We start from the raw sequence: 221,053 nt of genomic DNA, 5'->3' as shown, positions 1-221,053 counted from the left end.
CTCATAACAACAATTTGTTTCAGTCTACCCCGTCTCTCAATCACAATATACCTTATACCTTATACCTTGTACATCCACCTTACTTGAGACTCGTTTCGAAAATATCGCCAAGTTTTATTCCCGTGTCGATTTTTCTTCGTCTCGATCAGAGACGATAACTCATCCCGTTTTTGCGATGCGACGGTAATTGTCCTTCGAAAATTGGAGAATCCTCGGTTCTGGTTTATTTAACCTTGAATCTTACACTCGCTCGAATTTCCGTACGCTCGCCATTCCCGATAATTGCATTTCGAGTGGCTCTTTGTCTTCGTCTTTCTCTCTCTCTGTCTCTCTCTCTCTTTCCGATTGCCTCAACGACGAGAAGTCGGCAACCTTTTCCGAAAAATTGAAGAAAAACTCTTTCCGCGCCTTTTCTAGCGACCCATATTATCGAAATTCGAATACCTTAGAAGCTTGAAAGATTATCTGCGCAGAGAATTCGAACAGAGCAGCAGTAATTGATTAATTACGTTTTTCTGTAATTAATTACTATATACATGTATACATATACGCAAGGACTTGGAATCACGGCTGCAGGCTGCCAATTAAAATTAATCGCTATTACGAAATTTCCTCGATTGGGTGTAGTGTATATATATACATACAACCTGCATTGCAGCGCCACTGTACAAGCATAACGAAAATACATATAATAACAAACAATCGTGACGGTAGTCATGATAAGCTCAGCGCGTGTTGATACCGAGCGATTTAAACAGCAGCGCGAGTACATTGCAGAATGCACTATACATAGTAAACGTTGCCGCTGTTCAAACACGCGAATCGCACTGCACATAGCAGCCGATATATTTCAGTTGTCGGTGCGCGTTTGCTTCAAGTTAGATGCAGGCGCAGGTCGTTATGGTTACACAAATGCAGCAAAGAAAGAAAAGAATGGGAAAGGGGCGAAATTGCCAATCTGCACAGAGAATTCTTCCGTTGTGGTTATTACACAGTTCTTGAAATATTCAGAGTTTTCACTATGTTCTGGGTAAAAAGTGAAATTAAGTTTTATCTCAATGTTCTTTTTCATTATCGTCACTCGCACTGACTGATTTTCTTTAACTGAAAAAACGCAGTATCGGCAACTACGACAAATATTATACTACGAATATTTACTTGAAGCGAAATTTTCTTCCATTATTATAATATACATCGCAAGGATATGCGTCTGTTTCACTATAATTTTCTGCGGTAACTTTAGGAGGTGAAATTTTGATCAGTGTGAGATTCTCCAAAGCCCGTTAAAGCACGAGACCATAAAGCTCGATTTCCTGATCGTCTTTTACGTTCGACCCACTCGAAATGATACAAGAGTAGCTAGTCGCGCGAATGAATCGGGTTATTAATGGCCACTGGGGGTCCTCAGGCTTATCACGCGAAGCGATGCGAGGGGTGACGAAATAAAACGTAAAAAAGAAAAAAGGGGACCGGTAGAGGGAGAAGGGATAAATAAAAGCGATACTCGCACACACATATATGCGCGGTAAATCGCACTCGGCGAAATGGATTTGAGTGCTCGCTGTGCGGTCACGTATTGTGCGTAGCCTCTGTTGTTGCCTTTTCTCTCGCCCTCGTGAGGAAGGGTGCGAAATGGTATAGATAGAAAAAGATCGGAGAGAATAGTCAAAGGGGTAACAAAGAAAAAAAAAAAAAAAGGCAACGAAAAAATCAACGCGAGTTAACAAAAACAATGAAACAATTTCAAACCGCTTTGTAGACAATTCCCATTGTTCCCTGGCGTTGATAATTGACCGAAGAGAAAGGGAGACCATAAAAAAAAAAGGGTCGCGGTACGGGTGCAGCGTAAGCCTCCGTCTGGGAAGTCCGTAATACTTTTTTTGTTTCTCTTCTTTCTTTCCTTTATTCTTTTATTCTTTTAATTAAAGGGGACATATCGACGAATGCAGTCTTGAAAGTCGAGACTGTGCAGAACGAAGAAATGCGAACGGAAAAGAGATTTCCTTATTGATAAAGCTTCGAAAGGTCCCGTAGTTGTTGTTCATTTCCTCGTTCTTGCAGTTGCGTCAAATAGCCGATCGGTTAATACCGGCACAGATGCAGAGCTCAGAATGCTGAAATAAATTATTCTAATTCGTAAACGTCGATTTCAGGACTCATTTCTAATTTTTGATCATGTATAGATTCGATAGGATCACAGGAAATCACCTGTAACGCTGGGAAATCGGTGGGAATCAATCTGAATCATTTGGAATGCTCGGGATCGAATGGAAATCAATAAAATGTCAACGAGTCGGAACCATTCGTCATGATTTCCGAAGCTTCTTCAACTAATTTCTTCATCGAGATTAAAGTGATTTCAAGCGATTACCAATGATTTCAATTTAACCTCGACATATCAAAGAAAATAATTCAAGTCATCAAAGTTCCTTCGATTCCTGATTCGATTGTCAACCGTTAAATTTATGAGGCGGGGTTGACCTTCTGAATTTTCAAAAGTTCCGGAAGCGCCTAATTCAGAATTATTTAGTGGCGAAACTTGAAGTGTAGAAATCAATCTTTTGCGAAAATGGTCGGAAACCCGACGGCTCAAAGTTCCAAAATGCAAGATTCCGAAAATGCAACTTACGATGGAGAAAAGTTTAGAAAAGTAAAGTTCTGATGGAGAAAAATTCCGAAAAATAAAGTTGCGATTGAGTGAAGTTTCGAAAATCAAAATATACTCACAAAGCGTAGTTTATCCAACGTGAGGATGTGAAAAATGAGCAAAATCAAAAATTAGAATGACCAGGATTCCAAACGTAAAAATATCGAAAATCCAAAATAAAGAAAGATCAATACTCTGAAATTTAACCGAGCCAGAAATTCGCATAACTGAAAATCTTCGATCATTCGGACTTTCTATGTTAAAGATTATTAAAGTATCCCAATTTAAAACTTTCGGAATTTCGACTCGTCGGAGTTACACCCTTCGCCATTTTGTACTTCCGGAATTTCGCCCTTTCGGAGCTTTGAACGTCGAGTTTCGGACTATTCGAAACTTTGATATTTTGTCAAAGTTTCATTTTTTTACATCAAGTTTCCCCACCAAAAATTTCAGAATTTGGCGCGCTTTCGGAACTTTTCAACTTCGGAATTTCAGCCCAGTCCGAGATTTTTCTCTTCCTTGAGCGAAAATTCTGCCTTCGTTAACTTCCCTTTCCGTAATTTTGAGCAGTTCAATATCAAGACGGCGTCGTGCCGATCGGCCATCCTCGGAAGCGTGCAGTACAATTGTCGCGTGATTAAGTGGCCCGTCTGGTTCACGTCGCATTTGATCGTCGCAGAGCGACAAGTATACTGCTGCACTGTAGACGGCCGCAACCACCCAGCGCGATAGTTCCAAGCGGCGCTGCGCGCGCAGCCAGCGTCGCTGGTTTCGGAAGCTCGAGACCTCGCGGTCCGGCAGTAGAAACTGGCAGTAGAGTGCCAGCCGCGATCGTGTGCGCCAACCGGGCTTCAAGCGGCAGTGGAAAAAGCGCGCGTGGTCGGACGTCGAGTGCCGGCATGCTCATCGGCGAAAAAATCGGTGCAAACCGGAGTGCAGCAGGTGCGGAAAGCAGCGAAGCGGCCGAGTGAGTGTCACCTCCGTGCAGCAAAAGCCGAAAGCTCGCGTCATGACCTCCGGCCCGACTTAGGCGCCCGATTTAAATCTGGAGCCAGGTTAAGCGGCCTGCGTGATGGGTGAAGCCGAGGCGAAGGGTGTCGGGTCCTGCCCGCGGTCCAGGACGCTCACCTGGTTCGTCCTGGCCCAGGCCCTCCTTCAAATCGGGGCCTTTTCCTACCTCTACTTGCAGCTTCTCAGCCTCGAGGGAGAGCTTCGCGTCGCCGAGTGCCCGCGATGCGAAATCGAAGACGAATTCGGTCAGGGCGTAGATATATCCCGCCAAAAACGGAGCGGCGTTAACTTCGAGGAGAACGCCGTTTCCGAGAACTTCAAGGTATGTGTATTATTTACGTTTGACTTGAGCTTGCGGACAATTGCACGAAATCGCTCCAGCCGTGTTGGCCGATCTCTTTGAACCGCGAATCCGTCCGCCACCTTCCAAGTTAAACTCGGAATTTTGGCGAACTTTGATAGCATTGTGCAGTAAAGCTTTCGACGATGTCTCAAAGCCCTGGGTAAGTCCAATTATGGAACTGGTAGTGGAGAATAAACAGGACGAGTTTATAACCAGGATTCGTGTCACTTGTTATTCAGTCAGGTATTTATAAGATTAGGCTCGTTGTCAGAGCTTTCGTTGTTCCGAATAAGTTGTTGATGACAAATCTTGAGAGAAAATTTTGTAAGAACATTATATTGATAATTGGGTACAAAAGGTTGCTTCAATACGGAATTCTATGACGACTTGAAAAATCTTTTTGAAAATGGCAGATTTTTTTCTGATTCTGAGTTTACTTGGTCTTCTATTTTACACCCGAAAATTTCACAAAATTGAATGATTTCATGGACTATCTTCACCAAGGAATTCATTCTTCCTCCAACTTTAACTCGATTAACTCGGTTTCGCAATTATTTCGCACTGCAAAAAATTTCATCTGATATATTTACAAGAAAATTTTAGTAAAATGGATATCGTCAAAAGAAAGTTTCGAATATTGTTGGAATAGCCATAAGATCTAGAACAATTATAGGAGTATAGACGAAGGTCCTTAAATACCTTTCGACCTTAGATAACTTTTGAAAGAGTAGATTTATCATAAAATGTGTAAAATGATCTTTTTTGTAGAGCGTTTAATCCCCTACAAAAGCACGTTCTGGTCTTATCAGTAAACTAATTCGTTGACGAGTTACAAAATGCCAAAGTTAAAAAAAAGTTAATAAATAAACAGAAAATCACTTCCTCTCGTTATTTGAAACAATTTTTTGACATAGTCTAAATACACCCGCAATTACGAAAATTTGATCATTTCACCCTTATATTGTCTGATCCTTCCGCACTCTCACGCCTTACCAACTATCACAAGAACCTACATGTTTCAGGACCAGGAAGAGAGGGAAGCGCAGCAGCAGCCAAGAGACGTAAAAACTGCAACTGCGAACCCGGTGGGTCCGCCTGTAGGGGGTGAAGATTCCCCAACATCGTCGGACCTCCAGGACTGGGTCTGGCTAACAGGTGCCACGCGGGTTCCGGTGAGTATAACACATAAGAATTCCCCCATAGCCGCGGGTAAATCAGTGTCGATTGGGGTCGAGATCGAGCTGATCAGGGAGCGAGGGTGCAGCTTGTGATACGTTTTTAAAATCCCTTTGGGTGTGTTCGGAATCAATTGGCACCGAGTTCGCGGGGCGAGAAGAAGGCGAAATCCGTGCCTCAATTTTAAGTCCCAAGGGGGAAAAAATCCTTTGACCCTTCGTAATATCATCCCCTGCAGCCAGAGGACGATTTCTAGGGCGATGGCGGAAGAAACTTTCATCCCCTTTATATATACGTGATCCCCTGTGGATATCAGCTTCTCCAAACAGTTCGCGCGTTACATTCAATTAACTTATTCACAGACGCTTCGAATCCTCTCCCCCCGACCCGATCCTCATCCTCCGCCCTTCCCGAATATCCTATGCTGATATCAAATATGGCTAACGGCAGTATAAAACGCTCGTCATTTATATTTTTTCTTCACGGATCATTCCGTTTACTGAATCTCAATTAGGGGTGTCGCTGTGCGCCGCTCTGCCAGCATTTTTTCTGTTTTCATTTATTAACTCATCCAGAATTGATGACGTTTAAATCGTTCTCGATAAAGCGATGTGGAGGATGGGGTGAAAATACTGTGCGATCGTGTATTTTATTCTTTGTTTTTTTTTTTCGTTTTTTCTCTGTCAGGGACAATTTATTACCCCACAAATTGCTTTTTTCGTGTACCGAACGTGCGTTTAATGAGCATTTCATTAACGATATATTTTAAAGTAGAATTTGGATTCGTGGAAATCGATTACTTTCAAATCACATAAGCTTCGATTGCGATTGACGAAATTTAAATTTCTTTCCTCTGATTAGCAATATCTGCGTAAATTATTTTAAAAAAGAAAAATTTGACCAGACTCTCACAAATACGCATAGAAAGCGGTATTTTTATACACATTGTTGGTTTGTCAAAAAAAAAAAAATGCATATCATGTATAGTTTTTAAAGATTTTCAAAAATTTTGAGAATTTTCGACCAAGAACTTTCACTGGAATAATTGCTATGTTTTTCCTACACGTTTATTCGAATGTGAAAAAAATCACACGCTGATAAGCGCCTTTTGCAGAATGCAACCAATAGTCCTTTACTTTCTAGAGGATTATTTTGTACACAATAAAATTGACGTTTACAACTCCTTCTAAAAAAAAAAAAAAAAAAAAAAAAACGACAAAAACTTGCTCCGATTGCTGTACGTAGCATTAAATCGTGTGGGGTTGGTTTCGTCCAAGAGCGTGTGCCGGACGCGCCCCTTTAAATCCGATTAGTAAGGGAGGTTTAATCAGTCACCACGCAGCACCTCGGCTCAAGGCGCCAAGGCGAAGCTTTCGCGGAGCTTGCAAGTTGTTACAACGTAAGCCGCGCACCTACCAGCCACAACGCGAGTAATTTGTCCTGCGTAATACGGCGTTTCTTGAGTGGCTCTCGTTCCTCGGTAGCAAAAGCTGCTCGCCACTTTAGCCCCCAATTAACGCTGAAATCGAAAGAGTCAATTAGGGGTTGATTTCGCGGCGAGGCTAATTTGAGTAATCTCCGCACAAATTTCTGCGCTGCATTATCTTAATTTATTGAAATCAATTATACTTAAAGGTGAATTAATTACCTCTAGCAAAGTGAAATTTTGAATATGACAAAAAAAAAAAAATAAAAAAAATTCATTAAGCAACAAAATACCGAAAAATCAATCATTCTACTCACTGAATTTTCAATATTTTGAGCTAAAAACTGACTGAGTAACTATCAAGGTATGGATGTTCGTTGAAAAAAAAAAAACATGAAGATACTGCGTGATGGAAAAATGGTATTTATTTGAATGAGTGAAGTCGAATGTGTTTGGAAAAGAAACGAATTAACGATATTTCGTTATTTATCTTGCATCAAGTCGGACTATCTTGGATTTTTTCCATACGGAATTTACGGTGAAGATGCAGCGGGGTCATTTTGACCCCGGTGTGGAGGGTAAGGGTTAACTGCACGAAGTATTCTCTAAAAATGCGTCGTTGCCATAACATTGAGAACTTCAACCAGAATCGAAATCAATAGTATGAACATTGAGTGTATAATCTTTATCAACCCGTTCACTTTAAAATGAAAATATGAACTCAAAATGCCTTTATTTAAGCAAAGAAACACTTGACTTTTAGTTGTTTCGGACATGTTTCAGAAATTGAGTGTCTTTTTTTTTCAAAATTTGCGTTTTTCTCGCAATGTGAGAGTAATTCTAAAAAAATAAATAGCGGAAATCGATTTGTCAAAAACTGTTACTCCCATTTCATATGTTCGACAATTATTTAATATGCCGTATATCTCGATAAAATTAAAAAAAAACTAACATCTAGATCGCACGCTATAGTGTACAAAGAAGCGAATGAGTTAATTAATAAGATTAAAGGAGAATAATAATGATTGAAAATGAATAGAAAAACGTTTTAAATGACCAAAAATCATTGTCATAGAATTCAAATCATTCATTCAATTTCCAACTAATCGTATAAGCGACTACCGTCGTGTTCCCCGTAATATCTTCCCGCTCTCTAACTTCCCGCTTTTAGCATTAACATTTCCCATCGCCATTCTACGCGCTCGGTTTGCTCACCGTTCGCCATTGAGACTGCCGCTTATCCCATTGCCAGCGTCCTTACTTAGCCTCGACGTCACTCAGCATGGCTAAGTTAATGCGAGAGACGATTTAGGTCGTCGACGAAACTCCGCAACGACTTGGTTACGTTGTGGTAATTTCCTTGCCGGTGCTTTCCAAGGTTTATCTCGCTTCTCTGTGTACATAATTCGGCGTATAAGCGGAAATATCGGGCTCTTTATCGGCAGGAAGTTCTCGCCGACAAACCCGAAAAGACCCGGAGATCTTCCCGCTTATAGATACATATATATGGGGAATTCCATGCGAATTCACCATTTTTCATTTTGTTTAAAAAAATTGTCTGCAATTATAACAACTCTGAAACAGGATCCTGAAATTTTTTCAAATTTTTTATTCAACTGATTAATTATTTATAAATATTTCAAGTGATTTTGAAGAGGACGTTTTTTTAAAATTCTCATAAACATTATCTCATAAACTGTAGTTTCTGTTCCAAACATTTTAAAACTAGGCTCATGATGGGCCGATTTTGTCCCATTTTTTTTCATCACTATCAATTTTTTTTGTTCAACTAAGAAATTGTTTGAACCGTTTGAAAATTTCCGAAAAATTCTTCAAGCTTATATTTTTCACTTGGAACATTTCCAGACTTGTTCTATTATGGAACGATATTTGTCTATTTGTTTGGCACATTTAAATTTTTTTTTTGGCAACCTAATAATGAAACCGATCTAGAAACGTTTCAAGTGAAAAATAGAAACTTTGAGCATTTTTTGGGAACTTTCAGACCGTTTGAGCAATGTTTTAGTTAATCAAAAAAATTAAAAGTATGAAAAAAAAAATCGGCCCATCACGGATTCGGTTTTGGTAATTTTTGGAAAAGAAAATACAGTTTTCGAAAATTATACAAAAGATCCGTTTCAAATTCACTTCTAAAAAAATTCGGGGTACCGTTTCAGAGTTGCGAAGATTGCAGAAAAAAATTTTTGGACTAAATCAAAAAAAGTTGAGGTTGGGCAAAAATTGGTTAGGTACGCATGGTACGCTCGAAGCTTGTCGAGCCTTTTAAAAAAGAAAAATAAAACATCCCTGCTTTTTTTTTTAACACGTATTCGTTGTACACTGAATTCGACGTTAAAAATAGACATATCCAATAATCATGAATAGAAATTAGAGTAGAATTGTTTATTCATTTCCGTTGCCTTGTGTTATATTTGGATTATTTTATTTTTTTACGTTTTTCTTTATTTCTACAGTATCCAGGCGCGTTTATAAACTCCGTGTTATTACACCTGCGTGAAAATAAATTTCTCTCTGGTTATAATTTTTTGCCTCAAAATATAATGAGAAAAAATAAACAGCGCGCGCGTGTGTGTATAAAAGAAATATATTTACTCGCGTCTGATTTTAACCTCGGATATATTATTAAATGGAAGTTTACGGATCACCGGGGGGTGGGGGGGGGCGAATCGTTGGATCTAGATGACGCGGGAATATAGTGATCATGTGTGTGGTTGGAGAGTAACGCAGAAAACGCAATTTCACCGTCGCGGGGCGCGACGTTTTATAGAAATGCTCGGAATTTGCATTGAGCTGCTTTGTTATACGTTACGAAAGATTGCTCAAGTCTGCACCTCGACACCATGCCCCACATATTTCCCCAAACTGTAGTCGGTATCCACTCGCTCAGCGCTTATCATCCGAATCGTTTTTACGTGCGTTAGTTTTATTAACATGCAACCGGTTTGAGGTCCCTATTTTTTTTTTTTTTTTTTTTTTTTTTTTCAAGCTTGACGGCGGAAAGTTTATTACACGCGTGCGGAGCTAGAGAACGAGAATTTGATGAAAAATTTTCTGATAATTTTGAACTCAAAATAAAAGAATATAAAAGTTTTTCATATCTGCACGAAGAGCCGACAGGCTTTTATGCAAACAGTACGTGTACGTGAAAGAGACTGGTTGACCGTAAATCGATACTTTTTATGCTCTTTATTATACGAGATATTCGTACGTTCAGGATTTATCCAATTTTTATATCCCCCAGCTGTCTGTTGAAAAATACGAAAACAAAAAATATTGTTATTTTAAACAAAGCGTAGTGTTAGATTTTACGTTAGATCTTACTTCAAGATAAATAATTTCATTTGGAAAGCTAGTTTACCGTGGGAAGTTACTGAAACTGATTTTTCTTTTTTAAGTTGTAGCCAATTCGATGTTGAAATTCGTCGATCGTAATCATTACGATGAAAAATTAAGTATTTCGGTGTGTTTGTAGAAAATAGTTTTCCGAATAAAATGAATTATTTTTTAATGAAATGGAACGAATTTACGAGACTTTTACCGATTTTGAAGTGGTTCGAATCGAATCATCGATATCATCGGTATTTTGTTATACTTTTTGTTTTTATCAAAGCTCGTTGATACGACGTTCTGACAATAACGAAGAGAATGAAGAGTATTGAATTTCGGTGAACCAATCCCCTTGAAATCGGGATAAAGAGAAAGAAAAAAGACGAAAAGAACGTTTCGCCGCGTCCAAAAAATCGACAATTCTATCTTCGCGAAGACTACGCGTGGAAAAGTGGTGAAAATTCTTTTTGTTCCCGTTTCGCTTTCATTACTCGCGGTGGCTGAAATTAGAGATCTGTCGAGTCTCGTGTGTACGAATTATCTCCTCGAGTTTCTCGCGTCCAATTTCCTTTTCCCGCAGTCATTTTTCAAAGCCCACGCCGCCGCCATCCTGGTGGGGTATCAATTATTCAATGCGAGATCGTTGCGGTTAAGTAAACCGACGTCCAGGTGCTTACACGACGCCGTTAAACGTCGGGATCCCCGTCGAACACATACATGGAGCCCGGAATTCACCCACGGACAGCCAGCCAGCGAATAAATCTAGCCAAATTTCTCCCCACGGTGTGATACTCGGCCTTTTGCTTCCCCTTTCCTTCTTCCTCTTTTCCTCCTACTTCTTGAGATTTTCGAAAGCAAACTTTAACGAACCCTCGAAACCGTATTTCTTTCCTCGAATACAAACTCGAGCGTTTTTAAACGATTTAAAATGAAGCGTCGGCATCTAACGACTATAACCTTTTCTTTATAACTCCAATATTTTGTATTTTTGTATTTGTAAATAATTTGACAAACTATGCTCAACGCAGGACTATTTGATAGTAAATTTGAAAGAAAAAAAAGCATTCTTTTGCTAACCCTTTCAGTCACCGAAGCTACTGTAACGGCATCCTTTTTTGTTTTTTTTTTTTTTGTTCTTTTTTGTCATTTCTTTTTTATTCCACGTAAAATACTGCACTTTTTTGAGATTTTGGATAAAAAAGATACTTACATTTTAGAACGATTAGAATTCTTTGTGAATCCGTAATTGTTTGTAATTTTTATAAATAAATATATGCAAACAAAAAATAAAAGAAAAAAAAAAACAACGTATTTTCGCGAATGTAATTCGTTAGCGGAGAAATTTGATAGCAAACGTGTAGGTACTAAAAACGCTTGGAATTCATTGGTTGTCAAACAGAGATCTCGCAATTGCCGTTAGATTTATAAAATTCAATGCATAGGGGTAGTCTTCACCCTCCTTAAGGGTGCACGTAGATAGTATCGGGGTTTTCATCTATTCTCGGCCTAAAATGATACTGTCTAAAAATAAATATTCATACAAATCTCATTCAAGACCACTGTCTAAAACATTATTCATGATTCACCCTGTTTTCACCCCATTTTAGGGCTTATTTTTAGTTTTATTAAATTTTGAAATGAGATTCCCATTCAGCATCGAAAAAATACATAGAAAACGTGCCTACAATTGCATTTCCATGCCAGGAAAAAAAAAAAAAAAAAGAAAGTATAACCGAATCGCGTGACTGAAAGGGTTAACCAACCCCCGCGATTAAACTTGTGAAATATGTCGTTCGCAGATGGTTGAAAATACCAAAGTGAGCGAACTCTTTCATCGTTTTTTTTTTTTTTTTTTGTTTCTTTTTTTTTCATCTTTTCGTTCCTCTAGGATAATCCGCGGCAAACGAGGATCACGGTATGATCCGGGCACACGCGAGGCGGCGAACAGCGGTGAATGACAAGTAATATCCGGGAAAGAGTTATTGATAGCCGGAGGAGTGCGTTAGTAACGATGTAACGCTCAATCCCGAGCCGTCTAGTTTGTTTTAACCTGAGCTATGCGGCCTCAGAACAACCGCAATACTTCACTCTTGACAGTAATGTACGGAAAAATATCCGAAAAGCTCTCGTCTCTCGGTGAGAATCGGCTTCGCGCTGCTTTCTGGTAAACGGAGACTGGATTTTGATCATCATAATACACGAAATCTGAAGCCGCTATTTCGGCTGCCTCCTCATTCGGATTTCGCACTTTTGTATGGCAAAAATTCGGCTGAATGCTGTCAAGTTTATTCGAAATTGAAAATTTTTCTACGTATTTTTTATTTATTTATTTTCTTTTTTTATCTCGTACGAGCCACATCTAAAGCACACGAAGTGAAAAGCACGGTTGTTCGAAATGGATCCACGAGTTGGAAAATGTCAATGAATTTTCATGGAGTAAGTAGGTATTTGGGAATTTTACAAAAGTTTTTTTAACACTTTTAGAGATTACTGGAGGATTTAAGAAAAGTGCTGAGAAGAATTGAAAAAATTCTAAAAAACTTTACAGCAGAGTAAGCTGCGAATTAGATTTTGAAAGCGTTACATATTCAAGATGTTGCAAAAATATTATTTATAGATTATGGCAAAAATTTTCTGAAAAAACTCTTGAAAGTTTTTATTTTTATTTTTTTTTTTTTTGAACATTTTTTAACGAGAACGAGAAATTCGTTGAAAATAAAAGACTGGTTATTTCATTCTTCGGCGATTTAACAGAAATTTTGAACATGTAGAAAATGCAGAATGAAAAAAAACAAACGATATCAAAGAATCTCTAATTTCTGTTAAAAATAAATAAATAAATAAACAATAAACTTGACGAGAATTTAAGAAAGCTTATTGAACAATATTGCTGAATTTTAATCGCAATTCTGTTCAAAATATTCTACAATCGAAAAATTATGGATTCTTGCAGACAATTGAATCTTGGTCGATATAAAAATTATCGTCGGTAATTGTGCCCGTTAAAGAAGAGAAGAGAATTTTTTAGCCTTATACTGAAGTGAGTCTGATTAATAAAATAGTTAAAAGAATGAAAGATTAATTTAATTTCTTAACTAAACTGAAACTTGTTTCCTCAAATTCAATGAAACTGAGTTACAAAGAACTTTATTCTGTTCACGAAATATCGTCCGATGAAGAGTTGTTTCGATTCCAAAAAAAAAAAAAACAGCTCGAGGTTATTTTATAAATCCCATAACGTTTCAATAATTTCCTTGTGAATGTAACGCAAATCACTCCATTATCTAAATATAGAGAAGCTTGAAGTAAAAAAGAAAAAATAAATCAACTCATCTTACAATAAGGATTTCTTTGAGTTTATTCCAGCCTTTCTCATATCCGTATCAAATCCTAACAAAAGCTTCTTACCAAATATTACTCAAGCAAATCAGTAGAAATTTTTTGCCACATTTTCGGCTTATAGAAATTATGTTTATCAAGGGAGTCAAGCGTATGAGAATGACGAAACAAAGGGCTCTCAAGTTTATTATGTAAAATTGATTTTGATCAAAACGAAGTTCCTCGATTGATTTTAATCGCGGTGTATATAATTTTATAAATTTTTTTTTAAAAAACCGTGCACAGCATCCGTCTCCTTAAGGATCCACTGCACGCTTTATTCGGTCCAATCGACGGTAAAGTTTTGCAGTAATTCTGCGGTTGCGGGAAACCCTCGTCATAGAAAGCCACCCGCCAACCACGTTGATGTGCGGATACGTTATAATCTTTCAGATATTCCGAGAAAAGATTCCGTTCCGAATTTTTCACACCCGCAGGATCCAAAAAGACAAGACAAATAAAAAAAAGAAAAAGAACATCGCCTCGAAATTGAATTCCTAAAAATGTGATTTCCGATTTTTATAATCCGTCGATTACGCATTTTTTTTTTTTTTTTATCTCTATCCCCGATTCTTGCGATTTTGAAAAACATATGTAATCGAAAAAATTCAATTAATCCAAAGCATCGAAGTAAAGGGTAAAGGTATGAAGTCGCCGCCGTTTACTCTCGCTCGGAAATGCTAAACTTGTTACGTTTTACGCTGGGCGTAAAATATCAGCTACGCCTTCTTCGAAAGGGAGCGAGATTAAATTACCCACGGAAATGTTTCATCCTCCTTCCAAATGACGTCTGAATACGTAATAATTTTTAACCTGAATGTTCGCAGCTTTTTTCACGGCTCCACTTTTCCACCATACCTTCGCACATACTTTCTACATCTCTCTTCCTCTTGTCTTCATTCTTCCATTCAAATTCGCACCGAGGGCGTAATATACACACTTTAGTTATATCCTCGTGAGATTAGATTGTTGGAAAATTTTTGCGAGCTGCTTTCTTCGGCGAAATTGGATCTCCCTATTTCCCGGCATCGTTTAACATTCTCCGTAGTTTTTTCATAACAATCTTTCTCTCTATAATCGTTACCTCATTTTTTAGAATTCGCTTCCCGGTTCCCGATCTATTTGCATAAATTTTTGTGTAAACAGATATCAGACACTGCGAGTTACAGCGAAGGGTGAAAATCGGGGGATGCGGGATAAATCCTCTCAAGCTTTGCTGCGAACGTAGAATCAAGCTCTCAGCGACGAACGACGATCACCCCTAACGAATATCACTGTCTTCTCTGTCATTCAGGGCTGAATTTTCCCGGACGATTTTACGGAAACACGAATTATGCTCTAATTACGTACAGATCTCTTGGGAGAAAGTATGATATTGACGTCTTAAATCACCCCTTTGAGCGTCTCGCTCCGATCCGATTTGCTGACACTTCATCAGTGTCGAAATTTCGTCACCCCCTATCATAATTTAATCACAATGTACTGCTCAGAAAACTTTCGATATCAGAGTATTAATTATAACATATAAATAATTAACGCGTTGAGACTTATCGATCGATGCTCAAAATTTGATTTCAAATATTTCGCAACGTGTAATATAAAAAATAAAATAATAAAAATAACATTAAACATATTTGGACGGGGTAGATTTAAATTTTGTATCATGTTTTTCTTTTTCTTTTTTTTTTTTTCTCTTTGTAATGGAATAACTTTTGTACGCAATCAGTTTTTGCCGAGCTAAAAATCATAGTCATCTTTCTTTATGGCAAAAACTCTGCTTTGGAGAGTGAGAGAAAAAAAATGTTGTTGTAATTTGAAACAGACAATCATACGTAGGTACGCGTGGAAAAAAATATGAGTGACACATCGGACCAAGCGTGCAACTTTTTTTTGGGACGTTTCAGGAGTTCGGAACGTTACATAGTGAAGCCAGCGGAGGTCTGGGCTGGACATAATATCCGGTTCTTGTCGTTAATAATTCAACCTGCTGCCACTGCGCAGCATAACCGTAAAACTCTTTTGCGCGAGGCCATCTGAGAGTGGGCAAAGAGTCGCAGGGCGGAGTTTAATCTTGTTTTAATTAATAATTCATTAAACCGCGAGTTTCGTTCTGTAATAAATTCTTCGCTGTACGCGTTTACCCGATACTAGAAATAAAACGCGGATTAAAGGAAAAGCGGACGGAGGTATAAAGTTATTTATAAATTATCACCATCTGTACACGCGATATAATTTTCGCACGAATATATTGTATAATCATTGAAAAGACAATTACCGAAGATATTTTTTATAGATGAGAAATTGAAACATTTTTGGTGATTTGGAAAATATTGTCGCAGAGAATTCTAGAACGATATCGTTGAGTGTATGACAATTAGAAATGAAGTGGAACGAAATTAGTAAAAAAATATTAATTTGCAGGAAATGGTAAATCATTCGCTTTTATCTGTCATATATCTCAAAAATATAACTTAGAATATTTATGAAAAGAAAAAAAAAAAAAAAAAGAAAAATTGTCGAGTTATGAATTACGATACCTTTAAAGAATTTTCTTAATATCGATTGGGATGAATTTTATCCGTACCTAAATCAACCAAGTTAACGACTTATGAAGTGAGACTTTTCAAACAATCTCACACCAGAAGTGTTGAAATTTCGTGAGATAAACTCGAAAGAAAACTAGAGCTTGAATCTTTGCTTATTATATTTCATCTATTTTCTAGACCGACGTCATGGAGAACTTCTGTCGGAATTTCAGGGACTATTGCTCCCCGGGACTTCCGGGGATCCCTGGGACCCCGGGGGAGAAGGGCGACCGCGGTCTGCCCGGAATTTCCGGGCCTGTGGGCCCACCGGGACTCACCGGATTACCGGGGCACCAAGGAACGCCGGGGCCGAAGGGAGAACGAGGCGAACCTGGACTCGATGGGCGGAATGGGATCCCGGGGGAACCGGGACTCGATGGTCTTCCTGGTCGCAGTGGGTCCGACGGGAGGCCGGGGGCAAATGGGACCCCAGGAGCTAACGGGATTCCAGGACGTTCAGGACGGAATGGAACAGACGGTGAGTGATGATAGCCAAGAACGTTCGAATGTTTATCCAAAGTCTAAAGGTGACAGGCGTCAATTGCGTAACTGTTATGGTCGCTAGAAAATTATAGCGAAATGAGTATCGTTGCAATTATAACGATTTGAATATTATTCGAATTATGAGAAAATTTGCTTTACACCGGATATTTCCAAATAAACGCTGCGGCATGTTTGGTTGCCTACCACTGAGGGGAACGAATATCGGTAATGCAGACCTATGGAATTTATCGCTAATACAGACCTACCGAGTTATCGGTACATGGTAGCGTGTTTAAGGTCCTTGCGAGTGAATTGGAACTGCCCGTTGTTTCGTTGTTTATAACTTGTACCGAAGCGTTCAGTGATCGCGTCCCGGAGTCACGTTAAAGTGGTTATATGTCTTGGCTTTACTAAATTGATGATAACTCGGGAGGTCTGTATTACCGATATTTGTTCCCCTTAAGGGTAGGCAATCGAAAATAATACGGAGTTTACTTGGAAAGACCCAGTAAATGCAAATATTAACAATGTAATTAGAGTTGTTGATTGTAAAACATTGTTCAGCTTACTGCATTTTTTCAGTTGAATAGAGCTTTGACGTTAAGTATAGTATAAATGATTATAACGAAACAAAAATTATACTAACTTATACCACGCCTTTTGGTTACAACTGTACTAAAGTCGTTCTCGTTTCGTATTTCTAACTATTTTTTAGTAAATAATCGAGGACTGCACGGTAACCCTAATTAGAAATTTCTCTCGGTGCACGTAATTGGAATTCGAAATATCGGACGATGCCATATAGTGGCGAAAAATATTTCACGTTAGTCTCGTCTCGTATTTAATTATAAAGGTCGTTATTCGTCCTATATTTCACTCGGTATTAACTCAGCGTTTTTAAACAGAAGTTGAATCACTTGCCCGGAGTTTTCTGTTCCTTATTTACATTCCTGTAATTAAGTTAAAACGATCAGCTGTCAACTCAGTTCCGACGCCATATTGATTTAGCCATCGCAGTTACTTTTTGAGAGTCTCTCGATACTTGTGAAATTGAAAAAGAGTTCAAATTCAGCGAAGCAACTGCATGGGGGTTCAAGTATGAAAAAAATTTGTTATTCTTATTTATTTAAAAAAAAACCTGACAATAAATTATTATACGAATAGATCGCTGTATAAAAATGTTTAATGCTTTGCGTGGATTTCTCCGACTCTCATTTTCATATTACATTCTCGTCTTTGCAAAAAATAAAAAACGAGGCGCGAGAAATATCGTCCCGTCTGAATTCGAGTTATCCGAGATATTTTTTCGCGGTATTTTTGGAACCCACTCGAGGTTATTGAAATTGAATTTCAGGCCGCACGACGTGCGACGTTTGGAAATTTAATGACGACCAGCCGCACTTTTAGCGACCTTCGAATCTCGCCGAATTATATAGCAGGCTAGGCCTCTCTTCGTAATCTCGGTTGATTTTATCGACGATTAAAGTCGTCCCCTTTTATATCTCGGACGATTATTGGATTCTGAAAATAATGAGGGAGTAAAAAGGTCCGTTACATCCTTCTCGGTTTCGTTATTTATTTTAATCCCTGCTCCATCCGTTGCCTTATACCGATGAAATAAAACACCGTCTTGCAGAGTATAAAAAAAAAAAAATGTATGCGCATAAATTTGCGACAGTTTATTTTGTTCAAATTGACGCGCTTTTTGCTCGCACGATTTTTTTTTTTTGCACAAGTTGCTTAGAAATTTTACAATTTAAATTGGTCTTTACGTATCCTAATACAACCGAGTTTGTCATATTCTGATGCATCGATTCCGTTGTCAAAAATAAACACAATATAAGTTACAGGATGAGACTCGTTTTTATCAGTAGAAAGATCGCCGTTTAGTCAGACGTGGCGTGACGGGCTCAAGGTCATGTAGTATTCCTACCTTTCACCTTTTTCTTCCTATATTAAATTAACAAACGAACCGAAAGGCTTTAAATTACAATGCTAGTAGTAGGTATTGCAATAATTTCTTAAATAAAAGATGCTTTCATGAAATTATTGTAATACTTAGATTTCATCTAAGGACCTCAATATTGTATGAAAATAGTATCACGATGGCTCATTCTGATCTTCATTAATTCGGTAATTGCGCAAACTATCTCAGCTATGCACTTTTTGAACCCTGAAATGTGGGAAACGTTTGAATATTAACACATGTCAAAAAACCAGACATTTTTTTTTTTTTTTTTCAAGATTTTCGGGATATTAGTAACGTTCCCGAATTTGGATACAAAAGAGCGATGCACCGTCGAAATTTGAACCCTTTCCGTTCGTTCGTTTACTTAATATGGGAAGAAGAAGGGTGAGTTTGCTCGGTCGGTAAGGGTCGGAGTACTACATGACCTTAAACGGCGCAATTTAAGCGGGAGGGAAAAAAGTGACGAAAATCAGAAAGAAAGGAGATGAAGCTGAAGAAAAAAAAAAAAAAAAAACTGGGAAATTGATCGTCGAGAATTATATAGCCGGATTAAATTCTGGTGGAAAAAATCAATCACCGGCGATCGACAAGTGAGAGCTGAAGGTACACAAACAGTTATACGCGTTGAAACGCGGCGTAAGATAAATAGCCACAAGTCCAGAATGACGGATCGTTGCAGAGAATTGCAGGCTTTACGCCTATGTACACATGCAGACGTATTTTACCTAGGGATAAATAACACGTGCCGATATTCATCGCATTTGTAAAATGACCAGCGCGCACGATATTTTCATGCTGAAGTCGAAGTCCGATTCACGATCAGTCAAAATGTCGTTAAGAATTTTTTTTTTCTTTTCTTACACTTATCGAGGGAAACGGAACGTCGAAGAATCGAGAAACAATTGCGAAACAACAAATTTAATGATTGCGTTTCGTTCTTCGTGGTTTTTGATAATTGATCAATAATTTTTCAAGAAAATGTAACATTTTACTAACATTTTAAGAGTATTGTAGATATCCGAGGAGACATTCACTTATCGATCAAGTTTCGAACGGCCTCAAGCGATCTACAAATTATTTTGAATTGTTTAAAATTAATTTTAAATTTTAATTGACGCGATAACAAACTGCTTCAAACTAGTTTCAAGGGGTTCGAAATTATTTCTTAATGATTTCGAATGGTTTTCGGTGGTTCTTAAATGACAACGAATAGTTTCAAGAATTTACAAGTAATTTTGCGCAGTTCCAGACTTATTATGAGATGCTTGAAACGACTTTGAAGTGGTCTTAAGAAATCCGAAGTCGATTATAAGCGATTGATAAATTATTTTAAACAATTTCAAGCGGTGTCATGGAATTTTTGCGCGATGGCTATGAAAAGTAGTTAGAAATTTCAGCAATTGAATCAATTCAATTTCAATGCAATTCCAATCGAGCGTTTAATTTAAACAGATAAAAAGAAATCTACCTTTTTTTTCTACACTAGAAACGAGGATTTTATCACACATAGTAACCGAATTCACGAATGATTCATAAGCATTGGAAAGCAGTTAATTTATACACTTTTGAAATTATTGGCTAAAATATTCCCACTTTTGAAACATCGATCATTACTGCACGCCGAAATTTGTTTTTTTTTTTTTCAGGAAAACAGGAATACAAAACGAACGTGCCGAAAACATAAAAAAAAAAAAAAAAATTTGTATCAATCAAAAAGAACGATCGTTCAAGATAAATGCGAAAAATACTCTCGCCGTTTCCTCGAGGTTCTTTTTTTTCCCCACGTTTTTCGTTATCACCTTCCGCACCGCAAGCTCGCGACTTTACATGCGAGCTTTCGGCTGAGCCTCCGATTTTCGCTGTAGGCGAGTCGATCGGTTTAATTCAGAAAGTCCGGACCATATAACGCCGAAAACGTTTTAGCGAGCTGGCGCCATGTAAATTACGATTAAGGTTCGGCTATACGTGTCACTGCAGGGTGTATTGTATTTATAACGGAGCTTGGCAGCGGCGGCGAAAGCACCGGGTGCGATATCGCGCCCTGCCAGATGTTCCAGGAGTGAAACTAATTCCTCGTCCCATCCCCATCCCCATCCTCATCCTCATCCCCGTCTCGTCGCAGCGGAAAACGGCAAGACTCCCGAAAGGGTCCCGCGGTCTTCCCGAAGTTACGCGAAACATGCGTATATGTACAAAGTATAGTGGCGAGGGTGCGACAATCCGCTTGGAAACCCGTAACGCTGATGAGTTTTCATTTTCGTTTGGAAAAATACTACGATATTTTCATTCTTACGAATTTCTGCAAGGTAAAATCAAATTTCGAACTCTCGACTCTCCTGTTCACCGTCTCAAATACCATTCAAACCCTACAAAAATTTCAGTAAAATGTCTTTAGCGTAAGTTATTCAAAGACAAAGTTAGATAAAGATTTTAAAAGGAATAACCTATAATGTTTAACTGATGATTTAATTTTTTTTACTTTATAGTACATTATTATAATATTATTAATATCAATGTAAGTTTCGTTGACGAAACAGGGACGTGAAATCGCATGGTCGTAGTTATAGATTTGATTTGTTAAGAGCAGTTATTATTATTATTAATTATTTATTTTTATTATGGATATATCCAAAATTATAGACAGTAGGATCGGGATTTATCAGGAACTTTTCATGCTCTTGGAATAGTACTTTGAAAATTTAGGAGCATATGGTAAGCAGAAAAAGTAAAAATCGAAGGACTATTATAGAAATGAGAGTTTAAATACTTCACGTTTAATCGGATAAAAAGTGAAGTGACACTGTTGTCGATTTCTAAACAATTTTTTCTCACATTTTCCCACCAATCGTTCCCCGATTGACAGGATTTGTAATCCCGAAAACTTTATCGCAGAAGGAATACGTTTGCAATGAAGAAAAAATTGAAAACAATAAAAAAAAAAATAAAAAAATAAAAAATCCCATCAGTTTATCTAAAATATCTTAAAAATTGAACTCAGTTAACCGGAATAATTGTCGCCGTCAGATTCCTTAAAAATTAATGAATTTGCACAATTATCTACTCGCATCGAATCTTATTCGATCAGATAAAAAAAAAATCGTCGTATTGTTAATTCGTCGCTATTTCAAAATTCGAACCCTAATTATGCGGATTATTCAGGAAATTTAATCCTTTTCAGATTCATTTTATACCCTGCTTAAAAAATCAACGAGAGCTTAAAAGCTGGGTAAACACGGCCGGCGGTTCGGATAAGTGAGACATTCATACGTTTACGTTTCCATTAAGCGACGAGTCGCCGTTATAACCTATATGTATATAAAGCTACGTTATATCTATATATATATATGTATATATATGGGGCATTCGACGCCAATTCGACCTGAGTTTTACCCATAACCTCTTAAATTTGGCGCGCTATTTTTTCTATGAATTTTCTCACTTTGAAAGGTACTCTGTTTTTCTGACAGAGTACCTTTCAAAGTGAGAACAATCATAAAAAAAATTGCGCTCCAAAACTAAGAGGTCAAGGGTAAAACCCAGGTTGAATTGGCGTGGGATACCTCATATATATACATATGCATGTATGTATGTACTCCCACACTGCATCCATGCAGAGTTCCTGATCCACGCAGAGTAACTCCGAGGCTGGTGGTATCTTTTGCGGGGATTGAGCACTCTTTTCCCTGAATAAAAAATTTTTTCTTTCCACTTTTTTTTTTTTTATCCGCCTTTTTTCGACCCATACTCGGTACGCCGCCGGTGGTCGAAGGATATGAAATTCATGACTCTGATCCTGCGTATATGTATAAAGTATATATATATATATATATATATATATATATACTTTACGATTATAGGTATAATGTATACGCTTCTGAACTGAGAAAAATTTCATGTTATATGTATACAGCAAACAGTTGGTAGAAAATGCTAGTAAAATAGATATATTTTATAATGGAGTAACGGTTCGGGTAAGAAAATTCGTTTTTTCGTTTTGTAAATAAAATTATAATTTGCCGGCTGTTGTAAAAAAAATTTTGTAGAGTTTAAAACTGTTTGCAAGTGAAAAAAATTTCTCCCGGTTAAAGGCTGCTCCGTCAAATCGAACCTCTCTCTCTTTTCTACATTTATATTCGATCGATAACGCGATTCGCCAAATCTCATAACAAATTCATACGCACTTGAAAAAATACTCGACACCTGATTTATCTTTACTCAGCGCTCGTCCGTGTGACGTGATTCATAACTTTTTCCTCGACGAAAAAGACGCTAAACAGACATTTCGCACCTCGACGGTATCTGATTCAAGCTTTCTTGGTGGCAATCACATTTCTCTTCTTCTCTGAAATTCGGATTACTCAATTTTGAAACTTTTAAATCCAGAATATTCATTAGGTGGTAAATAAATATCAATCCAATCGATAAGGTAACTCATGTTCGATTACGAGTGAAATTTAACGAACGCTTCAAAGAACTGGAAGAAACGTTCCACTGAGTTCACCAGAAGACAATTAAAAAAATTAAATAAATAAATAAGTAAACAAATATTTATTTTACAATTCTTCGTACATATCGTACAATTTTCACTATTCGTTTATCAGGTATTACTATCCTTGTCAGATTTATTTTCCATTAATTCTTAAGGGATTTAAAAAATTAGCCCAAATTGGTGAGAAAGGTTTCCATCGGAGGATATATCTTCACAAAAAAAAAAAAAATTATACGAAGGAATCGAAGCACTGTACGGAGCACTTCGCTCCGTGCAATCAGTCTTCATTCTGTCACGATTCCGGACGGAAAAATTGAGATGGAAAAATAAGAATCTCGTAAATCTCGCATTTCGCTCTTAGACTGATATAAACAAAAATTTTCAGCGACCGTTTTTATTAGCCTGACCTATTTTCTATACGACGAATAAGAGTTCAGTTGTGCTTTATAATTCAGAGCTTAAGAATATCGTGTCATATATCTATTTGTCGAGCATTCGCGAGTAGTTCGGTAATAATAAACGCAGCAGTATATTCGAATCGATGCTGAGGAATTTATCCCGAGAGTATTATATACCCATAGAAATGGAATACTCGCTTTGTTGGAGAGAAAATTTATTTATTTGATTCGATTTTTTATTTATTCACATCCTTATCCTTCGTCTCCGCGCTTCTTTTTCCCATCAAGCACAGAGTGCCTTATACGCGTTTTATCGCGAATCGAATCTGCACGCGCTGTGAAATATTGGAAGCGTTTCATTTGAGAGGAGAGAGAGAGAGAGAGAGAGAGAGAGAGAGAGAGAGAGAGAGAGAGAGAGAGAGGAAGAGGGAGAGCGAGAAGAAGAAACGTAAAACGAGATCTGGGGGAAAATTACGCGGATCAGGATACCTCCAGCCCCTCTATTCCTCACCAGTCCGCAGCCAGCCACCTATTTCACCAACTCTGCCATCGTATTTCACCTAAGCTCTGCAGGGTCAACGAATTTTCAAATTTCTAAGGATATACGCCGCCGCAGCTCTGCTCGACGACTGAAATGTAAGGACCATCTGTCAAGTGACGGTCTTGGCAGGAGGTGGGGTTGAAATTCCGAATTTGAAAAGATCCGAAAGCGCGAAATTCCGAATTATTTCCTGGCGAAGTTTGAAGTAAATAAATCGAACCTTGACCAAACGTCAAAATTTCGAATGGTTCGAAAATCTAAACATCAGAGGCAACCCGAATTTCGGAATGATCCAAGATTTTTAATTCACCGAATTTCTAGATTCGCCAAATTTCACCCCTTTCATATTTCTCTGTTCTTTGGTCTTGAGTTTCAGATTTATCATGAATATATTCATTGGACGTATTCTCAATGCGTGGAATGAGAGAAATTTTTAGATCCGGTTACCTCTCGGTTCTTAACTATTTTCATTTTTTACCAAAATCGATAAAATATAGTTCTAGGTAGAAAATGAGAATTAGTTTTCCAGCTGTTACCGGAAAGTCTAGTATCCGTTACTGTTCTTTCTCATTACGATCACTGTTGCTAGATTTTCTCGCAACTGTTGCGAAAATTTAATGCGTGTGCAAGAATGAATTGACGTTGTCGTCTTATTTAACTAAAAAAGTAGAGTGCACCTCAGAAACTGATTTTGCGTTGCAATTACCAGAACAGGATCGACGATAGCGCAAAATGGTTCGACGTACCTCGTTTTTTGTAATTCCAACAATATCACCGGCCTACAAAAAAAAAAGTGGTCTGTACCTTTGACCGGAACTACCTATCTTTACGTATTTTGACGCGCTGAATCCGAATCTGAAGTCAATTTTGCCCGTACACCCTCAAAATTTTGAGTAAATTGCAAAAAAACCATAAAAATCGCCAAAAATTAGCAGTTTCGGTAAGAAAAAAATTTATGGAACCATAGGCCAAGTATGATCTTTATGTATTTTGGTCCGCTATATCCAAATCTGAAGTTTATTCAACCGCAAGTCTTTGAAAATTCAAGTAAATTGCAAAAAAAAAAACCCCTGAAAATTACGAAAAGTAGCAAAAAAATTGCAGTTATTGTGATAAAATAAATTCTATAGAGCTGTATTAATAATTAAATCATGATATTTATGTAGTTCGATTCGCTGAATCTAAATCTTGAGTCTGTTTGGCTTGTATATCTTTAAAAATGTAAGCGAATCACACGTTTCATCAAGGCCGGTCACCACTCGTCTCGGCTGGTGTAACAAACACAAAGGTAGAGAGAGAGAGAGAGTGAGAGGTATTTGTGGAAAACGGTGATATTGTTCACCTCGTCAACTGTAATGACATCTGCGGTAGGTACTCGCGTTAGGACGGAGGAAATCCACTTCGCGCGGGTATTTAATCACGGCTCCGACAATGGAGAGTCCTTTTGTGGGTCACAGGAGCCGGTATGTACACATTCTGCAGGCAAGGGTGCAGGTTTACCGAAATGGGGTGGAGGGCTGGATCGAGGAGCGTTGCGTGGCGTTGTTGTTTCGTAATTACTTTCCCATACTCGCGCACTTAGCCCTGGGGCTTGCAGGATGCTGCAGTGGTGATAATCCGCGGATGGAATACCCCCTGCAATCAGGACGGCGCCACTCATAAACCACCCTCGAACACGCCGCGCGATTAATCCCCGAATTTTCCCCTCCACTTTATGTCTACGGAATTTCATGCGAACCCGACCGAGGGTCTGACCCTCATCATTTCTGATTTTGTTTAACAACTTTTTTTCTCCGATTCTCCCAACTCTGAAACACTGCCCTGAATTTTTTCACATTTTTGATTCAACTGCTCAATTATTTACAAATATTCAACGTGATTTTGATAACGACCTTTTTTAAAATTATCAAAAAATTCTCAGAAGCCGTATCTTTTATTCCAAACATTTCAAAACCAGGCCCAAGACGGGCCGATTTTGTCCCATTTTTTTTTTTATTTCCAACACTTTCAATTTTTTTGGTTAGCTAAAAAATTGTTTGAATCGTTTGTGAATTTTCGAAAAATTCTCCAAACTTTTATCTTACACTTGGAATGTTTATAGACCGGTTAAATTACGGAGCGATTTTTCTCTGTTTCTTTGGCACGTTCGACTTTTTTCATTAACTTCATAGTGAAACCGCGATTTAGAAATGTTCCAAGTGGAAAATAGAAGTCTTGAGAATTTTTCGAAAATTTTCAGACCGTTTAAACAATGTTTTAGTCGATGAAATAAAATAACTTTAGTCAACCAAATGATACTATTTACTTATTTTTCATTCCTTTTTATCTGCTGTACAGGAAGACCGGGAGATCAAGGACCTCCGGGACCTCGGGGACCTCCAGGACCTAAAGGTGAGTAAGGATCGATCAGCAAAATTTCCGAATTTTGAACACACAAAAAACACGTTGGATCTTGCCTTTTTTTATTCAAAGACTTTAATCAGGACTGAAAATTTGAATACAAGAGTTCGACTCGACAATGTGCAGATAAAATTAGTCAGTGTGTTTTTTGCAAACGGTGATAGATTCGAAAGCCTAAGAATTTCAGGATTTTTGTATTTTACGAGGATCAAAATTTTCCACCGAAAATGGTTGCCGCCAGTTGGTCAGGGATAAGAATTTAGAAATATTAGTAAATATGGGGATCCATATCTTAGCATGGAATTATCAAAAACGCGACAACGTATTTTTGTAGATTTTCAAATGTCGAAGGTTCGAATTGCGTTGAAAAATTATAATGTGAAAAATGAAGTGTAGAAAATCAGAATAAGTATTGAAGAAAAAATAAAACTTGTTTTCAACTTTCCATAATCTACACGTTTTTGCATTTTGATTTTATCCGTGCTTCGACTTTCTATATTTTAAAATTCTGTAAAACAAATTATCGCATTATTGAAAACTCTATAACGAGAATTATCTTTCACTTTCATATATTTCAACGTTTTATTTACCTTTACATTTCGAAAAAATTTTACCGTATACGGAAAAAAAAAAAAAAAAAAAACATCGAGTATCACAAGAAATGTCGAAAGGAAGAATCAGTTTATATTTAGCATAAAATTAGTGTTTCGAAATACTAGTTTTTACAATTCAATTTTTTACGCTATCACTGGGAACAATAATATTATCGATGCAGCAATTGAAATCACAGAATTCATTTTTTTTTTTTTTTTTTTCGTCATGTTCTCTCAAATTAACGTTTTCACCTAATTCTTTCCAAATTTTATAACGTAATTCTTATTTCCACGATCAGCTGCTTGCTACATTCTTCATTCTTTTTCTCCGTTTCTGTTTTCTTTCTTTCTTGCATTTTTTTTTTTTTTTTCCTTCTTTTTCTTTCTACTATTTTGAGACCAATATTCAAGGGATGAAATTCCTCGATCCTGCGAGACTGCCGGTATTCTTTTCGGTTTGCTACGTTTTTATGGGGATATAAATCCGGATTCCATACAGTATTCTATACGACACTGTTTGCGAAGAAAAATCGCCTAAATATATATATCGTACACGTTCAACATACAATATATAATATATTTATATACAAACCTCGATACACCGCTTGCATCTGGGAGTTTATACGATCTGATACGCCAGCGATTTCAATTCCTTTATATAAGGAAAGAAAGATGATGACGCGAATTTGCTGTTGCAACTGCAGTCGTCTCTGTGTACATATATATGTATATATATATATATGTGGCTATTTCACGGAACGCTGGTACAGCGGAATTATGTCAGCTACTCTATCAGCTCCGCGGTGTAAGTCGAAATGCGTTTATTCCGACCGAATGCATCCCGCTACTTCGCATTTCTCACATTTTTTCCCTATCCACTTATTTGTAATTCATTTACTTCTTTTTGTTTTCTTTTTTTTTTTGTTCTCTTTGTCACACGTTCTCACGCGAACGAACGACGGAAGAAGGAAGATCGATGCACCGAGTGAAATTTAATTTATTTTTTTTTTTTTTGTTTTGTTTCTACAGTTGCTAGAGAAAATTCTAGTACAATTATTACACTGAGGGAAATTTTTAGTTCCGGTTACCGCTCGGTTCTTAAATATTTTCATTTTTTACCACAATCGATAAATATTAGTTCCAGGTAAATTTTTTACTTATTGCAACGTTAAATTGTTATTTGTTAATTGAACGTTACTTTTCGTCACGGAAAAACATCTAGTTATCGCGATAGTTGCAGGAAAATATTGCACGAGTAATCATGATCGATAACGCGTATTAGATTTTTTGTTTTAAACTAATAAAAAAAAAAAAGAATCCTTATCATTTCGTACCCAGAATTATGTTAATCATTTATGATAAATAATGGATAAAAATGAAAAAATTGAGTATCATGCGCTGTAAACGTCGAATAGACAGTTTTTAACACTGTGAAAATAATAAATGTACATTATATATTCTTGACTTCGTTACATCTTCGTTGTCTTGTAAAATTTCCAGCCACGGACAGCTTTGAAATTTCCAATTTTCCCTTCGATTATTGATACTCAATGACTATAAGGTTGGCTCTGCCGGTTATCCTTCGGTACCTTACGGATGATTAAACTTGGCGGTAATTGAATGGTAACGATCTTCCAATCATGCCGACATCGCGTTCAACCCTGCCATGTTATACGTTATACTTCAAGGATTAAATTTACCCCTAACTGCAGCGTCTGGAAACGGTTGAGCTAAATTCTTCGAGTCATTAGCGCTAATCTTTGTGTTATATTTTCGGCTCCGTATGAAGTGTGAAAAAAAGATTAAACTTTTTGGAACGATGATAATCACCTCAAGAGTTGGATGAAATCTGATTAGATATTAGGAGAAATTCACTCTTCTTCAAAGTTTCGATTCAATTTTCAGGTGATACCGGACCGCGAGGTCCGAAGGGAAAGGCAGGGTCGAATGGAAACCCGGGAGTTACTGCCTACCACGTGAAATTAGCCAACGGTACAGACAGCGGTAGACTACTGATACCGCCATCAATTTTGGGTAAGTGAAACGCACTTGTATTTTATAATGATGTTTATTCAGTGTCAACTTTTGTCTGTATTTCGAATTTGAAAACCCATCTTCACACGGGGTTGGTGAGTCAAGAGTTTTATTAACTTTTTATGAAAAAAGAAACAAAAGTTTCGATCTTTGTCAATTTAACGGTAAACTACGACGATGATTTTTTTCTTTCGTTTTTTTTTTTTTTGAAATGCGCAAGTAGCGAAAATACTTGAATGTTTAAAAAGAAGAGCTTACATGTAGATTTTTCATATCAAATCGCTTCAAAATTGTCTGTAATTCAACAAACTATCTCTACAATCTCAATAAAACACTTTTTTATTACGTTATTTGGTATCGTTAAATATTAGATTTTCCAAAATGAAACCGATCGCTTGTTTTCAGCAATTTTGATGAGATTTCAAATGAAAAATCGATGTATAACCTCGCTTGGTTATAATCTCAATGCTAGATTTTTTTTAGGTTAAAAAAAAAAAAATCATCCCAGTTGAAAAATCCCATGATCCTTAAAATTTTTGCATCTGCATTTTTGAACGTTTGATCAACGCTAACGTGCAAACTATATCACCGAGACAAAAAGGTTCCAGGAGTTTTTTTGCACGTTATTAGATTCTCTGGATGCGTATTTCCCCCCCCCCCAAAAAAAAAAAAAATGTCGACTTAATTTAAGGGGTTTCGTTACAATTTCAATACCTTGAATCGCAGTAAACCTTAAACCATAACTCTAGGAAAAATATTTCAACGAGCATTTTTTTCTCTCTTTCAATTCTCCAAGTGCGAATTTTTTCTTTCTTGCTACCGTATTCAAAAGTCTTTCAAATTGCATTTTTTCACTTTTCTTATAGGAACATTTTGCTTTAGTTTTTTATTTTCTTCGATCTCAAATACAAATTTGTCGAATTTAGTATTTTTTGATAAAAATACAACAGGCTCAATCCCACTTTATTATTATCAACAGAATTATTGTTTTTAGATGTAGAAATCGTATAAAAAATGAAAAAAAATATGCGTATTCAGAGAATTAAAAGAGCAAGAAAAATGCTTCTCGAAACGTTTCGCCTAGTGTTATAGTTTAAAGTGTACCGCAATCCAAAGTATTAAAATTCCAATGAAACTCTTTCAATTGAGTGGGAATATTTCGTTTATAAAAAAATGTGCAACTAAAGAATTCACTAACGTGCAAAAAAACTCCCTGAACACTTTTGTCCCAGAGTTATAATTTGCACGTTGACATTAACCAAACGTTTAAAAGTGCAGATGCAGAAATCTTGAGGGTCACAAAACTCCCATAAAATTTATTTAACTTATCAAATATAGTAATTAAATTATCAAAAAAATTATGCATAGATTTTAAGCTAGCCAATTGATAATTTCATAACTCACCGTCGGCGATCTGGGCTGCAAATTGTAAACTATTTAATTAAGGAGTGTAACGGAGGCCGATATTAACCTCGAAGAGGTTCGATCATCGGTTTAAACTTGAGAGGGTGGATTATAATCGAGGCGATATTAAACACCGCGAGATAATTTAATCACCCTTGAACTTTAGGTAAACGCACAAAGTGGCACGTTGCAACGATTTCGAAGAGCGGTTGTGAATGAAATAAAAAAAAAAAGAAAACAATCTTCAAGAGGATATTTTTCGCCACGCTGAGATTAACGACAGATCAGCTGCAGTCTTTTTATCGGATGATTATTTAAAATAATGGAAATTTTGTCGCGCTTTGAAACTGTCTGATCCCCGCTTCCGATTATTTAATGGAATATCGTCCTCTTAGTCTTATTTTCACGAGGGATTTAAATCGCCTCCGCAGAATCCTCCACTCCGGGCTTAATTCTTCCATCACCTCGCTTTACATTTCTAATACCGTCATTGCTCTCGCATTCGCTTGACGAGCTTTTCATGAAGTTAATGCGCACAGGTTATGAGAATATTGTAGTTCCAAGCCTGAAACGCGGTATTCATGTATAATGTATTGTATAGAAAAAATGTATGTAATGTTTCGAAAGCGCCAAATTCCGAATTTCTTCGCGGCGAAAGTTAAAGTAAGAAAATCAAACTTTGACGGAACACCAAAGTTTCGAGTGGTACGAAACCCGGCGCTCAAAGTTCCGGAGGTTCAAAGTTCAGAAAGCGCAAAATACCGAAAGGGCGTAACTTCAACGAGTCCGAAAGTTCCGAAAGTGCAAAAATGAGAGAATATAAAAATCTGAAACATCGAAATTCCGAATGATCGAAGATTTTCTGTTCTGTGAATTTCTGACTCGATGAAATTTCAGCACTTTGACCTTTCTTTGTTTTGAATTTCCGATATTTTTACGTTCGAAATCCTGGTAATTCTGATTTCGTATTTTCTCATTATCTACACCCAATAATTGAGTAAGCTACGCTGTATGAGTATATTTTAATTTTTGGAATTTCACTCCATCAAAAATTCATTTTTCGTAATTTTACTCTATCGGAACTTTGCGCTATATTGAATTTTCGAAATTTTGCATTTCGGAACTTTGAACCGTCGGTTTTCCGACCATTCGAAACTTGGTTGTTTCCTAAAAGTTTGATCTCTCTACTCCAAATTTTACCACCAAATAATTCGGAATTAGTCGCTTTCGGAGCTTTTAAATTCGAAACTTCATCCCCGTCCCACCCCTACCTTTTTTTTTCTATAAAAATTCGTTTTCATTCAAAATTATCAATATCATAATTTGGAGGAATTACTTATTTTTACGTCAATATGCTCGCACATACTTTTCGCACACCTTCATCCCCTTTTTCGCATTTTTATTTAATCCCTGCAGCTCTATCAGCCAGTGGATGAATATTGCAGGGCGACATGTCTAGACGTGAATATAACCGTGTCTGAGTGGATTGAAGCTGTAGATAGACTAGCGAACCGTGTCAATACGGCATAATCAAACAGGAAAAGAAGAAGGAGCGGATAAACATTCCCCCGTTTATTCTTCGAGGTTTGTTCAAGCGTTACGAAAATCAAAAGTTGATTGGGTGAGGGTGAATTGATTTTGAATACTCAATCAGGCTGCAGTGTTTTCGTCCAGAATCTTCAGGGTGCGGAAACTTTTTCCCCCAAATATCTTCGCTTGAATTTCAACAAATAAGAGAGGCCAAAAAGTTTTCCTCCGAATACCGTTTTTATACCGATGATTCTGTGAAATCTTTATATTACGAACGCTCTCAATCATTTTCAATAATATCGTTCGACCTAAAGAAGAAAAGAAAAAAGTACAATCGGGATATGAATTCGCGAAAAAATATTCCTGCGTTTTTTTCTTTCAAATTTCACACAGTGAGCGAAACTTTCTGCACGAATTCCAATCGCTGGCGTTTTAACGAAAGGTGAAAAAAAAAATTCTCTAGAAACGTACGTGATTCTGCGAAATGGATATTACGAACGCGAGAACTTCACTCGTGTTTGCGATAGCTAGAAGAGGGAAAAAACTATTGAAGGCAAATTAAAACTGGCGAATTATCGCGAATTGCAGAAATTTAAATTTGCGGAAAAAATCGGCATGTATTCATCGTGAAAACTGTGCATACATTGGGTATCGGAGCAAAAGCTGGTTAATTTCATTCCGTGGGAATGGTTTTCTAATTTGATTACTCTCGCGCGCCTCGAGGACCGATTAACAGCTCGGTGCGTGAAATTTTGCAACAACGAGTCACGTCACGATCTCGAAAACCGTGGAAAGTGGTGTTTTTACAACGTCGACATTTTTTACGACTACAATGCAATTATATAATGATTGCGAAAAGAAAAGTACAACTTTCTTTTCACTAGAAATATCGTCACTGTAGATCATCGTTGAAAGATCATCCTGACCTCGATAGTTTTTAACAATTTACAATACTATTTTAGTGTAAATGATAGTTCTGCGTAATGTCGACATATTTTATGGAACTAGTTGTTTTTATCAGGCTGATTATACAAAACGTTTTCCGCACAAATTTTAACGTGAAATATTTTTAACGCGAATTATTTTTCACATTTTGTAAGAATTATATTAGCTGTCGGAGAAAAACGTTCCTGCAACAAAGAAGTGCTGATACATCGTGAATAAGGGAGCTTTTCTACCGAGGAAGCCGACAATGAGTTTCAATAAGTGGCGTCCAAATCGATTAGCTCTAAATTCAACCGGTTCAAGTTCTCGGCGTCCTTTATTTCATCTCTGCCTCTTTTCCCCTCCCTTTCTTCAATTTTCTTTTGTACTCACCTCATTTATGCGGTAAACGAACGATTTTTTAATAAAGATTTTCTACAACGTCAGAGAAATATTTTATAAACAACCGGCATAAATTAGACGCCGCCGTATAATTTTTTATTTTTTTATTTCTTTTTTTTGTCTGCATTTGATTTTTTACTTTCCCTTTAAGCGAAAGCACGAACAGCTCCGAAGAATTAGCGTGTCGATTATTATCACCGGTAGCTGCAATGAAAATGATTGATTTTTACGATCGTCACCGAACCGCAGAGCTAAAAAGCGATGCATCATTCACAGTGGCAAATATATCGTCTCGTATCGTTTGGCAATAACGCTGCTCGTAAAAGTCCTGCAATGGAAAAAAAAAAAAGTAAAACGAATAATTAACGTTGAAAAAAGACGAATTTCTGTCGAGTACGTTTTTTTCACCAAGAGTTCGAGTGGGAAAAACATGTAAAAATAAAGTATGGAATCTAAAAAATAAGCTTCGTACCATCGTTTTTTTCTTTTCAAATATTTCCTGCAAAGTGTGGCGTAATTGAAGCGGATTTTATTGCTTGGACCAACGATCGGTGCCCACGTTGTCCTCCCTATCAGGTTATACAGCTAACTTTGATGCCTCGACTCGATATTCGATGCCGAGATTAGCTTCGTGTAGCTCTCGCGACAAGCCAGCCGTATAGACAGACAGACAGACAGGCAGGCAGACAGGCAGACAGGCAGGCATAACCTGAAAGCTCTGAAACGAATAATTTCCCTCCGGCGCTAACTAACTTTCCCTCTTTCTCCTCCCCGCCTCGGATTCTCTCACAGTTTTCGCCGTCGCATCGTTGAAATACATCACGAAGTCACGTTCCGTCGGAAGCTATAACGACAATCAATGTGAACTTGTCCCTATGCCTTTTTCTGTCGTTTCGTCAAATTTCGTTGCCTTTAGTTTTGAATTTCAAATTCAAAATCCTTTTCTTTTCATCGCTGATTCTTTTTTTATTTACTTTTTCTTATTTTTTTTTTTTTTTTAATACTTGTTTCATGTACTCTCTTCTTAACGAGTTTCGGACATTTTAATCGCAATCGTTTTACAAACCGGCCTATTGACTCGAGTATCTGTTTGTTTTTACCGACAAATTAAAAGGGGGGGGGGGGGGAGGGAGGTGGAACAAAAGCTTCGAGCTTTGGTTTTCAGACCGCAGCGTAGCACGGAGTTGATATCCATTCGGTTGAGCGCCCGTTCAATCTTCCCTCTTCAGCTTTTCATTTTAATTGAATTCCACTACCGGCGTATCCCTCGGGCTTTTGGTCCGGGACTCGCGCGGTCTTGGAACTGACTCTGCTCCCTGTCTCTTTCTCTTTCCCTTGCTCTTTCACTCTCTCTCTCTCTCTCTCTTCCTCTTCCCACTTTTCGGTCTCGTGATAATATTTGAAATTCATATACGAAACTCATTCCTCAACTCTGCAATGACTCGGCCAACCTACCCTTGCCATTAAATACTGCGAGAATCTACATAATGTTATGTTATTCGCGATTCTCTATAGATCCCAAGAGAATTCTATGCTGCGTTAAAGTTTGGTTAAGATATATTTTACATAAGTAATACACATATGTAAATGACGTGTTGCCGAATGAAACGGAAATTATCATCTCAAGATGTGAAATGTGAATTATAACTCAAGTTGACGTTATTGAATTTTATTAAGTAATGAAAATTTCTCAACAATGGTAAATCAATTCTTGAAACGCAGATTCAATGAAGAAAGTTTACATGAAAATCTAAGTTATTGCATTTCGCTCGTGCATAGATTTGTATGAAAAAATCTCCTCGTAGCGAATTAATTTACAATGTGATCGAAGATCGTTAATTCTTTTATTTTGCAGCACGTAACATTTTTTCGAACAACTGTTTGTATAAGCTGAGACTATCTTCGACTGGATTGTTAATCATTCGATAACAGCCCGGACTAATTTTTCATTGAATGTTCACTTTTCCATAATTGAATAGTTTTAATGATTATTTTAAAACAATTCAGTCTTATGTTTTCCGAATTTCAACTTTTCACACATATTAAGGAATGTTTAAAGTATATCACTGAATTCTTAAACTAAAATCCTACCCAAAGGTTGTTAATAAAAGGTGAATGAAGCACCATCCGGGACAAATTGAACGGGTGTGTCAAAGAAGGGGTTGACGGATATAAATATAACGCGTAGTATACATCGCATCTTCGTGAAACCGTCTTTCCGGTATGCCCGTGTGTGTGATTTCATCAAAGGGATGAAAGAGCGAACCAGTGAAAAGCTTATACATTATATGGCACCGGTGTTTCAATTATTCATTTTCCCAGATACAATTCCGCATGCAAGGTGTAGTAAATTATACGTACACCAACACTGCGGTACTCGCAGAAACAGCCTCTTGAAAGCTTAAACTCGTAGCGATTTTCCGAGACATAGTTTGCAGGATGCTGTGCAAGTACGTTGTTTGTTATTCGAGCACGGAAGTGCGTCATTGTCACGCTTCTCGGCTCCTACTCCTGCTGCTGGAGAATAATAATTATCACTCCCTGCTCCGAGTGGTTCAAGTTTGTTGCCGAAGCACGAAGCGTCGATCTTCGCATGCACCTAATGCAGCGAGCATCTTGAAAAAAGCCAATCCCAACGGCACACTCAAAGCTGAGAGAAAAATTGATCCTCTGTTTCAGGTGAGGCCAAGTCCTACCAGGTCATCCCCGTCGCCGAAGGGTCAAACGTCCGATTACGTTGTCCCGCCAGCGGCTATCCTCCACCGGTTATTTCCTGGTCCAAGGACACCAGCATCGAGCTTGGCAATTGGACACGTAAGTTTACCACTCGTTGGCACGATGTTTAACTTCCGCAGGTGTGATGGAATCGAAATAAAGTACAGTTTAAGGTTTTGGTATAACCTATAGAGGCACCAGTTGTGACCACATCGATGTACTTTGTTCTACGTAAACACCAATCTTGGAACAGTAGAGCGTGCCAAGTGTTGGAAACTTCTGGACATAAATTACTTGGCGTCGGAGTTTGGTGATGAATCGAGCAATTGAAGAGATTAAAAGCCCGCGAATGGTACTGTGGTAATACAACCGCTGCGTTTACGTTTCGGCCACTTCGTATCGGGAACAACAGTTCACAAGGAGTTGTTCCAAGTTGATCAAAATTTGAAGAGACTGTCGGAAAAGAGACGAAAAAACTCCTTCAAGATGCTTTGAACATCTTTTGGCACCTATTCGAGCCGTATTATACTCATCGTCGAGTCATGAATGATCATTTCTGTGGCCAAGAACTATATAAGTGGAAATCCTAATTTCAGTCTGGGATCGTGATTAATTTTACTGGCCAAGCAGCCGACCGAAGTTATATTTCTGCTCCTGGAAGTGAAACGCGTTTGCAGTTATCCACTGAAGAAATTTAGAGTCAGTTGAAACCGGAAGGTGGATACGGTGAGAGTACGCGGAGCCTCAGTTAGACCCATAGACCAAAAGGTTAAATGAGGCATGCGGCGGTCGCAAGACGGCTGTCGGTGAAAATCGGCCTCCTGAACGATGACTGATACTGTGATACGGAGTTAATGGTCTGTGCCTTTAACGCAGCTGAGGCAACGAGATGAAATCGGGGTAAAATAGGCCTCGAAGAGAGCATAGCTAGCGTGCCGATAGTGCTAGTTGGGTGATTCGCTCGGTTTCTTACCCTCAGGGGAGAAACGTATCTCATAGAGAAGTTCACGAACAACCCTTGCGGTTGTGCAGTCTCTCTTTCTGGAATCTCCAACAACTAGCTACACACAGGCACTTACACCCAAACACACACACACACACACGCACATAGGTGCTTGCGAAGGAGTTTATAACAAGGTCTCAACTTTCACCGTGCTGTTCATTTTACCAGTAAGGAACGGAAACTGCAGTTCAAAATTCGATTTTTGTCGGAGTGAACGAACTTTCCGCGGGCTTCTCTTCGTCTTCTCGCTTTTCTATTTTCTCAATTTTCTTTGTATTCTCTACTTTTTCCAGTGTCTTCGGTCACCGATCACACGCTCAATATCACCGTAGTCAACAGGATACACATGGGCAAGTACCTGTGCACTGCAGACAACGGAATTCCACCAAGAGCCAAGCAGATGTACAAGCTCGAAGTGTACTGTGAGTATAATCTTTCCTCTTTCTCTCCTTTCAATCCAAGACTATAAACATGAAACCTGTTGTCCCAAGGATTTAAAATACTTCGGGAATTTGATTATTGAATAAAGTTTGTTAATTTTTTGTGATTCAATTGGGTTTAACCTAAATCTAATGGCTAAAACGTCCATTCGGTACTGTCACTATATATTCTCCGAGCGAGCGAAAGCACAAGGAAACCGTTATCATAAACATGTTGAACTTTAACTTGTTTTGCTGCTTGGAATCTCTAGTACCGGAATTAATAAAGGCTAGGATGTTCATGTAGCTCTGTGGAATTCTCCTTTTACGATCGTCGCTCGTTCCTCATATTAGACACGGCCCGCGGAAACGAGATGATCCAATGAGACTCGACATTTACTGGCATAACCGGTCGGAACGTTCTTCGGTAATAACGAACTTCAGACGTTGAGCAGTAGACCCTGACATTTCCTAACGGAAATTTGCGACACTTGTGTAAAATTAGCTTATCGATTCTACCCGAGACGGCGACGACAGGTCGTGAATCACGTCTCTTCACGCAAGTCAATGAACGATGAATTGTGTATAATTTACGAGAGGTGGATAATCCTCCGTATCGCGTTTCCGCCGATTTATTACCTGACAAAATAATCTTCCCTGTATACTTCGTCGTCCCTGTCGCATTGAAACGGCAGCAGCACTTCATCGTAGATAGTATTTTTCCCTTTTCACGTAAATATGGAAGGCAGGATCTTTTCTACAGTCGACGTACAGATTCCGATAGTGACACGATAGTTTCATTTGCATCGCATGAAACTCTCTGCAGCTTTAGTTGAATACGCGAACTTACAATGCGTTGACGGGTACGATTAAACAAACCGAAACAGTTCCTTTTGTTTTGATAGTATTGTGAAGCAAACTTTTAACGACACTTCTGCACTTCGTTACGAGAATTCCGAACACTGCTGGCTCTTTGGTGCATTTGGTGCTTTGGTTTTTGGTAATTGCGTCACATTCCGAAAGAAGGAACCCCAAGTCTGGAGGAGTTTGACAAGGTTTTAAATCCATTAATAACTTTTCACAATTGCAATTACAGTTTCGCCGCTTATACGGATACGAAATGAGATTGTCGGTGCCGGGATGGGAGGAATCGCTTACTTGGAGTGTGAAATCGAGGCCTTTCCCGAACCAGTGACCTACTGGGAACGCGGGGATGGTCAGCTCCTCGAAAACTCTGACAAGTACAGGATAGACGTGGTGGACAAGAAAGCCGGCTACATGGTAGGAATTACTTCGTGGTTTCATTCTGTCTTCAGCATGATCCTTAATCAAGCCTTGAACGTTCCCAGGCCAGGATGCGGTTGAATATCACGAGGATATCTAGTTCGGATCACAGCTTATACCATTGCATTGTCAAAAATGAAGTTGGAATCACCCGCGGTCTCCTGACTGTTTACGGTGAGTAAATTGCGAGACATTTGCACGATTGACACGACTGAGTAAAAATTTTAGTTTTTATTTTCATTCCGTTTCATATAATTCTCTTCCGCGTCGGTAATTCCAATGGTAAATTACGAGATCCCAGGTGTACCTGGGGAATTATATATGAATATCGAAACGATGACGATAATCCCGGGTAATGATATACCGAGCAATTAATTAACGCTTCAGGGTACTGCCTTATACACCGTAGTAATGAACGATTTCGTTTCCTGAGAAATCTCGGCTCGGTTTCCCGCGTAATCAGTTCTCTCTCTCTCTCTCTCTCTCTCTCTCTCTCTCTCTCTCTCTCTCTCTCTCTCTCTCTCTCTCTCTCCTTTTCTGTCTGCACGGGGAAAATCGATCTTCGGCGTTAAAGGAGAGCTTCTTCGATTCTCTCTATCTACTAGAAAACCGTACTTGTGATTTCTCATTCTCGAAATTATTCCACTTTGCGATATCACTTCTCGTCAGATACCAATGGAAAACCACCGTCGAGCCTTGGAAAAGAGCAGATCGCCATTTACGGCGAGAGACCACCTCCCAAGAAGGATCTCGATGACTTATGCCCTCCGCCACCCGGCTGTGACCCCTGCGCAAAGTGCTCACCTTTTTACGAAATAGAACCGCTCAATTACCCCATAAGGTACACGAACTTCCCACCGAGGGTGTTGGGTGAGTGAGAAATCTGTCAGTTTCTGCTTAGGAACCAGCAAATTTGATTAACCGGGACAAAAGTGATCTGATCATGTCCTAGTAATTGAGATTCGACCAGTTCTGAAACTTAAATTTTATACATTAGATATTTTCAGTTACAATTTAATAGATTCAGACTTACAAGGAGAGGTCAAGGAATGGTCAAGCTGGTCTATGCAAACAAAACAATTTAGACATTTTGAATTGGTATTTGTTAGCGAGAAATAAATACTCCAAACTTGTGTCCTATATCATCCACAAGAAGACAAGTTTCCAGCATTTTTTTCTCACGAACAAATGCCAATTAGCTAAAATGCTGAGACACGAGTCTCTTCGGTTTATCCAATGATGGTGTCGAATGTTTTTAGTTGAAATCGTTTCTTCCACTTCGTGACCTCTGCTCGTTAGCCAAGCTAATAAGCCTTTCATTGTATCCAACTCAACTTGATCAATATGTCTATAAAATCTATATTAAACTTTAGAAGATATACAAGGAAAGTTCTGGACACAGGTTCCCACACCGACACAGCTACCGACACTTAGCCAAGACACAAACCCTTTTCTAGAACCTTTGAGAGTGAGGAATCTTCCCACTCTGATTGACTTTATCGATCGTCGGATAGTTTAATTTTCCGATGTTATCGATCATCCGATAACTTTGTTGCCTTACTTTACTGATAATCTGCTCTGCCTCACCATAGCTTCAATCCTCATCGGGCAAAATTTCGTGGGATCGATAAAGTCGATCAGCAATATCCCCCACCCTTGAACGTTCCGTAATAGGGTTTGCGTCTCGACTAAGCGTCAGTAACTGTGTCAGTGTAGGAATATCTGTGTTCAAAACTCTCGTATACCCACTAACTTTGTTCAGTAAAATATTGCGAGCCGTAAAAGTTCAATTTTATTCGACACGGTACGATATCTATTATGCGTCACAAGTGGAAATTGTATTATTTCCCGGATCAAGGTAATTTTGGCGATTTATTATCGGTTTCAGACTGCGAATTGTATGCGATTGGAAAACCGGTGTACCACAGATACACCGACGACACGTTGCACGGTTGTTGGATGAGGGATGCGTCTCCGACGTCCGAGGCCGCTGGTGAAAAGTTCTGGGTGACCAAAGATCAGGAAAATAAGTATCTCTACGAGTTTAACAACAAGACGATATTCCGGAAGGACACTGGCAGAGCGATCGTTTTACCCCACGAGTTCCAGGTGAGGTCTTCTTTACTTCTCGTTCATCCCCGATCCACGCTACTGCACAATTACGGCTCTCAGCCTCCGAAGCTTTGCGGTGTTTCGTTGGTACCGTCAGGAATTCTCCCTTTGGTTAATCCAGTCTTGTATTCCACGCAACAATTCATATTCTTTGCCAATTGAATCGCGAGACAGCCATGCATACGGTATTCATCAAATTATTATATTCGTAGTGTTCCAATATATTTTTTAACAATTTTAAAACGATTTGAAACAAAGCATGAATATCTGAGCTTTCAGTAACATAATTTGATGAATACTCATTGCACAACTATCTTGATGTAAAATCATTAAAACATATCGATTTGTGGCCCGCCAACTTCCTGAAAGACCCAAGTTCTACGAACTTGGGCAATTTGGTTATTGGATTCGGTTGAATCTGGTCAGATCCGTCGTTTCACGCCGTTCACGGAAAGATGAAGAACTTGATCGTGATCTAACGAAACCGAAAACCCGCAGGGAAATGCACAAGTGGTGTTCAACGGTTGGTTCTTCTACCATCCGGTAGGAAGATCGACGATAATGCGGTTTGAGATAACGGCGGATAAATCGAAGCAGAGTAACCCTGCAGAGATGGAACTTCCGGGACTGGATTACAACAGTGGAAACTTTCTGTACACCCCGAACTACAGTCACAATTACGTTGATTTCAACGTCGACGACAACGGTGAGTCAGACTTTATATTCATGCGGCATTATAAACTGGTATAACGACTTTCCCCGTCAGTTTTAGCTAGTTTGTCAATTTTCCTGTTTTCTTTCCATTCCAATCTCTCTCTCTCTCTTCCTCCCTCACTTTTTTTAATTATCCCCAAGTCGAGATACGACGTGCCTCCGGAAGAGTTTTAAAATTCTTTTTATCCCCGGGTACTGGAAAACTTTTTCCAAACAACTAATTTACCTGCATCTGACGATACGCCAAGTACAGCATAGCGCAGACGACGAAAGAATGAGTAGCCATTGTATTACAGGATATATAATACCATATTTCCTCTTCGTTGATTAAACGGGTTCGAATTGACAAAAAGGCAGGAAGAAATAATTGCTGACATGATTTTTCACCTCAAACACACTTGAAAAAGATCGAAGAAACCTTCTTCAACCAATGACTGATCATATCCTACTCAGGTCTGTGGGTGATATACGCATGTCGATCATCGAACAACACGATTGTCATGAAGGTAAACGCCCAGACAATGAGGCCGCAGCATTCTTGGAACATTACCGTCAACCATCACAGTTTCGGCGAGATGTTCATCGTCTGCGGTGTTCTTTACGCGGTTAACAGCGTCACCGAGAGAACAACCAAGATAGGGTAAGGCTTTGGAATAATTTAGAGATTCGAGAATCCATGATTCATCTTGTCCTTCACCAATCTTAGCCTCGCTTTGGATCTCTACAAGAACGAGTCATTGGACGTAAACCTCGGGTTTACGAATCCCTTCCGAAAGACAACGATGATCGGCTACAATCACAGGAATAAGGTAACCATATTTTCGAATTCTATCACCGAGAGAAATTAGCTTCTTTTCTTGTTTCTTTTTCAATCTCTTATTCAACTTTATTCTATAATTTTTACATTCGGTATTTAAAACTTTAGATCCACACTGAACAGTTAATGATTGTGCGAAATTTTTTACACGATACTTGTTAATTTTTATAGAATTTTTCGGTAAGTACAACGAATGAAATTTTGTTCGACGTTTCAGGAACTTTTCACTTGGGACAAGGGAAACCAACTGACCTACCCCATAAGGTACCATGAACTCGGATCCACCGTTGCCAACGAGGAAACCAAGGAAAAACCTTTAGCAGAGAGACGCACCGGATACGAAGGGTGGAAAGATAAATCCCAATCCGATTATTATGGTTCCTGAACACAACTTCAGGTAATATAGGTACCTATATTATCGAATGGGAATTTTACACCGTGCACCACGAATCGGAGGATCTCGTCTGCAATCGTCGTGCGCGTAAATTGTGCAGCCAAGTCGTTGTTATTATATCGTCTGCACATCTACATAAAATAACGTACAATATCTATCTATATCGATATATGCAGTATAATGATTCAATATAATCTATTCATCGTGAGGATAATTTTGTACTAAAGAAAGATATTATTTTACTAAACGTGTATATAATATGCATATCTCATATATATGTATATGTATATGAGAAATGCGACGATTTACTGTCGCCTATATATGTATAATTATGTATAAATAACGATGTATCATAACATTTAACGATCACAGTAATATAATGGTAATAATAACAACAACAATAATGATAATAATAATAATAATAATAATAATAATAATAATAATAATAATAATAATAATAATAATAATAATAATAATAATAATAATAATAATAGTAATGATGTGAGATTGATTTTTTTAAGGCAGGTGCACCGTTTTGTATATCCGCCATTAAAGGGGTCTATCCGTACGATATTAAAAATGTAACACTAATTCTGAATTGTATATAAAATAAAAAAAAGCAAATTAACTAACCAACCGAGGCCGAATATAACGGTGAAATTTTTGCGAGTTTTTTTTTTTATTTTATTTTATTTTTTTTTCATTTTCTCCAACATTGACAATTGATCAGTAATCCAACCGGACACTTTCTCTCTCTCTCTCTCTCTCTCTCTCTCTCTCTCTCTCTCTCTTTTTCTTCTGTAATTCTACCTTTTGCCCGATTCCGGGTAGCAGAAACCCTTAAAACTGGAACAGGGGAAAATTGTTGAAGAAGAAATTCTCCTCTCGCATTTCGGCGAAGCAAGAGCTCGTCTCAAGACCAGGGTTCTGGTGGCCAATTAGTCGACGTCAAAGAGGAAATATCGCAGCTAGAAATTGGCAGCAATAATTAGCCACTCTTGGATGAGTTTCTAAATGAAAAACGAACATGAAAAGAGGATGAAAAATAACGCGCAGCTCGCTCGGCTTCGCTTTAAAACGAGAGAATGAGAGAGAAAGGGGAAGGAAGTTGGTGGTTGTGATTGCGAGAAAGTCGGAAGGAGAAGTTCGTGGATTTCTTGGCCTAATATAGAAGTTCGAAGAATCAACTCCGCTGCGTTTTTTTTTTGTTTTTTTTTTTTATGTTACAAGAGCGGTTTTAATATTGTTGGAATTACAAGAAAATGTGGTACGTATTTTTTCTGTTGGAATAAATTCAGACAGGAAGCATTTTCAATTGTAACAATGTCAACCATTGGATGGTTTATCCTCTTTGTCAGGATTTAAATTTTCTTTCAATTATCATATATTTGTTTTCTCCTTTGGCGTTTCGGCTAATAAAATAACAATCGTGCATTTTTTTTTTTTTTTTTCTTGACAAAGAATCGAGTTTCAATTCCAAACGGTTGCTATTTTGGTTAAAGTAAATGAAAAAATTTCTTGTCGCGGCAAAAAAGACGAAAAGTGTTGAAAAATAAGATACAAAAAATTGTAGTCGACCGGTTGAACCGTTTCTGGGTTCTAGTGAAAAAATGTACGGACGACACTCGATCAGCATAAATTTGAATAAAATAGACTCGATTCGGACTAAGCAATAGTTTGTTAAACTATAAAATTCCAAAAAGTGGAGTATTGTCATGTACCCTTTTAAGAAATCTATAATATTACAGGGTGGCCAAAAAGTTTTCAGAAAAACATTCCACATTTCCAAATTTTCCAGGACCTGAAACCTAGTTTTCCCTGAAATTTTCCCAGTTCTAGTAATTTACTAAAATCTAAATCGTTCAGCTTATTGCCTCTATATTCGGTTAAAATTCAATTCAAATCGAAGAAAAATATGATGTACAAAAAAAAGTCCGTTTAAGCCAATTTGTTTTCTCGACGAAAATAAGTAAACTCGTTGCTTCAAAAAATAGTTTCTAATTCCTACGATTGAAAGCTGATATTTTGAGTTTTTTCCATGACCAAACTAAAATTCCCCTGACAAATTCAGGTTTTTCATGACCCCTTTTAAATTTCCTAACATTTCCAGGTTTTCCGGTTGTGTGACCACCCTGTTTAATCAGAAGTAGAATTTTTTCCGGTGTAAACAGCGAGAATTCCGTTCTTCCGCACCCCTTTCTTTGAAGCCCTTAAAATTCGCGAAGATGCAAATTTCCCCCCCTTCTCCGGAATACTCGTTTCCGCATATCAACCCTCGGCACTTACTCGATGAGTCGTTCCGAACAGCGAAACCCGTTCAATTCTTCTGATAATCATTTAAACGAACCACGACTAAATTGCATAAAATTGTTCGCGGTAGCGAAACGGGGGCTGTTTATCACCCTCCATTTTTCCATTTTCACTCGTTCTCTAGAAGAGGAAGAAGAAGAAGAAGAAGAAGAAGGGATCGTCGAGTGGATTTCGCCGTTTAAAATCGTGTCTGTAATATCGCCGTTGCGAGAATACCGGCTTTCGAAACTCTTTTAATAAATTACAGGCGTCGGTTACGAGGGGTGGGCACTTCGTTAACTCGGGAGACAACGGTAATAGCCTCCAGGAAACCGAGGGGAGAAGTGTTCCCACCAATTTTCAACGCTAATGGGAATTCAGAAGTATATCGAGACGTGTAGATTATAATTAATTAATGTCCTTACACGTGTACCACGCTCATTAGCGATCTGCTAATTGATTCGGGAAGTCAGTCCGAAGATTCACTCGACACTCGACCGTCACTTTTTTATTTTGAAAAAAAAAAAAAAAAAAATAACTAAAAAATCTTTTCCTTTTCTTTTAAAATTATCCACCCGAAGTGAGCTACGCGAATCCAGTTACGAAACCTCATCGTTCCGCTTTTATTTATTCACGTCAGTAGGCGAAACGCGCCGATTCTGATAACCATTTCGGATGATGCAAAAATTTATCGAAAAATTCGACCATGCGGTAAAAATTATTTTTCTAATTTATACAAAACGAGGAAAAAAAGAAAGAGAAACTATTCGTCATGAATCCTTTAACAAAATTCAAAAGCAATTTCACCGATATCAATAACTAAAGAAAAATCAACAAAAAAAAAAAAAAGAAAACACCCTAACCTACTCAAATTACCATCGAATCTGACCGAATAAAATGTGCGTGCCCAAGGAAAAGTTTTTTTGCGTAACTCATCCGCAGAAGGTACGTTAATTGATGATAAAAAAATAGGGGCGGTGGGGGGGCGGAGGGGAGGAGGAACGAATTTTTTTTACTTTCCGATTCTGTCATTTTCGCTGAATTTCGGTTTCAACACGCAGGTATTTCTGGGTGGATTCATCCTCGGTTACTTGATGGTGAAAGATCGCGGGAGGCTAAGTAAATGCATGCGGAAGTCAGGCGAGAAGGACGAGACCTTTGGCCTAGTTCAAGCACCCTTCGCTCCAATTCCGTACCCTTATTCGTATCGAGAGAAGCCGGATGATTCTCACGAACTGATGTTGAATCAGGCCAGAATTGCGTACGATGCGAGTCATCCCTCGAACAACGACGAGGATGAAACATTCCCCGATAAACTTGTCGGTATTCACTACGATTACGAGTCCATGAAGAGGAAATACGAACTGTGAATAAACGACGTGGAGGAAAATAAGAGAGAGAGAGAGAGAGAGAGAGAGAGAGAGAGAGAGATGATTGATTGATAGATAGAGTGCGAGTAGGGGTTGGTTTTTTTTTTTTTTTTTTTTTTATCCACGAGAATGATCAACCCTCGAACGCCTTTTATACGGTTGTCCGCATTACTTCTTCCTTCGTTTACGATCGCGTTTCCCCGGCAATTGTTTTCCCACCGTCTCCTCGACATCTCAGTTCGCGTGTTTCGGTGAGAAGGTAAGGTTTGAAAAACAAATCTCGGGAAATAATTTATCGAGGATAAGAAACCGCCTCCTCGTCCGCAAATATAAATAATTTTTGTTTGTTTTTTTTTTATTTACATTGGGAACGACGGTGTTTAGCCATTGATAAATAAATTTTAATACCCAACCGTTTGGGAGTGGGGAAATAAAGGTGATTTGTTTCTTTCTCTCTCTCTCTCTCTCTCTCTCTCTCTCTCTCTATCATTGACTAAATTAATATACCAACGTTGAAATACAGCGATATAAACAAAGTTTCATCGGCAGAATGTTTCCTGATTTTGGTAATTTTTTTTTTTTTTTTTTACACAGTTACAGGTCGTATTTTTTTTTATCCTCGCTAAAACAAACAACAGCAATAGATCAATGCAGTTTCAGGTGACACGCAAATCACCGGAATTAATCGAATTTCCCGAAACCATAGAAATATTATGAAATAAGAAAATCGATCGAACGTCTCTGTTTCATTGGCGAAATTACGCTAGCGTAACGCGATTAGCCGAGTGTGTGGGGGGGGGGAGGAGGGGTAGGTAGAGAATGGATAGTAGTTTCCGTTTCAAAACTTTTCCCGATTTGTTACCGAGCGACCCGTCATTTGTTTTATAACTCAGAATGGTGCTTGACGGATCGAGAAAGACGTAGCATTCGAGTGGGGTCATTTGTTTACCCCTTTGGCTCAGGTATGGGGCCCCGAATCGTCGGTTGCCGTCGATTGTATCGCTCCCTCGGGACTTGCTCGATTCGTCGGGAACGAGCCTGAATACATCGGTTCAAAGCTTTCTTCGTTCCGTGATTTCTTCCCCCGGTAAATTCGCGCACACCTGGTCGAAAGCTCTGGGAACCTTCGGGCTCCGAATAATTTCTCTGAAATGCTACGGTGCATTAGTGGCGAGAGAAATAGAGCCGGAAATGGCTGCGAAGTTTCCTCTCTCTCGAAATCCCGATAAATAACAAACTCGCCCGCGAAACGACCAGCGACGATTTTCTTTACACCGAAAGCTCTAGATCTCGCATACGAAAGAATCTCGCGAGGAGGGCGGATCGATTTTTGGGGTAATTTTATTCTGGCGGAATCTTTGATGGCAGTGAGAAAAAAAATTTTTGCAGTTGTTGCACTGATTTTTGTTTAGATAAATTTGGTAATTAATAGTATCGGATAATCGAAAGCTGATGAATCTAATTTTCAGAATCTCAAACTGTAGAAGGTCAATTAATTACAAATAAATCGATGGACGGTAGGGTAAGAATGTAAAAATCCGAAGCATGTATGGAATCGTCGGATTTTTTTATACTCTCCAAGTTACATGAATTATATTTCAGCATATTTGAAACTTCGTTATCATGAACCAGCTTCCAATTTATAACCATTTTTCCTTATTTAAACTCCCATCCATCACCGCAAATACTTTATTATGTATAACGTATTTGAATAATTACAAACTTTGGATATCATCTGATTTTACAAATTAATGTTTTGGACGGAGATTAATATGATCGTATCCATAATTCTGTTTACTATACACAGGGTGTCCTATTTTTTATATCATTGAAAAATATTCTTGACAAAAGTTGTTCTGTACGAAGAGGGACATCGGACGAGCATACCAGTTTTTGGGTCCGAGGCCTCTACTCGGCCCATTGTGGCCCAACTTTTGTTTTTCAAATGGTCCTTCCCATCTTCTTATTGTATCTTCTTATTTCCCATTGAAAAGTGAGTAAGTTTTACGTTCAGTCATTTTTTGGTTCATGTCATCAAACAGGCCCAAAACTTTATTCGAAATTGCCTATTTGAAAATGCTTAGTTCTCGATATATTTCAGAATATATTTTGAAATGAAACACCGTGTATATCAGAGAAATGGAAGATTTGATGGGCGAAAGCGTATAATCAACTACTTACGCAAGGAATTAATTACCGTTCAAGAACCTTGGTTCGTCTTTTCGGATGTCTGAGCCTCGTTCAAAAACCGAGTATTCTATAAAGCCTCAGAATCGTGAAATAATCGAGATCTTTCCGAGGCGTATAATAAAAGGGGTCGAGAGTAGATATATGGTTCAGAACTTTGAGAGGGTTAAAACTGTGGAAAACTCAGAAAATAAAAGGGTGACAATAGCGAATTTACAAAAAAGCGAAGATCCATTTTATAAAACATTGAAAACACGGAATATCAAAGTTTAATATAGAAAAGTGACAATGTAGAAAGGTTTCGATGCAATAGAAAACCAAAACGAAGAACGATGAAAATTTTGCTAAATTCTTATTCATATTCTGTCGTTTCGATATTATGGCTTTCTACATTTTACGTTTTACGAATTTCGTCTATTCCACACGTCAACTTTCTGCATTTCAAAATTCTGGAAAATTGAAAATTCAACATTTCCATTCTTCTTCCATTTTCCGATACATCCGTCGTCTATGTATTATTATTCGCAGTCTAGAGAGCCGTTGTTGCGGAACCTGCTACCGACAGCTAATATTGCACGACGTGAAAAATAAATCGAAGCACCGTGTCTATGCGCCGTTGGGAAAAATACACACGTCCGAATTCCGTGCCCTAGATTTTTACCAACCCGACACACTTTGTACAGAGTGAATCAATTTACACTCCGAGAATGGGAGGAGCTTAGTTAATTAAAATTAGCCCGTACCGCTCTGCCAATCTGGCGAATGTTAACGAAGCTGCGACAACAAAGAAAAGACGACAGCATGAAATTTCAACAATTACTTTCGTTTATTTTTTACGTTTCGTTTATTTACATGTATATATACTGAACTTGTCTGAGGGATAGGATTCATCAACTAAGCTCCGCCCATTCTCGGATTTTCAATCGAATCACTCTGTACATTTATATTCGTACATTTGAGTCCGTGCATTCGTTCTGTCGAGATAGAAAAAACAAAACACAAAAAAAAAAAAAAAAAACAACCCCCGTAAGCGCGACGTTTATCGAAGCGTTTTCGCAGCTCGTTTCACAAACCCCCGTTTTGATCGGCAGATCTATGATTGAATTTGATGATCGGTTCAGCCCGAGTGTGTGGGGACGTCATGGTGCAGCAGCTACGATCCGGGATCCGAGGAAGCTTGGATAAAGAGTTTCGAGTGTCGGTTGGTTATGTTTCCCGCTTGATTTATACCCATATTTTGAGGTCTTGTTCTTCTTTATTTTTTTTTTTATTTTTATTTTTATTTATTTTTTATTCCAGTCTTTGTTGTTTATTCTACTTTCTTTTTCTTTTTTTTTTTGTTTTTTTTTTTTTTTTTTTACCCTCTATCTAAATCGCTTCGCGAACGAGTTTGCGAAGAAAAACAGTTTGCCGGTGAGCACGGATACATTATTCATCGTGGTTCCCATCGGGAAGAAAGAATAAGGAAAATAAAAACGAAGAAAAAAAAAAAAAAAAATGAAAACTCCGCTCTTCATGACCCGTTCCGTCGCCTCCCGTTACGTTCAACCACCCCATATTCCACCCTCCGCGGATTCTTCTTGTTCCGGCTACCGGTAGGTCATATGATTTTTAAAGGTTGGAAAAAGAATTTCTCTCCCTCTCTTTTCCTCTCTCTCTCTCTCTCTTTCTATTCCGCTCGGCTCCCTAGCGTCGGATCTTATACCCATCACGCTAACCTCTTCACATCCCCATAAACGTACCCCTAAAACCTATCGATAAATATCGCCATAATAGCCACTCAATATGCCCAGCGATGCGCCCACGCATCGTATATAAAAAAGAAAAAAAAAGAAAAAAAGAGAAAAGAGAGTGAAATTTTTTAGAGGGATTTAAAAGTCTTGCGGTGATTCGAATCGACTCGAATATCTCGAAGGTATATTAAAAATCACCCCTTTGTTTATTATTGAATTAACGATTAGTCGGTTGTCTGCGATTGGCTTTATTGATTTAATTATAGGACATTTCAAAGCTTCGCTGAAGATGATGCCGAAATTCACACGAAAAAGCTCGCATTGATGAGTTTTAATGAGAACAAGTTCATATTGAAGATTTATGAATTCGACCCCATGAGTCATAGTGGTAAGTATTCTTATCGCACATTTTATATATATTTAGAGAACTTTTCAACATATTTCTTTGCGAATTTTTGCCACTTCTGATAGTATACTAATAGGTATATTAGTCGGTTGTCGAAAATTGAAGAAATAATTCATTGACGAGAAAGTCACCCCTCTCCATATATACGTATTTTACAAAATTTACAAGTTTTTGGGGTCGATGATTACGAATCTGAAATCGGATTTGAAATAATTCAAGATGGAGGATCCAACATGGCGTACAAGCATTTGAAATTCGATCGAATACAGAGACAAAAAACTCTCTAGAGAAGTTTTTGGGGTCGCTGATTACGAATCTGAAATCAGATTTCTTAAAATTCCGTATTTTTCTTTTCATCCTGCGAGACGTGCAGCTTTACTGTGCGAAGGTGAAACGCGTTTGAAACGGCTTCATTGGCCATTTCTCACTCTGCAGGTGGAAAATCCGACTAGTTGCAAAATCAGTAAAGTTGTTTACATATCGTTATAATGGTCTCATTAGTGGCAACAATATTAATTAACGCTGGCGCGAGTCTGGAGAACAGTGTTGCTATTTCTATAGAACCCGTTTTCTGTACTTCCCGCGTCTCTCCCGAACGTTTTGGCTAGATATGAATACGCGCATTCAAACCAGGTTGAAACGTAACTTTGCACAATAAATTCCGTTCCCAGTAGGCTGGTATACCTTTGCAATCCGAGTTGAGCAGAGCTCCGCTCTCCATTTTCCGGATATACATAACCGAGTGACGTTTCCGGTCGATGATATTACATTTACTCGCGGGACGGAGCTTCGAGAAGAGGAGCTGATTTCCTCTCTCCTTTTTCATCCCTGTCGATATCGTCGTTGTTAAAAGCTAGCTTCGCGGTTTCTCTTTGTGAAGCAACGGACCGGGGGCCGTTTGTGGAACCGCAAGACGCGACGGCTGATGGAAACAGCGAATGGTAACAATGATATTGGTGGAAAGTTTATCTTCTTTGCAATTACATCTCGCTATTTTTATTTCATTTATTTTATTTTATTTTATTTCGTTTACAAATGTCATAATTTTTCTGTTAAGCAAATAAACAGGTGATATATTCTCGACGATAAATTGAATTTCAACATCGAACTGTGGCTATTTCATTGAAAAACAAGCGGCCTTACGCTGCCTTTCAAGTTTTCACACTGCAGGTTCCAAGTTCACGGAACAAAAAAATATTAATATCCAATTCGAATTACGAACTACAAATTCAGTTTCGTGATTAACCATTCAAACGCCCTTGGATACCATATTACCCGAAATTATTACCGTTTTTTTACTTTTAAACCAGTCTAATGAATCCACCATTACAAATTTTCGAATTCTGACCTTGGAATCGTTGTCAGTGACCCAAAAATCTCCGTCTACTGATTTCTACCAGTTTATATTCGTAATCAGCGACCCTAAAAACCCCTCGGCACCAATTTTCTATATTTTTTTAGACATCGTTGTCACCACAAAACATCTCATCGAATAAAATATATGGTTCACGTTATTGTCGAAAGCAATGCTTCCTATAAAAACAAAAGATATTTGAATTTCGAAAATTCAGCAAATTTTTGAGTACCTCGTAACGCGTATAACGCGCAGCCCTTTAATTTTCCGGAGCATTAGAATCGAGCTGGACAATTCCGGGCGGTTTTTACTCGCCTGACCGAATCGGCCAGGTGGAGAACCATAACTCATGAATTTCAATATCCTGTACTATACATCTATCTCTACCTATTCCGCGGTCCATTTCTGTACGTGCAGTCTGAATGCGCTTGAAGGGGGTGCGAAACGGATTTCGAACGGTTCATTTGAATCCGGGGAATTCGGGCTAACGGAGTGCGCGAGCGGGATATGAGACGGGGTCCGGGTTCAGCGATGATGGATGTACCCTGTCACCCACAACGGGCACATATCCTCTCCTCTCCTCTCCTCTCCTCGCTCATCTCCGCGCTCCCTCGACTCGACGCCGCTTTCCCAGAGTTAGCTAAATTTCTAATCATCGCCGTGACGCCTTGTCAGATGTACAGCTGAGCCAGATTCCGAGTAGTCAGAATGTTTATGGCATTGCCATTTCGCCCAGCTTTCCACGCCAATCCGACCTACGTCTAATCCTCACCATCGGTGATTTTATTCATTTTTAATTATGGTGCAGAATGTACAAAATTCATTACAACTCCCAAAAAGACAAAGAACAAATTCTACAGTGTAAAGTGTAAATTGTAGAGTATACAAAAATCATCTTTTACCTAGTTTAAGACTTTTTCCAACACAGGTTTGACTTTTAAAACTTCCAAAAAGGCAAAGAACAAATTTCACAGTGTAAAGTGTTAATTGTAGAGTATACAAAAATCATCTTTTATCGAGTTTACGATTTTTTCCAACACAGGTTTGACTTTTACAGTTCCCAAAAATACGAAGACCCAATTTTCGAATGAACAGCTCTAATCGATTGGCTTTGAATTTTTCTCATGAATTCTTTGTTGAGAAATGAACATCATTTCGACCAAGATGAAATTCGGCAAGCTTTTGCTTTTTAGAAGCTGCAAGTTTTTTTGTACACTCTACACCATACTTGAAGGTAAAAAAAATAAATAAAAAATCGTCTATGACGAAGGTCTATGACGTAGGTCGATTTGGTGTGGAATGCCTCGTATACTATCGGGACAAAAACCGGTCGGAACATAGGTCAGAAGGCCTTAACTCAAGGCCTATCGAATTAGGTCTAAATTAGAGCTCTACGGTTAGATGATTTATCACAGGCTCCGATTAATGGATTTAGTGAAAAAAATTATTAATTAGAAGAGTCGATTCGAAATGATTAGTAGAAAAAAAAAACAAAAAAAAAAAAACGGTTTCTGAAAACTCTCGTTATATAATCGAATTCAAAAATGTTTGACGAAACGTATCACTTAAACTTCCTAATTCCTTCGAATCGACGGTATACGATTTTTTTTTTTTCTTCCATACATCGATAAGAGATTCATCGAACAAAATTCGACTCCACGAACTCCCGCAGTTTCAACGACGTTTTTAGAGCTTTCAATTTTTCTTTCAACCATTTTTTTTACCTCGCCGATATAATAATAATAACAATAACAAAAATAATAACATTAATAATAATAATATACGTAACAGGATTTTGCGACTATTGGCAAAATTTTTTCCCGTAAATGGAAAACGGAAATTTTTCATCCACGGGGAACGAAGCAGCGTAAAAAGGGGTGGAATGAGACACCTGGCCGTAAATCAACCGCTTTGTACATTACCAACTGTCGTCTGCGAGAAGAGACCGAAAGCAATGGTAAAGAAAAAGCCAAAAAAAAAAAACACGTCTTTGAAAGTGAATAATTTTTGAAAGAAAGGGACTGGCTGAGATGAAATGAAGGAAAACGATGCGCGTCTCAAAGTTAAATCGAAACACATCACCATTCAGCACCTGAGCCCTGGTACGAAGGACGAAGCGATACATTCGGAGATCCGGTCGGTTTCATGTGACATTTGCACTGGCTGGAAGATATACGCTGAGGATCAGAGATAGAAATGCAAATTGCGTCGAAGCTGGATCGCGAATCGGGGGGTTGGTTTGGATGCGGACAGCGTCTGCAGGACGTTGGTCAGGTTTTGCCGTCTAGTCTGCGAACAAGGGGTGAAATTCATCAACGGATGCATTTTAGTAGGTATAATTCAAAACGTGGAACGCCTTTAAAATTGTGACGTACGGAACACCGTTTCAGGATAAACAAAATCTACGGGTTTTAAGGGAAAACATTAATTTGAATATGAGTGGTTTTTGACTGATCTTCGCGATGATCCGTTAGTACAGAAATCATAAATCGCATTTAGTGGATTTTCTTTCTTTCTTTTTTTTTCTGGCATGTGAATAAGAAGCGTAGAGAGAGAGAGAGAGAGAGAGAGAGAGATGATGTGGGCATAAACCGCGGCGGAAATGGATGAGGTATTGCTCGAGTTGCTCGAGGCGAGGGATGATTCCGAACTAAAGTGATGGCCACGCTCTGAAAAGCATGGATTTTGGAGGAAGGTAACGGGCTGACGAAGCGGAGGAAAATATCCAAGTTTGATGAGGGGATCTGAGAAACTCGTTACAAATTCATTTCGGAGGGTTTCGCATCACACGTCGCGAGTCGGCGGATGAAAAATGAAAAAAAGAAAATAAAAAAGAAAAAAAATAAAAAAAAAACACGCCTTCTTCGGGCTCTATTTTGTCGAGAATGGAGAGATGTAAGCATTTCAGATACCGTGTATTGTAAGGGTAAATACGAATGTGTTCACACGCATGACAGAGTCTGTGGCTGTCACGTTTGGCCAAGCAATGGTACGAAATTTCAATAACACCATTTTTCTAATTACTCATTATTCTTATATCGAATACCAGTATCAACGAACCCTGTTGAAAATTTTATACATCAATAAAAGGTGGCCGACTCAACGACGAAACATTTCTAGTAAAGATAAATCGTTATAATATTATTGTAGTAATTTCGATGCAAAAGAATTCTCTTCTAAATAAAACGATATATTTAAGTATTGAAATTGATTCGTCGAAATTAGTCATGGTAAAATATCTTTTTATCGATTGTTCAAAAGGTTGCGACGTTTCGATCGGCTACGGCCAATCATTATCAGGCAATAATCAGGCAATAAGTATTGAAGATCCTATGAGCTTAACATGTTATTGTCTCGCCATGTCAGGACAAAGTGATATACTTAACGTTATTTTAAGTTTCATTAATAGTTCGCAAGTATTCATTTGTGCATGCATGTCGTGTGAACGCACGACGGAAGGCAGTGATCGGGATGATGACGAAATATCAATCGTTACATGAATTACGACTGAACAAGATCGATGCCAAATAAATGGATAAATAAATAATCATCCGAGAGGAATGTGAAGAAAAGAACCATCAATTTTCTATCATAATCTATGACTACCCAAAAGTCGAACCCGCGCTTATCTGCGGTTCGATTCATCATTCACACGATTTTCCCTTCTCTCAAGTGTATGAATATGCACTGCCGCCTTACCCATTACCATTGCCTGGGTAAACCTCGTCCAGGGCAAATAATTGCTGGGGAATGGGAACGTCCCGGATCCCTGAGGACCGCAAGAAACGGGAGATGGCTCGGAAACCCTCCCCCGCCCCTCTTTCTCTTGATGTCTCTCTCTTCCTCACGGTAAAGCTGGTATCTACCTACTCGAGAAACCAGAATAAACGTGGCCTGTAATCTAATGAACGATTTTGCGGCCACCGTTGAGCTTAGTGGTATGCATAGGTTTGTGTGCTACGCGGTTTGCCTAGTTTCGATTCTGATTTCACCAAGCGAGAGTAGCTGGACTAAAAATTAAGTAATCGGACTGTATATTTCCTTATTATATTTATTTTACACGTACAGTATCATGTAATAGAAAATAACTGTGCTTATAAGAAGGTAGAGAGTAGGTGAATTTTGACAATTTATACCTCGACAATCAATATTTCGAATGGATCAAAGTTTGTTTTATTCTCAAATTGTGTGTAGATCGATATTAGAATCGACTAATTGGACGTCTTGTTAACGTTAATATAACAACATCTTTTCGTGTGGTTACAACAATATGTATCTCGAAAAAGTCCCAAGAATTTCAATTCAAACTTGTGGACGGTATTCTGGTATATTTTATCATATTCGAAACTATCTGAATTTGTTTTTAAGATATTGTAATCTCACAGTACTCAATTCCGCCCTGTAAACTAGGCTCAGGCTAAGCTATAGAATAAGATCTAAAGACGTTGTGTAAGATCAAATACGAGCATAAGCATAACAGCCAGATTTGATAAGACATGATGTCAAAACTGACCCTGAAAAACAGGCCGAATAAAATTAGTAGATATTTTGTTAGATTATAATGTATGGTGAGGATTCTTATAAATCGTTACTTATAATCTGGAATCTGGATTATTTATAAATGTTGCTCGTGCAACTGTATTTTTCGATCTTGCGGAAGAAAACCGTCGGTACACCGTCGGTGAGTAAAAACGAGGTTATATTTTGTTTGGGAAATGGCTCACTCGAATTGCTGAGAAAACTTTTAATCTTATGAAATTATGAGTTGGAGACGCCGTCCGTGAAATTGTCTCATACTTATAACTTTCATTCCTCGCAGGAAGTGGAAAAGGAAGATAATGGCTTGACGAAGTAAGCTCTGAGCGCATGAGAGGGTGAGAAGGGCGTTAATTGGATCCGCTGAAATTCACGAGTTTTGGAATATTAAATTCTTTTCCTGTTAACCAATATTCCGTACCCAACAACTTTTTAATGAAATGCCGATTCGACTGGCACCCGGATATTGCAAAAGTATTTTCATCTCGACGATGGTTTCTGTTAAGATTCGTCACGCAGGCCAATGAGCAAAGTTTAAATATGAGAATGAGTGATCGATTGATCCTCGATTGTAATTGATAGACACTTTGTGATCTCACGCGATGATGAACTCATCCGGAAATGATTGATCAAACAAGAATGATCTACTTAATAAGTATAGAGTTGTTTAGGTTTAATTATTCAAATTTGTATGTCATTGTAAGGATGTGTATTTATCAATTATTGCAATAACGAATATTTGAAAAATACTATTTGACTGGAATTGCGAATTGAATTTGTAGAAATCACGAATCCGGAGGAGTTAAGCCCTGCTACTTGTGCAAATTGAGAAGCAAAAAATTGAACCTCTTGGAAAGGAATCAAAGGACCTTCCATTATGAGTCCAATTGGATCCTAAGGGAGCGGAAACATGGAAATTAACAGTTGAGAAGATACGTAGAAAATACAAGGACATTTCTTACCTTTTCTGTGTCACTTTTGATCCCTCGCTCGCGGTGACTCTGGAGTGAGCGCAATCAATTAAGCTCGCAAAATAACGTCGATATACTCTATTGAGAAATTTATTGCGAATCATTAGCAGCCAGCCAAATTACGACTGAAAAATTTAAAGGGGTGAGCCTAGATTTTTTTTTTTGGTTTTTGAAAACAAAAATTTGTCATCTCAAAATCGAATCAGAGGACCCTTATTAGACTAATTGGACCGCAAGGATTGAAAAACAGGTGTTGAAGAATCGTCGGACCCGCTGCTGTCAATGACAAAAAGAAATGTCATGTTTTTTGACCGTAACATTCAGTTCGTTGTTTCTAACGATTCAAGACTGTGCGCAATGCATTTCTTTCGATTTACGTCGATATGGGGTCAGAATAAATCGGTTGTAGCATTTTTTCTAGATCCGCCGGGAGTTGACCAAAATTATCCGAATGGAATAACTGTCGGTTTTGGTGAGAGAAAAACTTTTCGTCTCAAATCCCATACAAATGACACTTTTTGAACCGATTTGATAAAAACCACTGCAAGAAAACCAAAAACATTAAGATCACTTCAGGACCAACATACACAAAAATTAAGAAGAAGTTATAGAAAAATGCATTTATTGATTCATTTCAAAGGAAAACACTTGAAATAATAACATTACTAAGTCACACTTGTCGTATCTTGTAGAATTGCATTGCACCAGTAAGCACGTCTGATCTTGAACTACGCTGACACACTACTGTGATACTATGACGACTTTTTCCTGATGATGACTATCTCAAACGACCTTTTTTATACGCTGCATGGAGCGATATGTACTGCAATTCTGATGCTTCATACAATACTCAAAAATCTGATGTTTCATGACGATTTCCTGTATAGTCTAAATTTTCAATTGAACAGTATTATGCAACTTGTTCAAGTACTATACACTGACAGCTGTAGAACTTGTATTAACAGTGAGGCATAATAAACGAAGTGGTACTGAAATGAAAATGAAGTGTTGTAGCTATACATTTGTGATTTACCTTCCGATCCTTACCAAAGACGTGTGGCGGAGTTTGTGTTGCTCCGACTTGTGGATCTGGATCCAATTCGAGCAGTGCGTTCGGCCTGTGCCCAATCTATTTCTCCGGACAAAATTACGTCAAAATCGAGCGTGAATAGTTTATTTGACCAAGTTTCGAAATGGCCTAATATTTCAGCGGAAAATGCAAGGGTGTTACCGTCATTTTTTTGCCGATTTTTGACCGAAAACTTGCGGTCTCAGATTCGTTTTGTATGACCCTTTCCCGACTAATTGGACCCTCAGGAACTCAGAAAACGCAGCGAAAAGAGCGTGGGATCAACAGGAGAGAAATTACGAAGGAAAATGCACCTGCTGAAAAATGTCGAAAACACAGGTTTTCGTTTTTTGGCTGTAACTTTTGATGCGTTGATCGCAGCGTATCGGGACTGCGCCCAATCGATTTCTCCTGCAAAATTACGTCCGAATAGTGCCGCAATTAATTTATTCCAGCACTTTTCAAAATCGCGAAAATTTTCGCCAAAAATGCAAAGGGGTTAGCCTTACTTTTTCTTCATTTTTCGACCAAAAATTTTGGGTCTCAGATTCGTTTTGTATGACCCTTTCCCGACTAATTGGACCCTCAGGAACTCAGAAAACGCAGCGAAAAGAGCGTGGGATCAACAGGAGAGAAATTACGAAGGAAAATGCACCTGCTGAAAAATGTCGAAAACACAGGTTTTCGTTTTTTGGCTGTAACTTTTGATGCGTTGATCGCAGCGTATCGGGACTGCGCCCAATCGATTTCTCCTGCAAAATTACGTCCGAATAGTGCCGCAATTAATTTATTCCAGCACTTTTCAAAATCGCGAAAATTTTCGCCAAAAATGCAAAGGGGTTAGCCTTACTTTTTCTTCATTTTTCGACCAAAAATTTTGGGTCTCAGATTCGTTTTGTATGACCCTTTCCCGACTAATTGGACCCTCAGGAACTCAGAAAACGCAGCGAAAAGAGCGTGGGATCAACAGGAGAGAAATTACGAAGGAAAATGCACCTGCTGAAAAATGTCGAAAACACAGGTTTTCGTTTTTTGGCTGTAACTTTTGATGCGTTGATCGCAGCGTATCGGGACTGCGCCCAATCGATTTCTCCTGCAAAATTACGTCCGAATAGTGCCGCAATTAATTTATTCCAGCACTTTTCAAAATCGCGAAAATTTTCGCCAAAAATGCAAAGGGGTTAGCCTTACTTTTTCTTCATTTTTCGACCAAAAATTTTGGGTCTCAGATTCGTTTTGTATGACCCTTTCCCGACTAATTGGACCCTCAGGAACTCAGAAAACGCAGCGAAAAGAGCGTGGGATCAACAAGAGAGAAATTACGAAGGAAAATGCACCTGCTGAAAAATGTCGAAAACACAGGTTTTCGTTTTTTGGCTGTAACTTTTGATGCGTTGATCGCAGCGTATCGGGACTGCGCCCAATCGATTTCTCCTGCGAAATTACGTCCGCATAGTGCCGCAATTAATTTATTCCAGCACTTTTCAAAATCGCGAAAATTTTCGCCAAAAATGCAAAGGGGTTAGCCTTACTTTTTCTTCATTTTTCGACCAAAAATTTTGGGTCTCAGATTCGTTTTGTATGACCCTTTCCCGACTGATTGGACCCTCAGGAACTCAGAAAACGCAGCGAAAAGAGCGTGGGATCAACAGGAGAGAAATTACGAAGGAAAATGCACCTGCTGAAAAATGTCGAAAACACAGGTTTTCGTTTTTTGGCTGTAACTTTTGATGCGTTGATCGCAGCGTATCGGGACTGCGCCCAATCGATTTCTCCTGCAAAATTACGTCCGAATAGTGCCGCAATTAATTTATTCCAGCACTTTTCAAAATAGCGAAAATTTTCGCCAAAAATGCAAAGGGGTTAGCCTTACTTTTTCTTCATTTTTCGACCAAAAATTTTGGGTCTCAGATTCGTTTTGTATGACCCTTTCCCGACTAATTGGACCCTCAGGAACTCAGAAAACGCAGCGAAAAGAGCGTGGGATCAACAAGAGAGAAATTACGAAGGAAAATGCACCTGCTGAAAAATGTCGAAAACACAGGTTTTCGTTTTTTGGCTGTAACTTTTGATGCGTTGATCGCAGCGTATCGGGACTGCGCCCAATCGATTTCTCCTGCAAAATTACGTCCGAATAGTGCCGCAACTAATTTATTCCAGCACTTTTCAAAATCGCGAAAATTTTCGCCAAAAATGCAAAGGGGTTAGCCTTACTTTTTCTTCATTTTTCGACCAAAAATTTTGGGTCTCAGATTCGTTTTGTATGACCCTTTCCCGACTGATTGGACCCTCAGGAACTCAGAAAACGCAGCGAAAAGAGCGTGGGATCAACAGGAGAGAAATTACGAAGGAAAATGCACCTGCTGAAAAATGTCGAAAACACAGGTTTTCGTTTTTTGGCTGTAACTTTTGATGCGTTGATCGCAGCGTATCGGGACTGCGCCCAATCGATTTCTCCTGCAAAATTACGTCCGAATAGTGCCGCAATTAATTTATTCCAGCACTTTTCAAAATCGCGAAAATTTTCGCCAAAAATGCAAAGGGGTTAGCCTTACTTTTTCTTCATTTTTCGACCAAAAATTTTGGGTCTCAGATTCGTTTTGTATGACCCTTTCCCGACTAATTGGACCCTCAGGAACTCAGAAAACGCAGCGAAAAGAGCGTGGGATCAACAGGAGAGAAATTACGAAGGAAAATGCACCTGCTGAAAAATGTCGAAAACACAGGTTTTCGTTTTTTGGCTGTAACTTTTGATGCGTTGATCGCAGCGTATCGGGACTGCGCCCAATCGATTTCTCCTGCAAAATTACGTCCGAATAGTGCCGCAATTAATTTATTCCAGCACTTTTCAAAATCGCGAAAATTTTCGCCAAAAATGCAAAGGGGTTAGCCTTACTTTTTCTTCATTTTTCGACCAAAAATTTTGGGTCTCAGATTCGTTTTGTATGACCCTTTCCCGACTAATTGGACCCTCAGGAACTCAGAAAACGCAGCGAAAAGAGCGTGGGATCAACAAGAGAGAAATTACGAAGGAAAATGCACCTGCTGAAAAATGTCGAAAACACAGGTTTTCGTTTTTTGGCTGTAACTTTTGATGCGTTGATCGCAGCGTATCGGGACTGCGCCCAATCGATTTCTCCTGCAAAATTACGTCCGAATAGTGCCGCAATTAATTTATTCCAGCACTTTTCAAAATCGCGAAAATTTTCGCCAAAAATGCAAAGGGGTTAGCCTTACTTTTTCTTCATTTTTCGACCAAAAATTTTGGGTCTCAGATTCGTTTTGTATGACCCTTTCCCGACTGATTGGACCCTCAGGAACTCAGAAAACGCAGCGAAAAGAGCGTGGGATCAACAGGAGAGAAATTACGAAGGAAAATGCACCTGCTGAAAAATGTCGAAAACACAGGTTTTCGTTTTTTGGCTGTAACTTTTGATGCGTTGATCGCAGCGTATCGGGACTGCGCCCAATCGATTTCTCCTGCAAAATTACGTCCGAATAGTGCCGCAATTAATTTATTCCAGCACTTTTCAAAATCGCGAAAATTTTCGCCAAAAATGCAAAGGGGTTAGCCTTACTTTTTCTTCATTTTTCGACCAAAAATTTTGGGTCTCAGATTCGTTTTGTATGACCCTTTCCCGACTAATTGGACCCTCAGGAACTCAGAAAACGCAGCGAAAAGAGCGTGGGATCAACAGGAGAGAAATTACGAAGGAAAATGCACCTGCTGAAAAATGTCGAAAACACAGGTTTTCGTTTTTTGGCTGTAACTTTTGATGCGTTGATCGCAGCGTATCGGGACTGCGCCCAATCGATTTCTCCTGCAAAATTACGTCCGAATAGTGCCGCAATTAATTTATTCCAGCACTTTTCAAAATCGCGAAAATTTTCGCCAAAAATGCAAAGGGGTTAGCCTTACTTTTTCTTCATTTTTCGACCAAAAATTTTGGGTCTCAGATTCGTTTTGTATGACCCTTTCCCGACTAATTGGACCCTCAGGAACTCAGAAAACGCAGCGAAAAGAGCGTGGGATCAACAGGAGAGAAATTACAAAGGAAAATGCACCTGCTGAAAAATGTCGAAAACACAGGTTTTCGTTTTTTGGCTGTAACTCTTGATGCGTTGATCGCAGCGTATCGGGACTGCGCCCAATCGATTTCTCCTGCAAAATTACGTCCGAATAGTGCCGCAATTAATTTATTCCAGCACTTTTCAAAATCGCGAAAATTTTCGCCAAAAATGCAAAGGGGTTAGCCTTACTTTTTCTTCATTTTTCGACCAAAAATTTCGGGTCTCAGATTCGTTTTGTATGACCCTCTCCCGACTAATTCGACCCTCAGGAACTCAGAAAACGCAGCGAAAAGAGCGTGGGATCAACAGGAGAGAAATTACGAAGGAAAATGCACCTGCTGAAAAATGTCGAAAACACAGGTTTTCGTTTTTTGGCTGTGACTTTTGATGCGTTGATCGCAGCGTATCGGGACTGCGCCCAATCGATTTCTCCTGCAAAATTACGTCCGAATAGTGCCGCAATTAATTTATTCCAGCACTTTTCAAAATCGCGAAAATTTTCGCCAAAAATGCAAAGGGGTTAGCCTTACTTTTTCTCCATTTTTCGACCAAAAATTTTGGGTCTCAGATTCGTTTTGTATGACCCTTTCCCGACTAATTGGACCCTCAGGAATTCAGAAAACGCAGCGAAAAGAGCGTGGGATCAACAGGAGAGAAATTACGAAGGAAAATGCACCTGCTGAAAAATGTCGAAAACACAGGTTTTCGTTTTTTGGCTGTAACTTTTGATGCGTTGATCGCAGCGTATCGGGACTGCGCCCAATCGATTTCTCCTGCAAAATTACGTCCGAATAGTGCCGCAATTAATTTATTCCAGCACTTTTCAAAATCGCGAAAATTTTCGCCAAAAATGCAAAGGGGTTAGCCTTACTTTTTCTTCATTTTTCGACCAAAAATTTTGGGTCTCAGATTCGTTTTGTATGACCCTTTCCCGACTGATTGGACCCTCAGGAACTCAGAAAACGCAGCGAAAAGAGCGTGGGATCAACAGGAGAGAAATTACGAAGGAAAATGCACCTGCTGAAAAATGTCGAAAACACAGGTTTTCGTTTTTTGGCTGTAACTTTTGATGCGTTGATCGCAGCGTATCGGGACTGCGCCCAATCGATTTCTCCTGCAAAATTACGTCCGAATAGTGCCGCAATTAATTTATTCCAGCACTTTTCAAAATCGCGAAAATTTTCGCCAAAAATGCAAAGGGGTTAGCCTTACTTTTTCTTCATTTTTCGACCAAAAATTTTGGGTCTCAGATTCGTTTTGTATGACCCTTTCCCGACTAATTGGACCCTCAGGAACTCAGAAAACGCAGCGAAAAGAGCGTGGGATCAACAGGAGAGAAATTACGAAGGAAAATGCACCTGCTGAAAAATGTCGAAAACACAGGTTTTCGTTTTTTGGCTGTAACTTTTGATGCGTTGATCGCAGCGTATCGGGACTGCGCCCAATCGATTTCTCCTGCAAAATTACGTCCGAATAGTGCCGCAATTAATTTATTCCAGCACTTTTCAAAATCGCGAAAATTTTCGCCAAAAATGCAAAGGGGTTAGCCTTACTTTTTCTTCATTTTTCGACCAAAAATTTTGGGTCTCAGATTCGTTTTGTATGACCCTTTCCCGACTGATTGGACCCTCAGGAACTCAGAAATCGCAGCGAAAAGAGCGTGGGATCAACAGGAGAGAAATTACGAAGGAAAATGCACCTGCTGAAAAATGTCGAAAACACAGGTTTTCGTTTTTTGGCTGTAACTTTTGATGCGTTGATCGCAGCGTATCGGGACTGCGCCCAATCGATTTCTCCTGCAAAATTACGTCCGAATAGTGCCGCAATTAATTTATTCCAGCACTTTTCAAAATCGCGAAAATTTTCGCCAAAAATGCAAAAGGGTTAGCCTTACTTTTTCTTCATTTTTCGACCAAAAATTTTGGGTCTCAGATTCGTTTTGTATGACCCTTTCCCGACTAATTGGACCCTCAGGAACTCAGAAAACGCAGCGAAAAGAGCGTGGGATCAACAAGAGAGAAATTACGAAGGAAAATGCACCTGCTGAAAAATGTCGAAAACACAGGTTTTCGTTTTTTGGCTGTAACTTTTGATGCGTTGATCGCAGCGTATCGGGACTGCGCCCAATCGATTTCTCCTGCAAAATTACGTCCGAATAGTGCCGCAACTAATTTATTCCAGCACTTTTCAAAATCGCGAAAATTTTCGCCAAAAATGCAAAGGGGTTAGCCTTACTTCTTCCTCATTTTTCGACCAAAAATTTTGGGTCTCAGATTCGTTTTGTATGACCCTTTCCCGACTGATTGGACCCTCAGGAACTCAGAAAACGCAGCGAAAAGAGCGTGGGATCAACAGGAGAGAAATTACGAAGGAAAATGCACCTGCTGAAAAATGTCGAAAAAACAGGTTTTCGTTTTTTGGCTGTAACTTTTGATGCGTTGATCGCAGCGTATCGGGACTGCGCCCAATCGATTTCTCCTGCAAAATTACGTCCGAATAGTGCCGCAATTAATTTATTCCAGCACTTTTCAAAATCGCGAAAATTTTCGCCAAAAATGCAAAGGGGTTAGCCTTACTTTTTCTTCATTTTTCGACCAAAAATTTTGGGTCTCAGATTCGTTTTGTATGACCCTTTCCCGACTCATTGGACCCTCAGGAACTCAGAAAACGCAGCGAAAAGAGCGTGGGATCAACAGGAGAGAAATTACGAAGGAAAATGCACCTGCTGAAAAATGTCGAAAACACAGGTTTTCGTTTTTTGGCTGTAACTTTTGATGCGTTGATCGCAGCGTATCGGGACTGCGCCCAATCGATTTCTCCTGCAAAATTACGTCCGAATAGTGCCGCAATTAATTTATTCCAGCACTTTTCAAAATCGCGAAAATTTTCGCCAAAAATGCAAAGGGGTTAGCCTTACTTTTTCTTCATTTTTCGACCAAAAATTTTGGGTCCCAGATTCGTTTTGTATGACCCTTTCCCGACTGATTGGACCCTCAGGAACTCAGAAAACGCAGCGAAAAGAGCGTGGGATCAACAGGAGAGAAATTACGAAGGAAAATGCACCTGCTGAAAAATGTCGAAAACACAGGTTTTCGTTTTTTGGCTGTAACTTTTGATGCGTTGATCGCAGCGTATCGGGACTGCGCCCAATCGATTTCTCCTGCAAAATTACGTCCGAATAGTGCCGCAATTAATTTATTCCAGCACTTTTCAAAATCGCGAAAATTTTCGCCAAAAATGCAAAGGGGTTAGCCTTACTTTTTCTTCATTTTTCGACCAAAAATTTTGGGTCTCAGATTCGTTTTGTATGACCCTTTCCCGACTAATTGGACCCTCAGGAACTCAGAAAACGCAGCGAAAAGAGCGTGGGATCAACAAGAGAGAAATTACGAAGGAAAATGCACCTGCTGAAAAATGTCGAAAACACAGGTTTTCGTTTTTTGGCTGTAACTTTTGATGCGTTGATCGCAGCGTATCGGGACTGCGCCCAATCGATTTCTCCTGCAAAATTACGTCCGAATAGTGCCGCAACTAATTTATTCCAGCACTTTTCAAAATCGCGAAAATTTTCGCCAAAAATGCAAAGGGGTTAGCCTTACTTTTTCCTCATTTTTCGACCAAAAATTTTGGGTCTCAGATTCGTTTTGTATGACCCTTTCCCGACTGATTGGACCCTCAGGAACTCAGAAAACGCAGCGAAAAGAGCGTGGGATCAACAGGAGAGAAATTACGAAGGAAAATGCACCTGCTGAAAAATGTCGAAAACACAGGTTTTCGTTTTTTGGCTGTAACTTTTGATGCGTTGATCGCAGCGTATCGGGACTGCGCCCAATCGATTTCTCCTGCAAAATTACGTCCGAATAGTGCCGCAATTAATTTATTCCAGCACTTTTCAAAATCGCGAAAATTTTCGCCAAAAATGCAAAGGGGTTAGCCTTACTTTTTCTTCATTTTTCGACCAAAAATTTTGGGTCTCAGATTCGTTTTGTATGACCCTTTCCCGACTAATTGGACCCTCAGGAACTCAGAAAACGCAGCGAAAAGAGCGTGGGATCAACAGGAGAGAAATTACGAAGGAAAATGCACCTGCTGAAAAATGTCGAAAACACAGGTTTTCGTTTTTTGGCTGTAACTTTTGATGCGTTGATCGCAGCGTATCGGGACTGCGCCCAATCGATTTCTCCTGCAAAATTACGTCCGAATAGTGCCGCAATTAATTTATTCCAGCACTTTTCAAAATCGCGAAAATTTTCGCCAAAAATGCAAAGGGGTTAGCCTTACTTTTTCTTCATTTTTCGACCAAAAATTTTGGGTCTCAGATTCGTTTTGTATGACCGTTTCCCGACTGATTGGACCCTCAGGAACTCAGAAAACGCAGCGAAAAGAGCGTGGGATCAACAGGAGAGAAATTACGAAGGAAAATGCACCTGCTGAAAAATGTCGAAAACACAGGTTTTCGTTTTTTGGCTGTAACTTTTGATGCGTTGATCGCAGCGTATCGGGACTGCGCCCAATCGATTTCTCCTGCAAAATTACGTCCGAATAGTGCCGCAATTAATTTATTCCAGCACTTTTCAAAATCGCGAAAATTTTCGCCAAAAATGCAAAGGGGTTAGCCTTACTTTTTCTTCATTTTTCGACCAAAAATTTTGGGTCTCAGATTCGTTTTGTATGACCCTTTCCCGACTAATTGGACCCTCAGGAACTCAGAAAACGCAGCGAAAAGAGCGTGGGATCAACAGGAGAGAAATTACGAAGGAAAATGCACCTGCTGAAAAATGTCGAAAACACAGGTTTTCGTTTTTTGGCTGTAACTCTTGATGCGTTGATCGCAGCGTATCGGGACTGCGCCCAATCGATTTCTCCTGCAAAATTACGTCCGAATAGTGCCGCAATTAATTTATTCCAGCACTTTTCAAAATCGCGAAAATTTTCGCCAAAAATGCAAAGGGGTTAGCCTTACTTTTTCTTCATTTTTCGACCAAAAATTTTGGGTCTCAGATTCGTTTTGTATGACCCTTTCCCGACTAATTGGACCCTCAGGAACTCAGAAAACGCAGCGAAAAGAGCGTGGGATCAACAGGAGAGAAATTACGAAGGAAAATGCACCTGCTGAAAAATGTCGAAAACACAGGTTTTCGTTTTTTGGCTGTAACTTTTGATGCGTTGATCGCAGCGTATCGGGACTGCGCCCAATCGATTTCTCCTGCAAAATTACGTCCGAATAGTGCCGCAATTAGTTTATTCCAGCACTTTTCAAAATCGCGAAAATTTTCGCCAAAAATGCAAAGGGGTTAGCCTTACTTTTTCTTCATTTTTCGACCAAAAATTTTGGGTCTCAGATTCGTTTTGTATGACCCTTTCCCGACTGATTGGACCCTCAGGAACTCAGAAAACGCAGCGAAAAGAGCGTGGGATCAACAGGAGAGAAATTACGAAGGAAAATGCACCTGCTGAAAAATGTCGAAAACACAGGTTTTCGTTTTTTGGCTGTAACTTTTGATGCGTTGATCGCAGCGTATCGGGACTGCGCCCAATCGATTTGTCCTGCAAAATTACGTCCGAATAGTGCCGCAATTAATTTATTCCAGCACTTTTCAAAATCGCGAAAATTTCCGCCAAAAATGCAAAGGGGTTAGCCTTACTTTTTCTTCATTTTTCGACCAAAAATTTTGGGTCTCAGATTCGTTTTGTATGACCCTTTCCCGACTAATTGGACCCTCAGGAACTCAGAAAACGCAGCGAAAAGAGCGTGGGATCAACAGGAGAGAAATTACGAAGGAAAATGCACCTGCTGAAAAATGTCGAAAACACAGGTTTTCGTTTTTTGGCTGTAACTTTTGATGCGTTGATCGCAGCGTATCGGGACTGCGCCCAATCGATTTCTCCTGCAAAATTACGTCCGAATAGTGCCGCAATTAATTTATTCCAGCACTTTTCAAAATCGCGAAAATTTTCGCCAAAAATGCAAAGGGGTTAGCCTTACTTTTTCTTCATTTTTCGACCAAAAATTTTGGGTCTCAGATTCGTTTTGTATGACCCTTTCCCGACTAATTGGACCCTCAGGAACTCAGAAAACGCAGCGAAAAGAGCGTGGGATCAACAGGAGAGAAATTACGAAGGAAAATGCACCTGCTGAAAAATGTCGAAAACACAGGTTTTCGTTTTTTGGCTGTAACTTTTGATGCGTTGATCGCAGCGTATCGGGACTGCGCCCAATCGATTTCTCCTGCAAAATTACGTCCGAATAGTGCCGCAATTAATTTATTCCAGCACTTTTCAAAATCGCGAAAATTTTCGCCAAAAATGCAAAGGGGTTAGCCTTACTTTTTCTTCATTTTTCGACCAAAAATTTTGGGTCTCAGATTCGTTTTGTATGACCCTTTCCCGACTAATTGGACCCTCAGGAACTCAGAAAACGCAGCGAAAAGAGCGTGGGATCAACAGGAGAGAAATTACGAAGGAAAATGCACCTGCTGAAAAATGTCGAAAACACAGGTTTTCGTTTTTTGGCTGTAACTTTTGATGCGTTGATCGCAGCGTATCGGGACTGCGCCCAATCGATTTCTCCTGCAAAATTACGTCCGAATAGTGCCGCAATTAGTTTATTCCAGCACTTTTCAAAATCGCGAAAATTTTCGCCAAAAATGCAAAGGGGTTAGCCTTACTTTTTCTTCATTTTTCGACCAAAAATTTTGGGTCTCAGATTCGTTTTGTATGACCCTTTCCCGACTGATTGGACCCTCAGGAACTCAGAAAACGCAGCGAAAAGAGCGTGGGATCAACAGGAGAGAAATTACGAAGGAAAATGCACCTGCTGAAAAATGTCGAAAACACAGGTTTTCGTTTTTTGGCTGTAACTTTTGATGCGTTGATCGCAGCGTATCGGGACTGCGCCCAATCGATTTGTCCTGCAAAATTACGTCCGAATAGTGCCGCAATTAATTTATTCCAGCACTTTTCAAAATCGCGAAAATTTCCGCCAAAAATGCAAAGGGGTTAGCCTTACTTTTTCTTCATTTTTCGACCAAAAATTTTGGGTCTCAGATTCGTTTTGTATGACCCTTTCCCGACTAATTGGACCCTCAGGAACTCAGAAAACGCAGCGAAAAGAGCGTGGGATCAACAGGAGAGAAATTACGAAGGAAAATGCACCTGCTGAAAAATGTCGAAAACACAGGTTTTCGTTTTTTGGCTGTAACTTTTGATGCGTTGATCGCAGCGTATCGGGACTGCGCCCAATCGATTTCTCCTGCAAAATTACGTCCGAATAGTGCCGCAATTAATTTATTCCAGCACTTTTCAAAATCGCGAAAATTTTCGCCAAAAATGCAAAGGGGTTAGCCTTACTTTTTCTTCATTTTTCGACCAAAAATTTTGGGTCTCAGATTCGTTTTGTATGACCCTTTCCCGACTAATTGGACCCTCAGGAACTCAGAAAACGCAGCGAAAGGAGCGTGGAATCAACAGGAGAGAAATTACGAAGGAAAATGCACCTGCTGAAAAATGTCGAAAACACAGGTTTTCGTTTTTTGGCTGTAACTTTTGATGCGTTGATCGCAGCGTATCGGGACTGCGCCCAATCGATTTCTCCTGCAAAATTACGTCCGAATAGTGCCGCAATTAATTTATTCCAGCACTTTTCAAAATCGCGAAAATTTTCGCCAAAAATGCAAAGGGGTTGGCCTTACTTTTTCTTCATTTTTCGACCAAAAATTTTGGGTCTCAGATTCGTTTTGTATGACCCTTTCCCGACTAATTGGACCCTCAGGAACTCAGAAAACGCAGCGAAAAGAGCGTGGGATCAACAGGAGAGAAATTACGAAGGAAAATGCACCTGCTGAAAAATGTCGAAAACACAGGTTTTCGTTTTTTGGCTGTAACTTTTGATGCGTTGATCGCAGCGTATCGGGACTGCGCCCAATCGATTTCTCCTGCAAAATTACGTCCGAATAGTGCCGCAATTAGTTTATTCCAGCACTTTTCAAAATCGCGAAAATTTTCGCCAAAAATGCAAAGGGGTTAGCCTTACTTTTTCTTCATTTTTCGACCAAAAATTTTGGGTCTCAGATTCGTTTTGTATGACCCTTTCCCGACTGATTGGACCCTCAGGAACTCAGAAAACGCAGCGAAAAGAGCGTGGGATCAACAGGAGAGAAATTACGAAGGAAAATGCACCTGCTGAAAAATGTCGAAAACACAGGTTTTCGTTTTTTGGCTGTAACTTTTGATGCGTTGATCGCAGCGTATCGGGACTGCGCCCAATCGATTTGTCCTGCAAAATTACGTCCGAATAGTGCCGCAATTAATTTATTCCAGCACTTTTCAAAATCGCGAAAATTTCCGCCAAAAATGCAAAGGGGTTAGCCTTACTTTTTCTTCATTTTTCGACCAAAAATTTTGGGTCTCAGATTCGTTTTGTATGACCCTTTCCCGACTAATTGGACCCTCAGGAACTCAGAAAACGCAGCGAAAAGAGCGTGGGATCAACAGGAGAGAAATTACGAAGGAAAATGCACCTGCTGAAAAATGTCGAAAACACAGGTTTTCGTTTTTTGGCTGTAACTTTTGATGCGTTGATCGCAGCGTATCGGGACTGCGCCCAATCGATTTCTCCTGCAAAATTACGTCCGAATAGTGCCGCAATTAATTTATTCCAGCACTTTTCAAAATCGCGAAAATTTTCGCCAAAAATGCAAAGGGGTTAGCCTTACTTTTTCTTCATTTTTCGACCAAAAATTTTGGGTCTCAGATTCGTTTTGTATGACCCTTTCCCGACTAATTGGACCCTCAGGAACTCAGAAAACGCAGCGAAAAGAGCGTGGGATCAACAGGAGAGAAATTACGAAGGAAAATGCACCTGCTGAAAAATGTCGAAAACACAGGTTTTCGTTTTTTGGCTGTAACTTTTGATGCGTTGATCGCAGCGTATCGGGACTGCGCCCAATCGATTTCTCCTGCAAAATTACGTCCGAATAGTGCCGCAATTAATTTATTCCAGCACTTTTCAAAATCGCGAAAATTTTCGCCAAAAATGCAAAGGGGTTAGCCTTACTTTTTCTTCATTTTTCGACCAAAAATTTTGGGTCTCAGATTCGTTTTGTATGACCCTTTCCCGACTAATTGGACCCTCAGGAACTCAGAAAACGCAGCGAAAAGAGCGTGGGATCAACAGGAGAGAAATTACGAAGGAAAATGCACCTGCTGAAAAATGTCGAAAACACAGGTTTTCGTTTTTTGGCTGTAACTTTTGATGCGTTGATCGCAGCGTATCGGGACTGCGCCCAATCGATTTCTCCTGCAAAATTACGTCCGAATAGTGCCGCAATTAATTTATTCCAGCACTTTTCAAAATCGCGAAAATTTTCGCCAAAAATGCAAAGGGGTTAGCCTTACTTTTTCTTCATTTTTCGACCAAAAATTTTGGGTCTCAGATTCGTTTTGTATGACCCTTTCCCGACTAATTGGACCCTCAGGAACTCAGAAAACGCAGCGAAAAGAGCGTGGGATCAACAGGAGAGAAATTACGAAGGAAAATGCACCTGCTGAAAAATGTCGAAAACACAGGTTTTCGTTTTTTGGCTGTAACTTTTGATGCGTTGATCGCAGCGTATCGGGACTGCGCCCAATCGATTTCTCCTGCAAAATTACGTCCGAATAGTGCCGCAATTAATTTATTCCAGCACTTTTCAAAATCGCGAAAATTTTCGCCAAAAATGCAAAGGGGTTAGCCTTACTTTTTCTTCATTTTTCGACCAAAAATTTTGGGTCTCAGATTCGTTTTGTATGACCCTTTCCCGACTAATTGGACCCTCAGGAACTCAGAAAACGCAGCGAAAGGAGCGTGGAATCAACAGGAGAGAAATTACGAAGGAAAATGCACCTGCTGAAAAATGTCGAAAACACAGGTTTTCGTTTTTTGGCTGTAACTTTTGATGCGTTGATCGCAGCGTATCGGGACTGCGCCCAATCGATTTCTCCTGCAAAATTACGTCCGAATAGTGCCGCAATTAATTTATTCCAGCACTTTTCAAAATCGCGAAAATTTTCGCCAAAAATGCAAAGGGGTTAGCCTTACTTTTTCTTCATTTTTCGACCAAAAATTTTGGGTCTCAGATTCGTTTTGTATGACCCTTTCCCGACTAATTGGACCCTCAGGAACTCAGAAAACGCAGCGAAAAGAGCGTGGGATCAACAGGAGAGAAATTACGAAGGAAAATGCACCTGCTGAAAAATGTCGAAAACACAGGTTTTCGTTTTTTGGCTGTAACTTTTGATGCGTTGATCGCAGCGTATCGGGACTGCGCCCAATCGATTTCTCCTGCAAAATTACGTCCGAATAGTGCCGCAATTAATTTATTCCAGCACTTTTCAAAATCGCGAAAATTTTCGCCAAAAATGCAAAGGGGTTAGCCTTACTTTTTCTTCATTTTTCGACCAAAAATTTTGGGTCTCAGATTCGTTTTGTATGACCCTTTCCCGACTAATTGGACCCTCAGGAACTCAGAAAACGCAGCGAAAAGAGCGTGGGATCAACAGGAGAGAAATTACGAAGGAAAATGCACCTGCTGAAAAATGTCGAAAACACAGGTTTTCGTTTTTTGGCTGTAACTTTTGATGCGTTGATCGCAGCGTATCGGGACTGCGCCCAATCGATTTCTCCTGCAAAATTACGTCCGAATAGTGCCGCACTTAATTTATTCCAGCACTTTTCAAAATCGCGAAAATTTTCGCCAAAAATGCAAAGGGGTTAGCCTTACTTTTTCTTCATTTTTCGACCAAAAATTTTGGGTCTCAGATTCGTTTTGTATGACCCTTTCCCGACTAATTGGACCCTCAGGAACTCAGAAAACGCAGCGAAAAGAGCGTGGGATCAACAGGAGAGAAATTACGAAGGAAATGCACCTGCTGAAAAATGTCGAAAACACAGGTTTTCGTTTTTTGGCTGTAACTTTTGATGCGTTGATCGCAGCGTATCGGGACTGCGCCCAATCGATTTCTCCTGCAAAATTACGTCCGAATAGTGCCGCAATTAATTTATTCCAGCACTTTTCAAAATCGCGAAAATTTTCGCCAGAAATGCAAAGGGGTTAGCCTTACTTTTTCTTCATTTTTCGACCAAAAATTTTGGGTCTCAGATTCGTTTTGTATGACCCTTTCCCGACTAATTGGACCCTCAGGAACTCAGAAAACGCAGCGAAAAGAGCGTGGGATCAACAGGAGAGAAATTACGAAGGAAAATGCACCTGCTGAAAAATGTCGAAAACACAGGTTTTCGTTTTTTGGCTGTAACTTTTGATGCGTTGATCGCAGCGTATCGGGACTGCGCCCAATCGATTTCTCCTGCAAAATTACGTCCGAATAGTGCCGCAATTAATTTATTCCAGCACTTTTCAAAATCGCGAAAATTTTCGCCAAAAATGCAAAGGGGTTAGCCTTACTTTTTCTTCATTTTTCGACCAAAAATTTTGGGTCTCAGATTCGTTTTGTATGACCCTTTCCCGACTAATTGGACCCTCAGGAACTCAGAAAACGCAGCGAAAGGAGCGTGGAATCAACAGGAGAGAAATTACGAAGGAAAATGCACCTGCTGAAAAATGTCGAAAACACAGGTTTTCGTTTTTTGGCTGTAACTTTTGATGCGTTGATCGCAGCGTATCGGGACTGCGCCCAATCGATTTCTCCTGCAAAATTACGTCCGAATAGTGCCGCAATTAATTTATTCCAGCACTTTTCAAAATCGCGAAAATTTTCGCCAAAAATGCAAAGGGGTTAGCCTTACTTTTTCTTCATTTTTCGACCAAAAATTTTGGGTCTCAGATTCGTTTTGTATGACCCTTTCCCGACTAATTGGACCCTCAGGAACTCAGAAAACGCAGCAAAAGGAGCGTGGAATCAACAGGAGAGAAATTACGAAGGAAAATGCACCTGCTGAAAAATGTCGAAAACACAGGTTTTCGTTTTTTGGCTGTAACTTTTGATGCGTTGATCGCAGCGTATCGGGACTGCGCCCAATCGATTTCTCCTGCAAAATTACGTCCGAATAGTGCCGCAATTAATTTATTCCAGCACTTTTCAAAATCGCGAAAATTTTCGCCAAAAATGCAAAGGGGTTAGCCTTACTTTTTCTTCATTTTTCGACCAAAAATTTTGGGTCTCAGATTCGTTTTGTATGACCCTTTCCCGACTGATTGGACCCTCAGGAACTCAGAAAACGCAGCGAAAAGAGCGTGGGATCAACAGGAGAGAAATTACGAAGGAAAATGCACCTGCTGAAAAATGTCGAAAACACAGGTTTTCGTTTTTTGGCTGTAACTTTTGATGCGTTGATCGCAGCGTATCGGGACTGCGCCCAATCGATTTCTCCTGCAAAATTACGTCCGAATAGTGCCGCAATTAATTTATTCCAGCACTTTTCAAAATCGCGAAAATTTTCGCCAAAAATGCAAAGGGGTTAGCCTTACTTTTTCTTCATTTTTCGACCAAAAATTTTGGGTCTCAGATTCGTTTTGTATGACCCTTTCCCGACTAATTGGACCCTCAGGAACTCAGAAAACGCAGCGAAAAGAGCGTGGGATCAACAGGAGAGAAATTACGAAGGAAAATGCACCTGCTGAAAAATGTCGAAAACACAGGTTTTCGTTTTTTGGCTGTAACTTTTGATGCGTTGATCGCAGCGTATCGGGACTGCGCCCAATCGATTTCTCCTGCAAAATTACGTCCGAATAGTGCCGCAATTAATTTATTCCAGCACTTTTCAAAATCGCGAAAATTTTCGCCAAAAATGCAAAGGGGTTAGCCTTACTTTTTCTTCATTTTTCGACCAAAAATTTTGGGTCTCAGATTCGTTTTGTATGACCCTTTCCCGACTAATTGAACCCTCAGGAACTCAGAAAACGCAGCGAAAAGAGCGTGGGATCAACAGGAGAGAAATTACGAAGGAAAATGCACCTGCTGAAAAATGTCGAAAACACAGGTTTTCGTTTTTTGGCTGTAACTTTTGATGCGTTGATCGCAGCGTATCGGGACTGCGCCCAATCGATTTCTCCTGCAAAATTACGTCCGAATAGTGCCGCAATTAATTTATTCCAGCACTTTTCAAAATCGCGAAAATTTTCGCCAAAAATGCAAAGGGGTTAGCCTTACTTTTTCTTCATTTTTCGACCAAAAATTTTGGGTCTCAGATTCGTTTTGTATGACCCTTTCCCGACTAATTGGACCCTCAGGAACTCAGAAAACGCAGCGAAAAGAGCGTGGGATCAACAGGAGAGAAATTACGAAGGAAAATGCACCTGCTGAAAAATGTCGAAAACACAGGTTTTCGTTTTTTGGCTGTAACTTTTGATGCGTTGATCGCAGCGTATCGGGACTGCGCCCAATCGATTTCTCCTGCAAAATTACGTCCGAATAGTGCCGCAATTAATTTATTCCAGCACTTTTCAAAATCGCGAAAATTTTCGCCAAAAATGCAAAGGGGTTAGCCTTACTTTTTCTTCATTTTTCGACCAAAAGTTTTGGGTCTCAGATTCGTTTTGTATGACCCTTTCCCGACTAATTGGACCCTCAGGAACTCAGAAAACGCAGCGAAAAGAGCGTGGGATCAACAGGAGAGAAATTACGAAGGAAAATGCACCTGCTGAAAAATGTCGAAAACACAGGCTTTCGTTTTTTGGCTGTAACTTTTGATGCGTTGATCGCAGCGTATCGGGACTGCGCCCAATCGATTTCTCCTGCAAAATTACGTCCGAATAGTGCCGCAATTAATTTATTCCAGCACTTTTCAAAATCGCGAAAATTTTCGCCAAAAATGCAAAGGGGTTAGCCTTACTTTTTCTTCATTTTTCGACCAAAAATTTTGGGTCTCAGATTCGTTTTGTATGACCCTTTCCCGACTAATTGGACCCTCAGGAACTCAGAAAACGCAGCGAAAAGAGCGTGGGATCAACAGGAGAGAAATTACGAAAGAAAATGCACCTGCTGAAAAATGTCGAAAACACAGGTTTTCGTTTTTTGGCTGTAACTTTTGATGCGTTGATCGCAGCGTATCGGGACTGCGCCCAATCGATTTCTCCTGCAAAATTACGTCCGAATAGTGCCGCAATTAATTTATTCCAGCACTTTTCAAAATCGCGAAAATTTTCGCCAAAAATGCAAAGGGGTTAGCCTTACTTTTTCTTCATTTTTCGACCAAAAGTTTTGGGTCTCAGATTCGTTTTGTATGACCCTTTCCCGACTAATTGGACCCTCAGGAACTCAGAAAACGCAGCGAAAAGAGCGTGGGATCAACAGGAGAGAAATTACGAAGGAAAATGCACCTGCTGAAAAATGTCGAAAACACAGGTTTTCGTTTTTTGGCTGTAACTTTTGATGCGTTGATCGCAGCGTATCGGGACTGCGCCCAATCGATTTCTCCTGCAAAATTACGTCCGAATAGTGCCGCAATTAATTTATTCCAGCACTTTTCAAAATCGCGAAAATTTTCGCCAAAAATGCAAAGGGGTTAGCCTTACTTTTTCTTCATTTTTCGACCAAAAATTTTGGGTCTCAGATTCGTTTTGTATGACCCTTTCCCGACTAATTGGACCCTCAGGAACTCAGAAAACGCAGCGAAAAGAGCGTGGGATCAACAGGAGAGAAATTACGAAGGAAAATGCACCTGCTGAAAAATGTCGAAAACACAGGTTTTCGTTTTTTGGCTGTAACTTTTGATGCGTTGATCGCAGCGTATCGGGACTGCGCCCAATCGATTTCTCCTGCAAAATTACGTCCGAATAGTGCCGCAATTAATTTATTCCAGCACTTTTCAAAATCGCGAAAATTTTCGCCAAAAATGCAAAGGGGTTAGCCTTACTTTTTCTTCATTTTTCGACCAAAAATTTTGGGTCTCAGATTCGTTTTGTATGACCCTTTCCCGACTGATTGGACCCTCAGGAACTCAGAAAACGCAGCGAAAAGAGCGTGGGATCAACAGGAGAGAAATTACGAAGGAAAATGCACCTGCTGAAAAATATCGAAAACACAGGTTTTCGTTTTTTGGCTGTAACTTTTGATGCGTTGATCGCAGCGTATCGGGACTGCGCCCAATCGATTTCTCCTGCAAAATTACGTCCGAATAGTGCCGCAATTAATTTATTCCAGCACTTTTCAAAATCGCGAAAATTTTCGCCAAAAATGCAAAGGGGTTAGCCTTACTTTTTCTTCATTTTTCGACCAAAAATTTTGGGTCTCAGATTCGTTTTGTATGACCCTTTCCCGACTAATTGGACCCTCAGGAACTCAGAAAACGCAGCGAAAAGAGCGTGGGATCAACAGGAGAGAAATTACGAAGGAAAATGCACCTGCTGAAAAATGTCGAAAACACAGGTTTTCGTTTTTTGGCTGTAACTTTTGATGCGTTGATCGCAGCGTATCGGGACTGCGCCCAATCGATTTCTCCTGCAAAATTACGTCCGAATAGTGCCGCAATTAATTTATTCCAGCACTTTTCAAAATCGCGAAAATTTCCGCCAAAAATGCAAAGGGGTTAGCCTTACTTTTTCTTCATTTTTCGACCAAAAATTTTGGGTCTCAGAATCGTTTTGTATGACCCTTTCCCGACTAATTGGACCCTCAGGAACTCAGAAAACGCAGCGAAAAGAGCGTGGGATCAACAGGAGAGAAATTACGAAGGAAAATGCACCTGCTGAAAAATGTCGAAAACACAGGTTTTCGTTTTTTGGCTGTAACTTTTGATGCGTTGATCGCAGCGTATCGGGACTGCGCCCAATCGATTTCTCCTGCAAAATTACGTCCGAATAGTGCCGCAATTAATTTATTCCAGCACTTTTCAAAATCGCGAAAATTTTCGCCAAAAATGCAAAGGGGTTAGCCTTACTTTTTCTTCATTTTTCGACCAAAAATTTTGGGTCTCAGATTCGTTTTGTATGACCCTTTCCCGACTAATTGGACCCTCAGGAACTCAGAAAACGCAGCGAAAAGAGCGTGGGATCAACAGGAGAGAAATTACGAAGGAAAATGCACCTGCTGAAAAATGTCGAAAACACAGGTTTTCGTTTTTTGGCTGTAACTTTTGATGCGTTGATCGCAGCGTATCGGGACTGCGCCCAATCGATTTCTCCTGCAAAATTACGTCCGAATAGTGCCGCAATTAATTTATTCCAGCACTTTTCAAAATCGCGAAAATTTTCGCCAAAAATGCAAAGGGGTTAGCCTTACTTTTTCTTCATTTTTCGACCAAAAATTTTGGGTCTCAGATTCGTTTTGTATGACCCTTTCCCGACTAATTGGACCCTCAGGAACTCAGAAAACGCAGCGAAAAGAGCGTGGGATCAACAGGAGAGAAATTACGAAGGAAAATGCACCTGCTGAAAAATGTCGAAAACACAGGTTTTCGTTTTTTGGCTGTAACTTTTGATGCGTTGATCGCAGCGTATCGGGACTGCGCCCAATCGATTTCTCCTGCAAAATTACGTCCGAATAGTGCCGCAATTAATTTATTCCAGCACTTTTCAAAATCGCGAAAATTTTCGCCAAAAATGCAAAGGGGTTAGCCTTACTTTTTCTTCATTTTTCGACCAAAAATTTTGGGTCTCAGATTCGTTTTGTATGACCCTTTCCCGACTAATTGAACCCTCGGGAACTCAGAAAACGCAGCGAAAAGAGCGTGGGATCAACAGGAGAGAAATTACGAAGGAAAATGCACCTGCTGAAAAATGTCGAAAACACAGGTTTTCGTTTTTTGGCTGTAACTTTTGATGCGTTGATCGCAGCGTATCGGGACTGCGCCCAATCGATTTCTCCTGCAAAATTACGTCCGAATAGTGCCGCAATTAATTTATTCCAGCACTTTTCAAAATCGCGAAAATTTTCGCCAAAAATGCAAAGGGGTTAGCCTTACTTTTTCTTCATTTTTCGACCAAAAATTTTGGGTCTCAGATTCGTTTTGTATGACCCTTTCCCGACTAATTGGACCCTCAGGAACTCAGAAAACGCAGCGAAAAGAGCGTGGGATCAACAGGAGAGAAATTACGAAGGAAAATGCACCTGCTGAAAAATGTCGAAAACACAGGTTTTCGTTTTTTGGCTGTAACTTTTGATGCGTTGATCGCAGCGTATCGGGACTGCGCCCAATCGATTTCTCCTGCAAAATTACGTCCGAATAGTGCCGCAATTAATTTATTCCAGCACTTTTCAAAATCGCGAAAATTTTCGCCAAAAATGCAAAGGGGTTAGCCTTACTTTTTCTTCATTTTTCGACCAAAAATTTTGGGTCTCAGATTCGTTTTGTATGACCCTTTCCCGACTAATTGGACCCTCAGGAACTCAGAAAACGCAGCGAAAAGAGCGTGGGATCAACAGGAGAGAAATTACGAAGGAAAATGCACCTGCTGAAAAATGTCGAAAACACAGGTTTTCGTTTTTTGGCTGTAACTTTTGATGCGTTGATCGCAGCGTATCGGGACTGCGCCCAATCGATTTCTCCTGCAAAATTACGTCCGAATAGTGCCGCAATTAATTTATTCCAGCACTTTTCAAAATCGCGAAAATTTTCGCCAAAAATGCAAAGGGGTTAGCCTTACTTTTTCTTCATTTTTCGACCAAAAATTTTGGGTCTCAGATTCGTTTTGTATGACCCTTTCCCGACTAATTGGACCCTCAGGAACTCAGAAAACGCAGCGAAAAGAGCGTGGGATCAACAGGAGAGAAATTACGAAGGAAAATGCACCTGCTGAAAAATGTCGAAAACACAGGTTTTCGTTTTTTGGCTGTAACTTTTGATGCGTTGATCGCAGCGTATCGGGACTGCGCCCAATCGATTTCTCCTGCAAAATTACGTCCGAATAGTGCCGCAATTAATTTATTCCAGCACTTTTCAAAATCGCGAAAATTTTCGCCAAAAATGCAAAGGGGTTAGCCTTACTTTTTCTTCATTTTTCGACCAAAAATTTTGGGTCTCAGATTCGTTTTGTATGACCCTTTCCCGACTGATTGGACCCTCAGGAACTCAGAAAACGCAGCGAAAAGAGCGTGGGATCAACAGGAGAGAAATTACGAAGGAAAATGCACCTGCTGAAAAATATCGAAAACACAGGTTTTCGTTTTTTGACTGTAACTTTTGATGCGTTGATCGCAGCGTATCGGGACTGCGCCCAATCGATTTCTCCTGCAAAATTACGTCCGAATAGTGCCGCAATTAATTTATTCCAGCACTTTTCAAAATCGCGAAAATTTTCGCCAAAAATGCAAAGGGGTTAGCCTTACTTTTTCTTCATTTTTCGACCAAAAATTTTGGGTCTCAGATTCGTTTTGTATGACCCTTTCCCGACTAATTGGACCCTCAGGAACTCAGAAAACGCAGCGAAAAGAGCGTGGGATCAACAGGAGAGAAATTACGAAGGAAAATGCACCTGCTGAAAAATGTCGAAAACACAGGTTTTCGTTTTTTGGCTGTAACTTTTGATGCGTTGATCGCAGCGTATCGGGACTGCGCCCAATCGATTTCTCCTGCAAAATTACGTCCGAATAGTGCCGCAATTAATTTATTCCAGCACTTTTCAAAATCGCGAAAATTTCCGCCAAAAATGCAAAGGGGTTAGCCTTACTTTTTCTTCATTTTTCGACCAAAAATTTTGGGTCTCAGATTCGTTTTGTATGACCCTTTCCCGACTAATTGGACCCTCAGGAACTCAGAAAACGCAGCGAAAAGAGCGTGGGATCAACAGGAGAGAAATTACGAAGGAAAATGCACCTGCTGAAAAATGTCGAAAACACAGGTTTTCGTTTTTTGGCTGTAACTTTTGATGCGTTGATCGCAGCGTATCGGGACTGCGCCCAATCGATTTCTCCTGCAAAATTACGTCCGAATAGTGCCGCAATTAATTTATTCCAGCACTTTTCAAAATCGCGAAAATTTTCGCCAAAAATGCAAAGGGGTTAGCCTTACTTTTTCTTCATTTTTCGACCAAAAATTTTGGGTCTCAGAATCGTTTTGTATGACCCTTTCCCGACTAATTGGACCCTCAGGAACTCAGAAAACGCAGCGAAAAGAGCGTGGGATCAACAGGAGAGAAATTACGAAGGAAAATGCACCTGCTGAAAAATGTCGAAAACACAGGTTTTCGTTTTTTGGCTGTAACTTTTGATGCGTTGATCGCAGCGTATCGGGACTGCGCCCAATCGATTTCTCCTGCAAAATTACGTCCGAATAGTGCCGCAATTAATTTATTCCAGCACTTTTCAAAATCGCGAAAATTTTCGCCAAAAATGCAAAGGGGTTAGCCTTACTTTTTCTTCATTTTTCGACCAAAAATTTTGGGTCTCAGATTCGTTTTGTATGACCCTTTCCCGACTAATTGGACCCTCAGGAACTCAGAAAACGCAGCGAAAAGAGCGTGGGATCAACAGGAGAGAAATTACGAAGGAAAATGCACCTGCTGAAAAATGTCGAAAACACAGGTTTTCGTTTTTTGGCTGTAACTTTTGATGCGTTGATCGCAGCGTATCGGGACTGCGCCCAATCGATTTCTCCTGCAAAATTACGTCCGAATAGTGCCGCAATTAATTTATTCCAGCACTTTTCAAAATCGCGAAAATTTTCGCCAAAAATGCAAAGGGGTTAGCCTTACTTTTTCTTCATTTTTCGACCAAAAATTTTGGGTCTCAGATTCGTTTTGTATGACCCTTTCCCGACTAATTGGACCCTCAGGAACTCAGAAAACGCAGCGAAAAGAGCGTGGGATCAACAGGAGAGAAATTACGAAGGAAAATGCACCTGCTGAAAAATGTCGAAAACACAGGTTTTCGTTTTTTGGCTGTAACTTTTGATGCGTTGATCGCAGCGTATCGGGACTGCGCCCAATCGATTTCTCCTGCAAAATTACGTCCGAATAGTGCCGCAATTAATTTATTCCAGCACTTTTCAAAATCGCGAAAATTTTCGCCAAAAATGCAAAGGGGTTAGCCTTACTTTTTCTTCATTTTTCGACCAAAAATTTTGGGTCTCAGATTCGTTTTGTATGACCCTTTCCCGACTAATTGGACCCTCAGGAACTCAGAAAACGCAGCGAAAAGAGCGTGGGATCAACAGGAGAGAAATTACGAAGGAAAATGCACCTGCTGAAAAATGTCGAAAACACAGGTTTTCGTTTTTTGGCTGTAACTTTTGATGCGTTGATCGCAGCGTATCGGGACTGCGCCCAATCGATTTCTCCTGCAAAATTACGTCCGAATAGTGCCGCAATTAATTTATTCCAGCACTTTTCAAAATCGCGAAAATTTTCGCCAAAAATGCAAAGGGGTTAGCCTTACTTTTTCTTCATTTTTCGACCAAAAATTTTGGGTCTCAGATTCGTTTTGTATGACCCTTTCCCGACTAATTGGACCCTCAGGAACTCAGAAAACGCAGCGAAAAGAGCGTGGGATCAACAGGAGAGAAATTACGAAGGAAAATGCACCTGCTGAAAAATGTCGAAAACACAGGTTTTCGTTTTTTGGCTGTAACTTTTGATGCGTTGATCGCAGCGTATCGGGACTGCGCCCAATCGATTTCTCCTGCAAAATTACGTCCGAATAGTGCCGCAATTAATTTATTCCAGCACTTTTCAAAATCGCGAAAATTTTCGCCAAAAATGCAAAGGGGTTAGCCTTACTTTTTCTTCATTTTTCGACCAAAAATTTTGGGTCTCAGATTCGTTTTGTATGACCCTTTCCCGACTAATTGGACCCTCAGGAACTCAGAAAACGCAGCGAAAAGAGCGTGGGATCAACAGGAGAGAAATTACGAAGGAAAATGCACCTGCTGAAAAATGTCGAAAACACAGGTTTTCGTTTTTTGGCTGTAACTTTTGATGCGTTGATCGCAGCGTATCGGGACTGCGCCCAATCGATTTCTCCTGCAAAATTACGTCCGAATAGTGCCGCAATTAATTTATTCCAGCACTTTTCAAAATCGCGAAAATTTTCGCCAAAAATGCAAAGGGGTTAGCCTTACTTTTTCTTCATTTTTCGACCAAAAATTTTGGGTCTCAGATTCGTTTTGTATGACCCTTTCCCGACTGATTGGACCCTCAGGAACTCAGAAAACGCAGCGAAAAGAGCGTGGGATCAACAGGAGAGAAATTACGAAGGAAAATGCACCTGCTGAAAAATGTCGAAAACACAGGTTTTCGTTTTTTGGCTGTAACTTTTGATGCGTTGATCGCAGCGTATCGGGACTGCGCCCAATCGATTTCTCCTGCAAAATCACGTCCGAATAGTGCCGCAATTAATTTATTCCAGCACTTTTCAAAATCGCGAAAATTTCCGCCAAAAATGCAAAGGGGTTAGCCTTACTTTTTCTTCATTTTTCGACCAAAAATTTTGGGTCTCAGATTCGTTTTGTATGACCCTTTCCCGACTAATTGGACCCTCAGGAACTCAGAAAACGCAGCGAAAAGAGCGTGGGATCAACAGGAGAGAAATTACGAAGGAAAATGCACCTGCTGAAAAATGTCGAAAACACAGGTTTTCGTTTTTTGGCTGTAACTTTTGATGCGTTGATCGCAGCGTATCGGGACTGCGCCCAATCGATTTCTCCTGCAAAATTACGTCCGAATAGTGCCGCAATTAATTTATTCCAGCACTTTTCAAAATCGCGAAAATTTTCGCCAAAAATGCAAAGGGGTTAGCCTTACTTTTTCTTCATTTTTCGACCAAAAATTTTGGGTCTCAGATTCGTTTTGTATGACCCTTTCCCGACTAATTGGACCCTCAGGAACTCAGAAAACGCAGCGAAAAGAGCGTGGGATCAACAGGAGAGAAATTACGAAGGAAAATGCACCTGCTGAAAAATGTCGAAAACACAGGTTTTCGTTTTTTGGCTGTAACTTTTGATGCGTTGATCGCAGCGTATCGGGACTGCGCCCAATCGATTTCTCCTGCAAAATTACGTCCGAATAGTGCCGCAATTAATTTATTCCAGCACTTTTCAAAATCGCGAAAATTTTCGCCAAAAATGCAAAGGGGTTAGCCTTACTTTTTCTTCATTTTTCGACCAAAAATTTTGGGTCTCAGATTCGTTTTGTATGACCCTTTCCCGACTAATTGGACCCTCAGGAACTCAGAAAACGCAGCGAAAAGAGCGTGGGATCAACAGGAGAGAAATTACGAAGGAAAATGCACCTGCTGAAAAATGTCGAAAACACAGGTTTTCGTTTTTTGGCTGTAACTTTTGATGCGTTGATCGCAGCGTATCGGGACTGCGCCCAATCGATTTCTCCTGCAAAATTACGTCCGAATAGTGCCGCAATTAATTTATTCCAGCACTTTTCAAAATCGCGAAAATTTTCGCCAAAAATGCAAAGGGGTTAGCCTTACTTTTTCTTCATTTTTCGACCAAAAATTTTGGGTCTCAGATTCGTTTTGTATGACCCTTTCCCGACTAATTGGACCCTCAGGAACTCAGAAAACGCAGCGAAAAGAGCGTGGGATCAACAGGAGAGAAATTACGAAGGAAAATGCACCTGCTGAAAAATGTCGAAAACACAGGTTTTCGTTTTTTGGCTGTAACTTTTGATGCGTTGATCGCAGCGTATCGGGACTGCGCCCAATCGATTTCTCCTGCAAAATTACGTCCGAATAGTGCCGCAATTAATTTATTCCAGCACTTTTCAAAATCGCGAAAATTTTCGCCAAAAATGCAAAGGGGTTAGCCTTACTTTTTCTTCATTTTTTGACCAAAAATTTTGGGTCTCAGATTCGTTTTGTATGACCCTTTCCCGACTGATTGGACCCTCAGGAACTCAGAAAACGCAGCGAAAAGAGCGTGGGATCAACAGGAGAGAAATTACGAAGGAAAATGCACCTGCTGAAAAATGTCGAAAACACAGGTTTTCGTTTTTTGGCTGTAACTTTTGATGCGTTGATCGCAGCGTATCGGGACTGCGCCCAATCGATTTCTCCTGCAAAATTACGTCCGAATAGTGCCGCAATTAATTTATTCCAGCACTTTTCAAAATCGCGAAAATTTTCGCCAAAAATGCAAAGGGGTTAGCCTTACTTTTTCTTCATTTTTCGACCAAAAATTTTGGGTCTCAGATTCGTTTTGTATGACCCTTTCCCGACTAATTGGACCCTCAGGAACTCAGAAAACGCAGCGAAAAGAGCGTGGGATCAACAGGAGAGAAATTACGAAGGAAAATGCACCTGCTGAAAAATGTCGAAAACACAGGTTTTCGTTTTTTGGCTGTAACTTTTGATGCGTTGATCGCAGCGTATCGGGACTGCGCCCAATCGATTTCTCCTGCAAAATTACGTCCGAATAGTGCCGCAATTAATTTATTCCAGCACTTTTCAAAATCGCGAAAATTTTCGCCAAAAATGCAAAGGGGTTAGCCTTACTTTTTCTTCATTTTTCGACCAAAAATTTTGGGTCTCAGATTCGTTTTGTATGACCCTTTCCCGACTAATTGGACCCTCAGGAACTCAGAAAACGCAGCGAAAAGAGCGTGGGATCAACAGGAGAGAAATTACGAAGGAAAATGCACCTGCTGAAAAATGTCGAAAACACAGGTTTTCGTTTTTTGGCTGTAACTTTTGATGCGTTGATCGCAGCGTATCGGGACTGCGCCCAATCGATTTCTCCTGCAAAATTACGTCCGAATAGTGCCGCAATTAATTTATTCCAACACTTTTCAAATTGGCGAAAATTTTCGCAAAAATGCAAACGTGCAAAGAGCCTAGGACAAACAGCAGAGTTTTTACGGTCCAAATCTCTCCTCTTTCAGATGTACGTGTCTACTCATACATATAGCTGCTTAACGTCGCTACTATTTTCGCAATCTCACGTCGCCTCTTCGCAGCGATTTACTGTTTCGTTCCAAGACCACGAGCAATTATTCTTCTTTGAATATCGAGTTGCCGCAACTTTTGAGACACATCTGAGAATTCTTGCCTTTCATAAGTTTAGTATGATATTGTTTCAACTTCTGTATATCGTTCAAAAGGAATGAATCTCGCCTCCAGCAAGCCAAGACATTGCAAGCATTGACATGTTTCGAGTTTCTCTCGACTGAAGCGTTGTATACAAACTGTCCCGCATTGCCGTAAGGATAAAACTAAACGTACTAATGATTCAATCATCTAAGATAATTGGGTGCAGACCGACAGAAACGTGCGGCAGTCACCATTGACCGGTTCAATAATCTTGTACAGTCAATTGATCAAAATTGTTTGTCCCAAGACGAATATCAATGAGAAAATAGAAATGTTAACACACTGTAAATAACGCCAAATAGTCCAGGATGCATCATCATTGTGCTTTATTACCAATGTTTTATAGATATATATGTCATATATATATATGTAAACAAAGATAATGCGTGAATTTCTACTAAGAGTAAATTATGAATCATAATTACACATACGTACATATATCACAGGTAGCAATTCATGGAGATTAATTCTTTAGCTAACATAGATAACTGTAACAATGGGTTACACATTGTTGGCAAGAATAAGTATATTTCTTGTATTTTTTGTATACAAACACATGAGTAGACATTCACGATGTCCTTGTATGATGACATAAATAAAAATTTGTCTGAGCGATGAACGAATGGATATTATAGTTTAAACAGTATGCTTTGATAACCAAAAACTTACATTGATACAGTATTACAATGCCGCTATAATAAATGTTATTTAAATAATCACATGTGAGCTCGCTGATTTACGATCTCTCTTGCCAAATTTCATGTGGAGTTAGAAATTGAGTGGATCAATTAAAAAACAAAAGTTGATTCAATAGAATTTTTCAGACCACCCAACTCGCTATAAATACACGTCAAGGAAACGATCAGTGTAGAAACAATGCTATTTTTCACAGTTTTTCATTCTTCCACAAGATTTCGTTAAACTCTTATTTGAGTAAGTAAATCGATTCACATTTAAATAACATGGAGGCATGTCGCGTACTTTTAGAACTGGTGTTACTAGTGATAGCATGAATAACGAAGAGATAAATATTATTGTTTAATTTTTGTGTGATTGTAAAATTCAGAAGTAGTTTAAAATGCGTGATGTAATTTTTGTTACAAAAAACTGTACTCAATTGTAATTATTATACTATTTTGTATGTACAATACACAATGTTAATAAATATTTTCTGAAACTATGATTGCCAAGATATTCGTGTAATATATAGGTATTCTTTCTCCGTTTCAAATAGTGAAGCGTGACTGTAATTGATTGTACGTGTTTATTATTTTTCTTTGCTTTTCAAAACTTTTCTTTTGTGACTCGTTCGTCATATTCACCATATATTTGGTTCTGTCTTGAATCATTCGCTATTATATTGCCAGTCAATTAAAATATCGTCGTAGCGACGTTTATAAATATGCCCTTAGTAACAGAGCACCGTTAATTTAAAGCTCATCATTTATTTATGTATATAAGTAGTAAGAAGTATAATACCTATGTAACAGAGTTGCGTCGTTATTTGATGTAAATAATATATTTAAAAACCAGATAAATTTTTGTCTGTTTCGTAAATTTTTTTTTGCTCTTTCTGTCAGCATTACAGCTAGAAGAACACGACGATGATCCGTATATAATACAAGATAGTCTTGTGTTCTGGTGAGATATGAGTAACTAATGAAAACTATGGTATTCAAGACATCGACTCAAATATTAGAATAGTATTAGAGATGAATCAGAGTAAAAAGTAATAGAAAAAAGAAAAAGAAAAGACTAATCAACTTACGTATGTATGTATGTATGTATGTATGTATGTATGTATAATACATTATATACTATGGCACCGTACTTGAGTATGCTTCTGATATTTTTATAATAATACAAAAAAAAGAAAAGAATGAGTAACAATAACAATAAGTAACTAGAGAGAAAAACGAGGGTATAAACAAGAATACAGCACACACGAAAAGACAACCTTCAGAATTTCAAACAATTAGGAATTAACAGCTAGTTATGCCATAGATATAAACTTAATAAACATAAATTATTTATAATTCAGTAGCCAACTATTATAACTAATCAATAAATTGCTTTTCTTTTTTTTCTTCATGTTTACGAGTTGCAGATTGCGAACATGAATAGGGGTGTTGCACAAATCGACAAATTCTGTTTTCCTCAAATAGACTATTCAATTTTTAAAATTTTTAAACTGTAATAATAAATCAATGCGTCAATACAATAATAAAACTTTCTATTTAAGAATTTATCAATATTTGAAATTTACACGCGTTGAAGATATCAATAAATGAATCTATTGTACAGGTGTAACCTATACATTTAATTGTAAATTATTTACTAACCGTTGTGTTTTCATTTTCTTTTTTTTAATTCCTACTGTCATATATTATATTATCAATAGGCTGATTAGGACAGATTAAGTGTGTATTCATTCTTTGGCAGCTCCACAGCAACACTGGACGTACCTTAACAAACAATTCGATTTATATGTAAAAGCTGTTTGTTCAAGTAAAAAAATACGTATATACAGAATATATGATCTTTAGGAAATGTTTTCAAAGTACAAACTAACAACGTCACAGCAATGTCAATAAAATTCATTAAATCAAAACTACTGACAGACCTTGACCACATGACGTATCGTCATTCTTGAAATAATCTTTGACAAGCAATATAGGCATTCTCACTGGACGACGCAGTTTTTGTTACGTTGAGCCAATCCAGCTCGCGAAAGATCACGCTCAATCTCATCGTCATCCTCGATGCTGTGTTGAGAAAAAATACGACACAAATGTTACAAATAAATATTACAACAGATAGTAATTTTCTTGATTGTACCAAAAACTCTGAAGACTAAAGCATAAACTTATGAAAATGTTTTTATTAAGAAATAATCAGGTCAATAATCCTATTATTTCAGGATACTTAAAATGATATTTCACGTGTAAATCATTGTCACATAATACCAGTGAAAATTATGTTTGATGAAAAATAATATTAAAAGCACTTACGCTCGTTCCTGATTATCAAGGTGATGCACAAGTTCGTCTCTCTTGTTTACTATCGATACCAATTCTTCCAAAAGAAGATTCTCGCGAATCTTTTGCTCTGGCGTTTTTTGCCAATCACAAACGTCCAAGATGCTGCGAAGTTCTCGGTTCAACAGTTCTGAACGACGTTCCAGATCATCTTCTTTTTCTCTGCAGGCGTGAAAAGAGAAAGGAAAATAGAAAATTATAAATATTGAATAGAACATGAATCAGGATGCGTATAAATGCGTTAGGCGTATTTCTTTCGTCTGTGCTTACAAAATATTCAGTTGCATCTGCCTTCTAAGAAGAGCATTCTTCTTGTTGACTAGAGTGAACCACAGAGACATCAATCTTTCCGTTTCTTCTTCGTTATCGCTTTCCATCGCCGCTCTAAGCTGCTTTTCCAACTTTCCAGCCTGTACGTCTATCTGATTCTGCTCTCTCTCGAGAGCCTCCAACTCGTTTTGGATGTACGTTGTCATGTCCTTTCCAAACTGCGTTAAAATAAGTATTGAATATATTAGGTAAAGAGATACTGAAATTGAACTAACACCGAGTCTCAAAGGTTGTTCAATTGACAATATTAACGAGCTACATACCCCACGAGTTGAATAGATGCTACCGTCAGGACTAGTATGCTCTGGTGATATTCTGTCCATAATTTTCGAAAATGACGACAGCGGCGATTTCTTTTCTCCGTCTGTTGTCCCTGTTGCACTTGTAGGAACATTGCCATTGTGTTCAGACTGAAATTTGAAGGACCAAGTGATTCGAAGCTCGGTATTTAAAATATATTTGTTTAATAGCATTATTTCACAAAATTTCACAGTTAAAAACCATGAGGTATGAGACTGTATCGCAACTTTAGAATTATTTGCAATTCAGTGAAAAATAAAAACATGCAAAATGTACTTGCATTTTGCAAACCCAACAACTCGGTCATTCTGAAATTGCAAAATCGTAATCGATGTTCTTTCAATGCTTTGCTGTGTTAACTCACCAACTTGAACTTCGTTGAAAATCATACAAACATTTGAAGTACCTTAATGCTCAATCTATCCCCAGGAGTTGAAGGTGTGGAAGGAGTAGTGCTGCGACGTGGACTGTTGTTTTGATCGTCGATGTTCCTTGTTTCGGTAGAATTTTCATCACCGATTTGACTAGTATTTACCGCTGCTCCCATTCTGGCTTCAGCTATCAAGCGCCGGGCTCTTTCGCGTAGCTGAAGCTGCCTCTCAGCGTCGCTTTGCCCCTGAAAGTTGGTGCATGACACAAGTCAGTTCATTCTCATGATATTGTTACGCTGTACTTTTAATACACGGGTACTTTTCTTTACCAACCTCAACGGGACTTGCGGCAGCAGAATTGATTGGTGGTTGTTTGGCTTGATTTCTTGCCTGTTCCAAAAGTTGTCTAGCTCTTTCCTTAAGCTCATCATGTCGAGTGACAAGAGGCTGAGCAGAGAAACACAGATTAACTGATGCATTCCCATTTTCATACCATAGATTCAATCGCTAAATAATCAATAATTACATGTGGTAGTCGTGGGTCAGTAGAAGTCGGAGATGTGCCACGGCATTCCGAACTCCCTCGGCTACTTCTGTCAATCGAATGCGACGAATCCTGAAATGAAATGTGATCTTTGTCGTTACACCAGTTACTGACAAAAAACAAACCCATCTTTTCTTTTTCATTCAATACAAGATTCCTAAACATCAACGCGAAAGGCTTTGCTAATTACACAAAATAAGCACACTAACGGTGTCTCGTGTAGAGGACTGTGATTTTGCTATGGAAATCGATTGCGACGATTTATCCTGGACAACTTGGAGCTCTTCCTCGTCATCGGAACCGAAGGGATCCGTTAGTTGTCTGCGTGTCATTAAAACTGGCCTCTGCTGCTGCTGCGGTGGTTGTGGTTGAGTTATTTGACCGGTTCTAGATGGGGATTTACTCTGAAATAAAATATCGAGTCAAGTAACAGAGAACTGTCTAATCGATCGGAATTCAGATGTTCAGAGGGAATATTTCATTGCCATTCACCTGGCTCAACGAATTTTTGAGAGAAGAAAGTTTACCGAGTGTTGTAATTGTGCCTGAAACAAAAATAAAGTATCTAAAAATGCACCTTTTCTCTCGCCGCATGCTTTTCTTTAGTGGGCGACAGAACTTTGCCCAGAAAACTTTTCGAGCCAGCCAAAATTATGTCCTTAACGTCTTTCACGCTTGAAGGTGATTTATCTTTGCCGTGCTGATCGTGATCCATAAGATCGGTATTAAGACTCAGATGTAGTTTGTTCTTAAGACTTTCTATACCGCTTTCGTCCCGTTTCAAGTCGAACGGATTTGATCTGCAAAGTACAAGGGATCTGAATTATACCAGATTCTTTGTCATCACAAAAAAAAAACATATATTCAAACGATAAAGAATTTTGAATCCCCTTACCTTCTGTTACCGTCAGTCTTGTTATTCCGTTGCTCACTCTGCTCTTTTTTACGTAAATTTATTATTTCCTGACCAAACAATTGTACCGTAACATCAGTGTTGTTGTCTGTATTAAATCTGCCGATCATGTAGGAAGATTCGTCGGCTGTTTTGCCAATTTGTTGTACCTGAATTAGATAACGTTCAGATTATTATAAACTACGTAATATTCGTCTGTTGGAGGAATAAATTTCTTCACAAACCTCAAGCTCGTGTCCAGTAAAGTGAGCTCTGAGTTGGTACAGGTACGTCATGACGGCCAGTTTGTCAGGTACAGTTAAAATTTCCATATCAGCCGGCTCTATCACTCGGGGTATGCCCAATGCTTCTCCCGCGTCAAAAGCCTTCTTGCAATTGCCCTTGACATCGTGCAGCAATAAAGTATCAACATCTCTGTAAGTGAAAATAAAACAAAGGTGTGTCATTTCATCAGTTCAAGGATAAAATGCATGATGGGATTTATCCAGAAGTTAGCTAACATTAAATCAGGTCTGAAATGATGGATAATAGCGCAGAAAGCCATGCCGTTGCGCCAGGAAGTGGTGAGGTTGGTAACTTTGACTCCTGGGTAATTTTTTGTCACATCTTTGCACCACTCGAGGAGGTCTTGACCAGGCGTTGTCTCCCGAAACCTCGGAGGGACGTCCGAAATTCCCTTTTTCAAATCCAGCGGCTGTAGCGATAGTCTCACCGAGGATTGCTCAACGTTTTTGCTAAAAAGTCAAGCAGATATTTTTATTCTCGGACCGAAAAAGACCAGTTATTTGTATTTTTATAAACAATTAGAATATTTATCTTGCGGAACAGACACTTACTCGTTCTCAATCGCAACGTTATCTTTGGACGGAGATTTTTCTACTTTATCATCACCGCCGCTTCCCATCTGAGCGATGTCTCTTGTAAACGGATTGTTGTTATCATTAACCGGTGTTGTCTCATCCTTTGACAAGCTAGCAACTGATTAATCAAAAGCAGAGGAAATATTGTTAGCGATTTATCACGATCGTCATTTGCCATTTGAATATATCCGCATCATTCGACTAAAAATTTATTCATAAAAACAGTTACTACATTTCTTTGTCACGGTATTTTGGAGAATTCATTCAAAAAGGCTTTGAAATTAATTGTAGTCAGTTAGAAACTGTTCTAATCAATTACCGCTTATCGGTGTGCTGGCAATTTCACTCTCTGTTAGGCTGTTAGTGAGTAGATCCAACTGCGCGGAAATGTCGAGAACCTCTTCCAGAGATTTACCACCAATTTCCTCAACGTCCTCAGGGATATCTTCATTGTCAAAATCGTCCAACGGCGCGATGTCGCTGTTATTATTAACCGACATCAAACTGGCCATGCTTTGCATGTCCTCGTCCCTATCAAATGAGAAAGGAGCATTCTGTCAGGATAGTTTTGAACATTTGATCATAAATTTGTATCGATCGAGCAAATTTCTTACGTCGCCTTTCCCTCCCTGAGAAATACGCATGACAAAGTGCACTCCAATGTGGCGCTGACAATTTTTTTCGACGTTGGTTTCAGCTCTAATTTTAGTTGCTGCTGACTCGATTCAAGGGAAGCATATTTTTTCATGTTTATACTCGTCGCTGCGACGTGTCGCCGTTTTCCTGTTGTTGAAACCTGAATTTATGTGCATAAGAATTAGATACTCGAGAAGTGTTTCTCAATTTTGCAATAAAAATAATATCGAGGTTTCTCGTAATTTAATTTTTCAACCAGCATTAATTTCAACGCACGAATTTCGATTGAAAATAAGACTACCATTATGTTCATACATATACTTTATAGAGACAGTAAAACCTGGATGAAAGGTTTTTGCAAACATTGCCTTACATCTTCGATGACAAAAGTCCACTCTTTGTCTTCCAGTTCGTGTGTTCGTGGGTCCTTGAATAGGGTAACGGAAACTATGTGATTGTCTGGTACAGGCCAGCTGATGTTTCCCTTCAAGGGATCGCTGAGGGTCGGTTCCCATTGCAGAGGCTCAGAACTGACTCTTCTACTACGCCTGGTCCACACAACGCTCAACTTATTTGGCGTCCTGCATCAGACATAAACATAAACAATTAAAATATAAACTAGAACGACTAAAATTTGTACTAGCTCATTAAAAATCTGTAAAAAAAAAAAATGAAAAATAAAACTGGACGATCAACATCCCAAGTTAAATTTTGTGTCTCCAAATTTTAGAATATAATTGGAATGGTGTAAGGAAAAAGTCTTTCTAATGCATCGAAATTTTAGCCGTGATTCTTTATTTTTTGTGCATCGTTGGCTTTGATCACTGAGATTGAGCTTTTGACTCAAAGTATCGACTGCAGGATCAGGGTAAATATAAAACATCTGCTTTTATTTCTTTGAAATAATATATGAAATTAATGTATGTGTATTCAAAGAATACTTTACGTCACTTGGTATGTTATCTGATTCTATATGAGCTAATTCCGCTTGTCGATAAATAGAAGAATGATAAAATGCTACCTCTGGTTATTTAGAAGGAAACATTTGATTTGACGTAAAAGTAAGAGATAAGATTTGCAAGATTATTATTCTTGGAAACTTTATTTTGCACTAAATTCTCATGATCTTCAAGCTCCTTTTCTTGCCCAGTTTGTTAGTTTTTCTATTATACGTATATTCAATTGACTTAGGATATCTCGGCGATTTATCAATATTTGCAAATATTGACAAGCTTGAATTTCGATATTTTCTGGTCAAATTTCAACAGACTTTGGTAACTCAGAAGTGACTTTCAGACAGATGTTTCATATGATGATTTTAGTAACGTACCCAGCGTAAATTTAGGCACAACTTTAACAATGCAATGATTTTAAAAGAACTAAGATTGCAAAATATGAATGCGTTTTGTTTTATTACGGTTTACTAAATTTTAAACAGTTCCAAAACTGTACAATAACCATTTTTTCTCGGTATAAATCTTTACGGTAACGTTACTAACTTCAACAAGATAATAACAAGTTGGATTTGAAACGAATGAATATATTATCATGCTGAGAAGTCACAAACAGGAAACAGACATAGAGCTGTTTATTTATACCTTGTATTGCGTCACTTAGATTCCTTATCAACTGGACGGAAATTCCCTAATGCGACATTAAAATTAGTTCTTTCGCCAGAGATATCCGTCGTAAAATAAAACTGATTGTTGACGAACAAGAGGGCAAAACAAATGTCGAAACAATAACAAACGTACGCCTTTTTGACTCTAGATCCAAAAATACCTCATGCACCAAGCTGAAAGTGGAGGGCTTCTGTAATAAATCGCGCAAGTCATGGAACAGAGTTATAGTCCACAAAAAGTGGAGGAAAGAAAAGAGGAAAAAACTAATTTGAGTTAAACGTAAATGCGTAAATGCGAATCATCGTGGGAACGAGTGACATGCACAAGGACGAAAATATTAATAAAAATTGAAACGTATACGCGTTGAAATTATTCCAAAGCACGCTGAGAGACAAAGTGTCAAATTTCGGCTGCTGTCGTTGCAGATATAAAAGAAGGCTGAAGTTAGTAATGTCAACGTAACGAAACATCGTGTTTATTTAAAACGAATTTCAAGCAGTTGTCTTTTCAAAATATGAACATGTTTACTTTGCTATTATTTAATAGCTGAATTTCCGTAAATGCCAAGGGTCCAAGTAAAAACTTTTTCTGAACATGTTACTTTGCATCATAAATATTTTACTTTCTCTCTCTCTCTCTCTCTCTTACCATTTCGACGTAGTTTCCAAATTTACTTCGTGATAAGATACGGTGAACTGAAACTTTGCGGCTCTTTTGTTAACCCTTTGAAGTCTCTTCCACACGGAGCTCATACTTTCTTCACTTCTATTATCTCTCTGTTACCAAGTGTTGAAAATCTCCTTTGCAACAGCAGTGTTCGAGATCGAATCATAAAAAAGTGAATCACCAGCTCTCCACCGGCTGTTAATAATATTCTAGGATAAATTTGAGCCCGTTCATTTCTCGGAATATTATGACCAATACTGGTACAGGTGGGCAGGCAGGTAGAACTAGAATGTCATGTATTCGCTGTAACAGTCAAATAATCACGTGGGTGAATCGAACCTCGGTTAGATCATATACCCTTTATTCCCGAGATTCCGAACGATTATTCGCTGCTCATGAATGTCTTAGGTCATCGACGCAAGGTTCTTTAATCATGCATCAGCGTTTGACATTTCGCATCGCATGTGTTGTGTGTGCCAGGGTATATATCACACTCTTACACTTTTAGACATCTATCGTGCCTCGACCCTGAACCGAGCTTGAGCTATATTCCGTCTGCTTTTTTACACCACTTTTTACGCAATTGCAGACGATTATCGGATCGCGCGAATCGACCTGCCTTGCGGCTCACGGGTTGGGCTCGGTTTTTATCTTATTTATTTATCACTCGGCGTTCACGTTTCACCAATTCTCGATGCGCCAAACCCGACCGCACAACACATCGTCGCAATGTGCCTCCGTTCCTAATTACAATGCACCGAATGTGCCTAGCGCTACTACGGCTCCAGGGTATCAAGAGGGGAATATACCGTCTATTGATCGCAGATTACGCTGTTACGTGATGAGAAACTCCTAAGAGAAACTGGGAGCTCGATTATGACGTTACGTCATCAGCGGGAAATACTTACAACCCAACATGACTACCAACTGTCAGTTAAAAATCACCATGATAAACGCACGAACCTACTACCTACATTACCGACGCTTGGTTACGTTCAACTTAATCAGTAAAGACGTTGACTAATCATTGCTATTGAATGGTATGAGTTCGTGTATTCCTCGGTCAGTAATGATAGCAGCCGTAAGGTGCTTTGAATTGATTCTATTTGTCGGTATATCATTTTTCCGACTAGGTAAAATTCGGTTTTCGGTACGTTTCTGAAATGGTATTTGACACTTTGTTGAACTACTGAATTACAAAATTTGATGAATAATTTATCAGCATTCAAGGGCATAGAGTGTGGGAGGACGAGGACAGGTCCGAATCAATCTAGTTTTTCACAATTATTCTCACTCATGGCTATGACGTAATTTACTACGTCACTTCTAATTGTAGCTTAAAGAGGAAATCTCTGAGATGTATTGATATGCATAGGCGGTTACACGAAGTTCAAAAAAGTTGCGATTACTCAACGATTTGGCGATTGGCGAGGATATTCCGAATTATGCGCTACACTTTTTACTTACAATAAAAAGCATCCTCCCCTCCTTTCTGACATAAGACGCGTGTTCCACTTGGAATTTTGGCGCGCACTTTTAAATTGCAGCGTGTTTCACTTGAAAATCTAGTGCACTGAGTGCACTAGCACTGAGTGCAAAAAAATTGACATCATCGCTGGTGAGTGCTAGTGCAATAAAATTGTGCAAAAATATAATCCGAATCAAAAAGCAGTCATTAGATTTATTATCGTCTTCCTTCATAACGAAGGTAAATTATTGGCTCGTTTAAATACGGCTCAGGAGACTCTTAAGGCCAAAATCCAAAACTTTATTGAAATTATTGTGTATAAATTAACCGACAAACAGGTTAGTAAATAAGTACATTTTTCTAGATTAATAATCAATTAAAATGCGTGAAAAATTATTTATCAGTTCAAGAATCATTTTCGAATGAGTCTGGAAACCGCATATCAAGTAATTCATATGTAGGAGAATTCGCAGTGTTATCCCAAAACCGCATATTCAGTCGCCACTTGAATTTCAGCGGAAAATCATGATTGTCCCTATGTTTCCATTTCGTACTCGTGCAGTGACATTGCGACTCCACATGTTTCACTTGAGCCGCACTAAACACGCACTGACGCGGGAACTGTAGAGTGTACAAAATTACTAGTGCAAAGTGGTCGCGCTCTAAGTGCCGTCAAGTGGTAAATGCTAATAGACAGAAAGTGTAAAATCATCGTAACATGATGGAATGTAAACTAAATATCATTTTATTTACGAATCTGTACGAGGACAGATTACCCTTTAACTCCATATCTAGTATTATAACGAACATAAATCTGATTATTTATAGACTAATTGAATTTTCGTTACTTCGTTTAATGTAAATAATAGTCCTTTAAAATTTAACAAGATATCAACCGTTAAAGATCCTTCTATTATTTTCAATCTGCTGAACAGGATGTGCACCAGTATGGTCAAAAATTTCCGTGAAATTCAGGTGGAAGGAGCACACAATATATATAGGAATGACTTTGTGACGATCCTCAGTTTAATCATATCAATTCAATCACACGGTTTACGATGGACGACCATTCATCTTACCCAAAAACTTCATTCTAACGCCATAAGATCAAAGTCTTAATTATATCGGTACTGTGAATGAATATTAGTGAAAGACCACATCTTAAGTGCTTAATAATACAACGTTTGATCAATATCGACAGTTTTTTCAAACACTAAACTGAAGAGCACTTGTCGTAAACAATCCTGAAGCACTGCACGGTGCGGAAAGCTGTACTGATAAAATGTAAGAGGAAAGATGGCACCTTACTCCAAGTATTTTCTCGTTGAATTCGTTGGAATAGCAATTGTAATAGTCTGTGTGGTGTACACATATTTTAAGTACATCACCTTCAGTTACTGGCAAAGCAAAAACATTGACTATGTCAAACCGATTGTCCCGTTTGGCAACGTTTGGCCTTTACTTTCGGGACAGTTTTCAATCGGTAGGAAGAATACGCAACCTTTATAGAACGGTCACCATTCGTGCTAGAGAAAAAACTATATTTATTCAACTTTATGTTGCAGGTGAATTGTTTCGTGATTTCTATTTCAGTAATAAGAAGAGTCCCGTCTTTGGTGTCTACATGATGCACAAGCCTGTACTTGTCGTCAAGGATCCGAACCTCATACGATTCGTTCTCACAAAAAAGTTCGCACATTTTCAGGATCGCGGGATCTATTGTAACGAGAAGATCGATCCCTTGTCGGCGCATCTGTTGTCCGTTCCAGGTGAAAAATGGCGGTTTTTGATGTCCAAGTTCTCTCCCGCATTCACTTCGAGTAAAATAAAGCAGATATTTTTCACGGTTGGAGAATGCTTCGAGAAAATGGTTGATTTCATCGCCGAAAAAGCGAAAAATCGCGAGTTGGTCGAGGTCCAGGAGCTTTTCGCGAGGTTGGTCTACCGATTGTTGACGTATAAGTATTATAAACTTCTGAATTCATAGTAACGCTCACGTTTTCACATAACATTAACAATTCTACGTTCTCCACTGACGTCATAGCTTCGGCAGCCTTTGGCATACAGGTCAACAGCATCGAGAATCCTAACGCGGAATTCCGAAAGTGGGGGCGAAAGTTTTTCCAACCGAATCCACTGAGAAATCTACTTTTATTAATGGTCCCGAGTTGGTTGGACCTATTCAAAATTCCAGTCACTAGCAAAAATATTACGAAATTCTTCATCGGTTCTTTTACTGAATCTGTGGAATACAGGATAGCCAACAATGTCGCCAGGAAGGATTTTTTGGATCTGCTGATGCAGCTAATGGACAAGGGTTACATAGACAACGACGACGAGAAAACGAGTAACCAAATGTCAGGTGAAACATCGACCCATCCTTATTTTTCTTCCTGGTTTTTTATCATTGGTAAATTGATAATTTGCGTATTTGTAACAGGGTTTAATAGGGTTAAAATAATCATGCTCGAAGGAGCTGCGCACGCTTTCGTATTCTGGTTAGGACGGTTTGAAACCTCATCGACAACAGCCACTAACTGCCTCTATGAGCTGGCGGTACATCAGGACATTTATCATAACATTTAGGCATAACAGGCACACAAAGTATATAATCAACCAATAATGTGATAAGAAATATTTATTCGAAATATTTATCCAACATATCCCACCGTGCGCTTACAATCAACCAAAACTCATATCCATCTCCACTTTCAACGACTGTAATCAGCAGATACGCAAAAGTCACGCTGAATTTAGTAACATGCAACATCGTTCTGTACACTGTTCTCATCGTTAAGGAATCCAGTTGGTGATACTCACCAATTTATTCCTTCTGATTTCAGAATGTATTTCTTTTTTCAACAATGGGTCACTTACAAAGTCTTAAATCATCGTCTTCGCTTCTCTGACGTAGCTCTTTCGATTAATATTTTCATTCACCATATACATACCTACATAAATTTCAACGTCTCTCTGTCTACGTGTCCGTGTGTTTGCTTATAACTGCAGAACTGCTGAAAAGCGACTTTGATTCTTTCTTTTTTCTGTGGATAGCTACAAACGTCTGACAAGATTTTAGGCTATATTTCGTTAGAACCGGATTAACAGTTTCGAAGATAGAACGATTTATGGAAGCCAAGTCGGAACGGGATGCCACATTTGTGCGAACGCTGATCAAACTCTTACAGATACGGAAAAGATATTTTCAAAAGTCTTCAAGGTCTTGATGAGCTCTACAATTAAAGTCTACGAGAGCATATGGCGATATATAATAATTTTGCAACAAGAAGCATTAGAAAATATTTTACGGTGGAGCCGTAAAGGGCTGGTAATTTAGTACGTATGAATATGATGGTTATTATAGTCGAACGGTGTCTTCCACATAAAACATCACCAATGTATTAACTATAATAAGCAGTGTATTCATATAATAAGCATTCTACAGTGTCACGCAATGTTTTTCCGCTGACAAGTCAAAATGTAATACACTTTGCAAATTTACATTGTATAATCTACAACACTGGGCACATAATAAAAGGATTTATTCCCACCAATTTGCGTTAGTTCTTTTTTTTTTTTTTTACAGTGCAAACATTAGATTTGGCGCAGATATTCTCTCGTGAACGAAGGCCATGAAAACAAAGCATCCTCAAACATTTACCGGCTAGAAATATTTCGCGTGCCACAAATAATTAAGTTGATGATGAATGGTGCCTTCGGGACTTTCATCAACAATAAAATAATAATAATAATAATAATAATAATAACATGCGTGAAAAATAGTTCGATATGGTCAAGCCATGCTCTTTGTTAATCATGCGGCAAATGGCTGCCGGGAACTCGGAGCAGGAATTGTAGATTTTTGTTTTTTTTTACGAAAATTGCAAAACAAACTTTTCTCGGTATAACTGTTTAAATACGGTGGAAAATTGATATCCGAAAGCATAAATAAGCTAAACCGAACTAAAGAATCTTCTATACCGATATTTTGATCAAATTTATTCACGATTACTTCATAGGAGTAAGACTGTTTTTTGTTTGTTGAATTTATTTCATAAAATATCAGTCAGAACTGATTACGGAGATAATTGACTGCCGACCTTACTCAAGTGACACACGAAGACTCGAGAAACACGAAAATTTTGTTTAAATTATCGCGTCCATTCGTTACGAAATAAAAAATTCCTCATGTACAAAAAACAGATTTTTGTCCACTTTGAAAATTTCTTGCGGTGTCGATACAAATCGTTCCAATTCCATGCTGGATACATATAATGGATGTAGAAGCGACTCAGTTGTGTAGGGAAGCTGTCCGAAATTATTACAGTTATTATCTTGCTGCCGAAACCCAGATTCGTTCAACGCATGATGACTGAGCGAAAATTTGACCTGTAATTATTTGCATACGGTACAACAGCATGATGGATATCTTGAGCAAAAACTTTGGGGATTCTACTTTTTACGCCGTTGGGATTATCCGATTTATAAAATATTTAAATATTTTGATGATGTGAGGATGAAGATCAATGATGAACAAATTCACGTTCACGATGCAGAATCATTATTCTACCGAACTTCAAGTTCAACTTCGTATATCTATCAATCCGATACAATCGCATATAAATCAACAGCTAAACTATCAATGGAGATACTTACGTAGTTGAAGATACATATATGTAAATTTGTGCGTAATTTTTGTTATTTTTACCAAGGCTATTCCTATTTGGTCCGCTGTGATTATCAGCCACTCATGTTTTTATAGATAGAACGTGCTAGCAACCGAATACCCAAGTGGGGATTCTGCTGATATAAGGATCTATTCTTTGGCCGAAGATTGGCAGTCGGAAATTCTTTCCTACCTTAATTTGAACCGAAAACCCGGAGATCGTGCACATGGAGTAAAAAATTATTAAAAAGTCGCGAGTTTACGCGATTGTGAGAAACATTATTTCGGTATAAACATAATCGGAATACTGTTGAATCATCGTGAGTATTTGGCGAAATTAATCTGCTGGTAGGTCGTGAACGTCACACGTCGTTAGACGAATCACTCTCAAGACTTGGGGGAAATATTTGTTGTTAGTCGGGTCACTGTGGGGTTATCACGAGAGATTCGCAGAGGCATTTTGATTTGCTAAAACCCCGTATAAAAGCCGCGGAGGACGGCAGTGTGGAGCATTGTTTCGCGAACAATCTCTAAGAACTTATCGTTCCTTCGTCAAAGCAGCGATACGATTGTATAAAGAGAATCGCTCCAAGAAATTTGAAGTGAACATCCAAGAAACATAAGAAGAAAGCATTGCGCGACACAATAGGTGAAAAATATCAAATCATCCGTGAGTTTATCCAGGCCTAATTTTGCTCGATATTGCCTCAGAAGGACATAAAAGTAGATTGCAAGTGTTCCCAGATTGATCACGAATCTTTTCTCCACAAAACTATATGATTGTGTCGAATATTTTCAGCCCTCTGATTGGTATCGGATATCGAAACGATGGCGCTTTACTCGGCGTTCTTTCTTGTTGAATTATTGGGGATAATAATTGCGGTCCTCTGTGCCATTTACGTCTACTTCAAGTATGTGGCCTTCGATTATTGGAGTTCAAGAAATGTCGTATCCTATGAGACGATTGTTCCTTTTGGCAGTATGTGGCCTGTGTTTTCAGTCAAATATTCGATGGGTGAGTCAACGGTCTTTCCGATACAAATTTACTTTGGGTCCGAAGTCATTTCGAAACACTATAGCACAAACTTCGTATCTCTGTTACAGGTGAATTTTTCCGCGATGCGTACTTGAAGTTTAAGAAAAACCCTTTTTTCGGTGTCTACACCTTTCACAAGCCTGCTCTTGTGATCAACGATCCCGATATCATACGCCTTGTTCTTACAAAGGATTTTACGCACTTTCACGATCGTGGAGTATATTCCGAGGAAAAGATCGATCCTCTGTCGGCACATCTGTTTGCGGTCCCTGGTGCGAAATGGAAGTACTTGAGGACCAAGTTTAGCCCCACATTCACTTCAAGTAAAATGAAGCAAATGTTTTTCACCGTCAAAGATTGTTCTGAGACACTCGCCGCGTTTGTGGCGGATAAAGCGAAGAATTCGGAATTGGTCGAAGTGAAAGATCTCGTAGCAAGGTTGGTTTATAATTGGTTGAATAATTACAAATTTAATTGAAATCAATTTAACGTTGTTTAGTGGTAATTAACGTTACCTTATTTTTTTCAATGAAGGTTCTCCACCGACGTTATAGCCTCAACGGCCTTCGGTCTAGACTGCAAAAGCATTGAAAATCCTGATGTGGAATTTCGAAAGATGGGTCGAAAAGCTTTTGCGACCAGACCATTGACAAATTTTCTATCATTTTTCGCCCCGTCCATATTGAAAACATTCCGTATGTCTGTAACCGACAAGGATGTTACCAAGTTCTTTATCAGTGCATTCAAGGAAACCGTCGAGTACAGGCAAGCCAATAACATAGTTCGAAAGGACTTCATGGATCTTATCATGCAGCTGATGAACAAAGGCTACGTGAAAAATGACGACGAGCTGAAACCGGCGCAATCATCAGGTAATCTTTCGTTTCGTTGATTTTTAAATAATTGAAACGGGGAAATGAACTGAGAATTATTTTGCCTGCGCAGCGCTTGACTCTGAAAGAATCACAATGATGGAAGGTGCTGCTCAAGCTTTCGTCTTCTGGTTGGCTGGCTTCGAGACATCCTCATCAACCGTGACCCACTGTCTTTACGAGTTGGCGTTACATCAAGACTTGCAAGACAAAGTGGCCGATGAAATAAACACAGTTCTACAAGAATTAGGAGGCGTATCTTACGACAGCGTCAAGGCGATGCCCTACCTTGCCAAGGTCGTTGACGGTTGGTTTCTTTCAATAACAATTCCTTCAACCACAACCACCGAGTCCCATAACGAAGTGCTGTACAATGTTCTCTCGCTTTTTTCAGAAACCCTGAGAAAGTATCCATCAGTACCAATTCTGAACAGAGAGTGCACGAAAGAGTTTGAGCTGCCCGGCACTGGTTTGCGCATCGAAAAAGGGACTGCGATAGTCATCCCAGTCCTCGGGATTCAATCGGACCCAGACATTTATCCAGAACCAGAAAAGTTCGACCCCGAACGATTCAATGAGGAGAACGTCGCAAGTAGACATCAGTACACTTATTTACCGTTTGGCGAGGGGCCGAGGAACTGCATCGGTAAGTTGATCTTGTGGCTCTCAAATATGACTAATTCGATTGGATATAAACTGATTGATTTTTGATGTTTTCGCAGGCATGAGGTTCGGTCTGGTGCAGACGAAGGTTGCGATCATCAGTTTGCTTTCCAAATACCGTTTCAAACCTGGACCAAATCTGAAAGTACCGATGGTCATGGACAAAGGAAATCTCGTGCACTGCCCTGACAGTAATGGAATAGTGCTTCGCATCGAAGAGCGATAATCAGCTTTATCATAAACAATCTTTTATATTACCGTAACTACGTAAGTCAAGTTGAAAAATAAAGTTCTTATGCTACAACTGCATTCTTTTGAAAAAAAAGTAAACATTATACTTGATTGCCTTTACTTTCGGACAAACTTGTTCAACACACTCAAGTCAATTTCGTCATTTTGGCTCAATGTCTAAAAGCTTTGTTACCCGGAACCTAGGCGAGGTTTAAAAGCTTGTAAAGAGATAGAATAAAACCTTCGAAAGAATCACATATCGAGAATAATTTCTTTCCAATACTTCAAAAGTGCAATAAAAAATCACACTCTATCGAGATTATAAAATACGCGCATGGACAGTTGAAACCGAGAAGCTACGCGTAACGTAAACACGAGGCATATAATCGATCGATTATGTCACACTAAATATTTATACGCAACATTTATCTAACACATCCCACCGAGCACCCAGCCAAGACTCATATCCATCCCCACTCTCAACGACTGTAATCAGCAAATATACAAAAGTCATGCTGAGTGTAGTAACATCGTTCTGTATAATGTACTCATTGATCGGGGATCCAGATTGGTGTTATTTGCCGATGCATTCCTTCCGATTTCAGAATTGGTTTCTTATTCTCACAATAGGTCGGTTACATAGCCAAGAGTTATAATTTATGGTGAAAATACGTGGGGTCAATGGAAGGATGTCATTATAAATTCTTAGGGATTTCTCATCAATTATTTGGTATGTGTCATAAGTAGAGAGAGCCACTCTATTTCTCTAACGTAGTTCGGTCCATTTTAGTAATAATAAACTAAGGCGTATAATGGAACGCGTCAACGAATCCGCCCTGCCTCTGGAACTCCCAATTATGCAACTTTTATTTCATTACAGCCACTGGCTCGGTTAAAATGCAGCTACCTCTTCAAAAACAACATTTTCTAGGGATGTGGTTACGTTGAAAAAAAACCTGCTTCTCAGGGTCTTTGTTTCGCAACCCCTTCCACACCATTCATTAGGCTAAGGGTTCATAACTAATCCGAACACTAACAAATATGCCCGGAAGAAATATAATCCAATTTTCTCTATTATTAAACATCACAGCGCGCGAAGGCAGGTCCAGAATATCACGCGCTAACATATATAATCCAGTTGGCACCCTAAGACATTAGCGCTTCAAATAGAGGCTCGAATCTATGGATCTCGAAATTTTGACCGAAAAATGATAACCTGACCGATGCCGAGTGTCGAACGCCGTTACAGGAAAAGTCCGTAAATTGCGGGCAAAATGGACACCCCGATAGATTGTCGAAACTTTTGAAAGTTGAAAAATATTTTGAATTTATTTCCAGACTTACTTTGCAATACTTTGAATATGAGATTAGATACGCGTAACAGGCTTGTAGAGAAAAGGCGGGCAAAAATGGGCCTTTCGTCAAACGATGTTTCAAAGTTGGTTGGCGCAAGGTTTCACGGGTGCCCATTTTGCCCGCTTTTCCCTGAGTTTTCGAGGTATTTTTAAATTTTTAACTCTCCTAAACACTTCAAGTACGTGTTAAAAAGATTAGATCTCTTGTAAAAATTTTCCTGCTCGCTATTAAATATTGGATGCCCGTTGGAAAAGAAAATTTTGCTACCGTTAGAGAACAATTTTTTGCGAAGATCTGTGATAATCATTTATGTCAAGAGTTTGCCCAAATTGAATTGGCTGAAATTCATACACAGTTTGCCACCAATGATTCTTACCTTCATAGTCAGCTTTTACTACAGTTTTTACGTTCTTAATAATTTTGTGATTTTAATAATTGTTTCGATTACAATTAACAGTTAGACATTCCATACACTTTTTCGGTTTTTTGATCACGCAGTTGAGCAATATACAAATGCCAAATCATGTGCAGTGATTGATGACTGCTTAAATCAAAAATGACGCTAGTCACTATTTTGAGAGTGAATGCGCTATTGAAATTGGCACCGATCGTGTAAGTCTCGGGCTTGATTCACTTCGCACAATCATAGTTAACACCAGCTTGATAAGGAATTACTAGGGGTGTGCGGGTACTGAAATTCTTCGAGACGGGTCGGGTCCCCGAAAATTTCGAATTAACCGACGATTTCGGATCAGCTGAAACTTTCAGATTATCCGAAAATTTCGGCTACCCAAAAATCTCAAGTGACCCGAAATTCCCGGATTACCCGAAAATCTCGTATTACTAAAAATCTCGAGTTCCTTAAAAATGTTGGGTTTGCCGAAAACTGCGGAGTTTTCGAAAATTTTGCACGCGGCTGTATTCGCTTCTCCAAAAATACCGGGTTTTCTAAAGTGAACAGAGATTTTCGAAAATTTCGGACTACCCGAAGTTTTCGGATTACCCAAAGTTTTCGGATTACTCAAAGTTTTCGCATTACCCAAAGTTTTCGGATTACCCGAAATTTTTGGACTACCCGAAGATTTCGAGTTTGCCAAAAAACTTGACCCGATGCAAATCCGACCCGAACCCCAATTTGAGTACCCGAAATTTCGGGTACCCGCACACCCCTAGGAATTACCATTTTGCAAATTATGGACGATCTTTGAAATTAAGGAAGTCAAGCTGGGTACAAATTTCAGTTAAATCGACGAGGGCACTTTTTTATTACCAATTACGTATGCAAATTTTTTATGAAAAAAAAAAAAACACTACGGTAAAGAAATTTTTATCAAACATTGAAATCAAAAATTTTATAGACAATAGCAATACTTTTATGAGTGAAATTTTTTGATAAGGCCTCCAGATTGAAATCCACGTGATTTTGAAAAATCGGAGAATCACAGAAATCCAATTATTCGGCAAGTTGTTGCGGCTCAACGATAGTTCCAAAAATTTGAAAAAAAATTCCTGGCTAATCCGTCCGATATGTTATTGAATTATTGATAAAAGTAGAAAAAAAAACAATAGGGGCTAGAGAAAAAATGTGAAATATCCCAGGAATAAAATTAACACTAACTACGAATCATCACGAGTAGACTTTCATCGATAAAACCAACTCACACATTGCTAGTCGACTATCCCGCTCAGCCTAATCTTCACCCACGAACGAAGATTGGTGTAGGCATATAACGAGGAGGCAGCCGGAGGACAAAGTTAGTAACAATACGATCACATCATTCAGTGGGATCAACGCGCACGGTAAGCATCTCTGCGGTGTTTTGCTTCGGTAATGTAACAGTGGAAAGTGTTGAAACAAGATTTGAAAAATACATCTCAGTGTTGGACCGAACGTGAGGTGGCCTTTCTTTCTAACAATGGGGTTTCTTTCCTCATACTTTGTTGTCGATTTTTTGGCAGTATTAATCGCCATTATCTTCTCGACGTACCTGTACATGAAATATGTTGTTTACAACTACTGGAGTTCGAGAAAGATCGATTACATCAAGCCGGTAGTTCCTATCGGCAACTTGGGACCACTTTTCGCCGGGCAGCGGTCGATCGGTACGTAAAAACGGCCAGAGGTATTATTTCAGGTGATGAAAAAGTGTCGAACATTATTAATTACAGGCGAACTCTTCCACGATGTCTACGCGAAGTTTAAAAAAATCCAGGTCGTCGGTATCTACATTTTTCACAGGCCGAGCCTCGTCGTCAACGACCCAGACTTGATACGTCTTGTGCTCACAAAAGAGTTTTCGCACTTCCACGATCGTGGTTTACACTCCAATGAAAAGGTCGACCCCTTGTCGATGCACTTGTTTGTTGTGCCTGGCGAAAGGTGGAAGTACTTAAGGACCAAGTTCACCCCTACATTCACTGCGAGTAAAATGAAGCAGATGTTCTTCACGATCAAAGAAAGTTCCGAGACACTGGCCACGTTCGTCGGAAGGAAAGCCAAGAATTCCGAATTGATAGAGTTCAAGGATCTCATAGCGCGGTTAGTCAATCAACCGTTGGTGAATATGCAACCATGAGTAAACAATAACGATATCTCGTTGGGTTTGTTTCAGGTACGCCACAGACGTTATAGCCTCGGCGGCTTTCGGAATAGAGTGTAATAGCATCGAGAATCCGGATGCAGACTTTCGAAAATGGGGACGCAAGATTTTTCAACCCAGACCCCTAAAAAACGTGGTTGCACTTATGGTCCCATACCTGTTGGACGTATTCCGTATTCGCGGAGTTGACAAGGAAATAGCGGACTTCTTCATCGGTGCATTCAAGGAAACGGTGGAGTACAGGATGGCTAACAACGTAGTCAGAAGAGACTTCTTAGACCTGGTTATGCAACTGATGCAGAAAGGTTCGGTACAGAATGATGATGGGAAAAAAACAACGGCATCGACAGGTAATATTCCGACTGATTTCTGTTCGAAGAATCAAAATGATGAAGGCAACTGAAATTTTTTCTTATGAAACAGAGACTGATACCAAGAAAATCACCATAATTGAAGGAGCTGCACAGGCCTTCGTATTCTGGGCAGCCGGTTTTGAGACGACCTCTTCAACCGTTACCCATACGCTTTACGAATTGTCAGTGCACCCGGAAATACAGGACAAAGTGGCCAAGGAGATTAACACAGTAATTGAAGAATTCGGTGAAATATCTTACGATAGCGTCAAGGCGATGCCGTACCTTGACAAAGTCGTTGCCGGTTGGTTTCTTCGAATAATAATTCCTTAAACTCTGAACGATTGAAAACCGCGATCAAGTTCCAGCTGATGTTTCCTCGTCTTTTTAGAAACGCTGAGAAAGTATCCACCGGTGCCGATGCTGAACAGAGAGTGCACAAAAGCTTTTGAGATACCCGACGTTGGCCTCCGTGTCCAAAAAGGTGTTTCGATAGTCATCCCGACTCTCGGACTCCACATGGACCCCGAAATATATCCAGAGCCTGAAAAATACGACCCCGAACGTTTCACCGAAGAGAATATCGCCAGTAGACATCAGTACAGTTATCTTCCGTTTGGCGAAGGGCCGAGGATCTGCATCGGTATGTCGATTTCGTGGCTCTGAAATATGAGAGTGAATGTAAACTGATCAAATTGTGTTGACTTTACAGGTAAGAGGTTCGGTCAGGTACAGACAAAGGTTGCGCTTGTCACTTTGCTCTCTAAATACCGTTTCAAACCTGGACCGGGTTTGCAAATACCGCTGATAATGGACAAAGGAAATCTCGTGTATTGCACCAGAGATGAAGTAGTGCTTCGCGCCGAAGAGCGATGATGTACATTGGCTGTACTTGTAAAAGTAAAATAGAAAATGCTAGGCTTTTTATGACAAAAATTTAGTCCATCTAACCGTATCAGGGTGATCCTTATTTGGTGGTGGGGAAATTTAGATTGGAACGCCACCCTAATCTGTTCAAAATCATTGAACAAATCTCTGTGTAAAGTCTCAAGCCGCTAGATCAACCGGAAGACGTGCCTCAAGACTCCGAAAGCTTGAAATGAAAAATACCAGTGATTTTTATAACAATTTATTTCGTTTTTTATGACTTTGGTACAAATAAAAAGAACGGTTTGAAACTTGGCAGAGTTGTTGCTTAAAATGATGGGAACAAACGATAAAAATTAAAAAATGTTGAAATTATTATTTTATTATATACTACTCCAAAAATATAACTTCTGACGAAAATGTCTTTCAGGTCCGAGAAATAACATCTTTATAGATTCTTAGGAATTTCGTAATAATGATTTGTCACCTAATTAGAATCTATAAAGCAAACCCTGGCCGGAACCAAAATCAGAACAACGTACAGCAACTTTTCTGTAAACCTGGGTGCTCAGCGCGACTAGATAGGCAACTGAACCAATGTAAAAGGTCCGCAACGCTATTTATGAAAGCACGTGACTTGGCAGTTGACGCAAACTCAGTCGATAAGGTATGCAAATCTTTTCAGAACTGGTAGTACAGACATAAGATGTAATTTCGGTTGCTTATCTGTTGGCGCTGGTTTACAGATAACTCCTGGTAGATACGAAATGACTATACGAATTCGCACGTGGCTTTTTATCAATCCTACTTACACTTATCTGCCAAACGACACGAAACGAGTATTGGTATCGAGGTATTACGCGTATGAAGTGTTTGCGTAATCGTATGATAATGTTACAGTTGCAGTAAAATGTTAGGTTCCATTGGCATCCAAACTAAGATAGAGTATTTGCATCGAAATTTTATCGAATCAAGTGAAGGTATTTCGAAAGTGGTTGGACGGGATTTGAAAAATGTCTCAACCCAACACCAAATTTAAACTACATCAGCGCCTTTCTGACAATGACGTTTAATTTCGCAAAATCTTGCATTATATGCTCTCTGTCGATAAGATTTATCACCTTTGGCTAATGGAGTTTGAAAACCATTGATAACAAACCGGTAGTTCCTATTGAAAGCAATTGGTGCCGATCGACGGCAGATAGCGATCAATCGATATGAGAAATTTATCAATTACTTCGGACCTCAAAATAATCTTTGGCAGGAGAATTTACGAGTCAATTTTTCCACGATGCGTTCTTGTAATTAACAAACCAGTCAGTTTTCGGATGTTCCTCCATTTCACAACTGAGATTACTGACTGTTTCATGTTGGACATTTATGATTCAAAATCATTCGTAATAAACTGTGCATGGAAAAAAGAGTACGATTTAACTGTTTTGAATTTAGACTTAAGCCCGGTTTACAGATCTTGTCGTGTCCAGGTTTACGAACTTTGATGATCTGCTCGTGTGCATTTCTCGTTCAGCATGTCCATGCCAACTATCAATACGCGTGATTTTAATTATTCTTTTTTTTACAGAACACTTCAGTTTAAATACATATTCATAAACAAGCACAGATTCTTTGAATCGATTCTCAAGGTTCGAGCTTACAATACTTTTACTCACTGAATTTTACAAAATCTGATTTTTGATTCGTAATCACCGACCTCAAAACCACAGGGTACTATCCTGTTGTAAAAAAGTTGACTCGGCACAGTAACTTGTGAATAAAAAGGCTTATCGCATACCAACCGCAAGATTGTATCGGGGTTCTCTAGAAAGTCTGAAGTGCGTGAAATCTCAAGAAACGTTGTAACCTTAATCGTCAACGGATATGTGAGGACTGATTGCAAGTCATTCCACTAGGGGGAACTTGTCTGGCTTAATCCTTTAATTCACGCTGGGACACTCAGCGTCCCACCATTTTTTTGCAGCGTTTTAATTACTCAACTACAGTTTTGGTAACACCTGCCGAGTCTTTTTTGTTGCACATGATCTCTGAAATATTTATAAAAATTTCTAAAAAAAACACAAAATTCATTCATTTATTTATTTATTTATTGCAAAAATAGCACATGGAAACAAATGCTCGAAATTAGTACTTTTCCACGAAAAAAGTATTCTCTGCTAATCTACCGTGAAAATTCAAATGTCAATTTTTGCGCAAACTTAATACAAACCGAAAATTTTTTCTTGTGTCTGTCTGTACGTCATATTGAATCCGCGATTTTGAATTCTCGAATTTCGAGTTCAGATTCGTAATCAGTGACCCCGAAAACCAAGTACCGTCAAGTTTTTATCAAAATCAAATCACTTTTTGAACATATGTTCGCCATATTGAATCCGCCATTTTGAATTTTGGAATTTTACGTTCAGATTCATAATCAGCGACCCCAAAAGCCCATGAATACAAAATTTCAAGTAAATCACATGTACGGAAAAATGTATACATGAAATGGTTACTTTTCTTAAATCATTGGTCTGTCAAATTGGAACTGATAAGGATACTCAAAGTGAAGTGAGGTTATGTATCATGCCTTACAGCATATTATCACGACGTTTTTGGGTGACTTGACCAGCAGGTTATCTGAAATGATTAGATATCGCGATGAAACATCAAATACGTTTACGGCACTAACTCTGTCTTACCCAAATCTTCGGAACTTGACAGGGTTTTTTTTTTCCAAATTCAGTGAAGTAAACATGTCGCTGATTGCGCGAAGGTCTCGATTCAATCTCATCAAAATCATGTTCCAGACAGAACCTACCCACAGTACCTACTCAAGTAACTACTCATCTTGATCATTTGATGAGGGTACATATTTTTGTCAATATAGAAGTTCGAATGAACGAGGTGCTCAGGCCATGTTTAATTCTTTAGTGAATGTATGGTATGCACTTTTGTAAACACGTTCAACATTTGAGAATGGAAGTATCTCGTCACTGTTTGCACTTCGTCAGATAGCTATGCATTGAGAGTAAGGCAGTGGAGGAAGTTACCTGGAAATTCCGGGAAAAACCGAGTGGGGGAAGAGAGGATGGCAAAGTATATAAGCCGATAACATGTTTGGCGTAGGGCTCCGGTCTCGGGTAGAAGTTGACTGATATTACGACGATGCATGGAGTTGGTTTCGCGTTGTTTCGAATAAAACAAAAGAACTGAACAAAGAGATTTTTCTGCGCAGGAGTAAAGATTCGCGAAATCCGGTGCTGTGAGAAAAGTTTTATCGAAGTGAAGATTTTCAGGTTGAAAAGCCTGACAAACGTAGCAAAGTCTTTAAATTATATTTCTGTACATTGGAAGGTACAGAAAACATGGTGGTTCACTCCAGCTATTTCCTCCTGGAATTTGCCGGGATAATAATTGCCCTTGTCATATCTGTCTATGCCTACCTAAAATATGTGTCCTTCAGCTACTGGAGTTCGAGAAATGTAATTTCTCCAAAGCCGATCATTCCTTTTGGCCACATCAAGCCCGTCACAACAAGAAAACGTTCAATAGGTATAACAAAGTGCCGTCAAGTGTTTTTGCATCAGCCGAACTATAAATGGTTGATTTGTATATACAGAGTGATTCAATTCAAACTGTGATAATGGGAGGAGCTGTGTCGATGAATGAAGCCCAACCCCTCAGCCAATCTAACGAATGTTCAGTATATACGCCTGTGAATAAACATGACTTTCACATGCCAAGGTGAACCTAATTGTCGACATTTCGTGCTGCCGTCTTTTCATTTTTGCCACATCTTCGTTACCGTTTGTTATTCACGGTAGTTATCTATATGTAGACTTCGAATCTTACTTTGACAACAACAATAATGACTTCTCGACGTTATACCAAAGATTTGCCAGATTGGCTTGATGAGTACGGTCTAATTCATCCACTAAGCTCCTTCCATTTCTGGAGTTTCAAATGACTCACTCCGTATCGACGACTGCGTCGATCAAGCGACTATCTCGGGTTTCGCTTGCAAAACCGGTTATCTCGGTTTCCGCTTGAAGAACCGCCTATTCTGGACTGCACGTAAAGAACCGGTTATCTCCAGCTAAGGTTGAATGAAAAACCGGCTGTTTTGTTCGTGAAATTTTTGCGGCGTAAATTTAGTTGGTAGAATAGTTAGACTCCATACAAAACTCCTCGCTGCAAGAATGCAAATAATACCTACTCCAACCATTGATTCAAATCTCCGTTCGAAGCTTTTTCTCCTTAATGGGCACATTTTGTCACCTCGCCCCTGCATGTAGAAATATAATAATACAATATCCCCAAAACGGAGCTTGCATGAATTTCGGAGCGCAACGGCGAGTTTTGTACGGAGTCTAACATTGATAACAACTGAATTTACGGTGAAAAAATGTCACGAGCGAGACAGATAATTTTTCCACTCAGCCATATAGTATGTGCCCTTTTAACCGAGGATTAATTTTGTGAGTGTAAATAATTTTCTGGTACTTATGTCGCAGGTGAACTTTTCCAAGATATCTACTCGGAGTATAAGAAACATCCAATTATTGGCGTTTACTTGTTTACCCGGCCTAACCTCGTCATCGCCGATCTAGACCTCTTACGCTTTGTTCTTACAAAAGAATTTCCGCATTTCCACGACCGTGGAGTTTACTGCGATGAAAAGACTGAACCACTGTCCGGACATTTGTTCTCACTGCCTGGTGCCAAATGGAGATTTTTGAGGAACAAGTTCTCTCCCACGTTCACTTCCAGCAAGATAAAACAAATGTTCCCTACGGTTAAAGAAACTTCCAACAGACTTTCACTGATAGTCGAGAAAAAAGCTCAAAACTCTGAAGTGATTGAGATAAAAGATCTTATGGCAAGGTCAGTTTACCTCTATAGAGGTCCAGGTTTCATTAAGCTGGTAGAAATGTATCCAAGTACTAACCATCTTCCGTTTCTCTCGTCAAAGGTTTTCCACCGACGTGATCGCTTCAGTGGCTTTCGGTATTGATTGTAACAGCCTAGAAAATCCAGATGCTGAATTCCGGGCGATGGGTAGAAAGTTTTTTGCCCCAAGAAAGGGTATAGCCGGACTTGTTTTTGCTTTTCCAATTTTGCATAAACTGTTTAAATTTACCTCGATTCCCGAGGATGTCACCAATTTTTTCATGGGCGCTTTCAAGGAAGCAGTGGAATATAGAACGGCCAATAACGTCGTTCGAAGAGACTTTTTAGACTTGGTCATACAGCTTATATATAAAGGCTACGTTCATAATGACGACGAAAAAGCACCGCTGCCTGGGACAGGTATTTTGCCAATTTTTGCTTTGGATTACTTACATAAGATTCGTCTCTCATGTTTAGTAGTTTCTGTTTTACAAAAAATAGAAGAGAGAAAGTTGTAATAGTTTTTATTTAAAAAAAAAAAAAAAAGTCGACGAGCAGAAGATTACCATGGACGAAGGAGCCGCACAAGCATTCGTCTTCTGGGTTGGTGGCTTTGACACATCATCGTCAACGGTTACCCATTGCCTCTACGAGTTGGCGCTGAATCAGGAATTGCAGGAGAAAACAGCCGCGGAAATAATCAGAGTCCTTGAAGAATACGGGGACGTAACTTACGAGTCCATCAGAGCGATGCCCCATCTTCACAAAGTCGTTTCTGGCAAGTTGTTCTCAACAGTATATTTTACACATTGCGGAACGGCTCGGTCCTTTGACCAAACATCAGTTAATGTTCAACCGTGATCCACAGAAACGCTGAGGAAGTACCCAGTCGTTCCGATACTCAACAGAGAGTGCACCGAGGATATTGACCTGCCTGGTACCGGCTTCCGAGCCACCAAGGGTACTAAGATTATTGTCCCGGTTCTTGGAATCCATTGGGACCCCGACCTATATCCAGAACCAGAGAAATTCGACCCGGAACGGTTTAATGAGGAAAACATTGCCAAGAGACACCCGTACGCTTACTTGCCATTTGGCGAGGGCCCAAGGAACTGCATCGGTACGTTGGTGTTGTAGCCTTCGATTATTAACACAGGTTCAAACTGATTTGATTCCGTTTTAATTGCAGGTATGAGGTTCGGGTTGGTGCAGTCTAAAGTTGGCCTGATCAGGATGTTGTCAAAGTTCCGTTTCACTCCAGGTCCGAACTTGGACGTGCCTTTAATAATGGACAAGGCAAACTTTGTGCAGATGGCCTTAAACGGGGTAACATTGCGTGTCCAAATGCGATAATGCGACGGAGTCAATGTGTAATATTTGTGCCATATAAGTTTAAGATTCCCTGTTTGGAAAAACGGTACCTGTATATACATTTCACAGGTTTCGAGAACAAAACTTTCAAAGAAGGTGGTGGAAAAAATTTTTTACAGTTACCGCTGGGATTTAGTGATTATCTGAGGTTGATAACGTCACATTTTAGCTATCACAATATAAAATCCATCCGCCGTAAGATCAGTCGTTTCTTACAATATTACTGTATATGCTCTAAGATGTACAGTTACAGTGGCAGATAATGAAAAAGCAACTTCTTACTCTAATTGGTTATTACGGTTATAATACGTTTGGTGGATGCTTTGAGTGAAACTGGATGCTCGGACCAAATATCCCAGGCTACACTTGATGTTCTAAAAAATTCGCAGCAAACATGTCTCTGCAAGATTTTAAATAATTCAGTTACAAAATAAATAAATAAATAAAAATCAATTTTTCACTGCTTACGTCGGTTGCGCATGAATTAGTCTCTTGGACTGTTCAGTTTCAAAATAACATATTATCGAAGACTGACACGATCATTAAGGCATTTTGGAAAACAAAATTATAAATTCTAAAGTCAAACAATGAAAATTTTTCTCGTTTCTCGTCTCTTCTGAGTTTCATGTGACTTGAACAAATTAGAGATCTACAATTGTCAGCAGTGAAATGGTGAATGAAATTGTTATTTTAGTTGAAATGATAAGTAAAATGACGAACCGTTCGGATCATATTTTCTACCCAAATCAATTACCATTATATCACTCTCCCAATATCGATTTGTACCAACAGATAACTAAACCATTGTTCCAGTATTTCACAAAATAGTTTAAGTGCGAGTACTGCTAAAACATTCAAAAATCATAAGTACTTAACATCCCAGCCAACATCTGCGCACGGGAAAGAGCTAAGTCACAGAATTTCTAATCGCACCTAATGCATTTGCGATTGTATCGAAATTCTTTTCTACGATAACGGGAGACCAAATTTTTTTATGGATTAAGTCAACAATGAAATATCTTTATTCTTTCTTTCACGCAAGGATAACTTTGATACTGGCGATTAGACAACACGAGAGTGTATTTTCTTCGGTATTCAAGTTGTGTTAATTGATTTTTGTATCTCTTGAAGAGTCAAGAGCTAATTGTTTTGGTTGTTATACCTTCCAGTACAATTTATTACCAACGTTGAGAAAAAAAAATGCTGCATTATCCATCAGAGATGAGATGAAACATGCTGTACGTTCTTTTCAGTTACGAAACGCCTTTGCTAGATCCCATTTACTTCTGTTATTTATAATTTTTATTTTATATTGAACAACTTAACTCTTCATTTTGTTTGTTTCTTCCACTTTCTACTTATTTTTCCATAATCTTAAAATCTGATATGTGTTGCAATACTCGACGTTTCCTAACATCGTCATTATAGTATTGAACATATTTATCTCGGCAGATAACCATACGAGGGTTCCAGTAAAGTTAGTAAACAAATGATTATATTTATGCATAACGAAGTGATTTTGAGGAGAAACGGTGGGAGATGTATTCGTGTTAGAATGAGTTTTAAAGTGAACCGTTGCATCCACGAGAAATCATACGAATAGATGCATCGTTCGTTAGAACAACTTTCGCATGTTGAAGCCGCGCATTTCCGAAAGTAAGGTATTAATCGTCAGTGAATTACCGTCTCAGTGACGGGCTGATGCTAAGCGACTCAAAGAATTTGTAATTGAAAACGGAAAAAATCTGCAAAAGCATTTTGAGATTCTTTTTTTACGTTAATAAAAACTGAAAAAATGATCATTCGTTCCGACTATTTTCTCGTCGAATTTATCGGCATAATAATTGCTGTTACATTTGCCGCCTATGCTTACGTCAAAAGTATTCGATATTCAGCTACTGGGGTTCAAGAATTTTTTGGACTCGGTTATGCAGTTGATGAACAAAGGTTACATAAAAAATGACGATGCGAGGTCATCAGCGGCCGTACCAGGTAAAAATAATAAACTTTTCTTAATTGATCTCCAAGATTCTTTAAAGACGCAGTGATTTCCATATCAATGTAGATCAACATTCTAAGAATTTTGTCTCACCCAAGATGATCACGAGGAAAAAATCACAATGCTCCAAGGAGCCGCGCAGACTTATATCTTTTGGGTTGACGGCTTCGACACTTCATCATCAACGATGACGCATTGCCTCTACGAGTTGGCACTGCATCGAGAGATCCAGGACAAATTGGCCGAAGAAATCAACGACATCCTTGAAGAATTCGGAAGCCTTTCCTACCAGAGTGTGAAGGCGATACCGTATCTTCACAAAGTTGTTTCCGGTAAGCGTTTCGTAGTTTTTCTTCCATTTCAATAAAAAACATGCTTTTCTTTCAACAGTTGTACCATCAATTTTTTCTTCACCATCTACGCAGAAACACTGAGAAAGTACCCGGTCACTCCGATACTCAACAGAGAGTGCATCGAAGAAATTGAGTTACCGGGGACCGGGCACCGAATTACAAAGGGAACTCCATTGATCATTCCTGTTTTTGGACTCCATTCGGACCCCGAAATATATCCAGAACCAGAAAAATTCAACCCCGAAAAATTCAGCGAGGAGAATATCGCCCAGAAATATCAGTACGCTTACTTACCGTTTGGTGAAGGGCCGTGGAATTGCGTTGGTACGTTGCGACCAACATTTTTCGTCGTAAGATCATATGAATTAGTTTTTCTTTCCATTGCAGACTAAAGTTGGACTCGTCAGCTTGATGTCCAAGTATCGCTTCACATTAGGCCCGGGTGTGAAAGTACCTCTGATGATGGTCAAGACTAACTTTGTCCAGGTTCCCTCAAACGGAGTGACACTCCGAATCCAAATGCGATAATACCGTGCAGTAGTAGAGACCTGATATTTAATCGTGACTACAACGAACAGGTGGACTTTTTTTCTCGAATACATTTGACATGAAATTGTGTTGCTGCAATTGGAGAACGATTCGTGAGTCTTTGGGCAAGTGTATTGATTAAAATTTCATAAGGTCTGTAAGTAAAGTAGAAATGGCAAATATGGAAAAAAAAAAGTTTTGAACAATTGATGAATAAATTTAAATAGTTATGAACTTAATCCGACTCGTAACTTTAATTTGAAACACCAAAAAATTGTTTTTCGGTGGCAACAAAGAGTTTTCGCAAACCAAACCGATAATCGTAAAAGAAGATACACTTGCTTGTTTAGAAACATTGATGAAGATGAAAAAATCTTATATTTCGCAAAATCTGACGCTGGCGTCGGAAACAGCTTTTTGCTATTTTTCAGCTATACCTTTTTTTCGTCATGATAGTTCAAATAACCTGAATAGCACGTGTTAATTATAATAGATATTTCTCCTCTGAGAAATAATCAAGTTTGATTTAATTAAATTGCCAATGCTCGGATCAGTTCATAACAGCACTGTACGTTGAATTTGATTTACAAAATTAACACACTTCTCGGCGCCGGTCACTTCGTTGTATTTGAGATTTGCTTCAAGGCTGAAGCTCTACCAAATACCGAGAAATAAAGTAGCAGTTAATCGTCAAATCGTCCAAAATTACTCAAAAACTCGTGATAACAGAACACGGTACGCGAATGCATAACCTTTCCTACCTCGCTCGCTCTATTGGGACTCATCATTCGCAAAATATACTGATGTTAATTGTGTGGATACCTGATTCCAGATTTCATTCACGAGCCTGAGCGAGAAAGAAATAGAAAAAGTAAGAGAGACTGTGGTCAGATTAGATTGTAACGGAGTTAGGTTGACCTTGTAGATGCGGAGATATTACCAGTCGCATCATGGATTCTTCAAGTATGTAACATGCAAATGCATATACTAAAGTCGTAAATATGGAAATCAGTGAGGTAAAAGTCCCGAGTTCAGTAGGAGTTTTAAGACACATTCGACATAGCATGTGATAAACATTTGCAAGGAATAATCGGCATTTACAATTCAATGAGATCACTCTTGTTTGTCCTGAGAAAGAACGCGTGGTGAACACTGATTTACGGTTAGCATATAGAATGACAATTATGCTTTGATGAAAACTTCGGTTTTTACCTCACGAACCACGGATTATTACATAACAATTTTACCTTCTCTTTTTCAATCGATCAATGTGCATGATACAGGGATTTGGATACCAGCACTAATATTTTAGACTATACATAATCTTGAGTGCGAATACCTCGACCGTTGACTTGTTGAATCATTCTAAGGCGTAGTCTGTTACATAATCCAAAATTCACAGTATGGCTTAGGCCAAGGACACCAACACGAAGAAAAGAGTGTATGTAGTGGCCGAACTAACTTGAGGTGGTCGTATCAGCAGTCACAGCTCGACGCTAATTGGAATCTTGCATTATAAAACCATGGGGATTCACTTGGAATATCTGCTCGTTGAACTATTCGGATTGACTATCGCTGTGATCGGTGGTGTGTACATCTATCTGCAATATGTGACCTACAATTACTGGCATTCGAGAAACGTTGATTACGTCAAGCCAGTAATTGTCCCATTTGGAAGCTTGTGGCCCGTATTATCAGTCCAGACTTCGCTTGGTGAGTAAAACTAATCGATTAGACGATGAGGTTAAGATAATTCGATTTCCGAACAATCTTTACTTTTCTTCACATTGCAGCCGAATTCCTTCGCGAAACGTACATGAAATTCAAAAACAGCCGAGTCGTCGGTATCTACACGTTTTACAGGCCCATGCTTGTTGTAAACGATCCGGAGCTGATACGTTTCATTCTGACGAAGGAGTTTTCCCACTTTCATGACCGTGGCTTATACATAAACGAGAAAGCCGATCCTGTTCTTGGGAATCTCTTTTTGGTACCAGGGGCGAAATGGAAGCATCTGAGGACCAAGTTCACTCCGACCTTCACTGCAAGCAAGATGAAGCAAATGTTTTTCACCATCAAAAACTGTTCTGATACTCTGGCTTCCTCCGTTTTGAGTACAGCCAGCAAATCTGAACTTATCGAGGTCAAGGATCTGATGTCAAGGTCAGCTCATGGGTGTCAGTCTACTCTGATGAACCAATTTCACGATACGTAATGATCGCGATTGCAGGTTTTCCACTGACGTGATCGCGTCAGCAGCCTTCGGCATCCAGTGCAACAGCATCGAGAATCCAGATGCAGAGTTCCGGAAGTGGGGCAGAAAGGTCTTCGAGCCAAGACCATTGAGAAACGCGCTTGCGATAATGTTCCCGAGTATCATGCATCTCTTCAACATCCGAGTAATCGACCAGGAAATATCCAACTTTTTCATAAACGCTTTCAAGGAGACGGTGCAGTACAGAACGGCCAACAACGTGGCTAGGAAGGACTTTTTGGGTCTGGTTATGCAACTCATCGACAAGGGCTATTTACAAAGTGACGAAAAGACGGAATCGGTTGACACAACGTCGGGTACGATGATAATCAAAGTCGCGAAAAACGCAGAAACTGTATTGCCTTTACTCCCGACTCGTAGATGCCGACAAAGTGAAGATTACAATGTTAGAAGGAGCTGCTCAAGCCTTTGTCTTCTGGCTGGCCGGCTTCGAGACGTCTTCAACAACGGCAACCTACTGCCTTTACGAAATGGCACTGAATCCTGATATCCAAGAAAAAGTTGCCAAGGAGATAAACAACGTGTTGGCCAAGTTTGGGGGCATAAATTACGAAAGCATCAAGGAGATGCACTATCTTCACAAAGTTGTGTCCGGTACGTTTTTTCGAATAATTATCACTCAATTTCGTACCGCAAATAAAGACAATCGCTAGTGACAATTTTTTCCGCCAACAGAAACGCTGAGGAAGTATCCTTCGCTTCCGGTTCTCAACAGAGAGTGTACCGAGGACATTGAACTTCCTGATACCGGACTTTGCGTCACAAAGGGAACTCCGATTCTCATTCCCGTATTGGGGCTTCACCGAGATCCCGAAATTTATCCAAACCCGGAAAAATTCGACCCCGAAAGATTCACCGAAGAGAACATCGCCAAGAGGCACCAGTTCTCTTATTTGGCATTCGGCGAGGGGCCCAGAAACTGTATTGGTATGTTACTTTCGTCACTCTGCATATCGCGAAGCTTCAATCAATGTCGTTCGCTTGCTTTTATTTTCCGTATCGTTTTAGGCATGAGGTTCGGTTTGATTCAGACGAAGGTTGGCCTCGTCAGCCTACTCTCCAGATACCGATTCAAGCCAAGTCCGAACTTGAAAGTACCGATCGAACTGGACAAGGGGAACTTTGTTCTTAGTCCGAAAGGAGGAGTGAAACTTCGAATCGAAAAACGATAATGCTTCAAAGCCTAGTTTAGCATTGATAAATATTTGAATTATAATTTAAATCAATGGAAATGGAAATACAATACTATAAAATCATGGTAAAACTAACAAGAAATGCATAAATAATACAAAGAAGAATAAGAAATTACGCAATTCAAATTATATCCTATACATACAATACCATCTCAACGCATCCAGCCGCTACTACCAAAAGTTGAAATTGCTGTCTCTGCTGACCTCATAAATTATGTAATACGAAAACACGCGGCGTTCTAACTGCTCAACATATGAAACATATGGTTTTACCAATGATCATACTTACTGTATCCTGATTCAGCTGTAACATTTACGGTTATGTTGGCTGCGTCAGTCGTTCCAATTTGCGTTGTGCGCCACCGAAATTCTGTATGGTGTTACCTTACAAGAAGCATAAACAATTACGGGAATTTAAATTATTTCAGGATCAAACAAACAAGTTTATACACATTGGACCTGTTGGTTCACTTCACGATAGCGTGGTGGAACCACATTTGTTTACATAAATGCCTGATCGGACAAAATGGGAAGCCTGGGTGCAGGGTAAACTGGAGATATTGGCTCGTGTATATTCATGCCCTATCAATGCGGTAAACAAAAGTCAGGGTATTGAACCAAAGTGGATTATTTATCGATTCCAAATGCTCAGTAATTACAAAAGCAAGTCAAACCGGCAGTCATAATCCGACGATTATTCTAATGTTGACGATGCGAGCGCAGACAATGTGTGTGACTGTTCAGATAAATAATAAATGGTGTTTTTGTAACTTTTACTCAACTGCAAGAGTAATTGTCGTTTGTGCAATAAGTTATTTCATTCCCACTGTAAGTAAATATTTTTTTTCATCATTTTCCTGTGGTCCTCATTTTACCTGCACCTTCGGCCAAAATGGGGATTTCTCTACTTGAAGATAAAATAATATTTTTGATCCAATGATAAAACATTCGCAATTTACCTCTTGATGGTGGCCAGATAAAGTTCCACAGATGACGGAAATGAGTAGACAATGTCTCATTCATCGGAATAGCCAAATTATATCCATTCCCTCACTAACGTCCCCATTTGACCCGGCTCTCCCCCACGTGAAGAAGAATAACGTTTCAACTCGTAGAAAATTATCATCAAGGCTAGCTGGAGTCTCTCACTAATTGTGAAGTATCATGGATACTTCGGTACCCACCCATCGTTACGAATAGAATACATCGACACGTTGAGTCATTTCGGTGCTGCAGCGCATTGGTTTCCTAATCTTTAGGCAGATGAGATAATTCTTCGGATGCGGGTCGGAGATATTTCCATGAATAATGTTAACGACTCTATTTTCATGTTTTCAAGTTCGAAATAATCCACAAGTCATGGCGTCAAAACACTTATCTTGGACGTGCAGTTAATGAGGTAAAGAAACAAAGAACGGCCTTAAGGGTACCAGTACATCCTCTTTCAAAAGGTAATCAACGTAGTTCTTGACCAAAGTTCATTTCATATCGAAAGAACGTTTTGTGAAAAAAATTTCTGTCGCATGGATTTTTCTACACCGATGACCGTATTCGTTCTTTTGACGCATCATATCCTTCGAAGTCACCATTCCTCATCGTATTAACGTAAGGAATTGGAAAAGAAAAATCTGTCAATTGATTTATGCTTAAATTACTGTGCGTTTCTACAGAGTTTCAATAAGTTCAAAGGATAAAAAGAATCAGTCCATTTCCAAAACCACAACTCAAATCGACCTCTTGATAAATACGTTAAAGGTGACTGTATCACTCCCAAAGCTAGAATAAATTAGGCTTCGCTTTCCGTAGAAACGAACTCTGAGGGATCGCACTCTGTAGAGTAAGATTTCTCCAGAAAAAAACCTGTAAGATATTTTCCGTAGGACTTTTACTCTGTAGGATAGATTTTTGCAGAACCAGAGGCTTGGTCGTTTTTATTTTCGATGCCCTATGTTCGACAATAAGGAATGGTTGATTGAAATATATGAGGCGTCGTGAGGATGAATTGCATCATCGAGGTGGAAAATTCCTTGTCAAACAAATTTTGTATTTTCAACATTTCTTTTTTTTTTTTTGCTGTTAAATAAACTTTGATTATGAAACAAGTCGTTTTTGGACTACATTAATTGATTGTAAAAAAAAAAAACTGTACTGGGCACCTTAGTTAAAAATTGTTTTCTTCTCTTCTTTCAGAAGCAATCAATAGCAAATCGAGTTTTTGGCTATCATACAATTCGATTGCGTTATTAATCCTAAAACAAGTCATTCTCACATGCTACTTCTGGCCCACGGGTTCCACAATATGTTTCCAAGTTATTCTTGCCCACATTTAATTACTCATTAGATTTTAGATAGGTCTTAAGATAAGCCACAATCGTTTCTCAGTCCGACTAAACGTCTCTTGGGCATGTACGGTGTTTGTTTGAGTTTCGTATACTTTGAAACTGTTTTCTTCAAATTGCTCTGAAAAACAATATCGTGATAATTGGAAAAATTTGAAAACATGATAACGCCGACGTCGAGGCTCTACCGATATATGTGAACCATTCCAATGAAGTAACTGAAACTAAAGTTACAGCTCTTACTTACGACTCCACAGTGCGCTTATCGATACGGAAGTGGTTCGATGTCTATATAAAGGCTTTCTGTAAGCCTATGTGCTACGTATTTGACGGAATATGAAAAGTATCGAACGAACGCTGCTACTCTCTAGTTTATCAACTTTTGATGTGCCAAGTGCGTTTTCAACGCTATAGTCCTTGGATGTAGTGCCACTACCTTTGATTTCCCATAACACCCTAGATGTAGTTGATTACATTTGTGAGCATCCTTATCTGTCTGAAGAATTAATTCTCCAGTGTCTATCACGATGGTGTTTTTCATGGACAACTATCTTCTCCAAATTCTTGGTGTGATAGTTGCAATAATCGGTGCCGCCTACATGTACCTAAAGCACATCGTCTACAGTTACTGGAGTTCGAGAGGGATTATTCAGGGTGAAACAACAGTACCGTTCGGCAACTTGTTACCGGTCCTCATGTCCAGGCAGTCAATCGGTGCGTTACAACTCGATATTCAACAGCCGTAATTCCATCTAACATCCATTTTTAATCCATCCGCTCGTTTTGTTCTCAGGTGAAATGCTGCGCGACGGGTACGACCGATTTAAGAGCAAACGCGTCTTCGGTATCTATTCATTCCATAGACCAACCCTGGTAATCTGTGACCCAGACCTGATCCGCTTCGTGCTGACAAAGGAGTTCACAAAATTTCACGACCGCGGAATGTACGTAAACGAGGAAGTGGACCCGATGTCGTCCCACCTTTTCCTACTTGGTGGTGTGAGGTGGAAAAAGATGAGGGCAAAGTTATTGTCAACGTTCACGTCCGTTAAAATGAAGAACTATTTCGGCGCGGTTAAGGATTGCACTGATAATCTCGTCCGGTGCGTTGCCGATGAAGTGGAGAAGAGCGATCTCGTTGAAGTGAAGGACATCATGGCCAGGTGAGTGATCGACCTTGCGGAACTGGGAGTCGTTCAGCGATGGTTAGAAACAGAAGAATCCTCGGTTACAGGTTCACCACTGACGTCATCGCTTCCACCGCGTTCGGAATAAACGGCAACAGTCTGCAGAACCCACATTCTGAGTTTCTTTTTTGGGGTCGTAAGACGTTGGAGCCAAATCCAATCAGAAACACGCTGCTGTCAGCGTGCCCACCGATTTTGAAGCTGCTGAATCTCAGCACAACCGACAAAGGAGCTTCAGACTTCTTTATGAGAACGTTCAAGGACATGGTGGCGTACAGAAAGTCTGCTAAAGTGGTGAGAAATGACTTTATGGACCTGCTTATGCAGCTGATGGATAAGGGCTATGTCCAGCTTGACGACGGCAAGGACACCCAGGGCTCAGGTAGGACGTCGAGTCGCTCAAAAAAAGTCAAAGTGCATTGACGATGGTTCTTCTATTTCTTGCATCGTGCAGAGGAAACTGGTGGACGGATCACTGTCGAGGAAGGAGCTGCTCAATCCTTCGTCTTCTGGTTAGCCGGATTCGAAACTTCGTCAACAACGGCAACCTACTGCCTCTACGAAATGGCACTGAATCCTGAAATCCAGGAGAAAGTTGCCGAGGAAATAAACAGCGTCCTCAAACAGTTCGGGGGAATAACTTACGAGAGTATCGCAAAGATGGTTTACCTTCACAAAGTTGTTTCTGGTTTGTTGATCCAGCCTCTGTTTATCAAATCATCTATCGGGATTAAATGCTCACTTCCTTTCTCTCGCGTTTCACAGAGACCCTAAGGAAGTATCCTATCGTTCCGCAACTCAACAGGGAGTGCAATCAGGACGTTGACTTGCCCAATAGCGGCTTCAACGTTCCAGCGGGTACCCCAATATTCATTCCGGTGTTTGGCATCCACAGGGATCCAGAATTTTACCCTGAGCCAGAGAAATTCGACCCGGAACGTTTCAGCGATGAGAATATCGCCAAGCGGCACCGTTACGCTTATCTACCTTTTGGCGAAGGGCCTAGAACTTGCATCGGTGAGTTTCTTACGTGAATATCAAACATAATGCATCACTGTTTTTTCCTAAATTTATTTTTACAGGAATGAGATTCGGCTATCTTCAGACGAAAATGGGCCTCATTGTCCTGCTTGCAAAGTATCGCTTCAAGCCCGCTCCGGATATGGAAGTACCTCTGCCTCTGGATAAAGGAAAGTTGTTGCATGGACCCATAGGCGGAGTAACGCTTCTGCTCGAAGAAAGATAGTGGAGGATGAAACAATATTTGTCCGACTGTAGTAACGAGATGTTTACTTCGTTTAATTAACTTTGGATAGACTGGGCCGCGTGCTGCCACTTGACGATAACAACTGTCCAGATGGACATGCGACTCGATTCTCCTTTTTCTCCTTGCTCAGTGAGAGAAAAAAAATGTTCAGCAACTATTGTGGAACGTTGACGTCTGTGTATAAATCTGAAACTATAATTTAATCGATACGCAGATTATAAAGAATAAGTGATATTGATTGTTGAAACGTTTGATCAACTTACATTTTCACTATTAGAACTTTCCAAAACAATTGTAATGTCAGGAAGCACGTTAGAAAACTGCACGCTAAAGAATGAACTCTAAGGAGCGATGCAGTAGGCAAGGGAGGAGTACAAAAATGCGAAGGACCAAAAAGTCGACGAAACGAAATCCTGAAAGTCAAACCACCAACAATTACAAAACGTAGAGAAACAACAAATACGAAAAGATGACTGGTAGAAAAATAAAAATTGACAACGCAAAAATGCATAAAGAAAGTTGTAGCGCAATTTTTTTCGTTTTTGAGTATGGCCAAGATTGCAAATGGCAAATAATATGAGTTATGTCTTTGTACGAGAGTTAAATTATTGTAGCGAGTTTTGGTCTTCCGTAAATAAATAATGGCCATCCTAAATCCGGCTCATAACGGTATGTGTTTCCTCGAGTACTCGTCGAATAAATTGTTTCATAACGTTATCGAAACTATGCAGAATGTATTTTATGACCATTACTTAGTTATGATAATTACTTCTTATTTCATACTGTATAATAGGCTGCATCTTCAGCGAGTTGACTGTGCGAACTGGCAGGAAGCAGATATCATACGTATACTTATATCGAGAATATTGATGCTCTTGTAATATCAGATAACACTGTAATCTTCGAGAAATTGACGCGTTCTATCAAAGTCAGAATTTATAAAACTTGAAGAAATTCTGGAGCTTTTTTCGAATAAATATAGCGAAAGCATATTGCTGAATTAAACATAAGAAATCACGTTACAAATAGCTTTATAATCTAAGACCATCATGCGGAACTCCATTCATAATATTGGTAATGAATAACGCATCAATTTTTTTAAATGCTCCAAATTTCTTGCAACACGGTATGAAACTGACACATTGTACAAGTCACGTTAAACATTGAAGAATAAATATTTTATGTAAACAAACTGATAAGATAATATGATAAGAATTTAATTAACGTCATTTTATTTTCATATTCTTTCCACATTAATCATACATATAGCAGCAACATCTCTGTTTTGTTTACACATAATTCCAAATACTCACGGTCTTTCGCAACCATCGGCGATAACATTAACATCAACGCGCCGTCTAAGTGATCAGTAGACTAGACACCACCGATAGAGCGTACTCAAAACACTAAGGCTCATTCATTCCGCGTTAGGACATCTTGAATTTTACCCCAGGAAAACTGAACCATCACGATGCGCAATATTAAGGTACGAGGTCGACGGTATAATAACATTTCCTAAAACCGTGAAAAAAAGATTTCATAATTAATCATATGGCGGTATTTACTTTGGAGCTCGATGGAAAACTGTTGCAATCGTTTACCGAATCGTGAAATCGGTTGTAAAAGCATAGTGTATTTACTTTCTCAAGTGTGTTTAATTTTTTAGTAATATGTAGAGTGAAAAAATATCTCCAAATTTGATAGACACTATCAGCATAAGAATTAGCACTCTAGTTGAAACATTTGATGACCGTTCATTGCAGATGAGCCTGTATCGTCAATCATAGAGAACCGATCTTGAGCCGGTTACACAGCGTTCGTCTCCAAATTACAAACATAAGTCATTCATCGTACGAAGTTAGTGGAACAATGGGGCTGATTTCGACGAACTTACTTTTCCATCTTTTTGGAATAACGATCACGATCGCTGGTGCAATATATCTGTACCTGAAACACGTCACTTACCATTATTGGAGATCTAAGGGAATCGCGCAGTCCGAACCTGTAGTTCCGTTCGGGAGTGTATGGTCAGTACTCACTGCAGAAAAATCTGTGGGTAAGGGGAATCAGTTTATAAGAAATTTTTATTCTATGAGCATGCGTAGTTGCAGACGTAGTTGAAACATTTATCATTCACGTGTTCCAGGTCAACTGATGCGCGACCTGTATTTGGAGTTCAAACGGAACCGTATCTTTGGCATCTATTCCTTCCACAAGCCAACACTGGTGGTCTGCGATCCTGAGATAATCCGGTTCATAATGACGAAGGAGTTCACGGCCTTCCAGGACCGTGGCCTGTACCACAACGAGAAGATCGATCCGATATCGGGCCACTTATTCCTCCTCGGTGGTCCGAAGTGGAAGCGCCTAAGAGTTAAGTTCACGCCGACCTTCACGACTGGTAAAATGAAGCAAATGTTCGGAATATTGAAGGAAATCGCGGAGAAACTCAGCAAGTGCATTGCCAAGGAGGCCAACCAAAATGGCGTTGTAGAAATCAAGGATATCATGGCGAGGTACGTGAAGTCAACACGTATTGTAGTGCATAGTATCGAGATAGGTCAAAGTGAATTGCATCCATATGAAAAAACGGCACTCTAACTACGGCAATATTTGACACCTTCGGTATTTTCACCGTTCGGAATGAGGTTATTCTACGTATACTTGACGATGCAGATTTGTATAGTTAAAAAGATTGATGTGCACAAGCACTGTGATACTCACCGTTTCTGATTCGTAAGGGCAGGTTTTCCACGGATGTGATAGCTTCGGTGGCGTTCGGAATTGACTGCAACAGCTTAGAGAACCCAGATGCGGAGTTCCGCGAATGGGGCCGGAAACTACTTACGCCCAAGCCAGTGAGGAATACACTGATGAGTTTGTGTCCGTCGATCATGACAATGTTACATGTCAAAACCATTGACACAGGTCCTTCGAATTTCATAATAAACACCTTCAAGGATACCGTTAATTACAGGATGGCTAACAACGTGGTACGAAACGACTTTTTGGACCTGGTTATCCAGCTGATGACCAAGGGTTACGTAAATTCGGATGACGGAAATGAAGTGCAACGGGATCCAAGTAGGTGATCGTTTACTTTTCTTTCAAGTTTCTCGCACAGCGAAAATATAGAATATAACTATTCAGTCGGGGCCAGTGAAACGATTACCATGCTGGAGGGAGCAGCTCAAGTCTTCATTTTCTGGCTTGGCGGTTTCGAAACGTCTTCTAGCGCTGCCACTCATTGTCTCTACGAGATGGCAATGAATCAAGACATTCAAGAGAAGCTTGCCAAAGAAATTAATACCGTGTTAGAAAAGTTTGGAGGCTTGACGTACGATACCATCATGAAAATGCCCTATCTGGACAAGGTAGTTTCTGGTCAGTGAACGAGAATAATTTTCAAATATTTATCTTCGTGCTATCTGAATCACCCTATCGTCAGTTCCCAACCAAAGTGCTATGATCCATGTTTCATAGAAACGCTCAGGAAGTATCCTTCCTTCCCTATCCTAAACAGAGAGTGCAACAGGGAAGTCGAGCTGCCGGAAACCGGATTCATTGTCCCAACTGGAACCCCGATAATCGTTCCAGTATTGGGGATCCATTGGGACCCCGAAATTTACCCTGACCCGGATAGATTTGATCCCGAACGTTTCAGCGAAGAGAACATCGCTAAGAGACATCGTTATTCATATTTACCATTTGGCGAAGGGCCCAGAAATTGCATAGGTGAGCTCTAACTGCGATCTCAACTTATCATGAGATGTACGTCCACTGGTAGTCATTTGTGTCTGTTTCAAAGGAATGAGGTTCGGCCTTCTTCAGACAAAAATCGGTATCATCACGTTGCTTTCCAAGTTCCGTTTCAAGCCAACACCGGACACCAAGGTTCCTCTACCTCTGGATACAGGAAACTTTCTACTCATGTCGCTTGGTGGGGTGACATTACGTCTCGAGGAACGACACTGAGGGTCAATAAAAATAGTGTCTTATCACCGTTCACCTCTGCTGCTCAGGAATTCAGCAATTTTGTCGGTGATTTGTTCTTACAGTGAAAAATAAACTGGCCTTACGTTGAAAGAATTGTTATTGCATTTCATTGTCCGTCTTCCGACCCTGCCAATTCTCACTTTAAATCTTTTTGCTACTCCAGAAGGGATGAGTAACCATATAAATACCATGTGACCGTAGAGTAACATTCATATCATCTACGTTCGTTGGCAATACCAAAACAGCACTAACCTTGGTGTACCACTAAGGATATTTGATTACCATTCATTGCAAATATGTAATTAGCTTTTACAGTCACCGTGAAGTACACAATTTGAACCACGGTCATGCGTATTTGATCAAGTTGATTTGTTTAGAGTAGTTGGATGTCGGTAGTAAAGCAATTCGTTTTGATTTCATTGTACAAGTGTCAAAAACTAGGATTAGAGCTACATTTTTGGCATATTGAGTGATGAGTATTTCAAGTGACGCTTAAAAAATTTATAATCAACTTAAAAGAGGTCGTAAACGATCCCAGCCGACTTTAAAACTGCGCTCTTCAGATAAAAATGGACATTAGCGAATGGGGACCATGAGCATAATTCAGTTCAATATCTGACAGTGAGGTTGAGCCGGCGGGAGCATCAGTTGCTTGCTGGCTATAGCGCAGAACAATTAAAAGGAACAGCTGGGATCGCTAACGACCCCAGTCTCAAGCTGCCCTTGGTGTTTCGTGGCAGTGAGTGAATTTTACTTTTTTCACTTAAATAAAAATATTGGAAACCTGGGTACCTAATTGAATTTTTCACCAACCATAGTTCGGTGAAATTAAACTCGCACTTCACCATTCGTTTCCGTATTAAGAAAAAAACAAAACGATCGATGTACTTACAAGTTTCATTTTTGCTTTAAGAACGATTTTACGAACAAGAAACGTATGGGATCGATACCACTCACGAGATGGAATTAAGATCAAGTGAAATAAGATAGATCACACCCCCACGCCCTCCCGCCGTTTTTATTTTCGATTACACCTATCGATAGACATGTCGTCATAACATCATCAGCGTTGTATACAAAATAAAAAAAAAAACTTTATATTCATGGGAAAAACACATTTTCTAATGAAGGTTTGATGTTATGACACTAATTTTGTTATAACGAGTCGTGGAATTCCAAGAAATCAATTCTCACGAAATTTAGTGTAACGTTACACAGCAAAATATGTTTCCCAGATTAACCATAGAATTTATCAAGATTGTTTCTTCGAAATCACAGCGTTATTATGCGATTTTTAAAAATACTACTATCACCATGAACGCTTTGAATTTTATTGAAATTTAGTCCTTCGGACGGGTGGGGGGGCTGACTATACACGGCACTCAGCCCTCCACTCCTTGATCATGAGAATTTTGAAAAATTGCACAAGGATTTTTTAAAAGCGAATTAGGTGCTCCCTCAGATTATGGTACGATAAAATTTCGCGTCAACTATCCCTTAAAATGATGTTTTTATAACGAAAAAACGACTTGGAAGAACGCATGGATGAAAACCATGACTATATGTACCGAATGATGGAATATAATTTCAGGAATACCATGTGCAATTCGAAGAAGTTTTAACTAGCATCAAAAAATTGATGCACAATGAATTTGCTAGTGATATAACTATCCATTTCTTCCAAGGCGAAAGGATATTGAAACGATGTCGCGTTTCGCTATTTCCTTGTATTCAAAACTATCACTCCAAATCACAACAATTCCCAATGTATAAATTTCCGATCTTAAACCGCCGTTACTTCACATTCTTTAACTAATTTCGATATTGCCACTCCAATCTATTGTTCATTCTATATTCAACTAATTGGCTGTACCTGAAATTAATTTTGACTCGAACGGTGGTCAGTAATAAGCAGGTTCGACATCGCTCATCGTCAGAATCGGTGATGGATGTTGAATGGCTTTCATTCCACTTTAATTCGTAAGTTGAATCGCACACACGTACGAAGACTGAGTAAGTATGATTTCTATTGACTAATATTAGGTAGAATTTTCAATAAAATTCTCACTCCAATTTACAGTTCACATTTTTTTACGGTTCATGTGATGTACTTATTTGTGACTTCGGAAAGAATAAGGTTCTATCACTTTTGTATCATGACGGTATAACCTGGTTACCAGGTATTAACCACGTTTTGTTTTTTATCACTAACCCAACTTCCATCTTCAAAACTATTGACTCAAATCGGTGAGATCCGATGTTTTTATCGAGGCTCTTTCAATTTGATGATGGCGATTATGCATGGTGATTATCGCGTCATTGTTATATCCATCAATAATGTGTACAAGATAATGCAAATTTCAAATATATTTTATAGAATAGTCTTCTTTAATAATGTGAAAATGAAACACGCTTCCTCGCATTTGAATAAAATTTTTGCAATGAAAACAATTGTTGAATCCGTTGTGAACTGTTGAATGAATCATGAAATCAAAACATATTTCATCATTTCTATAAGCCGCATTTAATCAGCTTAAGGCTCGAACGAACGTGAGCTGATGAGTCTATCCTTGAAAAATATACTCTTCGAAATTGATGCTTATTAGGCAAAAGTGAAAGTGAAAAATATAAATCATGACACGTCTTATCGAAAAGCTCATTCATCCAAGATACAACCCCTTCTCCTCTTAATTTGAACGTCCAACGGTGTTCTTAATTTCATCCACAAAATCTTGAATATCATTTCAGGTTGCACGGTCAGTAATATAAGTCTCAAAATCTCCATGGTCAGGGAAATACCTTACCAGTGCGTTGAATGATGGGGCTTGTTTCGGAAAATTTGCTTCTTCAGCTTGTGGGAATAATAATTACAATCGCTGGTGCGATATATCTTTACCTGAAACATGTCGCTTACCATTACTGGAGTTCGAAGGGAATCGCGCAGTCTACACCTACTATTCCATTTGGAAACCTGTGGCCGGTCATTACTGCAAAAAAGTCCGTGGGTAAGGAAGCCAGTTGACAAATTTTCAAAACATGCAACGGAAAAGTGCCGAATATGAACTCGATACTTATCGTTGACGTGTCTCAGGCCAACTGATGCGTGACCTGTACTTGGACTGCAGGGAGAACCGCATGTTTGGAGTCTATTCCTTCCACAAGCCAACACTGGTGGTCTGCGATCCTGAGATAATCCGGTTCACAATGACGAAGGAGTTCACAGCGTTCCAGGACCGAGGGTTGTACCACAACGAGAAAATTGATCCGATGTCTGGCCAGCTATTCATGCTCAGTGGTCCGAAGTGGAGGCCCCTCAGAGTGAAGTTTACGTCGACGTTCACCACCGGGAAAATAAAACAGATGTTTCCGCTGGTGAAAGAAGTCGCGGAGAAACTTGGGAAGTGCACGGCCAAGGAGGTGGACCAAATCGGCGTTGTCGAAGTCAAGGATCTCATGGCCAGGTCGGTCGAATCAATAACCCGTACTATTTGATTGAAATGGAGATGGGGCAGAATGTTCAGATCGATGTTTCTGTCGGTTATCATGAGGCTGAAAAATCAAAATTGCTGAAAGTTTCGGTAGCCGAAGATTTTTTTTCCCTGATTAATGGTGTTAATGTCGTACGAATATATTTTACTGTGAATAAGGTCTGTAGATAAATACATACTTTCATTTGGGAGTTTGAATGCAAGCCTTGTTTTTGAAACCTTTGAGATTTTGATCATCTGACCCGCAGAGATTTGACGTAATTATCGACCTGAATTTATGCCAGTCGAGATTTTGACCCGCATTAGCACCCTGAGACATTACCATTTTTTATTTACGAGTGCAGATTTAACACGGATCTAATAACTGCGGTAGCCTTCGGCCTTGACAGTAATAGCTTGGAGAACCCGGAAGCGGAGTTCCGCGCTTGGGGCCGGAAACTCCTTGAACCTCAAATTTTTAAAAACATGCTGATGACACTGTATCCGTCGATCATAACGGCGATGAACATCAGTTTTAATGACAAAGGTACTTCCGATTTCATAATAAATATCGTCAAGGACACTATCGCTCATAGAACGGCCAATCACGTGATTCGAAAGGACTTCATGGACCTGGTTATCCAGTTGATAACTAAGGGCTTTGTGAACTCTGACGACGGCAAAGACGGGAGTCAAGATCCAGGTAGACGATGTTTTGCTTTCTTCGAAGTACTGTAAAAGTGAAAGTTTAGATACTTAATGCCGTTTACCGATAACGTAGCTGCCAGTGAGAAGATCACTCTATTGGAAGGAGCAGCTCAGGTCTTTGTATTCTGGGTTGCCGGCTTCGAGACGTCTTCTAGCGCCGCCACTCACTGTCTCTACGAGATGGCGATGAATCAGGACATTCAGGAGAAGCTTGTCGAGGAAATTAATACCGTGTTAGAAAAATTCGGAAGCTTGACATACGACAGCATTATGGAAATGTCCTATCTTGACAAGGTTATTTCAGGTCAGTTAACGAAAGTGCTTTGCAGACAATCATCTTCCCACCAATTGAATCAAAGTGTCATAATCAATGTTTCGCAGAAACGCTCAGAAAGTATCCTTCCTTCCCAATCCTAAACAGGCAGTGCAACAGGGAAGTCGAGCTGCCCGAGACCGGGTTTGTGGTCCCAGTTGGAACCCCGATAATCTTTCCAGTGCTGGGAATCCACCATGACCCCGAAATCTACCCCGAGCCGGAGAGATTTGATCCGGAACGTTTTAACCAAGAGAATATTGCAAAGCGACACCAATACGCTTACCTGCCTTTTGGAAAAGGGCCCAGAAATTGCATCGGTGAGTTTTTCCCCGTGTCTCGACTTAGGTACATGTCTACTCAGTCATTTCTATTCCTTTTATAGGCATGAAGTTCGGACTCCTTCAAACGAAAATCGGTATCATCACTCTGCTTTCCGAGTATCGTTTCAAGCCAGGACCGGATACCAAAGACCACCTACCCCCCGAAACAAAAAGTTTTTTTCTCACTCCTCGTGGTAGAGTGACGCTACGTATTGAGAAAAGGCAAAAAAAATGAGCAGAACTGAAAAATATGTATGTTTTTTTCAATTACAGTTGTATCTATACTTTTCAGAAATCTTGTACATTCAATGATGAAAAATGATACGAAAGTAAAATTACATTATTCCGAAAATTTCTCACTAGTTTTCATCGCCCATCACACATATTGACATAGCATAGTATCATTGAAATCAATAAATAGAGTATTTTACTACACTTCCGTATGAGCTGTTCAAGGATTGAACAGTTTTGTAAGTTATTCGTTGCAACGTATGAATTACTTGAAAATGCATTGGGCTTTGCTCAGAGAAATATTATCGCGTTTCATAATCCATCCTCTACCAGTACTCGACGCAAGTATAGGTACAGTTAGAACCAGGACCTATTCGTCCAGATTTCACTGAACTGTTCAAACAGATGCCAAAATCCAAACAGCCCCAATTCCAGGAAATCCTCGCGATTTTGTCTAACTCAGAAATGGCACAGGATTTGCCGGGTACAAATTTCCGAGCGTTCATCGTCGGTACTTCAATCTCTAGCTAATATGAATATTCCCATTATAATCTATGAACTCTTTTATATTTATGATAAAATTATAATATACATATTTCATCATTCTGTTAGCCACATTTTACTTATCTAAGGTTCAAATTTCAACGTAATATAATGAGTCTATCCGTGTAAAATATGTCCCCTCATAATTGATTTTCTGTGGTGAGATAAAAAAAAAAAATGCGGTTGATCAGACTGATCATGAGACATCTCATTAATTTTTGGAAGATCAAACGCTCGCACAAGGCACTCTGATTACGAACGACCGGCGTTAGAAAAAGAAGTCTGTTGTTACTCTCTTGCCAATGGTGCTTAGAAATTGAGTTATTTTGTATGTTGATCGCGTTCATGATGTAGAAAAAAAACTGACTTTAGTCGAGGTAAGTATTGTTGAAATTCTTGATTCTACTTTCAAGATATTCGACTACCATTCATTGATAATTATCTGCCTAAACTGTTACTCACATAAATATTTTGTCGCCACGACATGATTACGCACGCATGAATCTCCGATCTTCAAGCGCAGTTTGTACAGTCTATGTACCTATTTTAAATTTTGCCCATATAGTCTAGCGATCACTCTACAGTATACCTATTTGGTGTATTCGGAATTCAATTTGACCTATACAGTGGTGAAGACGATTGAACGCATTAGCACATGATGGATGGCTCTCACTTTACCTCTAGTCGTGGCCCGAGTCACATGCATTTACGAAAATTGTGAAAAGTCCGACTTCTATTTACAACAAACGGTATATTTTCATTGCCGATAACCGAGAATAAAACAATTCAAGTACCATCGGAACTGCGACTAGAATACTCAGCTGTATGAAGGATTCCATCTAGCCGAGTGAAAAGCTTGAATATTCGTATAATAGGTACGTTGTTATTGATATTGAAAAACAAAAGAAACGTCATGTTACGGGGTAATTTTCTGAAATAGTCGACATGAAACACCTAAACTCCTGAACTCTGTTTCGATCTTGAGAAGACGATATCATTTTGAAATTTCCAAATACTTCGAGTGATGATATCAGCCATTTAATTTTCACCTCAACGATGCGTCGTCCAAATATTTCGTATAAAAAAATTTCCACCCTTCATACTGAAAGTAGATTATTCCAAGAATAATTATGCATCACATTTGAAAATATTTTACGTGTTCCTATTCATTAATAAAACATTTCAGCGTTGGTTTCACTCAAATCCATCAAGCGCATCAAGAAATCACCCCGCTGGGTGCCCATATTTGGGGGGTCGTTTTCACCCCTTTGAACCATTTATTAGCAAATAAATAAATAAAATTGTCTCTTAGTTTTCGATGCATAAAAACGGACATGAAATGGATTAAAATCGGAGGAGTTCCTTGTGAGACAGTTTTCATGATCATGGGTTTTATTGACATGAAAAATATTACATAGAGACAATTGAAATCGTACCCGATAATTGACACGTCGTTATAAAATTATTAATAACGTGTGTTACAATAACTGAAGATAGGCTTTCTATCGCAATCGTGAACCGGGATTAAGTAAACAACAAAAACATATATTTGAAAAACCGTCCGAGTGCGCATCGCTAATTTCGAACTATAATGTGTTATTCATTTGAAATTCAAGGTAGTTAGTTTGAGATTATTACACTTAGCGTTGTTAATGTAACCTAGAGATTACAGCGTTCTAGCGCAGACGTAATAGACTATATTTTCATATGAAACAAACCAATTACGTTGGAATTTTGAAGGCTGCAGTCGAAATACAAATGTGTCGCATTCTGTTCTATACAAATATGCTGGTATGAAAACCTTATGAATTGTACGTGCTGTAAAGAAAAGTACTCCCGTAATAATCTCGATATATTCAATGACGTTACACAATTCATTGGACACTCGTATGCGAAATTATGTTCATGACAGACAATTGTTTGACTCATTGCTGATTATGCAATTCAACATACAGTCAAAATGACTTTCTGCATTTTTCTTGTGCTGGTTATAATATTCCATCAACGTGAGGTGAAACATCAGCGCAATCTAGGGAGTCTATCCGTACAAAAGATGCACCCTCAAATTATTGCTAATGAAAATAGTGATGAAAACAAAAACGATTCATTGTCCGAGTAGAAATAAAGTTTACAATGGGGGATTCAATAAAAGTCTCAATTGAATCAAGTTAGTGATAAAGTGTAATTCCAGGTTGCGTGGTCAGCAACATAAGTCCAGGAATAGCCTTGCAATCAAGGGGCTCCCTGATTAATTTTTGGAACGATGGGACTTTTTTCGGCAAACTTGCTCCTCCAGCTTCTGGGGCTGATAACTGCGATCTCTGTTGCGACATATCTTTATTTGAAACACGTCGCTTATCATTACTGGAGTTCAAAAGGAATCACGCAGTCTGAACCTGTCATCCCGTTTGGTAGCTTGTGGCCGGTTCTTACGGCGAAAAAATCTGTGGGTAAGGAGAATTCGTTTGAAACATTCGATTTTATGGAAAAACAAAATCCCAGATAAGGTTCGGATATTCATCACTTGTAACTATGTTCCAGGTCAACTTATGAGCGATCTGTATTCAAAATTCAAGAAAAACCGCATATTCGGAATTTACTCGTTTCACAAAGCCAGCCTCGTGGTCTGTGACCCCGAAGTGATCCGGTTCATACTAACGAAGGAGTTCAGGGCGTTCCAGGACCGCGGCATATATCGCAATGAAAAGTTCGAACCACTTCTGGGAAACATATTCCTAGTCGAAGGTTTGAAGTGGCGACATCTCAGGGCCAAGTTCTCACCAACGTTCACGACCGTGAAAACGAAGAACATGTTCTCGACGGTGAGAAAAATTGCGGACAACCTCAGCAAGCAGATAGTCAAGGAGATCAACCGGAGCGACCTTGTTGAGATGAAGGATCTCATGGCCAGGTAGGTCGGATGAAAAAATCGACACGCTTTTTTTTTTTTTACGTGACAGCTAGAAGATGATCAGATACTCATCGTTGATGTTTGTTTGGAATTTCAATAGTCTAAGCGGTCAAAAGTATCAATGGCTCCGAGTTCCAAAATTTTTTTTTCCACTTTGGGTAGTTTTTATGGTTTATCAGAAGATTCGACCTTCTGGAACTTCGGACAGGTGCGAATCCTTAGTACCTTAGGATTTCTACGATTCTGTTCTAATGCTATATCTGTATAGATTGGTCATAATGGTCGGCATGGTGTTATACTATTTAAATCTATAACTAATGGACAATATGGACAATTACCGATCATTATTTATTGTGCCATGCTAAAAGATTTTCCACAGATGTGATCGCGTTGGCTGCTTTGGGGATTAAAAGCAACAGCCTGGAGAATCCGCAAGCGGAGTTTCATGTCTGTGGCCAAAAGCTCGTCGAACCTAAGCCAGTGAGGAATGCACTTGCCACACTGTGTCCATCGGTGATGAAGATGTTCAACATAAAATATCTTGACAAAGAAATTTCAAATTTGATAATCACCGTCTGTAAGAACACCGTCGAATACAGGAGGACCAACAACGTCGTCCGAAACGACTTCATGGACCTGGTCATTCAGCTGATGACCAAGGGTTACGTGAACTCTGATGACGGTAAAAACACGCAACAGGATCCAGGTGAGCGATTGATTCTTTCTCTCTTGATAGTCCACAGTGGTGGAAATCCAAGAAGTAATTCATATTGATCTAGTGACTGACAATGAGAAGATCACCTTGCTGGAAGCAGCGGCTCAAGTCTTCATTTTCTGGTTTGGTGGATTCGAGACCTCTTCTACCGCCGCCACTTACTGCCTCTACGAGATGGCAATGAATCAGGTCATACAAGAGAAGCTTGCCGATGAAATTAACAGCGTGATACAGAAGTTCGGCAGCTTAACATATGATTCCATCACGGAAATGACGTATCTTGACAAAGTGATCTCAGGTCGATAAACGAAAAAAGTTTAAAAATACTGATTCGTATAGTTGCACCAAGTTACTCGTTTTCCCATCAATGATTTTATATTCGTTCCTCACAGAAACCCTCAGAAAGTATCCATCCTTCATGATTCTGAACAGGGAGTGCAACAGGGAAGTCGAGCTGCCCGTGACCGGGTTTGTCGTCCCGGTTGGAACCCCGATAGTCGTTCCGGTGTTGGGTATCCACCACGACCCCGACATTTACCCTGAACCGGAAAAATTTGATCCGGAACGCTTCAACCAAGAAAATACCGCCAAGCGACACCGATACGCGTACCTCCCGTTTGGCCAAGGGCCCAGAAACTGCATAGGTGAGTTGCAACCGCCATCCCGACTTGGATACACGTCCACTCAGTCGTTTCTGTCCCTTCAACAGGCATGAAGTTTGGCCTCCTTCAAACAAAAATCGGTATCATCACTCTGCTCTCCGAGTATCGTTTCAAGCCAGGACTGGACACCAAAGTTCCCCTACCTGCCGATACAGGAAATTTTTTTCTGACTCCGCAAGGTAGAGTGACGCTACGTGTTGAAAAAAGGGAGAATAATAAAAAGAATCAACTGTAACAATAAGTCATTTTTTGCATCGTTATGTATATATTACCGTCTATGTTCTACAAAGATTTTCTAATTCCGAGAAAGAAAAATGGTGTGAAAGTAAACTCACGTCATACCTTACATTCTTGCTACATCTCAGTACCCATTGACTGAAATTTTCGTCACATAGCATACGGCTAATACCATATAAGATTGGTAGATCAGATGACCCTGAATCCAAAAGTGCAAATTTCAAACACCTTACACGCAGCATACAATCCGCGCGCATCTTAAAGAATGCCAAAAAATTAGCCCATCTCAAAATTATCATCTCTTCTAATTTTCGAAATGTAGGTAAATGATAGTTCTGAGGTACCGAAAACATGCTTTCGGCTATCGACAGCACAGCGCTTATGAATTGAAGTTGAAGGAACTTCCAAATAAATTGTACAAAATGAAAGTGCATGACAAATGGGTGCCTACACTAATCGTCAATAGAATGGCTACGTTATGAGAATGTACTTTAGGCTATGAAATAACCTCCAATAAAACTTTCAGAAAACTTGTAATTACAGTAACTTAGCATGTGTAAATAGATTCGTATCTTCGTCGTTTACTTTTGTCACTTACTCTACAATACTTTGATTTATTCAATATAAATTTAATGACGAATCAACAAGAAGAGAAACAATTAAATCAAACAGCTTATAAACAATCTTGACAGTAAGCAATTCCCCCAAATTTCAATATAACAGCAAAAAGTAGATCCATTTGTTTTAATTTTTTAGTCAATAAAATAGAGGCGCTTAAATTGAAGTTTTGCCGGAAGCACCAATTTCGCCAATATAAAAATAATATGATTCATTGTTATTACAGTAGGAGATTTCCAAGTTTGATTGCTTGTCGAGGCATGAAAAGTTACCGCGCAATTTAAATATCCGATTCAGAGGATCTTCCATAGATTACATAACGCTGTAATGGGATAGTACGTACATAGGCTTCCCTTTACTATACCGTAGAATTTAGCGTTATGTAATTTATCGAACCTCGCTTGCCGTTTACTTCAGATAAGATTACGTTCACTCGGTGGCGTCATCGTGAAATTCACAATTTTAACTGCGACTGTTCCTCTGATATCTGTTCGAAGAGGGGATTCACGGTCAAGTTTGCATATGGATGTTTCGCGAGAACACAAGCCTCGATCATTAAGCAACTGTTCGGTTCGCATCGACATTGTAATAACATTTCAACTTACCGGTGAGTTGTATTTTTCTTCATAATATTAATTAAAAAATGGTTTTATAATTACGAATTTCGTGAAGTATAACGTAAATGTGTTTTGCTGCTTGGGAATAAATACTCGAAGAAAATAGCGAAGAATAAACTTCTAAATTATACCATGGATCGATCGTGTTAGCACTACGGTTATTGTTGGGATACTTCTTGCCAATTTGATCTGGGTTTGGCCATTTTTTATATGTATGACTCTTCTGACTCCGGAAGACATTCACTTTTTCTCAACTTCCTGTTCCTGTATTTTTTTTTTCTGGTTTTAAGAAAAAAAAAAACCATAAGAGGTTATTACAATCATCCGGAAAGTAAAAACTCGTATTTTTACTATGTCTAGACATTTTAAGGTCTAGAGAATAAGCTCTGAGCATTTTCATATGGACGCGCGTGTGTGTATGTATGTAATCGCTCGATCAACAGGATTTTTCTTAACTTGGAACTGATTAGATTTTTGATTCAATCAGTCGAGCGGTGTTCAAGTTATTCGAATAACAACACAAAGTTAAAAAAAAAAAAGTATTATGATATCTCGAGAATGGATCAACGGATTTAGAAGATTTTGGTTACAATCAGCGCAACTTTTTTTTAGCCTAGAACGTTACGTAATTTTAGAGTTATCAAAACGTTCGAAAAAATTTCGATAATCCGAATCAATTCCGAAACATGTAAAATACGAAAAACACCGAATGCCTTTGACAGTTAGGACAATTATATAAAAAATCGTCTCGTTCCGAGAGGTCAAAAGTTGGACCCACGTCAAATCGGCATAGAATGCACCATATAGCGTTGAATCTTAGCGTTGAAAGTCCTATTCAAGGGAAAGAAATGAGCAAACCGATTTACGTTTTATTTTTTCATCGGAATATCAATGAATAAATTTTATTACGTCAATAACAAGTAGAAAGAAATCACCGTAAAATCCTAATGAAAGTTACTGCGAACCACATGAGAAATAACGCGAATAATATTATTAAGAATCTCGTAAATATACCAAAAAACCGATTATCCGTAATTCTTGTCTGTGCAGGAAACAGAACAAATGTTTAAATAACGTGGGTCAGGATAATTCCAAAAAATTTCGTAAAGCGATGGGGTTTGTTTCGGCAAACCTGCTTCTCCAGCTCCTGGGAATAATAATTACGATTGTTGGTGCGATATATCTATATTTGAAACATGTCGCTTACCATTACTGGAACGCGAAGGGCATCCCGCAGGCTGAACCTGTCATTCCATTTGGGAATCTGTGGCCCGTCCTAACAGCGAAGAAATCCATTGGTAAGTCTGAACCTTTTATCCTATAGCAAAAAGAAGCCCCATGTATGGTAGAGAAGCTTATCATTCAAATGAGACAGGTCAACTGATGGGCGAACTGTATTTGGACTTCAGGAAGAACCGCATCTTTGGAGTCTATTCATTCTACAAGCCCACACTGGTGGTCTGCGACCCCGAGATAATAAAGTTCATGATGACGAAAGAGTTCACGGCTTTCCAAGACCGCGGCATGTTCCACAACGAAAAAATCGATCCAATGTCGGGTCACCTGTTCCTTCTCGGTGGTCCAAAGTGGAAACGCCTGAGAGCAAAGTTCACGCCGACCTTCACAACGGGAAAAATAAAGCAGATGTTCCCGACGGTGAAGGAAATCGCGGAAAACCTCGACAAACGCATGCGTAAAGAGGCCAACCAGAGCAGCGTCGTCGAAGTCAAGGATCTCGTTGCCAGGTAGGTTCGAATCAGTACGCGCACTACTGATGAAAATGGAGATGGTTAAAAGTGTTTGGAAAATGGTGTTATCAACGAAACGCATCAGTCCGGATCATCGAAATTCCGCAGAGTTCTAATTTCTAAAAGTCTACTGGGATTAGTAGTATTTAAATATCTTGTACAGATTTTTTATGGTAAATCATTGATTCCCACCAGTTGAAATTTTAAAACCTTACTGGTTTTGAATGGGCTGATTGACATCGGGACTGAAGCAATTGAACGCAATAGTAGACCTAGGTTTATAATATTGGAGATGTTGAACCGCACTTGCATGTTTAAATGCTTGTCGTTTCTGATCCATGCGTGCAGGTTTTCCACGGATGTAATAGCTTCGGTAGCTTTCGGGATCGATTGCAACAGCCTGGAAAACCCGGATGCAGAATTTCGCGCCTGGGGTCGGAAGTTCCTCGAGCCTCAACCAGTGAAGAATGTGATGATGGCGTTATGCCCGTCGGTAATGATGATGTTGCACTTCAAGACCGTTGATGATGGTACTTCCAAGTTTATAATAAACACCTTCAATGATACCGTCAAGTACAGAACGGAAAACAATGTGGTTCGGAAGGACTTTTTGGACCTCGTTATCCAGCTGATGACCAAGGGCTACGTCAAATCTGATGACGGCAAAGACACGGAACGGGATCCAGGTGGATGATCCCTTATCCCCCCCCCCAAGATTCTAGTCAAGAAAAATTTTAGAATATGTTCCTTAACGATCTAGTGGCTGCGAGTGAGAAGATCACTATGCTGGAAGGAGCGGCTCAGGCCTTCGTATTCTGGCTTGGCGGTTTCGAGACTTCTTCTTCGACCGCGACTCACTGTCTCTACGAGATGGCGATGAACCCGGACATTCAGGAGAAACTTTCTAGAGAAATTAACATCGTTCTAGAAAAGGTTGGAGGTTTGACTTACGACGCAATCGCGGAAATGCCCTATCTTGACAAAGTGGTTTCAGGTCAGCCAACTAGAAGTATTTAAAAACAATCATCCGTACCATCCGAATTACGGACATGCCTATAACCAAATTGTTCATAATCCACGTTTTGCAGAAACCCTCAGGAAATATCCTTCCTTCCCAATCTTGAACAGAGAGTGCAACAGGGAAGTCGAGTTGCCAGAAACCGGATTCGTTGTCCCAACCGGAACCCCGATAGTATTTCCCGTGATGGGGATCCATTGGAACCCTGACATTTACCCTGACCCGGAGAAATTCGACCCGGAACGATTCAGCGAGGAGAACATCGCCAAGAGACATCGTTATGCTTATCTTCCGTTTGGCGAAGGCCCCAGGAATTGCATCGGTGAGTTTCAACTACGATCTCGACTAAGATACAGATCCGCTGAATTGCTTCAACTTTTTCACAGGTATGAGGTTCGGCCTTTTTCAAACGAAAATCAGTCTCATCACCCTGCTTTCCAAGTATCGTTTCAAACCAGCACCAGAGACCAAAGTACCCCTACCTGTGGATACAGGAAATTTCCTACTCATGTCAGTTGGTGGAGTGCCACTGCGAGTCGAAGAACGTAATTAGATGCTTGGAAACTTTTGCAGTTGTTCTCTTTTGTACTGCAAAAATAAATGGACCTTTTTTAGAGAATTGTTATTATAATTCATTATACATCCTTTCATTCGTCATTATTCATGTTTTGTTTTTCTTTGTCATCTTCAAAAGTGAGTATAATCGACTATACGAACCTTGAAAAGTAATTATATATAGTTGCAGCAGACCAATTGGCACCACAGTACATTAATAATGATTAGCCTTCATAGTTACTCAGGCATATACATGTACAACTTAAACCAAGGTTATATTTATTTGGCTACCTCGATTTACTCACAAGCACAATTAATTCCAAATAGTCCCAATCAAGCCATTTCCTTGTCATTTTATTCACACTTCTTCGTTCGCCAATTTATTGTAATATCTCTGCTACGGTCTGTTATTTGTTCTAGAATTTATCAATTGACTTTATATAACGCCAGTGTGGTTAACCCGTAATTTTTTCCCTGAGTTCCGTACGTGAAGTAATCATTTCTGCGGCACAACAAAAAAAAAGATCATCGGATTACAAAAAAGCACACTTTTACGTCTTGGTAGTAAAAAGTGATCTTTTTTGTATCCCACTGCAAAAGAAACTTGTAAACCATACTTTTGTTACATAAAGTATCGTGTAAACATTGCAGGCAGAGTCTTTCTCACCTCTCGTGCATTTGCAATATATTCGTCATCGGCTCGCGAAGGCATTTGATTCAAAATCTAGTATTTATAGAAATTTGGATTGACTTGTGCGATGACGAGTGCGTCTTACATATCAGACGGCATCATCGGTATATGTCTAATGGCTTTTATTTCACCTCTGGCAGTAGATTCAATTGCTTAAACATCATTAGTAAATGCGCACTGCAATAATGATACACAAATCGGTTTTCGAAATCGTGACGTACGATTAATTAACGAGAAAAATATACGTAGTTAGGGGGCTTCAGGGATTTTATGAGAATCTTCGTGTCGTTAACTTAGTGTTAAAACGTTACTTCTCGACGCAACATGTTTTTCTATAGGATTCGAATTGGCTGGGAAAACTCTGTGAAGGAAATACTTGCGAAATGCGATTAGAATATTCGTCGACTGTATGTTTGAGATCAACTAATGTCCAACCTGTGCTTCAAAATTTAGGAAAAACCGCATTTTCGTAGTCAATTCATTCCGAATTTTGCAATTTTATTTTTTTTATCAAACCGTTTTCGAGATCAACGAAGAACTTTATCTGACTCTTCCCATTTCATGGCGATGAAAAGTATTGTGAAATAAATTGTTTCTCAGGCTTGATTTTTCGCGATGTAAAGATATACTCATTTTATTTCGAAAATTTTTTGTAACTCTTGAACTTACGTTAAAAACATTTATATAGCAATTTCAAACCTTGTTAGCGTGTTCAGCTACTTAATTTTAGGATTTTGTAAAAATATCACAACACAACGACACTCTTGTCTCTTGAATGCTATATACCATGTACGTACCATGTCAAGCTTACTAAATGCATCGTAAAATAAAAAATATCGATGACTATTTTTGCATGAAGAATACGTGTCTTGTTTTATTCACCAGCATAAAACCTACGGAATGACCTCCAGCTGTTTTCAGCGAGCATTTTATAATATACAACGTGAAGTTTACACTTGTTCTGCAATAAGGATTCAATCTACCCAGTGAAAATAAAAATCGAGTCAAATTAAATGATGTATGGTTTTTTAAAATTTAATTTAATTTAATTTAATTTAATTTATTTATCTATTTATTTATCTTGTCTGTATCGAATGCCTCCCGCATATCAAATATACTTTCGAATGCGATTGTTGGATGAGGTACGAAAAATTTGAGTCTCATTGCGAGTTGTTACGTCCGATTATCGCTTGCCATCGATAAGCGTTATTAACCGTTGGTTGTGCGACGCACTTCATCAACAAGGTCAATCTCATTTACAGACAAGATGAAATTCGTAATCTAAGCACGCCGATTCTTTAGGCATGTATTGGGAGAGGGGATTTGATAGCAAATGAGCAGATGAAATTTCTTGAGTCAGTAGTCATTGTCGTTGGCTACAACTGTTCTATTCATGCCTGGATTGCGATAATATTTCACCTTATGCGTGAGTTGAGCATTTTTCTAAACTGATTCTGAAATTGTTTATAAATAAGACGTACGTAATGTTATGTAAATGAATTTTATTTCTCTTGAATAAATGTTTGAAGAAAATTAAATAGGTACAATAGACCTCTGAATTATACGAAAGATCGACCGAATTCTCCAGAATCCAATATACGCTGTAATTCAGACGGTGGGTTTTGGACAAGTGATCGAAAGTGATTTGTTATACATGTTTATTGTACATTGATTTTAATCTAAATTTTTGCGCGGTATAATTCAATAATTGCATTAAAAACAAGTCGGATCTGTAAAGATAGAACATTAACTTTCGTTAAATTTCCCGAATCTGTGCGAATCGGTTTTTACGTTTGGAATGAATCATTTCAACGAAAATTAAATATGCCAACCGCAATTCATCTAAGATTTTCTTCTTACGAAGTATTCATGCACCAATAATAACGAATGACAAGCCCTACGAATAGTTCTTTTCGCGATACTTTTAGCCGCCATGAAAATGGAAGAGTTCGTCTGTCTGTCCGAGAAAATTTCACGATGATTTCGAAAATAGTTGAATGAAAAATCTGAATTTGACAGAACTTGACAACGAAATGAAAACGTATTGAAATAAGAATTGAAGAAAAATTTTTTTTTCTGAGCGAGCAAGACATTAATAAATTTTTGAAAAAATAATTAAATGCACTCCGAAAAATGTAATCGTTTATTTTGAAACGGTAATAAAGAGGAAAGGATACAAGTGCTTCGGATATACATTGGAAATCCATTCATTTCCGGTAGAACCAAAACTTAAAATTGAACGAGACGTGGCAGTTTTTTATCATCGTTATTTGGTCGTGAAATTCTGTAAGTTTTAGATTTTTTTATTGAGCCGTTTCCGAGATCATCCTGGGAGTTGGTCGGAAATTTTTTTTTTAAACTTGTTTTTCGGATTCTAGAAGTTTGAAAACGTCAAAATTCGTTGAAATTAGAAAAAAAAAAGTGATTTCGACCGAAACCAATATTTTTGTCACAACCCAAAAGGCGATGAAGAGTGAAAAGAAATCGCCATAAACTCATCGTACGAAGTGTGAATAACGTGCCGAATAAATAATGTGTATAAATTTATTAGAATTTTCATAAATCCATCAACAAAATGATGATCTGTAATTTCAGATCGTGCGTTGGGCAAAACAAATCATTAAGTATTTTTGTTCAGTGGAACCCCTGATAAGTTTATAATACGATGGGACTCATTTCGGCAAACTTGTTCCTTCAGTTTCTGGGAGTAATAATTTCTATTGCCGGTGCGATATATCTTTACTTGAAACATGTCGCTTACCATTACTGGACTTCAAAAGGAATCGCGCAGTCTGAACCTGTCGTTCCGTTTGGGACTATCTGGCCAGTACTTACAGCAAAACTGTCCGTGGGTAAGGAGAATGAACTGTGACTTTTTTTATTCTATAGGGGAAAGCAGTCACAGATACGATTTCAAGGTTTATCGTTTGCATATTGCAGGTCAACTGATGCGCGACCTGTATTTGAAATTCAGGAAGAACCGCATCTTCGGTGTCTACTCGTTCCACATACCCAACCTCGTGGTCTGCGATCCTGAGATAATTCGATTCATAATGACGAAGGAATTCACGGCCTTCCAGGACCGCGGCATGTATCACAACGAACAGCTTGACCCAATGACAGGTAACCTGTTCCTGCTTGGTGGTCCGAAATGGCGGCATCTCAGGGTTAAGTTCACGCCAACCTTCACGACTGGAAAAATAAAGTACATGTTCACGACGGTGAAGGATATTGCGGACAACCTCAGCAAGCGGATAGCCACGGAGACCAGCCAGAGCGACCTCGTTGAGGTCAAGGATCTCATGGCCAGGTAGGTCCAATCAAATCATCGACAGTAGTATCACTTAATTTTTAGTCTACTACAACATATTTCAAAAGAAATCAAATCGGAAAGATTGATCTGGGATACCTTCTTTGTAAGTTGGAGGACGTGCAAAAAATCCGGACTGATTATAGCGAATGATCTCATCAGTCCGAATGGTTCTAATTTTGAAGTTTTGTTTGAAACTACATGGCTTTATGCGCAATGAAAATTCTTTGCAATCAGTTAAGTTCGATACGAAAACTTTGGCCTTCCGCGAGTTCTAGCCAGTAGAAATTTTGAATCATCAGAACTTTGTCAATCCAGACCGAAGAGATTCGAAGTAATAATCGACGTAGATTTACATACTGTTCGTGTTTTTTACTTCTCTTAGCAAAATGATTACTTGTCGTTTCTGATTTACGAGTGCAGATTCTCTACTGATGTAATCGCCTCAGTCGCTTTCGGTATCGAATGCAATAGCCTGGAGAACCCGAAAGCAGAGTTTCGCTCCTGGGGTCGTAAATTACTCGAGCCTAATCCACTAAAAAATACAATGATGGCACTGTGTCCATCGATCATGCAGTTATTCAAGATCAAGTTTCTCGACGAAGGCGCTTCCAATTTCATAATAAACGCCTTCAAGGACACCGTCGAATATAGAACGGCCAATAATGTGGTTCGAAAGGACTTTATGGAACTCGTTATCCAACTGCTGACCAAGGGCTACGTCAATCCTGACGATGAAAAGGACGCGCAGCCGGACGCAAGTAGGTGACTGATTACTTCCTTCTCGAGGGTCTAAGAAAGTAAAAGTTTAAAACTTATCTGAGAACGCTGCAGTGCCTTCAACCGACAAGATCACAATGCTGGAAGGAGCTGCACAGGCCTTCGTATTCTGGGTTGGCGGCTTTGAGACGTCTTCGTCTACCGCGACTCACTGCCTCTACGAGATGGCGATGAATCCGGACATCCAGGATAAACTCGCCGAGGAAATGAACATGGTGTTGGAAAAGTTTGGCGGTCTTTCGTACGACGCCATCATGGAAATGACCTATCTTCACAAAGTAGTTTCTGGTCAGTGAACGATAAGAATTTGAAAACAGTTATTCAAATGCCATTTGAATCGTTCAATTCACTCTCGACCAAAGTTTCATGATCCACGTTTACAGAAACTCTCAGGAAGTATCCATCCCTCCCAGTCCTAAACAGAGAGTGCAACCGGGAAATTGAGTTGCCTGGGACTGGATTCGTCGTCCCAGTTGGGACCCCGATACTCTTTCCAATATTGGGAATACACTGGAATCCCGAATATTACCCTGAGCCAGAGAAATTCGACCCGGAACGTTTCAGCGAAGAGAACATCGCCAAGAGACATCGTTATGCTTACTTACCGTTTGGCGAAGGGCCCAGGAATTGTATCGGTGAGTTTTAACGGCCGTCTCGACTTAACAAAGGAATACACGGATCCCGGGGTAGCCAAATTTGGTAAAATTTTTCACTCGTTAAACTAGATAGAATTTCATTAGACCCTCTATTTTTTTTTTTTTTTTTTCGTTGCACGGGCAGCGATACCTGAGACATCACAGAACGCTTATATTGTTTTTTAACATTTTTTATTCCCTGTATTTTGATAACCTTCATGTACATTTTCATGAAATTATTTCCTTCCAACAGAATGTACTGGATGAACTTATCATTAAAAAAACAACGATATAATGCGGGTATTATCATTATATTATACGCTATCATAAGCAGCACAAAGTATCAATCTTTGTCAGAAATAGCATTAGCACACGCGCGCTGATGATAATCATCGTAAAAGCATTTAAAACAAAACACAAAACGGAAAGCCGGAGCAGATAATTGATTATGGATCGAGAAATGAATTTTTAAAAAATTTTTCCTTTTGCTCAATTCGAGGTCTTCCACTAACAACGTCACGTAGTTTTGTATTCCTTTTCTTGGAATATTTATATAATATACAAATCGTGAGTACGCCCAGTATACATTCTGTTGGATGAAAATAATTTCATTAAAATGTCCTTGAAAGTAAGAAAAACACGAATAAACAAATTTTTACATAACAAACCCTGTGTGATTTCTCAAGAACTGCTGTCCATGGGATGGAAAAAATACGAGTATAACAAAATTCGATCTACTTTCACCAGTTCAAATTTTATCAACATCAATCACCCCCGATTCGTGTATTTCCCTTGTTAAATTGTTAGATACAAGTGCACCGAGTCCTTTCCTGACCTCCTTGCAGGCATGAGGTTCGGTCTTCTTCAAACAAAAATCGGCCTGATCACCCTGCTTTCGAAGTATCGTTTGAAGCCAGGACCCGATACGAAATCACCTCTGGTCATGGACACCGGAAATTTTCTACAAATGCCACTTGGCGGTATGAAGCTCAGAGTCGAGGAAAGATGTTAGACGACTAACGGTATTTTCCATACAAAATTCAAAGTTGTGCAAGAACAGTGAATTAAATAATAATAACAACAGAAATAAGATGCCAAGGATTTAATTCTAACGAAATTAGCATTATTTTCTTATTTCTTTACCCAGGAATGGTTCATCCATTGCTCGAGTCAAAAACTCATTTTAGTATAATTTATGTGATTTTTTCACCCCATTTCTTTCAACACTTCAAAACATTTTGCTAATGATATTTTGTGATATCGCCATGTGTGCGTCAAAAAAAGTAAGCCCCGCAGTACCATTCTTACCACGAACAAAACTCCTCAGTATCCCGCTCTGCTTTGAGCAGTACAGACGATACTTGAGTTCTGTGCCATTTCGCGCGTTCGTGTTTGATCAACGGAATTATTCCGAGCCGATACAAAGATGAAACCGTAGTGTTTCTCCAAGAAAAGTTATTTTCAGGTATGTGTGTTTGAGCGTCATACCGGTCAAAGATTTTTTTTTGTCAATAGTTGATTGAAAAACGATCTGCAAAGAAAATTCGCCTAAATAAATTTTCTATACCGAACAACACGTGGTCATCGCTTTCATCCATTTAGATCGTCTCTGCAACTGGATTATTTCATAAACAAATTTTTTTTCAATAAATAAAGTGGAGGTTGGTATCAAAAATTTCAGAACGATACTAAAATAACACATTCTACGAGATTAATTATTATTCTTTGTTATATTTCGAAAACAAAATTCATCCAAAACCGTCAGGGTTACAACAGAAGCGTTATACCAATTTGTCCTTCTTTCTTTTGGCGAAATTAAAACCTCCAAGGTAGCTGTCTTGAGAATACTTTCGAATTCTACTCATGCATAGGAGATAATATGATATTCAAGTGGCTGCTCAGTAATCAAATCGTGTTCAGCCGGCTAATTTGCAATTTAAACACGTGATGTTCTCGCCTGTGGTTATTTAATTCACGTATATCGTCATTTATCAATGAATTGTGCTCGCCGGATTACAATGATTAAATAAAGCATCGTTCATGTACATCTAATCAATTATTTCAAATTCCCATCAGTCACAGATAAGATAATGAATGCGACATTGGTTTCTTGTGACAAAAGTCAATCGAAAGCTTAGAATTAGCAAACTTCTTGTATAACTAACCGACATCAACACGTGCATAAAGAATAATCACTTGTTCTTTTCGTTAATCCTGCACTTTTTTTACTTTCCCTTTATCAAGCGGGGATTATACAGCACGAATATCGATCGCTGAGTAAAAGTTTCTGCATTCGAACAACTTCACCTGTCTCGCCAAAAGAAACATTCAACTACAAACCGTGAGTCAGACATATTTCTCTTCGTTACGTGTCATTTATTTTACTGATTATACGGTTACGACATCGTGAATGCGATGTTCAAAACCTAAAAATAAATTCTGTTGCTATTGTATATACCTACTGTTTCACTCTCGTGTATCAAACCGGATTTGACAGAGAATGAAAATCTTAACTGTACAACAATTTTGATAACACGGTCAAACCTCGAATAATAATCACCACCAAAAGTGTGCCGAAAAAATATTTCCATCCTTAAAACAAGTGACCGATTTATCAAATTGGTAAAACGTATTGAATTTTTCATTAAGGAATTTTCCCCCCATCTTTAGTATATTCAATCGCTACCAATTTCCTATCGATAAGATTAATTAACAAACGAATAAACTTTATCGCTGTCATTTAAATGTAATTTGTAATTTCAGATATTACGAACGATAAGATCCAAAATAGAGAAAAATGGCGCTCTTTTCAGTCAACCTTGCGCTCCAACTTTTGGGAATAATAATAGCCATAGTCGGGGCAGCGTACATTCACCTCAAGCATGTAACCTACAACTACTGGAGTTCCAGAGGAATTGCACAGCTGGAACCAATACCACCGATCGGTGACTTGTGGCCGCTCCTTTCTGGGAAAAGATCAATCGGTAAAGAAAGAATTATCTTCGTGAGAAAAAAATGGTGTTTCAATCGAGCGAGAAAGAACCAAACTTGACCGTTGTAGACTTACATGATATACGTTATATTGGCGTGGCATCAAAAATATAACACATATCGCATCAAATAGTTCAAGAAACAACATAACTTTTTTGTGTCGGCTTTTGTTTTTTTTATCTTAATCCAACTTCAATTATCCACTATATACGGGTTCAAAAAAAAAAGCCATTTCCGAAACGAGTGAACTAAAAAATTTCTTTAGTTTTATACGACACAGAATCAGGTTTATCAGCGCTAACCCAAGTGTAGACCTTGAGTCGAGCAACGACTGTAAGGATTATGATATTTGAAGAGAAGTATATTCGCACTGAGTGTAAAAAAGTTTGTCAAAATTCGAGTTACAAGCGATAACTTGCAGTTTAGTAAACAACTATCAAGAAAATATAAAACTTTATTATATCACATATCTATGTGTGAAAAAATCTACCGTCGATTTGAAAATTTTCGTGAAAAAAGCCGCGCATTCGAATTGTGTTTTACGTTTCGCGATTTTTTAACCGTGTTAGTCTACCTCTGGTTTCATTCTAAATTGTGTTAAACTGACACCTGCTTTAAAATATCCACACCAAATTTTTATCCCATTGTAACTTGTTCCAAGGTCAATTGATGCGCGACGGTTATCTCCGTCTGAGGAAGAAGCGAATTTTCGGTTTCTACTCTATCCACAAGCCAAACCTGGTGATCTGCGATCCTGACATACTTCGGTTCGTGCTGACGAAGGAATTTCCGCGATTCCAAGACCGCGGAATGTTCAGTGACGAGAAGCTCGATCCGATGTCGGGTAACCTGTTCCTGACCGGTGGAACAAAGTGGCGACACCTCAGGGTGAAGTTCTCGCCGACGTTCACGTCCGGCAAGATAAAGCACATGTTCACAATCGTCAAGGAGATATCTGACAACCTCGACAAGCGTCTGGCCTACGAGGCGAAACAGAACGAGCTTGTCGAGATCAAGGATCTGATGGCGAGGTAATCGTCTCACCTCGAGGAACGCGAACGAGTCAATGATTACTAAAGCTGGAGTTATTCGATGCAGGTTCTCCACCGATGTGATAGCAACCGTGGCTTTCGGGATCGACTGCAACAGCCTGGAGGATCCCGATGCGGAGTTCCGATCATGGGGACGAAAGTTCTTGGAGCCGAATCCGCTGAAGAATGCGTTAATGGCACTTTGTCCCTCAGTGCTGCAGATATTGAAGATCCCATTCTTCGACAAGGGGGCCTCCGACTTCATCCTAAACGCGTTCACCGACACCGTAAACTACAGGACAGCCAACAATGTAGTGCGAAAGGACTTCCTTGAGCTTGCTATGCAACTCATAAACAAGGGATACGTACAGGGCGACGAAGACGACAACAACAAGGAAACGGCCCAGAACTCAGGTATGGGACCTATTGATTTACCCTCGAGTTCCAATTTCATAACCTTGACGAAATCCACCCAGTCAATGCCAGCGACAAAATCACGATGCTGGAAGGAGCGGCGCAGGCTTTCGCTTTCTGGGTTGGTGGATTCGAAACCTCGTCTTCGACAGCGACTCATTGCCTCTACGAAATGGCCCTGAATCAGGATATCCAGGAAAAATTATCCGATGAGATAAATACAGTACTGGAGAAATTCGGGGGCTTGACTTACGAGAGCATAAACGAGATGACTTATCTTCACAAAGTTGTCTCAGGTCAGTCAACGAAGGATTTTCGAAACACTGTCGCTTAGAACATAAAAAAAATTAACGACGTTAAAACTGACCAAAAATGACCGGCGTGGACTACTGTGGAAAAATTATCGTGGTTAATTCGGCAATTGATCGCCAGATAATGTTGGATTGAAAATAAGTAGTATTAGGTTGACGTGATATAGCGTTGGTCTAGCACGAAAAGACATTCCATAGAAGTCCACACCGCATTCATCGCCTATCAAACTTCTCTTTCACGTTCCACAGAAACCCTCAGAAAGTATCCTTCAGTAGCCGTCCTAAACAGAGAGTGCAATCAGGATACCGAGCTACTCGACACTGGTCTGGTCGTCGAGAAAGGAACGCCGATCATCGTTCCAGTAATGGGTATCCATTGGGATCCCGAAATTTACCCTGACCCGGAAAAATTCGATCCGGAACGATTCACGGAGGAGAACATCTCCAAGAGGCACCGTTACGCTTACCTAGCCTTTGGCGAAGGGCCCAGAAATTGCATCGGTATGTTTTCATCGTACCGATTTCCTTCCACTGCAAACACCGTTCGAATAATTGTTTTTCAACGTTTTCACAGGCATGCGATTCGGTTACCTTCAAACGAAAATCGGACTCATCACTCTGCTCTCCAAGTATCGTTTCAAACCAGGGCCTGACACAAAAGTACCACTGCCTGCCGATACCGGAAACTTTTTACACATGCCACTTGGTGGAGTGATCCTACGAGTCGAAGAAAGATATTGAAAGAGTAAAAATAGTTAGCATCACACTTAGGCCATTTGTTTTTTCACAAATTTCGAAATTTTTTAGTCTTCCATTCTCCAAGTAGTACGAATTAACGTACCTCTCATGCTAGATAATTTTTCTTACGAAAATTTTAATCAACTTTTTGGATTTGTACAATGAAAGATCACTAATTACCAGTTACGAGTATACCATAGGGAAAAAATCAGTGCACATACGCTGACGATCCACTAACTTTTCATTGACATTTCACTAATTTTCAGTGTATATGGAGCATTCCGTGTCAAATTTGTAATCCATGTACCTCACCCCCTTCGATATTGACGATTTTTTATTATGATGTTGCAGCCGGTCCAAAATGGTCAGGAAATTTTTTTCAGTCATCTTTCAGCCACCGGTGAAATTTAAAAAGATAATCAACAAACCAATTCCGAAAACGCCATCTATAAAAATCTGAAAAAAATTCACACTGATTTTATGATTTGAAATATGATTTTTTTTCTCATAAACTCAGTTTTTCCAATAGTTTACCGATTCATATTTCAATAATACGTAATATACAATATCCTTAATCTGCTTATGTTTACTATTATCGATGGTATTTCTTTCGACGGGTCCGAAGACCAGTTATTTATGTATTCATTTATTCTCAAACACATTAAATTAATTCTCTAGCATTCTTTAGACAGTTACAATCTCGTCTCATAAGCCAGTGTTACTGCCATGCATATAAAAAAATTCTATACATTTGCAAACATAACCCGCTGCAGTATGTGTGTAACATACATAGTAATCGGACGTTTCTTGGCAGAGAATTGTTTATAATCACGATGACTCGGCAAGCCTGAACGTACAACGCACACGAATCACGCTTATTGCTCTCTGACACGCCTCCGCCTCGGTAAAACTTCTGCGACTCATGCTGCGTTCGCTGTTAAAATGTTTTCGATAGATACTGCAGCAAAGCGAACTTGCGCGAGCTTACACACTCCGCAAAATTCATTATCACACAGTTGGACAACGTTGATTTGATTACGTAATAATTGGTATGCTGGTAAAAAAATTAATGAAAAATACTCAGCGATGCGATGAACGAAAAACAAAACATGTTTTTTAAACGCGATTGATTATCCAGGCTGGAAGTGAATTTTGAAAATAAATGTGTCGAATATAATTACTTTTAAATCAAAGACTACGTGAAGTCTGGCAACGTGATGGAAAAATTTGATACGATGCTTTGAGTCGCATAATTAATCACTGTGCCGCTTTTTCACGATCTTGTTGAACATGAATATATTTTCTTTTTTTATAAATTAAGAGAGAGAGAATCTGTGAAGTATGACATCAGAATTACCCGTATAGTTTTATATATATATTACGTTTTTTATTCTAAAAGGTGGTGTCACGCTCATAAGGCGACTAACGAAAGGTTTAATAAACACGATGCTGGAATTTTTCGTTGGTTTGACTTACGTTAGTGTAAATTAACTGAGATGCGCTACCTTTACAAAGTGGTGTCGAGTTAATAGAATAATATACTTCTCGGTTATCCTCTTACCGTCTGAGCAACAATCTTGTTGACTCGAATCACACTTCTTGTTTACCGCTTCACAGAGACACTGAAAAATTAGGCTTTCGCTGCGTAAAAATTCGACAAATGATATTTCGTATTATAAATTTGCAAAAAAATTCATCCAAACGAAACAACGATGAGTAATTAGATTCAATTGACTGTAGCGAATTTGGTACATACGTACAGTTTAATAAGCTGACATAAGTACGAAACGATCACTTTTCGCTATGTAAGCGATTAGCGATAAAGATTCTGCGACCTTCGAGCATTTATGGAGAAGGGGATCGCGAAGCGAAGATACTCGAGGTATATATCGCTGTATCTCAACCAAGAGTACTTCAATCGTCTCGCGAATTAGAGAATCCGAATCATCTCAGTCGTAAATTGCGACAATTTTTTTTTGTCTCTTCATCGTTCTAAAAAGGCCCTTACGATTTTTCTCGCTAGTGGATTTTTTTAATGTGCACGCAATGAAACAGAGTTAAAAAAAAAAAAAAACAATCCTTTTACGCCATTATACACGTGGTACGGAAAAATCGGTATTCGGTCAGTCGAAAAAAATTACTTTACTGCTGCAGCATTACGTTCAAATCGATTAGTCAGAAATTGTAGAAAAAGACATTTGAAGACAACTAGACTCTCTTTGAACATAAACATTTGTGTTTTCAATGCGAAAAAAAAATTTCAACAATCCGATCGAAAAAAAACCGTTAATATTTTGTTCGCCATAATCTTGCAACTTATGGACTGTGTTTCACTCCAAAGTACAAGATCGAGTTGCAATCGGGAACCATGGCGTTCATTACAACAGGAATTCTCCTTCAGGTTCTCGCATTTCTAGTCACGATCATCGGTGCAACGTACATTTACCTTAAGCATGTTGCCTACAATTACTGGAGTTCAAAAGGGATTGTTCAGTCCGAACCGATGACACCATTCGGAAGCTTGTGGCCGGTCTTCACTTCGCAGAAATCTATTGGTAAGAAAATTGCAAATCGATTTATTTTTTACCGATGGTGAAACACAATTTTTCAAAGTTTTCGGGATGAGACCGAGTGAAAAAGATTCAAGGTAAAACGGTATGAAATAAATACTTCTATTTACGATTATTGAACTTGTAACCTTCGAATAAGGTAAGTTTAACAGTTATTGATACGTTTAGAGCCAATTATTGACCCTTTTATTTTCCAAACTCACAAATTTACGTCACAAATTGTAAATTTCCTGGTAACTAAAACCAATTGCTAGAGTGTTAGGACACTGTAAATTTATGTTCTTATAATTTTCGAACCAAGGATCAAAGAGATACAGCTAAAGAAGGTCAATAATTGGAACATGATCAATAACTGGTACACTAACCTTACGGGGTTTCTTGAAATGGATTCTGTTCGCTACTATAAGAAGACGGTTACGTCAAAAGTGCCAAAAATTTATTGCCCAACGTGTTACACAGGCGAAATGTTTCGCGACGGATATCTGCGGTTCAGGAAAAATCGCATTTTTGGAATATACTCATTCCACAAACCTAACTTGGTTATATGCGACCCCGACATCATTCGTTTTGTACTGACAAAAGAGTTCTCACGATTCCAAGATCGTGGAATGTACTACAACGAGGAACACGATCCGATGTCAGCTCATCTGTTCTTGATCGGTGGAACAAAATGGCGCAATTTGCGGATAAAGTTTACCCCAACATTCACGTCCGGTAAGATGAAGCAAATGTTCACCACGGTGAAGGACATCGCGGACAATTTGGGCAAGCGTTTAACAGAAGAGGTGCATAAGAACGGACTGATAGAAATCAAGGATCTCGTCGCAAGGTTGGTTTCAACTTTTCGAAAAATCGATTGTTCTACGTTGACTATATAAAGTTACGAATGTTGATCTTTGCTCTCTGAATCCAGGTTTTCCACAGATGTGATCGCATCGGTTGCTTTCGGAATAGAATGCAACAGTCTCCAAAATCCAAACGCAGAATTTCGCACGTGGGGTAAAAAGTTGCTGGAACCCAAGCCAGTCAAGAACGCGTTATTTGCATTGTGTCCACCTGTGTTGAAGCTATTTAACGCCAGTATCACGGACAAAGGGGGGTCCGATTTCTTCATTAAAGCGTTCAAGGACACCGTAGAGTACAGAACGGCTAACAATGTCGTTCGGAAGGACTTTTTGGACCTGATTATGCAGCTAATGAACAAGGGTTACCTTCAGTCAGACGACGGCAAGGAGTCCGTGATCGCCCCGGGTGAGTTATTCGCTTCTTTTACGTCTCAACGTTCGAAAGTGGTCAAGGCACCAACGTTTTTATGACATAACGTATCGTCCGCAGAAACCCGCGAGAAGATCACTATGCTGGAAGGAGCAGCGCAGGCATTCGTCTTCTGGATAGCCGGATTCGAAACGTCATCGACAACGGTGACACACTGCACTTACGAGTTGGCACTGAATCAGAAAATTCAGGAAAAAATGGCCAACGAAATAAACACGGTGCTGGAAAAATTCGGAGGCTTGACTTACGAGAGCATAAATGAGATGCCTTATCTTCACAAAGTGGTCTCTGGTTAGTAGAAGAATAGAATTTTTAATTATGCTCGCTACCACTCGAGCAACAATCCCGTTCTTCGACCAAACTTCTTTTTTACCGCTTCATAGAGACCCTGAGAAAGTACCCATCGGTTCCACTCCTCAACAGAGAATGCAATCGGGAGATTGAACTGCTTGACACTGGCTTTGTCGTTCCAACTGGAACCCCGATAATCGTGCCGGTTCTGGGGATCCATTTCGACCCTGACATTTACCCTGATCCAGACAAATTTGACCCGGAACGTTTTAGCGATGAAAACATCGCCAAGAGGCACAAATACGCTTACCTTCCATTTGGCGAAGGACCCAGAAACTGCATTGGTGAGTTAGCACCGTGACTTTGACTCACAAGGAAGGTATTCCAGGTCGATCTCTTCGATTTCATTTCATTTGTAATATGTTATAGTAGACTAAAAACTAAGCGACACCCATTTTTTTTTTACCTGCCAATAAACACTTCAAGGGGGTTAAACCACCCCCCAAAGTAAGGTACGTCAAGGGGCGATTTGGAAGTTTTATCCACAAGAGTATAATATTTTTCATCAATCCAGCTGGAAAAGTTTTCACATAACGAGAAAAGAAAAATGTAATTTTGTCAATTAAAAAAAAAAAGAAAAGAAGTGCCTCACTTTGGAGGGTGGTTTATCCCCCTTAAAGTGTTTATTAACAGATGAAAAAAAGTACATGTCTCTTAGTTTTTAGTCTACTATAACACATTAGAAAATAAATCAGCTCTGAGAGATTGACCTTGGATACCATTCTTGTCAGATATCCTTTCATCGAACTGTTTCCAATGATTCTCTTTTCCTTTGATATTTGCGAAAGGAATGAGATTCGGCCTCCTCCAAACGAAAATTGGCCTCATCACGTTGTTTTCCAAGTACCGTTTTAAGCCAGGACCGGACACCAAGGTGCCCCTACCAGTCGACAAAGGAAATATATTGCACGGTCCTCTCGGCGGAGTGACTCTTAAAGTAGAAGAAAGATACTGATTATAGACACGAGATAATTTTGTGGTTTTTGCTGTCGCTGTTGTTTTTGTTTTTTCTGTTACGATAAGCCGTTATTTTTGGTATGATAACATTTAAGATTAAGGTTAACTACCTTGTTTTTTACCAATGATAAGGTACTAATGTTTCGTGAATTATCATTATACTAGATGTGAATGTAAATACGTATACGACCTGTAGAAGTAAACCTACAATATAAATGACTTTCGTAATACGTACGCTAGGATGCGTATTATATATTCTCGGCACAAGAAAAACCTAGTTCTAAAGAAGCACAAAGAATCATATAGAAACCTATTTTCCATCAGCCTATTTTGCACAAGTTTGTAACCACATACCTAAATAATTGTCCTATTAACCTGATTACTAGTTTTGCCTGTAAAAGAGGAAGTCACAGCATAACACAACCCATTGTGTTGATATTTTTCATTACCGGAATGAATACTGTTCAATTATTTCCGATTACAATCCACTCTGAGTCCATATCGGCCGCATAATGAAATTTAATAATATGTTTTTCGGTGGAAAATTATAGGAATCAAAAAGTAATTGACAGAAAACTTTGTAACGTAGAAAATTTCAAGAGTTGGAATAAGGCCCAACGTTGAAAACTTCACTTTAATTTCGCTATCGTACTTTGCTTGTACAAACACAATTTGCATGAAAAAAACAAAAATTAAAAAAACTCTATTACGTATATAACAGCAAGCAAAGAATAATTTTCTCCTTCTCTCCCCCCCACCTCTCTCTCTCTTTCTCTCTCTCTTTCTCCGCCCCTCTCCGCGTCTCTTCATACTTCTTCTAGCAGCGATCGTAAAGGAATGAACAAATAACGGGATTCAGAACTATTCCTCTGTAGCTACGACCGGTTATAGAATACGCTGTTTAGAATAACGTCGGTATCTATAATAGTCTACTGTGATGATAGTTTTTTCGCGAAATATATTAGCTCTGTGGAGATGAAGTGCCGCGAGTTCATGTGTAGAAAAAACTATTATAGCAAAATGTTTCTGTACGTTTTGTCAGCATGTTGATAGCCAGTCGACGTGACCGATCACCGTATAGCGCTGAACACACACAGTGAGTGAAAAATACGCAACAAAGTACAGAAACGCTCTTTTCCGTGACCCGTTATCCATGTATTTCATGACACGTGCTTGTATTTACTATTTTTATTTCATTCCATAAGCTTTTTACCATCGCCATAGATTACATTGATCGAATTACAATGAGGCGAAGTCAATGCTGAAGAAAAAAAGTGGTACAGTATGATAGTATTCCAATCTAGCAATGCATCTTGAGAGATAACATTATCAGTCAACGTTGCAGGGTTACATCTAACTAACAAAGGCATTTTTACATTCTTGTCTTGGCTAACTGAAAAACATTTCGTTATCTATGTCGGACTGCATAGTAATCAAAGACAGTATCTTGTACCATTCCGATGATCATTTAGCAAGAGCATTTCCAGACTGTTCGGGAAAGAGAGAACGACCACATTGTATCCGATCTAAATTATTCGTTGTTGCTACCAGTCGATGTTAGGAAAAACTTCATCAACGTTATAAACAATCCAACCCGGATATTTTCTCATCGTATGGGTAAGGAAGTGGTTTTATTCGAGTGCCTGTATAAATGAACTAATGATTGATACGATGACGTGATGTTAATGAAAAACTATTACCTGCAGAAGGTTTTCGAACCGCTAACCGTCAAAGTGCAAATTGGCATAAAAGAACTGCCAACTCCATCATTTACTCGTGATCGTCTCGTTACCATGGAATTTGGAGTGGTCAACTTTCTGCTTCAACTGCTGGGTATTGTACTAGCGATAGCCGGTGCTGCGTACATTTACCTGAAAAATGTGACTTACAACTACTGGAAGCACAAAGGAATTGCACAAGCGGAGCCTTTCGTTCCCTTTGGAAGCCTGTGGGACGTCGTAAGGTCAAGGAAATCCATAGGTTCGAATTAAATAATCTGGCGTCATAATCCTTTGTATATTCTCCGTGACGATGAAGTTAGCAAGGTTACTGCAGCAATCAATGTTTATGAAACATCCGTACTTCGCACTTTTGGAATCGTCTGAAGTTTGATAAACCATGATAAACAAAACCTACTGATATTCTTAAAAGCTAACTTTCTGAAAGGCATTTAGAAATTGCACAGTAACGATTTTATCCCTGATGTGTCGTTACGTCAAGGTAACTAACTTCAGCGTAGTTATCCTTCACCATGTTAACCATCCTCGAATATCCATCATGAATACATGTTTTCAGCTGGACTAATGCGTGATCTGTATCTGGAATTCAAGGACAGTGCTGTGTTTGGGTTCTACTCGTTTCACCGACCGTCTCTAGTGATCCGTGATCCTGATCTGATACGTTTCGTGCTGACGAAGGAGTTCTCGCACTTTCAAAACCGTGGATTGTACTACAACGAAGAAGTTGATCCACTTTCTGGTCACCTGTTCATGTTAGAAGGCACCAAGTGGAAGAATCTAAGGATCAAGTTCAGCCCGACGTTCACATCGGGTAAAATGAAGCACATGTTCACGACGGTGAAAGAGTGCTCGGACGGTCTCGTTCAATGCGTTGCTGATGAAGTCGAGAAGAACGAACTCGTCGAGATAAAAGACATAATGGCAAGGTTGGTAGCACTGACGAACGAGATAAATCGTTAGTGCATATCGTCCAATAATCCATTCCGCAACGATTTGGTTCACAGGTTTACAACCGACGTCATAGCGTCCGTGGCTTTCGGCATCGAGTGCAACAGCCTTAAGAATCCAGACGCTGAATTTCGTGCCTGGGGTCGAAAAATCTTAAAACCTCGGCCAGTACTGACTGCCATGTTGGTATTGTGTCCGTCCCTCTTGAAAATGTTCAACATTGCCGCGACTAACAAGGAAGTTACAGACTTCATAATCAAAGTTTTCAAGGAAACGGTGGACTACAGAACAAGCAACAATTTGGTCAGAAAAGACTTTTTAGATCTGGTTATGCAGCTGATGAACAAGGGCTACGTTCGCGGTGACGACGACAAGGAACCATTGGAAAAACCAGGTATGAATTTTTTTTATTCCTCCTTTCAACATTTAGGCATCACTCTGTCGTCAGCTAGCACTCAAAACCGTTTTCAATTTCGTTGCAGATATTTCCAGCGGGAAGATCACGATGCTCGAAGGAGCGGCGCAAGTCTTTGTGTTCTGGATAGCTGGATTTGAGACGTCGTCTTCGGCGGCGACTCACTGCCTCTACGAACTGTCGATTAATCAGGATGTGCAGGAGAGATTGGCCGATGAAATTAGCCGAGTTTTGGGAGAATTCGGAGGCATAACTTACGAGAGCCTCGCGGCTATGCCTTATCTCCACAAAGTAGTATCCGGTTAGTCGACGAAATTTTCACCACAATTAAATACTCGGTCTTGGAACCAAGGTCGTGATTCTCTGGTGTGGTTTGCAGAGACGCTGAGAAAATATCCGTCGGTACCGATTCTGAACAGAGACTGTAACCAGGACGTTCAACTGCCACGCGTTAACCTCACCATCGCTAAGGGCACCCCAATCGTAATACCACTTTTGGGACTTCACATGGACCCTGAGGTGTATCCGGAACCTGATAAATTCGATCCGGAACGATTTAATGAGGATAATATCGCCAAGAGACATCGTTACGCTTATCTACCCTTTGGCGACGGGCCCAGAAACTGCATAGGTGAGCTCTCATCGTTGATTGCGAAGCACAGTCAAGTCATCCGAGGTGTTGATCCGTTTCTGTGTTTGTTACAGGGATGAGGTTTGGTCTGATGCAAATGAAAATTGGCCTCGTCAGTTTATTGTCCAAATATCACTTCGCCCTCGGCCCAAATACCAAGGTACCATTAGAAATGGGCACTGGTAATTTTCTGCTTGTACCAAAAGGCGGAATAGTGCTTCACGTCACCCGACGGAAATAAACACCAGTCATTTTATCTTCAAGATACGGTTTTTATCGCTTGATGAGCAAAACTTTTCACTTCGTTTTCCACATGTTCGAAAAAATTTTCACTGGTCTATACTGTTCAGTATTTACTAGTCAAAACATTCCACGTTAAACTATTCTCTTATACATCTCTAAGAATCATTTTTCATAATGACGAATCAACTCTAATTTTTGGTAGCTTATGGAGTTGGTGATCACAGTTTTATAACTCGACTAGACTGCTTTTGTAAGAGAAGTAATACAATGTACATTTATTTTCAAGAAAATGAATATTTTAGTGTACAACATACCTCCTAAAACTGATCTTTAAATGTGGGTGTCATTCATTTTATCGCTTGGAGAACGGAAAAATAAGTTCCGGTGGTACGAAGTATCTGAAAATTACAATACCAATGTGAAGAAGAAATTTTATAATACTGCATCGCATGCACGTCTTTTGTCGTACTTTTAGCGTACGTGCCAAAGTTGAATGGATAAGTGTCATCGTAAAAATATCCAGTGACTCTTACATTGGTAAAGCACGAATGTGACATGTCGCAGAATTTCAAAGCGGTGATTTTAAAAGGTGCCTGAGCCCTAGCCTGCATCAACATAAAAGCTCGGGCATCGGATCCTTTCATATCGTACCATGGACATTCGTAGGCAGCTTCGCTCAATCGAGTGCTCTAAAATGGTTGCTCAATTTGCAATCAGTACATCTTTTATTCAATGTACAAATTAGCAGCGTCACAGGTGAAACAGCCAGTTATTTCAGACGCATAGTAAAAGTTTACCTCGTCGATTAAACACTGCCCAGAGTAGCAGTATAGAAATATTTGCATAAGTATTGCGATGAAGTAGAATGTAAACTTTCCAACATCTGCGGCGTAGCCCCCGTCCAATGACTGTAAGAACGTCAAATAATTCGACTCTTCCAAGTACGTTTCTACTCACGTTGTTGATATAACCCGTAACATTATTAGTACCGTAATGAATTTGTATCCTATACTGCATAAAAGCAGAGAACTGACGATAAGCTGGACGCAAATAATAGCGGAATAAATGCTTTCCAAATCTTCGACGTATCTGCAGGCGTTTTGAAAGTAAAAATCATTCGACAGTTTGAATTTATGCACCGTTAGAAGAATTTAACTAAATATAATATCCCAGCTGGTCTACTTTACGTATGAGTTATTTCTTGCATTTCTGTTAGTGAATATAACACAAATTAACGTAGTTTTAAGATTTAAATCGTCATACCAACATTTAACTTGTACTTTGTTCTTTATTTTTGACTTAGTACTACATTAAAAAAAATGCTTAAATCAATCCAAAAATTTCAATGGACCTGCTGGGACATTTTTTTTCCAGCTGTGTGGATAAAGTAAATTACCGAGAACAGAAACGAAAATCAATCATATCCACTCACTTCACCAGCCGCAGGTGACGTTCAACGATGTTTCGAATCATTGGCTCCCTTTTACCAACTCCCCGAATCGTGCAACCGAGTATTTCGAGTTGGCTACAAACATGAAGTGCCAGGGCTGCGAAAAAACAGTCGATCGCGGAATAAGCTGCGGAGGCTGTGTAGCAGTGTACCGTTTGAGAAAGGTAACTAAATTGGTAAACGGGTGCCGATGTCACGTCGTAAAGATATTTCGACCTCAAAGGCAGTAAAGACATTATTTCCGTTCCATTTTCCGACTGCGTATAAATCGCCTGAGGCGTCAATGCGAAGAACAGACCTGCCGGGATTGCGGATGCAGGACCGACGATGGAGAAAAATCGGCCAATCCTGGCACGATCCATCATCAGCTGAAATACACAGAAATGAAAGATTCGTCAGGTGAAAAGATCGAAGAGATAAAGAAGAAGGAAATTGGCTAAATTATTTTTCTTCGAAACTTGTAATAATTTAGAAAATCCAACTGACAGCTAAACCCTCGAAACGATTTCAGGGAAGTTTTATCGACTGACCTTAAATTCCTGAATAGTGTAAAGGGCAGACCAATCAGTGCGAACTTTGGCAATAACGTTACGAAGTGTATCGAAATTCCACAGAATGATAAAGAGCTTGATCAGTGCCATCGAGCCGCCTATATTAGCGCTCAGGTTGTCGAGCATCGGATCGAACTGGCCCCAAATTGATACCAAATCGGTCCATTGCGCGATTATAACAACCCCCAAGTTCAAAGTCAAGAGAACAGTTACGAAACGTTCGAATACCGATGTTTCTTCCGTGTCGAGTGGCCAAATGCCAAGAATTTTTAGAATCCTTCGATTCCACTTAAAGACGTAGTCAAATTTTAGTAAATCTCGAGCAGCAAGTGTTTCAGGTTTTTCCATATTGCCTAGGAAAAAATTCTCAACCAACTTCCGACCCTTTTTATAACAAGACGCACTACATCCAACCTAACCCATCGAAGATGCGTACTGTAAGAAACTTTTAAATAACTTAAGGACTTCTTCCCTCTTTACAAGAGTTGAAAGAATAATTGTCAAAGTGAATGCAGCAAATTGCGATGTACCATCAGACCATTTTAAGTCAGGCTCAATTATATATTTTCCAGGCTCTCGGATAACGAGAACCATTCTTCTATGTATAATGCACGATGCGTTTAACTCGACTCCACTTTAGAGGGAGAATTCGAACCGCAGATTACCGATTAATAGTACATCGTGCAAATGTATAAATGGGATCATTTCCGTCTTATTCATTTTTTACCGATCAAATAGTCAACGTTCATGAAAAATTTACAAGTCCCGCGTCAAAAGCTGCACTATAAAATGACCGGTCGAATGATCGGAGCGTCTTAGATGTTCGTAAGGCTGCGTATGGTCAATGCACAAAGAATATACGTGGACATAGAACAAGAGAACTGTATAAACTGACAAGTCTCACCCACTTTTTCAATTTCATTTTCAGAATTTCTCAAAATGCATCATCATCTTGCGATAATGAACAGATTCTGTAATCAAGCTACAGCCTTCGTCTTTCAAACAGCACTACGTTTCTCATTCGAATATTGGGTATCCAGTCCGAATCAGACCTATTTTGGCATCGCAAGTAAATTCGACTCTGAATCATTTAAAGGAGATGATGCTGGAAGGAATAAGAAAATTTACGGGTAAGTTGATATGTCCAGAATTTTTCACTCCTGTAGATACGCGCTACCAGTTCTCCAATCACTTTGAACTAATTTATTTCCGTTTTTATATTATCACCTATATGAAATGTAGTATGTAATTTCAGGCCAGGATAAAGTTAGAATACTTAAAAAATTGTGTAGAACTTACCGAAGACAGAAGAAGTTACATAGATTATTTATTTTTTATTTTTTTTTTGTTCAACTTGAGGACAATTTTTTCGCAATTATTGGACCGATCTAGACTCAACTTCGGAACTTTGTGCTTTGATCATTCGGAACGCCGACTGTTCTGAAAATACTTTTTCGGATAAGAGAGCGTTCGTTTAAATGAACTTTCGGGAAAACATTTATTCTACCGGGTGATTTGTCGTAAATCCCAACCTCGGTACGCTGATCATTCGTTGATTTAAAAATTTTATTCTCAAAAATTTCGCCTTTTCGACCAGTCGACTTTTCGGACCTTCGGGATATTGACCCCTACCCTTTTTTTTTCGTTACTCGTAAGGGTTGAAAAATACATAAATGTGATCCGACGGTTCTACCATTGTAAAAAATGAATTGAGACGTTAGGAAATGTTTGGGACCTGTGACAGACATGAAATTGATAAGTAGGAAAGGATGAAGAATTTTTTAGGATGAGTTCAACGATACACGTATTTTGATTATTATACTGACAATACTTAAAATATACACATTTCGCAATATCTACAGAGAAATAATATCATTCGTAATTTATTATTTGCAACCTCTTCCAATTTGCCTGAAGCATCCGGATAAAGCGGTTTTACTGTTAAAGAATCCTCGAAGCGTGCAAAATTTGACTATTCTTGTCATTCATTTTATAGCTCGTAGAACGGAGAAATATGTTAAAGAGTTACGAAGTATCTGAAAACAAAATACACAACATTACCGAAAATACACCCATTCCATATATCTGTGAATATCGTCCATTTGAATCCACAAAACTACATGAAATTCTTCCCAAAATCCTAACAACGCCGATATTTAGTTTGCCGTTTGACAAAAAGTCAATCACGTTTTACTTCAAATTCAAACTCCGGCTGACAATAGCTTTGAATTTTGAATATGCAATGAGTGACAAAAAAAATTCTCACATCTGCAAAGCACGAGTGTGACATGACACAAAATTTCAAAGCTGTTATTTGAAACGGCGACTGAGCTCTCGATTGTATCATTAGAAAAACTCGGGCGTCAGATCCTTTCATTTCATACCACGGACTGTTGTAGACAGCTTCGCTGAGACGGATGCTCTGAAGAAGTATATAAATTTTCATTGAATAAATTTTTCTTCAAGCACAATCAGTCGCGGCATTTAAGACAGAAAAGTTATTTACCTCGTCGATTAAACACTGCCCAGAGTAGCAATACAAAAATACGTGTATCAAAACTGCGGATAGATATACCGAAAACTTTCCAATATCCCCAAAATCCTCGGTGTCCAGAGACTGCAACGATATTGTGCAATTATTAAGCCGTATGAGGAGAAATGAAAAAAAAAATAAAAATAACTCGTTGGACCAGAAAATTTTAGTGTTAATATTACAGAGACGACAAGAAAATTTCTTGCAGTGATTTACTATTGCGGTGAATATTCTTGTTTCAACGGTTTAAACAGTTCTTACTGTCTTTGTACATTGACAATAAATTTTACTTATTCATCGAATTGTTATATTCCATGATTCGAAAGACAGTTTAACATTTTTTTCAAGCGCATAATTCATGACGCATAAGATACCATTGTGAACTTGAATCCAATACTGCATATCGCCAACGATGTTACCAGAAGTTGACCGAAAATAACTGTAGAATAAATGCTTTCCAAATCGTTGATGTACCTGACGATATTAAAAATAAATAATGAGTAAAATGTGACTAGGTACGATAAAATGAGGAAATTCAACTCGCCTTACTCGATCAATCGCAGATGACGTTCGACGAGATTTTTAACCATACGATAATCTTTTCCGTCGAATCCACGAATCGTACTACCGAGTATTTCGAGTTGGCCACAAATGTGAAAAGCTAATGCCGCGAAAAAACAGTCGACACCGGAATAAGCAGCCGATGATGTGCAGCTGGCTACGGATTGCGAAAAGTAAGTGAATTGGTAAACGGGCGTCGACGTCACGTCGTAAAAGTACATAGATCTGAACGGCATCAACATCGATATTTCCGTCCCATTCATCGAGAGCGTAATAACTTGAGGTATTAACGAAAAGAAGAGAGCCGAAGGCAACGACAAAAGTGGACCTGCGATTGAAAACCAACGACCAATCCTAGCTCGAGCCATCATCACCTGAAACACGTTAAGAAGACTGTCCAATGAATTTGGTAAAAGCTTTTTTTACCCGAAAGGAATGGTCAAAAACGGGATGCGGGTTCAAGAGGTGGGGATAAGAAATCAGATAAACCGAAACTCAGAATGTTCAGAATTCCGAATTTAATAAACTCGAATGACAAATATGAGAGAACAGATACTGTCGGAAATTTTAAGTCCCAAATGGTTCCCAATAAAAATCTGTAGCTTACGTAACATGTATTTAGTAGATGCCTCTATTATCCAAACCCACTTACTTCGGAAAACGTTAATCCAAGAATTCAAAGATGCAGAATTTAATAACGTATAGAGTCAATATTCCAGAGAATGAATTTGTAGAAGGTTTCATATTTTCAAATGTCCAAATATTATAAAAATAAAAGTTAAAATCCAGAATGTAGAAGGGTCTTTGTTCAGAATCGTACGATTCAGAAAGATCGGTATTCCGAAAGTAACCGTATCGATGACTCACCACCAGAATTTCACATTCCGAGTCTATCCAACTGATCTATTTTGACTTGTAAAATGTTTTGTATACAGACTCAAAGAAATTCTTTACTCGATACTTAACGAAGAAGAAAGAACGCGATGCAAACGGACAACTTTGAGTCGTTGAAGCTGTTGGGTCAGGCCTTTAGAGTGTGGCCGACGATGTGCCTGACTCTTCTCATAAATAGCGACTCTTCATTCCGACGATTCAGATATACCGCAATTCTATATTCCGAGCCTTCCATGAGATAACTACTCGAAGTTCTAACCGTTCTGATTCTTGATCCTTCGCATTTACGAATTCGAATAGATGAAAATTCTACTTTACGATCAATCCGAAGGTTATTCATTTGTGTTTGCGAGCAATCGCATTTGCCTTATTCTGCCAACGGCCTTTCGATATTTTCACCAGTTGTGTATTCTAAATTCTACAACTTCAAATTTCGATACTTTTATATTCTATTTCCATTATTTCTGGCTTAACGAAGATTCACCGCTTTGTTCTTTCGTGATTGTGAGTTTTCGATATATTTATGTTCAGACTTCTGACCATTCTGATTTTTCGTTTTTCTAATTTTTTACCCGCACCCGAGTGAAAGTTCCTAATGGTCAAAGTTCGTACAGACCATTACACCGTATAATCAAAATTTCGCACGGCCAAATAACCATATGGTCAAAATTTCGAATGGTCATGACTTTGAATTGCGAAAATTCTGAACACTTAAAACATTCCGACGTTTGATCGTTCGGAATTTTGGCCATTGGCTGTAATCGTCTGTCTGAACTTTGACAGTTAGGAACTTAACGAGTCAGACCCAAAAATCGTCACTGAATACGAGTACCACAATATCCACGCTTTTTCTTTTTTCTTTTTTCCATCATGCTGACGTTTCTCCCTTGATAGATTTTCACTCTCGTGAATCTTAAGCGACACCAACCTTAATATCCTCATCAGTATAACCGATGGACCAGTCGTTTTGAACATCAGCGATGAGGTTCTGAAGTGTATCAACATTCCAACGTATAATAAAGAGTTTAACCAGTGCCAACGAGGTGCCCAAATTCGCGGTAAGATTGTCAAGCATCAGATCGAAATTGCCCGAAATTTGAATCAAGTCGTTCCATTCTGCGATTACCAAAGTTCCGAGATTTAAAATCAACAAAAATGTACCAAAACGCTCAAGTCTTGATGTCGAGGTGTGATCGAGCGGCCATACGCCAAAGGATCTCAACAGGACTCGGTTCCATTTGAAAAGATAATCCAATTTCGCCAGACCTCCTGACACGGTAACTTTGGCGGATTTATTCATCTCGCCGTGAAGAAAGATCTCAAGGTACTTCTTTAGATACGTGATATATAACGAGACGTAATGCAACTTCTAACATAACCGAACGAGACCGGACGACGAAGAACTCTTGAATAACTGAACGACTTCCTCCCTCTTCGGAAAAGTTTTTCGAATAATTATTGGGTTATGGCATGCATTACTCTCTGCATGAATAACGTCGAATGCAGCGATGCGACATGTATATATATAAATGTATACCGTAACAAGAATAGTGCGTCGATAATACTTGACGTCAAGAAATACGATCACTTCCGGGTCGACCATCTCGCCAGTAGAACATTCAAACTTATGCGTATAACGCTTTCAAATTCAAATCTCTGATCACAAATATATACGATCGTAAATCGATAAATTTTTTGTTTATAATCCGCGAGTTTAATAACGCGTAATACTTATTTTTTTTTTTTTTTTTTTTTTTTTATTACGCAGCAATAATTACCGTATCATTAAGGCATTTTTATACCACAGTAAATGTGTATACTTCAATTTTTAATATTACAACAACACAGTTCCATGCATATACACTTTTTTATACACACACGCACAGATACACACGCACACGATTTATATATATGGCACTGCAACTTATACGCAACATATTTGAAAATAATATTTTTGAAGAGAAATGTATTTACACATATATATATATACATTTCTACTTCTGATTATGCAAAAACGCGTAACAATATTATTATACGATTATACGTTATACATTGTATAATGTTATTGTATATAGGTATATTTACACCTAATCAATCAAACGTATAGTCACGATTCTATGAGAAATCGGTAATGTGAACCTGTATGTAAGTTTCACTAAACAAAATCACCTCGCGAATTAAATACGGAAGCGAATAAAAAAAAATCGATTCGCATCTTGCGTTCAATTCCATCGAAAATGAAATGACATTGAGAAGGAAACATTTCCTTCCGATAATTAATTTCTCTAGTAGAATAATAAAAGGTTTTTTCTTTTTTTTTTTTTTTTGCTTTCCTTCCTTCAATAGAAAATAATTACACAAGGAGGAGAAAATTAATTGTGTCTATGATATTGTGTAATATTCTCGATGAAAAGAAATAGAAAAAAAAAAAAGAACAATACTTGTTTAGAAATCAAGACGACAAAACTGATCGGTTTAAGTACCTTATCGATACACGTAACGCTATTATATTTCATTCAAAATTTTTACGCATAATTTCCGTAATTCTTGCCTGGCGTTACGAAATTATAACATAATTCGTCATCACGCGATGCTTGCGGATTTCTTGTGAAAAAAAAAATAAAAATTCAATTCGTCGCCGTTGATAACACAGCGGCACTTTCAAATGTCTGACAATTTTCTTCTCGACGATATAATCAATCAATATTAAACTTCGCGCAACAAGATGCGCGGTTAAAAATATACAGTAACAATAAAAAGTATGCTGAAAATTCTAGAGATTCTAAAATCACTGCTGCGCTACAGACTGTTCCCAAAAATTTAATATTCAACCGTGCATGGAAAATTCGAATTAACTAAAAACATTTGGGATAATCAGCTTCCCTCTAAATAGGTTCGATTAAGCGATTCGTGAATTGATACTTTTGCTCAAAGTTTCTCGCGGAAACTTTCATAATCTAAAAAATCGAGCCGTCGAAATCGCGTCGCCTTTGAAATTGGGGTTCGAGTCAAAAAGCTCTACTCGTCCTCCATACGAGCCTTTGAGCAGGAAAGACAGCAAGTCCTTCGATAGATTTCGTAATTACAGAGCCGAGCCTGAGCCACGAGAGGGCAATTAAAGTTGGTATCTTGGCAGTTCGGATTATCGTCGAGTCCTGAAACAGGGAAGCGAAAAACCACTTGTTGCAAATTTTATTCACGTCCTTCGGCGGCTGGAAAATTGAAAATTGGCGCTGAGAGAAAAGTCTTTTTGTATTCAATCGGTTTAGGTCAGGTTAGGTTATTGTTTTTGTATTAAAAAAAAAAAAACCAAGCTCATTTCTTTGGATTTTGTGAAATGAAACAAAACTTGGATTGATCGATCGGAATTAAGAGAAAAATATTTTCTCACAATAAAACAGCACGAACTTCAAAATATAAAAATGTCGGATTGAAATTATAAAAATCTTCTAAACAGCGAGCGCGTTTTTCCTGATTTCCAGCTCGTTAATTTCATGCTTGTAATAAAAAATTTATCCCCCATCGCTCACTGTTTGATATTTCCGGATCATTCTGGATCTGGACAACGCGATTAACGTTTTCTGCCCCGTAATTGTCGTCCGAATTTCTGCACGGATGCTCGTTGCAGATCAATCTTGAAACCGGACGATCTGCTTCCGGACATTCTCTTCCTGGTTGCGCCGGCCGGCCGTCGCTTTCCAAACATTTTACCACACGCTGTTGCATTCCTCTACCACAAGTCCGGGTACACTGTGAAATAAATGTTCGCGATAGCGATGAGAAATTTTTCATCGAGGTAAGAATCGCGGCTAGGAAAGAGAAGAAAAACAGATGTTTGTCAGATAATTTAAGAATTTTGAACATTTTACTCCACGACTTGATGGAACAATTAAATTTTGCCCATTCAAAGTACGTCAGCATTAGAATTAAATTTTTATGAAACCTATCAAAATACATCACGTAAAAAAAAAAAAAAAAATGTCCAAAATTGATTTCTCGCGATGATTATCAACGTTGTATTCTTCATTTCCTTCACGCAAAGTTCTAGAAGTCAGAAATCGAAAAAAAATTCATTCGAAAAACGCTTGCGGAAAAAAATGTGAAAACATTCATAAGTCGTCTCGCTAAATTTAGACAAAGACCCACAAAAAAAACAACGTTATAATAACAATGATTACAATTGATCGGAGAATGCCTGAGAATTTTCTCATGCTTGTGTGCGGGCACAAAACAAAAAAAATTATTAGGTCCCCGTGGCAAAATTTGTGGAAGCTCTGCAGATCGTCGAAATGTTGAATAACAAAGTTTTCCTATGTGTACGAGTTTTATACTCACTTCCGACCAGTCGGATGCAAACCAAGCGGGTGGGCATGGGGGGCCCCTGCAGTGTCTTTTAGCGTCCGGTTTTTCAACGGGACAATTCATGTCGAGAGCAACGTGAAGAATGCCCCGAATTTTAGCAACGCAAATCACTTCCCTGGTCTGTTCACCGATTTCGCACGCTGCCGAACACTGGCAAGGAAATAAAATAGTGATAATTTCTGTAAATTTCATTCGTATAGAGATGATGATAAACCCTTGTAGAAAGATATAATTTCAAAATTTGAATTCTCTAGACTTAAAAAAGTACACTCTTTTATTTTAACACGTTAACCAAGTAAAATCGAAGAATTCAAATAGCATCATAAGTAGGTTTCTGCGTGCAGATCCCGATACCGACATTTTACCGACATTTCCAATAATCGATAAAGTCAACCATAGTGGGCATAACCCCCTAACCGAAAAAAGGGTTTGTGTCTAAGCTGTGGAGCCGCTAAAATGTCGGTAAAATGTCAGTATCGGAATCTGTACGCAGAACACTCTTTATTATACTACTAATTCACCGCAAATAAACTCTCCGAGAATTCAATATTTGATTAAATTTGATTTCCCAGTGTAAATAAGAGAATTTTGCAAGAAGGTTGAAGTAAAAAACGTCCCATTTCGGGCAGAAAATTGCCAAAATTACCCGTGTCCATGGACCGGAAAACCAGTGACCGCTGCAGCTATCGTCCGTTGTGCATTCTTGGGTTGTTTTCGGTTTTTTCGACTCGTCGCAAGTTTCCGGCGACGATGATCCGCACACGACTCGACGCCATTGAACTCCGGTACCGCAGTCGGCCGAACACTGTTTTACGGATCGCGATATGGGTAAAAAAACACGAAAATCCTCATAGAATTACATTGTAATATTTACATGTAAAAGAAAATAAAACTACTCATTATGCGAGTTGTCATAAATACTTTTTACCCTCGTAGAATTGCGAAGGAAGAACTTTTCTTCTCAGTTATTAAACTAATGGTAAAAATCTTCTGAATCATGAGGAAAAAAATGTCTCCAATGAACGACCAACACTTTTCCGTAAACCAAAAGCGATTATGGAAATTAAAGAAAAAATTCTTTAATCAAATAATGAGAACAAAAATGGATTTTTTGATGTCTTTCGGGGGAAAAAAAAAAAAAATTGGCCAAAAACGAAAGAACAAGAAACCGTTCAAAACAAACAAATCTGCGAACCTGGCGAGACCATTCAGTGAAGAGCCACCTACTGCCCGAAGTAAACGTGGAAATCGAATTCGAGTGCAGCGTCGCATCAACAGGTGGTGCAAGTTTCGGGCTGCAATTTCCCAAATTGCAGGACTCTTCGTACGGCGGTTTTTCATCGAGGGAACAGGGTCGCCCGGTCGTTGTTATGCAGGAAACAATCCTCGTTCTTCTCCCAGGACCGCAAGTCGCGGAGCACTGCATCATATTTCGCAATTTGTTATTTAATTTATCAAAAATACGATGTGACAATTAAGAGTAACGGGTGAATTAAATTAAATTTTCTCGACTGCCTGTAGCAATTGGTCAAATAATTTTCATTGGTCTGGAAACGTTACAGAAAAACAAACTTAGGTATTCCTTGGAAAACAATACTCGATTTTTTCGAAGTTTGGCGGTTCGTTTTGCAAGCAATCAAAATTCCCTTCAAATTTATGAAAAGAATCAACGAGAACTGCGGAAAATGTTCTTACATATCCCGATCGATTAGTTATTGTATTTTTCAATAATATTCGTTGTTAAAAAAAAATACGAAGCTCGTAACAGTTTCGGAGCCAAAATCGAGTTGCAGAGTTAGTATTTTCTACCTCAGACCAAGGCTCGGCGTTCCATTGGGAGGGACGAGCATTTTTCTCGAATACGTTTACGTCTTGGGATTTATCGATGAGCGGATCGTCGCACGGTCGCATAACGCAGCCCTCTCTCAATGGCAGGAGACTCGGCTCGATGCAAGCACCGTCGGCAACTCTCATCGTCAACGCCGAAGTCACTTCCTGGACGCATTCCATTTCGCGAGTGCGATATCCGGTGCCACAACTTACTGAACAATCGCTCCACACCCCCGCCCGCCATCTTGAACATTAATTTATTCGATTCCAGATGCTAAAAGGATGTTGAAATATGGAGATAACGATTCCCCGGTATTTTGTGAAATAACAAAAAATCAAATATCAACGTTTAACGATCTGAATATCGCTGAAAATACCTCGAAGTTGAAAAAAAAAAAAAAACTGGACTAAATTCTTATCTAGAACGAAGAAAAATTTGAAAAACTCTATTGACAGTAGATATCCAATGCCGGTTCTAAATACACATTCCTATACCGACATTTTACCGACACTTAGCCAAGACACAAACCCTTTTTAGAATTTTTAACGATGGGAGATGTCCCCACTCTGTTCGACTTTATCGTTCATTGAACGATTTAGTTGTCCGATGTTATCGATCGACCGATAATTTCGTTGCTCTACCTTACTAACAATTTACTCTACTCCGCCGTCATTTCACCCCCTTTCCACTATATCGACGGCCGAGGTCTAGCGTAGACTCAAACCTTTTTCTCAGAAAGTTAACGATGTTACTGTGATCGACTTTTTTTCGCGCCCACGGCAATCTACTTCCAGAATGTTTTGTGAGAATTGTTTCGTTGACCTTGAGTGATTTCTGATAAGATATCGAATATAAGATAGAGCGACGAATTCATTGGATCACCGATAAAGTCGGACAACTAAATGGTCCGATCATCGATAAAGTCAATCAGAGCGGTGATATCCCCCAGTTTTTAATATTCTAAAAAAGGGTTTGTGTCTTGGCTAGATGCCCGTAAAATATCGGTAAAGGAATCTGTATCCAGAACCAGCATTTTATACCTACTATCAACTATTTCGATTACATAGATACCACAGAGTGCAGATTGCAAGTTTGTGGTTTCAAAATTTGGAAGATTTTTGTTTTCATATTAAATAAACGATTTGCGAAACTGAAACAAAATTTAATTCTGATCATTACGGTTTTTCTGTTACTAACTTCGCAGGACAGAGTCGAGTGTTGCATCTGACCGTTTGTCCGACCGGTTTTTCCAAATGATGACACCTCTTGTCGGGAACTTGCTGCTGCGACTGTTCCCGAATGCAGACAAACTTAGTCGTCTGAATGCCTTGAAAAGAAACAAAATCTATGCAATCATCGAACATCCAACTCGGAAGTATAAAAAAATCGGCACGTTGTAGTAAAATCGGTAGGCAATTATACGACCTTTCGCGATCTTCAACCGAATCTATCATACCGATTAAACGAATTACGAGCCTATTTTTGTCGACCTGCACTCACCTCCGCCACAAGACCTGCTGCATTCGGTGAGGCCGTGATTTTTCCAGACAAATCTGCGCCTTCGTAACCGTCTTTGTGGCGCAACGACTGACAAAGGCTGAGCCTCGTCGTCTGCTATACGATTTTTCACAGGCAAAGTATCTCTTCTAGATATAAAGTTAAAAAAAAAAAAAAGAAAAACAAAGGAAAAAAACCGTTAAAATAATTATTTTCCCAAAATGATTTTCTGATTATAGGGTGTTTCGTTTGCAAGTGAAATTTTTTTTTGTCAAATAGCTCCCATAACTGACAAACTTGTGAGTACAGCAAGAAAAAAATCCTCGCAGAAGGATATCGCTAAAATTAAATTTTTAAATCCCACTTTCGTTACTATAAAAATTTTTTCCGTTCAACAACATTAGAGGAAGACGTTGTCTTTTTTCAATTTTTTTCAAGAGATATTCCTCTGCCAGGTTACTTTTGTTGCTAATTACGACAAGTTTTTTAAACGGTTGCCGGAAGAAAAACGTTGCTTTCAAATAAATTCAGCTTATTTACCGCAGCGATAATAGTAATAATATTAATAATTCCATAATCACCTTCTCGCGGTGTATCTACCAGGTGGAAATATGTTCGAAGTCTTGCTCGTCGCTGCAGAATGTGATATGAAAAAAAAAATGTTACAATAGGTTATTATACATAAAAAGAGGAAATAATCTACGGTATTATACTCGAATAAAAAATTAATTTTTTCTTTCGACGGATAAATAAAATCGCCGCGTTTCCGATACCTGCCGCAAATTTTGTAGTCCAACGTGAAGCTGTCGGCTGTTGGCCGGAGGTCAAATACCGGTAGACAATACCCGGATTTGGCTCTTTATAGAAAACCTGAGGAAAGAGATAATTTTTATGGTTTATATAATACTTTTTTTCTAAGTTAATACGACTCCTGAAAAGCTTTAAGAATTTTGGCAAATTTTTTCGATCACTCGTCTTTACCCTATCATTTTTTAAACCTATCTCAAAAACAAATTAATTTTTTCTGAAACAAGAGAAGAAAAATATTTGGTTTCCGAAATGAAACATTTTCAAAATTATTACAATACATACCGCATCAACGATTTAATTACTGACTTTTTAAATTGTTTCTCCAATTCTAAAACACTCTCGCGATTTTTTTAAAAACTTTTACCAGAACACTTACTGTGAAAAATAATAACTCAAAAATTAACCCTGTCACAGAATTTTTGAATGTGTTATTTTTAGCGCGATTTTGCGAGGTGTCCTAATGTCGCAAGAATCAGCTATGTATATTATTTATTATTTTACTCATTTTACACATGCAGCAGGATCTGCTCAGTCCATCACGTGGTATTTTCAGATCCGGTTGACGTAATGTTATTCGTGGAATTACACATTTAGAAACATTGCTCAAATTAACTCGCTTAACATCCAAGGCAATAAAATAGAATATCAATTAAATAAGAGGCTAGAATTTCCGTCACAAATAAAATACAAGAGTAAATGCGTATATCATATGCATATACCTAGAGGTATATAAGTAAACTAAAAATCTTCTTCGCTAACGTAACGTTTCTTGTTTTTGTTTTTTTCCCCCTCATTTGCCATTTTATATCCCAGCTTTGGATTTTTCCAGAATCGTATGAATTATTCACAAAGTAAAAGAAAAGAAATACCACTGTATAAAGATGTTTAAATTCTGTTTACAGGGTATTCAAATATGAGAAAAAATCATCTGCCAAAACCATAAAACAACGCAAACCATATTTAACAATTATCATGACTAAAACCTCTGAGATACAAAAGCAAAAATAACGAACGATCGATAAACAATATCGCATGCACGATTATCAGAAAGCTTCAGTCAATAATTGATTTTGGTCCATTGATGTGTATAGTTTGGGAAAAAAAAAAAAAAAAAAAACTTTACTCGATGAATAAAGTAAATAGAAAAATTCGACGACGACGATAATTGGAGAAATAGAAACACAAAAGGAAAAGAAATCATTGAACTAATTGTAAGTAAATTGTAAGACCTAACCTGTAAGACGAACAGTAATAATCGATGCTCCCCATTAATTGTTAACGATCACGATATATGTAAGAAAAATAGTTATATCAAATAACTAAAGTCAGCGTCGAGTCACTCGTGTTAACGGTACATAATAAGGAAAAAAGGCTTTTCCAAGTGTGTATATACGAATGGGTGAAATCCTTGAGTAAACATTATACCTACTCGGAGGAGATATAAAAAAATACGAGAAGAGGAAGAGCATGTGGCTCTCTTATCGAGCTCCGTAGTAGGCACACAAAGTCTGTTCACGTTGTTGTTGCGTAACGCAGGTAATTTCGTGTCGTTTCAGGTTCGAGTGAGAGAAAAATAAAATAAGAAACGAATTAAAAAAAAATAAATAAATGAATAAACACGAGAATACAGACGTGGAGAATAACGAAAAAACACGTCACGTTGAATTTTCAAAAACCTTGCGCGAGCACTCCTTCGACCAAATCTTCGGGGCGTTCAATTTCCGAATTCGAAAACTTCCGAACGCGCCTTATTCCGAATTATTGGATGGGAAAGCTTGAAGTGAAAAAATCAAACATTTACGAAACAACAAAGTTTTGAACAGTCGAAAACCCGACTACTCAAAGTTCAGAAATGCAATATTCCAAAAATTCAAGTTACGATTGAGCAAAGTTTCGATAGGGTAAAATTTCGAAAGTTAAAATATACTCGCAGAGCGTAGTTTACTCAACGAGTGGGTGTAAAAATTAAGAAACACCGAAAACCAGAATTCCAAACGTAAAAATATAGAAAATCCAAAACAAAGAAAGATCAAAGTGGTGAAATTTTATCAAGTCAGAAATTCACATGTTCCGCAGAACTGAAAATCTTGGATCATTCGGAATTTTGGATATTTCAGATTTAAAAATATTCTCGGTTTCACACTTTCGAAACTTTGACTTATCCAATTTTTGCCCTTTCGAAATTTTGATCATTCGGAATTTTGCCCTTTCGGAACTTTGAGCGTCGAGTTTTGAACCATTTCGATACCTTGATGTTTGATCAAAGTTTACTTTCTTTACTCAAAGTTTCGCCACCAAAAAATTGCGGAATTAGGCATTTTTGAAACTTTTCAAATTCGGAATATCAATCGCACTCCAATCTTCACCAACGCGCAAAATAAAACAGCCAACTTATCATTTATACCGTTGTTGTTGTAATTATTATTGTTCTTGTTATCGTTATTGCACACTGACCAGTATATCGATCGGCTCTTGAAGAGGTCCTTCGGCGGCTAGGCTTTCCGGATTATGCGAATCATGCCGAGTGTAAACGAACGTGGTTCCCAAATCTACGAATGAACCGGAATTCGCAAAGGCGTTGTAATTGCCGTTGAGAATGAAATTGCGATCTTTTCGTGTAACGGCTGAAATAACGTTAATAATTGATACTGTGAAAAATTCTCCAAGATAACTCAACACGTAACAACCTAGTATAAATTTTACAAATTTGTCTTGAATCAAAAAAAAAAAAAAATCAGTTCTAAAATTTGTCCAACGGTAATTTTTTTTTTTCTTTTTTTCCTTTCAAATTAAATCTGAGAAAAACACAAAATAATACATGTATATATATATATATATATAATATTGCCGAATCATTCGCTCGTCTAAAAGAATCTTGATTAATTTAAACTCGCTACACGTGTATGCGAATTTTAAAGAACTCGTGTTGCAATCGACATACCAAACCGTCTAGATGAATCGCGCGTGATATACGTGAATGTTTTTGCAAATATATTTCATCAAGAGCTCGTTCATCTTCGTTTATATTGTACGCAACGATTCAAACTATAAAAATAAATTCACCCGAACTTCTTCTCAATTCTCCTTAGTTAACTCACGCGAAGCTTTTATTACTATTATAGCTTATTCGATCGTCACAAAATGATTTACTGTTCAAGTGATAGCGATTCTTTTGCCATGTCAAATCATCGCAACAATGAAAGACGTTGGAAAATTAATTGAAAAACGGTGAAAAAAATCGAATAAAATTTTTCACACTATGGAAACAATCACTAGTTTGTTTTTTTTTTCTTTTTTTTTCTTTTTTTTTCTTTCAACCTATGATCCAACGAATTTTTACCGTCAATTAATTTAGTCGGAACTTTCAAGAACGAGACGAATCGTTTCATTATTACAGGACGAATCGCTATTCGACGGTTGATTCTTACCCAAAATATTACTTGTGTTACCCAGCTGCGTGACATTCAATGCTTTTGCACCACGCGGCACAGAAGTGACCAAATTATATCCAGGCTTCAACGTAGGCTCTGTGAATATTCCATCGATCAGACGACCGCTTGCAAAATGAATAATAAAAAGTACCTGAAAGATAAATAACTTTACTTCAAATTCAGCTGACAACTGAATAAGACTGATAAAAACGATACAAAAATCTTTCATCTTTTCTTTTTCCGCTCCACATTTACTCGGACAAATCGCGAAGTAAAATAAACGTAAATTTCTCATTTTTGGATAAAGATAATTACCTATTATATGAATTTGTTACGGTTTAAGAAAATCGATCCTCAAAGATTTTCGTACAAAGAGAAGGATTTCTTCATCTACGGTAGAAATTAAATCGTAATCCGCAAAAGATTCTGCGATATAATGAAAAACAAAAAAAAAAAAGAAAAGAAGCTCAACGAAACAATAATTCAAGCGATAATTCTACGAATTCGAATCATGCGTTAACAATAAGTGTGCAAGTTTGTTATAACAGAGGCAGAGAAATGAGATGTTATTCTTAAATAATTACAATTTATTTTAAGAACGTTATAAAATAAAAAAAAAAAAAAAAAAAAGCTTAAACCTTTTTCGAAACCATTTCGAAAATGAGATAATTATCTCGACTTGAGCCGATTGCGATTTCGAATGTTCATTTTGTTAATTTCTATTATACGTAATCGTGGCAAGAAATTTGCTGGCAGTGATATAGCAGTAGACTAAAACAAGTATGAAAATTAAATGCCTGAGCCTCCAATTACCGCAGCTGATGGTTGTATACTACACAGAGAAAGATTTAGTGTACGCGGCTTGTGACGCAATATTTAAATAGCGAGTCGTCTTTCCGACGTTTCGTGTGGCGTGCAACAGCTATCTCTAATGTAAGGTGGCTGCTAGAGGTATATCCTAAATAGAAATAACTATCAAGTGGCGTGTCTCTGGCCACCGGATCAAAGCAACGAAACGGTTCAACGTCAACAGCTCCAACAAACTCTGTAAGAATTGATACCGTAAATCCTAATTTTAATTTAAAAACATGAAAAAAGGTCAGAACAGTTTCGTCGATTTGAATTAAAACTAACCTTTGAGTTAAAAAAAAGCAACAATTTTTATTTTTTTTTTTTTACACGTATAATTATAAAAGTGTTTCACTCTCACTTTATCAAATCGTTTATTCGTAGAAGATTTTATTTCACTTCGTTGAGATTGTCAGAAATTTTTGAATAACCTTTTTCCCCGTGATAATCGTGTTTATAAATCGTGACGAAATATTTCAGGAATCTCGTGTGCATTATAAAAAGTATTGAATATGCACTTTGTAACTCGACGGATAAATTATACGCCAGTTTAACGAGTTCGGTTTTACACTCAAAGAGACCTCCGCGTTGCACACACAAAACTTCACGGTCTTCTAATCCAGATTAACGACGTTGCAGATACCTTTGCTTGTCCCACATTACATTCCATATAGTTTCGAGTCATTCAACGTCAAATTCCGGCTGGATGAACTAACAATTTTCCACTTCTTATTTAACGTAAATAAGTTTAATAAATTGAACGAAGTAAAATAAAAATTCGAATTAAAACCATCTGAGCTTCTCGAATTAGCTTTTATCATTCGCAAGCTGATTGGATATAAAGAAATTCAAAACACAAGACTAAATTTTGCAAAGTTCGAAGAAATAAAATCAGCAATTTCGAAAATTGTTGCAGACTACAGAAAATCATCGGTGGTTGAATTTTTTTCTCATTTTCATTCAAGATGAATATTACACTGAAATTCTATACCAAAATTTGCTACAATCGTTTTGTTTCATCGTTTAATAAAAATTTCGAATTCTTTTTCGTGATATTCTAGGCTTGGTAATAAAATCGAAAGCAAAATCAAAGCTGTATGTATAGTTACCTAGACACTGTGAGAAAAGAAGAAACCAACCGTCAAATAAGAGATCTCATCGGTTTAAAAATAATAAAATTATATTTTCACGTTCGATTGATAAAAAATTATTCAAATCGGATCGAACCGCTTAAGGTTCGTAATCAAAATCTGTATGATCCTCGTGATTCCTCGTTAAATATTAACAATACGAATAATTGCGTAGGAGAGACTTATTCGGGATAATCTTACTGGCTTTTATTCAGAGCTCTCAAACATGACGCGCGCATCTCAATTTATACAAGGATAGTAATCGTCGAGGTAAGCTTGCGGCAGACTAACTAAAAAAAAAAAAAAAAAACACTTACCGACAATTTTGATTAACGGAGACAAGTTTAATATTTTTTCTTTTTATTTATTTTTTTTTTTTTTTATTAATTTCTTTCACTTTCTCTTCTGCAAGCAACAAGCCATTCTATCAATTCCGATTTATTTCAGCTATGCAGCAGCAGCGTAATCTGTGTATGTGTGCAGAAAAAATGCATCGAAACTAGTTTTGTTTTTTTTTTTAATTAAAAATTCTAAAGCGATTTAATCGTTTCCGGAGTTTGTTGATTTATAATGAAATGAAAAAAAAAAGCTTGTGTCATACAATTCCAGGGATAATTTTACAATCGCTCTGGAAAAATTTCTTATCTGTTTTGCAGTTTTTTCTCCGTTCGATGTTTAAATCGTTGTTTTTCAGATTTCTTTCCTACGTCAAAAAGTGAATAACTGTTCGTAATTTTGTCACAACGTAATCGCGAATATTATACGAGTAACGTGAAAAGCAAAGTGGACAAAAAATATTGACACACAACAAAATCCTTAAACTTGAATTTTACAATTGCAAGATTCGTATAAACATTATATTTTTAACGATAAAATAAAACAAATTACGAATCGCCCGATTAAATTTTAAATTACTCAGTTTAATCGCATCGGTAAATAAAAATTGAATTATTTTTAACATGCAAAAATCAAATTCAACCAGACTGACCTCAGTCACGAATTATGACGAGTCTTGTTAGCGATGATCGTTTGAGAAAAAAAAAAAAAAAAACAATTTCCTCTTCTCGCGTTATTGGTTAGAAAAAAAAAAAAAAAAAAATTCCAACGAACAGAGAGAAAATACCAGGCGTAAAATCAGAAGTGAGCAAACCAGCCTCTGTAGGATCCTTGAGGATTATTGAGAAATCATAGAAGCGATCTCCAGACGCCCTAGCCTCTGCATTTTACTAGATAGGTGAGTCTAATTATAATACAACGAGCCACTGGAGAGATTGGTGGCAAGATGATGATGATGATGATGATGATGATGATGATGATGATGATGATGATGATGATGATGACGACGACGACGACGATGAATACAGGCGCGTAAAACAGCAACATATATACATTCGAGATGCTGCAGAGACTGGAGAACATCCGCGAAATGGCAAAACAAGCCTTGTGGTTTAAATTCAAGATACGTAACGTGCGTTATTTTTCCCTCACGTCTGTCTATTGCGTCATCGAGTGGTCCATTCAGTTTCGGTAACGCGGTCAGTTACGTTATGTTTTACACCGTTGTGTATCGTATTGTGAAAAAGTTGTATATTCTCTTCAATTAACTACTACGAGTATCCGATTTTATTATCCAAGCACAGGTTAACCATTTCAGTCACACGTTTTCACCTGAATTTTCTTACTCGGAGGTTTTTTTTACAATCGTGCTGATTACACGAATCTGAATTCGGAATTTTGATAATTTTTAAATACAAGATGGTGGATCTAATATGGCGGATGTAGAAATGAAAAAAACTATATCTTGAGGTATTACTTGGACCGATATTCCCAACCAAACGTGAATCTGGATGAGAGTATATTGAACGCTTCGCGATGAGACAGAGAATTTGAAAAATGTCAATCGTAAGCGAGTCGATACGGTAATTCGTTTTTAATTATAATAATAATGTCAAAAAGTTCTCAACAAATTGTTTGACCAAAAATTTGTTCAACACATCTCATATGCAATGAATTCATTGATTTTTCTGAATACCTACCAATTTTTTTTTTTTTTTTTTTCTTTTGAATTTCCGGCGATTTTGAATAATTTCGTTTTCCAAAATTTTCCATCGCTCTATTTGTAAAACTATTCGTTCCGTGCCTCTAAAACTTTTTCAGTGTCACGTATACGAAACCATTTACGAAAGCCTATCCAAAAATTCCCAAAAACAGGCTTTTTCAAATCATCGCAGATTCCAATAAAAAAAAAAAAAAAACACGTATTCGGAAAAATCAATGAATTCATTCTGTGTGTAATAAAAAAAAAAAAAAAACGTCACCAGAGGTTTGTTGAACAAATTTTTGTTCAAACGATTTATTAACAACTTTTTGGCATTATTATTATTATTCAGAACAAATTATCTTATCGACTCGGTTGCGATTGTTTTTTGTTTTTTTTTTTCTTTTTCAGACTTTTACATGTTTATTTTTTCAACTTAAACCTTACAAACATACCAAACCGCTTTCAAATGAACATTTGAAATTATCCGAGTGATATTATACAACGACCATTCACTCCCGTCTAAACAACTGTCACTCCAAAAAATCGTTTTTTATTTATTTATTATTTTACCAACTCAATCGCGGTGCAAAATTTTATCCACATCTTGGAATAATAATATCCACACTTAATCCGAGTTTACGTGACTGCAGGTATAAATATACCGGACGAGTGCGTTATTTTATTTTTCATTTTTTTTTTTTTTTTTTTTCAAAAACTTTTCACGGACTTTGCGATATTCTGAATTATTAAACTTGTCGTAATTGAGATCAGTTTTGAAATTCGATTAATCTTTTTTTCTCCCTTCATTCTTCAACGACGTGAAAAATTGCATCGACCAAAATCCGTCAAAATATCTTCGTTGTTTCAATTTCCGCTGCGCTGAAGTTTTGACGCTTCTTTTTCTTTTCTTTATTCACCTTCTTTATTCCTCTGAACATTAAGCTCACAGTCATTTGAACCCGAATCACGTGCAAAGTGAAAGACCCGGATTGATGAAAGATTTCTGACAACAAATCTTTATCACCGCCACACAGTTTGTATGATTATAAAAATCTCATTCACGCGATCGATTATGAAATCAGAAACGGCAACGAGAAATCACGACTGTTTTTCCGTCATCGGCTCAAGTACGACTACACGCGCATATATGCGAAACATTTCATGTCAACTCGATCAAAAAAATTCTGCATTAAATTATGAATCTTTTGCCACAGGAACGCAAAATCTTTTTTGTAATTTTTCAGAACGTTGAAACATGGTGTTTTGTTTGTTCAAAATGTTTAAAGTGCTTGAAAAGAATAGAAGAAAAAATCGCCCCATTGTGGGACGGGTGTCAGAATAATCGGGACGAAATATAAGATTTTTGAGAAATTTTTGAGACTTTTAAGAAATGCCAACATCTTATATATCTAATCTTATAATATATATATATATATATATATATATATATTATATACGTACAGATAAACGGTTAGGTACATAAAAATGGCTTATCTGAAAGCGAGGACCCTCCTCTCAAGAAGATCGCTGGTGAAAAAAAAGGGGAAAAAAAAATGTTGGTAAAATAGAGCAGTCCCTTTTTTTATTACAATCCTTTTTTCTGAGGGTAGGTCGTAAACACATAATTACACAGGTGGCAAACCGTTCTAAAGTTAGATAAGAACTCTACTATACAACAACGCAGCATCGATGCGTGTTTCGTCTTAAAATTGTCATCCTTTCATCTTTACTCGTTTAATCACAAAATTTTGTAACTATACAAGTATGACAACAAAATTGATGCTGGTCATTTTTCCTATAATCTCAATGTAAATTTGAAACACCAAACATTTTTCAATCTCTTAAATAACGTACGAAATCTCACGTGTGTCTGTGTGTAAATATATATATATATATATATAAATATTGAAGAAAGATTATTTCAAATTGGAATATATTCATAGAATAGCGGTAAATTTGAATTTTTACAATTTGTCAATTTTCTTATACCAAAATTATCCACGCGCGACACTTTTTTTTTTACCATGATTAACAACATATATTCATTCATAAAGTAAGACGGAAAATGATAATTTCGTTGTCCGTAAGAAGAAAATAGAAAAAAAAAAAAACGAAATTATAATGAAACATATCCAAATCAAGTAAAATCGAGTGTAGTTGAAAACGAAAAAAAAAGAAAAAAAAAAGAAAAAAAAAATAAGGAAACAGGGTGGAAAAAAATCGGACCTTGACCGAATTTCGATGATCAATCTGTTAGACGTAAATCGTGAATGTGTATACACAACAATCAATCAAACTGTATAATTATACTACCGTATAATGTATACATTATACATATATATGTGTATATATATATGTATACCTATACCTATTAGTCCCACGTGTTATTAGATTACGTACATTGGAATGATGATAAATTGGCTCGATTCCAATGATTAGCAGCGCTTAAAATCAAACTCCACGCTTATACATATATTAGAAACTGTGAGCGCCAAATTTTGAATAAAAGATTAGTACATTAAAACCATGAGGAATTAGTACGCATAATAAACTAGCAAGATAATTAGTTAAGGTGCGTTAAAAGCAAGTAGCTATCGGGTAAACAACATTCACCGCAAACAAGCAGGTTTTCCTTATCCCGGTGAAAATTCTTCTCTAGAAAATTGCATATCATAGGTACATATACCGTCGAAGAAATGTGAAAATACTTTTGTTTTTTTTTGGTTTTTTTTTTTTTTTTAATTAAGAATCGAATCATTCGATATTATCCATGATATCACCATTTTCGTCTGATACCATTCGAGTAGAATATTTTTTCCTTTGAATCCAAAATTTTCTCTCAAAATTCGTTTTTACTAAAAAAAAAAACAAAAAGAAAAAAAAGAATGATTTTCAACGTAAAATCCAATTCCACCGGTTCGAATTAATTACAAATACCATGAACAATGCGTAAGCCTGTAGGAGAACAAAAAAATTGATAAATAGATAAAATAAATAAAAAAAAAAAAAAAAAAAATTGGAAAAAAGAAACGAGTCAAATCTTACCGAGATGATCAGAGAATTGAAAACCGACGACCGCTGCATCCTGAATTCTTTTCCCGTCGGAAGATGACAAGAATATAAATATTGAACAAAGTTGAGTGTAAAAAAAAAAAAATAATTAAAAAACAAAAAAAACAAATAATAAAAAAACTTGAACCCCCCGTAATTCAGTCACCAAATTGTTTCACTCGATCACCGTATTGCAATCTTGACGCGCATGTTTGTTTCGCAAAACTTTCTCACTGTTTCTTCTTCAACTTCACTACGGATATATTATATGTCCCTCTGGAAAGACAAAATAATTGAAATAAAAAAAAAAAAACATTAAAAAAAAAAAAAAAAAAACACACAAGCGCGCGCGCGCCCACACACACACACACACACACGACGTATTAAAAATATAAAACATGAATATAAATGTAAATTGTAAATCGAATTGAAACACGTTAACGCGGACGTTTGAATTTCACCATTTATTACATAGACGCGTGTTTAATTAATAAAACGTATGAAATTTCGGGGATATCGTGAGGAATGTTTTGTTTCTTCTTCTTCTTCTTCTAATTATTATTATTATTATTATTATTATTATTATTGTTTATGTAGTTATTGTTGTTATTATTATCATTATTATTATTCCCTCCGTCGACATGACGATTAAGACGAGAAGAGAAATAATCAAGTGATTGCCGTTAGGCAAAATAAAAAAAAAGACGCAGCGGCACACGCCGTGGTTCTTGGGACAATGAGCTCGGACGGTTTGGCTGTCAACCCACTCGGGTACCTACCGTACATGTATGTATATAAGATAATACCGAAGAGTGTGACAGGCCAGGCCGTCTTCCTATACCGCCTAGAGCTTCTAATCAGACGGCAAATGTAAACAGTCAGCAAGGTTCCACCTTCGTGCAGAAATCTATAGGATTTGTCAAATGACGTGAAACACAATCTGAGCAATATCGACGCGACGTCGAGAGGGAGAAAAACGATAAAAAAGAAGCATGGAAAAAAAAAAAAAAAAAAAAAAATCCAAAACACTTTGAGGCAATTGAATCTAGCGATGAGAAATTAATTTTTTTTTTCTATTTTTCTATATATCAGGGTGAGCCAAAAAAACTAAACTATCGAATCTATGGCCTTGAAGGGACCGTATTTACCGAGAAGAAAATCTCTCCCGTTTGGAAAAAATTTTAGATCAATTTTAAAAGGTGTCGCTGGCCGTTTGAAATTTCCGATTTAAATGACACGTTAAAAAATTTTTTATCTTCGTTAAAGATGCTACAACTTTCGAACCGTTTGAGCTAAAAAAAAAAAAAAATATCAAGGCATATTCATGCGGGGCATAAAATTCTCTAAGAAAAACGCTGCCGAGTTGATTTTCTAGACCCAAAAATTCGCACGCTTACGGGCCGTGAAAGTCGAAGAAAAACAGAAATATGCAGTTTTCCGGGCTCTACGATTGAAAATATCCCTAATAAATTAACAAACTTAAACTAAAATGAAACGAGGTGTGCGAAAGATGTTGTTTATAAATTAGATTCGTCAAAGGAGTAGAGTTTCAACTCGTTCATTTATTTGTTTATTGCACTTTTAAACATTCCTTTGAATTCCTTTGAATTGTTGATAACACTTTGTTACAATTAAGATATTGCTGGTGACGTAATTGCACTACTTGCAAAATAAATTGTTCTTGTTCTTCATTTTTCGTTAAAGTTCGATTACAATTTTGTATCAACGCTATACTGCATGTTTCCGCTTTTCTTCGATTTTCACGGCCCGTAAGTGTACGAATTTGGAGTCTAAAAAATCAACTCCAAAGTGTTTTTTATAGAATTTAATATCCCGCAAAAATATGCTTGGAAATTTTTTTTAATTCAAACGGTTCAATAGTTACAGCATTTTTAATGAAACAAATTTTTTTTTTTTTGCGTATTACTTAAATGGGAAATTTCAAATGGCCAGCGACACCTTTTAAAATTGAGCTAAACATTTTTTCAAACGGGAGAATTTTTTTCTCAGCAAATAGGTCCTTTTAAGACCATAGATTCGATATGTTAGCTTTTTTAGCTCACCCTAATATACGTCTTAAAAAGATGTAGTCACAGTTTTTTGACCCTCATAAAATTACAAAGTCTTCGATTTCGTGAATCGAATCTTGCTGTATTCGTTGTTGCTTCTTTGTTTTTTTTTTTTTTTATCAAACTCTTTTAAAAACGCCACATTGACAGCATCATTCGTTTACACATCCAGAGACATGGTATCGAAGTTTTTACACATAATATATACATACATGTATACCAATCTGTGTCTGAGAATGCAAAATGTTAATAAACATTCGTCGAAGTATATTTAACAGTAGAAAATACAATATTGTACATCAAATCGGGTCAAATTACGTTATACCGTAATATTATTTATCGCAGAAGTATATCGCTGAGATGAAAAACCTCGATATAAAAATCGCTAGGAATGCGAACTGTTTTTTTTTTTTTTCTTTTTATTCTTAATCTCCCTCCCCGAATAAAAGCGTGTCGTCGCAAACTAACAATAATACAGGCCTTGACTTCACATCGACATATTTTCGTTATCACGTACACTGCATATATCATCGGTGATTCATTTGCCTACAATAAGATCACTGAATTTTTCATTCCCTCTGTATCTCTCTCGATCTCTCGATTTCAATAAATCAGAGATAAGGAAAGAAAAAAAATCAAAATAAAAAAAAAAAAATAAAAAAATCCACGAGATACAAATCTCACGTACGTTATGTCGCATATAATCAACTGCATACGGTATCTGCTTTGATTTTTTTCCACAACTTATTAGTTTATATGAATAATTATCAGTACAATAAAATATTCAACTTTTGTCACAATTGCACCGTGAAATATTAAATTATACGGAACAATTTCATCCGACGAATCGTAAACCGCAGCTTCCGGAACTTGTTACGTTACTCCGTGTCATAAGAATAACAAATCAAGTCGACAACGGGATAACTGGTAAAGAGTATGTTTAAGTTATTCCCCATTAGCGTCGGTTCGTTAGATTCGATCGTTCCCTGATCGTTTTATGCGCCTCGTAATAGAATAATATATATATATATATATATATATATATATATATATATATATAATATATATATATATATATAATATATATAATATATATATTACACCATGTATACATATACTGTACGTATGTGTAACTATTTAGACTGTGATCAGAGCTGATCCATTAGAGCGCTTCAAGAAGAAGGAGAGAAAAAAAAAAAAGGGAGAGAGAAACAGAGAGAAGTCAGAGAATGAAGAAGAAGAAAATAACCGAAAAACTAGTCTGACAGCAACGATAATTCTGTTCAATCATATTTAATTCAATCTACGCTGAGAGAAATTTTTACTTCCAGTTACCGCTCAGTCTTTAACTATTTTCATTTTTTACCAAAAACTTAACGCTCGCGCAACGATAAATTGACGTTAAAGCCTTGTTTAGCTAAAAAACTAGAGTAAACCTCAAAAACTGATTTTGCGTTGCAATTGCCAAAAAAAGGATCGACGATAGCGCAAAATGGTTAAGCGTACCTCGTTTTTCGTTGTTCCAACAATATTCGAACGGTTTTTTCAACGATACCTGTTTTACTCGATTTTTCTAGTTACTTTGACAAATGAAATTTTTCTCAGTACAATCATTAAAGTTACAGATATGTATACATGAGGCAAGGTGAGATAAATTTCTTGAAAATAATTAATCATCAATTTTGCGAAAAATTTCGTGTACACCGTGGTGAAAAAAAAAAAAAAATAACAAATAGAAAATAAGTAATCAAAGCAATTTTGGGCAATTTTATTTAGTTTTTTTTTCTTCTTATCCCATCTCTTCATCGTCGTTGAAATTCACATGTGTTTTACGGGTGAGTGGCATAAAATTTCCAGCCTTCGTCCCTGGTATGCACAGTTAATTACACGAAATTAGATTAGATTAGATTAGATAAAACGACATTCTTATTAGACGGCTGGTCTAGATGCTCGTCGTCGTTTCGCCGTGTTTTTAAAAACATAAGAAAATAACTAATGTACCGACAAAGCGTAATGGTATGAATTCTAATTTTTCAAGATTCGTCATTCGCATATACACGCATACATGTACATATATATATATATATATATATATATATATATATATACACACGCGCGCACTAAACACGTGTACCAAAAAATGTCTAATGCAGTCAAGTTTACTCAGCTGAAAAAAAATACGAACTTGGTCTAGGTATGTGTAAAGAGAGAAAAAAAAAACAAAAAAAAAAAAGGAAGAAAAAATATTCTTTCATTTTATAAAATAAAATCAGAGTGAATATTTCGTAGGGTGATCGTGATACGAACGCGAAAAAAATTTATAACATCGGTGAAAGAATCGCGCGACGATCGATCTTTCACATCAAAAACAAAAATTTCAAATTTTACACACAATCTCGTTTCCAAATTTTTACTCTCTTTCATACGACCCACAACAATGACCCAATTTTACATATCATGCAATCTGTAGCAGTTGATGTTAAAACGAATCCAACGACCTACAACAAAGATTATTTATTGCCCTGCAATAATTCACGAAATATATGACTGGTGAAAAATGTCAGTTTAGTTTCGAATTTTTCGGCAGCTGTATGATAATACACGCATTAATTTTCCTACATCTGAGAGCCAAACTTTTTTCATTTATTCATTTATCACTGTTATACAATATTCTTTTTTATAATTTCGCAACTTTCAGTTTCGCTTTATGACAATTTCAGATATATCTTTCGTTTTCTTTTTTTTTTTTGCTGGCAATTCGAAAGAGTTGTATTTTCTCACCGATGCGAAAATACGTTTTCACGACGATAGAATGATTCAATCGAACTCAAACAGCTCAACGAAAACTTTCCAATTATAATAAATTAATTTCAAATCCTCCAAATTATTGAGTGGAGAAACGAAACGGATTCTAGATCTGGATCGATGAATTTTGGCAATGCAAAAAAAAATCTAGACTCAAAACTTTTTCTAGAAATCTCGCCCATATTTTTACGCCTATACGTGTCCAAAGTTGTAAATACATAAGCAGCTGTGTTTACATAGGCAAGTACGTACATTGAACGTACTGCGAAATATAAATATATACAGTTTGAGAAGAGGAATTCGTGTCTAAGGTGCCTAATTTATTTCAAATACTTACAATCTTGCTATTACGCTGCATAGAATTTTTTATTTTTACCCACAAAATCTAAAGAAAGAATTTTTTTCTCTTTTTCACTTCTAATATATAGATCGAGATAAGTTCAGTATTACCGGTATACAATCACGTGAACGAATATCAAAGTCAGTCGAAAAAACGTCACGAACGTGGTCGAATTTTGTTAAATACATTTGTTTTGTTACATTTTTATTTTTTTATTTATTCTATTTTTTATTTTTATTTTTACAAACCACTATTCTATGAGTTCCAGACAAGATTCGGAAATACCGAAATCACTCAAATTCATTATAACTCGTCGTGGAATCTTTTTTTCAACTCGTTAAAAATATTTTCACCTCGCGAAAAATCATCGATGTCGTATAAAATTTTTTTTAAATCCCTGAAAATCGTTTCAGCAGAGATTCTAAAATCGATTGAAAAAATTTTTCATCCTTCAAAAAATTTACTTTGAACAAACTATTCGAGCAATTTCTCGGAAATGAAAATTAGTAAAAATCAATCCTTCCAGTATAACGCAAATTCCTATATTACATTTATAACTTTCTAATGTATAAAATATATATATATATATATATATACAGGGTGTCCATTACAAAAAAAATATGCTCAAATATATCGAAAACTAAGCATTAAATTGAAAACTATTTCAGGCAAGCGTCCCAGTTTTTGGGCCCGGGGCCTCTGCTGGGCCCCTTGGGGCCCAACCTTTGTTGTTCGAAAGTTCCATTTTTCACTGCATATGCTTATTTCTCGTTGAAAATTGAGTAACTTTTACACTTGGTCATATTTTAGTTTTCGTCTTCGAAAAAAGATTGTTCAACATTGAAAAAATGTTCGGGCACTTGTTTGCAACAATTTTTCTCCGAAGCATTCAACAATTTAACGCTCACAGTTTCCGATATATTCGCGTATATTTTTTTTTTTTTCAAAATATGACACCCTGTACATTTATTCATATGTAATTTTTTTAATAAATCCTCAACGAACAATAAATATCTATCAAACGCAATGTACGCGTGTGTACCTCCCGCCGATTCCTTGGCCTCTATATTTATAACATAATATATAGTTTCGCACCAGGGTGTCACCTCTGCAGTTATATGCGTTATTTTTAAATTTCTCCCCGGATTCATTATACACAACGTCATAATCCCAATGGAATTTCAAGACTTTTCATTTCCTCTCATTTCCCTGAAGAAAACAACGTTTCATCGTTTTCAGAAAATTCATATAATATTCCCAGTGAATTGAGAATAATGAGAATTATATCTCGTGAGTTTTGAAAAACGTTCGTGATGAACGAAAAAAAGAGAAAAAAAAAAGAAATTTCAATTTACTCGCTCGATCCCAATAACAATTCGTTGAGGATAAGAAAATCAGCTGAGAAAAAAAAAAAAAAACAGAAAAAGAAACAGAAGAAGAAGGAACGAAGGAAAGACAAATTGTAAGAAAATTCGAATACCTCAATTACTGGAGATTAAGACTCGTTCTCTGATTATTATGAGTGTATGCTAATGCTAATGATTGCAGAAAGTTGAACCCGGCGAAGCTAAGTTGAGAGATAAATCGATAATTAAGGTAGATCAGGCATACTATTATAATACGGAGTTTGCAGAAATGAAAAAATTTGATATGGTAAAGTGTACGATAAGTGGTATTTCACAGGCATTTTATATATATATATATATATATATATATATATATATATATATATATATATATATATATATAGGTACAGAAATATCTGGTCCGTGACATTTATTGCTCAGGCAGGAAAGTTCACGAATGAATGTACGTCCGCATCTCACGGTTTGATAAAATAATGGATGTATAAAAGGCACTCGAAATAGGTATACCTTTTAGTAAAGCCCGTATTATATACAAAGAATGTGTATGTTTTATCAACATGCGCTTTATACCGGCCGTAATGAAGCGGTTGTTTTAAACGTCTCGAAATCCCGAGAGAAAGTATAAAAAAGTTTAATAAAGAAACGTAGAGATGTGAAATGAAAATCAAAAAGTTGCTGGAAGAGAATTAAGTTCAGGAAAATCGTCGACTAGTTCGCCGGTTAAATTATAGTTTGTGCAAACAAATTTTCTCGTTAATTCTATCGAAGAACCGGTATTCGATTTACGATATGCAAATATTTATACCACAGGCAATAATTTACTCAATCACACACGCACAAACTGTATATTACAATATTCTAACGTGAGTTTGAAAGTAAAAACAAACTTAACATACTTTTTGAAAATCTTTTATCTTTATCTAACACGCTGAATAATATACTTTTGTACAATGTAAAATTCATCGCTTATACATGTGAAATAATCAAAAAGATCTTAACCGCAAAGTATGAGAACGAATTCGTCCAATCGTACTTTCTCTAAAATGATCGGTCGACTCGATTTTCTATCATCTATCAATTTTTATTCATTGCACGATCAAATATTTCATTATTCTGACTGTCGGTATATCAAAAAACAACCTCATACTAGCTACCTCAATTTTTGTACAATTTTCGCTCACCCCTCAAGTGGGTAAAAAACAGTCTAGAACGAATTGTTCCGAGATGGCCAACAAAGGGTTAATTATTCTTTCTTTTTTTTTTTTCCCATTATTAAAACAGAAATGGCATGGGGTATAAGGACCGAGCGATAAGCGAAACTAAAAATTTCTCTCAGTGTAATGAAACGGTTCGTTCTTAAAGTTCAAAGAATAAATTAGCCAGCGCGAAATGAAAAATAAGTAAATATAAAAATAAACCATTTTTGAAGCAAACAAATCAACATATCAAAGACTCGCAAAATTTTTAGACCACAAAAGTTTAACTATTCACGTAATAATACAATCCTCTCAATATATGTATATATATATATATTTATATATGTATATATGTATTATGTATATACGTACTATACATTTCGCAATATCTCAGGAATAACGAGCGATAAATAATCGTTGTTGTAGGTCGTTGAATTCGTTTCAACGATCATTCGTAACTTGAGAAACCCAAGAATGTGTGCCAAACCGTTTAAAAGAGTTCACCTACTCGTCATTCAGTCTTTTGAGAAAAATTAAACTCAACCAATTCACTGACTGCGTTTTTCCCAACAATCGTGAAAGTAATTATTTCTGTGCTACTCTCACAGAATTCGAAACACTCGTTCCAAATAAAATAACTTGTATTGTGAACGTATTTGTTTTTTTTTTTTTTTTTCAATTCTTTTTGGACAATTAGGTGAATTACGTTAATCGTGACTTGTAGGAAATGAAAGAAAAAAGAAAAAAATTAAATTCTTTCATAATATTACGAAAACGAAACGCAGAAACAGAGAACGTATACCTAAATCTACGAGATAGTTTGGCTAAACGACAAACTTTCAATGATCGTAATTAAATCGCGTACGAGTTTAAATTTTGCCACGGAAAAATATCTTGGAATCAATTTTTATAACTGATCGAAAATATGAAACCCGATTTCTGATAAACTGGCGAGAAATAAAGATTATAAAAAAAAAAAAAAAAAAATTGGAAAAATCCCCGGTTGAATTTAATGTTATCATATATTCCGGGATGATCGATGACTAATTTCAATCGTCGAACGATTGGCGCCACGTCAATAAATAAATAAACCAACAAACAGAAATGAATTGAAGAAGAACAATCAATCACAGCATGTTACGCGAATACTTATTTAACATATAATTTGACAGATCGTTGTCATGTGTCGTAATAAAAATTCCATATTCTACAATCTTTTGCTACACATGCGTTTTGTGTGTGTGTGTGTGTGTGTGTGTATACATATAATGTTATTATGACAATATATAACAAATAAATAGATAAATCGTCGTTTATTTTACGACCATTATATATACGATTCAGTTACAATTTATCGTCTCTAACCCCTAAACCCTTCTACAAGACGCCGCGACGTCGATTTGTAATTTAAAATCGTCTCGCAAGCTATTTATCATTAATTTCGATTGACAATCACGTCACGTGTTGTTATACATAATATAAATGTATCGGGTTATACATAAGATAAATAACCAAAATTGTTTCAATCATTACTGTATGGATCAAGCAAATGTGACGAACAATATGATGAATTTGATTCTTTTTTTTTTTTTTTAACGAAATTTAAAAGCAAAGAGAACGTTTATTCATTCTTGACAAAAAAAAATAAGCAAATTAAAATAAAACACAAAAAAAAAAACAACGATCGACATAATTTTGCATACACTGTACGAGATTATCGTTTGTCAAAAATTTTCACCCAATTATCCGCATCTTCGTATCGATAAATCACATCAAAATACGTGATAATATATATATATATATATCATTATATACATATGATTATAACAGTGATCATATGATAATTGCTTTTCAAGTCAATAGCCAATAACGTCGTTTAAAATTCAAAAATTAAATTAATTATCCGCAAATCCAGGCGCGTAACAACTTCCGGTAAATCATGGTAGGTATCTATAAAACTTTGCCGTCGATTAAATCCAGAACCACATAAATTACACCACAGATCTGTACATGATTCACTTTGTACTCCATATATTCCTCATCTCGTTAAACGTTCAAATTTAACCAACATTAAGGTTATTAAAAATTTATACGTATCACAAGAATCATTACGAACAAAAAAAAAAAATAAATAAATAAATTAAAAAGAACGTACAACCTGATTACGTTGTAATATAATATTAGGATAAAAACGATCGTTTAAAAAGATTTTTCGCAAGTGTGTCGCACTGTTCGTGAAGTGGCACAAGGTTGAAAAAAAAAAAAAACAAATTACTCTGCAATTATTGACGGCAATTAAGCTAAAAAATAGCAAGTACCTAAAAGTCGTTGGTTTAAAAACCGTCTCAAAGCACGTGAGCTAATTTAAACCTCGAGGACACAAATTTTTTTTCACATCGTCAAAAATTTATGAAACCGTATCGTTCAAACAGGAAAAATATTCGAACCCTTATCGAGAGACTGGAAAAAAGGCAAATGAAACAAGAAGCCAAAATTATATTCCTCCAAATTTTTCTTCACCGCGTAGGTGAGAAAAACTGAAAAAAAAAAAAAAAAAAAAAACAAAAAAACTTCGATACCAAAGTTACGTTACGCGCGGTTATTGTTAAATCCGTGTAAGGATGAAATTTTGCATACATCTATTACGTACATATTATATTATATAATACAGTCGGAATGTCGCGCGTTTATAATACACCGCATTTGTACAGTGTGTGTGTTTTTTTTTTGTTTTTTTTTTTTTATTATATTTTTTTTTGCGTAGCTGTGCAATTGTAAATTATGTCCCGACAACCAACGGCAGCTGAACACTGCCTGCAAGCCCACCACGTTCAACTGGAGTCCGAGACCGACGTCGCTCCAACTTTATACGGAACGCCCTGTATGTATGGATGTATGTGTGCGTATACGTCCATTTTACTACAAAACCAGGGTTACTACTATATGTATATATATATATATATATAGACACACACACACGCAAACACACAGGCATACATGTGCACATGTATTTATGCATTCATGTACGTATTATGCACCTATGGATGATTATGCAGGCGTTACTCGCACACATTTCAAGCATCAGCTGCTGTTAACATGCATGTTACACACCTTAAATTCACCGCCGCGGACGATTTGAAGAGGCAGCCTCATCATCATCTCGCCACTCCCTCCCCCCTTGAAAACCGATTTTTTTTTTTTCCTATCCTATTTTAGTTATTTCTATTCTTTTATGTTTATCAATTTTTAGGTTTCTTCATTCTTCAATATAGACATATATATATATATATATATATATATATATATCCAAAGAGTAACGCAAAAAGAAAACAATTATTTATGGAAACTGCAAAGAAAAATCTCCAAGGATTTCCGTACGGTTAAACTATCGCGCGAATTTCTGAAACTTGCGATGAACCGAAGAAACAAAAAATCATCTTGGTTCTTTCAATTTTCATATTATTTTTCATTTATTTCTCTCTGTTCCTGCTCAATTTTCACAGTCTAGTTATAAAACCCGGGTGTAGAATTTAATTATTCGTATCGATAAGTAGGATGTTCAGGAATTGAATAAAATAAAACGATACGAAACGTAATAAAGGATAATGGAAATTAATTATTCCGATACATACTAAATAAATATATAGTTACGTGTCAACGAGAGGAACAAAGATAAAGAAAAAAAAAAAAAAAAACCAACCCCGGCACCTAAGAGAATGAAAAATAATTTAACGCCGAGAGTCAACAAAATTCTACATATTTACGTGTGTGTGTGTGTATATATATATATATATACTGCAATGAAGCTGAGCATGATTTGAATATCGATAAATATGTATGCAGTGATTTATATTATAAGCTGCTGCTGAATGGACCGTATAAAAAAAAAATGTAAGTATGTATCTGAAATAACTTGGGGCCTTAGTCATACGGATTCGAAATAGCTCGCCTCATTGCGAATATCGTAATGAAATGAAAAGGAAAAAGCATATTATATTTTTACCATTTCTTTTTTCTTTCTTGATTGAAAATTGAAAAAAAAAAAAAAAAAAAACCATTGACTTTATTCCGCGTAACCGCAGATGATTAAAGTTTTATCCTCGTATATGCGTGTATATATATGGCGACAGGAATAAGCCGCAAATTGAGTCTTAATGACCGATGGTAGAGATCTGAACTTTTTTACTATAAAACGCAAGCGATGAGGTGAACGAACGCATAGGTATATATATATATGTGTAATACGAATACATACGGTTTAGTTTTATATTGAAATTCTTGTACCATTATAGAACGAAAGTGGAGGCAATTAATTAATTTATTTCACCCACGCTTACCCAACGATATCGTATAAGATTGTAAAAAGAAAACCGAATTATTTATATGGCGCCCGACTGATCGTCGTGCGATTTTGCACAGAGCGAATCAAATATTATTCGACTATAGTGTATTGTAAAGAATTATTTAAGCATAATGTTGATCCGATCGAATATTCCACCTTAAACCTCTTAGAGAGATTAGTTTTACGATTTAAATTTGACAATAATTGTCTTTCGTTGAAATTTCGTGATATTTTGAATTCTTCGCGCTGTGACGATAAACATCGACGGGAAGAAAAAAATGAAGAAAAAAAGAGAGAGAGAGAGAGTGAGAGATGGAAACTAAATAGAGGAAAAGAAGATTTCACGTTCTGTTAAAGTTGCCGCGGATTGAGTGGTTAAACCTTTCAGCCAAAATAAAACGAACGAATCAATTAGCTTCTGAAATTGATGCGCGCGTGCGTGTTTCGTACGTGTGTGGATGTTTTTTTTTTTCTCAAACCTTTCCCATCCAAAATGACACAAGAGTGCCAGATGTAAACCAATTTTTATAATATTTAAAAAGACGCCCAAAAGATTTAGAATTCGAAAATCAAACTTCCAACCTAACAAATTTCATTCATAGGGAAAAACGCAGTTTTTTTTTTCCTTTTTCTTTGTTCAGCTTTCAAAAAACCAAATGCTTGTTTTTCCTTCCTTGGAGAAGAATTTCCTTCACGATGAGTCGGCTTTTCTATCAAAATATCACAAAATCAATGCTAAATTGTCCGCACCTATTTGATATAACTACTTGCCCCCTTTGATCGAGCTTCGCGATCGATAATGATTACGTAGAAATTGTTATAAACAGTGTGAAGATATGATGAACGCGTAGTTACAAAATAACGGATAATAACGAGGTTCACGCTCCTGTTTTTATTCCCAGCCTGAACAAGCATATACATTATAATTGTAACCTTCCATATTGCGATGTGATAAATTTTCTTTTGCTTTTTATTTTTACATTACTGTTTTTCTCTTGTATTATCATCGTTTAAATATGTTCACTTACACCTCAAGATACAGACAAATAATTACAGGATCACCGTTATACAACTTTGAGATACGGAATTCAAATGATTGAGAATTGAATCGAAGAGATTCTAGGAAAAAAAAAAACACAAAATCAGACATTAGCATTAAAATTTTATCACTTTTTCGAAACTGATCTTGTAATGATAGAAAAATTGATTTTTCTTTCGCACAAATCTTGCAGTATCGCAGGCTCGACAACATAAAAAGTTTCGCCAATTGTTTATTTCTACAGGAAATAAAGACAGCTAAATTTATAAAATTACTCCATCTCCTATAATCTGGGAATTCGAAATCACGAGAATTGTTTCGTATTTGCATGTTTTGCGGAAACTAGAGCACAAAAAAAGTTACCAAGAAAACGCTAGCGAAAAGAATTTCCTCAAACGAGGAATATTTTCACATTCTACAAATAACACGATGAGAACGAAGACATGTGTCGAGAACGAAAATATCTTGTCGCGACATCTGGCGGCAAAATGGTGCGTTACTCTTACTGGGCCATATTTAGTTCTAAACGACCTTTTTTGTCGGATTTTTTTCGGTATTCCGATTGCTTGCGAAATAACTAAAGCTTCACAGCTTGCACTCAGTTTTCCGTACTCTCGTATTAGCTTAATTGACCTAAAACACTTTGCTGATAGCTAAGTTCTGGCCGCCATATTGCCTGGCCACTCCCCCATTTTCGTTAGCAAAAAGCATGGTTAGGTATCATTACAGCTGCGCAAGTATTACATAATCGGGGTCCGATCTCGTTGCACTTTGTTCCAGTTGTCGTTATAATTCCATCGCCCAAACTCTAAGTAATTGCAAATTTAAATTGCATTATTACCTCGATTGCAATATGCCGCAGAAGCGGTGTGCGTAAATATACTTAAATGCAATTTAGCACTTCTAATGAAATTCGCAGGAACGAATAAGCTCGTATATTATACGATATATATGGGAGTAAACTCTGATCCCAAAGCAACAAGCATTTACAAGCTAATTGCCCGTTAATATCACGCGCGCATTGCCGGGCAATTAATTAACGCGGTTAATAACATATTTTAGACGATGAATTGTTTCGCCGAGAAAATTTCCCCGGAAAACGTATCCTAGAATTAAGCATCTTGAAATCAAGCGCGACAGAAAAATCAGAAAGAACTTTTTGTACATTGAGAAAAATCACGTTTCTTGTAGTTGCTAAAAAATTCTAATAAAATAACTATCTTTATAACATTATAACGCTTTGAATATTTATCGAATTATATAGAAGAAGTGAAAAAAAAAATGTATTCAGTTCGATTACAGTAATCAATCCAAAAATTTCTAACTATATAGCAAAGTTGAAATTGTTTGTTCTTCGTAAACTTTATTTTTTCGTACAAATAAGAACCTAACGTCAATTCGTTGCTCCATAAATATAAAATCATCGTAACAATTACAAGATAATTTAAAAAAATTGATCATAATTAAAAAAGAACCGATTTACATTTTCTACCTGTGAATAACAGTTACAAAAATTGGAAATTTCACTCGTGTGATCGAAAAAAAAATAAAAACATAAAAAAGAGGTTTGGAAAATTTTCCGTCGAGTCGTTCCTGCGTCGTGGTTAAATTTTCCGCGAGTATAACCGCGAACAACGGGTATGATTTGAGGAGATGATTAAAAGTATAAGACGACGAATTGATTGCCGTGTTACACACGAACGTATAACGTGAAACGCATCAGTTGTGAGGATGCAGGCGATAGATCGAGGCCGAGATATCGTTGCCTTATACGTTTCTAGGTGTGCGTAGACACACAGTAGGTACAAGATAGAGAAGAGCCTCACAGGGCGTATATTATACATTTTACGCGATGGTGATTAACTGCGGTTCGTGAACCGTTGGTTAACGATGCAAACAGCCCAGCCCATCCGACCATGGAGAGCGTGTTTCTTCACGACTGCACTGCAGCATCCAGCATCCAATAGATGTAATTACGAAGCATTTGCAATCCGCCAAGGGTCTTCGGTCTATATATTTTCATCCCGTTCCCCCGGTTTCACATATTCTCACAGGAATTCAAACGAGCGAGAAAACGGAGAAGAACTGCTATGGAATAAAAAAAATAGAAAAGGAAAATATATCGAGAAAATCATCGTCGACAAGACCGTCGATTTGAAAAAAAAAAAAAGATATACTTATTCCTCATCAGCGGAAATAATCGTCAATCTTTGAATACCTTCCCAATTACGTGCGACAAATTTGGTGAAAAAAATTTGTACAAAAAAAAATCTAATAAATGTCACGAAGCTTGTGTATATAGCCGTCATTTTTTCACCGGAAAATATACCATCGAGTGTGTGTTTGATTTATTAATTAATATAAGTTGCTCAATTAAGGAGTTTTAGCGGGATTCGTGGTGCTGCAAATATCGCAGTGTAGATTATGAAGTACAAGAGACCAGGAAAAGTAATTTAAATTTGGATTGGAAATAGTCCCGAGAGTTGAGCTTGCAGTCGACTCGAAAATTTCTTGAGAAAAAATTTATCCACGTCACGGTTGAAGCGGCGAAAATAATTATCGTCTAAAACCGGCTGCAAATCAGGTAGGCATTAAATGCGTTTTCCTTTCAACGAGGCGCGTTACGCGCTGCTCGCCAGTGGACCGTTGAAGCGCAACAATTTCCTATATATACATAGGTGTATAGGTATAAACATACATGTAAACTAATCAAGCTACCCGAGGCGTAGTTATAAATGTTTTCGTGTTAAATAGAATGGCAACCGAGGGCATAAATCACCCCGGAATAGGACAAGGCCTTCTTCTGTGTGTCGCTTACTCAGAACTTCATTTATGTTTTCTTTTTCCTTTCTTGTTTTCTTCAAATTTTTTCACCCCAATTCTTTGTTTTTTCCGTTACAGCTCTGAGAGCTGCTTGAAAAACACCGAAGACAAAGAAAAATTTTACGACACGTTACATGTTAAAAAAAAAAAAATTGTACAATAATCGTAGAGATTGATCGACCGCTTTTATCCTGTCGATGAAACGCATGAAAAAAATATTGTTGATACCTATTTAATAAACGTGCAAAAGTGACAGGTATTTTTACAATTCATCTATAAAAATCTAAAGAACAAACCGCAAAAAATGTTTCAAAGTTCGTTCGATTTATCCTTACAAAATGTAGTTTAAAAGAAAAAAATTTCAAACAGATGATTTGTCGGGAATTGTTTGAATTTACCTCATGACGCTCACGTTTACTGCAAAATGTGACTAAAACAATTTCTGCGAATGGCCGCATAACTATAAAATGATCATATAAGAAAGGGAGTAGGAAAAGCGTAAAACGAATGATTTAAATTTGTTATGAGATTACTTTCAAAGTGAATGAAAATTAACGAAGAAACGTATTCTAGATGATTGTATCTGTACGAAATTTTGCAATAATACAAACTGCGGTTGATATCTTGGTGGAATGTTTTATGCATCAACAAAATTCCAACTCTTTAACATCAGCCTACAATTTTCTCTTGATCTTGTACAGTTTGTTTAATACACTTTACGTATCAACGTTAGGGTACAGAAATAGAGATTCGGTAGTAAGTATAATAACATTTAAACCTATAATATATACCTACCACCGCCTACAGCCGACGTTCCGTGAATGATTTCTTAAACTTCCGCGAAACGTCAGTCGTCACTCCCGGATGCATACTTAAAATTTTAATTTTTTTTTTTTTTTACTTCTCTACATCTCGTTAAATTTAGACCTGACTAATTTTCACCCACATACATTGATTAACGTCATCGCAGAACGTAGAAATTGGCTCAAAGGCAAGGTCCAAATCGTTAATGTATTATTGTACCATAATATTTTAATGGTGCTGTTCAACCACTAAAAAGCTCCGTGTCAACGTATCGCCTTACCGCAGGCAACCGGTTTCATTGACTAAAATTGCGCCTTACCAAAAGCAATTAGTTTCACGTGACTAAAATTGCGCCTTACTACAAGCATATTGCGCCTCACCGCAGGCAACCGTACACACGGGATCATGTTGCGCCTTACTGCAGACAACCAAATCTACGTACACGTCTGATTGCGGCGAATGATTGGGCGATTGCGAATATTAGTTTAAATCGCTGGAAGAATTTTAAAACATCGTACATTATACGTGAAGGACAGTCAATAATCTTTTTGGTATTAAAAAAATTATCACGTAGTTGGACGACAGTTTCAAAAAATTTAAAGCAATGTCAGTACAATCGGAAGCAAATACTAACGGAGATGGTAAAAAAAAAACGTGAGATTTCAGTCCCCCTGCGATTTTACCACAACGCACACGAAAAGCTCAACTGCAAGGGTTTTTCAGTTCAGATCGAGCATTCTTCTGATTCACCTGTAACGCTTTTCAAACGTTTACAACCGTCATTAGCTTCATCCCGACGTTAATTTTTGTAGAAACTATTCGCTCACGCTATTGTCAGATAAAAATATTCCCGAACCTCAGGCAATTAAATCTCTCAACGATACTTTCTCAGCTATTTTAAATCACCCGGCAACGCTCCCGTTTTTCTCGATGTTTACAGTGCGCATAGATGATAGGAGATAACATACTTTTTGACGGTACATATAAATTTACTAAACTAAATGTTAAAACTCATCCCAATAGCTTAAAAAAATTTTGCCTCTTTTCGTGCAATTTATTTTTCAATTTATTTACAATACTTTCAAAAAGTACGAACAGCGATCTGATAAATTTTTTGCGATTAAACAACGAGCTATTTACTCATCGCATAAAAGCAGAAGAGAAATGAATTACAGCTTTTAAAGATTTTCTACAAAATCACAATCATAATCATAATTGAAAAATAATGAGTATCGGAATTGACATCGAATTATTCAATTCTCTTGAAATTTCCTACAATGTCAATCGAAAGAATCACTCACGTCGCGTCGTAGACTGTATTTTCCTTGCAATTACTGAGCGGGCGATTATTGCTCGATCCTCTGGCAATTGTTTTGAAAATACTTCCTCGATTACCGTATCTAATAATTGACCGTAAAAACATGACTTTTGAATCCACAATTTGATATTTATCGTTGAGATCGTTTTCCGGCATGCGAATGCACCTCGATTTGACGCTACGTAAGTTTGAAGTACGTTACTGCTCGCAATTATTCATCGCTATAGAAATAATTAATGAATATTTACTTTTATTATCACCGTTTGAGAGTCGAGTTAAAACATGTATGTGGAGTTATAAGATTGTACTTTTTTTGAAAAACATAATTTCACATTACCTACGCATTTTCGTGCGCTGAATTATGAATTTTGATTAGTGACCGATCATTATTCGGATTTTATACATTATAGATGAAAGTTATACTGCGTGTGTGATTAAAAAAAAAAAAAAATAACATTTAAGACTGTGATTATAAATGTCACGAAATCCGGCGTTGAATACTTTTAAAAAAAAGTGATGTTTTATTATGAATATAATTTTACAAAATATCGTAAAACGGTTTAAAAATGCATAAAAGTGTAAAACTTTTTAGATATATAATATATGTTTTCATAAGTATCGTATAATATTTCATTGTCGGAATGACTAGTTTACACAAATTTTGCACCTGCGCGAATCCGGTGAAAAGACGGAATAAAAACCAAATAAATATGTCGTATGTTTTGCGTGAATTTCTGCGGCACGGTGAAGAATATTACAAGCCAAAGGAAAGACGTTAACGAATAGAAAAAAATTTGAAAATTTTGAAACATGTAATACTAGAAATCCTCCAAGTTCACAGCATCGTCAATGTCCCATCTTCCTTTCCTCGGGAGTCTGCGAAATGAGAGAAAAGTGTTACTTGTTTTTTTTTCTCTCTCTCTCTCTTTTAACAATCGCGTACTTATAGATCTGAATTATAAAAAAAATTACAAATTTAAATCAGGTAAAAGTACCAACCATATCCGCGAAATGATTGATGCCCATTTTAAAAGTGGTAATTCCCTTCTCGAAATCGGCGTTATGCTTAGCAATTTTTTCCTTACTCTCGAGATAAATTGTCATCCTCTTTTTCTCCTCCTCAACGGTCTCGTATTTCTTGTTGTGTTTTGCCTGCGTAAAATTGTTTACCGTTAATCGATGTCAGGCTATAGGTCAACCTCTATTCGCAGATAACGGTACTAATTAACATCGTAAATTCGAATCTAAGAGAAAAAAAAAATCCCGCCGTTTCCATACATATTTATACACTCGGTGCAGCAATGTTTATAATCAAACGACTTTATTCGAAGCTAATTAATTATACCTACGATGATACGATGTAATACACGATACGTTCTAAGATTACTTTTCATTCTTACATTATTCAACGCGTTGGCAGAAATTTTTACGCAGCATGTTTTGGATTTACTGTTAAAAATTCAAATTCACTTACTGTTGTGTTAGAATATTTTCCTACAAAAAATTATAGCTGTGTTTATCTTAATATAACCGTAAAAATAAAACGCTCGACAGAAATTCCAAATCGTTTATTTCCTCACTCTATGACAGTACGTCACCTCGTGACAATTTAAAAATAAACAACAGAACTGTTATTTTACCTTCAGAAGAAAATATTACGAGTATAGAAATTTTTGGTGATTGTCCCAAGTGATTAAACGCGTCAAGGACGTAAAATTAGTTTACATTTTTCTAAAACGCCTAAATTCGCATAGAATACCTTACAATAAACCAGGCTCTTGGAACTGTACCACCTCCACATCAATTCAGGTATTATATTTTGCAAACTCTGTCAAGCTGTCAAACGATCAAGATAATCAATAAACACCGTCGATATCATCACGAACGATCAAATCCATATAATCAACAGATAATTTGACGTCAGTACCTGATATCTGAGTTACATATTTAGGAATATTGTGACAAATGCTTTAACGTTTGCTCTAATTACCAGAAACGTCTACGCTTGCAACATTCTATAAACCGTATCAATCAACGGTTACAGTCCGTAAGAAATGACGACAGATAAGATAAAGGCGCGGTATCCGAGAGTGGAAAATTAGTTACTGGGAATAGATAACTTGAGAATTACTTTTAGGCATAATTTATTATTAACATATTCATTGTTTCGATCCACGAACAGTACAGTTTATTGTAAACAAACAACAACAAACAAGTACGTGACATTGTCTTCGTCGAATTGACTATAGCGCCAAACACCTTTGAAGATACCTACAACCTATAGTCCAAAATTTCGATTCAATATTGTAACAACTAGGCTTTCTCCGATGGAAGAAATTATCGCATTTGTACCCTAAGCGATACACCGTGTAAGGGAACCTGGAGGAAATTAGCTGTATCCATGACAATGGGTTTCAAGTCCGGCGACGGCGTGAATCGGTACTTGGACAGCAAACTGACGATGCCAACCTTCGTTTGAAGTAAACCAAACCTCATACCTGCCGCGAAAATATAAAGAATATTACGTTTCAACCTAGTTCGAGATACTCGTCGATAAGACGAGAGTAAACTAAACACGTACCGATGCAATTCCTGGGACCCTCGCCAAATGGCAAATAAGCGTACGGGTGCCTCTTGGCGATATTCTCCTCGTTGAAACGTTCCGGATCGAATTTTTCCGGTTCCGGATATAAATCGGGGTCCGAATGAAGTCCCAGAACCGGAATTAGTATCCCGGTACCTTTCTCGACGCGGAGTCCAGTTTCGGGAAGCTCAATATCTTCCTCGCACTCTCGGTTGAGCATCGGGATAACCGGATACTTTCTCAGAGTTTCTGCGAATTTTTAAGATCGAGTCTTATTATCCGATACTCAGTCTCTGGACTAACTCAAGAAAAGTACAAGTACCGATTTCCTTCGTTCTGCGACATGTCGTATTCCATAAAAAAAAAAAAAAATCATTAGATCCGTATTTTTTCAAAGTTCCAATTCGGCCGTTTGAGGAGTAAAAACCACGCTTAATTCGTTACGATAACGTTGCTAACTTTAACCTCGTAAATCGTAAAAGAAACGATTTTGGAAGTACATTTTAGAATTGGTTTCACCCTTTCAACGGTCGAATTGGCAGGTGAAAAAAAACACGGCTGTCTTGTTTTTCTATGTACTACAACATGTCGAAGAATGAATCAAATCGGCGAGGTACACCTCGGGTTACTTTTCTTGTAAGCAATTTCCGACTAGCCGAATATTCGTTTAATGATATGGACGAACCGGAGACTACTTTGTGAAGATAGGGCATCGCCTTGATACTCTCGTAAGTCACACCCCTGTATTCTTCGAGGACTTGATTTATCTCTTCGGCCAATCGATCTTGAATATCGAGATTCAGCGCCATTTCGTATAGGCAAAAGGTAATCGTCGACGAGGAGGTATCGAAGCCGCCGATCCAAAAGACGAAAGCTTGCGCGGCTCCTTGAAGGAGCGTAATTTTCTGATCGTCAAGCTCTAGATTGGGATTGAAAAAAGATGTTGAGATCGATGAAATAAATTATCATCATTTGTCAAATATAACATAGCGGTGTTTTGGTGAATCGCAGAAATACGATAAAGAAAAGTCAATCGATCAATCATCACCTTTCGCTGGCACCGATGATTTATCATCGTCATTTTGAACGTAACCCTTGTTCATCAGCTGTATAACAGAGTCCAAAAAGTCCTTTCGAACAATGTTATTGGCCGTTCGATACTCGACTGCTTCTCTGAAGGCGCGAATAAAGAATTTACTGATGGTCTCGTCAATGATAGGAATTTTAAAAAACTGTAATACGGATGGTAGCAGGAAGCCCAATATCCGTTTGACCAGTCGTGGTTCAAATATCTTTCGACCCATCGTCCTAAATTCGGCGTCCGGATTCTCAAGGCTGTTGCAATTGATGCCGAAAGCTACGGAAGCGATAACGTCGGTTGTAAACCTGGAACCGGATGAACCAAGAATCGTTAATGACTCCCGATAAGGTTATGCTCCTGATGAATGTTTCCTTAGAAATGATCAACAGACCTTGCCATGAGTTCTTTGACCTCGATAATTTCAGACTTCCTCGCACTTTGCTCAACGGACGCGGCAAGTATCACAGAAGTTTCCTTAACTGTGAAGAACATCTGCTTCATCTTGCTTGCGGTGAATGTCGGAGTGAACTTGGTTCTCAGATACTTCCATTTGGCACCAGGCAGCGCAAACAGATGTCCCGACAACGGGTCAATCTTTTCATTGCAATATACACCGCGATCATGAAAATGCGCGAACTCCTTGGTAAGTACAAAACGTATGAGATCGGGTTTGGCAATGATCAGAGCGGGCGAAGTCAACGTGTAGATACCAATCACCGGATTCTTTTTATACTCCGAATATACATCGGCGATCATTTCACCTGTAACGCAAACGCAAAATTTTTTCTCAATTTGGAAATTCAATTCGTCTCTCAGATGACCAAAAAAAAAAAAAAATCACTCGACGAATCAGAGTGATAAATTCAAAGATCGCCATACCCATTGAACGTTTTCCTCTGGTAACGGGCCCCAAGCTGCCAAAAGGAACGGCCGGCTTGGGATGGGGGATGTTTTTCGAACTCCAGTAGTTGAAAGCCACATATTTCACGTAGAGATACAAACCGAATACGATGCTGACTACTATGCAACTAAATTCGAAGAGATAGTTCCCAAAAATCGCCATATTTTCGATATTTTAGAATACAATTATTCACAATAACTGGCCTTGATTGCTTTTTCGGTGATAATTAAATATTCACCCACGACTAAAGAAAATTCACTTCACTGCAGACTACGAGGCACTTGTTTCTACCTTGAAGTACTTCATCGGCGAATAGTATTGTGCAACTTGAACGTCAAGTGGGTATAACTCCAATGCACAAAATGCAACCTAGGTTTCGTCAAGAAGATATACTGTATACTGTATACCATTCGAGTGTCCGTTCAAGCACTCAACCAGACCTTTGAGCCGTGCCAGATCTCCAAGGCGAACAAACTACGGACTGATATCTGATGCTACCCGTATATGCGTTGCCCATTACCTCCCACTTTTTCTCCTCAAAAGAATACCCAGCATGAGTTGTACATTCGCAATCAAAGTACCGCTGTCCTCCCACCTTAGAGCGTGCTAAGTAAATCCATTTCTATCCTGCAGACACAACGATGACTGCGCAATCTTCACCGATGCGAGCAACACGAGTAAGACCTCTGTTCTCCATCTTTGTCAAAAAGCTGTACTTCGAAACCTTTCATCACCCTACGATACTGAAATAAGGTTCGTCACAGCGCAGCGGGCGTAATTCAGCGAAGACTACGATGTCAAACTGACATCTCTACATCTAAAATCATCACTGATTTATTTCAATTTTTTCCAATTCCACCAACATCTGCAGGTTTATCGTACGAATTGTCGAATCTATCGAAAGATTGTGAACCATTCTACACAGCCAAATGATTGTTCATTCTCAACGCATGGACCCAATTCTAAGATGTTCATTCTATTTATCGTCGATCTCATATTCGATAAGTTATTCTAAATTTTAAAACGTTGATCTCTGCAAATTCGGGTTCAATAACCAAATTTTTCTGTATAGGAATGACCTCTGCATAAAAACGATACCCGCTCGTGAAAGATATGGCGTCGATTAATCAGTGACAAATAACACGATTGGCAAAAAATCTGCCATGCTTATTCGGTAGATCGATACGTTGTATTCGTTGTATGTACAGTGACTTTCATCAATACCTTCCCGTTCCAACTAACTTGTTTGAGGACCGAAACAAGATGCGAGTTCAATTCTATACGGATTATATAACCATGATATCTCATGCTCGTATATCAGCTGCATTACATAATTCGTACAGATGCGAGGTCGCATTTTGATTCACAATCAGACCGCAAACAAGTTAGCCGGAAATGGAAGGCTTTAATGAACGTTACCGTACGTACCTAACGTTTCACCATGACGTGCAAATAATTTTCGATAACTGCAAAAGTTATCAGTGCGTTGTCCAATGGCAGGACAGTATTTTACCTCTGAGGTAATCGAACATCCAGCGTAATCATGCGTTGCGAGTTTTAGACAAGCGATAATATCGTAATTTTGACTCTCTAGAATCGTTCTTAAATCATTTGCGCGACTGAAGAGAAAGGAACACGTTTCCCGAGAGAAGCTACTGCAACTTTTTTTTTTTTTTTCCCCCCACCTCTCTCAAGGTAATCAAGTGTCCCATTAGACTCAAGAACTGTGAATAATCGCGCGGAAGTCGCCGAGTTCACACGGTGTTGTAAATCATAAAATTACGTATATATCTACACATTATTTTATTAAGACGTCTGGCAAAAGTTACCGCATGTGTTTTATACAAACACTCCTCGTTCTCGTTTATTCAGGCACTTATATCAACGAACGGTTTGACCACCATAATTGGGTCAAGAACAACATAATCAAAGCGTTGATTGGCTATGCGAACGAAGTACTATCGTAACCTGTTTTGACGTTGATCGACTTTTTCTGCCCAGACTGAGTATTCACGAACGGATTCTGAATCAATGTTTGGAACTACTTGAGAAAAAGATCAACGTTAGAATCCACTGTAAAACACTGGAAAAATTCGCTGAGATAAGTTACGTTTGATGCTGTTACTAAAAAATTCTAGTACAACGTCTATCGTTTCACTTGGGGTTTAAATATTGTTGATGTTGCAAAAAAAAAAATAATAATAATAATGATAATAATAATTGTGATTCAAGTAGCTATTTAGTATCATTATCATTGTCGATACCAAATTTTCTAGATATAATTATATCTCAAATCTGTTTGGTAATTCCCTACATTTTTTAAGATGAAGAAGGCCTTGACATCAACTTTGTAACTATGTTGCATCAACTCGCACGTAAAAAATATCGTTACAGTCAATCCGTCTTACGTAGATATGGGACAAGAATATCATCAAGAGCTGAATGTTTTGAGATTACTTTTAAATCTGAATAATCTTTGACTTGAATTGATGAATTTTGTAAAAGGAAAAGAGTTTGTTTATTACCGTTCATTTTATTTACAGCAAAATAGTATTTGTCGACCAATTTTTATTTAGATATTATATCTTTAATAAAATTTTTACACAACTATCCCGAAATGAATCTTTGATACTCTCAAAACGCTTTTCAACAAATTAGAAGTACATTCATTTTATTTCACGACAATTTTGCATCGCATAAACGTGTTCGTGATTACAATTGATTGAATAATTCACCGGAATTTATTTAGGAACAAAATGAGCTTGTAAAATTCATAAAAATTGCAGACAAGTAATACAAGTTTTTGACATTGAGAAATGAGAATAGAACAACGTAAGTTCTCCAAAAGTTATGAAACTCGATTAACCTAAATCATACAGCTTTTAAACATTCTTTTCAATGAATCCTCGTAGCTGACTTGAATCAATCATAAGACGAAAATTACAAGTAAAAAGAAGGAATAATCAATCTCGTTTAAACCGCAAACATAGATTCTACATATCATGCGGTTCACGTTCCGGAGGAATTCAATTATCGATCTGTATTTATAAACATGTCAGTTGTATGGCTGTATGTAATATGCGTTGAACATTGTGCAATGAGTCACCGCATACTGTGAACAACATTACCACACGACAATTTGTCATAATGACAAATCTGACTCGATAATGATGCTATCACGCTTTGTTCGACCATGATATCACTCTATGCACGCCTTCGATACAGACTTTGGAGTTTAGATCTGGACAATGCAATCACTATAATAAGTAAGCAAGAACACAAAGCAAAGCTGACAAATGAGTACATATCATATGCTATGAGACATTACGTGAGTTTTATTATTGATACGATATTTCCGTAAAATTTATAATTCACTACAGTTGTTGTTGCGACAATGTAGCTTTTTCAGTTCGAGTTCAATAATTTTAGAGTTATTTGTACCATTTTTTTATTTATACCGATTTTTGTGGTAAAAAAATTTCCACCCGTATATTATACAATCGTTATTATACAATACGTACAACAATTAAAAATTTTTATGGATAAGATATTTGGCCACCGAACATCGAACGATTATCTAATGTAGAGAGCTGCAGTTCAATTAAAATCAAATTAGACCAAAGCGATAAGAATAACGATGAAGTTATTGTGATTTTCAGGGTAAGCAGTACGGACTGTGTATTTTCTTATTTTTACTATGATTTTGAAGACACTAGGATTGCACAATATGAGTATATTTCGTTTTATTACAGTTGCATGAATTTTAAACATTTCCAAAATTGTTGAATCCAGTTTCGACATCAATGATAATTTACACAATTTTAATGGCAATTCCGGTTGCGTAAAAAAGGAACTTTTCAGCGTTATCAACGTATCGGCGACGGAATAAATTCGAAGAATAGAATGATCGTTTCATATACGTATTATCCTTCTGTTTTTTTTTTTTTTTTCCTCCAAATTTTTCCATCAAAGCTTTTGTTCTTTACTATCGATTACGCGATAAATTGTTGTAAACGGAGTGAATGCAAAGACTTTGTAGTTAGATCTGGATGTAATAATATGCACATGCACACGACTAAACCGTATCAGCGCATCTTTAAATATAAACTCGTAATAGCCTTGTGCATAATTCGAAACTGACATGAATACAACGGCGATAAATACAATCTCTAAACAGCGATAATTTCCAAGCTGATTCCATCTGCATGAAAAGCAACAACATTTGGACTCGAGAATAATTTATTCTTCATCTCATCGAGTTTGGTGAGATTTTCGAAATTATGCCACAGCAGAAAGTCAATTCTTTTTAACATTGCCTAAAGGTATTTCAACGCAGATCTGACAATTCTCTATCGACAAAACATAAAAACCTGTTACCACCGAGTAAATATTGAATAGACAAATACTGCGAATTTTCACAAGGTTGTGAGAATCAAAAAGAACTGCGAGTAAAAAGTCGCATGGACGACAAACTGTAGTTCATGTTGAAATTTATTAAATTGTGCAAACATTAAAGAAGGCAATTTACATTTCTACAAATGACAATAATCTTCAGTCTATCTCTTGGTAGACAGTGTTATACATTAGTGTTTATAAATAAGCAGTTTATTTCATGTACATCTTTTTCTTTGCGGTTCGATTTTTTAAATCTTTAAATATTGAAGCCGCTAAAGTTGTATATTATGTTGTCGACATCAAAATTTCGATGTTATTTTTAACAATTTCTCACACATCGTACCTAACTTTCAATTTTTACGGACAAAATAAACTTAGTGAATACACTTGCAGAGATCCTAAATATTCGCTAACACTCTCTGTTCCCGTATCGGACATGTGATTATATTTGAAAATCGAACAATATTTTGCTGCACCGACGTGTTGATAATAGAATTTTACGGAAGAATTTAAAGTAAATTCTACCTGGGAAAATTTTCTTGACCATTACTCTACAGGTAAGTGATCCGGTAACTTCTTTATCGACGGTAGTCATTTAACACACAATCTCATGGGACACACAAAATCCGTTTAGAGTAACCGCCTTTAAAATTCTTCAGTCAACGTCATAGATGAATTTAGTATTCACATTACTAATATCTCAAAGTAATTTTAAATCTCACGTGGATGAATCGCGTCGACTAGCTCACCTTGAAGGCATTCCATTCGTCGAGATCAAGGCCAGGCATGAATATCGCCGAATTGGCGGCTCCTACTTGAGATTCGTTGACTGACGACTGCGCACTCATGTTTACGTTTGCGTCTTTTCGATCTGGCGATCTTAAACTCAGCGACACAAATGAGCTGTCAATGCGCTCCGCGACTCGTTTTATAAAACCGTGACACAGGATGCGTAATACGCAGTTTGTACTTTCTTGCGCGCGGTGCACTCAATGCGCATCTAGGTGCAAATATTTTCTTTGTTTAATCGAACAATTTTTTGTTCCTGGCTGAGGTCCAGCTGATCGGTCTATTACGCACCTATTACGCGCAACAATTGCGTATGTGTCATGGGCGCAGTTCCCACACGGACCACGTGACTGCTGACCGTCAAGCAGCGTTTTCGTCCAGAAAATTGTTACACTTTTGTCCAATATCATAAGCATAAACCATATAGAAACAAGACGGCTAGCGTCACAGAAGAAGATAGTTCAAGTAGTTAGGTACAGTCGTCCCCAAACTCGGAGCCACGCGGTATTAAGTACACGCTCAAAAGACGCATCCGATTCCCTTGATCAATCTACGTACGAATAGCAGGGTAGCGACAATTTTGCACACGTTAAACTCCCGGATTTTTACAGTCAAAAAATGCAGGATTGCCTGAAGGTTTCCTACGAAAATTAGGTAATGTTGGGCAGCTCTTAGGACCGAAAGCTGCAGAAGTTGTGCACCTTGAATATATAAAAAATCTAAAAAACATGTAGTATTGCTTCGTTTCACAGAAATAATTGGAAATTGAACGATACCATTTCTGAAAGTTAGCTTGACTGAATTTACGAAGCATAAGTGAAGTTTGAAAACAATTTATAAAAAGAGTACGTTTTTCCCTGTGTTCCATCGTAATTCTCTGACTTTTCCCAGTAGACGGAATTCCTTGACTGTTCACGACTTTCCCGGTATTCCCGATCTATCCCCACCCTGACTCGATCACTGGACCACTCGACCTCTCAACCACTCAATCTCTGGATCGATCGTCACTCGGACACTAGGTTACTCCATCACTGGATCACGGGACCACTGGATCACTCGGTCACTCGATTAATCCGGGAGGTGCCGTCAAAAATTTCCGCGTCATTTCCGCAAGCTTCATTTTCATTATATGAGATATACGTGTATCATATAATTTAAGTAATGTATGAACGTCTTGCAATTCACCCTTGCAAAGGGGGGATACAGGAAGTTTGCAATTACAGCAAAAAATGAATAAAAAAAATGTGTAGCCGCATACGCGAAAATTATCGTACGCATTAATCGAAACATAATAATCTTAGAAAATATAGTCTCCCGCCTAAATTACACGACAACTTTCGCGTATGCGGCTATACATTTTTTTTTGTTAATTTTTTTGCTGCAATTGTAACACTCCTTTAACCCTCCGTCGTGGGGGCGCGTTCGAAGACGTTCGTAGTAGTTACATTGTATGATACACGGATAACTCATTCAAAAAAAAATGAAGCTTAAGGAAATGGTGTAATGAAATATGTCGTTACTCCCCGAACTAAATCACTCGATCACTGAATCACTGGATCACTGGATCACTCGATCTCCCGGCCACTGGACAATCGTCACTCGATCACTCGATCTTTGGATCCCTCGATCACTCGATCAAACCAGGACGGCGCCAATTTTACTCAAATAAAATTCCCCGACTCTTCCCATAAAATAATTCTGACGTTTCGCCAAGAAAATTGAGTAATGTTGGGCAGTTTTAATGATCAAAGGCTCCAGAAGTTGCGCAACTTGAATATATAAATTTAAATCTAAAAAACATGAATAGCTAAAGGTTGAAAACGATTTATAAAAAACGTACGTTTTTTCTTGTGGTGCATCATAATTCCCCAACTTTTCCCGAGAGAGGAAACTCTTTGTCTATTTTCATTTTTCCCGGTCTACCGCCACCCTCGAAAACGCACGGCCGATTAATCAGTCAAGAATCCTTAAATATCTAGGAATTGTCGCAAATTTCTGTAGAGATTCAATCCGCATCTGCGTCTAGTTGAATCCGACACATTGCGATGCGGATTGTTGTTTACAGATGCGAATCAATTCTGGGAGGGAGGTTAGAGGGTATGCATTAATGTGTGGCGTGACGGTCGGCGGTCCTCTTCGACGCGAAGTCTTCGAGCTCAGCATCTCTCCCCATCTAGCGTACCACGGAACGCGATAGATGGTCCAGAGATGCGTTTTGCCCATTCAGACGATCA

General features: G+C 38.2%; 19 protein-coding genes across 35 annotated transcripts; 13 read left to right on the top strand and 6 right to left on the bottom strand.

The window, feature by feature from the left end:
• The first annotated feature begins 3,456 nt into the window (after positions 1–3,456).
• LOC107218949 lies at positions 3,457–43,184 on the top strand. Of its 2 annotated transcripts, XM_015656996.2 has the most exons (15): positions 3,457–3,980; positions 5,024–5,173; positions 16,053–16,392; positions 26,132–26,185; positions 28,693–28,821; positions 35,761–35,895; positions 37,093–37,221; positions 38,315–38,499; positions 38,568–38,676; positions 39,172–39,372; positions 40,391–40,611; positions 41,113–41,320; positions 41,782–41,968; positions 42,035–42,137; positions 42,363–43,184. In XM_015656996.2, the coding sequence occupies exons 1-15, from the start codon at positions 3,720–3,722 to the stop codon at positions 42,528–42,530; spliced, it is 2,580 nt and encodes an 859-aa protein (XP_015512482.2). In that variant the 5' UTR covers positions 3,457–3,719; the 3' UTR covers positions 42,531–43,184. The 2 variants fall into 2 exon arrangements, with proteins under 2 accessions (XP_015512482.2, XP_046602186.1); XM_046746230.1 differs by lacking the exons at positions 3,457–3,980; positions 5,024–5,173 and adding an exon at positions 12,368–12,387 and having other exon boundaries at positions 16,088–16,392.
• A 43,819-nt stretch (positions 43,185–87,003) lies between these two features.
• LOC107221326 (EH domain-binding protein 1) lies at positions 87,004–96,580 on the bottom strand. The gene is made up of 18 exons (XM_015660271.2): positions 95,758–96,580; positions 93,861–94,068; positions 93,466–93,647; positions 93,171–93,382; positions 92,828–92,969; positions 92,492–92,725; positions 92,216–92,405; positions 91,974–92,140; positions 91,656–91,878; positions 91,288–91,482; positions 91,061–91,150; positions 90,868–90,981; positions 90,570–90,779; positions 90,127–90,273; positions 89,804–90,021; positions 89,507–89,695; positions 89,119–89,260; positions 87,004–88,960 (listed from the first exon to the last, which is right to left on the bottom strand). The coding sequence occupies exons 1-17, from the start codon at positions 95,859–95,861 to the stop codon at positions 89,179–89,181; spliced, it is 2,907 nt and encodes a 968-aa protein (XP_015515757.2). The 5' UTR covers positions 95,862–96,580; the 3' UTR covers positions 87,004–88,960; positions 89,119–89,178.
• Positions 96,581–97,879: 1,299 nt separating this feature from the next.
• On the top strand, positions 97,880–100,151 carry LOC107221310 (cytochrome P450 6A1-like). Its single transcript, XM_046745867.1, has 4 exons — positions 97,880–98,527; positions 98,809–99,178; positions 99,268–99,605; positions 99,684–100,151. The coding sequence occupies exons 2-4, from the start codon at positions 98,868–98,870 to the stop codon at positions 99,827–99,829; spliced, it is 795 nt and encodes a 264-aa protein (XP_046601823.1). The 5' UTR covers positions 97,880–98,527; positions 98,809–98,867; the 3' UTR covers positions 99,830–100,151.
• Positions 100,152–102,077: 1,926 nt separating this feature from the next.
• Positions 102,078–110,202, top strand: LOC107221324. The gene is made up of 13 exons (XM_015660267.2): positions 102,078–102,579; positions 102,709–102,924; positions 103,014–103,383; positions 103,480–103,817; positions 103,891–104,124; positions 104,212–104,463; positions 104,540–104,703; positions 107,939–108,170; positions 108,237–108,606; positions 108,680–109,017; positions 109,091–109,324; positions 109,412–109,663; positions 109,733–110,202. Exons 2-13 carry the CDS (start codon positions 102,738–102,740, stop codon positions 109,894–109,896), a joined length of 3,135 nt encoding a protein of 1,044 aa, XP_015515753.2. The 5' UTR covers positions 102,078–102,579; positions 102,709–102,737; the 3' UTR covers positions 109,897–110,202.
• A 2,789-nt stretch (positions 110,203–112,991) lies between these two features.
• Positions 112,992–116,595, top strand: LOC107221321 (probable cytochrome P450 6a14). Its single transcript, XM_015660262.2, has 6 exons — positions 112,992–113,433; positions 114,396–114,765; positions 114,854–115,191; positions 115,319–115,549; positions 115,640–115,891; positions 115,961–116,595. The coding sequence occupies exons 1-6, from the start codon at positions 113,247–113,249 to the stop codon at positions 116,122–116,124; spliced, it is 1,542 nt and encodes a 513-aa protein (XP_015515748.1). The 5' UTR covers positions 112,992–113,246; the 3' UTR covers positions 116,125–116,595.
• Positions 116,596–118,007: 1,412 nt separating this feature from the next.
• On the top strand, positions 118,008–119,014 carry LOC124295513 (cytochrome P450 6k1-like). 2 transcript variants are annotated; one of them, XM_046745866.1, is made up of 4 exons: positions 118,008–118,134; positions 118,240–118,473; positions 118,567–118,774; positions 118,882–119,014. In XM_046745866.1, the coding sequence occupies exons 1-4, from the start codon at positions 118,008–118,010 to the stop codon at positions 118,904–118,906; spliced, it is 594 nt and encodes a 197-aa protein (XP_046601822.1). In that variant the 3' UTR covers positions 118,907–119,014. The 2 variants fall into 2 exon arrangements, with proteins under 2 accessions (XP_046601822.1, XP_046601821.1); XM_046745865.1 differs by having other exon boundaries at positions 118,567–118,818; positions 118,882–119,008.
• Positions 119,015–119,854: 840 nt separating this feature from the next.
• LOC107221319 (probable cytochrome P450 6a14) lies at positions 119,855–123,342 on the top strand. Of its 3 annotated transcripts, none has more exons than XM_015660261.2 (7): positions 119,855–119,985; positions 120,425–120,735; positions 120,816–121,185; positions 121,253–121,593; positions 121,658–121,891; positions 121,973–122,224; positions 122,306–123,342. In XM_015660261.2, exons 2-7 carry the CDS (start codon positions 120,546–120,548, stop codon positions 122,467–122,469), a joined length of 1,551 nt encoding a protein of 516 aa, XP_015515747.2. In that variant the 5' UTR covers positions 119,855–119,985; positions 120,425–120,545; the 3' UTR covers positions 122,470–123,342. The 3 variants fall into 3 exon arrangements, with proteins under 3 accessions (XP_015515747.2, XP_046601820.1, XP_046601819.1); XM_046745864.1 differs by having other exon boundaries at positions 119,970–120,038; XM_046745863.1 differs by lacking the exon at positions 119,855–119,985 and adding an exon at positions 120,045–120,184.
• A 1,733-nt stretch (positions 123,343–125,075) lies between these two features.
• LOC107221328 lies at positions 125,076–131,372 on the top strand. The gene is made up of 13 exons (XM_046746034.1): positions 125,076–125,543; positions 125,623–125,992; positions 126,064–126,398; positions 126,471–126,704; positions 126,782–127,033; positions 127,099–127,261; positions 127,898–127,913; positions 129,051–129,339; positions 129,430–129,799; positions 130,030–130,367; positions 130,434–130,667; positions 130,767–131,018; positions 131,092–131,372. Exons 1-13 carry the CDS (start codon positions 125,357–125,359, stop codon positions 131,256–131,258), a joined length of 3,207 nt encoding a protein of 1,068 aa, XP_046601990.1. The 5' UTR covers positions 125,076–125,356; the 3' UTR covers positions 131,259–131,372.
• Positions 131,373–133,961: 2,589 nt separating this feature from the next.
• On the top strand, positions 133,962–141,879 carry LOC107221307 (probable cytochrome P450 6a13). The gene is made up of 10 exons (XM_046746033.1): positions 133,962–134,284; positions 134,371–134,740; positions 135,112–135,449; positions 135,528–135,758; positions 135,836–136,087; positions 139,406–139,775; positions 140,123–140,481; positions 140,555–140,788; positions 140,883–141,134; positions 141,179–141,879. The coding sequence occupies exons 1-10, from the start codon at positions 134,095–134,097 to the stop codon at positions 141,385–141,387; spliced, it is 2,805 nt and encodes a 934-aa protein (XP_046601989.1). The 5' UTR covers positions 133,962–134,094; the 3' UTR covers positions 141,388–141,879.
• Positions 137,663–139,972, top strand: LOC107221306 (cytochrome P450 6A1-like). 2 transcript variants are annotated; one of them, XM_046745613.1, is made up of 3 exons: positions 137,663–137,739; positions 139,056–139,314; positions 139,406–139,972. In XM_046745613.1, exons 2-3 carry the CDS (start codon positions 139,128–139,130, stop codon positions 139,777–139,779), a joined length of 561 nt encoding a protein of 186 aa, XP_046601569.1. In that variant the 5' UTR covers positions 137,663–137,739; positions 139,056–139,127; the 3' UTR covers positions 139,780–139,972. The 2 variants fall into 2 exon arrangements, with proteins under 2 accessions (XP_046601569.1, XP_015515734.2); XM_015660248.2 differs by lacking the exon at positions 137,663–137,739 and having other exon boundaries at positions 138,717–139,314.
• A 581-nt stretch (positions 141,880–142,460) lies between the features above and the next one.
• LOC107221305 lies at positions 142,461–152,478 on the top strand. Its single transcript, XM_046746031.1, has 13 exons — positions 142,461–142,614; positions 143,675–143,922; positions 144,000–144,369; positions 144,721–145,058; positions 145,133–145,366; positions 145,461–145,712; positions 145,777–145,940; positions 149,290–149,488; positions 149,577–149,946; positions 150,370–150,707; positions 150,781–151,014; positions 151,110–151,361; positions 152,207–152,478. Exons 2-13 carry the CDS (start codon positions 143,736–143,738, stop codon positions 152,371–152,373), a joined length of 3,105 nt encoding a protein of 1,034 aa, XP_046601987.1. The 5' UTR covers positions 142,461–142,614; positions 143,675–143,735; the 3' UTR covers positions 152,374–152,478.
• Positions 152,479–152,614: 136 nt separating this feature from the next.
• On the top strand, positions 152,615–157,529 carry LOC107221316 (cytochrome P450 6k1). 2 transcript variants are annotated; one of them, XM_015660258.2, is made up of 8 exons: positions 152,615–152,826; positions 153,606–153,702; positions 154,125–154,345; positions 155,014–155,383; positions 155,451–155,797; positions 155,860–156,093; positions 156,358–156,609; positions 156,683–157,529. In XM_015660258.2, exons 3-8 carry the CDS (start codon positions 154,159–154,161, stop codon positions 156,847–156,849), a joined length of 1,557 nt encoding a protein of 518 aa, XP_015515744.1. In that variant the 5' UTR covers positions 152,615–152,826; positions 153,606–153,702; positions 154,125–154,158; the 3' UTR covers positions 156,850–157,529. The 2 variants fall into 2 exon arrangements, with proteins under 2 accessions (XP_015515744.1, XP_046601559.1); XM_046745603.1 differs by lacking the exon at positions 153,606–153,702.
• A 1,244-nt stretch (positions 157,530–158,773) lies between these two features.
• On the top strand, positions 158,774–162,233 carry LOC124295479 (cytochrome P450 6a2-like). Of its 2 annotated transcripts, none has more exons than XM_046745608.1 (6): positions 158,774–159,401; positions 159,876–160,245; positions 160,330–160,667; positions 160,752–160,982; positions 161,075–161,326; positions 161,831–162,233. In XM_046745608.1, the coding sequence occupies exons 1-6, from the start codon at positions 159,215–159,217 to the stop codon at positions 161,995–161,997; spliced, it is 1,545 nt and encodes a 514-aa protein (XP_046601564.1). In that variant the 5' UTR covers positions 158,774–159,214; the 3' UTR covers positions 161,998–162,233. The 2 variants fall into 2 exon arrangements, with proteins under 2 accessions (XP_046601564.1, XP_046601565.1); XM_046745609.1 differs by having other exon boundaries at positions 158,775–159,401; positions 160,017–160,245.
• A 142-nt stretch (positions 162,234–162,375) lies between these two features.
• Positions 162,376–166,288, top strand: LOC107221304 (probable cytochrome P450 6a14). Of its 4 annotated transcripts, XM_046745606.1 has the most exons (9): positions 162,376–163,095; positions 163,205–163,276; positions 163,487–163,616; positions 163,706–163,979; positions 164,295–164,664; positions 164,743–165,080; positions 165,169–165,402; positions 165,481–165,732; positions 165,807–166,288. In XM_046745606.1, the coding sequence occupies exons 4-9, from the start codon at positions 163,793–163,795 to the stop codon at positions 165,971–165,973; spliced, it is 1,548 nt and encodes a 515-aa protein (XP_046601562.1). In that variant the 5' UTR covers positions 162,376–163,095; positions 163,205–163,276; positions 163,487–163,616; positions 163,706–163,792; the 3' UTR covers positions 165,974–166,288. The 4 variants fall into 4 exon arrangements, with proteins under 4 accessions (XP_046601562.1, XP_046601561.1, XP_046601560.1 ...); XM_046745605.1 differs by lacking the exon at positions 163,205–163,276; XM_046745604.1 differs by lacking the exons at positions 162,376–163,095; positions 163,205–163,276 and having other exon boundaries at positions 163,308–163,616.
• LOC124295480 (odorant receptor 4-like) lies at positions 165,934–168,433 on the bottom strand. Its single transcript, XM_046745610.1, has 5 exons — positions 167,956–168,433; positions 167,408–167,793; positions 166,965–167,064; positions 166,773–166,883; positions 165,934–166,664 (listed from the first exon to the last, which is right to left on the bottom strand). Exons 1-5 carry the CDS (start codon positions 168,322–168,324, stop codon positions 166,323–166,325), a joined length of 1,308 nt encoding a protein of 435 aa, XP_046601566.1. The 5' UTR covers positions 168,325–168,433; the 3' UTR covers positions 165,934–166,322.
• Positions 168,434–169,354: 921 nt separating this feature from the next.
• On the bottom strand, positions 169,355–175,195 carry LOC124295481 (odorant receptor 13a-like). 2 transcript variants are annotated; one of them, XM_046745612.1, is made up of 6 exons: positions 172,893–175,194; positions 171,059–171,444; positions 170,884–170,983; positions 170,483–170,593; positions 170,243–170,398; positions 169,355–170,012 (listed from the first exon to the last, which is right to left on the bottom strand). In XM_046745612.1, the coding sequence occupies exons 1-6, from the start codon at positions 173,262–173,264 to the stop codon at positions 169,962–169,964; spliced, it is 1,176 nt and encodes a 391-aa protein (XP_046601568.1). In that variant the 5' UTR covers positions 173,265–175,194; the 3' UTR covers positions 169,355–169,961. The 2 variants fall into 2 exon arrangements, with proteins under 2 accessions (XP_046601568.1, XP_046601567.1); XM_046745611.1 differs by having other exon boundaries at positions 169,355–170,398; positions 172,893–175,195.
• A 248-nt stretch (positions 175,196–175,443) lies between these two features.
• On the bottom strand, positions 175,444–201,552 carry LOC107221303 (ADAMTS-like protein 3). 6 transcript variants are annotated; one of them, XM_046745599.1, is made up of 13 exons: positions 201,535–201,552; positions 190,961–191,242; positions 183,893–184,046; positions 182,919–183,088; positions 180,428–180,524; positions 180,236–180,287; positions 179,658–179,803; positions 179,355–179,484; positions 178,136–178,400; positions 177,522–177,746; positions 176,973–177,131; positions 176,300–176,476; positions 175,444–175,714 (listed from the first exon to the last, which is right to left on the bottom strand). In XM_046745599.1, the coding sequence occupies exons 2-13, from the start codon at positions 190,997–190,999 to the stop codon at positions 175,457–175,459; spliced, it is 1,872 nt and encodes a 623-aa protein (XP_046601555.1). In that variant the 5' UTR covers positions 191,000–191,242; positions 201,535–201,552; the 3' UTR covers positions 175,444–175,456. The 6 variants fall into 6 exon arrangements, with proteins under 6 accessions (XP_046601555.1, XP_046601554.1, XP_046601556.1 ...); XM_046745598.1 differs by lacking the exon at positions 201,535–201,552 and adding an exon at positions 201,394–201,463; XM_046745600.1 differs by lacking the exon at positions 201,535–201,552 and adding an exon at positions 201,381–201,395.
• An 8,015-nt stretch (positions 201,553–209,567) lies between these two features.
• LOC107221318 (protein CTLA-2-alpha) lies at positions 209,568–219,142 on the bottom strand. Its single transcript, XM_015660260.2, has 3 exons — positions 218,780–219,142; positions 210,069–210,221; positions 209,568–209,945 (listed from the first exon to the last, which is right to left on the bottom strand). Exons 1-3 carry the CDS (start codon positions 218,876–218,878, stop codon positions 209,916–209,918), a joined length of 282 nt encoding a protein of 93 aa, XP_015515746.2. The 5' UTR covers positions 218,879–219,142; the 3' UTR covers positions 209,568–209,915.
• On the bottom strand, positions 210,623–214,907 carry LOC107221317 (probable cytochrome P450 6a14). The gene is made up of 6 exons (XM_015660259.2): positions 213,614–214,907; positions 213,126–213,495; positions 212,702–213,039; positions 212,339–212,572; positions 211,651–211,902; positions 210,623–211,567 (listed from the first exon to the last, which is right to left on the bottom strand). The coding sequence occupies exons 1-6, from the start codon at positions 213,795–213,797 to the stop codon at positions 211,407–211,409; spliced, it is 1,539 nt and encodes a 512-aa protein (XP_015515745.2). The 5' UTR covers positions 213,798–214,907; the 3' UTR covers positions 210,623–211,406.
• Positions 219,143–221,053: the final 1,911 nt, after the last annotated feature.

This window comes from Neodiprion lecontei, chromosome 7, assembly GCF_021901455.1.
Source record: "Neodiprion lecontei isolate iyNeoLeco1 chromosome 7, iyNeoLeco1.1, whole genome shotgun sequence".
In the NCBI taxonomy this organism is placed as follows: Eukaryota; Metazoa; Arthropoda; class Insecta; order Hymenoptera; family Diprionidae; genus Neodiprion; species Neodiprion lecontei.
This window is presented reverse-complemented; position numbering and strand designations above follow the sequence as displayed.

Excerpts from the sequence above, each read along its gene's own strand:
- LOC107218949 (XM_015656996.2), top strand. The coding sequence starts at position 3,720 with ATGGGTGAAGCCGAGGCGAAGGGTGTCGGGTCCTGCCCGCGGTCCAGG. Across the intron at positions 26,186-28,692 it reads GGGACCTCCAGGACCTAAAG|GTGATACCGGACCGCGAGGT; the intron begins GTGAGTAAGGAT and ends TTCAATTTTCAG. Across the intron at positions 39,373-40,390 it reads CTTCCCACCGAGGGTGTTGG|ACTGCGAATTGTATGCGATT; the intron begins GTGAGTGAGAAA and ends TATCGGTTTCAG.
- LOC107221326 (XM_015660271.2), bottom strand. The coding sequence starts at position 95,861 with ATGAGCTCCGTGTGGAAGAGACTTCAAAGGGTTAACAAAAGAGCCGCA. Across the intron at positions 92,726-92,827 it reads AACGTTGCGATTGAGAACGA|CAAAAACGTTGAGCAATCCT; the intron begins GTAAGTGTCTGT and ends TTGACTTTTTAG. Across the intron at positions 89,696-89,803 it reads CAGATGCAACTGAATATTTT|AGAAAAAGAAGATGATCTGG; the intron begins GTAAGCACAGAC and ends TCACGCCTGCAG.
- LOC107221310 (XM_046745867.1), top strand. The coding sequence starts at position 98,868 with ATGATGCACAAGCCTGTACTTGTCGTCAAGGATCCGAACCTCATACGA. Across the intron at positions 99,179-99,267 it reads GTCCAGGAGCTTTTCGCGAG|GTTCTCCACTGACGTCATAG; the intron begins GTTGGTCTACCG and ends TAACAATTCTAC. Across the intron at positions 99,606-99,683 it reads AACGAGTAACCAAATGTCAG|GGTTTAATAGGGTTAAAATA; the intron begins GTGAAACATCGA and ends TATTTGTAACAG.
- LOC107221324 (XM_015660267.2), top strand. The coding sequence starts at position 102,738 with ATGGCGCTTTACTCGGCGTTCTTTCTTGTTGAATTATTGGGGATAATA. Across the intron at positions 103,384-103,479 it reads GTGAAAGATCTCGTAGCAAG|GTTCTCCACCGACGTTATAG; the intron begins GTTGGTTTATAA and ends TTTTCAATGAAG. Across the intron at positions 108,607-108,679 it reads TTCAAGGATCTCATAGCGCG|GTACGCCACAGACGTTATAG; the intron begins GTTAGTCAATCA and ends GGTTTGTTTCAG.
- LOC107221321 (XM_015660262.2), top strand. The coding sequence starts at position 113,247 with ATGGTGGTTCACTCCAGCTATTTCCTCCTGGAATTTGCCGGGATAATA. Across the intron at positions 113,434-114,395 it reads AACAAGAAAACGTTCAATAG|GTGAACTTTTCCAAGATATC; the intron begins GTATAACAAAGT and ends CTTATGTCGCAG. Across the intron at positions 115,550-115,639 it reads TCTTCACAAAGTCGTTTCTG|AAACGCTGAGGAAGTACCCA; the intron begins GCAAGTTGTTCT and ends CGTGATCCACAG.
- LOC124295513 (XM_046745865.1), top strand. The coding sequence starts at position 118,008 with ATGCTTACGTCAAAAGTATTCGATATTCAGCTACTGGGGTTCAAGAAT. Across the intron at positions 118,135-118,239 it reads GTCATCAGCGGCCGTACCAG|ATGATCACGAGGAAAAAATC; the intron begins GTAAAAATAATA and ends GTCTCACCCAAG. Across the intron at positions 118,474-118,566 it reads TCTTCACAAAGTTGTTTCCG|AAACACTGAGAAAGTACCCG; the intron begins GTAAGCGTTTCG and ends CCATCTACGCAG.
- LOC107221319 (XM_015660261.2), top strand. The coding sequence starts at position 120,546 with ATGGGGATTCACTTGGAATATCTGCTCGTTGAACTATTCGGATTGACT. Across the intron at positions 120,736-120,815 it reads ATCAGTCCAGACTTCGCTTG|CCGAATTCCTTCGCGAAACG; the intron begins GTGAGTAAAACT and ends TTCACATTGCAG. Across the intron at positions 122,225-122,305 it reads GGGGCCCAGAAACTGTATTG|GCATGAGGTTCGGTTTGATT; the intron begins GTATGTTACTTT and ends GTATCGTTTTAG.
- LOC107221328 (XM_046746034.1), top strand. The coding sequence starts at position 125,357 with ATGGTGTTTTTCATGGACAACTATCTTCTCCAAATTCTTGGTGTGATA. Across the intron at positions 126,399-126,470 it reads CAAGGACACCCAGGGCTCAG|AGGAAACTGGTGGACGGATC; the intron begins GTAGGACGTCGA and ends TGCATCGTGCAG. Across the intron at positions 126,705-126,781 it reads CCTTCACAAAGTTGTTTCTG|AGACCCTAAGGAAGTATCCT; the intron begins GTTTGTTGATCC and ends CGCGTTTCACAG.
- LOC107221307 (XM_046746033.1), top strand. The coding sequence starts at position 134,095 with ATGATGGGGCTTGTTTCGGAAAATTTGCTTCTTCAGCTTGTGGGAATA. Across the intron at positions 135,450-135,527 it reads AGACGGGAGTCAAGATCCAG|CTGCCAGTGAGAAGATCACT; the intron begins GTAGACGATGTT and ends CCGATAACGTAG. Across the intron at positions 136,088-139,405 it reads AGGGCCCAGAAATTGCATCG|GTCAACTTATGAGCGATCTG; the intron begins GTGAGTTTTTCC and ends ACTATGTTCCAG.
- LOC107221306 (XM_046745613.1), top strand. The coding sequence starts at position 139,128 with ATGGGACTTTTTTCGGCAAACTTGCTCCTCCAGCTTCTGGGGCTGATA. Across the intron at positions 139,315-139,405 it reads TACGGCGAAAAAATCTGTGG|GTCAACTTATGAGCGATCTG; the intron begins GTAAGGAGAATT and ends ACTATGTTCCAG.
- LOC107221305 (XM_046746031.1), top strand. The coding sequence starts at position 143,736 with ATGGGGTTTGTTTCGGCAAACCTGCTTCTCCAGCTCCTGGGAATAATA. Across the intron at positions 143,923-143,999 it reads AACAGCGAAGAAATCCATTG|GTCAACTGATGGGCGAACTG; the intron begins GTAAGTCTGAAC and ends CAAATGAGACAG. Across the intron at positions 151,362-152,206 it reads AGGGCCCAGGAATTGTATCG|GCATGAGGTTCGGTCTTCTT; the intron begins GTGAGTTTTAAC and ends ACCTCCTTGCAG.
- LOC107221316 (XM_046745603.1), top strand. The coding sequence starts at position 154,159 with ATGGCGCTCTTTTCAGTCAACCTTGCGCTCCAACTTTTGGGAATAATA. Across the intron at positions 154,346-155,013 it reads TTCTGGGAAAAGATCAATCG|GTCAATTGATGCGCGACGGT; the intron begins GTAAAGAAAGAA and ends ACTTGTTCCAAG. Across the intron at positions 155,384-155,450 it reads ATCAAGGATCTGATGGCGAG|GTTCTCCACCGATGTGATAG; the intron begins GTAATCGTCTCA and ends TATTCGATGCAG.
- LOC124295479 (XM_046745608.1), top strand. The coding sequence starts at position 159,215 with ATGGCGTTCATTACAACAGGAATTCTCCTTCAGGTTCTCGCATTTCTA. Across the intron at positions 160,246-160,329 it reads ATCAAGGATCTCGTCGCAAG|GTTTTCCACAGATGTGATCG; the intron begins GTTGGTTTCAAC and ends CTCTGAATCCAG. Across the intron at positions 161,327-161,830 it reads AGGACCCAGAAACTGCATTG|GAATGAGATTCGGCCTCCTC; the intron begins GTGAGTTAGCAC and ends TATTTGCGAAAG.
- LOC107221304 (XM_046745605.1), top strand. The coding sequence starts at position 163,793 with ATGGAATTTGGAGTGGTCAACTTTCTGCTTCAACTGCTGGGTATTGTA. Across the intron at positions 163,980-164,294 it reads AAGGTCAAGGAAATCCATAG|CTGGACTAATGCGTGATCTG; the intron begins GTTCGAATTAAA and ends ACATGTTTTCAG. Across the intron at positions 165,733-165,806 it reads CGGGCCCAGAAACTGCATAG|GGATGAGGTTTGGTCTGATG; the intron begins GTGAGCTCTCAT and ends TGTTTGTTACAG.
- LOC124295480 (XM_046745610.1), bottom strand. The coding sequence starts at position 168,324 with ATGGAAAAACCTGAAACACTTGCTGCTCGAGATTTACTAAAATTTGAC. Across the intron at positions 167,794-167,955 it reads ACACTATTCAGGAATTTAAG|CTGATGATGGATCGTGCCAG; the intron begins GTCAGTCGATAA and ends TGTGTATTTCAG. Across the intron at positions 166,884-166,964 it reads TAGGATACAAATTCATTACG|TCATTGGACGGGGGCTACGC; the intron begins GTACTAATAATG and ends ACGTTCTTACAG.
- LOC124295481 (XM_046745611.1), bottom strand. The coding sequence starts at position 173,264 with ATGAATAAATCCGCCAAAGTTACCGTGTCAGGAGGTCTGGCGAAATTG. Across the intron at positions 171,445-172,892 it reads ATACTGATGAGGATATTAAG|GTGATGATGGCTCGAGCTAG; the intron begins GTTGGTGTCGCT and ends AACGTGTTTCAG. Across the intron at positions 170,399-170,482 it reads GGCAGTGTTTAATCGACGAG|AGCATCCGTCTCAGCGAAGC; the intron begins GTAAATAACTTT and ends ATACTTCTTCAG.
- LOC107221303 (XM_046745599.1), bottom strand. The coding sequence starts at position 190,999 with ATGCAGCGGTCGTCGGTTTTCAATTCTCTGATCATCTCG. Across the intron at positions 177,747-178,135 it reads ACGCCGAGCCTTGGTCTGAG|TGCTCCGCGACTTGCGGTCC; the intron begins GTAGAAAATACT and ends AATATGATGCAG. Across the intron at positions 177,132-177,521 it reads TCACTGAATGGTCTCGCCAG|TGTTCGGCCGACTGCGGTAC; the intron begins GTTCGCAGATTT and ends TCCGTAAAACAG.
- LOC107221317 (XM_015660259.2), bottom strand. The coding sequence starts at position 213,797 with ATGGCGATTTTTGGGAACTATCTCTTCGAATTTAGTTGCATAGTAGTC. Across the intron at positions 211,903-212,338 it reads TCTTCACAAAGTAGTCTCCG|AAACTCTGAGAAAGTATCCG; the intron begins GTTCGTCCATAT and ends AAAAATTCGCAG. Across the intron at positions 211,568-211,650 it reads GGGTCCCAGGAATTGCATCG|GTATGAGGTTTGGTTTACTT; the intron begins GTACGTGTTTAG and ends TTTTCGCGGCAG.
- LOC107221318 (XM_015660260.2), bottom strand. The coding sequence starts at position 218,878 with ATGAGTGCGCAGTCGTCAGTCAACGAATCTCAAGTAGGAGCCGCCAAT. Across the intron at positions 210,222-218,779 it reads ACGAATGGAATGCCTTCAAG|GCAAAACACAACAAGAAATA; the intron begins GTGAGCTAGTCG and ends AATTTTACGCAG. Across the intron at positions 209,946-210,068 it reads TCAATCATTTCGCGGATATG|ACTCCCGAGGAAAGGAAGAT; the intron begins GTTGGTACTTTT and ends CTCATTTCGCAG.